The 280,731-nt window shown below is 51.4% G+C and overlaps 5 protein-coding genes, 1 long non-coding RNA gene and 1 pseudogene across 17 annotated transcripts in view; 3 read left to right on the top strand and 4 right to left on the bottom strand.

Moving 5' to 3' along the window:
- Positions 1-7,139, bottom strand: part of LOC140512452 (uncharacterized) — a 14,224-nt gene extending 7,085 nt beyond the window's left edge. The window contains exons 1-2 of the mRNA XM_072621544.1: positions 7,103-7,139; positions 1-7,054 (exon numbers count right to left, since the gene is read on the bottom strand). The exon at positions 1-7,054 is cut by the window's left edge and continues 7,085 nt beyond it. Coding sequence (XP_072477645.1) covers positions 6,390-7,054; positions 7,103-7,139 — 702 coding nt within the window. The 3' untranslated portion in view covers positions 1-6,389. The remainder of the gene's footprint in view (positions 7,055-7,102) is intronic.
- Positions 7,140-7,251: 112 nt separating this feature from the next.
- Positions 7,252-88,378, top strand: ANKFY1 (ankyrin repeat and FYVE domain containing 1). The gene is made up of 25 exons (XM_072618934.1): positions 7,252-7,315; positions 16,189-16,381; positions 23,344-23,462; positions 39,098-39,233; positions 51,314-51,437; positions 54,230-54,379; positions 54,635-54,800; positions 58,940-59,144; positions 60,312-60,380; positions 60,676-60,875; positions 61,510-61,607; positions 70,125-70,335; positions 71,486-71,584; positions 71,921-72,074; positions 72,876-73,044; positions 73,744-73,862; positions 74,693-74,849; positions 76,718-76,918; positions 78,063-78,239; positions 79,079-79,226; positions 79,462-79,552; positions 80,006-80,130; positions 80,293-80,439; positions 80,593-80,683; positions 85,276-88,378. The coding sequence occupies exons 1-25, from the start codon at positions 7,306-7,308 to the stop codon at positions 85,406-85,408; spliced, it is 3,492 nt and encodes a 1,163-aa protein (XP_072475035.1). The 5' UTR covers positions 7,252-7,305; the 3' UTR covers positions 85,409-88,378.
- Positions 68,062-70,130, bottom strand: LOC140510932 (bridging integrator 3 pseudogene; annotated as a pseudogene).
- Positions 88,379-90,164: 1,786 nt separating the features above from the next.
- On the bottom strand, positions 90,165-97,026 carry CYB5D2 (cytochrome b5 domain containing 2). Of its 3 annotated transcripts, none has more exons than XM_072618967.1 (3): positions 96,053-97,026; positions 93,259-93,445; positions 90,165-91,233 (listed from the first exon to the last, which is right to left on the bottom strand). In XM_072618967.1, exons 2-3 carry the CDS (start codon positions 93,372-93,374, stop codon positions 91,020-91,022), a joined length of 330 nt encoding a protein of 109 aa, XP_072475068.1. In that variant the 5' UTR covers positions 93,375-93,445; positions 96,053-97,026; the 3' UTR covers positions 90,165-91,019. The 3 variants fall into 3 exon arrangements, with proteins under 3 accessions (XP_072475068.1, XP_072475067.1, XP_072475069.1); XM_072618966.1 differs by lacking the exon at positions 96,053-97,026 and adding an exon at positions 94,565-96,046; XM_072618968.1 differs by lacking the exon at positions 96,053-97,026 and adding an exon at positions 93,590-94,558.
- Positions 97,027-98,422: 1,396 nt separating this feature from the next.
- ZZEF1 (zinc finger ZZ-type and EF-hand domain containing 1) lies at positions 98,423-155,096 on the top strand. 5 transcript variants are annotated; one of them, XM_072618932.1, is made up of 55 exons: positions 98,423-99,391; positions 101,229-101,373; positions 102,280-102,474; positions 102,872-103,043; positions 104,006-104,205; positions 104,794-105,004; positions 106,029-106,145; positions 107,159-107,337; positions 108,076-108,174; positions 109,148-109,239; positions 110,199-110,347; positions 110,944-111,055; positions 111,519-111,731; positions 111,880-111,980; positions 112,072-112,199; positions 112,499-112,632; positions 113,228-113,298; positions 113,684-113,798; positions 116,283-116,442; positions 116,751-116,872; positions 116,951-117,073; positions 117,511-117,677; positions 117,769-117,850; positions 117,986-118,184; positions 118,488-118,636; positions 119,221-119,461; positions 121,105-121,184; positions 121,444-121,537; positions 121,936-122,371; positions 122,579-122,743; positions 122,976-123,095; positions 123,506-123,667; positions 126,611-126,740; positions 126,827-126,965; positions 134,126-134,291; positions 134,376-134,638; positions 135,646-135,752; positions 136,169-136,274; positions 138,333-138,457; positions 139,197-139,474; positions 139,641-139,815; positions 139,974-140,106; positions 140,627-140,823; positions 141,100-141,219; positions 141,317-141,466; positions 142,226-142,326; positions 142,927-143,062; positions 143,145-143,504; positions 143,607-143,750; positions 144,271-144,439; positions 145,358-145,456; positions 146,761-146,926; positions 148,980-149,133; positions 149,481-149,552; positions 153,493-155,096. In XM_072618932.1, the coding sequence occupies exons 1-55, from the start codon at positions 98,438-98,440 to the stop codon at positions 153,565-153,567; spliced, it is 9,252 nt and encodes a 3,083-aa protein (XP_072475033.1). In that variant the 5' UTR covers positions 98,423-98,437; the 3' UTR covers positions 153,568-155,096. The 5 variants fall into 5 exon arrangements, 4 of the variants coding, with proteins under 4 accessions (XP_072475033.1, XP_072475032.1, XP_072475031.1 ...); XM_072618931.1 differs by having other exon boundaries at positions 141,317-141,478; XR_011969216.1 differs by lacking the exon at positions 148,980-149,133 and having other exon boundaries at positions 141,317-141,478; positions 153,493-153,564.
- LOC140510383 (uncharacterized) lies at positions 154,975-175,184 on the bottom strand. Of its 2 annotated transcripts, none has more exons than XR_011969217.1 (3): positions 170,379-175,184; positions 168,056-168,249; positions 154,975-158,891 (listed from the first exon to the last, which is right to left on the bottom strand). It is a non-coding gene; the product is annotated as an uncharacterized lncRNA (long non-coding RNA). The 2 variants fall into 2 exon arrangements; XR_011969218.1 differs by having other exon boundaries at positions 172,924-175,183.
- Positions 175,185-175,626: 442 nt separating this feature from the next.
- Positions 175,627-273,194, top strand: ATP2A3 (ATPase sarcoplasmic/endoplasmic reticulum Ca2+ transporting 3). 5 transcript variants are annotated; one of them, XM_072618935.1, is made up of 23 exons: positions 175,627-175,844; positions 197,800-197,817; positions 198,604-198,686; positions 203,390-203,494; positions 204,034-204,172; positions 207,589-207,669; positions 209,332-209,417; positions 210,580-211,044; positions 213,541-213,651; positions 241,622-241,710; positions 244,683-244,785; positions 245,499-245,630; positions 246,227-246,352; positions 249,074-249,292; positions 250,692-251,027; positions 251,324-251,544; positions 256,376-256,578; positions 257,986-258,071; positions 258,527-258,660; positions 259,740-259,857; positions 263,022-263,139; positions 265,119-265,194; positions 268,092-273,194. In XM_072618935.1, exons 1-23 carry the CDS (start codon positions 175,727-175,729, stop codon positions 268,153-268,155), a joined length of 3,231 nt encoding a protein of 1,076 aa, XP_072475036.1. In that variant the 5' UTR covers positions 175,627-175,726; the 3' UTR covers positions 268,156-273,194. The 5 variants fall into 5 exon arrangements, with proteins under 5 accessions (XP_072475036.1, XP_072475037.1, XP_072475040.1 ...); XM_072618937.1 differs by lacking the exon at positions 175,627-175,844 and adding an exon at positions 181,431-181,873; XM_072618938.1 differs by lacking the exon at positions 175,627-175,844 and adding an exon at positions 183,376-183,454.
- Positions 273,195-280,731: the final 7,537 nt, after the last annotated feature.

Here is a 280,731-nt window from a genome sequence, read left to right as displayed (position 1 = left end):
CCATTCCAGGTTGCCCACATCATCCATAGCATCAGAAAGGAATTCCCTGAATTGCTAGAATTGTCAAAAGCTGTGAGTGGAAGACATCCCAGGACATCCGTGAGAAGAGTCCCCTTATCCAGGACAGCATCTCCTGGGTGAGCCTTCTCAGAACAAGGAGAGGGGGCAGAAATGCCGATTGTCAGGTGACACACACAAGCAGTCTTATCTCTGACATCAGCCATCAGTATGACTTCAAATTATGTTTCATGTAATTTATGTGGAAACAAAATTCAATCATCCTTTACAGGAGAGAGAGAGACACACAATGAAAGGAGAGGGAGAAAGGTGTGCATATGAGAGACAGGGACTGAGGGGCAGTGACAGAGAGGAAGAGGAGGGGAGGGAAGAAGGAGGAGAAGGGGGAAGGGAGAGGGAGGGAGAGGAGAGAGGGAAAGGAGGAGGGAGAGAGAGGAGAGACAGAAAGGGGATGAACAGACTCAGAGACAGAGAGGAGGTAACACTGCCCAGAGGGCTAGTCTGGCTGCAAGTGTGCAATGTGCTGTAGGAAATGACCACAGAAATCTAGTCTTCGGTAAACTCCAAGATCCCAGCTTCTGGCAGAAGAACTCACGCTTTGATTAAAAACTGCTGGCCAAACTGGTGTTAGAGACAAACCTGACGCACCAAAAAGGTGTCAAGAAAAGCTTACTGAGAATGGAATTCAGAGGAGGGAAGGCCTGCATTCCTTCCCCAGCATGGCTGCTGGACGGACTACGACCAGGTCAGGATGAGGCAGGATCCTTAGAGAATTCTGGACTTTGGATTTCCCTCCATACTGTCCCCTGGCCATGTGACTCCATGTTCTCTCTGATAGGCCCTTCCTCTCACAGCTCCTTGTGCCTGCGCATGAGTTTCTAACCTCTAACCTGTCCGTGCTAGGTCACAACCCCCATTATAGTGTGGAAATAAAACTTACTTCCAGTTTTCCCACTCTAGAAAGCATTATGGCAGAAACTAGGGACAGACCAACTTATACCATATACCAAGATAAGATCAAAATGGGTACATGATTTAGACATAAAGGGTAATATTATAAGCAAATCAGGAGAGCAAGGAGTAGTCTATCTGTCAGATCTATATATAAGGAGGATTCGTGACCAAATTTGTGCTCTAGAGAGCATTACTAGATGTAAAATGAGGAATTTGGATTATATTAAATTGAAAAGGCTTTATACAAATGAAACCAATGCAACCAGATCAGACAGAAAGCAGAAAGGGAGAGAATTTTTTTTTCTTTCTGTGCTATTTCATTAGATACCTTTGCCCTTATTTGATTAGAGAATAAGTGAGTACCTGATAGGAGCTCATGAAGTATTCTTTTGAGTGGCTACCATAAACCTGAAGTAGCTCTTCTGGGAAGCCCACCTGAAGGGCATGGGCTCCACAGGCTCTACAGTTGTATGGCAACTCTAGTCTCTGAAGAAAGAGTTGAGCATCACTCAAAGGGCCCTGGCTTAGAGCCACATGGTAGATTTGGATGTGTATAAGACCCACTCACAAGCAAAGACTTAGGAAAAAGAAGCCAGGTAAAAGGTCAAAGAGCCTGGTCATATCGCCAAAGCAAGAAGGGTTTAGACGACATGAGGGGGGAATCTTGCCAAGATGGTGGTAGGAAAGGCTCGGAGCGGCCCAGCTCTCACCAGAACTCCACTTCCAGCAAGGACCAAGAAAGGAAGGACTGAGAAATTCACAGAGGCAAGATTGCCTTTTCCCAGCCCAGAGAGCTCCAAAGAGGCCACCACAGGCTTGTCTGCCCAGATTAAGGACCACTGAGCTTGGGGAGCCTGCCAGCCCAGGGACCTGAGGCATGGCTTCCACTGAAGCAGGACTTTGGGGAAAACAATATTTGAGGGGTATAGCAACACCCTTACAAAACGGCAGGCAGAACTGGGGTGAGGAAGACCAAGGTTCCAGTCCTGCCAGGTGACCTGGGGAAGACCTTGAGCTCAGTGTCTCATCTGTATTACGGGGATAACAAGAGTACGTACGTCCCAGGAGTACAGTGAGAATCAAATGAAAAGAGACCTAGAGACCTCTGCTCTCACAAATGGGAGATATATTCTTACACAGTTCCAATGTGCACAATGCAACCTTCAAATCTCCTTTTAGTGACTGCTTCAATCAGGGCTAGGCTAGACCTCCCGTAGACAGACCTGAGCTTCCTTGGGATCGATGTGACAAACGTCTTCCCCCTTACAATCGATTCCATTCCCCTCTCAGTCAAGGACCTTACCTCATGCTTGCCTCAGAAAATAGAGGTAACCACTGAGTTCCCTCTTCACATTTCAGCATCTCACAGTGTGTGTCCATGTGCCCATCTCAAGCACCACCTGCCTTCCTCCTCTCCTTTGCTCTAGTCTCTGAAGAAGGTTGGTCCTACTCCTTGCCAAGGATATATGGGTCCCCCACTCCTCCCATTTCCTGTCATAGTTTGCTCCTTCCAGCATCCCTTCTCTCTTGATAATTATTCACTTCTCCATATCCACTGCTGCCTTACCTGCCACCTACATCCATGCTCAGATCTCTTCCATCTTTAATATGTGACCCTGTCATAAGCTCTCTTCCCTATCTTGCCTCCTTTCCACAGCCAAACTCCTGGAAACGTTTTCACCTTTGTCTCTAATGCATCTCCTCCCACATCTTTCTCAGTCCCTTGTAATCTGATTTCTGACTTCATCACTTGTCTAATCCTGCTTTCCAAAGTCCCCAGTGGGGTCTTTTTTGCTAAACCCAATGACTGTTTCTCAGTTCTCTTTCTTCTTGATCCTGATCTCTCTAGAGCACTGGACACTATTGACCACCCTTCGCCTCTGATTCCTCTCCCTGGGTTTCATAGGATGATAGGGTAAAAGAGAGAAGAGACCTTCAATGAGTCCAATGCACTAATTTTATGTCTGAGGAGAGCTGAGCATTCAGCCACGGCCAGTTCTTTCTCCATCTCACCATGAGGCTTCTTTTCACACACTTGGTTCTCCTCCCATCTGTCTGACTACTTCTCAGTCTCTTTTGCACCATCATCACAAATTCCCTTCCCTCTCCACTTTGCATGCAGCTGTCTCACTCTCTGTCTCCCCATCTCCCTTGATTTCTCTCTCCCTCTCTTCTATCTCTCCTCTTTCTCTCTCTTTGATGAAAATGTTTGGGTATGTCCATTTTCCTCTAAAATACTGCTTTGTCTGCAACCCAAGAATTTTGTTATATCATCTCTATTTTGTTATTAATTTTAATGAAATACTGTTTCTATGATTGTTAATTGACCCACCCAAATAATTTTTAATCTTTGCTTTAAAAGTCCTCTATTTAATATAATTTTATTGTATTATGGTCTGTGAAAGATGTGTTTAATATTTGTTTTTCTGAATTTGTGATGTTTTTATGCCTTCATACATGGTCACCTTTTTGTGAAGGTGCCACGCACAGCTGAGAAATCTGTGTTCATATTTCTATTCCCATTAAATTTTATCCAGATGTCTATTATATCTGTCTTTTCTAAAATTATATTTGGGTCTTCCCTTTCTTTTTTGTTTAGATTTATCTAGGTCTAAAAGGGGTAAATCAAATCTCTCTCGCCCCCACTATTATAGTTTTACTATTTCCTCCTGTGACTCATTTAACTTTTCCTTTAAGAATTTAGGTGTTATTCTATGTTTGGTATTGACATTAATTCTCTGTCTATGGTACTTTTTAGCACAAATGTAGTCTTCTAGTTTCTCTCTTTTAATTAGGTCCATTTTTTATGTTGCTTTATCCGAGCTCATGATTGCTTCCCCCTGCCTTTTTTATTTCAGTTGAAGCACAACAGATTCTGCTCCAACCCCTGATGTGAACTCTTTGTTCTTTCTATTTCAAGTGTGTTTCTTGTGAACAATGTACTAGACTCTAGTTTCTAATCCACTTTGCTGTCTTCTGTTTTACAGGTGAGTTCATTCCATTCACATTCACAGTTATGATGGTTTGTATGGTAGAGTTTCTAGGCAGCTCCTACCTTTTCATCTGGAATGCATGAAAGATTTCTCTTTCATTAAAGAGCCATTTCCCCTTCCCCCTTTGTTGTATTATATTCAGTTGTGCTGAGTATGCTTGGCTGTAAGTCAAGCTCTTTTGCCTTTTGGAATAAAATATTCTAAGCTGTCTTCTTCTTCATTGTGATAGCTGCTAAATCCTAAGGGATCCTGACTGTGACTCCTTGGGTTTTGGATTCTTTTTTTTTTTTTAATGGCTGCTTCCAGTGTTTTCTTTGACCTGGGAGGGCTGAACTTTTGACTGTAATATGGCTGGGAGTTCTCCTTTGAGAGTGTCTTTCAGAAGATGACTAGTAGATTCATTCTATGTCCACTTTGTCCTCTGATTGTAAGAGACTAAGGAGTTTTCTTGATTTTATGAAATGTGCTATGTAGACCTTTTTTTGGTAATATCATTGAGATAGCCAAATTATTCTTAAATTATTTTTTCTAAATTTGTCTTCCAGGCCAGTTGCTTTTGCTACAAGACACCTTATATTTTCTTCAAATTTTTCAGTCTTTTGGCTTTGTTTTTTAAAATTTCTTGATGTTGTATGAAATCATGAGGTTTTCTTTGATCCGTTCCAACTTTCAGGAAGTTTTTTTTCCCCGGTTAATGTTTTGTTCCTCTTGTTCCAAGCCATTAATTTGCTTCCCAATTCTTCCTTCCAAAGTTTTCATTTCTTTTCCTATGTTTTCCTTCTAGTGCCTTCATTTATTTTTTAAAAATCATTTTTTAGCTTTAAAAATATCTTTTGTTCTCTGTGTGTATGTCTCTCTCTCTTTCTCTCTGTCTGTCTCTGTCTGTGTGCGTGTGTGTGTCTCTCTGTCCCTGTGTCTCTCTCTGTGTATGTCTCTCTCTCCCTCTCTCTCTGTCTCTCTATCTCTGTCTCCCTCTCTCTCTGTCTCTCTCTCTCTCTTTCTCTCGTGGCTTGACACACTCAACAGCATTTTTCATTAGCCTTTGCTTCTGCCTGGAGTCTTCCTCTTCTTCTGGGTTTGTGTCTTGACTATATCTGCCAACACAATGATCCTTTATGATAAGATTCTTTTTTGGTTTGCTCATTTTTTATAGTCTATTTCCTGACTTTGAACTTTATGTTAGAGCCTGGCTCTACATACTTCTGGGGGAATTCTGAGCTAACCTTTTGCCCTCTTGGGTCCTTTAACCGTTTTTGTTTTTTTTTTTTTTGAAGTATGGAGTGTTGTGTTATTCCAGGTTGTCACCTGTAAGCTTTCAGTGCTCTAGTGGTGAGATCCAGGGCAGAACCTGATCACTGCCCTCCTGGTGTGCTCTGCCAGTTTGGTCTGAACAAGACTGCTGCAGGCTTATCCCTCGTAGGAAGTGCCAGTAGACTGTTCCTGGGATTCAGCCATCATCAGTCATTTGGACAGCTCTGCGAGTTCAAGGTGACAGAGCTATAGGCTTTCCTTTTGTCCCAGGCCCCTGTTCTGGGCATTTCTCTGTAGGCTTCCGACCGGAGGCTGGACTGGAGGCCCTGCTTTGTCCATGGGGTCAGCACACACACAGTTTAAGGCCCTGGACCACTCCTCACTCACAAGCGCTAGTCCCCTCCTGGCCCAAGTTCGGAGCCCCCAGGGCCTCTTCCTGCCCTGGTGCAAAGCACTGGAATGCTCCCCTGGCCATAGCGTCTGTCTGCCTATCCCAGTGGCTAGACTATCGGGCGTTTTTCAGATCTTTGGGGCACGTTGCGTTGGAAGAGCTAAGCTGTGCCCTTTCTGGATGCCCTTCCCTATGTTCACTTGGAGCCCTGCCCTCCACCTGCCCATACAGGGGAAGCTTTAAGTTAGAAAGTGAAAAATAAGGGAGGAGCAGGCTCCCTTTTCTGGCCCCTGCCTTCGGAATGTGTGCCCTCCTCTGTCCAGCGGCCCCTGTCCCCTCTAGGGTACAACACAAGATGCTCTTTGCCCCCCAAAGCCCTTCGCAGCTGTCCAGTGTCTTACCCTGACAGCCCTGAGCTACCCTTGGACCCAAGCCCCGGGCCTCCGCACGGTCCATCTCCGGGTTCTGGGCATCTGCCCCAGGTTGCCCCACGCCTGGCACACTGTCGTTCTCATCTCTCCGGCTGGCTCAGGTCCCACGGAGACCCTGCCAGGCCCACTCCCCAAGGCCGGCGGACCTCTGTCCTCGGTTCTGCTGGGAGCTGTGTGGGTCTGGTCCGGGCGGGTCCAGCCCTTCTCGGCTCCGGCCTGGCAGGCCCTGGGGCGGCCCCGACTGCGTGTGCAGGGCACTCGGGCCGCCTGGCGGGCTGTGCCACCCTAACCCGGATCGAGCCAGCGGGGGCGGGCGCACGAGCCAGGAGCCCCCCTCCACCTACGGGCGCCTCACGCCCCTTGGTCTCCCAGAGGAGCGCGGAGATGGGGCAGACCTCGCGGGAGGTCCAGGACGGAGGCTCTGGCGGCCGCCGGCGAGAGGCCCGCCTCGGGCGGACAGCCCGGCCTCTCCTCGCGCCCTGGGCGGAGCGGGCGCTGCTGCACGCGGGGATGGAGCGGAAGGCCCGGGGCCACGACCCACTCGCGAGGACGCCCGGCTCCGGCCCGGCCCGGCACCAGGCTGGCCACCGGCCCCGGCCCGCGTCCCGGATCTTGCCCCCAGTGGGTTCCAACGGGAGGGAACGGAGGAGCTGGGTTTGGGGGACGAGGCTCCGTCCTCGTCGTCGCGGGCGAAGCATCTGCCCGTGCGCTGCCCGCTGCCGAGGCCAGCCCCTGCCCTCGAGGGAGACACCCTGCACGGTGGCAGGAATGCCCGGGGAGGAAGCCTGCCGGACAGGAGGAGGAGAGCGCTCCAGCCACTGGGGGCAGCCGGTACAAAAGCCCGGAGGCAGGAGATGGAGCTCGCTCCGTGGCTCGATCCTGAACAGCGGTCTGGAGGAGCGCCGTGCTTAGAGATGCAGGACAGCCCCAGGAGGGCGTAAGACTAGGACGGGCCGGGGAGGCGAGGAATGTGCGCGTGCGCGTGCGCGCAGCAGCGAGCTCGGATACTTTGTAACCTAGAGATCAGCTCCCGGAACCAGCGGCGAACGCAACACGTGACTGACGCCCGCGGGCGGGGTGGTGAGCGGGTGCACGACGCATGCGCGGTGTGCTCGCTCTTCTCGTCCCCTCCTCCATTCGCTGCGCTCCGCCTCTTCCCTGCTGCTCTCGCGACAACTCCCGCCTCCGGAAGCACCGCCCTCCCCCCCCCCCCCCCCCCCCCCTCTCCTAAGCTCTCGCGATGCTCGCGTGAGGGGCCGCGGCCAACATGGCGGACGGTAAGGTGCCCGTCGGGCGGGGCGGGGCGGGGCTGTTCTGGGCCGGTTCGGTTCTAGCTGGGGCCCCAGGAGGGAGAGCGGAGCGCCGGGGGAGGGGGCCCGAAGGGGCTGGGGGGGCGGGGGGCGCCTGTTCCCTCGGCAACGCTGCCCCCTCCCCACCCCCACCCCCGGCGTGCTGTGCGTGAGCGTGACTGTGCGCGGAGGGGGGAGGGGGAGTGTGGTGGGGGTCTGAGTGTGCCCAAGTGTGTCAGTGTGAGTGTGTCAGCGTGACGGCGTGAGTGTGTGACGGTGTCTGTGACGTTGTGTTACAGTGTGAGTGTGTGACGGTGTGAGTGTGACATTGTGTTACGGTGTGAGTGTGTGACGGTGTCTGTGACGTTGTGTTACGGTGTGAGTGTGTGACGGTGTGAGTCTGACGGTGTCAGTGTGACATTGTGTTACAGTGTGAGTGTGTGATGGTGTCTGTGACGTTGTGTTACGGTGTGAGTGTGTGACGGTGTCTGTGATGTGTTACAGTGTGAGTGTGTGACGGTGTCTGTGACGTTGTGTTACAGTGTGAGTGTGTGACGGTGTGAGTGTGACATTGTGTTACGGTGTGAGTGTGTGACGGTGTCTGTGACGTTGTGTTACGGTGTGAGTGTGTGACGGTGTGAGTCTGACGGTGTCAGTGTGACATTGTGTTACAGTGTGAGTGTGTGATGGTGTCTGTGACGTTGTGTTACGGTGTGAGTGTGTGACGGTGTCTGTGATGTGTTACAGTGTGAGTGTGTGACGGTGTCTGTGACGTTGTGTTACAGTGTGAGTGTGTGACGGTGTGAGTGTGACATTGTGTTACGGTGTGAGTGTGTGACGGTGTCTGTGACGTTGTGTTACGGTGTGAGTGTGTGACGGTGTGAGTCTGACGGTGTCAGTGTGACATTGTGTTACAGTGTGAGTGTGTGATGGTGTCTGTGACGTTGTGTTACGGTGTGAGTGTGTGACGGTGTCTGTGATGTGTTACAGTGTGAGTGTGTGACGGTGTCTGTGACGTTGTGTTACAGTGTGAGTGTGTGACGGTGTGAGTGTGACATTGTGTTACGGTGTGAGTGTGTGACGGTGTCTGTGACGTTGTGTTACGGTGTGAGTGTGTGACGGTGTGAGTCTGACGGTGTCAGTGTGACATTGTGTTACAGTGTGAGCGTGTGATGGTGTCTGTGACGTTGTGTTACGGTGTGAGTGTGTGACGGTGTCTGTGATGTGTTACAGTGTGAGTGTGTGACGGTGTCTGTGACGTTGTGTTACAGTGTGAGTGTGTGACGGTGTGAGTGTGACATTGTGTTACGGTGTGAGTGTGTGACGGTGTCTGTGACGTTGTGTTACGGTGTGAGTGTGTGACGGTGTGAGTCTGACGGTGTCAGTGTGACATTGTGTTACAGTGTGAGCGTGTGATGGTGTCTGTGACGTTGTGTTACGGTGTGAGTGTGTGACGGTGTCTGTGATGTGTTACAGTGTGAGTGTGTGACGGTGTCTGTGACGTTGTGTTACAGTGTGAGTGTGTGACGGTGTCTGTGACATTGTGTTACAGTGTGAGTGTGTGACAGTGTCAGTGTGACATTGTGTTACAGTGTGAGTGTGTGACGGTGTTGGTGTGACATTGTGTTACAGTGTGAGCGTGTGACGGTGTGTGTGACGGCATGAATGTGTGACGGTGTGTGACATTGTTACAGTGTGAGTGTGTGACGGTGTCTGTGTGACATTGTGTTAGAGTGTGAGCGTGTGACGATGTGAGTGTGAGTGTGTGACGGCATGAATGTGTGACGGTATCAGTGTGACATTGTGTTACAGTGTGAGTGTGTGACGGTGTCTGTGACGTTGTGTTACAGTGTGAGTGTGTGACAGTGTCAGTGTGACATTGTGTTACAGTGTGAGTGTGTGACGGTGTTGGTGTGACATTGTGTTACAGTGTGAGCGTGTGACGGTGTGAGTGTGTGACGGCATGAATGTGTGACGGTGTGTGACATGGTTACAGTGTGAGTGTGTGACGGTGTCTGTGACGTTGTGTTACAGTGTGAGTGTGTGACGGTGTCTGTGACGTTGTGTTACAGTGTGAGTGTGTGACGGTGTCTGTGACGTTGTGTTACAGTGTGAGTGTGTGACAGTGTCAGTGTGACATTGTGTTACAGTGTGAGTGTGTGACGGTGTCTGTGACGTTGTGTTACAGTGTGAGTGTGTGATGGTGTCTGTGACATTGTGTTACAGTGTGAGTGTGTGACGGTGTTGGTGTGACATTGTGTTACAGTGTGAGTGTGTGACGGTGTCTGTGACGTTGTGTTACAGTGTGAGTGTGTGATGGTGTTGGTGTGACATTGTGTTACAGTGTGAGCGTGTGACGGTGTGAGTGTGTGACGGCATGAATGTGTGACGGTGTGTGACATGGTTACAGTGTGAGTGTGTGACGGTGTCTGTGACGTTGTGTTACAGTGTGAGTGTGTGACGGTGTCTGTGACGTGTTACAGTGTGAGTGTGTGACGGTGTCTGTGACGTTGTGTTACAGTGTGAGTGTGTGACAGTGTCAGTGTGACATTGTGTTACAGTGTGAGTGTGTGACGGTGTTGGTGTGACATTGTGTTACAGTGTGAGTGTGCGACGGTGTTGGTGTGACATTGTGTTACAGTGTGAGTGTGTGACGGTGTCTGTGTGACATTGTGTTACAGTGTGAGCGTGTGACGATGTGAGTGTGAGTGTGTGACGGCATGAATGTGTGACGGTATCAGTGTGACATTGTGTTACAGTGTGAGTGTGTGACGGTGTCTGTGACGTTGTGTTACAGTGTGAGTGTGTGACGGTGTCTGTGACGTTGTATTACAGTGTGAGTGTGTGACGGTGTCTGTGACGTTGTGTTACAGTGTGAGTGTGTGACGGTGTCAGTGTGACGGTGTGAGCGTGGCGGGGTCTGAGTGTGCATGAGCGGGCCTGTGAGTGTGCCGGAGTGACAGTTGGAGAAAGCTGTGCCATGTTTGACGGAAGTTGTGCACCTGTCACGTGTGCGCAGGGGAAGGCGCGGGATCTCATTGGAGGCTGCCGAGCCTGCCAGGGGTGGGGGAGGGGTGTGGGTGCGGACAGGGTGGGCCCCTCATTCATCCGTCCCCTCCCCCAATCCATTTCCTTTCGCTGAAACTCACCAGGGCGGTTCCAGGGGAAACGAAACTGACCCAGTCCCAGAGGGAGGAGGGAGCCCGTCCTGAAGGGAAGGAGAACTCTGAGCCCCAGGGGGCCGCTCCCCCACCCCCCTGCTCTCTGCTTGTCTGGGGAGCGGCTCACCCATGTTCCTCCCCTCTAGGAGGCAGGGGAGGAAGCCCCACACCCTTCCCTTATGAGCTGCCAGCACCTTGGGGCCCTGGTTCCTCTCCCACATCCCCCCTCCTCTTACAGAGCTGTGCCTCGACCTCCCCCTTTCCCCACCAAAACCTTTTCCAAGCGGGTCAGTGCCCTTCGTGTCTGCTGCTCTTCCTGCTCACAGCCTTCTCTGGAGATTCTCTACCTCTACAGTGTCCTTCCAAAAGAGGGGGCCTAGGCCAGACCACAGCCCTCCCGATGGAGGCTCCTAGGGGGCTGGTCCTGGGGTCAGGAAGACCCAAATTCAAATTCCAACCTCAGACCCTTCCTTACTGGCTCTGAGACCCTGGGCAAGTCACTTGACTCCTCTTTGCCTCAGTTTCCTCATCTGTAAAATTAGGGTAATAATAGCACCAGCACCTCCCTCCAAAGGGGGGAGACATCCTCACAGAGGCATAATCCAGTGTGTGGCATGGAGTAGGTGCAGGGAGGTGAGGCCGCCCGAGGCAGTTCTGGATCTTGGGTCTGTAGGTCAGAGCTTTCTAGGCTACCCTTGTGGCACTTGTCTGCACACAGAGCTCCCAGTGGCTTTCCCTGGAGCTGTCCCCTTCCTGAACTGGCAGCCTTCTGACATGGCCTTTATCTCTTGAACTCTTGCTTGGATGTCGCCCATCATTCTAAGCTAACAAGTTCTTCTAGGCTCCTGCCTCCAAATGCCATCCCACATTTTAGCTGTCAGGTCACCTGCCAATCCACAAGCACTCATCCCTTTATCGAGGTCATTGAGAAAAATGGTGAATGTCAGTCCCTGACACACCCTCTCGGTTTGCAGCACATGGTCTGAATAGCTCATTTTGTTCTCACAGCAACCTGGGAGGGTAGGGACCATGATTACCTTCATTTTACATGTGGGGAAACTGGGTCAGAAAGACTTGCTCACTGCCACACAGCTGTCAGCTGTCTGAGGTCAAATTTGAACTTGGCTCTTCCAGACTCCAGGTCCAGTAGACTAACTGCTGCATGACCTAGCAGCCTTCAAGCTGACCTCAGCCCACTCCATCTATTCCTTAGCCTGTGTCTTTCCACCTTATCCAGTGAGTCATTAAGCATTTATTAAACACTTACTATGTACCAGGGACCATGCTCGACACTGGGCAGAAGGAAGGCAAACAAGCCAGCGACAGGATAAATAGGAAATAATGAACCGAATGAAGGCACTAGACTAAATGCACCCTGTACCTGCAGTCAGGAAGCTCCGAGTCCAGATCTGGCCTCACACTAATTGTATCACGTTGGGCAAGTCACTTAACCTGTTTGCCTCAGTTTCCTCAACTGCCATATGGGGTAATAACAGTACCTTCTTCCCAAAGTTGTGAAGGTCAAATGAAATGCGATTTATAAAGTGTTTACTTAGCCTGATTCCTGGTGCATAGTAGGCACTATGTAAATGTTAACTGTCATTCTCATCATCTCTCCAGCCTCGAACCCTCATGCTCTCCACCATGCCAGGCTGCCTCAGTTAAGATGGCAAAATAGTAGGGTTATAAACTTGTCATTTTGGACCTGGAAATGTCCTCAGAAATCATCTCCGAGTTCAGCTCCCTCAGTTTACAGATGAGGAAACTGAGGACCAGGTAGATTAATTTTTTCAGAGTCACCTACGTAGTACTGAGTAAAGCCAGGATTCCAACCCAGGATCTCTGGTTTCAGAGTTCTGTGTTCTGGTCTGAGAAAGAAAAGTGTCCTTTCCACGCTGTATACTGCTTCTTATACCACTAGTGACCAAGTGTGTGGGTATTCAAGCATGTGATTGAATGAAGGAAGGAGAAAGTACTTTGCTCTGGGAATACAGTAAAGCCAGAGGGTTCTTTGGGCATTGTTGGGAGACCCTCTCACCCTTACCACCCCTCAGGAGAATTCAGCTTTGGTTATGTCACCAAGGCCCAGGGCAATCTACAGAAGGATGTGGTGTCACCCCACAAGTTGAATCATTTGATGGTGCCTGGAGGGCCTTGCACCTTCAGAACTTGGTGGTGCATCAGCTAGATCGATCGTTGGGGATCCCTTGGAGCTTGGATGAGAGAGAAATGGTCTGAGAAGCATGAGCAGCGTGTGAGTAACTTCAGATTGTGAGCTTTCCAAGGGCAGGCACTGTCTGTGCTTCTTGACTTCAGAGCTCTGCTGGGAAAGATTCAAAGGAGCTGAGCAGGGAGCTTTAACCCAAAGCAGTGGAGAGATTTCCTTCCCAAGGCTCTGCATGAAGACCTTGGCTCTGGGGACCTGGACAAAGAGGAGGAAGACATCGCCCCAGGGCCCTGTGTTCCGTTCAGCTCCATCTACTGTGCGCCAGGCACTGTGCTGCCACTCAAGGTCCCTGCTTTCTCCTGGAGCATGCACACAGAAAAGTCCACATAGAATGAGTGGAGTTTTTGTAGGGCAGAGGTTCTGACAGCCAGGATTCAGGGAAGCCTTCTCTTAGGAGGTGGCACAAGGTGAGGAGGGAGCACATTGGGTGGAGAAAACCTGCAGAGGCACTGCCAGGGATCTGGATTTGAACTCAGGACTCAGGGACTCCAAGTCTGACTCTCTATTTGCCACCTTGCTGCCTGGGAGTGTAGGTGTAGGCTCCAGGGATTCCCAAGACTAAAATACTGGCATTTAGATGTTGAAGTCTCTCAGTGTGAGGGCAGGAGACAGGGAGGATGGAGAAGCAGGTACCGAGCTCATTGAGGGAAGGTGGAGAGTGCATTGGGTAACGGGTTGGGCAGTGCGTTTGCATGGGAGGATGCGTTTCATGAACGTCTAGCGTGTTAAGGCCAGGGAGTGGGGAGTGGAGGCCTAGGATGAGATGTGTGGCATTGGCAAAATGAAGCTGGAAGATGGAAGAGAGAGCGTAAGCGAAAAGGAAGTTTGTTTGTTACGGAGCAGGTGTAGACACAGGCAGCAGGGTGGAGGTGGTTAGACCTGGGGGTGGGAGCAGGGTTTGTACCTTAGACACTGGGCATTGGGGATCACATTCATATGGAGTGCATGTATGAGATTGGCGGGATGCCAGCTGCTGAGCCCTGAGTCTGGACAGAGGAGCAGTGATGAAGGTCCTCCTTGGCAGATGGAGGTGCAGGAGTCTGGGAGAAGTGGGACGCGTGGCCTTTCTCATGGAGAAGGAAGGCATCCCAGGGCCTCTTGGTGATGGAGAAAGACTCCTGTGCCTCCTCCGGAGGCAAGAGGGGCCACTTTCCTTGGCACTCTGGAACTCCTTGTGTCAGTGTGTTTTCTTCCCTTGGTGCTGGGGGCCTGCCGGTTTGTCCACACTCCTTGAGTCTGTTCTTTTTGTCATTTCATTCCATCCATGGGCCATTCCCTGATCCATGGACACCCAAAGGTGCTGTTGGATTTCTTGGGAGCACAGGTCTAGCTGTGTGGGAGGATTCTGAGCTGCTTCCCAAATGACTGGGCCAGGTGACAGCTCCTCTAGTTGGCCTTCAGCATGCGTGACCTCCCCCAGTCAGTTTTTCGCCATCTTTGCCAGTGGGATGGAAGGGAAGTTGTTTTAGTTTGCGTTTCTTACTGGGGTCTGGAGCGTGTTTACATGTTGTTGACAGCTGGCCTTTCTTCCCCTGAGAGCTGCCTCTTCATGTCTTGTTTGCAAATGGAATGGGATGATATTTTCAAAGCTACATTTTCTCCCTCCTCCCCTTGAGAAGGTGCAGTGGTCAGAGAGGTAGGAGAAGAATGAGGATCAAGGAGAGCTGTAGAGAAGCCTTTGGTCATTGACCATTTATCTATTGGGGAATGGCCCTTGTTCTTATGTATTTGCTTCAGTGAGAAACTGAGCCCACTCCCCACTTTGGACAGCTCGAATTTTTAGCAGGTTTTTGCTGACTCTTCCCACGATACTCTCTCCCCCTCCCCCCCATTGCTCTTGACACTGTTGGAGTGGGGGTGAGGGTGTCACCTCTCAGGGACTTGAAGACAGCTGTTCAGGTCCCCCTGAGCCTTCTTTTCAGATGACCATTTACCACTCTGGTGGCCTCTCACCATTGTCTTTTCTAAAACTCAGTCCTCTTAGTGTGGTATCAGCAGGGTATAGATGCTGATGGAGCCTGGGACTGTGACTCCCTCTGTCTTGGAGAGGCTGGGCTCTCCTTACCCTCTCTGAGCCCAGTGCCTAGCCTGTGGCAGGAGCCATACAGCTCCCTCTTTAGGCTCTTGGGGTCTCCCTGAGGGGGCTTCTTTCTGAAGTCTTTGGAGTCAGTGTTGGCCACTTTATTCTGTCACAGTGTCTGGTGGGCTGGTGGTGTTGGCCTTGGCCCCGGCCCTTCCTCTCCTTGACCTTTGCCCTCTGATTCTCCCCAGACAGCTCAGGAGCTCTTAGTCTTGCCATTTCCTATGCTTTTCCTCTTTGGTGCTCACTGTTCTTGCTCAGCATTCACATCTTCCCTTTTCTCCCTTGGAGAGGCTTCTGTGGCATCTACAAATCTGCCCTCCTTCCTCAGTCTTTGTCTTTCTCATTCTCATTTCAGTGTGTTTGTCACCGAATCTTTGCCCTTTCTCACCTGTGTGTCCAAGCATATGTTGGTTTCCATGGGGATGCCAGTGGGTCAGGGCGGTCTTTTTGCAGATGTGTGTGAGCAGTATGTGCTTGTGAACTGAGCAGGGCCTCCTACCTGGAGAGCGCTGGGCCTGGAGCAGGAAGACACAGCACCTGAGGACCCTGCCATAGTTACCCTTCTATTCTAGCTGCTTAGGAACCTGGGACACATTGATTTTGAATTTCTCATTGTCAGCAAGGTTCCTGCTCAGTGCTGGCCATGAAAGGAAATTGTGGAGCTCTCTGGAGGTTTTACACACAGGTTCTTCTGTGAGACCTTTAAAGCCCAGCACCCTCACACTTTTTTCCCCCCTTGAAGCCTATAGAAGAAAATCGTGTTACTCAGGAGCAGTATGTTCTCATCTCTGGGACAGGGGAGCTCAGTGGTGTTCAAACCTCATTCTGGATTATTCATTCCCTGGAAGGTTGACTTCTGTAGCTGGATGTGGGACCAAGAGGAGTCATCTAGACATTACGTGGAGGCATTTGTAGAGGATTTTAATGAGGGTCACTGTATAAAGTGAAGCTGTGAGAGAGGATTTTTCTAGGTGGGTGCAGGAAAAAGAGGTCTCACTTTTGCTAATTTCTGGACATCCCTGTGTCTACAGCAGCCCAGATGATAAAAATCTTAATAGAAAGAACTGGATTTTACTTGATGTGTGTGTGCGTGTGCTGCACACACGCACACACTCATACATACATACATTGTGCTTCCTTGAAGCAGACCCCTGCTTGGGTTTCTCTTAGCAGTGGTTTTCTCTTAGTGGTATTCTCAGCCAAACCTGAATGTGGACGAATGGTGTGTTAGAGGACAAGGACATTTTAAAAGAAGGCACGTGCACCTGCACAGGTGTCAGTGTGTATGGGCATGGGCATGTGTGGGAGTGTGTGTAGACGTGTCTGTGTGTGTGGTGAGCTGCCCTCCTTCCTGCCCCCTGCTCACTGTGCTCTTTGGTGACCATTTCAGAGGAGGTAGCCAAGTTGGAGAAGCACCTGACGCTTCTGCGGCAGGAATATGTGAAGCTGCAGAAGAGGCTGGCTGAAACCGAAAAGAGGTGTCGCCTCCTGGCTGCGCAGGCCCACCAGGAAGGCAGCAGCGACTGCTTTATCACGCGTTTGCTGAGAATTGTGGCTGATCTCTATGAGCAGGAGCAGTACAGGTGAGTGGGCCCCCGCTGGCCGCTGCCCAAGAAAGCAGTTAAGCATTTCATTGGGTACTGACCCAGCACATTGTATTTCCCTGTTCAGAAGTCTTCACTGCCTCCCCCTTGATTCTGTCAGCTTGACATTTAGAACCCCCACACCTCCAACGTTTTTGGCTGCTTCCTGCCTGTGCCTTTGTACCGGAAGGATACAGGCGTCTCAGGGCCCAATGTAGGGCTTCCTCCTACAAGAGTCATTCTGGAGTGGCTTCTCAGGTGTGTCCCCCAAGGAGAGCTTAAGAGCCTTGAGTGCAGGGAGTGGTGCATTCTGTAATCGTGTCCCCAGCAGCCTGCAGGCTATCTTACTTCCTTAGTAGATGCTTGCTTTATGTTTTTGAGCATAGATCTGCTCTCAAGGGTCAGTAGAGGCAACTAGGGGCCCAGTGGGACAACACTGAACGAGGAGTCAGAAGAGCTGAGTTCAGGTCCTGCCTCAAATACTCACTAACTTTCTGGTTCCAAGCAGTCACTGTGCCTCAGTTTTCTCATCTGTAAGATGGGGTAACAATAGCACATTACTTGACCAGTTTATCATGAGTCTCAAATGAAATTGTGTATGTCAGATGCTATATAAATGTCAACTTTTATTATATTATTACAAGTAAACATGGGAGTGAGGGTCGTGGAGGAAGGAAGGTCAGATAACTGTGACCCAAGGAGGATGAGAAAGGGCACAGGAGAGACTTGGGTCACAGGCTGTAAAACATCCAAAGAGAGTGAGGAGGCGGTGGTGTCTGCTGAGGAATTGTCCAAAGGGGCAGGTTGGAGCAGTGGCAGTGAGGAGAGGCCCTTTCTGAAATGGGGAGAGGGGCTCAGTAGAGGTTTGGAGATGGGGGCCAGCAGGAGAATGGAGAATGGCTGAGAGTCGTGTGATTGTGTGAAAGGAGGCTGGGCAAAGAGATTAGAGCCTCACGAGGAGGGCCGTTAAGTGGCGAGATTGGGCTCCTCAATAGCACCAGAGACATGGCGAGGTCATGGTGCTGTCCTTGGTCCCTGGAGTGGAGAGTTGACTCCAGGGGATGGCCCAGCGAAAGGAAGTCCGATTAGAAGACTGGAATGCAGAAGAAGTAGGATTTTCATAGTCCCATTGCTAGAGGAGCTGGATTTATGAGCTATCCCAGGGAGAATCAGCTGGACTTGGCAGCTAACTGATTCTGTGTCTTGGGTGAGGCAGAGAAAATGGGTCAGGCAGGTGCCCAAGTCCCACAGGCCCTAAATGTCATTAATCCAGTCCTCCTAGTTTATGGTAGACCAGTGCCCAAAGGATGCCAGCAGACAGTCTTAGGAAGATGGGTGGACACTTGTAATAAGCAGGCCCTGGATGCCTTTATCCAAATCTCTGATAAAAAGAGAGAAAAAGGTAAGACAGCACTGGGCTGGACACAGATCCCTGGGGCCCTTCGCTGAAGACCTCCTTCCAGAGTCTCTCCATTTAGTCATTCCCAATTTCATCTGGCTCTTCTATTTATTGTGCCGTCCAGATCTCCCATCTTTTCCACCAGAAGAGCACAAGGTACTTTGTCAAGAATTTTGATCTATTTAGATGGAAATCAAATCAAGGCTGGGATGGGCAGTCCCAAGCAGGTGGAGCTGGACTGGATGTCTGAGTAATCAGCTCAGCTTCCATTCCCTTCCCCATCTCCCCTCCCCGCCCCAGCCATTTTCTGGGGCTGTCCCCCATGCCTGGATTGCTCTCACTCTTCATCTCCATCTCTTGAATGCCCCGGGTTCCACCTTCTACAGGAAGCCTTTGCCAGCCTTTCCTTAATTCCAGGAGCTTCCCTCTCTTAATTTCTGGCTTTTTCCTGTACAGATTTTGTCTGTTCACATCTGTCTGGTTTTTTTTTGTCTCCCCCATGAGCTCGATAGCTCCTTGGGGGCAGGGACTCTCTTTTGCCTCTCTTTGTGTCCCCAGTGCTGCACACAGTAGGTCCTTAAAACATGTTTAATGCCTGACCGAGTGCCTGACTGACGTGTGCCAGGCTTGTGGTTTATTCCCTAGATGCATCTGCTTCCTTTTTCTGTCCAGACACTGCATGGTGTACATCAGTCGCACACTCACTTGAACCTTCTTTCTGGATGCTTGGGAGGTAGGATCTCTGGGTTTGGGCCAGAACATACCTGGATTAACCCATGCTCTGTGTGCTGTGGGCTTCTGGCTCCATTTTTGTGCAGAGCAAGACCCTCCGAGCATTGGCATGGGCCGTTCCCCCTTCCTGGCAGTGCCTGCTGTGTGCCAGCATTGTGCAGAGGGCTTGATAAAGATTGCCTTCAGAACAGCCCTAGGAGATAGGTGCTGTTATTCTCCCATTTTACATATGAAGAAACTGAGGCAGGCAGAGGTTTAGTGTCTGAAGCTGGCTTTGAATTTGGCTCTTCTGGCTTCCTGGCTCTCTGGGTCCTCTGGCGCCACCTGGCTGCACCCATCTGGGTTTTCACTAACCTTAAATATTTCCCAGTATGGAAACTTCAGTTATGTAAAAGACAGTGGCTGCTACCATGTCTTCAGAAGAGAGAGCTCACTCCACATGTGTCCAGGTGAGCAACTCTGAGCTTCTGAGCTTCTTCTGGCGCTGAACAAACACTGGGATTTTTCACTATATGGGTATCATATTCCCTCCAGACAGATATAGGAGGACAGTCTTCATGTTCTTAGCGAGAAGTCTGACCACTCTGGGCTCTCCCATTTCCACATGCTGATATGCCCGAATTGCTGCTAGCCTTAGACATCTAATGGTGCAGTGCCTAGAGCACTGGGCCTGTAGTCAGGAAGACCTGAGTTAAGTCCTCCTTTAGACACTTACCAGCTGCATGACTCTGGGCAGATCACTGAGTCTCAGTTTTCTTATCTGTAGAATGGAGATCATGACATCTACCTCCCAGGGTAGTTGTGAGGACCACATGAACTGACCCTAAAGGAATTTTCACATGCAAACTATTGTGACTAGCTATTACCTTCACCATGATGAGATGAGGGTGTCTTGACCTGGCCAGCAGTTGGCCCGAGAAGTAGCCCCCAAGCTCCTCCTGAGTCAGTGTGTGGGAGCCCACAAAGCTGAGGGAGGTGAGGGTGGGGCTGTGCCTCAGCCATGGGGCAGGCAGCTTCAGGTTAGGACGAGATCAGAAGCCAGCTGGCAGAGCGTTAGGTTAGCGGAGTGAGTGACAGGAGAGGGGATGAAGGCAGCAGGTTCAGGCGGCTTTTTCAGAGAGTTTGCTCCTTTCCAGAAAGGTAACAGAGATGGGAGATGATGTGCAGAGGGGTGGGGAGGGGATAGTGGGTGTGTTTGAAGGCAGTAGGGAAGGAATCAGTAGATCTGGAGAGAGGCCACAATGGAGGCAGCTGTCTGTTGGAGCACCCCAAGGGCTGGGATCAAGGCCACCTTGGCCCCCTCTTTGTTAGAGCCTCAGGGTCCTAGGTAAAGCCAGTGGGAGCAGAGCCAGCTCGTGACTAGTGGCCTCAGCAGAGAGGGAGGCAGTGTGGGAGGCTTGAGAAGGGAGAGCAGGGTTGGAACCCTCACCCTGACACTGGAGAGAGAGATAGAGAATTGGTTTGAGAGAAATGAGGGACTGGTTGGGACTCGATAACATGAGTGTGTCTTGTGTCCAGCTGCTCCAGGTGTCAGACTGAGCTTTGTTCAGCAGTTGGTGAGGAGGGGCAGAGGTGTTGGGGGATGGGGCAGGGGACCAGAAGATCGGGGAGGGCATCAGGGTGACTCCAGATGGAGAGGGAGACAAAGCCAAGTTGGGGGGACAGAGGAGCCTTGGGGCTGAGCTGTCAGCACCAAGGACTGGTCTCTTTGGATGGAGGAAGAGGAGGGACCATTGGCAATGGTGCCCGATGTGGCAGAGGATGCACCCAAAGACAAGGCTTCTCTTTGAGGAAGCTAGAGATTGGAGACCAAGCATTTCACAGTCATCAAGGGGGAAGGGGAAGGAACAAGCTTTTCTATGGTACCTGCTACATACCAGACCCTGGGCTCATCACTTTATACTTAGGCTCTCCTTTGGTTCTCATAGCAACCCTGCCAGGTAGTTGCTGTTATTGTCTCAGTCAACATGTGAGGAAACTGAGGCAGACAGAGGTTCAGTGGATTTGCCCAGGGTCACACATAAAGTAAGTGTCCAAGGTTGGATTTGAATTCAGGCCATCCCTGGGCACTGTGCCATCAGCTGTAAGCGGAGCCTCTGCTGCTGTCCTAACTTCCCCACCCCCACTGGCAGGATTGGTTGTTGAGTGAATGCAGGAGAAAGATCAAGGCTGAAGGTGGCTTTAGGAAGGGGGTGGAAGGTCCTGGGGCAGTGGAAGAGGTGACTGAGCTGGTTGGAGCAAGCCAGACTAGGGGATGCCCTTGCTCCTCTCCTCCTCAAGCAGGCCTGAGGCCTCCTTCAGCACTTGGCTGTTGGACAGAGCCCCAGCCCGGCCCAACCAGCATCTGGCCAGTTGGAGCCTGGAGTCTTGGAGCCTTGCCATCACTGTACTGTCAGGGCTTTCCTGACTCTGTGCAGGCACCTCTACAACCTGGAAGCCTGGCCCTTGGACCTTGCCCCACACCTTTCCTACACTTAAAATGGCCTTCTTCCCCACCCCCAACCCCCATTCCTCTTCATTACATGTAAAAAACATAAACTAAATTAATTTTTTTCAGTGAACAGAGATCTAGTTCTCCCTCCCACCTGCCCCGGCTCATTAAGAAAAAGATATGGGAAACCAAACAGTCGTAGCAAATGTGCACAGCCAAGAAGCATCACTTCTACATTAGTTATGTCCAAAAATGGGTTAGAGTTGGAGCCAGAAATTGAACCTGTGGCTCCCAAGGCCACTTGGGGAATAATCAGAGGGCAAGTTTGTCATCTTCGTTCTCCCTTTAGGGTATCAAACTCCCTCTCAAGTCTAGGGATTGACCCTATGAGATCAGGCAGGAGCTTGAAATGGGATGGGTTTCTGCGATTGAGACGCTGAGGAATCCCTCTGAAAACAAAGGTCAGCGACTCGTGTCAGAAACCCTGGACTCTCAAGCACTTCCCTCTCTGGAGCTCATTTTCATTATTTTTAAAATGAAGACATTGGATGAAATTATTTTTAGCCCAATTCTTACCCTACTTCCAGTTCTAAAATTATATCCTTCTAAGTTATTTCTTTTCTACTAAAATGTTCATTTGGATAACTACACAATAAGTCCTTAATATAAACAAAACAAAGCATTAAAGCCATCCCAGCATCTGGATTTTAAAAAGGAAAAAATTATTTTCCTTATCTTTTATATCTTTCAAAGTTTTCACATTTCTTCTTCAGATAGTAAACTAAATCTTCCATCTCAGTTTATAGTATTAAGCCAGTCATCAGTAACATGAGCCAATTCTGAATTTTTAAAAAATTCATCTTTGCTATTTTCTGATCTCGGCAGTTATGAACTAGTAAAGGCAGAAATTTTTCTGACATGATATTCCTCTGATTGTGGCTTTGATTGAGTTGGAGGGATTTTGTAAAAACAATTCTTTGATCAATTTATGTTGGTATAAAAATGGCAAAATGAAGATTTGTTCCAGCCAGATTGAAAACATGACAGTAAGAACGTGTCTGAATTATGGGATTCAAGGGCTTCTCATTTTCATGAAAGTTGATGATAAGATGTAACTCAGACAGTCTTCGCTGTTTGGGGAGTCTTCAGGAACTCTGATTCGAAAACTCGATCCATTCACATCCTGTCACACCGAACAGTAGTTTCTGTCATTTGGGAGGGTTTAGTATCCTCTTCTGGCCTGGTTTCTTGGGTGCCTTGCTTGTAAAAGGTATCTAGAAAACAATACTTGTGAATTTGTGGACCAGGGTTGGATGGAGCCCTGCTGTGCCTTTGGATCCACATTGGGTTTATGTGAGAAGAACAGGGTGTGCTTTGTACAGCAGAGTTCTTGAGCTGCTCCCTTTGGGATAGTGAGCCGAGGTCTGGGAGAGAGCACGCAATAGAAGGAAGGAATCCCCAGGCTGTGCCCTGTCCATGTTGTGGCAGACCCCGCCCCCTGTGGCCCTCCTTAACTCCTGCCTCTCTCTGTGCCTGTCCCACCAAAGAGGTTCTGGGGGTAGCTCCTGAGATAGGGCTTCCTCTGGCTACAAGTGGGCACCTCAAGGAACAGAAGTGGGGGGAAGGGCTTCCTAGGCCTGCAGGAGCAGGAATGCTCTATACTTTTATCCACTTGTGTATTTTTGGCAAGCTACCTTCCTTGATTTTTTATTTTTTTGTTCTGGACCTGTGATTTCATTGGTTGAAACTCCCTCTGTGTGGGTGCAAATGGTAGATCATTTGTAACTTAGCTTTGCACCTCGAGGTTTGTTGTCTGTAGACTTACGGCAGGAATCAGAGAGCACAAGAGGAGCCAGGACCTGACTCAAGTCTTGGTCTCCAGTCCTCCATGCCCTAAGTGGCACTGCCTTTGCTCACGGACTTCCTCTAGTCCCAGACTTAGATGAAAGCCTGCCCCAGCAGATTAAATGTCCCTGACTCAGGGTACCTGGATGACTGCATCCTAAAAGTCCTCTTAGACTTGGCTCAGGGTCCCTGACATGCTCACCCTAACTTCTTACCAGGGATCATTCATCTCATTCTGTATGAAGCTATTTGGGGAGGATGTCACTTCATCTCAAGGATTAATATGAATTTGACCGTTATGGGCATCTTTGTAAAAGACATTTTGAAAGTGGCACATCTTCTGTGGCCTGGGTCGGGCATGAAGTTGGACTGAAGCAATGAATGGTCCCCAGTAAAATTTTTAAAGAGAATTTTCATGAGATGTACAATCTAGATTTGTTAGCCTCACAGTTTTCTGTTTCAGACATATTTATCATTAAGCTCAGTAGACAGACAGCCATTGTCTAGGGGGATTGTCTTGTACTCTCAACTCATGTGACTCTTTTCCTTGACCAGTGACCTGAAGATCAAGGTTGGCAATCAGCTAATCAATGCTCATAAGTTTGTGTTGGCTGCTCGCAGTGAGAATTGGAGTCTGACTAGTCTGGCCTCCACTGAAGAACTGGATCTTTCAGGTGAGTCTCGGCTTGGCGGGGCCCGCTCAGCTTCACTTGCTTTTCAAACTGCTGAGAGTCTTCTCGGGAAGAGATCACAATAACTTGATGCCCAGCGCCAATCAGTGACCTTTGACCTGCTGAGGCCAGAGGCACTTCCTGGGGCAGGTGGCTGCCAGACCCTGCCTCGTGTAAGGGAAGGAATTGTGCCAGCAATGGCACAAGGAGAGTGTAGTGTTGGGAGATCTTGCTGAACTCTCTGTGCTGGCTTCTAGCCATGTTTCCATCTGAGCCATAGGAGCCTCAGGAGGGCCCTTCCAGGGGCTGAGCCTTGACTGCTCTCTGCTGCCCAATGGCATCACAGACTCTTGGTGTTGACCACATCTCCTCCATCCTCTGCCCCAAGCTTCCAGTCTTTAGGACTCCCTGACAAGTGACCCACTGCCCTGCCCTTCCTGGACCGGCTCCAGGAGCAGGGGATTACCTCCATTGGAGCCGAATCTGTGCTAATATTGAGGAGCTGCAGTTTGCCCCTGTGTAATTCCAGAAAATCACAGAATTTCTGACTTGGAAGAGATCTCAGAGTCCATCCCTAAAAAAGTCTACTTGACAGTGGGCAGTGGGCAGCCTCTGCGTCTCGAGGCAGCCCATCCCTTTTTGGCTAGCTGTGATTGTGAGGAAGTTTGTCTTAGGTTTCCATCCATAATTTGACTCCCTCTCCCCTGCCCCTGCCCACCATGGCTGCTCCTGGCTGCCGTGGGCTTCTCTTGGCTCTGGAACCAAGCACAGCAGATTTAATCCCTCTTCCGCATAGGATTTCAGATGCTTTGGGGACTGCTCTCATGGCTTCCCTGAATCTTCTCTAGTTATTCAGGCCACATGAATTTATGAAGCTCTTCCTCCACACAAGGCACTGTGGTAATTATTGGGTACAAGGGAAAGTGGAGATGGGCTCTGTCCTTAGGGAGTGTGCATTTTAGGAGGGAAGACAGCACACAGATCACCAGACACACAAAAGAGAGGCATCATTGGATAAAAGGCAGTCAGGGCAAAGACACTGGCAGCTGGAAGGGGAGAGGCCTCTTGTAGGAGCCAGACTTTCAGAAAAGGCCAGAGAAAGTGAGAGTTGGAGCTTTAGGGGACATGGGTGGTTCCCAGAGGGGGTCAGCTGCGGGGAGATTGAGGAGGAATGAGCCACTCTCTGCAGGACTGGAGAGCCCAGGGAGCCTTGGGAAGTCATTGAGTAGGGAGGGTGACATGGACAGTCCTGCATGTTAGGAAAGTCACCTTGGCAGCTGCATTGGGAGAAAGTGAGATCAGGGAGAAGGGAACTGCAGTGGTAAGGATGGCGGTAGGGTGAGGGGACAGGTAGGAAAGATGAGGGAGAGGGAGGCATCAAGGATGATGCTGACTGGGTGAGCCTGGCTTGTCAGCCCTGGTGCTGGTGGGATGCAGAGCTTTAACTAGATTCCTTTGTAATTTGAGAGAACATTTGTAGAGGGCTCAGCACACTGCCCAGCACGTTTGCCAGGCTCAGTGAATGCTGCTGTTCTCCACAGTGATTTCTCTCCTCAGTGGTGGCCATAGGAACTGGGTTGAAGGCAGCTCTGGGTTTTCTCCAGCAGTGACACGCTCCCTCCTGCCTCTCCCTCCATATCCCCTTCTGCTTCTGTCAGTCAATCAACGTGCATTTATGAAGCACTTGCCATGTGCCACATGATGGGATAGGATGGAAAAGGCCCTGAGGGTGCACATTCTTGTTTCAAAGAAGAAAGATGCTCTTATTCTTTGTTCTTCTGCCACCTCAGGCCCTTTTTGGATCCCTCCCAGAGAGTCATCCCATAGATTTCACTTTTAAAAAGAAGAAAAAGGAGAAGAGAAAATAAATGAGCAAAACCAATCAGAGCCTTGAAAAAATGTGACAATATATGCAGGGTTCCACATCCAGGGCCCCCCACCCCTGCAGAAGACCGGCAGGAGGTGTCTTCTCCGAGCTCTGCTTAGAGTCACTTGTGTTCTTTTAATTTTTTTCACTTACAGAACAGCTTCATTTGATCTTTCATATATAATATTACTTTTAATCTGTAAAAATTACATATGGAGAACATTATTGGAAACCAGTTTGGAGCAGCCAGTAAGTGTCTCATTTAGGTTAGAACCACAGAATCCTAGAATTGGAAAAGGCCCTTGGAAGTCCTGGAATATCAACCCCTTCTTTGGTGACTTGTCCTCCAGTTGAATACCTCCAGTGATGGAGAATACGAAACTCGTGAAGTGGCCCGTTCCATTTCAGACAGCTTTAACTGGTAATAAGTTCTTCCTTGGACTACTAACTGTCCTACTTACATTGAATTTTTGGTAGCAGGGCTGCCATCCCACTAACTGATACTGTGGACTGGTAGTCCAACTCACAAAAACAGTCATTCAAATTAAGGATCCCCTTTTAAACCAACCAGTTATTAGCCACTAGGTCCATGATGACTAATTCCTTCTTGACTAAGCACTTGGTCTCTCCCCACCCAGTTCTGGACTGTGTAACCTGCAATGACAACTCCAAGCCAAGAGGAGTTTGAAGCTGTTTGAAATTCACGGCACATAAATATGTGTATGTTTAAGCACCCACAGGCTGAGGTAGACTGTGAGGACCCCAAACAGCAGGTTATTAATAGGAAGGGGATGATAATACCCTGCTTGGCGTTCTTTTAAGTTTGCAGCATTCACATTTTTAAAAACTGTAGAACAAGTTTTTGTCGGTCTTTTTAGTGTATCAGTTTCCCCAATCTGCCGTCCCTTTGTCTTCCCCTCCTAGACAGGCCTTCCATCCAACCAATGATATTTTTTAGTGACCAGGAAAAATGAAGAAAATCGATGAGCGTGACTGAGCCCCCCCTTTACTGAGCCTACCGGCACTGACCGCGGCCCAGCATGGTTGGGCTGAGGGCCGGCCGTCTGGGCAGCTGCTTTGGTGCTGGTGCTTTCCAGTCACATGGTTTTGGGCAGGGCTTTGTTAAACATTGGAGACGTCAAGGTCATTCACTATATCCTGGGTCTTCACCAAGTGTCTTGACTTTTGTCCTGCCACTGGACTTGGATGACTCTGGAAGAGAGTGAGGCTGACAACTTAGTGAAACTGCATCACTTAAATCCAGCTTGTATGCAAATCAGAACTCATCACCTGTACCATTTGACCATTTTTACCTATCTCAAAGTACTGTGGCGACAGGCTGGTGACAAAACAACAGGTGCAGGTACCTGGGAGTTGTAGTCACAACCCTACAGACAGGCATCCCAGGTCACGGGATCATCTTCTGTCTGGATTGAAGCAACAATGGGATTCAGCAGCCCCCTGGGTGTCTGAGCAGTCTTTTCTAGAGACCCCTATTACTCACTTTCTAGCATGAGGAATAAGCTAGAAAAATGTGCTAAGAATTGTCTGCTTTGCCCAGCCCTGGCCTGCTTACTGTGGAAGTCGGAGCTGGACACGTTTTTCTGGAGTGACCACAGTGAAGGGGAGCATAGGTTTTGTCATCAAAACTAATCTAGTCAACAAGCTCATATGCCTCCTGGAAGGAATGAGTGACAGGCTCGTGACAATGTGATTGCCACTTGCAGGAAAACACCATGCCACCATCATCAGTGCTGTGTTCCTACCATGATGATCCCTGATGAGGTCAAAGAAAAAAATTTTTTTAAATTAATTTTATTTATTTTCAGTGTTCTTCAGTCACTACCATATAATTTAGATTATTATTTTTCCCTCCCTCCCCCCTCTCTCCCCTAGATGGCATACAGTTTTATATAGGTTCTACACATACATTCCTATTAAATACATTTTCACTATAGTCATGCTGTGCAGAAGAATTAAAATCAATGGGAGAAATCATATAACAAACCAAAATGTAACACAAAAGAAAATGATCTACTACCTTGTACGATTGAATTCTGTAGTTCTTTCTCTGGATGTGGAAGGCATTTTGCCTTAAAAGACCATTGGGAATTTTTTTAAGTCTTTATTGCAATGAAGTTCTGTCTACCAGAAAAAACTCTCACACACTGTGGTCGTTGCTGTGCACAAAGTTCTCCTGGTTCTGCTCCTTTCACTCAGCATCAGATCATATAAGTCTTCTTGTTCATCCTTATAGCACAATAGTATTCCACTACATCCATAATTTGTTCAGGCTTTCCCCAATTGATGGGCATCCCCTTGATTCTAGTTTTTGGCCACCACAAAAAGCTGCTATAAATATTTTTGTACATGTGGGACCCTTTCCCATTTTTATAATCTCTTGGGGATACAGTCCTAGAAGTGATATTGCTGGGTCAAAAGGTATGTACATTTTTGTAGATCTGTGGGCATAGTTCCAAACTGCTCTCTAGAACGGTTGGATTAGCTCACAGCTCCACCAACAATGAATTAGTGTTTCAACTCTCCCACATCCTCTCCAACATTTCTCATCTTCCTGTTCTGTCATGTTTGCCAATCTGAGAGGTATGATGTGGTACCTCAGAGTTGTTTTGATTTGCATCTCTCTAATCAATAGTGGTTTAGAGCATTTTTCCATGTGACTATAGATATCTTTAATTTCTTCCTCTGAAAATTGCATGTTCATATCCTTTGATCATTTATCAATTGGGGAATGACTTGTCTTTTTGTACATTTGACTCAGTTCTCTATGTATTCTAGAAATGAGGCCTTTATCACAAACATTAGCTGTAAAAATGCTTTCCCAATTTTCTACATCCCTCCGAATTTTGATTGCATTGGGTTTGGTTGTGCAAAAACTTTTCAGTTTAATGTAATCAAAATTATCCATCTTGCACTTCATAATGCTTTCTATCTCGTTTAGTCACAAATTCTTCGCTTCTCCATAAATCTGATAAATACACTATTCCTTGCTTCACCAAAGAAAAATTTTCGGAAGACCTGGAGACTCCCATTTTCAATGTGCTGAAAGAGGACAAGCTCATTATTCTGGGTGACTTTAATGCAGGAGTAGGCTCAGACTGTCAGACATGGCAGGGAGTCCTTGGAAGGATTGGAGTCAGAAACAGCAACAGCCATGGTCATTGTATGTCTCATGACCTGCTTATCACCAGCACTGTCTTCTCTTTACCTACATGCAGTACAACCTCACGGCAGCACCCTAGCAGCAAACATTGGCATTTAATAAACTATGCAATTGTAAGGAGAAGAGACAGGATGTGAGTGACGAGAGCAATGTATGATGCGGAATGCTGGACTGATCACAGACTTATCCTCTCCAAGATAAACATGAACATTTAACAAAAGTGGAGGCCCCAAGGCAAGACAAATACCAGAAGACTTAATGTCAGTTCGTTAGAGCTCTTCTCTGAGAGGGAAAGCTGAGCCAACACACACAACAACAGTAGAGTAGAAGAGGAGTGAGTAGCTTTCAGAGATTTGATGTGTAGCACTACATTTACTCATCTGGGCCAGAACATTCACAGACGTTAAGATTAGTTTGATGAAAACAATGAGAAAATTCAGAAGCTGCTAAATGAAAGATGAGAACTCCACAGGGTTTACCAGCAGAATAGTTCATCTGTTTCTAAGAAGGCAGTGTTTTAACTCAATCAAAAGTAAAGTGCAGGTGAATCTTAGAGAGACACAGGATTCTTAACTCAGTAAGAAGGCAGATGAAATTCTGTTTTATGTTGATAGTAACAAGCCAAAGTGTTTTTATGAGGCCCTGAATGCTATTTATGGGCCAAAGACTTGTGGTACATCTCAACTACTCAGTGCTGATGGAGCCACATTGATGAGTGATAAGAACATGATCCTGGAGATCCATAGTGTTCTCAACAGACTGTCATCAATCAATGAGGAAGCCATTGACGGTTTACGTCAGAGTCATTCCCTCTCTAGCCAGATTTTCAACTGAAGAATAGGTTTTGAATGCCATTAGGCTCCTCTTTGTGTGGCAAAGTGCCTGGTACTAGTTCTATTCCAGCTGAGATTTACAAGGCAGGGGGTCCACTCCTTATACAAAAACTGAATGAAATCTTCCAGGTTTTATGGTAAGGGAAGGTTATCCCCTAGGTGTTCAAGGATGCCTCCATTGTCCACTCTATAAAGGAAAGGGAAAAAGATTGTCTTATGGTAATCCTAACAGGAATAGCAATGGGGAGTGGGGGTGAGGTGGGGAGTGGGGTGTGTCTCTTCCTTAGTCATTACTGACAAGATTCTGCAAGATTCTTGCCAGAGTCCTCCTTAATAGGCAGATCCTTCACCTGGAAGGTGATTATTTACCCAAAACCAGTATGGCTTCAGAAAGGGCCCAGGATGGTCTATATGATATTTGCTGCCCGACAACTCCAGGAGAAATGCCAGGAGGAGAGTAGAGGTCTGTGCACAACATTTGTAGATCTGACCAAGGCCTTTGAGACTGTCAGTCATGAGGATTTGCAGAAGATCATGGCAAAATTTGCCTGCTGGGAGAAGTTCATCAGAATTTGACACTGGTTTTATGATGGCGTGCTTGCCTGGGCTCTTGAGCTTGCCTAGTCAGCAGTGGAATGAAGTAGGACCGTGTGCTTGCTCCCATGCTTTTTAGAATGATGTTTTCAGCAGTGTTATTAAAAGCCTTCAACGAGGATAAAAATGACATCAAGACACTGGTGGTAAATTCTTCAACTTGAAACGGCTACAAGCCACGTCTAAAATGGAGAGTGTGACTTTCTGTTTGTAGATGATTGTGTTAAGAATTTTCAGTGGCTTTCCATGTCTTTTAGGATAAAATAGAAACTCTTCATCTTGACCTCTAAACTCCTTTGCCATTGATATTTATTCTACTTCTCCAGGTTAATTTCTTTTTTTCCCTCTTTTAAAGAAATTTTAGTTTTCAGTTCCAAATTATTTCCCTCCCTTTATCCCTTATCTACCCATTGAAAAGACAAGAAATTCAATACCCATTATACATGTGAAGTTTGGCAAAACATTTCCACTTTAGTCATTTTTGGGGGGGAGAACAAGAAAAATAAAGAGGGGGGGAAATATGGTTTAATCTGCACTTGAAATCTTGCAGTTCTCTTTCTGAAGGTGGAGAGCATTTTCATCATGAATCCTTTGAAATTGTCTTGGATTATTGTGTTGCTGAGAAAAGCTCAGCCGTTCCCAATTGATCATTTTACAGTCACTGTGTACAATGTTCTCCTGGTTCTGCTCGCTTCACTTTGCATCAGTCCATGAAAGTTTTCCCAGGTTTTTCTGAAAACCATCCTGCTTATAGCACAATAATATTCCATTACAGTCATATACCATTGCTCCATTGATGGGCAACTTCTCCGTTTCTGATTCTTTGCCCTTCCAAGTCTATTTATGCCCCACTTTGAATATTTTTGTACGAATAGATCCTTTTCTTTTTGCTTTGATCTCTTTGGAATACAGACCTGGTAATGGTATTGCTGGATCCAAGTGTATGTACAATTTGAAAGCTCTTTGGACATACTTCCAGATTGTTCTCCAGAATGGTTGGGCTACTTCATAGCTCCACCAATAGTGTCCCTACTTTTCCTCATCTTCTCTAGTATTTGTCATTTTCTTTTTCTGTAATGTTAGCTAATCTCATGGGTGTGAGGTGGTATCTCAGAGTTATTTCAATTTGCCTTTCTCTAATTATTAGTGATTTAGAGAATTTTTTTCAAATAACCATTGATAGCTTTGATTTCTTCATTTGAAAACTGCCTGTTCATATCCTTTGATTGGGGAGTGGCTTTTTTTTTTTTTATAAATTCATCTTAGTTCCCCATATATTTGAACAGTGAGTGCTTTATCAGAGAAATTTGCCATAAAAATTTCCCCCCAGGTTCCTACTTTCCTTTTAATTATTGAGGCATTGGTTTTGTTTGTACAAAATTCTATGTAATCAAGATTGTCTGTTTCACCTCCTGTGAACCTCTCTGTCTTTTGTTTGGTCATGAACTTTTCCCATATCCACAGATCCGACAGGTGTTTTTTCCTATATTTCCCTACTTTGCTTATGGTTATCAACCTTTATGTTAAATCATGTACTCGTTTTGACCTTATGTTGGTATGTGGTGTGAATATTTGTCAAAATCTAGTTTCTGGCTGACCACTTCCCAATTTTCCCTACAGTTTCTATCAAACAGTGACTTCTTGCCCCAGTTGCTGGGATCTTTGGGCTTATCAGACTCCAAGTTATAATGCTCATTTGGTGCTGTATATTGTGTGCCCAGTCCATCCATGGAGTGACCTCTCTATTTCTTAGCCAGCCTTTGGCGTTCCCTCTGCTCAAAGGCCCTCCTTTCCATCCTTGACTTGTCAGCATTCCTCCGTGCTGCTTCTGCTGGAAATGCTTCCCTGATTCTCCCAGGGCCTTCCCTCAGCAGCCAGTTCCATACTTCTGGGGTCAGGCAGGGCAGTTGTGTGAGTTTCTAGTGCTTAACCCTGCCCCTTACCCAGAGGAGGCACCTAATGAGAGGTCATTCTGCTGCATCTCTGTTTTGTAAATAGGGAGTTCATGAGAGGCTGCCCTCTCCCAAGGAGAGATGATGCTCAGTTTTGCGGTGGTCCCTGTGTTATGTCAACAGTCCAGCCCTTAGGCCTCAGCCTCCCCTATCCTCTTCTCATCCCCTTCTTCCTCCCAGATCTGCTAGTCTCAGGCCTGCGGACTGCTCATTTTATCTTCCCCTAGGTGTTTGGCCAGGCTTTATGGTGGGAACAGTCTTGTGGCATTCCTTACTCAGGTGGCTGTGATTGGTCAGAGCAAAGTCATGGGCAATAGAAATAATGCTGGTGTTGGTTCTGGTCATTTTATGCAGAAATTGGACCAGCCTCATTCCTTTTCCTCCCAGAAAGTGCTTCAGTCAGCAGCCATGACTTGCAAAGGCTTTACTCTCTTGGAAATGTGTTTATCACCAGTCTCTTCATCAGTGGGCAATTATTAAGTGCTTATTTTATGTGTTGTCCTGGAAGTTTGGTTAAAAGGGGCAAACAGGCTAGGTGATGTATAAATTCATATAGTTTATTCCCTTAAAACTAGCAGATACATGTATACACAGGCCATGTCTCATTAAAGAATGAGAAGCCTTAAATACATTTTGGAACAATCCCAACTCAGGGTGTCTGTGTCACTTAAATTTAGAATCTCCATATGTATCTAACCATAGCATGAGAGGGGAAATTTCTTAGTTGAATAAGTTATAAATATCATAAGACAATTGACAGTATCAATTAGAATTACAAACCCAGGATATCTGTGTTTTTAGCCCATTGATGGGCTGTATGTCCATAAGATACCAAGATAAGAGAAGTCCCACTATTGTAGACAGTATCTGGCCCCAGGCATGCTGTCTTTTTGTGGTTACAAGCAGGAAAAATGCTTCTGCTCTGCCTCATCTGGTCCTGTCATTGCTGACACAGGAAAGGGAATTTTTAAAATTTTTTTATAAAATAATTATTTTATTTGTTTTCAGTGTCCTATAATCACCTCTATATAGCTTAAATTTTTTTCCCTTCCCCTCTTTCCCCTCTCCCTCCCCACTCCCTCCCCAAGATGTCCTGCAATCTTATATAGGTTCTCCACATACATTCCTTTTAAATACAATTTCACCATATTCATGCACTCCCAGCTCCACCTGCACCACAGAAGATACTATCCGAGGATACTAAGCTGAGGAGTTGAGTAGGGAGAGTGTGCCAGGCGAGCCCTGGGAAGGGAGGGAAAGTCAATGTGGTGGACAGCCAGGGGTCTTGACCTGGAGTCAGGAAAACCTCAGTACCTCAGACGCTTACTGACTGTGTGACCCTGGGCAAGTCACTTCACTTGTGACTACCTCCGTTTCTTCATATGTAAAATGGGGGGAAGTGGGAAGGGAATAAGGATTTGTTGAGCACCTCCTGTGTGCCAGGCATGGAGTTGAATGCTTTACAGATACTTTCTCATCTGAGCCTCTCAACAAGTCGGAGACGTAGGTAGTCTTTTTTTTTTTAAATTAAATTACTTTATTTGTTTTCAGGGTTCGACAATCACTTCCATATATACCTTAGATGTTTTTCCCCTCCCTCCCCCTAATGAGACAACATACAATCTTATATAGGCTCTACATGTACTTTCCTATTAAATATATGTTGCATAGAAGAATTGAAATGTATGGGAGAAACCACAAAATAAAACATAGCACTGAAAATTCCCTGTTCATATCCTTTGACCATTTATCAGTTGGGAAATGACTTGTATTCTTGTACATTTGACTCATTTCTCTATATATTTTAGAAGTGAGGCTTTTATCACAAACATTAGTTGCAAAAATTCTTTCCCAGTTTTCTACTTCCCTCCTAATCTTGGTTGCATTGGGTTTGTTTGTGCAAAAATTTTCCAATTTAATGTAATCAAAATTATCCATTTGCACCTCATAATATTCTCTGTCTCTTGTTGGGCCATAGATTTGGCAAATACACTATTCCTTGCTCCCCTAATTTGTTTCTAGTATCAATCTTCACACCTACATCATGTATCCATTTGGACTTTATGCCCAGTTTCCCCACACTGTCATCCAGTTTTCCCAGCAATTTTTGTCGAACAGTGAGTTCTTATCCCAGAAGCTGGGGTCCTTGGGTTTATCAAACAGTAGATTGCTATATTTATTAACTACTGTGTCTGGAGTACCTAACCTATTCCACTGGTCTACCCCTCTGTTTCTTAGCCAGTACCAAGTGGTTTTGATGATTGCTGCTTTATAATACAATTTGAGATCTAGTAGGGCTAGGCTACCTTCCCTAACATTTCTTTTCACTAATTCCCTTGATATTCTGGACCTTTTGTTCTTCCAGATGCATTTTGATATTATTTTTTCTAGCTCTAGAAAATAATTGTCTGGTAGTTTGATTGGTATGGCACTGAATAAGCAAATTAATTGTCATTTTTATTATATTAGTTCAGCCTGTGTTTTTCCACTTACTTAGATCTGAATTTATTTGTGTGAAAAGTGTTTTGTAATTGGGTTCATTTGGGTTTGTTTGTTTATTTTATAGTGACTAGCTTTAAATGGGATTTCTTTTTCTATCCCTTGCTGTTGGGCTTTGTTAGTAATATATAGAAGTACAGATGATTTATCTGGGTAATTTTGTAGCTTTCAACTTTGCCAAAGTTATTTATTATTTCAAGTAGTTTTTTACTTGATTCTCTTGGGATTCTTCAATTTCTTTTTCTTCTCTTATTGCTTCAGCTAACATTTCTAGTATCATATTGCATAATAGTAGTGATAATGGACATCCTTGTTTCACCCCTGATATTATTGGAAATGCATCTAGCTTGTCCCCATTGCATATAATGCTTGCTGAAGGTTTTAGGTAGATACTGCTTATTATTTTATAGAAAGTTCCATTTATTCCTATGCTTTCCAGTGTTTTCAATAGGAATGGGTGTTGTATTTTCTCAAAAGCTTTTTCTGCATCTATTGAGATAATCATATGGTTTTTGTTAGTTTTGTTCTTGATATATCAATTATGCTAATAGGTTTCCTAATATTGAAACCAGCCCTGCATTCCTGGTAAAAATCCTACTTGATCATAATGTATTAGTCTTGTGATAAGATGCTGTATTCTTTTTGCTAATATCTTATTTAAAATTTTTGCATCTATATTCACTAGAGAAATTGGTCTATAATTTTCTTTCTCTGTTTTGGCTCTTCCTGGTTTGGGTATCAGAACCATATTTGTATCATAAAAAGAATTTGGGAGGATTCTTTCTTCACCAACTTTCCCAAATAGTTCATAGTATTTGAATTAACTGTTCTTTAAATGTTTGATAGAATTCACTTATAAATCCATCTGGCCCTGGAGATTTTTTTCCTAGGGAGTTCATCGATGGCTTGTTCAGTTTCCTATTTTGAGATGGAGTTATTTAAGTACTCAACTTCCTCTTCTGTTAGTCTGGGCAATTTATATTTTTTTAAAATAATCATCCATCTCATTTAGATTGTCAAATTTATGGGCATAAAGTTGGGCAAAGTAATTTCTACTTATTGTTTTAATTTCCTCATTGGAGGTTAGTTTACCCTTTTCATTTTTGGTATTGGTAATTTGGTTTTCTTCTTCCTTTTTTTAAATCAAGTTGACCAAAGTTATATCAATTTTATTGTTTTTTCATAAAACCAACTCTTAGTTTTATTTATTAGTTCAATAGTTTTCTTAATTTCAATTTTATTAATCTCTCCCTTGGTTTTCAGTATTACTAATCTGGTATTTATTTGGGGATTTTCAATTTGTTCTTTTTCTAGCTTTTTCAACTGATTGATCTCCTCTTTCTCTATGTTATTCATGTAGACATTCAAAGATATAAAATTTCCCCTAAGAACTGCTTTTGCAGTATCCCATAAGGTTTGGTAGGTTGCCTCATTATTGTCATTCTCTTGAATAAAGTTGTTGATTATTTCTGTAATTTGTTGTTTACCCACTCATTCTTTAGGACTAGATTGTTTAGTTTCCAGTTAATTTTTGGTTTATATTTCCATGGCCTTTGATTACATATAATTTTTATTGCATTATGATCTGAGAAAAATGCATTGACTATCTCTGCCTTTCTGCATTGGATTGTGAGTTTTTATGGCCTAGTACATGGTCAATTTTTGTATATGTGCCATGTACCACTGAGAAAAAGGTATATTCCTTTCTATCCCCATTCAGTTTTCTCCAGAGATCTATCATATCTACCTTATCCAGAGTTTTATTCACCTCCTTAACTTCTTTCTTGTTTATTTTGAGGTTGGATTTATCAGGTTCAGAGAGGGGGAGGTTGAGGTCCCCCACTAGTATGTTTTGCTGTCTATTTCTTCCTGTAACTCCCTGAGCTTCTCCTCTAGGAGCGTATATATTTAGTAATGAAATTGCTTCATTGTCTATGGTGTCTTTTAGCAGGATATAGTTTCTTTCCTTATCTCTTTTACTTAGATCTATTTCTGTTTTCGCTTTGTCTAAGATTAGAATTGCTACCCCTGCTTTTTTTACATCAGCTGAAGTACAATGTATTCTGCTCCAACCTTTTACCTTTACCCTGTGTGTAAAAGTAAAACATGTTTCTTGTAAACAGCATATTGCTGGATTATAGTTTTTAATGTGTCCTGCTACCCATCTGTCTTTTATGGGAGAGTTCATCCCATTCACATGTGTGTCTTTCCCTCCATCTCCTTTCACCCCTGTTTATGCTTTTAGTCCTCCCTTCTCCCTTCCCCTCCACAATAGCTTTAATTTTTGGCCACCACCTCCTGCAGTCTTCCCTCCATTCTTTCAGTCCCTCTCCCTTTCAATCCTCTTTTCCCTTACTACTTCTTCCCTCCCTTTTCTTTCCATCTTCCCCTGCTACTGCCCCTAGAGCTAGTTGCATTCCTACACTTAACTGAGATTTTGCTCCCTCCTTGAGCCCACTCAGATGAGAGCTCCTCTCCCTCCCCTCTCTCCCTCTACTGTGATTTATTTCTGTGCCTCTTGCTGTGACGTGATTTACTTTTTCCTGACTCCTCCTTTTCACATCTCTGATTACAGCCCTTTCGCGCCCTTAAATCATGTTTTTATCATGACATCATTCACTTTATACCACTCCCTCTATCTTTGTATATTCCTTTTACATTTCACAAGAAATATACAGTTCTCAAGATTAACAAATTTCATCTTCCCTTATAGGGATGTCAACAGTTTATGCATATTGAGTAGCAAGTTGTTGTTGGTTTTTTTTTGCCTTGTTTACCTTTTTCTGCCTCTCTTGAGACCTACGTTTGAAGATTGAATTTTCTATTGAGTTCTGGCCTTTTCATCAGGAAGGTCTGGAAATCCCTTATTTCACTGAATGTCCATCTCCTTGCCTGAAATATTATGCTCAACTTTGCTGGGTAATTGATCCTTGGTTGTAGTCCCAGCTCCTTTGCCTTAAGAATTGTCATATTCCAATTCCTCCAATCTCTTAACGTAGAAGTTTCTAGGCCCTGTGTTATCCTAACTGTAACTCCCCGATATTTGAATTGTTTCTTTCTGGCTGCCTGCAGTGTTTTCTCCTTCACTTGATAGTTCTGGAATTTGACAACGATATTCCTCGGTGTTTTTAGTTTGGGATTCCTTTTGGGAGGTGAATGGTGAATTCTTTTGATAACTATTTTGCCCTCTGGATCTAGGACTTCTGGGCAATTTTCCTTGATGATTTCTTGGATGATATTGTCCAGACTCTCATGGTTTTCTGATAGACCAATAATCCTTAGATTTTCTCTCCTGGATCTGTTTTCCAGGTCAGTTGTTTTTCCAATTAGATATTCTACATTTTCTTCTGTCTTTTCATTCCTTAGATTCTGTTTGACTGATTCCTGATGCCTCATAGAGTCATTAGCTTCTACTTGCCTGGCTCTAATTTTTATCAAATTGTTTTCTTCAGTTAACTTTTGCATCTCCTTTTCCATCTGTCCAGTTACTCCTTTTAAGAAGTTATTTTCTCCAGTTAAGTTTTGTACTCCCTTTTCCACTTGTCCAATTTTCCTTTTAAATTCTTCTGTGATTTCTTTTTTCATATTTTTAAAATCATTGGTCAGTTTTTCTTCTGTTTCTTTAATTTGGCTTTTAAAATCCTTCCTGAGCTTTTCCAAGAAGGCTCTTTGTGCTTCAGACCAGTTCATACTCCCTTCTGAAGTTTCAGATAGGAGTACAGTCTCAATGCTGACGTCTTTGGCATTTGTGTTTTGGTCCTTTTCCCCATAGAAAGATTCTGTGGTCTTTTCTTTTCTACTTTGCTACTTACTCATGATGATCACCCTTTTCCTGACTTTTAAAATAGATCTCGGCATCTGGGGCACAGGGGGCTCTGTCCCACAGGTCTTGTCCCTAAAACTTGGGCATTGTGTGTTGTGGCCTCTGGTTCTTTCAGCTGGAAGCCAAAATGCGGCACCTTACCTGGTGCTGAGCTGGCTGATGTTGGAAAGCAGAGGCCAAGTGAAGTCTTCTTGGGTTTCCCTGGAGTTACCCTAGAGATGGCTTGTTAAATGTAGGGGGAGGGGTGGTCTGGCTAAAACAGGTCCCCTCTGCTGAGCTAGAGCATAAGCAAGCTCAGCGGTTGGTGATCCTGTCTGCAGTAGTGTCTTCCTGATGCCCCTGGAGTGCTTAGACATGCCTGGGGTCCTGGTGTTGGCAGTTGTGGCTTCATCCCCCTGGGGCTCAGGTTCTTCCCCAGGTTTGCTGAACTGAGGCTGTCTGGGACAGGTCTGGTCCTGCACTGGTCCCCTTCAGCCACAGCAAGAGGGACCCCCCTTAGTGATCTTCCCAGCCTCATATGCTAAGAGTCTGTTTATCCCTTCTGCTGCTCCCACTGTTCCAGGGCTTTTCCTTGGGAGATTCCCAGGAGTTATTCTCTGGGCTTGTCAAGGTCAACAAGGGGAGGGAGATAGCAATTACTGATCACTCTGCTATCTTGGCTCCCAGAACCAGCCAGATGGTCTTGTTATTGACCCAGAGGGCCCCTCCATCTAGAAGAGCAAGCATTCTGTGAAGGGCGGATGAGGGACAGGACTCGCCCCAAGTGCCCTCATATCTGAGTCCTCTGTGCTGCAGGTCTGGGGCGTGGCTTCCACTTCTAGTGTCAGCAGGGTCCTCTGAAGGACTTAGGCTTGCTTGGTTTCATTAACTCCTTTTTCTTACCCAGATGCCGACCCCGAGGTGACCATGGCCTTGCTTCGCTGGGTCTACACCGATGACTTGGAGCTCAAGGAAGACGATGTCTTCTTGACAGAACTGATGAGGCTGGCAAATCGCTTCCAGCTGCAGCTCCTGCGGGAAAGGTGAGTTCCAGAGTTCCCAGAAACAGCTGGCCTTGAGCTCCCACCCTCATCCCCAGGGGCCCCAGGAAGGCCTTGAGCCCCACCCCACCCCCAGGGGTAACAGGTCCCCCAGGGGCCCCAGGACAGCCTCGGAGGCTCAGCAACAGAGTTCCTGGGTGGGCCACTAGGGAAGGACTAAGGTCAGGGAAGCTTGGCTGAAGGTCATGGACTTGTAAAAATTCTAGAGCCCTTACCTCTTAAAAAAATTTTTTTCCCTTTTTCTTATGAACTTAATGTGAACCCACAAAGAACACATGAATATTTCAGTGTATAAAGAACAGGAAAAAATACGTTATGTGGAATAGTGAGTAGAACTGTCCCAGCATGGGGGGGGCTGCAGGTGGGACAGGGGCTGGACTGGGCCCTCCCTCACTGCAGGTGCATGAGCAGAGTCTGGGAGATTGCTTGTGTAGGATGTCAGAGTGGGGGTTTCTTCTCAGTGCTGCCAAGAGCCCTCCAACTCCATGATTCTCCGTAGCCTTGATTTGGACAGACTTTGGACAGAAATGGAGTCATTTGGCATTCTAACAAAATCAGAGTAACTTGTTCTTGTAAAGGGAATGTGACCCTGATCTTTTGACATTTGAGGACCCAATGAGGCTTTTGCTCCTGTTTTGATGTGTACATCATTTGGCTGAATTTTTTTGCATTTTTTAAAATCGAGAATCATCTCTTTTTTCCTATTCCCACCTCATTTCCCTACCCCCCTCAAAATTGGGGGGGGATTGACCAGTTGGCAGTACACCTGGTTCTGTGTTTTTAGTCCTCGCTTCTCAGTCAAGGGGTGGGGCTCATTTTTTGTCATTGGTCCTCTGTAATGAAGATTGGTCATTGATCTGGGCAGACTCTGTGAGCCTCTCAGAGGCTTGTGGAGAGCAAGCATTTTGTAAGCACCTGTTTTATGCCAGACACTGTGCTGAGCACTTTACAGATACCATTGAGGGAATTAGAAGATGTTCCTCACAACAGTCCTGGGAGATGGATCCCCATTTTACAGTTGAAGACCCTGGGGCAATCAGAGATGAAGTGGCTTGGTGTAGTGTCTGAGAACTTGAGCCTTCCTAACAGTGGGCCCTGTGCACTGTGGCGCCCCCAGCTGCCCAGTGTAAATTGTCCTTCTGGTTCTCCTCACTTCCTTTGGCATCAGTTCCTCCCAGTTTTCAGAGATATTCCATTGATTCCATGCTGTTTCTTGTCCAACCATTGCAGTCTGGTGCTGCTATCAACGTGTGTGAGGCCTTTTCCTCTTTCTTTGGTCTCTTTAGGGTTTTGGGCACAGCTTCAGATTGCTTTCAGAAAGGACTTAACCAACTCATATCTCCTCTAACAGCCCCTCTAGTGTTGGTCGCTCTCCTCTTTGGCAGATTTTGCCGCCTGGTTGGGTATGAGGCAGACCCACAGGGAGCTGCTTTAAACTGCATTTCTCTTATCATTAGTGCCATAGGGCATTGTTTCATACAGCTGTTATGTTTTCTGTTATTGTTCAGTTGTGCTCAGTCATGTCTGTCTCTTTGTGATCCCAGAGATACTAGAGGGGTTTGCCATTTCCTTTTTTGGCTCATTTTATAGATGAGGAAACCGAGGCAAAGAAGGTACAAGTGATTTGCCCACAGTCACAACTAGTAAGTGTCTGAGGCTGGATTTGAACTCAGGTCTTCCTGACTCCAGGCCCAACATTGCATCACCTGACTGTCCCATTATGTTCTCTGGTTCTCTAAAATCATTTTCTGGTGTATAATGTTGGCATTGACTGTCAGTAAATGAACTTTGGTAGCATTGCCATTTTTATTATATTGGATTGTCCAGTGTGTCCTGTGAGCACTTCAGATTCATCAACTTAGGTCCCTCTTTAGTTGTGTTAAAGAGTGTTTTTGTAGGTGGAGCCAAAATGGCAAAGTAGAGAAAGTTGGACTCTTCTACATTCTCTTCCAAACAACTTTAAAATAAATCCTCAAATCAAACTGTGGAGTGTCATAGCCAATAGCAGGTCAAAGGGAGGTGTTCTTCCAGCACAAGGCGACATGGAAAGTAGGAAAGGGAGGCGTGTGACATGGGAAACGAGGCCAGCTTGCAGCCTGCATGGATGAAGCACCAGTGGTCGAAGTAGGTGGTAGAGACACAAACAGCAGCATCTTCAGGAGCTCTCAAGCAAGATGCAGTGAGGGGACCTGGCACCTGGTCAGAGATCACAGGTTATCTTGTGCTGGCACTGGATATAAGACCAGGTGTGATTTGGCAGCTCCACCGCTTATACCCACTTCAAGGTCGTAGTAGAAGGGTAGACAAGAGCCCTTTCAGGCAAGAGTGAAGGGCAGTATCATTTCAATTTAGGGTTAGGGTTAGAATTTCATTTCAAGGGACCAGGGACCCGAAGAACTGTGTTGTTTCTATCCCAAGGGAAGAGGGGCCCTGAGGAACCTGAGGCATCCATTATAATTCCAACGGATCAGGAGCCCTTCCTATGTGAGGACCAGAGCATAGACCAAGAGAGCAGTGATCACACCTCTCCCTGGTTCACACCACCTTGGAAACACTGAACTGCAGATCTCCAGAACTAGCCTGGAAAACAGCAGTGCAAAAAAGCCTGAAGCTTGGGACAGTTCCTGCTCGCCTGCTGCCCTCCTGGAAAGAGAACCCAATGTTTTCTTTTTTTTTAATATTTTTTTTTATTTTAGACAAATACTAAAACTTAAACACATAATAAGAAAAGAAACACATTATAAATTTAAATATTAAACTTAAATATAAAATAAGAAAAGAAAAATCATGTCATGTGCACAGCAGAACACAGGAGAGGATTCAGAAGATCTGTCAATAGCTTTCCATTTCCAGAAAGCCTATATATTAAATACCGCCAGGCCGACCGTCCTTTCTTTGCTTTCTTTGTAGCTTTTCTTTCGTTCTCCACTGTATGCTTTTTACTTTGTTCTTTTTTCCCCCATTCCTCCCTCCCACCCCCACCCAGGCTACAATTAAGCAGGGATATGTTTATATATAGACACTGATATATACATATACGTATGCCTGTATACATATACATACATACATAATATGAACATACTTTCCCTAAAAGATTCTACTCCTAATCTTTATTTTTATGTTTGGGTATATCTTTTTTCCTGTGTTTCCTAACTCCTCTATTTTACTTCTGCTTGCTAATTCTCCCTCCTGTTTCTTAACCTACTCCACCTCCCCTTCCCATAAATCAAAACACCCTTTTGTACACCCCTTTTAACCTATTCCCTTCCCCTCCCCTCTAAAAACACCTCCTTTATCCTCTTCCCCCTTCCTATCCCCTTAGAGTTTTATTTTTCTGAATTTTGAAGACTTTTATACTTTTCTAGATGTATATATATTTTTCCCTCTTGAACCCATTCCCAATGAAAGTAGGTTTCCAGAGCTAACAGCCCCTCCCCCCATCTAATTTCTCTGAGCTGCTGTGAGAGTGCATTTATACAAGATAATTATTCTTTTAGCTGTTCTTGAATAGTTTCACTTTTTGAAGTCCTATTATATTCAGATCTACCCCATATAATCTTTCTTTTAAGCTGCCTAATTACTAATAACAGTCTTCGACATGGGTTTTATATTTTACATACAAAAAAGATAAACAGTCTGTCCTTATTGAGTCCTGTATAATGGGTCATTGGTATGTACTTTATATTTCTCTTGGCTCTTGTGTGTCAAATCTTCTATTAAGTTCAGGTTTGGTTTGTTTTTTTTTTAACAAAATTTTGAAACTCTGCAAATTCATTAAATGCCCATTTTTTTCATTCAAAATTATGCTTAGCCTTGCTAGGTATGATATTTTCAGCCAAAAATCCAGTTCTTTTGCTCTTCAATATATAGTGTTCCAAGACCTGCAATCTTTTAGTGTCACCACTGCTAGGTCTTGTATGATTCTAATTGTGGTACCACCATATGTAAATTGTTTTTTTCCTGTTGCTTGTAGTATTTTGTCCTTGAGCTGGGGTTTTTGGAATTTAACTGTAATATTCCTGTGAATTTTCCTCATAGGATCTCTTTCAGGTGGTGATGCGTGGGTTTTTTCTGTTTCTACTTTCTCCTCTTGTTTTAAATGCTTCAGGACAATTTTCTTTAATTCTTTTTTTTTTCATGATTTTTTTTAAAATTTAACTTTTAACATTCATTTTCACAAAATTTTGGGTTCCACATATTCTCCCCTCCCCCCACCCCAAAACACCAAGCATTCTAATTGCCCCTATCACCAATCTGCTCTCTCTTCTATCATCCTTCTCTGCCCTTGTCTCCATCTTCTCTTTTGTCCTATAGGGCCAAATAACTTTCTATACCCCTCTACCTGTATTTCTTATTTCCTATTAGCAAGAACAGTACTCGACAGTTGTTCCTAAAACTTTGAGTTCCAACTTCTCTTCCTCCCTCCCTCCCCAACACTTCCCTTTGGAAGGCAAGCAATTCAATATAGGCCAAATCTGTGTAGTTTTGCAAATGACTTCCATGATAGTCGTGTTGTATAAGACTAACTATATTTCCCTCCATCCTGTCCTGTCCCCCATTACTTCTATTCTCTCTTTTGATCCTGTCCCTCTCCATGAGTGTTGACCTCAAATTGCTTCCTCCCCCCCATGCCCTCCCTTCCATCATCCCCCCAACCCTGCTTATCCCCTTATCCCCCACTTTCCTGTATTGTAAGATAGGTTTTCATACCAAAATGAGTGTGCATTTTATTCCTTCCTTTAGTGGAATGTGATGAGAGTAAACTTCTTGTTTTTCTCTCACCTCCCCTCTTTATCCCTCCACTAATAAGTCTTTTGCTTGCCTCTTTTATGAGAGATAATTTGCCCCATTCCATTTCTCCCTTTCTCATCCCAATATATTTCTCTCTCACTGCTTGATTTCATTTTTTTAAGATATGATCCCATCCTCTTCAATTCACTCTGTGCACTCTGTCTCTATGTGTGTGTGCGTGTGCGTGTGCATGTGTGTGTGTAATCCCACCTAGTACCCAGATACTGAAAAGTTTCAAGAGTTACAAATATTGTCTTTCCATGTAGGAATGTAAACAGTTCAACTTTAGTAAGTCCCTTATGACTTCTCTTTGCTGTTTACCTTTTCATGCTTCTCTTGATTCTTGTGTTTGAAAGTCAGATTTTCTTTTCAGCTATGGTCTTTTCATCAAGAATGTTTGAAAGTCCTCTATTTCATTGAAAGACCAATTTTACCCCTGAAGTATTATACTCAGTTTTGCTGGGTAGGAGATTCTAGGTTTTAGTCCTAGTTCCTTTGACTTCTGGAATATCCTATTTCACGCCCTTCGATCCCTTAATGTAGAAGCTGCTAGGTCTTGTGTTATCCTGATTGTATTTCCACAATACTTGAATTGTTTCTTTCTGGCTGCTTGCAATATTTTCTCCTTGACCTGGGAACTCTGGAATTTGGCCACAATGTTCCTAGGAGTTTCTTTTTGTGGATCTCTTTCAGGTGGTGATCGGTGGATTCCTTGAATACTTATTTTGCCCTCTGGTTCTAGAATCTCAGGGAAGTTTTCCTTGATAATTTCATGAAAGATGATGTCTAGGCTCTTTTTTTGATCATGGCTTTCAGGTAGTCCATAATTTTTAAATTGTCTCTCCTGGATCTATTTTCCAGGTCAGTTGTTTTTCCAATGAGATATTTCACATTATCTTCCATTTTTTCATTCTTTTGGTTTTGTTTTGTGATTTCTTGGTTTCTCATAAAGTCATTAGCCTCCATCTGTTCCATTCTAATTTTGAAAGAACTATTTTCTTCAGTGAGCTTTTGAACCTCCTTTTCCATTTGGCTAATTCTGCTTTTGAAAGCATTCTTCTCCTCATTGGCTTTTTGGACCTCTTTTGCCAATTGAGTTAGCCTATTTTTCAAGGTGTTATTTTCTTGTCCACTTTTTTGGGTCTCCTTTAGCAAGCTGTTGACTTGCTTTTCATGATTTTCTTGCATTGCTGTCATTTCTTTTCCCAATTCTTCCTCCACCTCTCTTACTTGATTTTCAGAGTCCTTTTTGAGCTCTTCCATGGCCTGGGATATTGCATGTTTATTTTGGAGGTTTTGGATGCAGAAGCCTTGACTTTTATGTCTTCCCCTGGTGGTAAACATTGTTCTTCCTCATCTGAAAGAATGGGAGAGAATACCTGTTCACTAAGAAAGTAACCTTCTATAGTCTTATTTTTTTCCCTTTTTTGGGCATTTTCTCAACCAATTACTTGACTTTTGGGTCCTTTGTTAAGAGTAGGGTATACTCTGGGGACCTGTAAGATCTCAGTTCCTCCAAGGTGGCACAATCAAGGCAGAGGAGTTTACTCTCTGTCAGGGCTAGTGACTGAGATTTGGATCAGCTGCTCAGTTCCTCCAGGGGCTTTAGGTGGGGGGTGGGCAGCCACTCAGAGCTGAGATTCAGATCAGCTGCTCAATTCCCCTAAGGGCTTTATGCTGAGTGCTTCAACGATGGAGGCTGACTGCTGCCACTGCCACTGCCACCACCTGGGGCTGGGGCTAGGGGAGGACTCTGCCCCTGTGTCATGGAGGTGAAAAAGCCCTCTCACTGATCTTTGAAGCTGCCTTTGGTACCTGTGGGTTGAGAGATCTACGACCCTCCTCTGCTGCTGGTGATTTTGCCCCCGAGGCCTACTCTGGCACTGCTCCTCCCAGTGCTGCGCATGGCCAAGGCTGGGCTGTGCTCCACTCCATGTCTGGTGCAACAGACCTTTCCCATCAGCCTTCCAAGTCACCCTGGGCTGCAAATCTCCTCTACTCCATTGTTCTGTGGCTTCTGCTGCCCTAGAATTTGTTCAGAATCTTTCTTTACAGATATTTTATGGGCTGTGGGGGAAGAGCTAGAGTATGTGCGTCCTTCTACTCCACCATCTTGGCTCTGCCTAAAGTCTTTTCTTAAGTTTTTCAATGAATTCTTTTTGGTCAGGTGACTGTTTGATGTTGCTCTGGAGCAGAAGAGGGTTTCTTTGCCTTAGTATCCTCCTATGAAGATGAACCCTGGTCTTCTCAATTCTCATACTAGTGTTCTATGAGTAGATTCTTTCTTCTTTGTGCCTTTTTTTGGTAAAAGTTTAGTTTTTATAATCACCTCTAGTCCTGGGGTATGGGGTATGGTGCCTTTGGTCAAAGATCTTCAGTTCTCCCCTCTGACCTTGAACTCAAATCAAGACCTTTAGCCACCTGTAAGTGCCCACAACCATCTGGCCCCACTACTTCTGTACTCACCAGACCTGTGCTGGTTCCTTCTCCCCCCACCACGTGTCCACAGCACAGCTGGGTCTGGCCATCCTTGTTAGCAGAGTGTCCCTAGAATCTTCCCCAGTTCAGACACCCAACTCTCCTCACTATCATGGCTGGGGCTGAGGCTTGCTGCTTCTTGTTTAAGTGGTCCTTAGCTTGGAAATGGATGAATATTTACCAAGTTATGAACTGCCCAGAATAGCAGAAGAGATATAGAACACTTCAATAACCCAATCTTAGAGAAAGAAATTGAACTTGCCATCATTGAGCTCCCTAAGAATAATTGCCAGGACCAGATAGATTCAAAAGTGAATTCTACAGACATTTAAGGAACAGTCAATCCTAGTACTATATAGACTTTTTGAAAAAATTGGTTAAAAAAAGAGTCCTACCAAATTCATTTTGTGGCACAAATATAAATTTTGATACCTAAACCAAAGAAAACAAATACAGAAGGAAAACTGTAGAGCAGTTTCCTTTACATATATGTAAAAAATTTAAATAAAATCCTAACAAGGAGATCGCAGCAACATATCACAAAGATCATACACTGTAACCAGTGGGATTTATACCAGGAATGTAGGGCTGATTCAGTATTAGGAATATATCAGCTTAATGAACCATATCAATAATCAAACTAGCAGAAATCATATGATTGTATCAATAGATGCAGAAAAAGCTTTTGATAAAATGCCCCACCCATTCCTATGAAAAACAATAGAAAGCATAGGAATAAATGGAGCTTTTCTTAATATGACAAATAGTATTTATCTAAAATGAAGAACAAACGTCTGTAAGATCAGAAGTACAGCAAGTACAGCAAGGCTATTCCGTATTATACCAAAAATGCTAGCTGTAGCAAAAAGGCAAGAAAAAGAAATTTAAGGAATAAGAATAGGCAACAAGGAAACAAAAACTCTCACTCTTTGCGGATGATATGATAGTATCAACTAAAAAACTAGAGAGTCAACTAAAAAACTAGTTGAAATAACTGACAACTTCAGCAAAGTTTCAGGGTATAAAACCTACATAAATCATTAGCATTTCTATATGCTACCAACAAAACTCAGCAGGAAGAGGTAGAGAAATTCCATTCAAAATAACTGCAGACAATATGAAACATTGCCTGCCCAGACAAACCCAGGGATTATATAAACACAATTACGAATCACTTCACACAAATAAAGACAGATGTAAACAACTAGAGAAATATTGTTTGCTGATGTGTAGGCAAAGTCAATATAATAAAAATGACAATTCTGCCAAAGTTAATTTACTTATTCAGTGATATACTAACCAAACTACCAAAGAATTAGAGTTAGAAAGAGTTAGAAAAAAATGTAGCAAGATTTATTTGCTAGAGCAAAAGTTCAAAAATATCAAGGGAATCAATGAAAAAAATTGTTACGGAAGGCAAACTAGCAGTTCCGGATTTCAGACTATATTACAAAACAGTAATCATCAAAACAACCTATTACTGGCCTAGAAATAGAACGATGGAGCAGTGGAATAGTTTAGGTACACAATGCACAGGAGAAAAGGACCGTTGTAGCCTAATGTCTGAGAAACCCAAAGATCCAAGCTTTTGGGATAAGAACTCAACATTTGACAAAAATTGCTGGGAAAAGTGGAAAGTAGATTAACAGAAACTAGACATGGACCAATACTTCACACCATATACCAAGATAAAGTTAAAATGGGTTTTGGGTTATCCAAGGGGGGGACCCTGTAGTCTTAAGGCCACATGTGACCTTCTGGGTCCTCAAGTGCAGCCCTTTGAGTTCAAACTTCACAAAACAAACCATAAACAAATTAGGAGAGCATGGAAAACTGTCTCTCTCAGATCTCTGGATAGGGGAAGAGTTTATGACCAAACAAGAGATTACATGAAATTAAAAGGCTTTTGCACAAATAATGTAGCCAAAATTATAAGAAATACATGAAGTGGGAAAAAAGTTTTGCAGCAAGGTTCTTCAATAAAGGCTTCATTTTTTTAACTACATAGGAAACTGAGCCAGTTTTATAAAAATAAGAGCCATTCTGCAGTTGATAAATAGTCAAAGGATATAAACAGGCAGTTTTCAGAAGAAAAATATTCTAGTTAATCAAGTCATATAAAAAAATGCTCTAAATTACTAGTGACTGGAGAAATGCAAATGAAAACAATTCTGAGATACCACCTCAAGCCTGTCAGAATGGCTCATAGGACAGCAAAGGAGAATGACAAGTACTGGAGGACAATGATGCTCTGCCAGTGGAGTTAAGATGTTCTGAAGAACAGTTTGGAACTGTACACACCCTTGTCTGAGCAACACCACTGCTGAGCCTGTATCCCAGAGAAATCAGAGAGCAGGGAAAAGGACCCACATGTACAAAAATACCTCGAACAGCTCTTTTTTATTGTTATTAATTTTATTTATTTTCAGTGTTCTTCAGTCACTACCATATAACTTAGGGTTCTTTTCCCCCTCCCTCCCCCTCCCTCCCGTACTTGGCATGCAATTTTATATAGGTTCTACACATACATTCCTATTAAATACATTTTCACTATAGTCATGCTGTGTAGAAGAATTAAAATGAATGGGAGAAATCATATAACAAACCAAAATGTAATACAAAAGAAAATGATCTACTACATTGTGCAATTGAATTCCGTAGTTCTTTCTCTGGATGTGAAAGGCATTTTGCCTTAGAAGATCATTGGGAATTTTTTTAAGTCCTTGCATTGCAATGAAGTTCCAAGTCTGCCAGAAAAAACTCTCACAAACTGTGGTCGTTGCTGCGCACAAAGTTCTCCTGGTTCTGCTCCTTTCCCTCAGCATCAGATCATATAATCTTTCCAGGCCTCTCTGAAGTCTTCCTGTTCATCATTTTTTATAGCACAATAGGACTCCATTACATTCATATACCATAATTTGTTCAGGCTTTCCCCAGTTGATGGGCATCCCCTTGATTCTAGCTTTTGGCCACTACAAAAAGAGCTGCTATAGATATTTTTGTGCATGTGGGACCCTTTCCCATTTACAGTCCTAGAAGCGATATTGCTGGGTTAAAGGGTATGCATATTTTTGTAGTCCTTTGGGCACAGTTCCAAATTGTTCTCTAGAATGGTTGGATCAACCCACAGCTCCACCAACAATGACTTAGTGTTCCAACTCCCTCACATCCTCTCCAACATTTATCATCATCCTGTTCTGTCATGTTTGCCAATCTGAGAGGTGTGATGTGGTACCTCAGAGTTGTTTTGGTTTGCATCTCTCTAATCAATAGTGGTTTAGGCATTTTTTCATGTGACTATAGATATCTTTAATTTCTTCCTCTGAAAACTCCCTGTTCATATCCTTTGACCATTTATCAATTGGGGAATGACTTGTCTTTTTGTACATTTGACTCAGTTCTCTATGTGTTCTAGAAATGAGGCCTTTATCACAAACATTAGCTGTAAAAATGCTTTCCCAATTTACTGCATCCCTCCGAATTTTGATTGCATTGGGCTTGGTTGTGCAAAAACTTTTCAGTTTAATGTAATCAAAATTATCCATCTTGCACTTCATAATGCTTTCTATTTCTTCTTTAGTCACAAATTCTTCGCTTCTCCATAAATCTGATAAATACACTATTCCTTGCTCCACTAATTTGTTTGTAGTATCAATCTTTATACCTTTATCATGTACCCATTTGGACTTTATTCTTGTGTATGGGGTCAGACATTGTTCTATGCCTAGTTTCCTCCCCACTGTTAGCCAGTTTTCCCAGCAATTGCTGTTGAACAGTGAGTTCTTATCCCAGAAGCTGGGGTCCTTGGGTTTATCAAGCAGTAGATGGCTATATTCTTTGCCAGTAGGCAAAGAATAACAGCTCTTTTTTGTGGTGGCAAAGAATTGAAAACTGAGGGAATGTCCATCCATTGGGGAATGGCTGAACAAGTTGTGGTATGTGATTGTGATGGAATACTCTTGTGCTGCAAGAAATGGTGAGCAGGAGGACTTTAGAGAGGCCTGGGAACTGAGGCTGAGGGAAATGAACAGAACCAGGACAGCACTGTACACAGCAGCCGCAGTATTTTAGCAGTAGCTAAAAGACGTAGCTACCCTGGTTAAGACAGTGATCCAATTCCAAAGGACCCAGAAGGAAACATTTTTTCCATCTCTAGAGAGAACTGATGGACTCTGAGTGCAGATTGAAGTATACTTTTTAAAAACTATTTTTTGTTATTTTATTTTGTTTGTGTTATGTTTTGTATGACCTCTCACATATAATCAAAATGAAATTGCTTCCAAGGGAAGGTTGGGACGGAGGGAGAGAATTTGGAACACAGAATTTTAAAAAATGGTTCATTTTTTTTTACTTATAATTGGAAAACATTTAAAGAAATCAATAAAAATAATTTTTTATATAAAGAGTGTTTTTGTAATTGTGTGTATTTCTTGGTCTGTAGATTCCCAAAAGTTTTATACAGTCCATAGCTGTTTTAAATGGAATTTCCCTTTCTGGCTCTTCCTGCCAAGTTTTGTGGTTGATAGACACAATTGTTTCTTCTTGCCTATTCTTAGTTCTTCACCTTCTTTTTCTCAACTCATTCCTATAGGAAGCATCTGTAGCACTCTATGAAACACTGGTGGGTGACAATGGATGTCTTTGCTTTACCAAAGCTTGATCATCACAGAAAGACTGATCGTTTATCCCTGTGACCTATCATGCTGGCTCTTTGTTTTAGAGACACATGATTTGAGAGAGCTTCTAACCTGATAAAATGCTGATCATTACTGTACTACTTCTTCTTTGGGTAGGTGTGAGAAAGGAGTGATGTCCTTAGTAAATGTGAGGAATTGTATCCGTTTCTACCAAACTGCAGAAGAATTGAATGCCACCACTTTGATGAACTATTGTGCAGAAATCATTGCCAGCCACTGGGTAAGTTCTGCTCCCCAACTCTCCTTTATGTGTGTGCTTTGGGAGATGGGGGCGATGAAAAGGTAGCTCCTCCTGTTCAGGAAGAATTTATTAAGTGGTCATTTTGGACCAAGCTCAGGGGATACAGATGCCACAGGGGATGGTCCCTCCTTGCCCTGTGGGACTCTGACAATTGGCACTTGTCTGTCATCTGGGAATTCCTGTTGCAGTAGGAAACATTCTGGGTGAAGGCGCTCCTCTTTGACTGCATGTGGCCTGCAGGCACTGTGGCTGAAGTAAATCTGCCATGATGCTGGGTTTATGTAGTGCTTAAGGTCAGGTTCGGGGGGAGAAAAATCACCCGAAATCCAGATGAGAATTATCAAGAGGCTTTCTGTAGAGAAAACGAAGTCACAGAGAAATAAATTCTTTTACATGTTGCAATAGTGTACATTCTTTTAGGCTGTAAAAGTTAAAAAAGATTCATAATCCCCTGCTTCCTTCATTGTCATCGAAGTTGAACAAACTTAGTTAAGCAGAATCATGATCCTCTGTGTCATCTCCCAAGGAGACAGATCTGTTGGGGCTCTTCCCCTTTCAGCCCCACACCCCACCTCCTTCACTTTGTGGGCAGGGACTGTCTTTGTTTGGGTTTGTGCCACTTCACAGGGGCTTAATAAATGTCTATTGGCTGACTGAGATGAGAGAGGGCATTCTGGGCATTGGGGATAGCTCATGAAAAGGCTGGCCTCTGGGTTTGGGAAGGGGAGTTTTTATATGTTCATATACATTTAGTCCTAACACTAAGTAGACACATTTATAATAGATACACGCCAACATGTATATTTATACATACATGCAACTTTGGATAGTTATAAAATAGATTAAAATTTGTTATACGTATTTCTGTATATAGAAAACTTTGTATGTAAGAGCACATACACTCACATAAAATAAAACTGAGAAAGTTGGTTGGGGCATACTTTGAAGGGCATTTGATGGCCAGCAAGCTATGAAGTAAGGATGAACTCTTGGAGTCTGTTGACTAGGGCAGCAGCAGGACTTTGGGAAAGTTCCTTTGGCTGCTGAGTCTAGGGAGAAGGGGGTGGAGAGCTGAGAGGCTTGGCATGGATGAGAGAGGGTGATGATGTCTCTCGGATGGCAGCAGCAGTAGGAGGGGAGAGCAGACAGATGGTAGAGTTGGGGGAGGGCTGGACAGGGTGATCTTTGGCAACCGATTGGCTGTGGGAGGTGACAACGAGGTTGGGGATCTGAGGGACAAAGAGGAAGGTAATAGGGACCCTCAGAAATGGCAGTATAGTTTAGGGGAAAGAGAATGAGTTTTGTTTGAGATGCACATCAGATGTCCTGTTTGGAATGGGAGTTGGAATAGGCAGTTGGTGATGCCAGGGGTCCATGGGTCAGTCTGGGAATCATCTGATAATTGAGTGATTTGGGACTGATTAGATCACCAAGGGAGAGGCAGGGCAGAGGGCACAGGCTTTCCTTGCATGGATCTGCCTCTTCCCTTAAATAACTTACAAACAGCCTACAGGAACCAAGCTTTGTGTCATCTTTAGCTTCCCTTTCCACCCTTAGCTCATCTGGAGCCTCAGCCCTCCTTTCTCATCCTTGGTTTTCTAGTCTGTGAAATGGGAGTAGGGACAGTAGCTGCCCCTTTCCACTGTCATGGTGGCCACGTGAGGGAATGCTTGTTAAATGTTCTCTATGATGACTGGCTTCCATTGGGGATATGACAAGACTGTGTCCTGCTTTTATAGGCTTTGTGCATTATTTGTCTTGGCCTCCATCTTTGAAAAATCTCATCTGGAGCTCATCTAGATAAGCTCCCTGTGCAACTACATCTGCGTCATTAGAGTGTTGCTCCTTTCCATCCTCATCATGATTGTTTCTGGCTGTGTCTTTAGAAGAGCTTTCTACCTTCCTGGCTAAGGGAGAGCCAAAGTGGGGAAGGAAAGCAAGAGACAGCCCAGAGGGTTGGTTTAAAGTTATTTGGGGGAAAATAACTGAGAAAGCATCATTAAGTGCTTACTGTGTGCCAAGGGCTGATTGTGCCAGGGATCCAGAGACAAAAATGAGGCAAATCCTACTTTCCAGGAGCAAGGGGAGACGTGGTGAGTCAGTCCACGGGCAGTCCATTGACAAGGCTTTTCTAGGAGCAGTGACCCAGGGCAAGAGGGAGAAGGGGGTGGAGAAGGGTAGCTGGAAGGGGCATGATGATGGCATGTTCTCAGCAGGATAGCCTGACTGAATGACTCGGTGGTGTGTGAAGGGAGCCCACAGTCTGGGTGGGCTAAGCGCAGTAGTTTTCATGGAAGTTGGTTACCATGTAAGACAGCTGTGCCCTTTCCTGGAATGTGAGAGGTGTGGATTATGGAGGCCACTATGCCTTGAGCTTGCTGGTCCAGGGAGAGAAGGGCAGCTGCAGGTGTTGTGTTCAGCTGGACTGTACACAATGAACCCCTTGGAATTTACATCAGACCTGGCCTGCCTTCACTGACCTGCCCTCTATCGCAGATTGTAAGGGAAAGGAGTTTCCCAACAGCAGCACTTCCTTGGTGGTGAGAATCACATCTAGGATGAAAGATACCCCACCCACCCCCCAAGTAGGTTCCTTTGCCTTTGATGGGTGGCATTTTCCTTAAAGCAAGTCAAGAAGGCATTCACCTCTCTACTTTGGAAGAGAGAGGGAGAGTATGCTGCCAGCTTGTGCTGTCAGCATCTTACTCAAGGGTCTCCACATGGAGGTGGGGGTGGCTGCTCTTCAGCTGGCACATTGATTCCCCCTGCAGGACGACCTGAGCAAGGAGGACTTCAGTAGCATGAGTGCGCAACTGTTGTACCAGATGATCTGCTCCAAAACGCAGCATCCGCTACACAAAGCCATCCGGCTGGAGCGTGAGGATGTTGTCTTCCTGTACCTCATTGAGATGGATGCCCAGGTACGGAGCACCTGACCTGAGGATCAGAGGCAAGAAGGGGGAGTAGAGGCAGAGGGTCCCCCAGGGAAACTGGTGCCGGGTGGAATAGCACACACACACAGGTGCACGCACACACATGCATAGGCACTTTAGATTGTAAGGTCTATCTGACTGAATTTGAGGTGAGAATGGTAAAGTTTCTTTGAACCAGAGCCCCTGGAATTGGTGTGGGCCATGTTCCTGATGAATGCTCACCCACTCAACTGTTTGTAATAGCTGCCCTTGAAGCTGAATGAGCTGGATCCCAATGGAGATCTCGCTTTAGATCTTGCCCTTTCTCGAAGACTGGAGAGCATCGCTGCCACCCTGGTGAGCCACAGAGCAGATGTGGACATGGTAGACAAGAGTGGGTGGAGCCTGCTGCATAAAGCCATCCAAAGAGGTGAGGCCGGGCAGGCAGTGCCATTCCTTGGGGGCTTCACAAGTGTGCCTCGGCTCAGGGTGGGGGGCCCTCAGTACTTCTGGAGTGAAGGTTGTTCTGTCCTTGTGCAGGCCTTACCTGCCTCTGTCCTGAGCTCTTCCGCTCTGGAGTCAGGTGGGGATGGCGCTAACACCGTTCTGGGTAATTTGACCACAATCTCTGAAAGTGAATTGCAAAATCCTTTCATTTAAAATGGCAACAACCCCTGGGAAGGTCCATGGATGTCCTGGTAGACAAGGATCAGTGTACTCAGACCAGCCTGAGCGGCCAGTGGAGAGAGAGGCCAAAAGGGCGGGGGATAATAACGGCCCTAGGACTCAGCATCAGGGCTCTATGAGGATCCAGTGAGATCACGCCTGTAGAGTGTTAGATTAGACATAGTAGGAGTTGGGTTAAGATGAAAATGTATCTCATCAGCTGAGTGACTCAGTGCCAAGAGCGCTGGGCTCAGAGTCAGGAACTCAAACCTGGCCTCAGATCCTTAGCTGAGTGACCCTCAGTGATCTGAGCAAGTCAGATGAATCTTTACCCTTCCTCTGCTTCCCTCTCCCTCCTTCTCCCCTTTCCCTCCTCTGTCCATATTGAGTGAAATTTTGTGTGTGTGTGTGTGTGTGTGTGTGTGTGTTCACGCACACGTGCACTTTTCCTCATGGATGCTAGCAAGTCCTCTGTTTACTCCATGTCCGCTTCTCTGTTGTAGTACAATGTTCACTTTTCCTGGGCGTGCTATTCTGGGTCTTCAGACAGTGTCCTTTACTTTGGGGAGGTCAAGCCATGTTCCCAGCCCTCTCCTCTGGAGGGTGGTGACTGCTGTGTTGTGTGGGATCCTGCCTGGGGCCTCCTGGAGCTCCAATTGTTGCTGCTGACCTGGGAGCTCTGGGCTTAGGCTGGGGTGTTGCTGGGAGATTTCATTCTGGAGTTTCTTTCAGGAAGTGACCAGTGGATTCTTTCCTTCTCCACTTTGCCCTCTGGTTCTAAGAGACCTGGGCAGTTTTCATTTCTCGAACTAGGATGTTCTGGGTTCTTCTTTTGGTCATGGCTTTTGTGGTCCAGTGAGGATGATTCTTAATTTTTTTCTTCTTATTCTGTTTTTCAGGTTAGTTGCTTCTGCCATGAGATGCCTTGAATTTCCTTCTCCTTTTTCAGCCTTTTGACTTTGTTTTCATATTTCTTGCTGCCTCACAGTCACTGGCTTCTATTTGGTCCATTCAGGTTTTCAGGGAGCTTGTTGCTTGGACAAGGCCTTGTGCCTGTTGTGTCAAGATGTTCGTTCCTTCTCTCATTCCTTCTTCCAAGCTCTCACTGCTTCTCCTGTTTTTTCCTTTAGTGCTCTCATTTCATTTTAAAAAAACCACTCAACTCTTTTTTTGTTTTTTAAAACTCTCATTTCATCTCCTGCAGAGGATCTAGTGGAGTTTTATGCTTTGCTTGTGGATGCTTTGGAACCTTCTCTTCCTCCATGTTTGTGTCTCCCTGGCCACCACCGCAGCTCTTTATGTTTCTTCTGGTTTATTTGTTTGCTGATCCTTCAAGTCTGCAGCCTGATTCTGGACTTGATGTTAGGGCCCTATGGTCCTTCTGGAGCAAAGGTCTGAGCTGGTCTTTCTTGGGGTATTCAAGGATCTCAGGGACACACAGGCAGCTGTGAGCCTTTGGTGCTCCCAGAGGGGTCTGATCCAGGGCAAACGCTGATCGCCACCCCCTGTTCTGAACTGCTAGAATTTGCTCCTTTCAGCCAACTGGGAAGCTCTGTGGGCTCAGAGCAGCACAACTGAAGGTTCCCCTTTGGGGTGGGACTCCTGCCCTGGTTATTCCTCTGTAGACTAGGCTGGATGATGGGAATGACACCCCACTGTTCCCAAGATGTGAGGTACACTGCTGCTATTGGCTTCTGAACATCTTCCTTTCTCAGCCCATTACCCGAGGCTTTCCTCCCTGGCTACACCACCTTCATTGCAGGACCGCTTTGTGTTCCTCCCTGGATTTGTGAGCCACAGCTGGGTGGTGGGTGACAAAGCTCCCCATTGGCACCTGCCCCCATCACAGATACAGATAGGGGACCTGGCCTTTTCTGGGCACTGCAGTACTCACATGTGGCATGCTCTTGGCCCCAGAGTTCATCTCCAATGTGCACAGACTTCCCCATCTCTCTCGGGGATGCTCTGGGCTGTGGCTTCGTCTGGATATCTCCAGTGCGCTTTGGCCCAGCACATTTGTTAGATTTATCTGGCAAAGGGGAGCATGGCCACGCTGGGTCCTGTTCTATCCTTGTGGCTCACCTCTCATCTAAGACAGCTTGATGAATGTGAGGTGAAACCCTTCTACACCTTCACTGAACCCCGCCCAGAGAGCTGTCTATCACGATAGAGAATTAAAGAAAGGGAGGAAACCCAGTGCAGCCCCACAGGCACAAAAGAGTCCATCATCACTGGCAGGGCCATGGGCCATCACCCCTGCCTCTGTAGCATCTTCTCCCCTTCTCTTGTTGTGCCTCTGCCCGCACCCCTTCTTCTAGGGCAGCTGCCTTCTGGTTCTTTCTTTCCTCCCACACCTGTCCCTGTGACCCTTGAGGGCAGCGCCATCCTCCCTGGACTCCTCCCTCAAGGCCTCTCTCCTCTGAGCCTGCACCCACCCTGGTACATCTCCTTATGCTGGGACCCCCACAGTAGTTGCTTCCTGCTGGGGGCTGGCATGCCTTAGTCCCCACACACACAGGGCTGCCTGCTACTCTTACTTCAGGAACAGATGCCGAATGCTCTGGTTGGCGCTCAGCCTCTTCTGATTTGCCCCCTCCTCCCTTTGCAACTGTTCTTATGTCCTCCCCTCCCCTCAGCACTGTGTCCCTGGCCTTACTGCTCCTGGAACACCCCAGCTGTGCTTCTGATGCGCTCTAACCCTAACCCTGCTCGTCATCTCCCTTTATACCAGACCCTCCCTCTCCTGATTCTCCCTGGGTAACCATCTACTGCCTGCTGTCTCACTCAACAGCTGAGTCCTCCTTGAGGGTAGGAACCATCTTTGGTCTTTGTTCTAGATGTGACTCACAGTGAGTGCTTGGCAAATATTTCTCCGCTGACTACACCAAGTGTCGCTCCAACTCTTTTAGTTCCAAGTTGTCTCAATGAGCATTTCTTTCATGAGTTCCAATCGTTGTTCATTTACCTGTCTTCTCTCCTGTACCTTTTTTTGACTTTTCCTGAGTCAGAGCTTCTGTGGCTTCTTTGGGATGTCACAGACCTCCTCTGACCTGGATTGTGGGTGACTTGTGTATGCCTGGGGTGGGGTTTGCTCACCATGACACCGTACTACCTCTCAGTGGAGGCGTGTGCATGTGGACATAATTCTGCCCTTCCTGGGGGGTTTGCTAAGCCAGAGTCAGAGTTGAAGATCCCAAGGGAATCCTGTGCCCGAGCAGGGCCTGGGTCAGGCCTTGCCTGGTGGCCAGTCCCAGATGCCCCTGGTGGCTGCACTTCCACAAGAGTATCTGGGAGGGTGAGTCAGCTGTCTGTGGGAGGGGAGTGGTCAGGGTCCTGGTCCTCTGGGAATGAAGTCCCTGCGTTTGTTTATTGGAAGGAACTTGAGGCTCCCTGTTCTGGCTGTTGTTTGGTGAAAGCCCCTTCCACACAAGGATGCCCATGAAGTCTTCCAAATTAGACGCCTCAGCGAGTCTCACTCATCAAGCCTCTAGCTTCCTGATGCTTGTTATCAGCTCACTGACTCAGTCCCTAGACCAGATTGGGGGGGGAGGTTCAGGGTTATAGAAGGCACCCTGCCCCAGGGTTTCCCCCTTTCCTGGAGCCTCAGCTGCCATTTCTGCTGCCTGCATCGCCTTTCTCCCCACCTCTGATCAGTATGGTGCATGGCTCCTCTGCTTAGAACTGTCCACCAGTACAGTCCTGGGGGCCTCCTGGTCAGAAGTGCCTCCTCAGTACATCACCTGTGTGTGTGTGACTGCATGTATGTGTGTGCACATGGGAGTGTGCATGTGAAGGTATATGCAAGTCTGCATGTGTATGTGCATTGTGAATGTGATTGTGTGTGAGTGAGTTTGCACGCATGTGTGAGATGTGTCATGTTTTCCTGAATGACCTCCTCTGTAGGAGACAGCTTTGCAGCCACCTTCCTCATTAAGAACGGCGCCCTGGTGAACGCAGCCACTATGGGGGCCCAGGAAACGCCGCTGCACCTGGTGGCCTCGTCCAGCTGCAGGAAGGGCCCAGCTGACATCACGTCAGAGATGGCACACATCACTGAGTCTCTCTTGCAGGCTGGGGCCAACCCCAACATGCAGGATGGCAGAGGCAGGTGAGTGCTGTGTCCTCAGAGGGCCCCTGGCTCACATGATTCAGTCTGCTTATACTATCCCTGGAGGCTGCATGACCTCTCTGGCTGGGCCCTTTGGCATGATGCCAGCCCTCATCCAGGGCCAAGCAGAGCAGGTCTAAACTGCTTCTCCAAGATGGCATCATCTCCTTGGGGTCTCATGCATGCAGTTTAACCATGCGGGAGGGTTGAACTGCACACCTCTCCCATGGCCTACACAGTGCCCTAGGACTCCCCTGAGGCATCCAGCCTGGGCCCCAAACATGAATAGGCCAACCGTGTGTCATCATCATATTTGGGGGAGGAGGCACTGCAGGTAGCAGCTTCCCAACTTGAGGTGTTTTTAAGGGACTCTTGACCTAGCTTCATAGACATGCTTCTTTTGTCAGGCCATGAGCCCCTTTGGGATGGGAATGAGTGGTTCAGGGATGGCTACCGGTACTTAGCCTGCCCACAAGCATGTGAGGTTGCAGTGGAGGAGCTCAGTTAGCTCCTCTCTCAGGTAGCAGGAACCAGAGGCCCAGCCCCTTCACTCCCCTCGCCCTTTTCCAGCATGCCATTGCTTTTTACTCAGAGAGGAGAGCCCTGTCTTGGTACTGACCTAAGGGGGAAGTAGTCTGGGGCTGCTTTCCTGTGTGGGTCTGGCCTGGGGGGAAGAATGAAGATGTCTATGGCTTGGTTCTGCTGTTTGCTGGAGGGTAGGACACCTGGAAGAGCCCGCTTCTGACCTCTGACCCTTCCTCCCTGGATGGTCCTGGGCTGCAGCCACTGTAACCCCTGTCTCCCCGGGACTGCTGGGAGGACCAGAGGAAGTCGGGAAGAAAGGGTGGCTCCTGGTCTCCTCTCTTCCCTTCATCCATGAGGTAGATGAGACCCAGAGGGGGCAAACGTCGCAGGTCACAGAGCTGAGGCTTGATGCCAGACCTCCAGCCTCTCGGCCCAAGCTGATTGGTAGTGAGGTTGGCTGCCGCTTGCCTACCCTCACAGCCCTCTGCAAGCCAAGGGGCCTCTTACTGGTAGTAGTCTCCATTAGAAGGGAGTAGGAGGGCTCCCACCTCCATGGGGCAGGGGGGCTCCCACTTCCCAGGCTCTCTCCAGCCCCAGAGGGCATCCCACAGTGACCATGTCCCACTCTCTCTCTTCCGGCAGGACCCCATTACACTCGTCCATCATTGCCAGGAATGACGTCGTATTCAGTCAGCTCCTGCAGTGTAAACAGTATGTATGAGGGTAGAAGTGGGTGACCAGGTGCTGCCAAGGCCTTCTGGCCTTTTCTTAAGGTGGGATCTGGACAACCGTCCAGCTTAGCCAGTGTCAGTCACACTGATCCTGAATGGGTGCTCTTCTGAGCCCCTCGGACGCACTGTGTGTGTCAAAGACAAGCGAGTCAGAGGGCCGCTGGTTTTTTGGAATGTTTGCCAATCCAGAAATTGTTCACACTGCCAGCTTCCAGGTCAGGTCCCCTCACAGGAAGCTGTGGTTTCATAGTGCCTGTCCTCGGCCTCTCTCGTAGGTTAGATCTGGAGCTGAAGGACCATGAGGGGAGCACAGCCCTGTGGCTGGCTGTCCAGTATATCACGGTGTCCTCAGACCAAGCAGTGAACCCCTTTGATGATGCACCTGTTGTCAATGGGACCTCCTTTGATGAAAACAGCTATGCGGCCAGGCTGATTCAGCGGGGGAGCAACACAGATGCGCCCGACACCGTGACAGGTAGGCAGTCAACCCACGTGGACCTCAGAGAGAGTCTTCTTCCTCTCCCTCAGTAGACAGAAGAGGAACGGGAAGGACCCCACCCTAGATTATGCAGCTGGAATGACTGATTGATTCCTGGCGTTGAAGTTGGTAGCTCCTCAGGCCACCTTCTGGCTGGGGATCTCATCCCGGGGGCTATCACCTTGGTCATGAGGTTACCATAGACTGCTCATTTGGTCGGTCTTCTCTGGCCCGCTGATGATGCCATCTTAGGCTTGGCTCACTCTCACCTGGCCCCCAGCCCCAGACTCCTTTAGCAGCTGAGGCCTCACCCCATGACCACCTGTTGGCCCACCTTCCTTTCTGTTCCCTTCTGCTCTTGTGATGCAAGCTAGCACAGGACTCCTGGCCTTGACCATCTTGAGCACCCCATGTCCTGCCCAGACTCTGCTCTTGTTTCCTGTCCTTTCTCTTGGCAGCCCACCATCATCCCAGCACCCAGAGCCAGCCTGAGAAGCCCATACAGCACTGGCTGTCCCCCTGCACTGTCCCCCTGAGACCACAATTCCTGAAAACCCCTCCCTACCTCCCACCAGCCCCTGTGGAGTGTTGTGTGGAAATCCCCCCATGTGCCATCTTTGTCTCCTTGTAGGAAGCTGCTTGCTGCAGAGGGCAGCTGGGTCAGGCAATGAAGCTGCAGCCCTCTTCTTGGCAGCCAGTGGAGCCAAGGTCAATCACAGGAATCGGTGGGTAAGTGACAGTGGCTGGGAATGCACCCAGGCCTTGCCATCTGGTCATCAGGATCAGAGAGGGGAGTGGCCTGGGTGCCCCAGCCACGTTCAGAGCCAGTGGGACGAGGGCGAAATCCAGGAAAGCTTTGTGAAAGGTGTGGAAAGGAAGGCAACAAGCATTGTTTAGGCGTCTGCTGTGTGCCAGGTGCTGGGCTGGGATCTCACAGGGTTCTCCTCTGAGGCAAACAGAGTAAAGTGACTTGCCCAGGGTCACACAGCTAGCAAGTGTCAGAGGCTGGCTTTGAACTCAGGTCCTGGAGCTCATCATTATGGCTCCCTCTTGCTGCCTTGCACCCTGGGTGCAGTTGAAGAATGGATAGGATTTTGATAGATAAACTCTGAGTGGGGGAGACTTTCAAGTGCAGTAAATGAACTGAGAAAAAGCACAGAGGTGGGAACTTTCAAGGCATATTCAGGGACAGCAGGTAGTCTCATCTGCTTGAAAGTCTGAAAAGGTAAGATGGGACCAGACCCTAGAGGACATCAAGTGTCACACTGAGGACTTTGGATGTCATTGAACTGAGTTTGAGCCTAGGTGAGCTTTGGAGCAAGGTGGGAGCTGAGGGGGAGGAAGAGCACTCTAATGGGACACCCTCTGGGGGGAGGTGACCCCTCCCAGCTCTGTGGCCTTCTGGGGATCCATGCCCAGGGGGTTGAGCCTCTCCCTCAGGGACAGTGCACTGGATAGACCAGGAGGAAGAAGGACCTTGCCTCTTGCTGGGGCTGCAAGGGAAGGGGGACTGATAAAGACCCCAAAGAGGCTGTTCATCCCCTCGGGCCAGCCCTGGGAGTAGGGGATGGTGTCAGGAAAGGCCAGCCTGTGAGATGGAATCAGAGCAGAGAGTGTCCTGGACAGAGGTCAAGGATGGGGAAGGCTGTGGGACCAGAGGACCACAGGAATGGACGAGGATGAGAAGGGGGAGGAAAGAATGAACCATTAAGAAACCTTTATTAAGGCCAACTGTGTGCCTGGCCCTCCGGGATAGCCCTCAGGCTTCCCCATCTGTTCTAATGGGGGAAGACACAAGTTTTTATTTTTATTTTTTCTTTTTATAAAAATTTTGTTTTAGACTCAAACACCAGAACACAAAGTAGAGAAAAGAAACATTACATCACATGAGTCATAAACAAAACATACCATAAACTTAAATACAAAATAAGAATAGGAAAAAATAGCATGTCATGTGCACAGCAGAACATGAGAGAGGATTCACAGTCAGTAACCTTTTGTTTCCAGAAAGCCTGTCTGGTAGCTGCTAGACGCGTGTCGAGAACTGGCCATCTTTGCTTTGCCTCCTTGTAAGTTTTCCCTTCTTCTCTGCTGGGCACTTTGTACTTTGAGCTTTTTTCCCCTCTTCCCCCGCTCCCTGCTGGAAGGCTGCAGTTAAGTGCAGATATGTTTCTCTGTAGCTGTAGAGATATACATTCACGTATACACATATGCATTCACGTATACACATATACATTCACGTATACACATACACATTCACATATACACATACATTCACATATACACATACATTCACATATACACATACATTCACATGTACACATATACATTCACATGTACACATATACATTCACATATACACATACATTCACATATACACATATGCATTCACATATACACATGCATTCACATATACACATGCATTCACATATACACATGCATTCACATATACACATATACATTCACATGTACACATACATTCACATGTACACATACATTCACATGTACACATACATTCACATGTACACATATACATTCACATGTACACATACATTCACATATACACATATGCATTCACATATACACATGCATTCACATATACACATATGCATTCACATATACACATATGCATTCACATATACACATGCATTCACATATACACATGCATTCACATATACACATATGCATTCACATATACACATACATTCACATATACACATGCATTCACATATACACATGCATTCACATATACACATATGCATTCACATATACACATGCATTCACATATACACATGCATTCACATATACACATATGCATTCACATATACACATGCATTCACATATACACATATGCATTCACATATACACATATGCATTCACATATACACATGCATTCACATATACACATGCATTCACATACACATATACATTCACATACACACATACATTCACATACACACATACATTCACATATACACATATACATTCACATATACACATGCATTCACATATACACATGCATTCACATATACACATGCATTCACATATACACATATACATTCACATACACACATGCATTCACATACACACATACATTCACATACACACATACATTCACATACACACATACATTCACATACACACATATACATTCACATACACATATACATTCACATACATACATTCACATACACACATACATTCACATATACACATATACATTCACATATACACATGCATTCACATATACACATGCATTCACATATACACATATGCATTCACATATACACATATGCATTCACATACACACATGCATTCACATACACACATGCATTCACATACACACATACATTCACATATACACATACATTCACATATACACATATGCATTCACATACACACATACATTCACATACACACATACATTCACATACACACATACATTCACATACACACATACATTCACATATACACATATACATTCACATACACACATACATTCACATACACACATGCATTCACATACACACATGCATTCACATACACACATACGCATTCACATACACACATACGCATTCACATACACACATACATTCACATACACACATACATTCACATACACACATACATTCACATACACACATACATTCACATACACACATACATTCACATACACACATACATTCACATACACACATATACATTCACATACACACATGCATTCACATACACACATGCATTCACATACACACATGCATTCACATACACACATATACATTCACATACACACATACATTCACATACACACATACATTCACATACACACATATACATTCACATACACACATACATTCACATACACACATACATTCACATACACACATACATTCACATACACACATACATTCACATATACACATATACATTCACATATACACATGCATTCACATATACACATGCATTCACATATACACATATGCATTCACATATACACATATGCATTCACATACACACATGCATTCACATACACACATGCATTCACATACACACATGCATTCACATACACACATATACATTCACATACACACATACATTCACATACACACATACATTCACATACACACATACATTCACATACACACATACATTCACATATACACATATACATTCACATATACACATGCATTCACATATACACATGCATTCACATATACACATGCATTCACATACACACATATGCATTCACATACACACATACATTCACATATACACATACATTCACATATACACATATGCATTCACATACACACATACATTCACATACACACATACATTCACATACACACATACATTCACATACACACATACATTCACATACACACATACATTCACATATACACATACATTCACATATACACATATGCATTCACATACATACATTCACATATACACATACATTCACATATACACATATGCATTCACATATACACATACATTCACATATACACATACATTCACATATACACACATGCACTCACACGTACACATATGCACTCACACGTACACATATGCATTCACACGTACACATATGCATTCACACGTACACATATGCATTCACATATACACATATACATTCACATGTAGACAAATACTTTCCCCGAAACATTCTACTCCTGGTCTTTGTTTCCCTTTGTGCATGTCTCTAGTTTCCTATCCTTCCTCCCTCCTCTACTTTACTTGTACCCACTACCTTGCCCTCTTGTTACTTGCCTACCCCGCTCCAAGGATCCCTCCCTTATCCTCTCATTCCCATAAATCTAAACACCCTTCTATAGTCCCCTGTAACCTGTTCCCTCACTCACCTTCCCCTCTGAAAATCACTCCCTTGTCCTGTCGCCCTCCCTATCCCCTTACTGTTTTATTTCTTCTGAATGTAGAATATTTTTATACTCTTCTAAATATATATATTTCCCTCTTAGAGTTATTCCTGATGAAAGTAGGTTACCAGCCCTCTTCTCCCATCTAATTCCTCTGTATTGACTTTTCCTCTCCTACCTCATTTGTATAAAATAATTACCCTTTTTAACTTCCTAAATGGTTTTACTTTTTAAATTTTTTTTGGAGGAGGGAAGGCAAGGCAATTGGGGTTAAGTGACTTGCCTGAGGTCACACAACTGATAAGTGTCAAGTGTCTGAGGCCAGATTTGAACTCAGGTCCTCCTGACTCCAGGGCCAGTGCTGTATTCACTGTGCCCCCTGGCTGCCCCTTACCCCACTCTTTCTTATGAGCTACCCAATTGTGAATAAGAATCTTAGATGTACCTTTTCCATTTTACATATATAAAAAGTGAACTGTCTTTACTGAATCCCTTGTTATCAGTTTTGGTATGTACCTTATGTTTCTCTTGGCTCTTGTACGTCAGATCTTCTGTTAAGTTCAGGTTTTCTTTGTTTAACAAAATCTTGAAAGTCTGGCAGTTGATCAGATGTGCATTTTTTTCATTCAGGATTATGCTTAACTTGGCTGGGTAGGATATTTTTGGCTACAGTTCTTGTGCTTTTCAGTACACAGTGTTCCAAGATCTGTGGTTCTTTAGTGTCTCTGTTGCTGGGTCTTGTGGGATTCTAGCTGTGGCACCATCATATTTAAACTGTTTTCTTCTCTTTGCTTTTCATATTTTATCCTCTAGCTGGGGGTTTCAAAATTTGACTACACTATTTGTGAGAAACATGCTCACTCTGAACAACGAACAGTACTCCTGAAGCCAGAAGAATTTTCATTTTATTTTAGCCAATTATTCTCCATTCTCCCTAATGGAGAGGATGCTTTTTCAGACAAATGTAGCACTTTCTGTGCTGTTCCCAATATGAATTTCCCACCTGGCTCTCCATTACCTGGATGGCTCCTCCAGAACCTCCTGCATCAGGTTCTTCTCTCTCATAGCCTCCCTTGCAGAAGCGTCTGCCCTTTTACCTGGTCAGAAGCTCTGGTCTGACTCACATTCTGCTATCACTCATAGCTGTGGAAACAGAATTCCTTCTTTTGTTTCCCACAATATTCCTCTGAGTTTTCCTCATAGGATCTCATAAGTGGTGATTGATGGATTTTTTTCTATTTCTATTTCCTTTCTTGTTCTGATGCTTCAGGATCATTTTCTTTAATTATTTCCTGTATCAGGTTCTGTTTTTTGATCATAGCTTTTAGTTGGTCTGGCTATTCTTATGTCTTCTCGATCTGTTCTCCACATCTGTTATTTTCCTTATAAGGTGTTTCACTTTCTCTTCAGTTTTTATTATTCATATTTTGTTTAATTGTTTCTTGATCTCTTATAATTTCACTGACTTCACTTTGCCCAATTCTGATTTTCTTTTCTTTCTTTTTTTGGGGGTGTAGGCTTTATTTTAAGTTTCCTTGAAAAAATAAAATCCCCAGTATTGAAGTCAGTGGAGCCCAGACTTTTTGCCCTTTCCATGGAGCTCCTGAGTTATAAGTGAATAGAAAAGCAGCATTCAATTTACATTTTAAACTAGTTTCTAGACCCCAGAAAGTTGTCTCCAGTGAAAAACTTAGAACCCTTCACTTGGTTGAAGCACAGGACCAAGGCTGGAAAGAAGGAAGCCTGGGCAGATCAGGCCCAAAGCTTTGGTTTGTCCCCTCAAGTTATTTGTCCTATCTCCAATGCAGACAAAATGCCTTTTGAAGTAAAAGGCTCACCACCACCAGCAAGGCTAGCGTACTGAGGCAATACGCCAAAGCAGATCAGGCTACTGGATGGCCTAACAGTTAGCCACAAACTCCCTGACTTCAAATTCCAGACTTGGATGTTTGGCCCGGCTTGAGCTGACTTGCTGACACACCTGCTGTGGCTGGAATTGAGTTCCTCACTACTCTAGGCTGAGGCAGGAGAATGTTCTATGTCGGACCAGTTACTTTGGAAATATAAGCCCTCCTGGCTGTTCCTTTTACACTAATTACCTGGTTTCACTGTCTGCTAGTGTTCCTTTCTGAAGGAGGCATTTATTTGCTTAGAGCTGGACATTCTATGGCACAGCACTCAAATGAGAGCACCTGCAACTTAAGGGTGTGAAGGTGGAGCCCTCCAACAGGAGGGTTCCATTTGGCTAAGGGTCAGTGTAGCAGATGCTGCCTTTACTCCCTTGGCCAGTGGGTCATGGCAAAGTTTCACCACAGAGTTGGCTTTGCTGGGTCTGAGAGTATATGTGGCCTGAGGATCTCTGCCTCAGGGGATTTTGTGTAGAGTTTGGAGAGGGCTCACAGCTCACTCAGCTTGGTCTCATGCTCCTGCTCCCTCTGCTTATTGGTATGACCAGGTTGGTCGAGCTGTTAGGTTAAATCCCCAAAGATCTTGTGCATCTCAGTGCAGTACACAATCTGGGCCCGGATCAGTGACTCAAAACATGGCTAGAAATAGTCAAGTCGACTGTTGTAGAATTGAGGCATCTCCTCTGGGAGTTGTCTGTTCTTGGCTTCCAAGTCATCCTTCACAGGCTGAAGTTCTTCTCATACCTGATGGAGGTTGACCAGGACTGGCCCTGTCTTTTCCTTTTCCTCATACTTTTCTACCTTGGCCTGCAGCCATTTGTAGTCCTGCGGGACCTGTTCTCTCCTCTTCATTGCCATGTTGAGGCTGGGGAAGACACTACCAAACTTCTTTAAGGGCTCAGTCACTACCTCTTCCTGGTTAAAGGTGTCCATCTGTTTCATGGCTGTATCTAGTGCTGTCACCATGTTTAAGAATTCCTGGTCTTGCTCCCAAAGTGGGCTGGAGAGGAGATCAGAAGAGATCTCCACAGCTGATTTGGACATGGCCAGATCAGCATCAGTGCTCTTTTTCAGGTCCTTCTGCATCTTCTTGGCCTGATCCCCTAGTTGCTAGAGTTTTCCATATTCCCTTCCAAAGTCTCTTTCCACTGTCTTAGGTACAATCTGTTACTTGGGCTGCCCAATTTTGAATGGAATCCAGCTCATGGAGGTGGCCCCGGCCCAGGCGTCAGCCCCCCCCCCCCCATTCTAATTTTCAAGGTGTCATTTTCTTCCTTAAGATTTTGGATCTCCTTTTTCAGTTGGTTGACTTTCCTTTCATAATCTTCTTCTTTTTCATTCTTTTTTTTTTTTTTCAATTTTTCCTCCATCTCTGTCATTTGATTTCAGATCTTCTATGAGTTCTTTTTGGGCAGGTGACCATTGACCTTACTCTTTGGGGGTTTCTTTTCTTCGGTAGCCTCTTCTGAAGATGAACCCTGGTCTTCTCTGTCCGCATAAGAGCTTTCAGTGGTTGGATTCTTTCTCCTTTGCCTGTGCAGTTTTGTGATGACCTCTAACCCTGCAGTATGGGAAATGGTGCCTCCTGCCCTAGATCTCAGTTCTCCCCTCTAGCCTGGAACCAAAGCCAAACCTCCAACCTCCTGTAAGTGCCCACAGCCAAAGGCTTTCTGCCCCACTGCCTCTGCACTCACCGGGCAGAGGTCTGGTTTCTTCTTGCTCCCTGCTCCCTGTTGCTCTCCACAGCACAGCTGGGTCTGGTGTTCACTCAGTCTTCCCAGAATTCCCCGGGGCTGGTGGCTTGTTGTTAAAGTGCCTGGGACCAAACCTCATCCTGGGATTTTCCTTCTGCTCTTCTCAGATTGTCCCAGGAAGACCCCGGTAGTACCCCTCTTCTATTCATTTGTATGTTTTGTGGGGGAAAATCTGGAGAGCTTGGAACTTTCTGACTACCTCCACCATCTTCTCAAAATCCTCCCCTGTTTTTTTTAATGAACAAACATTTGTTCCTCCTCCCTGTTCCCTGTCCCACCATGAAACAAAACAAAGCCCTTGTTAAGGAGTGTGTCTGTGCTTCCTCATAGCCTTTGGTGGGGGAAGGCACGCCTACATGGGTTAGGAAGCCAAGGAAAGTGCGGTGCCCACCACTGATTCTCGAGGCTTTCTGAAAACAGAAGTTTATTGTTGTACCGTTTGAGTCCTCTCTCATGTCTGCTGTGCACATGGCATTGCTTTTTTTGCATTTTTTTATTGTGTGTTTAAGCTTAAAATAAATTTAAAAAGAAAAAGAATTAGAAAGATTGGTGCCTAGAGGCCAACAGGGCCTGCGGGGATGGCTGATGGGCCAAGGACATGGGCCCCAGTCTAGCTCATGGTGCAGGCTGGGAGTCATTCGAGGAGGGCGCCCAAGCTTGTTCCATTTGGTTTTCACATGGGCCATCCTGCCATGTGTTTCTGTTTAGGGAGAAACGCCACTGCACACGGCCTGCCGGTATGGCCTGGCCACCCTGACGGCCGAGCTCCTGCAGCAAGGCGCTAACCCGAACCTTCAGACCCAAGAAGCCCTGCCAGGGGCCTCAGGTCTGGCGGAGGGCATCTACCTGCAGACCCCGCTGCACATGGCCATCGCTTACAACCACCCGGATGTTGTGTCTGTCATCCTGGAGCAGAAGGGTGAGTGACTCTCTCCCCGGGATCCCCATCCCCACACCTTCCTTGGCTCTCTTCTCTCCCTGACACATCCCCTGTCCTTGAGCTTGGAAGGGCTTCTTCCTGGGCCCTCTGCGCTCCGCAGCCCTGAGGCTATTGACTGTGGAGCTGCCTCAGACTCTGCGCTTTAGGGCTGGGGGGGTGGTCGGGGTGGGGGAGGTGGGGAAGGTAGGCCAACAAGGTCCCTTTCACCCTGCAGCTGGCCAGAGTCATGGCTTAGCCAGAGATGTGTTCAGGTGTTGGCCTTGGCCAGTTATGGTCAGTAAGCACATAGGAAGTGCTCAGGTCACCTCCGTAGCCATGACCGCAGGGCACTCAACTCAAGCCCCACAACAGGACCTTCTTATCCAGACTTTAGGGGGATGGGGAGGAGGAGCCAAAGTGGTTTCATTTTGTTTTCAAATCAAGGAGAACACACCGAGTCTCTTACAGGAACAATTGAGCTTCTGTTCAATACTCAAATGACAGTTTGACAAAGAGAGTACAGTGCTGAAGAAGGACACTGATAGAGGGGCGAGAGTCCAGGGTGCCAAGGAGGCTGGTACTTGGGACTCAGTGGCTTCTTGAGAGGAGCTTCCTTGTGGTCTACTTGGAGCTAGGGACCTGGATGGTGGGAAAGTCCCCAAGCAAGGGTGGCTGAGGCCTTCCCTAAATGAAGGCCTTGGGCACATCTTTGGAAAACCACTGGGGAAAGGGGCTTGTTTGAGTTTTTTTGAGACCATTAATAGTTGGTTGGTTGTTGTTCTTGGTGCACAGTGGGGCTCAAGGTACAGGATGGCCCAATGTGGCTGTCAGGCACAAATAGTCCAAGGGGAGACTTCTCTCAATTTGCACATCTTGTGTTTCTTTTGAGCTACTGCAACTCTGCTTTGCTCATGGAGCACAGCCCCGTCCTTGGGGCGGATGTGCCATGCTGGCCAGTCCCATCCTGGTGCCCTCTTGGGTGTGGGCACACCACACTGGGTGGTCCTATGCCAGCATTTCCTGTGCCAGAAGCTAAGAGGAATATTGGGAAAGATTTTGATATCCAGATTTCATTGAAGTTTGGTTTCCTATGCAGACTTTGGGCAACACCAGCAGTCTGAGCCAGTCTTTTTTTTTTCTTTTAATTTAGCTAATGCCCTTCATGCCCTCAATTCCCTGCAAATCATCCCAGACTTCAGTCTCAAGGATTCCAGAGACCAGACTGTCCTGGGGCTGGCATTGTGGACAGGTAAGGCCAGGTGCTAAGGTGATGGGAATGTCAGTGTGGGCCACTTGTTAGGGCCTGTTGGCACTTCCAGAAATACCTAAGGGACATGTGACTTGAGCAGGCCCCACCTGTGTGACCATGGGCCTCAGTTTCCTTCTATGCTAACTGACCCTTGCCCGTGATGACCCTGGAGACCCTTCCAGTGTTTGCCCCTGCTCTGTCCATGAAAGTGAGCAAAGCCTGCCTTGAGTCTGCTGGATCTGAGCTATGTGGGCACTGTTAACTTTGGAGAACCCAGGCACCATTGTGTGTGAATGGGACTTCACAGTCTATACTGGGGATTGGGGCCTGTTGCAGGGATGCACACGATTGCGGCCCAGCTACTGGGGTCAGGAGCCTCCATCAACGATGCCACACCCGATGGCCAGACGCTGCTACACATGGCCATCCGGCGGCAGGATGGCAAGAGTGCTCTCTTCCTCCTGGAGCACCAGGCAGACATCAACATCCGGTGAGGCAGGGCTGGGTGGCAGCCCTAGGGAGGCCAGTCTGGTGCATGCATGCGTGCATGCGTGCGTGTGTGCGTGTGTGCATGCATGCGTGCGTGTGTGTGTGTGTGTGTGTGTGCTCCTGGGGTGCCCCTTCCAACCTGTCCGTGGGATATCTGACTGCCCTGTGCCCTCTGGCCCCCTCTTACCTTTCTCACTTCCAGACTGGGGCCTTGTCATCTGAGATTGCCATGGGCTCCTCATTTCACAAGTTCCTGAATCTGTCATTCAGGCCCCTCCACTTTTCTTTGAAGTTTCCTCCACCTTGTGCCCTCTGCTGTCCATGTTATCCTGTTTTCCATACCTTTGTGGTCTGTGCCCCCTGTCCGGAAGGTGCTTCTTCCACATCTCTTCCTGTTTCCATCCTGCTCCTTCAGGGCCCACCTTTTCCCTGAAGCCTTCCTTGGTGTCTCCAACTCAAAGGCCCTTTGGCTTGTTGGGTCCCACAGAGAGCTGGGCCTCCATATTTGATCTGTGTCTGTTTGTGAGTGCACAGAGGGCTGCCCCTTTTTCCTTGGTTCTCGGGTCCTTGTGCACAGTAGGAATTGGCAAATGCTTCTTGAATTGAATGAGAGAAAACAGATGTGTAGCCAACCACTTACCACAGCAACTTGTCCATTGGTGGCCCGCCTTGGCATTGGCAGAGGGCAGAGATAGAGAGGGGCAGGCCCTGGGCTGAGGCCCAGCAAGCAGACCTTCCTTCTGGCCCAACCCAGCCTCCCATGGGGATGTATTAATGCGGCTTTGTTGGCTGGCTCTCGCAGGACCCAGGACGGGGAGACAGCCCTTCAACTGGCCATCAGAAACCAGCTTCCCCTGGTAGTAGATGCCATATGTACTCGCGGGGCCGACATGTCAGTGCTGGATGAGCAAGGAAACCCCCCTCTGTGGCTTGCCCTGGCAAGTGATCTGGAGGATATCGCCTCTACTCTGGTGAGACAGTGGGCAAAGGGACTAGACAGGCACCCTGACCCCAGATTGTATGGAAGGAGAGGGAGGGAAGAAGGAAAGAGGGAAGGGAGGGTTGGGAAGGAGAGCAGAGGAGGAGAGGATTCCTCTGGGCAGCAGCTAAGCTGGGCCTCCCGGGACAGTAGAGCTGACAGAATCCCGGCCCTGAGCTCCAGAGCCAGTCAGGAGGCCTTGGGGAGTGCACCTGGCAGGCCTCCTGCCAAGAAGCATTGCCCACTCGCCTGTCTTTTGCTCAGTCTCTCAGTCATGGCTGACTCTCCATGACCCTATTTCAGGTTTTCTTGGCAGACATTCTAGAAGCGTTTGCAATTTTTTTTCTCCAGGATCCTCATGTGACAGATGAGGAAAATGAGACAAACAGGGTGAAGTGACTTGCCCAGGGTCACACAGCTAGGAAGTATCTGAGGCTGGATTTGAACTCAGGTCCTCCTGAATCCAGACCTGGCATGCTGTCCCTGCACTACCAAGCTGCACCAGGAAAATGGATGTTTCTCTTTCTTTATTTTTGTGTGTGGCTACTTAGCAGAAATTGAGAAACTCGTTAGTGTTGGGGCCCAGTGGTCAGCCAGTGCCTTGGCTGAAGATGAGAAGAGGCCAGGGGAGCCAGGCTGTGGCTGTCAGGGCACAGGCTCAGGCCAGCTGTGTTCTGGGCTTTTCTTTCAGGTGAGGCATGGCTGTGATGCCACGTGCTGGGGCCCAGGCCCAGGCGGGTGTCTTCAGACGCTCCTGCACAGAGCCATTGATGAGAACAATGAGTCTGTGTCCTGCTTCCTCATCCGCAGGTAGGAGCTGGACCCCCAAGGCCCACCCTTCCACACCCCTCCCTGTGTGCCATAGGTGCCCAGGACGTCAGCCCAGCACTTGGCGCCCTCAGTTTCCCCAGGCACTGTGTCCTTCTATCTCCTGCTCAAGGCGCCCTTCCCCTTTGGATAAATTAGGGGTCCCCCCATAGCATCTGTCACAACCTTGCATCGGCCCTGCCTGGGATGCTCTCCCTCCACCCCTCGGGGTGGAGCTCAGCTAGGACCAGAGGCAACACCCCGTGAGTCCTTCCCTCGTTAGCAGGGAGCTGCCACTGTGGTGGGTCTGTGTGAAGGGGCAGCAGGCAGCCCTTCCCTGATCTGTTCTCCAGATAAAGACTGGAGGCAGCAGGAGGTTTCCTTCCCCAGACCCTCCCCCCAATCTTCTCTTCTCCAAACTAAGCATTCCCAGTTCCTTCAGCTGACCTTGGATAGCCTGAGGTAAGGGCAGATGCCATATTGATTTGGGAGAAAATGGTGCCATTTCCGGGAGTAGGAGAGTCTTCTTGGCCTGCCTGATTTCATGTCAGCTGTTGGCCCTGAGAAGGAGCTGGCCAAGCCCCTCCAGCTATTTCTCAGGGTTGGCACTGTTTTAAGGAGCCTGGGCTTCAGGAGATCAGAGGCCAGGGTAGCAGGGTAGGCAGGAGCAGCTTTGTGTCAGCCTTGGCCTGGAGGCTTCTGGATGGTGGGCTTGGACTTAGGCCTCACACGCCCCACTGCCCCTCCCAGACTGGGCACAGTGCCTTGAGTTGGCCTTGAGAGGCAAGGGTTGGGCCAGGCTAGGCTGAGCTCTCAACCTTCCTTCCTCATAGTGGCTGCGATGTGAACAGTCCTAGACAACCAGGGGCTAATGGAGAAGGAGACGAAGAGGCCAGAGATGGCCAGACCCCCTTGCACCTGGCGGCCTCCTGGGGCCTAGAGGAGACAGTCCAGTGCCTCTTGGAATTTGGGGCCAATGTCAGCGTGCAGGTACGGTATGGCCCTTTGGCTCCCACGTCTCCCACTCTCCTCTGGCTGGCCCAGTCCTGGCCCCTCCCCTCCTGCCGCCGGGCCTTTTCAAGTCCTCCTAATGTTTTCAGACCCCTTCAGGCACATCTGTCACCCTGTCCCTTGCCTCATCTCCCTGACAAGGAAGGTCCTTGAGGGTAAACCCTGCCTAGCCCCTGCTCAGAGGCTGGCACACATTCACTGCTCAGTCAGTTTCTCTTTAGCTGAATTGAGACCTTCAGCCTGAAGCTATAAAACTTCTCAAGGGATGTCTAGAGATCATTGATCTGAGATTTCTAAGAGCTTGGCCAAGGGACATCTCATCTTGCAGGATGGAGCTTGTGTTACATATCCTGGGGAGACTGAGCCTTGTCTGAGATCAGGCTGTTTGTTGGCTTCTCTTGTTGGAGTTTGTGAAAGGGGGGGTTGGTGCCTGCATCCTGGGCCACCTTTGGAATACAGGGGTGTTTGTCCTCCCAGCTCTCTCTCCATCCTCTATTCTCTGTGCCCCTGTGGTGGGGGGGCCGGTATTCACACCTCTTTAGACCACCCCAGCCTTGGCATGGGAGTTCTGTCCACTGCCATGCCCTGCCAGGCTGTCCACATCTGCCATCAGGGGAGAGGGATTTAGAGCTGCTCCTTGAGGGCCCTCTCCTTGTCTTCATTAAATTTCTGCCTTTTCTTCATTTAAAACATGATTTTAATGTGAGGTTTTATTTTCCTTGAAAGAGTCAGTGAGTTTGTGCTCTTGCACATAGAATGTTCGAATGTCTTGTCTTATTTATCTCCCACTAGTGAGAAAAATAGTTTTGCTTTTAAAATGGACCCTGAAATTCTTCCCAGAAACTAGGTATTCACCCACATCTGACACTGTAGACCTCGATAAGGGCAAAATGGATCCAGAATTTAGACGTAAAAGATGGTATCTAAGCAGATCAGGAGAGCAAGGAATAGTTTACTGGTAGAGCTAAGGATGACTGAACGAGACAAGGAGCATTATGAAGTGTAAAATGGGTCATTTTGATTATATGAAATTAAAAGTTTTTGCACAAACAAAAGCACTGCATCCAAAATTAGAAGGAAAGCAGAACACTGGAGAAAAAAATTTTATAGCAAGTATCTGGTAAAGGCTTCATTTCTCCAATGTATAGAGAACTGAGTTGATTTTCTAAAAATACAAAGCATTTCCCAGTTGAAAAATGGCCAAAGGATATGAACAGGCAGTTTTCAGACAGAGAAATCAAAGTTATCTATAACCGTACGAAAAAATACTGTAAATCACTATTGATTAGAGAAATACATATTAAAACAACTCTGTGGCACCCTTCACACCCATCAAATTGGCAATGATAATATAACACCAAAAGGAAAACTATAAATGTTGGGGATATATGAGAAAACTGGGGCACTAGTGCACTGTTGGTGGAGTTGTGAATGGATCCAACCTTTCTGGAGAGCAATCTGGACCAGTGCCCAAAGCGCTATAAAGCTGTGCGGACCCTTTGATCAGCAATTTTGTTTCTAGGTCTGTATCCCAAAGACATCCAAAAAAAGGGAAAAGGCCCTATTTGTACAGAAATAATTATAGCAGTGCTTTTTGTGGGGGCTGAGAATTGGAAATGGAGGGGATGCTCGTCCACTGGGGAACGACCGAGCAAGCTGCGGTGCATGTTTGTAACAGAGTGTTGTTGTGCTGTAAGAAACGATGAGCAAGACGATTTGGAAAGGCCTGCAGAGACTTCACATGGAACGATAAGCAAACGTTGAAATCTGTTTTTACGTGTAATTAGGGGAAATCAAATGTTATTTACAAAGAGAAAAGAAAGAAAGCAGCTCCTTCCCTCCTCTAGGACGCTGAGGGCCGGACCCCGATTCACGTTGCTATCAGCAGCCAGCAGAGCGTCATCATCCAGTTGCTGATTTCCCACCCTGACATCCGCCTGAACATCCGGGACCGCCAAGGCCTGACCCCGTTTGCTTGTGCGATGACTTACAAGAATAACAAGGCGGCAGAGGCCATCCTGAAGCGAGAGTCCGGAGCTGCCGAACAGGTGTGTGAGAATGAGGTGCGCGAGGCCAGCCAGCTAGACCTGCCTTGAGGGGAGGAGATGGCGAGGCTCAGGCTGGGGCCTTGGGGCCTCTGTGTGGGAGGAAGATGCGGTTCTTTGGTCTCCTGTGCCATTGGTGGCTGTGCTTGGCGCCTCATACATGATGAATGAATATCAGTGATCATCAATGTCAATCATTCATTCATTCATTCACTGCATGAGAGCATCACGTGATGAATGGAATAGATTTGAAATGATCTTAGGACTGGGATGAGAGCCTGCCCAGGGGGAGGGGTGTGCTGCCAGGTAACCGGGTCTCTGATTACCTGCTGGCCCAGCCACATCTGAAGAGGGAGTGATAAGTGGCTGAAGCCCGCTTGTTCTCAGGAGTCCAGTGTGTCCCCAGGTTTAAGGCTCTAGGGAAGGCACGTAGCCAAGAGCCCGACACCCAGTAGGTGCTTCATCAGTGCCTGTTGACTGACTGTGAGGCAGCCCCAACCACACACAAGAGTTTTGGTGGGCAAAGCCTTTGGGTATTGGGGACAGGGCAGATTGCGGACAGGGGAATGCATTTTCTGTGTGTGAGAGAGAGAGAGTGTGTGTCTGTGTGTATGTGTCTGTGTGTGCATGTGTCTGTGTGTGCTGGGCTGTGCACACATGCGTATACCACTCTGTTGGTGTCCCACTCCCTGCCCATGCACAGCCTGGTGAGACAGGTGGCAGCTAGTGTGCCCAGAAGGCTCCCACATGAGCCCTCCTCAGGGAGGCATTCTAGTCTCTTTTCCTGAGGAAGCCTCTCTGCCTCAGGGAGAGAACAAAGCCTGGGAGCTCAGGAGAGCTCTCTGCCCCTCGGCTCAGAGCGCATTCTCTCTGAATTGGTGCCCATTGTGTGGGGCACGGCTCCTCCTGTCTCAGACCTTTTGGATCCCTCCCTCCAGGTTGTCTTGTTCCTGGCCCACCTCCAGGCCTTTGCCTGCTCTGCCCCCCTGGCTGGGGACCTGACCTTGGAGTGGGCCTGCACAGCATTCAGCCTGCAGGCCACTTTGGCACTGCCATGAAGGCTGCAGCTAAAGCAAAACAGCTTCTACTGGCTGGGTGTCTGGGCCAGCTGCCCTTCATGGTTCTGTGTCTGTGCTCCTCTTTGCAGGTAGATAACAAGGGCAGGAATTTTCTCCATGTGGCCGTCCAGAATTCAGACATTGAAAGTGTGCTGTTCCTCATCAGTGTCCAAGCCAATGTGAATTCCCGAGTCCAGGATGCCTCGAAGCTGACTCCCCTCCACTTGGCAGTCCAGGCGGGGTCTGAGATTATTGTCCGCAATCTGGTATGGAGTCTGGGAGGGAAACACCTTCTGGGAAATGGGCTGTCCGTGGATGTCTGTGAAGCATCTGCCAGACATTCCCCAGCCTCCAAGGGCTTACAGGACGTAGGCTAGAATGGACAGGTCAGCGCTCTGGGTGGGAAGGGGGGAGTGTCTGGCAAGGTCTCTTGGGGTGGGGTGGGCTAAGCTCCAGAAGGAGAAGGGACAGTGATGATGAAGATCTACTAGTTATCAGGCACTGGGCTGAGCACTTGGCATCCCTGGCAAGCTGTTCGTGTTATTAGACTTAGGTTACATTTGAGGAAGTTGAGGCAGACAGAGGTTCAGTGACATGCCCAGGGTCACACAGCCAGTAAGTGTTGGAGGTTGGATTTGAGCTTAGGTCTTCCTGACTCCAAGACTCTGTGTGCTGTGGCACCCCCAAGCTGTTTCAAGTAGGGGGAGTAACCCATGACCTCCACATAAGGAGAGGTGCACAGAGAAAAGGTGTCCTGAGACCCGAGAGACCACATTCTGTGTGTGGCCCAAGGTCTCAGGGAGGAGCTGTGCCTGAATTTGAAACTAGGATGGGGGTCATTTCTTCAGCCCCTAGAGCAGCTTTCAGGCTTGGGGGGCAGTGCCAGTGAGCTAAGCTCCTGGTCCTACTAAAGCCAGTTTGATCAGGAGATAGGAGGTTTCACCGCTGGCCCCAAGGCACCATCCAATTGTTCCCTTAACAGTCAGAATCCCTGGGGAGGAGTTGACTCCTGGGTCAGCATGAGCCGTCCCTCCCCCTAGAGTTCTCCCCCAGTTTTTGCCCCCAGAATGCCAGGGAAGAGGCTCATCCCTGGCTCTCGTGGCAGCTTCTTGCAGGTGCCAAAGTGAATGAATTAACCAAGCACCGCCAAACTGCCCTCCACCTGGCTGCCCAGCAAGATCTGCCTACCATTTGCTCGGTCCTCCTGGAGAACGGGGTCGACTTCTCTGCTGTGGATGAGAATGGAAATAATGGTAGTGTGACTAGCACCAGGCTGCAAGGTGCCCTCTGGGCTCTGGCCTCCCTTGGGGGTGGAAAGAATGCTTTGTAATAAGATGGAAACCCACACTGGGGGTGGTCTCCTGACCCAGACCATAGAGAAGGGCAGCAGGAGGGCACCGGGCTTGGTCCTTGCCCACAGGCGCCAGGCGCCAGGTGCCAGGCTCCTGAGTGGCCTTTGGCCTTGGAGTCAAGAGCCTTTCTTTGCAGCTCTCCATCTCGCAGTCATGCATGGTCGACTGAGTACAATCCGGGCCCTCCTGACTGAGTGCAGCGTGGACGCGGAGGCCTTTAATCTGAGGTGTGTGACTGCCTGCAGGAATGGGGAAAGGGCCACAGGGCTGCCACCTTCAGTGGTGGAGGGTCAGCATGGCCACGGCCACTGTGCCTCCTTGTGATGTGCTGGGCTCGAGAGGAACCCTGCGCCTCCCGTTTGTCCCAGTGTGTGGCAGACCACCTTCATCAGGCGCCCCTTCCCTTTGCCAGTTGTAGCTCCTCCAGACCTTCTTTCCCCCAGACTCTGGTTACTCTTGCTGAGTTAGAGGCCTTGGTGCAGAGACTGAGTTTGGTGGGTGAGGAGGAGTGGCTCTGGGCACACCCTCCCTCCTCCTCTGCAATAAGTCCAGCCTCCTGCAGGCCCCACCCACTTACATTAAAGGGCAGGAAGCCCTTTGGGTCTGCCTGGCAAGGCCTACCTCCAGAGGCCCCAGGGAAGGTCAGATTCTGGATGCTCCCTTCTCCCTGCTTTTGTTAGGGGCCAGTCACCGATGCACATCCTGGGCCACTACGGCAAGGAGAATGCAGCTGCCATCTTCGAGCTCTTCCTGGAGTGCATGCCTGAATACCCTCTGGACAAACCAGATGCTGAAGGGAATACAGGTGAGGGGACAGCCTGGAGCCCATTGGCAGTGCCACATCATGGCAGTGCCAGAGATTGAGCAGCAGGGGCCAAGGAGGGTCTGCACACGATGGGTAGGGCAAGGCTGGACGGGGCTCTCTGATCCTCGGGCACTGCTCATCAGGCTCTTCTGGCTGTTTCAGTGCTGCTCTTGGCCTACATGAAGGGCAACGCCAACCTGTGCCGTGCAATTGTGCGCGCTGGGGCTCGCCTGGGCACTCACAATAACCAGGGGATCAACATCTTCAACTACCAGGTGGCCACAAAGCAGCTCCTGTTCAGGCTCCTTGGTGAGTGGGTGGGACCTGCCCCAAACAACCCCTTGGGCTCCCCTCCCCCAGAGCTGCCCAGCTCTAGCCCCAGGTGGGTGGAGTCCCTTGGGTGGGGGTGGGGCGCCCCAGGAGCTAGCACTTAGCAGCTCTCTGGCCGTATCCCCTCCTCAGATATGCTCTCCAAGGAGCCTCCCTGGTGTGACGGTTCCACCTGCTATGAGTGCATGGCCAAGTTTGGGGTCACGACACGGAAGCATCACTGGTAAGGTGCCAGCTCTCTTCCTGGGTTTCTCAGTTGTGGCAGCAGAGTCGGTGCGAGCCCTGGGCTGGGTACTGGGCAAGAGAAAGAGGCCCTCCCTTGGGGATATGGAGTGCTAAGATGACCAGAGCCTACACAAGGAACCAGATGATCAGAGCTGGGCTTTCACAGGGGAGGGGCCCTCTGAGCCCAGCCCCAGAAGTGGGAGAGGCCAGGGCGCATTTGGGGAACCAAGATCCAGGCCCTGCAAGCCTGGCCTGGGTTTCCCCTGGGCTTTGGGTCAGGCTCTGGCCTGGGAGGCAAAGACAACAGGAACAGTGGCATGGGGTGGAGGCTGTCTCTCCAGAGACCTCCCACCTCAGTGGGGTACTGTGACTCTGTGGTCTTGGAGATTTCTGAACCAAGAGGAAGCCTAGGGGCAGGCCACTGGCTCAAGAAAATGAGCTTGACCGCTCAGGGGTTTTCTTGTCGAGTCTGGCACAGCCCCTGCCATGTGCTCATCTTCCCTTTGCTTGGAGACCTCCAGGGAGGGGGAGCCCAGCACCTGCCAAGACAGCAGAGGGGCTGGGTATCAGGAGCAGGGGCTTCTCGACATCCAGATGCAGTCTACCTCAGGGGCCAAGGAGGACACTTTGTTGTCCTTCTGTGAAGGGCAGCCCTTCCCTGTGCTTCTCCAGGTTCACCCTCAGCTGGGGCTCATGGGCCCTGCTCCCTCTTTGGGGCCCCCCAGCAAATCCACAGCCTTTGTATACCCTTCCATCTGTTCTCTGGAACCTTGGGTGGGCATTATGCTGGTGAGGATGAGTCAGCAAGCAAATTAACTGCCAGCTAGGGGAGCGAAAGGAAGAAGCATTTATAGAGCTCCTGCTAAGTGCTGAGCGTACAAAGAGAGGCAGGAAACACAGCCTACTCTTGAGGGGCTCATAGTCTAATGTGGGGGACAGCGCACAGATGAGAGCTCGATGGGATCAAACACTAAGATGAAGGAGGCCTGGGAAAGAGGTTCTGGAGGTGGCACTGGAGCCGAATCCTCCCTCCTGGACCATTGCAGTAGCAGCTAGGGGATCTGCCTGCCCTCAGGCCCTCCCCACTCTAGTCCATCCTCAGAAAATTCCAGGATCAAATACAGAATGCCCAGTTTGGCTTTCGGAGCCCTTTGTGACCTGCGCCCTCCCACCTTTCCAGTCTTCTTACTCCTGACTTCCCTCTCCCCGCAGTGACATTGGCTCCTGGCTGGGCCTCCATCTCTCTGTGCAGCATTCTCAACCTGGTCCTCCTCTGCTCCCATTCCTGACCTCCTGGCTTCCTTTAACCCTGCCCCCTTTCTACAAGAAACTTTCTCCAGCCCCCGCCTCCCCCCAATTCTAGAGCCTTCCCTCTGTTAGTTATTTCCTTTTTATCCTTTGTAGACCTTGCTTGGTACAGATTGATTGAGCTCCTAAAGGACAGGGACTCTCTTTTGCCTCTTTTTGTGTCCCCAGCATTTAGCTCAGTGCTTGGCACACAGTAGGTGCTTAGTAAATATTTATCACTTTATTGGTTGATTGAAGGATGCCAGGGAGTCTCAGAGGTGAAGTTGAGGGAGAGAACTCCAAGAATGGGGGAACAGCCAGTGAAAAAACTGAGGTTTTGGAATGTCTTGTTTTAGAAACATCCAGAGGCCAGGGTCACTGGATTAGGGAGTACTGGGGAGTCAGGTGTGAGAAGGCTGCAAAGGGAGAAGGGAGCAGGTCATGAAAGACTTTATATTTGCTGTGTGATAGCAACACTAGAATAGGACGTAATAGGGAGCCACTGCAGTTTGTTGAGTGTGGTGTTTATTGGGGGTGGGGAAGGTCAAACCTGTGTTTTAGGAAAATCACCTTGATAGCTGAGTGTGGGATGGGGCTGGAGTGCAGGGAGACTTGGGGCATGCAGACCTCTCCCCACCCCACCCCCAGCAGCTCTTTTGAGGGTTCAGGTGTAAGGTAAGGGGGAGCTACACCAGAGTGGAGGCAGGGTGAGGACAGGCGCTGCAGAGGTGAAATGACAGGCCTTGGTAAGTGGTTGGCCAGGGTGATGAGAGTGAAAAGACCAAGAGGACCCTTGGGCTGTAAGCCAGAATGACTAGGAAAATGGTACCCTTGACGATATTGGAAAAGTTTAGAAGGGAGGAGGGTTTAGGCCGGGAGAAAAGAATGGATTCACTTTTGGATGTGTTGAGTTTAAGATGTCGAGTAGGCAATTGGAGATGCAAGTCTGAAAGTTAGGAGAGAGCTTGGGGCTGGATAAGTAGAGCAAGCATCATTAGCAGAAACGTGATCACTGAATCCTTGGGAATTGAAATCATCTAGTGAAACAGTGTAGACAGAAAAGAGGGCCCCCAGCAGCCATGGGGGATGCCCAGGGTTAGTGAGCATGATCTGGATGAAGATCCAGCAGAAGGAATTGAGGAGCAGAAGTGAGGGAGGAGAAGTAGGAGAGAGGGGATGTCCCCAGAGCCCAGAGAGCAGAGAATGATAACAGTGTCAGAGGCTATAGAGAGTTGGATGAGGATGAGGACTGAGAAATGGCTCTTAAATTTTGGCAGCTCATTTGAATGATGAGTTAAGAAAAGAAGAGGAAAGGAAGTGGAGACACTTTTTGGTGACAGTCTTCTCAAGGAGTTTAGCCACAGAAGGGAGGAAAGATATGGACTGGGTGAGGCTTTTTTGAGGACGGGAGAGGAGCTAGTAGTCAGGGATAGAGTGTCCAAGGCTGCAGAGGGATCACGGGGGGTGAGGTCTGAGAAAAGGCTGTTAGATGTGACAAGTAAGAGACAGCTGAGAACTTCGGAGAGAGCTGGTTAAGTCTTTTCAGGTTGTGTGTTGTTACCAGGTAGGCTGTTCTCTCTGTACTGTTCACTTTACTCTGCATTAGCTCATCTAGGGCTTACCAGTTTTTCTGAGGTCCTGTTTGGCATTTCTGCTGTAAAAAGGATTCTGTCACATTCATGTGCCTTCGTTTGCTTGGCCATTCCCCAATCGATGGGCATGACCTCAGCTGCTTTCTTAGATCTCTCTAAGTGTAAGCCTAGTAGAGGTGTTAGGAGGTCAAAGTGCAGGCACAGTCTAGTGACTTTGGGGCCACAGTTCCTAACTGCTCTTCAAGATGACCACCACAGCTTGCCCCTCCACCCACAATGCACTGATGCGCCTGCTTCCCCATAGCGCCTCCACCGTCTGCCATTTTACTTTTTAAAGCTTTGCCAGTCTGATGGGTTTGAGGGTGGAACCTTATAGTTGCTTTAATTTGCATTTATCATGTTATTAGTTATTTGGAACATTTTTTCATATGACTCCTGTTAGCTTAGATTTCTTCCTCGGAAAATTGAATTTCTTATTCATATCCTTGAACTGGTTTTCAGCTGGGGAGTGGCTCTGGTCTGCACAAATGTGAATCTGTTTCTTACACACCTTGGAGATGGAAGGTCTGCCTTTTTCAGACAACTTTGTTGCAGTTTTTCCCCATTTACTTGCTTCCCTTATAACTTTAGCTATGTTGGTTTTGTTTGTGCGAAAACCTTTTTAATTTTATGTGATCAGAATTGCCTATTTTATTTTACGTGCTCCTCTCTGTTTGGTGTCCATAAGTTGGAAAGGTAATGGCTCTGTGGCTTGCTCACTGAGAGCCTCTTCGAACACAGATCAGGTGGCGTGGTTCGTCCACTCATCGACTCGGGTCAGAACTTGATCCACCAAGACCCTCAGGGGTGTGTCTGTCATCTAGCCAGGTTGCTGCCTGTCATCAGCTTGGGGAGGTGGTGATTTTATTTATTTAAACTCAGGTCAAAAATTTTACATGTACCTCTTTAAATTGAATTTTACTGAGTTCAGCCAAAAGCCTTCACCTGCCGAGAGCTCTTTAAATTCAGGTCTTATTTTTATATGAGCCACACAGGGCCATGCTTTGCTCCAAGTCCTTGGTGGCTGAAGATGTCTCAGCCCAGGGTCAAGGACACCTCAAGTATTGTGAAGCTCACTTCTCTCTCTCCTTGACCACAAGTAGAACCTATGGGTGATACTGTCTGTCCGCCCAGCAGGAGGCCTGGCCTCCTGTTGAAGCCTTAGGCACTACTTCTTTTTCAGGGTAATGGGAAGTCCATGGCTTTTTCAGGGTGGCCAGGCCTGGGAGAGAGGGCAGATGAGAAAGCTGAAACTGCAGACCATTTAGCCAGGACTCCACCAGGGAGGGAGAGAGATTTGGAACCCAGGACTTGTGGTTTTCACAATCCAATCCTCAGATGACTGGGGTTCTGGGGTGGCTGCAGACTCCCCCCTCTGCCCTCCTCTGGGGCTTCAGCTCAGCCTTGGTAGAGGGAGGCTCGTTACACCTTCGGGGTTGTACCTACTCAGTCCAATGGTGAGAATGAGCAGGGGAGTGTCATCTCTGCACCTCCTCTCTGCCTTGGGTCAGGCTTTCATCCTGGATAGTAGCCTTCCTTTTGAGAGGGCTGGCTAGTGAGCACCATTGAGACTTCCTGTCTGCCAGATTGAGGGTCTGGTCCAACAGGTGACATCTGGTGTGTGTTTGCAGGCCTCCCCTCACACCTCTTCCTCCTCTCTTTGCTCCCACAGTCGGCACTGCGGACGTCTCCTTTGCCACAAATGCTCCACCAAGGAGATCCCCATCATTAAGTTTGACCTGAACAAGCCTGTGAGAGTCTGCAACATTTGCTTTGATGTTCTAACCCTGGGGGGAGTCTCCTAAGGGAGCCAGGCGCTGCCCTGGCTCCGTTCTCCTCGGCAGCAGCAGCCGCCCAGCTCACCAGCCCTGCAGCCAGGGAGAAGGAAGGTGGCGGCGACAGCCTTTGTCTCCCTCCTGCAACAGGCTGAAAACAATTAAGGACCGCCTAGTGATTTACTCCATTACCAATGATTTATGCGATTGTCATCGTATCAGGCTGTGATCGATTTCCACTGAAGTTTAAATCGGACTGGACCACTGGATGCAAGGTGGTGAGTGTGGCTTCGCTAGCCCCCCGAGAGAGCCTGCCGTTGAGGCCTGTGGCTGGGGAGGGGGCGTGCCACTCAAGCTGGCTGGGTGCTGCCTTGGACTCTGGTGGCAGGTTCTTCCCGCTAGGAAGTCTTCTCGAAGCTCAGCTGTGCTTGTGGGCGCTTTGTAAACAGGGTTCAGAGAGAAGGATTGCCAGAAAAGTGGCCTTAACAACAGAAAGCTTTACTGGGGGCATCCCTGCTCGCCCATGGATTGCTCCCCTGGAGGAGGCAAGCCTGCCCACCTCAGGGACATCCAGGGGGAGCCATGTACTTGTGCTGGTCACACTGGGGGATGGCTCTGCATCCCAGCCCACGCACACACCCACACGGAAAACCTGGCATGTGTGATGCTCCCACCTGTGGTCACAAGAAAAATGCCCATGTTTAAGCCACACGGGGAATTGCATTTGGAACACAAGCTTCATTTATGCAGCTCAAATGACTTGGCCGGGAGGTCCCCTCTCCTCGCTGGGCTCTTCCTCGGTAGCCAGCGAGGCTGCCCTCTTTCCTGGTCCTCACCTTGCCAGCCAGAGGAAGACCAGTGGTCCCTGCTGGTGGGGAGCAAAGGAGAGGAGGGTTTCTGTCCCGCCTCCATCGCAGTGAGGAGAGGCTCTCCTCAGGCAGGGCCCAAAAGATGCCCAGGAGACCTCTGGAGTCACCCTCCCTCAGGCTGGGTGGCCGCTTCTGGAGCCACAGCGTGTGCGCACCCTACAGACATCCATGCACACGCACTCACCCACATACGGACACACACACACGTGTACCTCTCTACACAACATGTAGAATGGGGTCATAAGTAAGTGGTACTTGTTTATATTTTCGTGCTTTAGAGAGTATGTACACGTCACACACACCTTGCTTTAAGCAAGAGTTTGGATGCAGTCATGTTTAAAAGACAAACGTTCATCCAGGACCATGTTTATTCAGCGCCGTCACATTCTACGCGGGATTTGCAGAAAATAAGAACCTCCCCCATCTTTGGTGAGGAGTCAGGAATGCCCCTGTGTGCCACGTACACGTATGCACACACATGCACACACATGTGTGCACACCACACACAGTGCGTGCACACACGCCCCTTCACAGTCACTGGCCAGCTTCCACACTGGAGGACCTTTGCTCTTGGGGCGTGCATTTCCCCAAGAATGTATCACAAGACACCATTTTCCAGAGTTTAATTAGGTGAAACTTAATTCTTTAATCCAGATAACTCTAATCATGTTATGGGGTGGCACTTCTGTTATTGCCTCCTGCATTGTTGTTAACATTTAAGTCTGAATCATGTGTTGAAATGTACTGGGACACACACGACATGTTTGTGGTGTGTTGTGCCCAGTGAGGGTCAGTTCATACCAGGTTGACTTGGGGGCCCCTCCCCCACACCTCATGCTCTGAGTTTGGGCGGGGAAGGGGTATCTTGGAGTGGCATTCTTCTCTCCGCAAGCCCCCCCCTCAGTGGCGCCAATCTGCCCGCATGCTAGTCCTGCCAACACACTTGTGGGCATCTGCAGTCGGGGTACTGACTTCACTATGCGGCTTTGCACCTTCCGGGTTCTTGTAAGGAGAAGCAGATTAGACTCGCTCAGGCAGCAGCTCCAGGCAGTTGCAGGAGACATGAATCCTCCTTATTCACAGTTGGGAAGTCCAAAGTCCTCAGGCAAGGGGACAAGTGAGCCTGGCCCAGCCCCCAGTCACAGCTTGTTGCAGCCCATGAGGGCGATCCCTAAGCTGCACCTGCCTCAAGACCGACATCCCTGAAGTGGGGAGCCACATGCACTGGGGGGGACGGTGCAAGGGACAGGCACTTCTTGGTGGATTGGAATTTTTTCACCCAAACACTTCCTTTCTCCCCAGGAGTTGGACCCATGTGGTCACAACCTTTGTCCCTATACCGGAAGCTTGAGTCTTGGAATGACAGATGCTTTCTGTCCCAAGCACAGGCCCCGCCTGGTTTCCTCGCATGGTGTCACCAAGGGCAGATCCAGGCTCTGACTGGTGACTTCTTGTCTGCGACCTGGGCGTAAGTCCAGCGTCTGCCCAGAAATTAGCTCCTCGGCCTGAATGGCAGTTAGTAATAGGACAGCAAAGAGCCTGAGCAGAGGCCCAGGAGTGAGGGGGTCCCAGAAGCAGGTGTCTGCAGGGCTTGGCAGAGACCCTCAGTCCCCCCAAAGCACAAAATCCCTGCAGAGGAGAGGAGGGTGGGGGCAGGCTCCCAAGGCGTCATTTTTCCCTTTGTTGTGTGGAATGGAACAGAGCCATCCTAGAAATGGACTGACTGGTTCCTGCCATCCCAAGAGCTCCCAGACCGTTACCATTCTCAATGCCTTAAAGACTGCAGATTCAGGCCTCAACGGTTTCCTTTCCATGTGCATCAATGGTACCTCAGCCTGAGGTTTCACAGCTGATGCTGGCCACTTTGGTTGTTGGCCAGCTCTGGGTGGGAAAGCCCCAGGGCAGTGCTCTGTGCCCTTCTGGGTCTGGGGTCACGGGATCCTAGGGGGCGGTGCTGGGCAAAAGAATGTCTGAGAACCACCAGGAGGCGGGCACGTGCGGCCACGGTCACTTAGGAGTCTGTGGAATAGAATGTATTTTTCCAAATGGATATTTGCATTAACTGTAATGATTCCTTGTAATAACACTAGAATGCATCAGCTATGTACATTAAATTGAAAACCTTTGGTAACAGTGTGTCTGGTCATTGGATTCAGATGGCTCAGGAGGAGAAGTGAGGCTGGTGCCCTGCACAGCTCTTCCTCACTCAAAACAAAGTCAACTGCAAGTCATGTCATCATGTCTCTGATGGCGCGGTCTTCTTTGAAAACAAAGGACAAACACAGACAGTATGTGCAGTGATAGCAGGAACACCCTGTGAGAGCCCGTGGGGCATCCAGGAGAGCGTGAGCTGGCAGCCTGTGCCATTCTAGCACACACCAGGACATTTCCACGGGGTCTCTTTGGTCACCTTTTCCCACTGAGCCTAAGGGGGTGGTTGAGAAAACACTTGCTTGGACATTTCTTTGCAAGACTTGGTCAAGTTCAGAACGCTGGGTGTGGGTGTCAGGAGGCCATTTCCAGTCTTGGCTCTGATCACTTTTCGTAACTCCTCTGTGCCTTGGTTTCCTCTGTAGAGCTGGGGTGCCCCCCAAATGATGCTGGATACCAACAAGCAGTCACCCTGTAAGTCGGTGTGGCAGTCATATCTCAGCTCCCCCAGGCAGGGTCTGGGCTGTTTTCCATCGTCCTGCAGTGGTGCCAGTTCAGGTGTCTGACTCTCCATGACCCCACTTGGGGTTTTCTTGGCAGATCCTGGAGCAGTCTGCCATATCTTTCTCCAGCTCATCTGACAGATAAAGAAACTGAGGCAAATAGTTTAGTGACTTGCCCAGCTTCACACAGCTAGCAAGTGTCTGAGGCCAGATTTGACCTCAGGAAGGTGAGTCTTCCTGTGTCCAGACCTGGTGCTCTAGCCATTGTGCCACCTAGCTGTCTTTTGTTTGGAATTATACCTTATGGTCACTTGGAGAGGGTTGTAATATGATTAAATAGTATTCTCTATGAAAAGCAAAACTTGCTATGCAAATCAAAGGAGAAATTGGAAGGGAAAGTGCTTAATTGAAAATTGTTGTTAAGTATTTGAAGGAATCTAATTACCTTGGATATTTGAAAGTGGGGGGTGGGCAGGGGCAGGGAGGGGGCAGGGTCTGAATGATCTTCCTTCACAGAATGTCATGGGAGCTGTAGGAAACCAAGACCCTCAAAGGGGGCGGTCTTGCCCTCCCCCACAGTTTGGAGGCCTGCTGGGCCTCTGGGCAGCCTGGGCCGCTGTTGCTCACTCTCTTCTCCTCCCTCTCTGCCCGCTTCTCCTGTCTCCTTGGTTGGTCCATCCGGAGGCCTGAACATGTGGCTGTGGCTCTGTGGCAGCTTCACTTGGTGATCTCATCAACTCCCACCACTTGAGTTCGCTTCTCTGTGCTCAGATCTATAAATCCAGCCCTAACCTCTCTTCTCTTTTCCAGTCTCACACCTCCAGTCAGGCCCCTCACACTTCTGCCGGCAGGGCCATGGTCCTTCCCCTCTTCAAGGCCTGGGCATCCATTCTGAGGAAAGGAAAGCTCTGCCTCAGGCCTGGCCAGAGGGGCAAGGTCTGGTGCCTGGGGTTGCAGGCCTGGCTCAGAGGTCAGCAGAACAATTCATCTTCTTCAAACCCTATTTTCCAAGTTTTTAGTCACCTCCTCACTGGGGATTGCCTCTCAAAGAAGTCCTGGCCATGCAGGTCTGTAATCCAGATCAAATCAACTTTATCACTGTTCATGGAAGGGGCGAGTCAGCACCCTCCCCTACAATCTCAGCCCTCCTCCCAGTAACTACAGTTCCCCTGTGTGTGCTGTGTCCTCTGTCCCGATGTAAGCTGCTTGGGGATAGGGTCCATCTTTGCTTCTTTAGTTACGATCACAGATGCTTTAGGAAGGTTATTTTTTAAGTATTTTATTTTTTTCCAATTATATGTAAAATTTTTAACATTCTTTAAAAATTTTGAGTCCTAAATTCCTCCCCCCAGCAGCTGGATATGTTACAGATGTGCAGTCACACCAGATATTTCCATTTTAGTCACGTTGTGAATGAAAATGGAAAAAAGAAAAAGTGAAAAACCATGCTTCCGTCTGCATTCTGTCTGCGCACCTTGGCTCTGTGTGACAGAGCTCAGCACAGTGAGCGTGGCTGGTCCTGCTGCTGAGAATGGGGGTGAAGGAGAACTGCTCAGGAATCAGTGGCTCCTCTGTCCAGACTGTAGGCCACTCTCCCCAAAAGGGCCCTCCTTAGTGCCCAGCACTGTGCTAAGCTCTAAAGCTTTCCCTGCAGGGCCCAGGAAAAGGGGTTCCTGGTCACTTTGAATTCACAGACCCTGGCCTTGCTCCCGCTCAGACCTGAGCTCTGGAGCTGGGCCCCTGAGAGCCCCCACAGACCCCCAATGCCTGGCAGTGCTGGGGGGGAGGAGGGCTGGGCCAAGGGGGAAGGCTTCCAACATCTGCCATCACCACTCCCAAGTTATTCTTTGTGGGTGAGATTGGCCTGTGCAGCCTACCCTCCCTCCAAGCCATCTTCAGATAGCTTTAGCCCTCGGAGCCCTTTCTTCCTGCTGGACAGCTGCCCCCAGAAGCCTGGCAGGGTTTAGCAGCAGGAGGCTCCCTCCTTCTGCAGCAGGATGCACCTCTCAGGAACTTCCTTTTCTTTTCTCTCTTCTTTCCTCTCTCTGCCCTTCTCTCCCTCCCTCTGTCCAGGTCAGGGCCCTCTGGATGGGGCTTCCTGATAGCGCCCCAAAGGGCTCAGTCTTGTAAGGTACAGCTGCTGGCCAGCGGTGGGCAGCCCATGTACTCCTGCAGGCTCGGGTTGTCCAAGTCTCCACGGTCATCATGGCCGGTGGGGCTTGCCTGGCCGGTGGGGGGCCCCGTGGTTCTCACACATACACATCGTGGCTTCTTCCCACCTGGCTGATACAGCTTCCTGGGGACCCCTGTCCAGTCCCTGCTTATGCCTCCACTGAGGATGGAAGAGCACACGGTTAGCCTCCTGGGGGACATGGGACTTGGTCTCCAGATGGACAGCTGAGTGAGAGGGGAAAAAAAATGCCTCTCCCAAAGAGTGGGCAGGAGGGGAGGAGATGGGCACATAGCTCTTGAACCATGGTCCACGGACCTTTTCAGTGTTTAATTAAAAAATTCACATTGAGCATCCAAAGGGTGTGTGGGATGGGGGAGGGGAGGCATGAAGTCTAAGGCCCTGGGTTTGAATCCCACCCCTGCCACATACTACCTGTGGGGACTTAGGCAAGTCCTCTTCCCTTTCTGGGCCTCAATAAAATGAGGGCCCACAGTTAACAACCTCAAGGCTGAATGTGTGAGCTCTGAGAGCTATAGAGGAAGTAGAGGCAGAGCCTAGGTGAGCACTGGTGGCTGGGGGCATGATGAGAGGGGAGAGGGAAACAGAGAGGAAACAGACACAGAGGAGACAGAGAGAGAGAGAGAGAGAGAGAGAGAGAGAGAGAGAGGAGACAGAGAGACACAGGGGAGGGAGAGACAGGAGAGATTGGTCAGCAAGGTCCACTACTGTAGAGAGGTCCTGAAGGATAAGGACAGAGAGAAGAAATTCTTGCAGCGAAGCAAGAATTAGTCAATTTAGAGGGAGTGATGAGGTCAGGAGCCAGCTTGTAAGAAACACTGAGGGATGCAGAGGAAATGGAGATGGTGAGTGGGGGGCAGTGAGTGTAGACAGCTTTTTCTAGGGAGCTGGAGAGATGAAGGGAGCTAGCCTGAGGGGGCAGACCCTCAAGCACATCTTAAGGGACCAGTGCAGAGGGAGAGGGGGCATGGAGGAGGTCAGTCGGTTGGAGAAGATGGGGGGGGGGGGTTGGCTCCCGGGACCCTTGGACAGAGGCTGGCTGTTGTGACCTGATGGAGGGATGCCAGTGAGGGCCAGGAAGCAGAGAGCTGCCTCCCAGTGCTCAATGGCTTCTCAGAAAGTATAGCTGGGGGTGTGGGGCATGGGGTTCAAGCTTCTGCAGGGAGGGGTGTATGAATCTAGAATGCATCCGGTCCTGTACCCAATGTCTCTCGTAAGGATCTGGTGTCCAAGATATGTAAATAATGAATGGAAATGGGTAAGGCCGAAAGCCCTTCCCCAAGAGATAAGGAGAATCAGCCACTGGAATGAATGTTCCCAATCACTGATCTTAAATTAAACCCCAAACAGCCCTCAGGTTTCACCTCAGACCCAGCAATTGGCAAAGGTGACAAAGGACTGGAACGGTCCCGTGTGGGCAGGGTGTGGGCCAGCAAGCACAGGGATACTTAATTGGTGAAGCTGTGGATTAATAAAATTAGTCTGAAAAAGTAATTGAGGATTATGCAGATGCCTTCCTATCCTCTGATCTAGGGATCCTGCAGTCTAGCATAAACCCCTGGGTCATGGACAAGAAAAGTGTCCCCCCCCACCCATGCCTAGAGGTTTAAGGGAGCAGGACGTCCTGACACACATAGGGTTTGCCTCTATTTGAGCCAGAGCCATGGGTGGGGAGAAGACAGGGGCCACAGGGACTGAATTCGAATCCTGCCTCTGCCATGCACTACTCCTGGGACTTGAGGTGTCACCTCACCTGCCTAGGTCTCAGTTTCCTCGTTTGTTAAATGATCTAGGAAGCTGGCCTAATAGGTATAAAGGGGCATCACAGTGCAGAGCACAGAAGTCCTGAGTTCAAATCCACCCTCAGAAATTTGCTAGCAGTGTGACCCTGAGCAAGTCACCTCACCTCATCTGTCTCAGTTTCCTCACCCCTAAAATGGGGACAGCAGGTACTTGTCAAGGTTGTTCTGAGGACTGAAGAAGATAATACTTGTAAAGCACTTAGCACAGTGCCCAGTACATAGTATTAATAATTGGAGAAAGGAAATAAGCATTTATTAAGTACCTACGATATGCCAGGCACGCTCCAAGTGCTTCACAAACATGCCCTCACTGGGTTCTCACCACAAGGGAGGGAGGGCCAGTGCCTGCTTGCTGCCAACTTACCTCTGCTTGGAGCACCAGAAGCGGCTAGGGCCACCAGAGCTCCACTCTGAGTTACACGCGGGGAAGTGCTGCCGCTGCTGCTTTTCTGTCTCCCTGGCAGCGTCTCCCTGGGCCATGGCGGCCTCAGCCAGGAGGAGCGCAGGAGTGGGGTCTCCATTCTCCTTGTAGAACCTTCCGATCAGTTTTCCTGGGGGCAACAGGTCAACATAAGCACAGCAGGGGCACCTGCAGAGCTTTGTGTCCCCAGCTTCTGAGCCAGAAGCAGCAGCTCCTTCCTACCCCAGCCTCCCTCCACCATCTGCAGGCAGTCTTCTCAATTATGGTCCCTTACTGGATTACAGGCTGTATGAGGCCAGGGACCCATCCACCTATTGCTCCTCCTCAACATTTAGAACCCTCGGGTTGGTGAAGGTTTTTTGTATGATAATTCTACAAACACCAAGTGCATCCCGTGTGGGGTCAGTGCTAGGAGACACACTTCCTGTCCTCAGGTACAGTCCAGTGGAGAGGCATATCACAGGCAAGAGTCGCCATCATACAAAATAATGCACCGCAGATGCACTGGAGGTGACAGGTGTTGGGGAGGTCCGTGGTCTTTGCCAAACCGGAGAGCGGTGGGGAGGGAAGCCTTGAGATATAAGAACTCCCAGAGAGCAGGGGCCAGCTTAAGCTTCTATTTTTATCTCCAGTACTCAATGTAGGGCTTTGCCTGTAGTAAGCACTTAATTAAAAATGAAGAAAATCTTCACTCACTCATGTGAACTGGATTTTAAAGGATGGGTGAACAGGAGGGTATTCTAGGCATCAGAAAAGTTCTGAGCAAACACCTGGAGATGGGGAATCTCAGGCAATATTTGGAAAGCATCCTGGTTTGGCCGTAGGAAACACTGCATGAAGGGGAGCAGTTGGTCACAAAGCTGGGAGGCAGCATTCTTTTCTGATGTCTGAGCAACACCTCTAGGCTTTCTGGATTAGGGTTCTGTGGCAGTCAAGTCGTGGAAACTCGCTCCTGTCTGAAATTTCTAAATGTCTCCAAAACTGTTAAAAGAATCTAAGTCCGAGCTCAGATAGCCACATACCACCTGGCCTCAGTGAAACCAACTAGCTTCAGGCTCACTCTCTGTGATGATGCATGTACTGGTGAGACAGCGTTTGTGGAGGAATGCTCCAACGGCAATCTTGCTGTGCTACCCCAGGAAATGCCCTTCTGACCTCATTATCTTTGGCTGACTACTGAAAGGTCGGTATCCCAGTGGGGGCTTATGCCCACTATAGGACTTGCCAAGCCCTTTTCAGGGCTGCTCACCTGCCTCTGATGTCCACCTGCTCCCCAGCTCTCACTTGTGGCTTCACAAAGCTGCAGCATGTGAAATGGCCACACTCCAGTAACTGACAGGCCTCAGAGCCCCTACTGAATCGGGAATGTGAGTATTTCCCTCAGCAAAATGGGTACACGAGAAGAGTCTGTTCCAATGGCCATGAAGGTGGCACAGAGCTAGGTCAGACACTGAACACACCAAGGTCATCCACTGCACTCAGAGACACCACCAGCCACCTTGACTTTTGTCCTGCCACTGGACTCTGACGACTCTCTAGCCCTGCCTCACTTCAGTCCGGAACATCATCTCACGAGGTCGCTGGTTCTCTTCAAAACGAAGGATGAATGATGAGGTCAGAAGTACAGCCCCAGAGGACACCTTCGGGCTGGGGTGGCCGCCTTCCAGAGAATTCACCTTGTGAGTACAAGCTGGGGAGGTGAGGCACTGGGGAGGGTCGTCAAAGAAAAGGAAAGCAAGACTTGCACCCCCCAGGAGCACTGAGATCCAAGGAGGGTCTCCATTTCTCTTGGGAGTGTGTCTGTCCTCCAGGAATACACCTTTGAAGAGTCACCCTGCACCCGACACAGCAGGCGTCTGATAACTCCTTACGCTGGAGGAAGATGTGGTTCTTCCCAGTTTTATCTGCCACCAGACCTCCTCCTGGCCTCTTGGTTCCCCCAGACTAGTGGGCTCAGCAGCTCCGTTACATCGTGCTGAGCTGGCCTTCATCTCCGGACCTCGTCCTGCCTTCTAAGCGCAGCCCTCATTCTGGCACGTTATTGCCAACACTTGTCTTAAGTCCTGGCCAAACTGGGAGAAACAGAACACACCCAAAAGGATGGCAGATAATAAAGGTGGGGGTGCGGGGGGGCAGAGAGTTCTGTAATAATAAATAAAAGATAAAACAAGGAGCAGTCCTTGAGCCTTGAGACCTCTGTGCATGTGAGTGTGATCTTGGTTGGGACCTTGAACAAAGGGGAGTGTTTATTTTAGTAGAGAAAATGGAGAGGGCGTGCCAGGCAGTGGAATAGAGCGGGAAAAGATGCTTAGGAAGGAGCTCATCTGTGACAGGGAATAGCAGAGGACAGCGTTTTAGAAATGCCCGCCACACCCTCAGATGGTAGAGAGCTCTGCATTTTATAGGCAGTGGAGTCAATGAAGATCTGGGGGCTGGGGCCGCCCAAGTGGGTTTGAGGGAGATTATTTTGGCAGCCAAGTAGGAGCGAACGGAAGGAGACTGGAGACAGGGAGGTCAGAAGGAAGACTGGGCAGTCCAGGAAAAAGGAAAGGCCGTTTCTTCCCTTGGTGGTCTCCAAGAATGAGCCAAAGCTGTTTTTCTCTTCCAGAACTTGATTCCTCTTCTACAAAATGACGAGGCTGGACTCCAAAGGACTCTTGGGTCCAAAAGAATGATGGGGAACAGACTAGAGACCAGGCCAAGTGAGGATCAGCTGAAGGAACTGAAGACACTTCACCTGGAGAATGGAATGCTCAAGCACATCCTCTTCTGCGGGAGAAAGGTTTTCTAAGAAACGTTTACTAAGCACCAGCTGCGGGCCAGGCTCCGTGCTCAGCTCTGAGGACACAAAGAAAGGCAAAGGGCAGCCCCTGCCCTCAAGGAGCTCACCCTCTAATGAGGGGGGACCACAAGCAAACATAACAGGCATGCTACCTACAGGATAAACAGGAAACTGATAACAGAGGGAAGGAACTGGAATGAAGAGAGGTTAGAGAAGACTTCTCGTGGAAGTCAGGAAAGTCATGGGTCAAAGCAAAGGAGAGAGAGCTCTGAGCAGGGGGGCGGCCAGAGAAACCGTCTGGAGCTAAGAGGGACGAGGGTCTTGTGCGGGGGTCGGCCAGGAGGCCGGGTCGTTGGATCAGAGCCCGCGGCAGGGTACAAGACCACTGGAAACACAGGAGGGAGTCCGGTTAGGAAGGGCATTTCGTACTTCATCCTGGAACCGATGGAAGCCACTGGAATTTCAGTGGGGTGTGGGAGGCAGGGTGCCATAGTGGCACCTGGGCCACCGGAGGATGGACTGGAGAGGCGGAGGGACTTGAGATGGGCAGGCAAACGTCTCAGCCCTGCCCCAGCAGCTACTGCTAGTGGACAGCACTCTCTAAAAGGAGAGGCAGCTACTGGGCCTGGAGTCAGGAAGACCCGAGTTCAGATCCAGTCTGACGCTGCCTAGCTGTGTGACCTTGGGCAAGTCACTTAATCCTCCGGATCACGGAGACGGCAAACCACCGACAAAACCCCACAAGCAGCGCCCCGGTCCGCAGGAGCCCGGCGCTCTGGGTGCCGCGAGCAGCCCCCTCCCCGGAGGGCCAAGGCGCCTTGTCGGGACCGATTGTGGGGGAAGGGGCTGATGCCAGCCGCGTGCTGGGCTGCACTCGGGGCTCAGGCCACCTCCAGAGCGAGAGAACGGGTGTGAAATCATCCTGGCACCCAAGACGGGCACCAGAGGGCAGGGGATAGGGATGGGAAAGGGGCACGGGTACAGCCTGCCAACAGGGTGCTCTTCTTCTTCTTCCGGCCCGCGCAGCTGCCGGTCCTGCGGTTCCGATCCGGTCCTTCCTCGCGGTCCACACCGGACTTACGGAGGGGGTTCCGCTCCCTGCACACTTCTCAGGCCCCAAGCACCCACTGGGGGGGCATCAGGCCCTCCTCCGGGCCGGTTCCGAAGGTCTCCGGGTTCTCTGGGCCTCGCAGCCGCCCTCCCAGCTCCTGTTGGACCCCTCTTGGTCCCCAGACTGTTGGGTCCCTTCCCCCCGTCCTTCCTCCGTCACTCTGGGCCGGACCTCAGAACCCTGTCGAGGTCTCTGCCTGGAGGTCCCGCTTCAGCTCCGGTCCGGTCCGACGCTGGCGGTTTGGGTCACGTTTGGGTCCGGCCGCTCGCGGGGGCAGCTCGCAGCAGCCCCGCCTCTCACGGGCCAGAGCCCGAGCTGGGTCGGAGCCCGGGGGTTCGGGGGTTCGGCCCACGTCCCACAGACCCGGGGCCCGGCTGGGGGGGGGAGGCCCGCACCTACGCACGCGTAGCGCTCCTCGTAGAAGCGCAGCCAGTCCCGCAGGGCGAGCATCTGGGAGGGCGACAGGTCGGACACGTCGTCGCGGAGCCCCCGGGCCGAGAAGTCCCCGGTGACGAAGGCGCGGGAGGCGTCTCTGCCTGCGGGGGCGGGGCGGGTCAGCGGCTGGGCTGGGGGTGGGGCGACGGGGGGAGGGGCGGGACAGGGGAGGGGCGTGTGACGGGGGGGGGGGGGGGGGGGAGGGGGGGGGACGGGGGGGGGGTGAGAGGGGGGGCGTGTGACGGGGGAGGGGCGGGACGGGGGAGGGGCGTGTGACGGGAGGGGGGGTGTGACGGGGGGGGTGAGGGGGGGGGCGTGTGACGGGAGGGGGGGTGTGACGGGGGGGGGGTGAGAGGGGGGGGCGTGTGATGGGGGGGTGTGACGGGGGAGGGGTTGGACGGGGGGGGGGGTGAGAGGGAGAGGGGCGTGTGACGGGGGGGGGGTGTGTGACGGGGGGGGGGGGGGTGAGAGGGGGGGGGCGTGTGATGGGGGGTGTGATGGGGGAGGGGCGTGTGACGGGAAGGGGGGGTGACGGGGGGGAGGGGGTGGGGGGTGATGGTGAGGTGACAGGGGGAGGGGCGGGACGGGGGGGGGGGGGGAGGTGATGGGGGGGTGAGAGGCGGAGGGGACGGGGGGAGGGGGGTGTGACCAGGGGGGGGGAAGTGATGGGGGGGTGACAGGGGGAGGGGCGGGTGTGTGTGTGTGTGTGTGTGTGTGTGTGTGTGTGTGTGTGTGTGTGTGTGTGTGTGTGATAGGGGAGGGGTGACCGGCAGTGAGAGGGGGCGGTGACCAGGATGGGGAAGGGTCACCGGGCCCCCACCCCCCACCCCGCCGCCCGGGGTGGCCGGGGCGCGCCCATCACCCCCGCCCCCGCTCCTGGAGCGCACCCGCCAGGCTTCCGTAGGCGCGGCCACGCGCGTAGTGGGCTCGCCCGGGAGCCACGTCGAACACGCGGCCCAGCAGTGCCAGGTAGAGGCCGGGCTCGGCCGCGCCCCCGCGGTACTGGGCCAGCTCAGAGGGCCGGAGCAGCCTGGGCCTTGCCGCAGCTTCCCGGCCGCCCATCAGCCAGGCCGCCACCGCCGCCGCGGCCACCGCGGCCACGGCCAGGGCAGCGACCAGGCCCGGCCGCGGCCCCGCGCCATCGCCCACGCGCCTCCTCTTCCTCTGCATCGGGGTCCGCGCCCGGCCACCGCCCCTCACAAAGATGGCGGCCGTGGGTGTGTCCTTCCGGGCGGCCCAGGGGGCGGGGCGGCGGCGCTGGACGGCCCGGAAGCCGGAAGAGGCCGCCGGAAGCGGGCGCCGGAAGCGGGCGCGCCCCGCCCCGCGCCGCGTCTGCGTCTGCGCCTGCGCCGGCTCCAGTGAGGCCGGCCCGGCCCCAGGGTCAGTCGCTGCGGGCCATGGGGAACGTTCCGAGCGCCAGCAGCGACGACGAGGAACTCGAGGCCGGGGGCGGCGGCGGCGGAGCCACCCCGGGGGCCGGGCAGGGGGTGGCGGGGCCCGACGGCTCGGGCTTGCGCCCCGCTCCCTCGGCCGGCGGCCTGCCCGGGGCCGCGACGCTGCTGGAGCCCGGCGCCCTGCGGCAGGCCGCCCGCCTCGGCCCCGGCGCCGCGCCCCCCTCGGAGCCGCCCGACGCCTCGGACCGGCCGGTGCTGCTGCGCTGGCTCGAGGAGCGATGGGCCCGCGGCGAGGCCGTGGTCAGCCTGGACCAGCTGTGCGAGGCGCTGGAGGAGCTGGGCGCGGGCGAGGAGGTGAGCGGGGCGGGGGGGGGGGGCAGGAGGGGGGCGGGGGGGGCAGCAGCGGGGCGGGGGGGGGGGGGGCAGCAGCGGGGCGGGGGGGGGCAGCAGCGGGGCTCGGCCCCGCAGGTGCCGCCGGAGGGCTCCTCCCCCGCCTGGCGAGGCTGCGGAGGCTCCGTGGTGCGGGGCCGGCCTGGAGGGCGTGCCCAGAGGCGCGGGTCGGGTCGGGTCGGGTCGGGTCGGAGTCCAGGTCACCCGGGAGGCGCTTGTCGGGCCCGCCCTTAGGGCGCGGGGCTGTGGCTGAGAGCAAGGCCCCGCCCGGCCCGGCCGTCCCGCACCCGGCCCTGCGGGGCTTCGCCCCCCTTTGCGTCCTTCTTTTAATCGTCCTTTACTTACTTTCCGCAGTCACTTCCGGGTGGCTCAGGCTTGGCCCCCCTCCCCCTTCCCTCGCACCCCCCGCAGCCGCAGTCTTGTGCGGGTCCTCCACACGCCCCGTCACACCCACTCCCACGCAGTCACGTGTCCGGGGCCAAAGGAGCGGGAGGACACGGGAGACGTGGGGGGGCCGTGTCCTGCGGGCCCCGGGGATTCTGGGGGTCCTGGCGCTGCCTGCCCAGCCTCGGATCCCGCGCGGCCCGTGGGGAGGCCCTCGGGCGATCTGGGCCCTGGTTTCGTCTCCTGGGCCCTGGCTCCGTTCGGGTTCGGTCCGGCCCTGCTCTCGCCCTTCTCCTGCTTGTTTCTCCGTTGAAGAAGGCTCTGACCCCCTGAAGGCGCCCCCAGAGCTGCCGCCCGGGGAGGCAGACTCCCCTTCAGGGCCTTTGCGTGTCCAGCTTGGGTAGGGGCAGCCGGGAAGCGGACACGTCCGTGCTGGCCGGCCGGCGGTGCCCACCCGGCTTGGCCAGCGGCGGGGGTGGGGGTGGGGTGAGGAGGACCGCGGCCGGCGCCCCCTGCCCCTGCCCTGGGCTCCCTCTGCCCAGCTCAGGGCCGCCTGAGGGTGTTCACGGGCGGGGGTGCCTTACGACTGCCCTGGAAGGAGCAGAGATAGGCAGAGGTCCGGGAAGGCTGGCACAGGTGTGCCCGGGCAGGGCTCAGAGCCTGCCCTGCTCCTTATCAGGGGGTGGAGGAACAGCTTCCGCGGCGTGGCTTTGTCTCCCTCAGCCCTTGTTTGCTGGGGAGGACACTTGGAAAGGAATTAACGGGGAAACAAAGGGTATTGGCAAAAGTGAGATGAGGTTAAAAAGAACCCCAACGCAAAAATTGAGGGGGCCTCTGGGGAGGAAGGGTGTATGTGACAAGTACAGAAGGGCATTTCCTTGGGGGGGTCTGAGAAAGGCTCGATTATGGCCCCTGAAAACTTGGGGGGACTGGCTCGCATTTGGGACAAAGAGGAAGAGTGCGCTGGAGTCAGGAAGTGCCGAGTTCTAAACCAGCCCTCAGACACCTAGGAGCTGGTGACCCTGGGCAAGTCACTTCACTTCTGAGCCTCAGTGACCTTGTCTGAAGGGTGAGATTTGTGAGAGCATTCACCCACTGCACAGGCTCGGCTCTCTGACTGTCTGCCAGCCTCTGCGAAGGGTGTGCAGACCACAAAGAAGCCCCATCTCTATCTCTCTCTCCCTTGCCACCCCCTAAGGCCACCCTCAAGTCAGATGCTTATTTCCTGCCTCCCACTTGGGGACATGTTGCAAAAGGCACGTTCTGTGGTGGGCTTCCCAAGCTGGGGGGACAGATGCGTCAACATCCGACCCTTTGGGCTCTTGAGGCATGGAGGCTGCAGGAGGCCTGGCCCCAGCTCGGTGAAGGGGTTTGTGTTTCCCTGCTCACTCAGCCAAGTCTTCTGTCTGTCTGGTAGATCTATGCACATTTTGACATCGAGTGGAAGAGCACAGTGGATGTGGAGAAGATGCTGGAGACTCTGAAGAGCTCCCGGGGCACCAGCCTTCATGGGGAGCTGAGTTACGTCACCAGGAAGCTCCAGGCCTGCTCCCTGGTTCCTGGTGAGGCACACTCAGCACTTGCCAGGGCTGGCACAGGGGAACTTTGCTGGGCCTGATGAGACTGACTGGCTCCAGACCTTACCTCTGGAAGCCGAACTTCATTCTCCCTCCATCCCTGTGCTCTAGAAGGGATGAGCCACTGGGCTGTGCCGCTTCCAGCTGGAGCGCGAGAGCAGGCTGCCTCTTCCCTGGGGAACCCACTGCCTCTAACGGAGTCCCTTCTGCTTGGGGCCATTCTCAGGTCCCGGGTCCTCCCCTTGGGGTTTCTGTGAGGCGTTTCCCCTGCCCTCCCACCATAGTCATCCATGCCAAGGGGCCTGCTTACACAATTGGCCTTTGAATACGTTTTGCCAGTGGTCCCTGTGGCCAGGAGGACCATTCCCCATCCAAGCCAAGGGGAGTCCTTTAGGGTGGCTGGGCTGGAGAGGGCGGGGTTTCAGGCCTTGAGGTTTTTCTGGGGCTCTCTGAGAAGCCCAGCTCCTTTGGTTTATTTCTAACAACGTTGGGCTAACGCTTTGAGGCATAAAAGGTACTTTGTGTATATTCATGGGGCAGCTGGACGGTTCAGTGGGTAGAGCACCAGGGTTGGAACCAGTAAGACCTGAGTTCAGATCCACACCAGACACAAATTGTGTGGCCCTGGGCAAGTCACTTCACTCTGTTCACCTCAGTTTCCTCATCTGTAAAACGAACTGGAGAAGGAGATGGCAAAGCACTGCAGTGTCTGTGCCGGGGAAGCCCCAGGCAGGCTCACAAAGAGTTGGACCTGCCTGAAATGACTCAGAGAGTATCTCCCAACAACCAGGTGGGGGGGTAGGGATGGATGAGAAAACTGACTGGAGAGGCCGGCGGCCTTGCCAGGCCACAGAGCGAGGAAGTGTCCGAGGGTCCCTCTGTTCTTTGTAGGCTTCATCGACATCTTCTCCGAATCCAAGGAGAGCCTGGGGGCCCACTCGGCCATGATCTTGCGATTCCTTCACCAGAAACGAGTTGCCAGCCTGGCGCTTCCTTACCCGCTCTTGGATTACTGCCACACCATGTGTGCCATGAGATCATCTGTGCTGAGAGAGTCTCTGGATCATCTGGTGCAGAAGGACAAGGGTGAGGGTCTGCCTGCTGCCCAGCCTCCTGAGGCGGAGGCTGGGGCTAGAGGGGGAAGGGTGCTGCCCTTACCCTCATTTTGCAGGTCACACGGCCAGTCCTTGCCTGAGGCTGGATTAGAACATGGGTCTTCTTGACTCCAGGCCTGGCGCTCTGTGCTGTGGCACCCTCCTTGCCACCTCTCAGTTTGGGGAAGGCAATTGTGGGAGATAAAAGCTTGAACGCTGGTTGGAGGGCATAGGATGCCAGCCTGCTGTATTTCAGAGGAGCCCAAGCTGCATGGGGTCCAGAATATTCTGACCCAGGAGAGGAGGGTCTGGGAGCAGGGGCTCGGGGCCGCCCTGGGAAAGGCCCAGAGGCTGGGTGTTTGTGGGAAGAGCCAAGATTCCCTTTGCAGAGGGCCCTGGAGAACTAAACAGCAGCCAGGAGTCAGAGGAGCTCAAAGCCATCGCCAAGTGCTACACGTACATCGAGACATCGTCCAACTCTGCCGACATCGACAAGATGACCAATGGAGAAACGTCATCTTACTGGCAGTCTGATGGCAGCGCCCGTTCCCACTGGATTCGGTGAGTGAAGCGTCTGGAGGTAGAGCATTGTGGGGTGGCTGGACCCCCAAGGCCTGGGTTTCCCGGTGCACTAGGCAGGGCAATGGGAGCCCTCATGGAGTGAGGGTGAGTTTGGCTGCCTTGTCCTTCAGAGCTGTCAGCCTTGGTCTCTCCCAGGAACCCCCCAGGTTAACTTAGACCTAGGTCGCCCCTTGTGGGGCATTGGGAGGCTGAGGACCTGTGTTGGAATGCTTGTGTCACCAATTCCTTCTCTGCCCGCTTCTGACAGCTGGCTCCAGGTTGGGAGAACAGGGCTCCTCTGATGTACTGTGGGGGCTCTAGCTAGATCCCAATCTGCCTTCCCATCCCTTCTGGCCCCAGCCCTGCTCTGATGCACTTAACAGGCCTTCTGATAGGAAGAAAGCTAGAACCCCGGAGCCTTGCCATATCCCACGTGGCTCTCCCCAGGCCCTGAAGGTCCTGGCCAGCGTGCTCAGTCATCTTAAGCTGACTGACCTCTCCCTGGTGCCTAGTTCCAGCTGCTGTCTTCCTCCTTCTGCAGCTGAAGAAAGGGGGCCCCAAGGTTGGCCATCTCCCTTTGCATCCAACCAGGAAGAGCCCCAACATAGTGGGTTCTGGAGATGTCACTCTGGAGTGGCAGGTGACCCAGGGAAGGCCCCCACCTTGGAGGAGCAGCTTTTAGTGCATTGGGTGGACACAGTGTCTCCCCCCACCACCACACCCACACACACACATGTGCACACAGATACACACCACGTATTACCAACATCTCTGCAGATTACAGGTGAAGCCATGATGCATCATGTTAAGTCAACTTCCGCTATAAAAGCACACAGGGCTTGTCCAAAGGTTTAACAGAGTTTAACATCTGCGGGCAGTCATGTGGGGCCTCTTGTGGAAGGTGTGGTGGGAGGTGGCCTGGTCTCTGTGGCCTTCTCAAGCGCCTCGTGTCTCCCTCACAGCTTAAAGATGAAGCCGGACGTGGTCCTCAGGCACTTGTCCATTGCCGTGGCAGCAAGTGACCAGAGCTACATGCCACAGCAGGTCACGGTGGCAGTGGGGAGGAGCGCTGGCAATCTCCAGGAGGTCCGAGATGTTCACATCCCCAGTAATGTCACAGGCTATGTGACGCTGCTGGAAAACGCTAACATCAGTCAGCTGTGTGAGTCTGCTGGGCCATGACTGGGGACTGTGGTGTCTGGAGGTTGTAGGGAGGAGCAGCTGAGGTGGGGCCACTTGGCAGAGTTCTTAGACATCTTCTCAAGAGGGCTTTGAGAATGACAGGTTTAAGACATGCTTAGCACATCCCCTCTGTCGCCCGTGTGCACTTGGGGACCTCTGTGACCACTTCCAGGAAGGAGTGGTACCCTCAGCCTCACTGTGCACTCATCCATGACCCCGCGACAGCATACAGCTCGCTGGTGGCTACTCCTCATCCTGAGTCTTGACTGTGCTCGAGCCTCCGGAATATTGTCTGGGGAGTGTTATCTTCACTTCTCTGGGGCTTTGTAGGAGACCGGGGATAGGCTTTGAAAGTGCCTCTCAGCTCAGGCCAGCTTCCTTTAGCAGAATTCTGTCATGGCTCGGGGGGGTCAGCAGAACTGGGTCCCCTGGGCCCAGGGAAGGCCTCTCCAGGCCCCAGCTGTGCATGCTCATTGCCCAGAGGCAGTTCCTCTACTCCCTCCCCCTTCCCCATTCCATGTGGGGAAGCGTTGACCCTGCTCCTGGGTGTGTTTTTTGACCTTGGCAGATGTCCAGATTAATGTGAAGCGTTGTCTCAGCGATGGCTGCGATACCAGGATCCACGGGCTCAGGGCTGTGGGCTTCCAGAGAGTGCGCAGAGGTGGCGTCTCAGTGTCAGATGCTTCTGCCATCTGGTACTGGTCCCTCCTGACGTCCCTGGTGACCGCCTCCATGGAGACAAGCCCAGTGTTCGTCCAGACGATTCTGCAGAACACGCAGTGAGTGCCTTCTGGGCTAGGCTCTCGGTGTCGCCTTCCCCTGCCCGCCTGCTCTTTACTCAGTGTGCATTGGGAGGGAATGGAGACTGTCCATTGGGAGAAGAAGGGCTTGTGCCTGGGGCTAGGCAGTGGCAGTCATTCGGGACCAAAGTAAAGCATCAGCCTAGCCCCCGAGGTGTGCACGTCCTGTAATCATGGATGGGGTCTCGTGATCTCACTGATGCAGCATCCCTGTCAGTCACCTGGAGTCTTAAAGAGATGAGGTGAGAGAGGCCAGAAGCAAGCTTCGGTCTTCCTGGCCCTGGACGGTCTGCAGGCCGCCTGCTGCTCCTTGCCACCTAACTTTCCCCAAGACTCCTAGCATCTTGGGAAATTCCTTTTAGCCCCTTTTACCAGTGAGTGGCTGTGGCTTTTCTGTCCATAGTGGGAATACTCTGGAGCCTGGCAGGCTTGGACTTTTTGGGGTGTGCACCCTCATGAAGGCAGGAATGCACATTGAATCCAGAGGCGGAAGGGGTCTCTGGGAGCTGGGGTTGCCCAGACTCTCTAGGGTGATGGAGCGGCCACAAGTGGCGCCTGCTCCATCAACAGGGTTATGTTCAGCTGGGCAGGATGTGGATCATCAAGGCGAGGCCCAAGGAGTCAATGCCATTCACGGCTCAGTCAAAGAAACAGGGCAGGGATGCCACAGGGGATGTGCAATCTGGCTGGGGTCACTAGTTGAGTACCTGCATGTAGGAAGGGAGGAGGCAGAGAAGATCTTGCGGCATTCTCTGGACAGACATTGTTGAATCTTCAGTCCTGGGGTCGGGAGGACTAAGGTGCATTATGCTGAAGCATCCTCAGATGTCTGGTGTGGTCAGTGGCAGTGTTCTGGTCACTCTGGTCCACTGCAGCTTGACCACACTGAGCTTTTGTAATGAAGAGCTCTGAGAGTAGAAAGCAGCCTTGTGGGCAGAGGAGGGCTGGGGCTCGCTTGCGGCAGTGAGCCGCCTCACTCCCTCAGCCTGCCTTCTCTGTCTAGGAAAGCCCTGCAGCACATGCCTCCGCTGTCTCTCTCACCGGCGTCGACTGACGGGGCCAGCTTCCTGTCTCCCAGCGTCCTGGGTGAGGTGGACGGCTTCCTGGTGAGGATAACCAGGTAGGTGCTTCCTCAGCTCCTTCCCATCCCGCCCCTGGCACATGGCATGGGGGAGCCAGAGTTATTGTCGAACCAATTTGTCATTTCTTGTGCTTTTCCAAGTAACATTCCTGGAGAACACAGGGGCCCCTCTCGATTAGCGGGATGGCGACAGGTATCACCTCAGCCAGTGTGTCTGCATATCCTCAGCACATCCCAGAGTTGTATTCTGGCATGTCATTGATTTGGCTTCAAGTGAAGAAGCCATCTTGGGGAGGGAATGACTGCCCAGGGCAGGAGGGAGGCCTGATGACTGTGCCAATGAGCTTCTGACCTTTTGATCCAGTCTGGCATATGCTGGATGGTGAGCGCTGGCTCCCAGATGCAAGGAGAGGAGCCGTTTCATACAGAAGCTGGCCTGTGGCTCCCCGTTGAAGGAATCCCTCCCTCTCTGTGACCTTTGCTAGCAGGAAACGCTGCTTTCTGATCCTCAGGCATGCTGGGTAGTAGCCTGAATGTGAGGGTGGAATCCCATGTCTGTGACCTTTTCCTCTGATTAAGTGCCCCGCTCCTGTCTCCAGACCAGCCCACAGGGGAGTTGGTTCCTTGGTCTTTCTCTCCCTATCTCTTGTCAGAGCCCCCTGCCCTGCATCTCTGACCATACTGCTCCTTTCCTAGCTGACCCTCCTGCCTTCCTGCCCACCCTCCTCTCCCTCCCATTACTCTCTGCACTCATTTTATGTCAGATCCCCACAATAGTGGAGGGAGTCTGAGGTCAGGTGGCGTTCCTCCCACAAGAAGATCCTTTGTGGGCTTCAGTTCATATGAAATTCAGTCTTTGGTGAAAATTCTTAGTGGATTTGAGGTGTTTGCTCTGGGGATTATGGGTTCCCCCTGCCAGGGGGCCAAGGGCTTTGGCGGCCATCTCTGTCATCTTTTGCACACTGACCCCTAGCTCTGAGTGACGGCTACCGCTTTTCCCCAATCAGCATCTAAAAAAATGGAGCCCTGACCCCTTCCCTCTTGATTTGTAGTTGCTTGGCTAACCCAGAGGTGGAGTTGACCCTGCTGGCCTTTGCTCTGGCCAGAGGCAGCATCGCCAAAGTGCTCAGCTCTCTGTGTGCTATCACTGATCATTTGGATACACCCTACCAGGCATCGGCCCTGATTTCTTCAATGGCCACTGTGCGACAGAATCTGCTTTATAAATATGGTAAATATTCCAACTGGTAGTTCTCTGACTTTCCCTGGAAGCCTGTGTTCTCAGAAATAGGCCCTCTTCTGTGAAGGTGCCAGGAGACATGTGGTCTTCCCAACGTCACCATTTCTACGGGCAGGGGCCTCATATACCTTGTGGAAGGTGACCCTTCCATGAAGGCCGGCCAGACCCTCCGAGAACAAAATTGGCCTGGGCAAGCTGTGCCCAGCATTTCACCTGTCCAGGGGGAGGTGAACTGGCTTAAAGCTTCCCACTGGGCGGCAGGTTCCACCTTCTGGACCTCCCCTTTGTGCTGGCCTCACTGGGCTGCCCTCTTCACCAAGAGCAGGATTTCCATAACCTGGATGAATAATTTATTGGTGCTTACTGAGTAACAGTAAAGCCCAGGCATCAGTCATTGCCTCCCTCAAGTAGGGGGTACCAGGGCTTCAGTCTGGCAGAGGATGTGCTGCATGCCTAGCTGACCTCTCAGTAGCCACTCTGTTTGCACACCTGCCTTGAAGACCCCTGGGGATCTGCTTCTTTTCTGTAGCCTTCGGGAGCCTCAGCTCTAGCCCCTTCTGGCAGCCTCTCCTTGTGCCACCAGCAATGTCTGTGGGCCAGAATCAGGGGAAAGAGTCCAGCTTTTGTTGTGATTACTCTCTTAAGTTTAAATGAATTTGTAGTTGTTGGCACGTCATACCATCTACCCACTTAGCTGGTGGATATGACCATATTCTCTCTGCTCGTCAGGCAGGATTCTGCAACCAAGTCTTCAGGCATGCGACGTCAAAGGGAAAGAAGACAGGTCAGGGCCAGAAAACCTTCTGGCTGAGCCATGGACTGGAGATGGTGAGTAGTGGGATGGATGCCAGAACTGTCTCCAGGAGAAAGCCCCTGACTTCTTGTTCTGTCCCCCATTTGTGTCCTTGTCCTCTGAGGACTCTTTGCAAAGTGCCTGAAATAAAGAATTGCTGGCGGTCCAGGAGATCATCCAGGCCAGCCCCCCCAGAAATGGAGGCCCAACTCTGACGTACCCCACAGCTTCTGGGTCAGCTCTCCTTGTCCCCTCCCCTCCAAGTCACACAGGGCTCCCAGAGCTGAACCTGGAGTTGTGCCACAGGGGCCCAGGGAGGCTAGGGTCTTGTAACCTCATCCAGCTCTCCCATTCTCCTGCACAGACAAGGCCCTTTGGATGATGGGCTGGACTCAACAGTCTCTCGAGTGTGTCCTTTTGAGCAGAAACCAGGGCTGAGTGTAGAGACCTGCTGGCGTTGCTCCAGGAAGCTCCACTTGAACCCCTTCCTCTTTCGTTGGCCATGTCTTGTGTCTCCAGGCACAGGGGCTGAGGTCTGGAGGGTGCAAAGTCAGATGGCCTCTATCTAGTCCAGCTTTGCCTGTGGTCCACTGGGTGGCCCTGGACCAGTACCTGAGGCTCTGTGCTAGACCCTCCCTCCGTTAACCACCCTTGGCTCAGTAAAGGCAGAGACATTAGTCTGTCAGGAAGGGTGGTTCAGAGGAGCATTTGGAGAAGCTAGCCACATTGAGTCTGGAGAAGAGAAGTCTCAACCAAGGACTTGGGGGACATGATACTCCCATCGTGGAGAGAAGGGTCTAGAACCACCCTGCTGGGCCCACCTGGTGCCATGGTGCTTGAGGGTGGTGGTGGCAGTCGTGGCAGCAGCAGCTCCCGCACTCGCTGAGAGTCATGCCTCAGGGAGCAGGGGTGGGGATGGTTGGTTCAGGGAGTCTGACTCCACCGATCAGGGGCCTCCCTGTCAGAGCCGCTCTTGGTGCCGAGAGCTCAGTTGGATTATCTCGTCAGGTTTTCTCACAGAGACGGGCAAGACCAGAGCGAGCATCATTTTCTCCACGGGCACAGAGGCGCTCTTCCAGGTCACGCAGCTAAGGATCAAGGTAGTTTCTCCTGGGGATCAGCCCTTGCCTTCAGGTGCACAGGGCATGTCTGAATTGGACTTCAGAAATGAGCCAGCTTCCACGGCCCCTGCTCGGGCTCAGGGATCCCTTGGGTAGTGCCATCTGTCACCAAGCTGGCAGCCTCAGCTCCTGTGGCAGGGTCCTGAGAAGCAGGGGTCATGGCTTATGCCTTGGGCCTTTGTGCTTTTCCCAGGAATGTGGGATTGGTGTCCCTGTTATGCTTTGGCCAGTGGTCATTGGGTATGAAAGTTTGTTGTCCAAGACAGGAGATAAACCTGTTCTTCTGTTCCAACCTCGGGAAGGGGAGGACAGAGGGACGAGTCCTGAGACTTTTCTCTTGTCAGAGGGGTGAACAGGTGTGACCAGCTGGTCCTTGACAAGACCAGGCTCAGAACGGCAGCATTTGCTTGGGTTTCTTCTGTGAGTTCCTCTCCCGTTGGGGAAGTCACAGCCCTTCTCTGTGGCCTCTCTGGGGAGGTTGTGGTGGTGGCAGTGGGCCGAGGGTCTGAGTCTTGGGCATTTCCTGCTGGAGCTTTCCTCTGCCCAGGAAAGCAGGAATCCACTCCAGGCATAACTTGGGTATAGCTTGCATCCACATAAAGGACACACTATCATCCTCATAGCTAGTGTTTATTTACCGAGTACCACTTCATACAGATGAGCAAACTGAGGCAGGCAGAGGTTCTGAAGTGCCTGACCCAGGGTCACCCAGCTAGGAGGTGCCTGGAGCTGGGCTGGAGATCAGGTCCCTGGCTGCCTGACCAGCCCATTCTTGGCAACAAGTTTAAGTACCTTGAGGCTAGGCTTATCACAGTGCCTGGCTTACCACAGAGGGGACACAGTGGCTCTCTCTAGATGGAGGGAAGCTGGGGGAAGGATGCAGCTCCAGTTCCGTCACTTCTGAAGGCCTTTAGGAATGGCATTTTGTGCCTTCCCAGGTGCGCCGAGGGGACATTGGGGCCCAGTGCGGCCTGGTGTTTGCCTATAACTCTAACTCGGAGAAGTTCCATGCCGAGGAGCATTTCAAGAGGTTTGAGAAGTACGACACGTGGAAACTGCGGGAATTGAGACACTTCTTAAAAAGTAGGTAAGGAGGCGTTCAACACTGCATGCCCCAAGAGGCCCTGCCAAGCCAGTTTGTAGCGGCTCAAGGCTCCCATGGGGCTCAGCTATCCTTTCACGGCTCCCTGATGTGCAGCTTTGGGCCTCCCTTTGGAGGCAGGTGTTTTCCGCCCTTTCCTGGCATCCTGGCAATTGGGGTGCCTATCTGTGTGCCAAGGTGCACATCAAGGGGATACTGATGACAATGAGATGTGACAGTCCCCTACACAGCACCCTGATTGTGCTCAGTAGTGGGAGGGACCCTGGATCATTGTGGGGGGGGGGGGGGGGATTGGAACCTTGAATGCCACCCTGCCCGCTGGGAGGATCCTTCCAACTTGGTGCTTTCCTGATGTGAATTGGCCCCTTCCTAGTTATCTGAGGGTCCAGGTGGTTTTCCTCCTGAGTCCTGCCCTGGGGCAGCCTCATTCCTGAGCAACCTCTGAAAGGGTCTGCGGGTAAGGGGCAAACGGCCAAGCATCCAGCCCTGAGCCCACCGGCTCATCCTCCTTTAGCCCAGAGGTGCGCCCGCAACATCAGCAGAACTTAGGAAAGCATCTTGTGTTTCTGTGGCTTTCCCAGGGTGGGCAGCTCCTCTGCAGACCTTGGGGAGGACGAGCCAGCCGGCTGGTTTGAAGCCGAGGAGGACTGGGATGAGGTGGACGTGAAAATGAATCAGTGCCGGGTGGCCAAGGTCAGAGTGGAGGGGTGCCATAGTGAGGGCAGTGAGGGAAGGCACTTGTTCCTTGGAGGTCTGACTCATCTTGGGTCATTCCCATTGAGTGGGATCACGGGGGTTGGGGGCGGTGGTCTCCCAGTGCTTCATCGCCAGCCTCAAGCAGGTCAGTCTGGTCTTGTCCTCAAGGCTGTGAGAAGGAGAACTTCTCTTTGTGAATGCGGGCCAGACTCAACACAGGCTCCCATGGGCAGGCAGATCCATGAGAGCCTGGGGCTGACCCACTCTGAGGACATCTAGAGGGAGCCGTGGGGGATGAGTCCCTGGTTCTCTCTGATCCTCAGTTTCCCTTTTCATAAAGTTAGAGTTGGAGGGAGGAGAGTTGGAACATCAGCAGCCCTAAAGGCCCCTCCAGATCTCGTGTGTGCTGGTGATGAGTTGTGAGGCCTTTCTCAAAGCCCCCTTTCTGCCTTCGTTTTAGTATTTGATGATCAAGTTCTTATGTACACGGAAAGATGCAGCTGAGCGCCTGGGTGTCCAAGGCCTGAGCATGTATGGCTACCTGCGCCCTGCTGGTGTGGAACTTGGCCCAAGCGCAGTTTGTGCCACCTGTGATCCCGAAGGCGACCGCATCTGTGGCATGACCCTGCTTTTGAAGACGCTCTCTTTTGTCCAACAGCTGGCCCAGGACCTGGTAGGGCACCAGGCGTGACCATGGCAGAGCTCTGGGGGTGAGGGGTAGAGGAAGGCTGGCACCATTCACTTCCTTTCCCAGTGAGGTGGCACTCCATTTCAGTCCCTGTTTAAACCAGGTCTTTTTTCTCATCTTTCAAAACCTCAAGGCACGACAGAAGGAAAGCGGATTGAAGCATAAGCCGCTGCTGGACACGGCCGGCCTCAGCCTGCAGCTCTTCTGGGGCTTTTACAGCAAACTGGAGGCCCAGTGAGTTGGGGGCGGTGCTTCTCTGTTGGGCCTTGCTACTCAGCCTGGGCGCCAGCCTCAGGGCCACCTGACCTTCTCTTCTTCTCCCCAGGCCAAGAGAAGAGTGTGTCCTGGCGCGGTGCATGCTGCTGCAGCTTCTCCAGAGCTGTTTGTCCGAGCTCTTTGTGCCAAGTGCACAGAGTGCTGCCCCAGAGGAGCTGTATGCACATCTATGCCAAGGTAGCTGGGGGGGAGGGGCTGGCTCTGTGGCTTCAGGGTTTCGGGAAGCCCCAAGTAGCTTCTTCCCAGCCTTCTTGGGACCATCCTGTGAGCCCCATGGGCAAGGATGGGCATTGCTTCTGCCTTTGGGGCTCTTTGCTCTTTCTCATCCCAGTGGTCCTGTTCCTGGCACCCCCAAAGGGCTGCGGCCACCCACAGCATTGATCCTTGGGCTGGTGGGCTCCTTATAGATTGGATGGTGACAAGACCACTTTGGTGACTGGTCACACCCCTCTCCCCCCTTCCTTGGTCTTTGTCAGTGGTGGACCAGGTGGGTGATGACTCTGGGTCCCTGAAAAGACTTCAGGTGGAGGTCAGGAACACGCTTCTCCAGGGAGCTGCTGTCTTTTTTCCTGATGGCCATGCCCGGCGCCGTCATCTGTTTGCCATGTTGGTGAGTGGCTTGGGTCTTCTCTCTATCACATTGGCCCAGGGCTCTGTGGCAACTGTTTGTAGACACTAGGAAAAGAGCATGGGACGAGGCCCTACAGGCCATCCAGGGCAAGCCCATCACATCCCTGTGGGGACGTGGGTTGGCGGGGCCAGTGACCTACAGGGGGTGCTGGACCAACCCAGAAGGGTTCTTTTTGCACTAGGGTCTTTGTTTGTGCCATTAGGTCGCTCCTGTGCCTGCCCTGGAGCCTTCCCCAGGTCCTCAGGGACCCAGGACCAGCTCCTTGGCCTGGCCTCCCTCCTTTCAAGGGTGTCTTTGTCAGAGTAGAAACTGCGGGCGCCTGGTGAGCACCAGGGCTGCAGCTGCTGAGGTTGTGGCTCCCCAGGTCCACCATGGAAAGCCCATTTGCCCCCAAGCCACCCCAGGCCTTCATTCTCCACAGGCTGTTCTTGACCTTGGGTCCTAGGGCTGGGATCTCCCATTGAAAGGTGTTGAGCTGGAGTCTGAGATGCTTCCCTTGGCGTGGCCTCCTTAGAACAGCCATGGACCATCTTGGAATGGATTCTGCTGCCAAGTTCTCCTCTTTGTTTTTTAGAAGACCATCACTGAGCCTGAGCAGAAGCCCTCTGCGCATCTCACCTTCAGAGCCTTGTGCACCTATTTCAGGTAGAGTGCTCTTCAAGGGCTGACCCCACAGGTTGTGGATAGACCCACTTTGGGGAAAATGAGCCATTTCTAAGCAGTGGCACCTCGCCTCTCCAGCAGAGGCTCCTGCTTTCTCCAAAACCTGCCTTATGCCAAGTTTTGCCCACAGGGGAAAGCAGACCCTCTGGTCTCTGACTCACCAGGCAGGAGAAGCAGTGTGGTGGCAGAGAGGTCCCAAGGAGTTGACTCCAAGGGCCAGTCACCCATGCTTGCCACCACTTGCTCTGGTCATGGATATGGGCATGGCTTCTGCCCTTGAGGAAGCCGGGGTGATGCACTTACCACCCTATGTTTCCATTCTGACTTAGAGGGGACCCCACTCACAGGACTGCTTGTGTTGTTACAGTGGCCGCGACCCTGGCGGCCTGCTGCTGCTCCCAGAGAAGGGAGGCCCCGAGGGGTTGGACATGGGCGAAGTGCTGGCTGTCATGGACATGCTGCAGGCGGCTGCTGCCCGCGAGGTAACTTCCCACCAGGCTCCCACCCTTCGGGCTGCCTTGCAATCTGGGATATCATGACTGGTTTTGTCAGCTTGGGGCTTCTCCGTCTGGGTGGGAGGATGTGGTCAGATCATCAGAAGAGGGCCCTATGAGAGGGAGCATCAGCGTTTTACAAGCCCCCCAGGAGTCTCAGCTGGCCTGTGGATGAGTGACCACTTACCAGGCCAGCCATGACACACTTCACTTAGTCTGATGGCACAAAGATGAATGGGCACTGGTCCAGTGCCTGGCTGTCAGGGTGCTCCTTTGGAAACCCTGAATCGATGCCCAGCATGCATCCCTCATCCTGGGGGGCTCTGGTACCCTCTTTCCACCTCTCTGCTCTTCCTCTTCCTCATGACTGACCGCCAGCAGGAGCCAAAGGGGCACCAGTGAAGGTGGCCTGGGGGACGGAGCCTAGGAAGGATTCTCTAGGCCCTTCTGTTTGCAGATGACCTTGTGCTAAATGTGTCAGGCCCTGAGGAGTCCAAGCCACAGGTGGGACTTGTCCAGAAGGTGACCAGAAGCAGAACCAGGGACAGGGAAAGGGCCAGGGCTGACATGGAGGGGTGTCATCCATCCATCTGTCCATCCATCCTCGGATACTAAGGGCAGGCCCTGTTTTCCAATGGGGAGTCAGCTGAGGACTGCCAGGGAAGGAGAGCAAGCTTTGTGGCCTGTGGATGAGGCCCACATCAGGTTTCTTCTCGTCTTGCTCGTCCTCCTCCCATGGATGCCAAGCTGCGTGGTTGGAGGCCATACAGGCACATATGTTGATCTTGTCCACCATCAGTGAACCCATTTAGTGTGGATGACTTCAGAGACAGTGTGGAAACAGACTGTGACCAAGTAGAGCTGGCCAGTGGGGTAGGGCAGCCTTTTCCCAGGCATGCACGTGCACCAGCCAGTTACTGCTCTGGGTCCTCCATTTGTGTTTCATTCTGTGGTGCTGTGGTCATAGTGTCTCTAGCATCTCCAGTTGGAGGTCCCTGTAGCTCCCCTTTGAGGGGGCTGGGCCCATCTCTCTGCCTGTGTTGTTGTTCTCATGTATAAGCCCCCCTTTTCCTGTCCTGTTTTTCCCAAGTCCCCTCTTCTCCATAAGGCCATTTCCATCCACCCTCCCAGCTTCTCCCTTCTCTGAACCCCATTCCTGGAGAGCCCTTCCTTGATTTCCACTGTCTTCTCTGCCGTGGACAGTATTAGCTCCCTGAGGACTGGATTGTCTTCTTTGGGCCTGCAGACCTCCATGTCCACTGAGACAGCTCTTTCTCTGGACTCATCTCATGGCAGGCTTTCTCCTGACATCTGGGTTACTTGGGGCCATCTATCCAATGCCTAAAGGCACTGAAGCCAGCCCCCCACCAGAGCCTGCACTTCTTGGGTAGATCGCCAGATGGCGCACACTCGAGGCCATCCCTTCCCTCATTGCTCTCCTTTGGACCTTGCCTATATTCTAGGTGATTTTGGATGAGGACGGCCCTCCCAGTGTGGTTTTGTCTGACCATGGTAGGGCTTTCTGAGAGCATCCCACCCACTGTCCCACTACTGCCTTCCATGGAACTGCCTTACAAAGTGGGGTGATGGATTTCCTGTCTGCTTTTCTGCTCTGGTTGGTGTTTGGGGCAGGAGGGACAGGCAGCAGAGGATGTGCCAGACCACTGGTGGTCAGGCACCAACTTTGCCAGCAGCCTCTTGTCTTGCCCTGTGCCCCCTCCTAATTTCCCTGACCGTGGTGGCTCTTCTCCCTCCACTCTTCCCAGAGATCCTGATTTGCCCCCATATGTCAGGGCCTGCTGTGAAATAATGGGGGTCACAGGGCTGCTTGAATTCACCTCATGATTGTGTCATGCTCCTGGAGAACCCAGGCTGGCCTTGCTCGCTCACCTTCCACTATGAGGACACTGCTGTGCTTGGAAAGACCAGAGATACCCTTGGCCCCTAGGGGTCTGCCCAGGCGTGGAGCAACTCGTGGGCCTGGGGGAGACTGTGAAGGAGGCTGGGCCCAGGGGCCACACCTGCAGGCATGATTATGGGAGACCTGTTTTTAAAACCACATGTCAAGAAACCAGAGGTCGCAAGAAAGCTGAGCACCCCACTCCAAGACAGTCCCAGTGAGGCCAGGCCCTCCCAGAAGGAAGCTGGTTGTCATGCCTTGACCCAGTGTTAAGGAACAAGGGTGTGGATGAGAGAGCAGAAGAAGAAGGACCATCCATGTGGAATTTTTGAAGGGAACTGAGCAGGGCTCAGGCGTTAGTGGGATGATAATGGCACCTGGCAGGGAGAGGTGTCACGGCCATCATCCAGGGCGGGTTCCAAGAGCCTCTGTCCTCTCAGGGCCAATAAAGTCTATGCTCCTGTGCAGGATTGGGCCCAGAAGGTGGCCTTGTGATGAGTGGGGCGGCAGGAAGCGGGGCTGGCCTCTGCCTCCCCTCACATTGACCCTCCCATCTTGGCCCTCTCTTGTAGTGTGACATGCTGATGCAGGAGGAGGCCCCAGGGGAGAGCAGCCCTGCCCTGTTCTCCCTGCTGTGGTCCGTGCAGGGCAGCCTGCTCTCCTGGTGCTACCTGCAGCTCAAGGGTAGTGAGCCACGCGCCAAGAAGCTGGCCGCAGAGATGGTGGAGAGATGTGAGTTGGAGGGCTGATCCTGGAGCAGTATGGGCTCTGGCAGGGGGAAGAGGGTTGCTGTGTTGGGCTCCCACTAGAGAGGAACAGGAAGTCTTGCCACTCAGGACCCCTGTGCCTAGGCTTTCATAGAGGGTGGCTGCTAGCTAGCGCTCCCTGAGATTGCCATTCTTCTGAACGTAGTGCGCCCCTCCTGGCCTGCTCGGAGCCTGCATACCCCTGTGTCTCCCTCAGCCACAGAGCTGTGTAATGCCTAAGTAGGAGGTAGTCCTGTCCTTTAAAATGCTTCATTGTTTTCCTGTCTTTGTTAGATGTGGGACAGTTCCTGGCCAGCATGAGAGTAGTTTTGCGGTCACTTTTGTCCCAGTACAGTGGAAAAACAATAGTAGAAAGTCTGTGTGACTCTGTGTTTGCCATGGCCACTCGTCAGCTGGTGAGTGCCAGGGACAGTGGGCGCTGGGGGGCGGCCCCTCGCGGCTCCGTGACAATGCCTCCTTCCCACTCTTTGCAGGTTATCTTTCTACTGGACTTCTGCCCCCTGGACATCCCACATTTGGCGCTCTTGAAGGACCTGAGCACCTTGACGGACCTCTTAAAGGGTCTCTGCAGTGATCCTAGCGGAGGACCCAGTCAGGTAACTCTGGCCTTCCACTTGGGAAGTGTTTGGGTAGCTCCTCCTTCCTCCTCTCGGGCCAGCTCAGAGAACAACCTGCCGGACTCTGCCCTCCTCACACCCGTTCCTTAGCTGGCTTCCCAGCCATTCTGTCCATTGCGACATTGGGCCATGTCAGTATTTGAGGAGTCAGGCCCAGGTGGTGTCAAGGGAAGGAGGCGTCCAGCTTGGACATCCTCCCTGGCATCCTCCGGCGTAGGGCCTGCGGTAGTTGAGCTCAGGTCCCAGAGGGATGGGGCTTCTGGGGAGCCCGGGGCCCTTTCCCAGGAATTCCTGCTCAGGGGCCACACATGGCTCCTCTTGCATCTCCATAGAGTCATGTGTGGGCCCCACAAAGGGCGGTGGGCTCCTAGGGAATGCACAGGTAACAGTCAGTCTCTGGGCATTTCCTTCTCCAGATGGACATGGACATCTGGCAGCAAGAGAAGCCAGTGGTGTTGAATACCTGGACGATGGAGTCAGCCCACAACTATAACAATAACTGCCACGAGGTGGCCGTCTTCCTCAGCCCAGGGGCCACCACCTTCGAGGTGGAGTTTGATGACAAGTGTGAGACAGAGACCAGGTCAGTCTCGTGCCTGCTGCACAGCCCTGCTCTCTCCCTGCACTCCCCTGCCCTGGAGCAAAGGAGAGTAAGGAGGGTGTTGTCCCTGCAGGTACGATTACCTGGAGTTCACCGACTCTCGAGGCCTGAAGACCCGTTACGATACCAAGGTTGGCACAGACAAGTGGCCCAAGGTGAGGAGTTACGGCGGGGGTGGAGAAGGGTATGGACAGCAGGGAGGGGTCTCTTCCTTGGAGGGTGGCTGGGTTTGGGGCAGTGAAGATCCTGTGGTTGACGTGCGGCCAAATGCCCGTTTTGTTTCCCTGTAGAAAGTGACCTTCAAGGTAGGCCCCCAGCTACACTTTCTCTTCCACTCGGACAGCAGCAACAATGAATGGGGCTACAAGTTCACAGTCACGGCCTACGGCCTGCCTGATGTGGCTGTGTCCTGGGGCCTGGACCTCCAGCTGCTGGTCTCCAGGCTGATGGGGCGCCTGGCCTCCCAGTGCCTGGCCTTGCGAGCGGATCGTAAGTGGCTCATCCTAAGCAGAGTCTCGAGAGAGGCCGGGGAGTGTGGGAGTGTGCCGCTTGTTCTGAGAGATGCCGCTCTTGGGTGGGGGGCTTGGAGCTTTCTGAAGGTCCCCAGAGGTACAGGAGCCACTTAGCTGGTCTCATATTTGAGTGACCACTGTAGGAGATCGTGGAGGGCATTTTCTCTTCAATTTGCAAGATAACCAAGCAGGGTGCTTGGACCAGCCACAGGGCCTGACTGGGCTGCGATCCTACAGTGAGGAAAGACAAGGACGTTGAAAGGCTGCCTCCTCCTTTCAGAATTAGGGGGTGACGTGGGACTGCCCATGGCCAAAGTGACACCTGTCCTCCATTCCCCTTTGTGGAAACCAGTCTTCAGGCATCAGCTGTGCCCAGAGAGGGTCCCAGGAGCCTGTGGGCCTGCTACTCTACCTCAGGATGGCAAAGAGGTATGAGCTTTGCTAGGCGTCCTCTCCCAGGCCACTGGGAGGAAGGCTGAGGTCGTGTCTCCACCTTCCCTACGTGGCTCAGCCTATCTGCAGAAGTTAGCGCGGTCCCTGTCACCATGATAAATGGCAGTCGATCCATTCCCCAAAGGGAAAACATTTTAGTGCTGCCCTCCTGGATGCCCGCCTACCTCTCTCTTGAACTCTGGTCACCATTCATGCAGATAGACAGAAGACAGACTGCCTTCCATTCTCCATCGTCCCATTTCAGGCACAGATGCCGCTATCCTGATGACCCAGGCTGGGCAGGGGTTCCCGAAACATGCATCTGTCATGGATTTCTCCTTTAGGGTCAGGCCCCTGCTGCCTCCAGAAGGCTCCTAAATTTCTCCGTCTGGGCCTTAGGGCTCACCCCCCACCTCTACCTTGTCTCCTTACACTTGCTCACATTTAACTCCCCCTAGAACATCTGAGCATGTACCTATGCCCCCACCACCAGCTCCTCTCTGGGCGAGCACCGAGCCCTGACCAACGTCCATCCTTTGGGTCATTGGTTAACACCCGGATGATTCCATCTTGCTTTCCAGAGTCGGAGCGCTCAGGCCGACATCTGCCGTGATCTCCTCGTAGACTTCGCCAAGTCAGACCCTGCCCAGGGCTTCTGTGGGCAAAGTCCTGAGCTTTTCCAAGGACTCACACAGGCATGTAAAAAACAAGCCCCACAGACAGATAGCGTTGCCAGTTCTGCTGTGGATCGAGCCGTGAACGCTGCATTTGCCGCATTGGTGTATCTCACGCCGCAGTTGTACGAGAAGCTGCAGAGTTATGGTAACTGTCCCTGCCGGGCCGGGCCGGGCCGGGCCGGGCCGGGCCGGGCCGGGCCGGGCCGGGCCAGGCTAGGCTAGCTGTAGCAACAGCTGTGCTACTCTCAGGAAGCTCCTGCCACAGGCAGCTGCCTTCCATGTGAAAGAGCAGCTCATTTCTTGTTCTTTCAGGGAAAGTCAAATGCCAGGGGCAGGGGAGAAGAGCCAAACAGGTGCCCCTGAGTTTTCGGAGGACCTCAGACAGATGAATGTTTGAGTCTGTTTCCTCCTTTGATAACCCGCCTTTTTTTATCTACATCCAGAGAGTGCCTAAGGAGCCTTGGAATGAGGGTGGGGTGTGCCCAGGCATGTGCTGAGTTTCTGGGCAGAGAAGTAGGGCAGGCATGCCCTCCCTTTCCTCAGGCTGGGTCCTGGGGGGATTCCTGGGGCATCTGGCATCGCTGCCTCTAGCAGCCTAGGTGGAGTCTAGGCTGCCTAAGAGTCACAGGCTGGCATCCACTGCCCCTGGGAGACTAGAAGTGTCTGGCAGACAAGGGCTGTTAGGTTTTGAGGGTTTTTTCTCTTTGCATCCCTTAATTCTTACAGCACCTCACACACAGTGGACATGAATAAATGTCTCAAAGTCCCTTAAAATCTAATGGGATAGAGTCCCTGTGCCCTGCTTACGATGCTGTGAAGGACTGAATAGTGAGGGGCCAGGCAGAGACCAAAAAACATTGGGGAGTCCTGGGAGAGACTCCTTTCTCTTGAGGTCAGGACGAGGTTCCTGAGAGGATGTGGTACTGAGTATCTGGAAGGGACGTGGCTAAGGGCTTCATCCAGAGCACCAGGAGGCCAGAGGAGCCTGTCCCAACTGGAGACAGGGGGCCGAGCAGGTGGTGGCTGGAGGAGGCTGGTGAAGGGAGAGGAGGGAGATGCTGTTGGAGGGCCAGCTGGGTCTTGAATAGTATTCGGGACACCATGGGAGGTACCTGGGAGCTTGTGCTATGTGGGGAAGCAGAAAGGGTGACTTACAGGCAGGAAGAGCAGTGGGGGAGACTGAGGAAGGCTGGTATGCCTGTGCGGTGGTGTCAGATACGCCAGGCCACTCATGGGTGGTGATGCTTGTCCGGGCTGTTGGCCACAGCCCATGGTGATAAGGCTTTGCCGATTGTGGACAAACCATCTTCCAAAGGCAGTGTGGTCAGATGTGAGGCACCAGGAGCAGGCCTTGTGCTATCTGGGAAGCCTGGGTCCACCTCAGATGCTGTGGCAGGCGGCCTGTGCAGCTTGTTAGGAGGAGAGGGGTGCAGCAAGGGTCTGGCTCCTGGTGCTCTAGGGCAAGGCTGGGCCTTTGGCTCTTTTTCATTCCCACATCTCTTGTTGCTTGTGGGCCTGAGTGGCTGGTATTGGTGGGGCGTCTGAGATGCAGCTTTGTCTCAGCTCCCCTGTTGGCATTCTTTGGTCATAGTGTGGGAAACTGGGCATGGCATAGTCTGCAGGGAGATGGCTTAGGTTCTCTTTGAGTCACTTAGAGGTGATATGTGTTAGCAGTTTTGAATGACAAAGCTGGGAGATTCTTGGTGAGGGAGGGGGTGCGGGGCAGGCTGGGGGGTGGGGGAAGAAGCAGGCTGGCTGGTGACAAACTCCCTTCTCTTCCCTCCCCAGTTAACAGTGGGGGCCAGGGGGTGCTGAGTGAGGAGTTTGCCCAGGTGTATGCCCTGGCCGAGGGCATTAGGATATGGATGGTAAGATGACTTTTTAGGTGGGTGTGAGACTTGGACTTTGCGGCCCCTCCTGGCCCTCTGCTGACTCTTGGCTCTTAGCAAGGGGGTGGGGGGCAAGGCGAGCTCATTTTTGGTCTCTTTGGATGCCTCAAGGCTTGGAGCTTAGGTCCTGCCAGTATAGCAGGCAGGTCCCTGCCAGAATGTTCAGTTTATGGGGCATCTCTTCTTGTGCCGTGACATCTGCCAAACCCTAACGACTTGGACTGACTCCTCTTCCCAGTTAGAAATGAAGCAAAAATTCCTGTTGGACAAGGGAGATGAGATGGCAGGAGAGGTGGACGCTGCCATGCAGGAGGTGAACCCGGAGAACCTGGGTCAGTGACTACTGTGGTCATGGGGTCCTGAAGAGGTGAAGGGATCCCCATACTTCATGTGGTCACCTCAGTTGGGGAAGGGGAGGGCTGATACCACAGCACACTTACTAAATGCCTACTTGTGTGGGCAATGTTGGGCGCAGCACTGGTGATAGAGAAGATGGATTGGGGAGAGACTGGGTGGTCGAGGTCAGAGAGGGATGAGCCCATGGGCTGGGCACAGGGCCAAAGTGGTGATTCACCAACTGTGCTTTGGGGAGAAGGGGGCTTCCGGGGGTGATGACAGCCCTCCAGGTGATTCTGCTGCAGCCTGTGGCCAAGTTGGGATGGCACCACGAGGGTTCCCCAGCTGTTTCCTGATCTCCTTTCACTCCGTTTTGTGCTGCTTTCCCCCTCAGCCAGACAATGCGCTCAGAAGAGTCTTTTGTTGCTACGATTCCTGCCCGTGGGAGTGAGCCCCAAAGTGGGTCCTTGGGAGGTGTCAGCAGGCCCAGATGAAGTGGTACCCCTCCAGCTGCAGGGCCACAGGCACAGGGGCAGCTCTGTGGGAGAAGAGCACTTCCAGGCCTCAGGTCCCGAGAGCCCCTGGCAGCAGCCAGAGGCTTCTCTGGCCCCTTCAGGCACGCCCTTGGAAAGGAGCGCTTCACAGCAGGAAGACATAGCTTCTCCTCCATCCACACCGACCCGCAAACCAGCACTTGGGCGGGGACGCCTGAGGCTCCTCTCTTTCAGGTCGGTGGAGGAAGCCCGCCCGGTTCCTACAGTGACCGAGAAATACCCCCTCCTCAAGGACGTGATGGACTTCATTAAAGACCAGGCGCTTTCCCGTGAAAGGTGAGCATGCTAGAGCAGGGGGCCAGGAGGCCCTTCATTTGCCTGGGCCTTGACCATTCTTTGGCAGATCCTTGTTGGATCTAGGCCTTGGCATATAGAAGGCACAGCGGCTTTGTAACAGGAGTTTCTCCTGGGCTGTGGAGGGTCTGCATTAGGCAGGGAGGCTAGACCCCAGAACTGCCATCTGATGGTCGCGTCTGCCCCCAGCGTCTTGAAGGTTCTTTCTCTGAAGAAAGCCCTGGCTGAGAGAGTCCTCGATGCCCTGAAGGCAACCCTGCGGTGCCTGGAGCTTCTGGGACGTCCTCACTGCTTCCAGCCCCCGTGTTTGCTCTTCCTGCTGGAGTTGCTCACCTGCCAGAAAGATTTTGTAAAGTGAGTGTGGGCAGGGGCTCACGTCTGTCTGTGACCCCCCCCCCAAATTCCGTCCCTTGGGGCCCCGTCCCTTGGCTTTTTGTGACATCACACTTATGCCCTGCCCTTGGTTCTCTGAGTCCCTTGGCCAGCTGTTTGCTTTGGGTGACTTCTAACATCCCCTACTTCTCTTGGTGCTTTGATGCTCAGACATCTCCCGAGTGACCCAGGTTGTCTGTGTCCATGTGTTTAGTTATTTTGGACACTTGGAGGGCTGCGGGGCCGAGCTGCACAGAGAGATCCGACATGCATATCACCAGGTTGTTCAGTTTCTGGTGGAGGCTGTGAAAGGCTTCAGTGCCCTGAAGGACAGGTACGGGAAGGCAGCGTGCCCCCTGCTGATGCCAGCATGGCCCCAAAGGGAAGGGGTCAAACATAGAAGGTGGGCCCTGAGGTCAGCGCTGCGCAGCGAGGGACACCAGGGAGAGAAGGCCAGCCTCACCCCTTGCCCAGGTGGTCTCTGTGTCTACACAGTGAGCAGGTGGGGCAGACAGCCTCAGAGTCGCTGCCATCCCCAGGCCCCTGGGCTTCCAGCTGAATGCTGACTCAGGGCATGCCTGCCTGGGAGGAGTTGGGGGTTCCTTGGTCTCCTCAGTGCTTGCTGTGGACTGAGCCCCCACCAAGCCCGGCAGCATGGTGGTGAGCCCTGGCTCCTCTGCTGGTGGGTTGGGCGGGAAGCCCATGGATCCTCCTGCTTCTGATGCTCCTCGCGTGCCTCTTTAGGTCACTACTCCCTGCCTTGTCCTGTGTTCAAGCATCCTTGCTCCATCTTCTGGACATGGGCTGGGAGCCCAGCGATCTCCCCTTTTTGCTGGAGATCCGATTGCCAGAGCTACTCATGGCCATGTCACAAGAAAACATAAGTCTTCATGACAGTGTGATTTGGTGAGTGTGTGGGGGATTGGGCCCCTCCCTAGGATGGGAGGCAGAGGCAGCAGCAGGCTGGAAGGTGGGCAGTGGCCCCTTGGGAGGGGCTAGCCCAGTGGTGGTGGCAAAGGACGCGCACCCATGCTTTGTAGAGGCACTTGTTCTCAGTGCCCACCTGGCCAGACTGCTCCGACCCTGCATACCAGCCTCACGGACTATCCCCCAGCCTGTCAGGTCTGCAGAGCAAGAAAGTGTCAGGGGCTGCACGGCACAGATGCACATCTTTTCTGGTGCCTCTTGCTAGAAGGGCGAAGGTGGGCCTTCTCACCTGTTGGCAGTCTCATCCAGGACGCCATTCGTCGGGCATTCTTCCTCCCCTTTTCTGCTCTGTTAGCTCCGTATGCAGAGTTGGCACAGAGCCCTGGTTACATCTGCCACTCACTGTCTGTTTGATCACAGATGCCCCCACCTAATCGTTTCCCTGTTTTGGGCATGTGGGTGCTGGTGCCAAGGCAGAACCCCAGAGGTGGCTGAGCCTTTGCCTTGAATTTGGCTGAGTTCAGCCTTCTTACTGAGACTTCTGCCCTGACGGCCCTGTGGACAGGAAGGTCTCTGCCTTCCCCCTTTGTCCATTGTGCCCCAGGCCAGACCCCAGCAGTTGGCTCATATGATGTGACTTCCTTCCTCTTGGTTATTCTGGCCACCTCCAGAGTTTCACCGAGCCTCCTGCACCATGTAGAGCCCAGCATGAGAATTTCTTCCTTTCCTCCTCGTGGGCCCAAGGTGGCCTCAGGTTTCGTGCTGCTGAGGCCCACTGAGGGCCTTTTCGACTTGGGGGCTCCTTGAGCCTGGCTTCTGGTCTCTGTGCCCCCACCCCCCAGAATCCCAAGGATGACATGTTGCCCTACAGAAGCCCTGTGGGGCCCATGAATGGCATGCTAGCCCTGAGCTAACAGGGAAGGAGCATGTATTGGGAGCTTATTATATGCATATCTTAGGGAATCTGGGCCCTCAAACCCAACTGTCAGTCAGAGGGAGAGGGCCAAGCCTCTGTGTGTACTGGAGAGCTATGGGATGGGGCAAACGTCTCCTCCTGAATTCCCACCAGCTGTGGGAACTGTTGCCTGTCCATATAGGCAGCTTCCCAGGACGATGGCCCAGGATGTTGGGCTGGAAGCTGGGCTGCTCCTAAGGCTGTGGGGATGGGGTTCCCTGGGATAGGCTGCCTCCTTGCTGTCCATGAGTGGTACTTAGTTGGGAGTTGGCGGGGATAGCTGGCCAATTCTCCACAGGAGGAGGGCTCCAGGAGTGGCTGGGCTTGGGACAGGGAGGGGCACCATCCTTCCCAGGGCTCTTGTGCTTCTGTCTGCCTCTTGGTGGCCATCACTCAGCAGCTGCTGCTCTTGAGGGTGAGGGCACTGGCCCATTGTCTCTCTGTGATGGTTGGGGGCTGTCTGGGGGTGCAGGGGAAACTGCTTTTCCCACAGCTTCTAGATTCAGGATCCCCATCTGTTTTACCCTCCCCTGTGGACATTCACTGGCTGGGTGAACCTGGTTCTGGGTGCAGAGCCCATCCCAAGCTTTGTGGGTGGAGGTGAGGGATCTCTCAGGTGGGTATGGCCAGTGGCCAGCACAGTCATGGTAAAGTTTACCTAGGTTGTCAGACGCTACTTGACAGAGTCTCTACTTTTTTTCCGGAAGAGAAGTTACCTCATCCTGGGGTTGGATGGCAGCTTGGAGATGCATCTTGAATGGGGCCCCTGGGGTCAGCGCTGGGTTCTGTTCCCCCTTTTCATCAGGGAAACCAATGATAATGAGAGATGGGGGTCAAAAACATTCCAACAGATGCCCCAGGTTCCAGCCAAGGGCTCACGATTCAGATCCCAGACTCGGTTCCCTTCCACCTTGGAATCTCTGTGCTTTGATGAGGTGCCACTGTTGGGAGAGGGTGCAGAGGGTGGAACTTGGCTGAACTTGAAGGCAGGAGGGTACAACTCGATGATACCCCCCACCCCCTGCATCACACTTACTGGCAGGATGGCCAGTCAGTGCAGCTGGCTACGCCTCTAGCACTGAGGCCCAGATCAGCCTCGGGGCACGTGAGCTGACAGGATGATGGCAAAGCCCCCATCAGTGCAGTTTCTCAGTCATGGAAAGATCCGCCGTTGGCTCCCTCGTTCTGGTCTCTTCTCTTCTTCCCTAGTGGCACAGTCCCAGCCGAAAGCTTTCCGGGCACTCTGGCCACTATGTACCCCCAAGTACCCCCTGTAGAGCTAACGCCACACCTTCAGTGACTGTGGGCAAGTCACTTCACCCTGTCTGCCCCAGTTTCCTCATCTGTAAAATGGGCTGGAGTGGAAAATGGCAAGCCGCCCCAGCGTATCTGCCAAGAAAACCCCAAATGGGGTCACAAGAATGACTGAAAAACTACCAAACCACAAACCTCATTGGCTTTCTTGACTCCAGACCATCTCCCTCTGCTCTGCTCTCCTATGGCTGACTGGGTCTTCTTTCTAGGGCAGAGGTGCCACTCTCCACAGCCGGCTTGACTGACTCCCTCGGGCCCCTGGGCTCCAGTCAGCCTCCTGTGTCAGCCACTGCCTTTCTGGCCTTACACACATCATTTCCCTCTCCATACTTTGTTGCTGTCCCTTCGACTGCCCTGTCTCTGTTGTTGCCTGTGCCTCGGTGTCCCTCATTTCCTCCAAAGTTGAGAACTTCTCCCTGCACACCCCTGCCAGCGCCTTCCCTCTCAGAATCACTTGTGTGTGTTTTTTCTGCACTGAAATGTTTGTACGTTATTTCCTCCCAGGGGGAGGGACTGCTTCATTTCTGTCATGGAGTCCCTAGTGCTCAGTGTGTAGTTGGTGCTTCATAAAGACCAGCTGATCAGTCGATCTGTCCGCTGTGTATGTTGCCTGCCTTCTGAGCCCTGTGTCCTGCTGCGTTCTCTCCTTTCAGCCAGTGGAGCGAAGAAGAGGAGCTGGCTTCCTACAAACAGATGTCGGAGTGGATGGAGGAGTGCCAGGATGGGATGTTCGAGGCCTGGTACGAGAAGATTGCCCAGATGGACTCTGACAAGCAGAGGAAGGTGTGTGCCTTGGGCGGTCCCTGGAGTGGTGGCCTTGCCACGCTGCTGGCTGCCCCTCCTCAGCGGCACGGTGTCTGCCTTTGCAGATGCACATGTTCATTGCCCGCTACTGCGATCTCTTGAACGTGGACATTTCCTGTGATGGGTGTGATGAGATTGCCCCCTGGCATCGCTACCGCTGCCTCCAGTGTCACGACATGGATCTCTGCAAGACTTGTTTCTTGGGTATGGTTCCCTGGGTGGGAGCAGGATGCTCTGCGCCAACTTGGCTGCTCACTTCTGAGCAGGTGCCCCACCTCTGGGAGTGGGGCTTGGGAGGGTGGCATTCCACCTGGGAAAGCTCTGCTCTCCCAGGCCAGGCCATCAAAGGTGATGACCCTGGCAGATCCACCCCAACAGCCTGGACTGCCTCTCCTTGCCCCCATGTGGAGCAGAGAGTGCTGGACATGGAGTCAGGAAGACCTGGACCAAAGTCCTGCCTTGGGTCGCTCCTTTCTAGCTCAGACCTTGAACACGGCAGTTCATGTGTCTGATCCTCAGTCCCCTCATCCATGACTGGGGAGAACAGTGTCTTCTTCTTAGGATCATTAGACTCTGATGAGAGAATGCTCATGAAACCTGTTACTGATCTCAAAGGTCCGTGTTCGTTGTCATTGGTGTGCTGCAGCTGTGAGCTCCAGAGGAAAGGAGGCTGTAGGCCTGGCCTTTGGGTGGGTGCCATCATACAGAAGTGGGTCTGGAGACTGCCTACATGGGCTTGAGGTGGACCTTGGAAATGTAGGCTTTTCCATGCCATGCATTGTGGATTTTCTGAGCCCTGCCTGCTCAGAGCACCCAGTGCGGCCCTGAAACCCAGGATATGAGGCCTTGAGGACCACTGAGTGTTCTAGATTGGCCTTTCATTTGGAACACTGATTACCAGCTTGAGTGGCCCTCATTGAACCAGCCTCAAATTCACTTAACTAGGCTCTTTCCACTGACCATTTTGTCTTGCCCCCTCTCTGGCACCATGCTGGTTTCACATGCTTGTCATCCTGGGCTTGTTCTTGGTAATGACCATCTCCCTTCCTCGGTGTTCAGTCACTCTTACATACTGTGTGCCAGAGTGTTTACCTGGACTCACTTTTTCTGTCCCCTACCCTAGGGTCCCAGGGCCTCTTACCCATTTGTGGTGCTCTGGCAAGGCTTTCTCCTTGATCCTCAAGGAAACCAACAGTAGAAGATGGGGTGGTTCTACCTTCTTCCTCTTTACCTTCCCATTTCTTCCCTCCCTTTCTCTCCATTGTTCCTCTGTCCATTCCACACAGTGAGCCTGTCCCCCGGCGCACTTTGCCAGGCTGACGCAGCTGGAGGTTTGGACACTCCTCTTGACTTTTCCATCAAGTGTGTGGGTCTCTTGTGGGCACCCTGGCTCTCCTCAGGAGCTCCTCCTACAGGCTGACTCTTGACTTCCCTTCACACCCCCTCGGTCTCTGGAGATCACTTGAGAGTGTCCCTTCCCTTTTAAGCTGACTTTGCTTATGGAGCTGTAGGTAGACCTTGGCCTTCTATGGATTCTTTCTTTACTTTTTTTTCTTTAAAAAAATTCATTTTTAGCTTTCATTTAAAAGGTATTGAGTTCCAAATTTTCTCTCTCTCCAGCCCTTCCCCCACCCATTGAGAAGACAAACTATGATAACAATTATACGTGTGAAATCATGCAAATCACATTTCCATATTAGCCATGTTGCCAAAAAAAAGTTATCCTTCATCCTACATTCCGACTCCATAGGTCTCTCTGAAAGTGGGGAGCGTTTTCCCTCATGGGTCCTTTGGAACCATCTTCGATTGGTGTCTTGATCAGGGTAGCTCAGCTTTTCCTAGTTCTGTGCAGCGTTCTCCTGGTTCTGCCTCCCTCACACACGTCTTCTTGGGCTTCTCTGAAATCATTCTGCTCATCATGTCTTATAGAGCATGGGGTATTCCATCGTAGCCATATGCCACAGCTGACAGGCATCCCTTCCGTGTTCACTTCCTTGTCACCACGGAATGAGCTGCTGTAAATACCTTTGTAAGCCATTTTCCCTTTATTCGTCCTTGGCGTACAGACCTAGCAGTGGTATCGCAGGGTCCAAGGTCTGCGTAGCCCTCTGGGCGCGGCTCCAAACCCAGAACGGTTGGATTAGTTGGCAGCTTGACTAACAGTGCACCAGTGTCTGGGTTTCCCCGTTTCTCATCCAGCAGTTGTCATCTTAGCCAGTCTGATGGGTGTGAGGCGGCTCCTCGGAGCTGCTGCAGTTTGCCTTTCTCCAATCAGGAGTGATTTAGAGCATTTTTTATAAGACTTGAAAGCTTTGATTTCTTCTGAAAACTTCCTTTTTATGTCCTTTGACCATTTGTCATTCGGGGAATGGCTCTTATATTTATAAATTTGGCTCAGTTCCCTGTAGAGGTGAGAAATGAGACCTTTATCGGAGAAACTTGGTGTAGAACTTTTTCCCCAGTTTTACTGATTTCCTTCTAATTTTGGTGCATTGGTTTTATTTGTGAAAAATGTTTTCAATTTCATGTAATCAAAGTTTTACTTCCCGTAGCGTACTCTGTCTCATGTGGGTCATAAATTCTTGCCTTATTCATATATCTGACAGGTAAAATTTTCATTGCTCTCCTAATTTGTTTATGATATCACCCTTCTTGTCTAAATACGTTTTGACCTTACCTTGGCATGTGCCAAAATGTTTTCCTAGCAATTTTTGGTTAGTTTACCAGTGGTTTAATTTTTTTTCCATAAAACTAGCTAGTTTTATTTATTAGTCGTTTTTTTCTAAGCTTTCAATTGTATTAATCCTTTGATTTTTTCAGGATTTCTATTTTGGTGTTTAATTGGAATATTTTTAATTTTTCTAGGGTTTTTTTTTAAGTTTTGTGCTCAGTTCGTTGATTTGCTCTTTCTTTTATTGATATATGCATTTAGAGAAGTCAGTTTCCTCTTAGCTCTGCTTTGGCTACATCCCACAGATTTTGGTACGTTGTCTCACTTGTCATTGTCTTTAATGAAATGATTGTTTCTGCGATGTGGTTTTTGACCCACTCATTTTTTAGGATTATTTATTTTTCAACTAGTTTTTAATCCATGCTTCCAAGGCCCTTTATTGAGTGTAATTTCCATTGCATTATGGTGAAAAAACCATTACCTCATGGTAACCATCACGTTTAAAAAAAAGGTAGATGTTTGAGCTTTCCTTTGTCTGTTTGTGAGGATTTCCATGATCAGTTTTTGTGAAGGTGCCACGCCCCACGCCTGAGAAAAGAGGCCTCTCAGATGTAGCTTTCCTAAGCTTCTGTTTATCTCTTTTATTTGATTGTTAGCTTTATCTGGTTCTGAGAGGGGGAGTTGAAATCCCCCACAATTCATTTAGCTTTTATTTTTAATTTGGTTGCTCTGCCATTTTAATATGGATATTCCTTCATGTTCCTCTGATTATCTCTTCCAATCAGGTGTCTTTATGCTTTTGTCTTGTCTGAGATCATAACTGCTACCCCTGCCTTTCTTATTTCATCTGAACCCCAAGAGATTCTGTTCCAGCCCCTGATTCTAACTCCGTGTGTGTCTGTTTCAAGCGTATCTCTTGCCAACAGCATGTTGAGTGCTGCTTTCTGATCCATTCTGCTGCTGCCATTTTGCGGGTGAATTCATCCCATTCACAGTTACGGTTGCTAACTTTGTATTTCCCTCCATCCTGTTTTCTTCTGTTGTTTTCTCTTTCCTTTTTGCTCTGTTTGTCCTCAGAAGTCTGTATTTGCTTCTGACCACTGTCTTCTTTAATCTACCATCCCTTTTATCACTGCTACCACCACCACGACCTTTCTTTTAACCCTTTCCCTTCCTATTTCTTTTTGGGTAAAATAGATTTCTCTACCCAGCTGAGAGGGTGTGGGTACCCGTGGTGCATGTTCTTCCATCTTTGAGAGTGAGGTTGAAGTGCTACCCTCCACCCCCCATTTCTCCATCCACTCTAAAAGCTTTTTTTTGCACACCTTCTCTAACTCGAATTATTTTCCCCATATTTCTCTCCCTTTCCCCTTCTCTTAGTGCATTCCAGTCTTACCCCTTCCTTAAAAAAAAATTCATACCAATGTAATAGACGCACTCCCATACCCTCCATGTAAAATCCTTTTAATTGAATGAAGTTCTTAGAGGTTACACGTATCATCTTTATATAAAGGAATGGAAACAGCTTAACCTTATTGAATCCTTTATGATTTTTTTTTTTTACCTTTTATGGTTCCCTTTAAGTCTTATATTTAAATAGTCACAATTTCTTTTTAGCTCTGGTCTTTTTTATCAGGAATGCTTGAAAGTCCTCTATTTCATAAAGTGTCCTTTTTTTTTCCCCATGAAAGATTATACTCAGTTTTGCTGGGTAGGTTTTTCTTGGTTGTAATTCTAGCTCCTTTGCCTTCTAGAAAATATGTCAATCCCTTTAATGTGGAACCTGCTAAATCTTTTGTCATCCTGACTATGTCTCCATAATATTTAAATGGTTTTTTTTTCTGCCTGCCTGAAGGCTCTTTGACCTCCCAGCTCTGGAATTTGGCTGTCAATATTCCTGGGAATTTTCATTGTGAGATCTCTTTCAGGAGGTGAGTGGTGGATTCTTCCAGTTTCTGCTTTACCATCTGTTATAAGATATCAGTGTATCTTTCCTTGATATTTTCTTGAAAAATGGTGTCTAGGCTCTTTTTTTGATCATGGCTTTTGAGCAATCCAGTAGTTCTTAAATTATCCCTCTTTGATCAGTTTTACATGTCCATTGTTTTTCCAGTAAAATGTTTCATGTTTTCTTCTATTTGTTCCTTTAACTTTGATTGTTTCTTGGTATCTCATGGAGTCGTTAGCTTCCACCTACCAGTCCTGATTTTTCCTGAATTGCTTTCTTGAGCGACCTTTTGTGTCTCTTTTTCCATTTAGCCAATTCTGCTTTTTTGAGGTGTTTTTTTTCCATTACTATTCCTAGTGCCTCTTTGACCAAGCCATGAGTTCTCTTTTCATAATTCATAACGCCACTCACCTAACACAGAGTGACTGTAATTACTAAATAGTGGTTGTTTCTCTTTTACCCAGGAACCCTGAGGGTCTTCCCCTTTTTTTTTATTAAAGGGGCCACCCCTTCAGTAAGTACTCAAAGGAGCTTATTGATTGAATGGGTGTCTCTCACTCAAAGTGAGAATGTGATAAGACCTTAGCCTGAAAGGGCCAGGGTCTCACTTTGCATCCTGGGCTGTCTCGGGTCTTCCTGATGAATACCTGGTCGCTGGGTCCAGATGGCTCAGGAGGAGAAAGTGAGGCTGGTGACCAAAGTCAGCTGCAAGTCATGTTATCATCTCGATGGCATGGTCCTCTTTGAGAACAAAGGACAAGCACATTTCCCTTTTCATAACTGTTTAGCATCTCTTTCATTTCCTTTACCACTTTTCCCTCTTCCACTCTTTTCTTTTTCTTTGCTTCTTTCTGGAATTCTTGTTGGGTTTGGGTCTAGTGCTCGTTTTTCTTTGAGGCTTTGCTTGTAGGTGTTTTGGATAATGTTCTTCCTCTGCCGCCATAGTAGCTCTTTAGGGTCAGGTTCTTTTACTGTTGTTGTTTCCTCATTTTTCAAAGCTGTTTCTTGACTTTGAACTTTATGTTCAAGTTGGGCTCTGCCACTCTGGGGACAAGGAGGCGCTGTGCCAAGCTTGAGCCTTTTTTGTACTGCTGTTTTCAGAGCTTTTTCTGGGGGTCTGCATGTGGTCGGTGCTTCTGAGCTGATGTGATCCTGGGAGACCCTGCTTCTCTGCATCCACAAGCTCTAACGCTCCTCTTTGATGTGGAACTGTGAGCTAAGAATGGGCAGAGGCTGTGGAGTTGCTTAGCCCCGGGGCTCCCAGCAATCTCCTTGGGATTCATCGCCAGCTCCCCTTTGTCGTCTCTGGTCTGCCACCCCCCACACTACTATCACAGACTCTCCTGCCAACTTCCCCCAACCTGTCATTGGCCCTGCCATCGGATTCCCCTTCCTTGTCTCTCAGAGACTCTGGGACAGCACTTCCCTTCCTGGGGTTTCTGTCACTTTGACTTGGACCCTAAATATCACTCTCAGTCAAAATTGGGGCCTTGGAAATGGAATGCCCAGAAAATGACCCAAGGCTGTGCCCTCCCAGCACCCATCAGGCCCATTGCAAGTCAGGGTGCCACATTGGGCACGTCACTTTCCTGTTCCCCATCTTTCTCCCATGCTGCCTAGTCTCTGTCCAGGCGGTTCCTTTGAATAAGTGGTTGCTGGCAGTCTCTATGCTCAGGGATGCCCGGGTAGTGCTTCTGTCCTCATGTCAAGAGCTGCAGGTGGTGCCCTTAGAGGGAGTTGGGGCCTGGGAGGTGTTGTCTGGCACCAGTCTTCTCTGTGGGGAGGCTTCTTTGTACAATTCAGAAATCATAGATTTGTACGTAGAAGGACCCAGAGAGGTCATCAGGGCTGGCCAGCCCCCTCGTTTTATAGGCCCAGAGAGATTTGGATTTGAAACTTTGGAGTAAGCTGTTCATTTCCCTTCTAAGCTTCAGTGTGCTCATCTCGAAAATGGAGACAGGAGTGCCCTTGGGATCTCTGGGCAGGGTCATATTTGCTGAGGGCCTCCCAAACAACCAGGAACTGTTGGGTACAGGCTCCTCCTACCTTTGCCGTGGGATACACACTCTCGGAAGATAGTTGGGCAAATGAGGAATGAATTACAAGTACCCAGGGCCTTGATTTCATGCTGTGAGGCATGAGGCACCAATGTTGGATTGGAATCATGGCTCTAGGGCCCACACTGTCTGGTACACCATGTTGCCTTTGTGTGAGGGACTCCATCTGCAGGAAAATCTATTTTTCCCCACCATTCTCTGAATAATGCCACATTTGTAGACACAGTCCCTAGGAGACTGAGTTGACATCTGCACCGAGCCTGATGGAACAGGCCTGTCTCTGCACCCCAGGGGTTGTGTTCCCCACCTTGGACCTGAGGAGGAGCTGGGGACTTGAGTGGGCACAAGGGAGCTTGAGTGGTGCAAGTCTCAGCTCCGGTACAGCATTCCTCCCAGAGCAAGTTGGGCAGGAAGTGCTTCAGGGTGCTGCAGGCAAGGGGCCTAGGCCAGGCCTGGGGGTTGCAGATGCAGAAGGGGACAGGTGGGAGCGGCTGGCTGTGGGAGGCCTGGAGGAGAGTCTGCAGGGGTCTGGCCATGAGGAGACTGGGCTCTGCACCCTGCTGGCCCCAGCCTCCCCTAAATACCTTCTGACTAAGCTCTGCCACAAGAACCCCAGGTTCATCCTATGCTTCAGATGGACTGGTCCTTGGGAGCCATGGTGTCTGACTTCCACCTACCCTGTCCACAGGCGGGGTGAGGCCCGAGGGCCATGAGGATGACCATGAGATGGTGAACATGGAATACGCCTGTGACCATTGCCGAGGGGTGATTGTAGGCCGCAGGATGAACTGCAACGTGTGTGATGACTTTGACCTCTGCTACGGGTGCTACTCAGCCAAGAAATACTCGGCCAGGTACTTCCCCTAGGCTCCTGAGTGGGCATAGCCAAGCCCCTCCTCCTCCAGTCCACCTGTGCCACACGTGTCTTTCTTTTGCAGCCATTTACCCAGCCACGGCATCACAGTCTACCCCATGGTGACAATCCGCACCAGTGACCGCCAAAGGCTCATCCAGCCCTACATCCACAACTACTCCTGGCTGCTCTTTGCCGCTCTGATGCTGTACAGTGCTGACCTGGCCAGTGGAGGTGAAGTTGAAGGGGAGAAGCCAGGCACTGAGGCCCAACAGGCTGCTGTTGCCCTCCAGGGTCAGTGCCTGCAGCTCATCGGAGACTGCCTGGTGAAGGCACAGCGGGCCAAAGGTGAGGCCCTGCCTTCCCTACTCCCCACAACCAGATTGTTTGTTCCTAAACTGACCTTTGGGGCATCCCCTGGTATAGTCTGGGGACCCTGCCTCAGCATCCTGGTGTAGGCGTGAAACATAGGATGCCAATTCAGTGGAAGTGCCCTTGGAAGCCCAGTACCCACAAGGCAACGGCGGTGCTCAGCTCAGGCCTGTGGGGCCCTGGGCGGCCTGTTCCGAGTCCCCAGGCCTGGTGTGAGCTCACAGGAGCAAAGCCAGCCTCCTGTCTCCCAAGAAAGCTCATCCCAATGTATGGGAAAAAGTGATTCCTGGGTGGCGGATGCAAGAATTCATTAGACTTGGTCATTAAGGACTTGGCAGGAGGGATCCAGTAACTCCTAATCCCTGGCATTGTTGCCCAGGCCTCTGCCTACATCATCTCATTCGTATCCAAAGTGTCCCACTGAACCAGCTGCCACCAGGTTGGTGAGGTGTCCTTTTAAGTCAGGCCTGCACAACCCGTGGCACATGGGTTGCTTAGGGCCTGCAGAAATGTAGAGGAAAATGTCCTTTGTATGTAGAGGAAATCCTTTGGCAGGTTGTGTGTTATGCAGGCCTGTTTCCAGCCATGAAAACCTGTAACAGGCTTTGGGGGCACTGGAGGTGGGAGTGGCAGATGGGTGTATATGCATGTGTATGCGTGCATGTGCACACACACGCAGCATCTGGTCCGTGTCTCTGTGGGCAGTGTCTGGAGGCTCCAACCATTCTGATCGAGTCCATTTGCTGAGAATGGAAATGAGTGGCCGGAGGCTCAGACTCTCAGCTCTGATGTCCCCCCCACCCTCCACACCCACCATGTGCCCTTGAGCCTGTTGGTAGTCAGCAGAGACTGGAGAAGCCTGCATCATATCAGAAAGGTGCTGCGGCGGTCCTCTGTGGGCTATGAGGCCTGATGGGAAGAGGACATTCTCTTTGGGGGCCTCAGCTTCTTGGCCTGAATCTCTCTTTTTTGTGTGTTGCCAGATGGGGACACATCCTTGGAAAGCAAGATCTCTGTCAGCTCTTCTCGAGATGGTGCTGTGGAGATGGGGGGTGAGAAAGCTGCCAAGGAGATGGGCAGGGCAGACCAGGTAAGCAGGTGATTCTTAGAACCAAAGGTCACCCACCAGGAGCTCTCAGGGAGATGCTGTAAGGTGTGTCTGTGCCCGACACTGGCCCTAGCTCCCCAGACGCTACCGCAGAAACAGGAACACTTATTGACATGGGGGTCATTGGGTCAGCCTTCTTAGTTCCTGGATGATGGCAGGAACCAGATGTCACAACTGTGAGGAAGCTCTTTGTGCAGACATTCCCTGCAGCCTAAGACTGGGGGCTACCAGTTGGGTGCACCCGGGAGGAGTTGGCCTCAGGGGACTGGCATCCTGGAGGCTTTGGCTGGACAGGGGAGCATCCTCAGGGACCCCTTGCATAGGGAGCCAGCAGGAGACTTCCCAGACACTGCAGTATCTGAAGTTGCAATGCTTTTCACTTGTTTTCCAAATTTCAGGGCCAAGGAGATGCATGCCATGAAACGCTCTCATCAGGGGGCGGAAACGAGAGTCAGTGTTTGGGCCAAGCCTCCCTTGATGCCACCGATGTCACCGGACTCCCAGGTAGAGCTCATTTCTCCCTTCTTGCTGTCGGTTGTTCATGTGACACTGATCACACATCATCTTCCCTCTCTGCCTTCCCTTCTCTTTGTCTGGTGCACTCCCAGAAACTGGCCTGTTGTAAGCCAGGCCCTTGTCTCTGGTCCTCCAGGGCCTCGTGTTCTGGGGGATGGGGAATGAGCTGGTCTTGTGACACCCTCCATCACGTCTAACAGGACCAAGTGTGGGAGTGATGAAGGTGGTCTTGGGTTGGGGCTCCCCAAAATGGGGCGGCCGCAGCTCTGGGGATTCATCTGAACAGGTCTGTTGGGTGGGCAGGCCAGGCCCACCCCCTGCGCTAGCCACGTCCTCCTCCCTTCCCGTCTTGTTCCATCTTCTCAGAGCTTGGAATCACTCTCCCTCAGGGTCCATGACACACTGAGGTTATCCTCCATCCCCCTCTCAGCTGAGAGCCTCACCTGCTGTCTCAGGTATCTGCCTTCTGCCTCTGGGTCCCCCCAGGCCAGGCACAGCCCTCTGTGGGCCCCACTGGGATCACCCTGTGTCACAGAAGACATAGCAGGCACTGAGTGGGACAGCCCCAGGAGGATTTTCTGTGGTGGAGATGCCTGTTTCTGGGTTCCCTGAAGGAGCCCCTTGATTGTGATCCTCAGGCTGTCCCCACATACTCTCTTCTCCCAAGCCCTGATTCCTGTTCTGATGAGCCCTCCTGCCCCTGCTGGCCTCTCCTCTTGCAACCTTGCCCTGGGCATCCCGGGCATCCTGGATCATCCCAAGGAGCCCTCCCTCCCTTCCTTCTTCTCCTTCCCTTCCTCCCTCTTTCCCTTCCCTTCCTTTCCCTCCTTTTCTTCTGCTCTCCTTCCCTCCCTTTCTCTCTCCTTACTCTGTCCTCCCTCCCTCTGTCTCCTTCCCTTCAGGGCTGGGTACCTAAAAACAGCAATCCTTGCCCCCAGGAATAACATGTCTGTAAGTGAGGAAATTCAGAGGAAGCCCCAGCTAACTAAACTAGAGGTAATTCAGGAGGAGAGGCTTTGTGTAGAAGGGGGCTGAGCTAGCTGTTGAGGGAAAGGACACCTGGAGCACCTCACCGTGGGTCTGTTGTTGAAAGCCTCACCTTTTCTCTGTTTCTGACTCTGGTTTGTCACCCGGCAGTGTCTGGGCCAGCTGGTCGGAGTGCCTGGGCAGAGCGCTCATACCCTTGCTGTGATGCCGCCCCATTCTCTGATCTCTCTGCCCCTCTCAGCCTGCCACTCAATCAGGACTCCAGAATCCTGACCATACCTTATGCCCTTGGGGGTCTCACCACCTGGCATCCTGGGTTGACTGTTCCAGGGGACCAGCTGGTCAGCTGTGTAGACTGGGCCCAGCATTAAGGGTCTTGCTTGTTGCTCCTGACATGGCAGGGATGCTGTGAGCACAGGGTCCTCCACGGGTGTCTCTCGTTCCATGATGGGCCCATCTTTCTTGACGTCATTGCCCTTTGAGGCCTTCCCCTGCCCAGGCTCTTTGGGCCTTAGCCAGGGGTCTGAGGTGAATGCCCACGCTCATCTTCTTTCTCCTACTCTCTAGGACCAAACACTTGTCCTATGCGGATGCGCTAAGCCAAAGCACGCACTGGCTCCTCCACTCTTCTCTCACTTTTGTCAGGGGCCATAGGTCAGGCACTGCCTTGACCTCAGAGAGGCTCATCTTAACCATGTTTTCGTCACTGAACTTGACTCTGCCTCAGTTTGTACAAAACTTGGCTTGATTCTCATCGTCCCAAGTCCTTTTGCTGCTGCGCTACCATGGGCGCTGCCTGGGCATGTTTACCTGCTGCCCCGTGACCGGCCAGCCAGGGAGGAGCTGTCCTGGCCTCTGCTGCCGTTTGGGGAGCAGAGCCGGACTGTTGCTGGGTAGGGCCATCCGGAGGGCCTTGTGCTCTTGGAGGGCTGGGTGGGTGCACCACTGTTCTTGTGAGGAGTCCAGGGATGGCTTTTAGGGCGGACGGCTCCCCATCACGGCATCACTGGAGTAACTTGGATGTTCCTAAGTATCTGGTTACCTGATTCTTCAATACAGGTCCTTCATCTTTGAAGACAGTGGAGGAAAAATTTGTCGCCCTGAGCCCTGAGCACGTGTTTGCAGAATGTTCCCAGAAGAGAATCTTGGGCTTGTTGGCCGCCATGTTGCCACCTTTACAATCAGTGAGAAGCCTAGGGGACCATGGCAGGGCAGGGAGTCCTGGGTAGATAAGGGAGGGGAGGGGCTTGTCACCCTGGCTTTTATACTGGAATAGAGATTTTGGAATTCATTCATGTGTACCGGCCATGCATTGGCCATCACCAGTCGTGGCTACTTAGCTCAGCTGCTTGGGAGGAGGAGGAAGAATTAGGAAGTTGGTGCTTCTCTGTAACCTCAGGGCTGTATTGAGCACCACCAGTGGATAAAGAACTGGGGGAGAACATGGAGCCCCACATCTGTCCAGGGAGACCTTTGAGTGCATGAACTTGGCTGCTGACTGTGGGCTTGTAGCCTTGTCTGAGTAGACACAGGGCACCTTATTTTGAATTTTAATCGTGTTTATTGTAGAAAGCGAATGTGTTCGCATCAGCCCATAGCTTAAAAACTAATAAATTTGAGGTGAGCTGCCATCTGGTGACTTGTCAAGGGTTGGCCTTCAAGTGAAAAAAGACCTTTACTCGAATGTTGTCCCTGACCCATGGAAACTGTCCCTTGACCCCTCCGTACCTGACTGCCTTCTTTAGACGCAGAAGGCATTCTCTACACATGTCCCCTCCTGGCAAGTGCAGCTGAGCCGCAGTCCCTTCTCTTTAGCTTAGGAAGGCAAATTGTCACAGCCCACCCTGAGTGGTCAGCAGCTGGGTATAGCTGGTGCTTCCCTGCCTTTCCTGGGTGTGATGGGTGCTTCCTTTCTTCTTGCAGGGCTCCACCATCTCCTGGGCAAACCTGGAACATATTCTGCCTCTGATGTTCCAAGTGGTGATCTCGAATGCGGGTCACCTGAATGAAACTTATCACTTAACCCTGGGCCTGCTGGGCCAATTCATCATCCGGCTCTTGCCAGCACAGGTGGATGCTGCAGTGACGATGGCCCTCTCTGCCAAACACACCCTGTTTTCAGCAGGAGACGGGTCACCTGTGCCTGAAGGCTGGAAGACGGTTCACCTGCTTTTCAGTCTGGGAGCTGTGTGCCTGGACAGGTGAGCTCTGATAGTGCATCCCAGTGGCATCTTGGTTGTTTTATGTAGTCAGTCAGCTCCAAGATGTGGTCATTTCAATAGCTTGGGGGCTGAGGAACGTGTGGAAGGGGCTTTGGGTCCCCCTGGGTGGATGAGGCCTCACTGCCCTCTCCTCTCGGTCCGGCAGCCGCGTGGGCCTGGACTGGGCCTGCTCCATGGCAGACATCCTGCGTGCCTTGCACGGCTGCGCCAGGTGGCATGGCGTGGTGGCAGCTTTCACGGAGCATTGCCTGAAGCAGCTGCCCTGCCAGCTGAAACACACCAACATCTTCACACTGCTCGTGCTCGTGGGATTTCCTGAGGTGGGTCTCTCTCCACCAGCCCTCAGGCAGCAGGATGCCTAGAACGTGGATAGAAACTGGGGGCTAAGGAGCAGGAGTCCAAGCCTGACTGGCCATGGGCAAAGACTGGGATGTGGGATGGGTAGCTATGTGTCCATCATGGCCCTTCTGTCTCCCAGGTGCTGTGTGTGGGTGCACGCTCCGTGTACTTGGACAACGGCAACGAGCCTCATGATGTGATTGTCCTGAAACACTTCACGGAGAAGAGCCGGGCTGTTGTTGTGGACGTCAAGACTCGCAAGCGGAACACAGGTTCTGATCGTGACTTGTGATGTGAGGGCGAGACAACCAAGAGAGCTTGGGACTCCCCACAGGGTCCCCCTTTCATTGCCCCCAGCACTGACTGGGGAGAGGTAGAAGGCCAGTGGTCTCAGCAATAGCCAAGATTTGCTGACTGCTGGACTTGGGCCTTCACTCGGTTCCCCAACAATGGTGAAAGTGGGGCTGTGATTCTTCTCCCCATCTTACAGATGAGGTCAGGGCATGAAGCAGGTGGTCTTCCCCACTCCCAGTCCATCGCTAGGGCATGGGGCCAAAGGGAAGTAGGCTCTTCCTCAGGGCACTTAGAGTCTGTACCCCCCCTAGAGAGACAGATGCAAAGCCTGGACGAAGTAGAGGTTCCAGTGGGGAGTCTCCCTGGAGTCAAGGGAGAACGAAGCACAGCCCATACAATGAGGGCTCGTGCCACAGACCTCCTCCCTGGGAGGTGTCTGAGCAAAGTTGGACTTGTTAGAGAGGGTCTCCTCATGATTCCCTCTCCTCCTCATTTCAGTCAAAGACTGCCAGCTGGCACGGCCATGTGGCCAAGGAAGCGTGGCCTCATCCACACCGCTAAGCTCACACCTACAGTACTTCACCTCCATCAGCAGCCAGCTTCTGCGCAGCTGCCTGGACCACAGCTGCTCAGAGGCTGTAGAGGCCACGTGGGTGCTGTCCTTGGCCCTCAAAGGCCTCTACAGAACCCTGAAGGTGAGAGGCAGGGCCCCCTGTGAGAAACCATGGGCTGGGTGGAAGGGTGAGTGTCTGTGTGTGTGTGATCGTAAGATGATTGTGTGTGTGTGCGTGTTTGTATGTACATGTGTGATTGTATGTGTGAGCCGGGGCTAGTCCTTCTGGATGAGGGGCTGCTACCCCATGTCCACCCCCCCATTCCCCCTCCCCAAAGGCATTTGAACCACGGGTTCTGTGACCCGGTGGCAGCCTTACAAGGCCTCCTGGGTCAACACCTTGCCCTCCACATGATAGGCACACAGCTTTGAAGGAATCCACACGGTCTTCCTGGAGTCAGGGTTACTAAAGCTGCTAGTGAAGAAAGGTAGCCGAGGCACCGGCTTCAGTAAAACGTGGCTTCTACGGGACTTGGAGGTGAGGGCCTGGAATGGCGTGAGATGGGCAAAGGAGACTGGAGCCAGGTCCCATGCTGGGCTCTGTCTTAGGCCAGCCTCGACTTTTGTTGTGGCAGATCCTGTCAGTCCTACTGTACTCGTCCAAGGAGTTGAGCAGCAGGGCCCCACAGGAGCCAGGGGCTGGGCCTCTGCAGCCAGGCAGCCCTCCCGGAGACACAGGGCAGAGCAAGCCCGACCCGCTCGAGGGCCTGGATGAGGCCACAAAGGTCTGTTTTCTGGTACGTTCCTTCCCAGCCCTACTGCACAACAGGGTGTTGACTCCCAGGGGAAGGGGACATTGTGATGTCTGTTGGGACATTGACGTGTTTGGAGCCAGAAGGACCCGGAGTGCGAGTTCTGCCTCGGCACATCCTGGCTATGCCTACTTGGCCAAGGGCCATGTGGGCAGAGCCAAGCAGCACCAGCCATCCACCAGACCTCTGCTCCCTGGCTGGGGCCTGGGCCCCCTGGCCTCCTTTGGCATCCTTCTTTGGCTGTGAGCTAGATCATTGTGGATTGAAATAGTATATTAATTTGAGGGGCTTGGGGGTTTGGGGCAGGCAGAGAGAGCTCCTTAAGGAGCTGAGGGACCAAGCAGGTCAGGGGGGGCTTCTGCCCCTGCCCAGAGTCTCCCCAAGCAGCCCCCAGCTCTGCTCGCCTCTAAGACCCCCATGCTCCATCCATCAGGCCACACTGCTCTGATTGTTTCTCCTGTGGTGGAAAGTGGGTGCCCATGTTTTCATCCCGTTTCACCCCTGATGATTGGCCAACTTGCATTCTCTAAATCCACATTCACTTTTGAATCACCAGAAGGGGGCATGTTACCTCACCCCCAGGAAGACTCCGTCCTCCTCAGCCTTGGGGCAGACCGCCCACTCGTCTCTCTGTCTCTCCTCCTCGCTTATTTTCTCCCTCCTTTTATTTCTGCCTCCTCTCTTTCCTTCCCTCTTCCCTTTTTCTCATTCCTTCCTACCTTGATTCTGCAGATGACTCATGATGCCCTGAATGCCCCTTTGCCCATCCTCCGGGCCATGTATGAGCTGCAGATGAAGAGGACAGAATCCTTCTTCCTGGAGGTTCAAAGGAGGTCAGGAAACCAAGGAGGAGAGTGGAGGGGGGTGGGCACACAGATGTCGAGGCATCCTGTGGCCCTTCAGGTGCAGGCACCATAGGAGTGCTGAGATGCACCCTGCCCTAGGGGAGCTCATTTTCTGGGGGGATACCCTATAGATCCACATGATCTGGGGCCCTGCCCCTAGAGACCAGCTTACAATGGAGAAAGGGATGTGGGTCCCAAGGCTGGCTTGGCCACTGAGCCATAATGGAGCCCTTCCCCTTCCCAGGACTATGAAGGTCGGGCAAGCAGACCCTGGCACCAGGGACCCTTGGGATGCTGGGAGGATAGAGGTTGAGTTCTTGTTTTGCGTGAGACATGAATGCGTACCAGGAAAGAGCCACTGAAATGTTCTGGGGTGGACTGGGTGCATCCCAGCATTGCCTGAACACTTTGCTGATAGAGCCCCCATTGTACAGATGAGGAGACTGAGGCAGCAGGCAACAGTGATGGAACTTTTGGGTGAGGGGGCACCCAGACCTGGATCTGAACTCTGTTCTCAGCGGCCCCAGGCCTGGCAGGTTCTGCCGCCTGGTGCATTTTGCCCAGAAGTGTGTGGTCTCTTCTTCAAAGGTTTGATGGGGATGTGATCACTACTGATGAACAGATCCGGACCCTTGCCCAGAAGTGGCAGCCTCGGAAGCACCTGCAGCTGGAAGAGCCAGCCTCGCGGGCCGTGGACACGGATGTGACAGTCCTGCCATCCTGGGTGGGTCATCCAGCCCCTTGGACTCCGCTCACGGTGTGGGCCCCGTAGAGGCAGGGTCTTGACGACGGGCTCTGTGTTGCAGTCAAAGCCTGCGACCTGTGACCGTGTGGCTGAAGAGTCCGACCCTGTGACTCAGAAGTTGATCACCAGCACTGAGGGTGACCTGCAGCTCAGCTACGCCAAGCAGCGCCGGGCCAAGAGTGCTGGGCTCTTGCACAAGGAACTGGGGTCTCAGGCCAAAGGTGCTGCCCGTGCCTACCTGCACCGTGTGAACGAGGCCACTGCCATCCTCTATGCCCGGCACGTGCTGGCCTCACTCCTTGCCCAGTGGCCGGAGTCCGTGCCCATCACTGCTGACGTCCTGGAGCTCAGCAGCCCCGCCCAGATGGCCTATATCCTGGACATGCTCATGCAGTTGGAAGAGACGCAGCTGTGGGAGGAGGTGAGGGGTAGCCGGGGTGAGAGATGGGACTTTCCCCTTCCCCTGTACCACTGGCACTGGCAGATGACATGGCTCCCCAACATGCCTCCTTGCCTCTCACAGATCCTGCACAAAGTGCTCCGTGGCTGCAGCGAGGACATGCTGGGCCCCATGGCACTCGCGGCTTGCCACTTCATGGAGGAGCCAGGGACAGCCGTACAGGCACGCGAGTCCAAGCACCCATACAAAAACAACACCACCTTTGAGGTACATGTGGACAGCAGATGAGGCGGGGAGCTCAGAGTGCAGAGAGAGACAGAGAGACCAGTTGGGCCCATGGGGTCCAAAGGCTGCCCTGCTCCAGGATGCAGAGTCTTTTACCATCTACAAACAGTGGTTAAGTGCCTACCGTGTGCCAGATACTGGATTAAGCTATGGGGGTGCCCATAAAAACAGCTCTTCCCCACCCATGCCCTGGAGCTCACAGTTGAGTGGGGGAAGATCAAAAAAGTCCCAAAGAGGGAGAAAGTTGTGTGGAGCCCCTGGCCCTGCCCTGCATTCAGCCAGTTCAGTCTGGTGGAATAGTGAGAAGCATCCTGGACAGGAAAGCATGGGTGGAAGACCAAATGTCCCAAAGTGGGGAAGCTGGGGGGGGGGGTCCTGGGGCATGTACAGAGGAGTCTGGCAGGTGTCCTGTTGCAGGACCAGCCCTGGCACCGAGATAGCCAAGTGTCTGTGGGGAGGGTGGACGTGGGAAACTTCCTCCATTTGCTCTGTGCCCTCCCAGGACAAAGTTCACATTCCTGGTGCCATCTACCTCTCTGTGAAGTTTGACCCGCAGTGCAGCACCGAAGAGGGCTGCGATGAGCTCACTGTGTCCAGCAGCAGCGACTTGCAGCAGGACCGCCACAGCTTTAGCGGCTCCTCACAAAAATGGATAGATTTTGAGCTTCCAGGTAGTCAAGACATATATGCAAAATCTGAAATTGGAGTGTTGGGAAGGGGGCCTCCAGAGGAGGGAAAAGGCTGCCTGGCATGTTGGAGGATCTCCTGCTAGGTGCCCGTGTGGTGGGCGCCTGGGACAGTTCCAGGCTTGGAGCTGGAAGTGCCCCGAGAGAACATCTGATCTGGCTGTACCTCCCCCCTCCTTCTGGCCCAAGGCCCTACAGAGGGTGAAGAGCACGCCAGGGCTTATGCCCAGTTCCTCCAGCTCCAGATTCTGGGGGCTGGTCCAGGCGGGGACTTGGTAGAGCATTGGGAGGTTTGCAGGCACTGGTTAGCACGAGACTTGGCTTAGACATTGAGATGTGGACTGTTCAGTGAGTCCCCCATGGTCCTGCAGCTCAGTAACTCCCTGGTCTCTGGTTACCCCAAGTCTCATGTACTTCGCTTAAGCTGGGCTGCGTGCGTTTCTTGCCCAAAAACAGTGTGTGGGAATTTCTGTGTTATCTTTGTGACAGATGGAGTGGAAGTTATTACTTCTGTTCTCCAGATGAGGACACTGACTTGGTCTTGTCCCATAACTAGCTAGTACGTGCCAGAGTAGGATCTGAACCTAGGCCTGTGCTGTTTCCAGGGTATCCCATTCACTACCTTCTTGGAGCATATTAGGTTCAGTCTGTCAGCCGAGGGGGTTCTAGGTAGGAGGTTGTAGGGTTCTGCAATTCTTGTGATCTTGGGCACTGGGGAATGTGACCCCAGGCTTGGGCTGGGGCCTGCCTGTAGAAGAAGGCCCTTGCTAATAGCTCTCTCAAGATGGGGTGAGCTGGTTGCCTGCAGGAGGGAAGATTTTCCCCATCACTAGAGGTCTCCCTGCAGAGGTGGGAACCCCTTGGGGGAGGCCTCATCTCTGCTTTTGGCTCGACTCACCACAGGAGACACGCTGTACTACAGATTCACATCTGACATGAGCAACACGGAGTGGGGCTACAAGTTCACCGTGACCGCAGGACATCTCGGCAGATTTCAGACAGGTAGGGCTGCCATCCCTGACCCAGAGAGCCTGCCTAGAGGGTGTGGATCCGTCTTCTCTGATCAAACACCTGCTGAGGCATCTGTGTGCCCAGCACTGTCTCGCCCACCCAGAAGAAGCCCTAGTATCTACACTAGACTCACAGTGATGCCTCTTCTTGTCCACGCTTGACAGGCCAGAGAAGGGATGCCTGACTTAGCGCCCCTAATGACCAGTGTTTTCTTGCTTTTCAGGATAGTATCTTTAAATGTTTTTTTTAATTATGGCCCTTCCCTGAATGAACTGTCCAGAACAGCTTCAGGTATAGCCAGTCTTTGAACGGCTGCAGAGTGCAGCCCCTGTGGGACCTGGCGTCAGCCTCTTCTGCCTCTGGCATGTGCTGGCAGTGTGTCCTGGGGCCAGAGCCTTGTTGCCTCTATGCATCCACTTTGTTCACTTGTGGCCACTGCCCTCATCACCACATCCATTCCAGTTCCTTGGCTATCCCTCTAACAAGGAATGGGGGAAAGAGGAACAGCTGTGTGTGTGGGGCTACAGGGCCACGGAGAACCAGGGTCACGGGGAGCCAGGGTCACGGAGTGCTGTCTCTACAGTCAGAACATGGGCACCCAGGGACCCAAGCGTGGTCATGGGTATTCATGGGAGCATTTTGTACGGATCGTACTTTGCCTTCATGTTAGTAACCAGTGTGTGTGGCCGCCCCTTAGGCGCCGAATCTATTGTTGAGTTTTCACTGTTGAAAATAGTGTGGTGGGATGGTGCAGAAAAGCAGTCAATCATCAAATGGGCAGAAATAGGCCCCTGGTTGGATAGGAGGGTGACGGGAGAGAAGGCAGGGCCTGTGATGGACGAGCAGAGGTGGGGCAGCTGGGGAGGCCAGGGAGGACCTCCTCGGGAGGCTGTTTTGGGGGCACTGCCCTCCCCCGTCCTCCAGACTACACCCTCTGACCATGGGTGTCTTGTCATGGATTTCATGACCATCTGTGCTGATGGTCCTGCCCCAGCTTCTGGTGTCCAATCTCACATCACTAGCTGCCTTGTAGACATCCAACAGACATAAACCTCAAGGTTTGCAAGTCACCTTTCCCCCAAGCCCTCGGCTGCCAGCGCCTCCCCTGGGCCGCTGCTGTCACCTCTCCCCAACCACATGGACCCATATGGGTCAGAAGACCGTTGGCGTCATTTTGATCATTGATCTGCCGCTTGGTCCCAGCACCTCTCCACCCAACAAGCCTCATTCCTGGGGGGCTGTTTTGTTCCATTCGGTTACTGGCCCGAGCCGGCCCCTTGTTTTCTTCTTGCTAGGATTTGAGATTTTGAAGAAGTTGTTGTCTGAGGAAAGGACACGGCCACACCTGCCCCTGGCAAACATCTGGGCATGGCAGGTGGGCGTGGCCTGCCGCCAGACGGGTCACCAGCGCCTCAAAGCCATCCACTTACTTCTGAAGATGGTGCAGTGCAGCGCCCCCAGGTAGGTACACAGGTGTGTGTGTCCTGGACTCCAGGCCCTTGGAGGGGTCCCCTGTTCTACCTCGTTACACCCCATTCATGGCCACATCACACTGGCCCCCCTTTCTGGGAGATGTTTCCCACATGGCCCCTTGGAAATCCAATTCAGAAACAGGGTCAGGGGCCTGGAACCAACCAGCCAGAAAGCCCCCTCCCTGCGGCTCAGCGTCCTTAGCTGCAAGATGAGGGTGACTCCCCCATCTTACATTTCGGAGATCATGCCCCCAATAGCCTGAGCCTGTGGCTCAGATCGTGAATTCTCTGGAGTGTGACTGTCCTCCAGGGGGGTTTGCAGGCAGGGCTTGCTTGTCTCTCTTGGGGTGATTCAGATATGGAGCTTGGAAGGCCATGGAGTGTACGTGTGTTTGAGAATTCTCCCCTCACCCCTGTATGTTGGGGATGGGAGGTGTCTACTCTTCTCTGGGACATGGGCTACTTGGGAGACTTGCTTCTAATGGTCTGTGTCGCCAGAGACTCTTAAGTCCTTGGGAATGGGGAAGCTCGGTGGGGCAGTGGATAAGGTTCTAGGGCTACGGTTAGGAAGGCTTGAGGTCAAATCCAGCCTCAGACACTAGCTAGCTGTGTGATTCTGGACAAGTCACTTCCCTGTTTGCCTCAGTTTCCTTACCTATAAAATGAGCCCAAGAAGGAAATGGCAAACCCCTCTGGTATCTTTGCCAAGAAAACCCCAAATGGAGTTAAAGTCAGACATGACTGAAAATGGTTCAACCACAACAGGTACCACCTTCTTGGGAATTGTCTCTGTTGACCCTGAGACCAGAATGGAGAAGGGACATGAAAGGGGAGGGAGGGCCATAACATGACAGGTGCCTTCTGCCACGGGGAGGAGGACCAGGGGGGATAGGGTGGAGCCTGCTGTCAGGCAGAGCTGTACGACCATCTGTCTGTCCCAGAGTAGACCTGGGGCCACCCAGTCACTTGACAGGGAGCTGATGCTGGGGCTTCCTTCATGGAGCAGAGGTTGCTGAAGACCTTCCTAGCTCCAGCCTTCTGGGATTCTTTGGGGAAAGGATGCCCAGATGGTGGGTTTCTCAGTGGTGCCAACCAGCGGCCAGGAATTCAGAATTTGGGAAGGGGATAACAGATGGTTAAGAAGAGAATGTCTGAGAATGGATCATGGCTTAAAATAGAGATGCTGAACTTGGGCTGCACCTGCCAGGGGCTGCTGCCAATCTGATGACATAAAGGGAGGGAGTGGGAGAAAGGTCTGCAGACACCTGCTGTACTCGCGTTCAGCCATGCAGAAAAGGGGCCGTTTCCTCCATGTCTTGTCTCCCAAGCCAGGTGCCATCAGTGGGCACCCTCTGAACCCAGGTTGAGAAGCAAGCCCACCATGGTCTACTGCTAGGGGCGAGATTGGGCCACAAGCTGGGCAAGAACAGATGATAGGTGTGAGGGGCCAGTGGCATTGAGGAGCCTCATGGGTGAGGACAACGTGCAGGCAGAGTTGGGCCAAGTGCCCCGGACACTGACTGAAGTGCAACCTTGGCATCTCAGAGCCCCCAAGCTGGTCGGCCTTGGCACCCAGGAGCAGGTGGCAGACGAGTGCCACCATGAGCAGCCACTGCCCAAGTGTAGGGGGGTTCTCTCTGGGGAGATATATGGTCCAAAGAAGTCTAGGACAAGTCATGAACAGGAGTGAGAGAGCAGTGCAAATCAGCTGTACCCACACTGCTCGCTGCCCATGGTGGGCTCTCTAGTGACCCGGAAGGAGGCAGGTGTGCCAGGTACCCACACAACAGGTGAGGTGGGCAGGGCAGAGACTAGCCTCCTGAATGTCCTGCTGAGTCACCACCTTCAACTCCAGTCATGTCCTGGGGGCATCCCCTTTCTCCTGCCCCTATACCCCTTGGAAAGAAGGGGCTGGTCAGCATCCCCCACCCCCCACTGCTCCCTGGAGCTCCCTCGGGTCACCTCCTGCTGGATTGAAGAAGGCACAGGGTCGTGGGAGGTCATGCCCAATAACCCAGTCTCCTTTGGCCCTTCTGTTCTAGTGACATCTGTGACCTCACCCTGCTCAAGCCCCTCTGGCAGCTTTTTGCCCAAATGGAAAAGGGCCTGTGCCAGGACGTGAGTCAGCCCAGTGTCCTCCTGCCCCTGCACCGGGCCCTCACAGAGCTTTTCTTCCTTACCGAGAACAGAGTCCAAGTAAGGGGCCTGTGACTGTCCTTTCCCCAAGCACCCCATGGGGCTGACCTGAGTGTCCAAACTGCGTGTAGGCAGGAAGGGGGATTGGGAAGCTGCCAGGAGGGACCTTGGTGGCCTTTGTTTCCAGGATCACAGAATCCTTTGAGCTGGCTGGCATCTCAGCAGCAGTGACCCCCCTCTCCAGCCAGGTGACAATGGCAGGTGATGCAACTTGCCTAATCTGTGGCAAAGGCACTGCACAGCCTGGTGTGGGACATGACTTCCCCAGAGGGAGGGCACATTCCAGTCACCCATCTGTTGCTGGGCTGACCCTCCCCCCACCTGACAGGGCTCGCTTCTGTCTACAGGAACTAGGCTGCTCCCAAGACTACATGCTTGCCTTAACAACAGACGACTACCTTCTCTGCTGCACAGCCCAGGTAAATCTGGGGATTGGGGAGGCAAGGATCAGCAAGGGGGAGGGGGTCCCACAGCACCTTTGCTCCTGGATTGTGTCCCCCTCAGAGAGAAAGAGAACCAGCCATAGTGTCTGATATCTGCTAGAACCTTCTCTCAAGACACAGCTGTGCCCCATGGAAGCTACTGGGAGACAGGAATCCTGGGGGAGCCCTGGAGCCCCAGTGCTCTGCACAGATTGGGGCTAGGCCTGAGAGGAGGCCAGAAAGATCCAGGAACCAGGGCCGGGGGCTGGGCCTGCTAAGCCCATCAGTGATAGGGAAATTGGGAGAAGGCCAACATCCCCATGTTTACAAAGCTTGCCAGTGAGGGATGGCAAGTGAACCACCAGAAACAGAAGGATGGGGTGCTTTTGAGCCGTCTGGTCACTTAAGGGTAGTGAAAGAGAGAGCCTCCCAAGGTTGGAGGGAGCCTTGGGTGCACAAGGGGGTCAAGAGAACCGGTCATTGGGCAGAAAGTAGGTTGAGATTCACTCCATCTGTTACTCACAAAAAGAGGAAGAAAGGAGAATGTATCTGTCTGGATCATAGATGTGAGGGGGGGGCACCAAATGTCAATCCAGCTAGAATAGAAGGAGATTTTGCAAAATTCATGTGATCCACATTTTTAACGAAAACATGATGTCCACAGTCTGAAGGGAACTCAGCCCAGAAGCATCAGTGTGATCCCTCCCCCCCCCCCAATTTCTTCACACGTCCACAGCCCGAGGGTATGAGCTACACAGATCTAGAAGAAAGTCAGAGTTAATCAAGAAGCCCACATGTGGGAAAACGTCCATCCGCTCTCTTGATTAGGAATGCTCCGTCCAAGCAGAAAATTGGCAGGAATCACTCCAACCAGGGCATGGGGAGCAGGGGGGTGCCGTTAGGGCTGTGGAGGCCTGAGAGAGAGGGATTAGGGGAAGAGAACCCCTGTGCCCCTCCCCCTCCCAGGTCCGCAGGAGAAGAGAACCTGCCTGCCTGAAATGCTTCACATCCCCCTCGTTCAAAATGTCAAAAATGCAAACTGGGGAGGCCAGCCCGGTGGTTCCTCACGAGTAGAATGAGCATGCTCAGGACATCAGTGATGAGTCTGAGGGGTGCTGGAAGGTGCCCGTTGAAGAAAGCAGCCAGAACAGTGATTTAAATAAATAATAATAAACATGGACAAGTTAATGAGCGAGAAATCCGTAGGAGAGGCCAGTAGTGGAGAGAGAAGTAGAGGCGAGGCTTTTCTAAATATTTTATTTTTTTCCAATTTATGTAAAAACAATTTTTAACATTCTTTTTTAAAAATTTTGAGTTCCAAGTTGTCTCCTCCTCTGCCCCCTCATTGAAAAGGCAAGCAATTTGATATAGCTTACACATGTGCAACCGTGCAAAACATTTCCATATTAGCCAGGATGTAAAAGAAAACAAGAAAAACTAAGAAAGCAGAAATGAGTCTGCTTCAGTCTTCATTCAGACTCCCTCAGTTCTTTGTCTGGAGGTAGAGAGCAGCGTTCCCAGCTGTTGGTCACACAGTGATCATCCTGCTTGTCATTTCTAATGATAGGATTCCCTCCTGTCCTCTGTCACGACTTGTTCAGCCATCCCCTCCACTCTTTCACCACCAAACGATCTCCATAAATATATTTGTTCAGATTGCTTCTTTGCCCTGACCATTTGGTGACCCTCGCGTAGGCTGGAGCATGCTCAGGCCAGTTTTCCCCCACGTGCCTTCCAGCTTTTGTCATCTTCCTTTCCTGTCATGTCAGAGTTGTTTTAATGTGCGTTTCTCTGTGCGCTAGTGATGCAGAGCATCTTTTCATATGACTAGGTAGCTTTGATGGTGGATCGTCTAGGACTCTCTAAGCATACCGTGATGCGTCTGCCAAGAGCGATGGTTTTCTTTCCTTGTTGCCTGTTGTAATTCCTTTAATTTCTTTGTTTCTCTTATTGCCATTGTTAACGTTTCTGTTACAATATTGAATAATAGTGGTGATGATGGGCATCCTTATTTAGCTCACCCCTGTGACGCTTGATGCTTGCGGATAGTTTCGGATAGATGCTAGTTACCATTTTAAGGGGAACTCCATTTATTCCTGTGCTTTGACGTGTTCTTCATAGGAATGAGTGTTGTATTTTGTCGAAGGCTTTCTCTGCTTCTGTTGAGAGAATCCTTAGGATCTTTGTTGTTGCGTTTCCTGAGGTGAATCCTGCCTGGTCCCAGTGTGAGACATCCTTGTGACATGTTGCTCTAATCCTTCCTGGTGTCTTTCATGGGGGAGGGTGGTTGTAGTTTTCTTTCTCTGCATCAGCACCATGTTAGTGCCATAGAAGGAATTTGACAGGACTCTTTCCTTGCCTGTTGTTCCACATAGTTTATACATAGCATTGGCATTCGTGACTCCGTGTGATCCTGGAGATGTTTTCTTAGGGAGCTCATCGATGCTTTGTTCCATTTCTTTTTCTAAGATGAGGTTATTTAAGTATTTATTTCCTTGTCTGTTATCTGGGTCAGTTTATATTTTTGCACATATTCGTCATGTCACTTAGATTGTCAGATTTATTGTCATGTAATTTCCTAATAATTTCTAACTTCCTCTTCATTGGTGGTGAATTCACCCTTTTAATTGGATTTTCTTCTCTCTTTAGTCAAATTATCCAATGGCTCATTTGTTTTGTTTTTTCGTAAAACAGCTCCTAGTTTTATTTATTAGTTCAGTAGTTTTCTTTCCATTTTATTGATCTCTCCTTTGATTTTCAGGATTCCCAATTTGGTGCTTAATTGGAGATTTTAAAATATCCAGTTTATTGGTCTGCTCTTTTTGGTGTGAAGCTTGAATTGTGAATAGTAGAGCTTGTGGTTTTCTGTATGATCACTTATAAAATTTTATTGGGATATTTTTCATGATGACTGATTTTAGAAGGAGGGAGGTAGATAGAGCTCTGAGCCTGAAGTCAGGCAGAGCTGAGTTCCAGTCTGGCCTCAAACACCTACCTAGCTGTGTGACCCTGGCCAAGTCACTCAACCCTATTTTCCTCAGTTCCTCATCTGTAAAATGGGGATAGACTAGAGAAGGAAATGGCAAAACACTGCAGTATCTTTGCCAAGAAAACCCCGTGGAGTTGTCAGTAGGGTCACAAAGAGTTTGATAGGACTGAACAGCCACTTTAGAATAAAAAAGAGAAGCTCTGTGAGCTTCAGTCTGTGATGCCAGGATAGGCAGCATGGCATTAGAGAAAGAGCAGTGGTGTTGGTGAATGTGGGCCTGAGTTAAAATCCCCCTCCTGATATCAACTAGTAGAGGATTGTAATGTCTTTGAGCCTCAGTCTCCTTGGTAAAATGGGAACGTTAGCCCAATAGTGTTTCCCAGGGCTGTTGGGAGGCCCAGCGAGATAACAGAGGTAAAGAATGAGTTTTTCAGCCTTCAGGCTCTGTGAGAATGCTGATTTCTGTAATAAGAACTGAGTCTACCTTGAGAGAGAGCCTTCATGGGAATCTCCTTCCTGTGTTCAGGGGGAGTCAGCCTGCTCTCATTTAAAGCTTTGCAGTTTGCCCTGAGTTTAAGGAGCATCCATAAAATCAGTATACCGTCGATCAGACACTTATTATGCATCTGCTGTGTGCCTACTGGGGAGGTGGGGAGCAGTGAGAAGGGTTTTTTGACCACTTAATGCATGAAAGGCTTATTACTCCAGCATAGGCCTGGAAAGGTAGGTCAGGATCAGACTTTTAGGTATTTGGAATCTAATTATCTGCTTCCAGCAGAGAAAACTTCCCCTTTCATTTCAGCACTTTGAGGCTTGGACAAGGACCCAGTGTGCTGGTGGGGTATCACAGTGTCCCTCGATGTCCCCTGCCACTCACCCCTGTTCTTGGCCACTGACCTGGAAGCCCTTCTCCTCCAGGATTGCTGATCGCTGCCTTTCTCCCCACAGGCTTTGAGAAACATTGCTGCCATCAGTCTCGCCATTGATTACCCAAACAAGTCGACCAGTGTTTGGGAGGGCTAATGTCTCTGCCAGTTCCTTGGCAGAAGGCATGTCCTCTGCTACCCTGTGCACCGGGACTTGGGCATGGAGAGGCCAGCGTGGAAGGTCATTTCTGAAAGGCCTTCCTCCTCTGGGGTGAGGGCCCTCGAACTCTGTCCCAGCGGACACACCTCGTGGGTGGCTTTTGTGTCTTCAGGCCGAGAGAACTTTTTGGGGCTAGCCCTGGAGTGACCATGGGCAGACAAGTGACCTTCCAAGAACCAAACAGACCTGACACGGGTGTGCTTGGGCCCTAGTATCCAGTGAAGGCCGAGCTTCCTCCCCCTCGTCCCCTGGAGCATTTCTACTTGTGCACAGGCTTCTCAAGGCATTTGCTGCTCAGGACACACTCGCCACCTGGCCAGGACAGAAGGCTGTGTACCAAGGATCACAGAGGGGCTGAATGAGACCAGCCGCCTTTTTGAAAATATAAAGAATTCTCTCCATTTTTTCCCTTTTCCATTACTGGTGACTTCAGATTTGCTAAGGGGCAATATTGAGCAGAATGACCTCAAGCCATGGGCTGAAACAGTTCTGAAATCAGCAGTACAGCAATAACTGGGCGGTCCAAGTGGGCAGCTTTACTCTCAGCCTTTAGCTGGTGGTTATTGAAGAAATAGGTAGTCAGGGTCCTAGGAGATGGTCCCTGTGTGTTCCCACTACACCCTAAGGGGAACACCCATCTCCTGGCCTGGCTGCTGATACACTATGATTTTGTGCACCATTGATAGGAATGTCTGGATCGGAGCCAGGTAAGACTCCAGGTCCAAGGAAGAGACTGCTGGGTCTTTGTGTGTCTTCCTTCCTTCAGTTCCGCACAGTCCAAAACTTGTCTTTGTGAGGCTCTTGTTCTGTGACCAGAAGCCTTGACCTAGGATCTGAAGAGAAGAAGTATCTGCTTAGGTTTGTAGGTGTTGTGTTCCCCTTTGAGTGGGCTGGCCAGAGGGCAGGGACAGGTGCCCTGTGGGTACTCAGGTTCCCTGGCTTCTGCATACCATCCCAGAGTAAAGTGCAGGTGCCCAAGCTCAGCATGGCTTGCATAGCAAGGCAGGGACGGCTGTGCCACTCAGACCTGCCACAAGACCTTAGCAGAAGCCTTTGTTTTCTTTCTGACATCAGGAAAATCAGTCATCAATGAACCCTGAGCTCATGGTGAGCTCCTCCCCATTGCAGGCTCTTTTTTACATTGGGGCAGCCATAGGAAAGCTGAGCGACCACCTTTCTCCTAAAGGACTGTGGCCCTTCGAACAGGACAGGAATGGTCCAGTTCACACTGCCTTATAGCTGACTAATGGAACTGTCCCTGATTTGGAGGGGACAAAGGAATTCTTGAAGACTCATGTTGTTTGGGCCCCAACCGATGATGCCTGTGGAGGTAAGGGGACACAGGTATTGCTAAGAGGTATGCTAGAAATATGTGCCTAAATGAAGATTGAAACAGTTCTTTGCTCCAGATCATTTACAATGTAAAAAAAATGATACTGCTAATGAAAGGTGACTTATTTTCATTACACAGTTTTAGATTTCTTTTCTTACGGGTTTCCTATTTTGGATTTTTATTTGGTTGAAAAGAAAGCCTTGAGATGATACCAATTGAATTCAGCCTGTAAAAAGAAAGTTGTGGGTATAATATACAAATGAAGAGAAATATATTGTAAAAATTCTATATAAAAAAAAATAACCTGTGTTTGGGCTTCTTTTCTCCACTGATCCACACCTGCCCTGCTTGAGGGTCCGGGAGCCTTCTCTAACAGCTTCCCATGGACCACCCACAGTGCCAGTCCCTGGGCATATAGAGAGATAAAGAATGGGGTCTCCTCCCTCAAGGGCCCCCCAGTGTAATGGGGGAATGTGTCGAAGGAAGGGGGAAGGAGATGAGTGGAGAAAGAAGTTTTGAACTCAGATAAGGGAAGGAGGGGTGATGTCCTCAGCAGAAATGGGGAAGTTTGACCGGGGGAAGGAGGAGATAAATTCCATTTTAGAGGTGGTTTTGAGATGTTTCCGGGGGGAATGTCCAGCAGGCATTAGTAATAGAATCAGCGTTTGAGGGAGAACTCCCATAGACCTGGGGGCACCCTCATAGAAAGCACCCAGCCCATCGGGAGGAGTGGTGCAGGAAACCCCTTGGAGACTTCCCCCAGCAGCACTTGGTGCCCCTGCAAGGACCCCCACATGCACCTTTGGTGTCCCTGTGGTGAAGGCTCCCAAGATTAGCATCAGTTTTGGGCCCTACCATGACCCAGATGTCCCAGATGCCTCTGACCCAGGTCCAGGCCAGACTGGCTGAGTCTGGACATCGTGGTGTCCTTGTGCCTCTTAGCAGCTTTGGAAGGGTCTGTACTTGGGGTGGGGGGGGCACAGGGGCCTTTGGCTAACAAGGGCAGTCCCTCCCTGACCTCCCTCTATTGCCCTGCCTTTATGGCCACGTTCCCCTTGAGGCCCAGTTAGGAGAAAGTTGTTCTCTGCCACAGGCCCAATTTTCCTCCAAGAGGTGAAGGGTTGGGCCATTCCCAGAGCTAAACGCCAGGGTCGGGGCATCCCTCAGCCAGCTCCCCTTCAATGGCTCATCCCGCTCAACGTCCCAACATGGTAAAGGCAGACAACAGTAGAAAAGTCGACTACTCTGCCCTTCCCATCCTGACCCCTCCGGCATGTTTGCCCACGGAGGGTGTCGGCCTGCCAAGTCTCCCCTGGGTTACTCTATAGGCTCTGAGCTCCTGCTTGAGTCACTGTACACAGATGGAGGAAATCGTCCACCCAGGCCTGTTAGGTGGCCTCACCTGGGCCCTGACTGCTGGAGGCAATCCCACCCTTCCCTGTTAGCTCACCATCTTATCTCCACCCTTCCCTGAGACTTCCTCTGGCTCTTTCTCCCCTCTTCCCAGTATAATGGTCACGTGCCTGCTGCCCCTCCCCTCCCGGGCTTCACCCCCTACCAAGGCCAACCTCTGCCTGCACTTTATCCAGTGCCATGGGACTACTGGTTGCACCTCCAATCTCCACCATTTCTCTGGTGGTCTGCCCAGTAGAGCTGGAGGGTTTTGGCTGCGGGATAGAGGAGAAAGAGAGCCTGGGTGCAGGCGCGGGGGATCACTAAGGGGGACATGGCAGGAAAGGCCTGAGCCAGGCCAGTGGCAGAGGTTCAGGGCTTGCTCTAGTTCAGAGCATGGGCCATAGGGGCACCACCATGCCCAGAGCAGGGACTTGGAGTCAGGGAGACCCAAGTTCAGATCCAGCCTCAGACATTTACCAACTGTCAAATGAAGGCTCTGTTGCTACCCCATTTTACAGATGAGGAAACTGAGGTTCCAGAGAGGGCAGGGTACCTGCCCAAGGTTACTAGGGAGTCTTTCCCCTGTGTGTGTGTAATCATGAAGACATAACCGGGTGTGTCCTTTGTTAGGACTGGTGAAATGCCTGTCTCCCTCTAATGGCTCTAATGTGGCCAAGTTCAAGGACAAGCTGAACTCCTGGAGGAGCTCTGTGGCCCCAGCCAAGAGTCCACTTGACTGCTGGCTTTGGATCTGCCTTGGGTCTGGGTCCTGCAGGTCCTGGAAGCTAGCAGTTCAGCCAGAGTGCTGCCCTCAAGTCAGGCTTGCAGCTGGGGAAGGGAGGAAGCCTTATCTCAGAGGCTCTATTGGAGCCTCTGGAATGATTGTGGTGGAGTGCTGGTCAACTCTCACCAGGCTCATTCCTCAGCTCCATCGTAGCAGCCTGACTATAGAGCTGGACAGGGGTGCACTGTGCTCTGTGCTCCCCCAATTCCTGAGCTCTAGGGCAGATCACCTCCCGCTGAGGCATATTCCTCTGTCTCTAGTTCAGAAAGACCACACTGCAGCTTTCTGCCCTTTGTTTATGAAAATGTTCCTGTTTGTGGATGAGGGTCCCAGGACTGAGGGTGAATGGCGTAGATGGACATTTTCCAGAGGAGGCTCTGCAGGGAACTTGTGGGGTTATTGGTAAGGTCACAGTGCCTCTGGGGGGATGTTTCCCCATCTGATCCATGAGGAGACAGAAAGACTCACTCCAGCACTTGGCTCATTTCCCAGCGTCCGTTGAAATGCTCCAAGACTCATTTGGAAGGATTTAGGTGGGAAGACCCCCACTGCCTGACTATCACACCAGACAGACCTTGGCCTGCCAGAGCCAGACATTTCAGGTGAAAAAGAGAGGTACATGGTGTTCCCCAAACAAATGCAAACCATGGGAGAGGAATGGAGCCCAGAGGTCTTCCTTGGGTCTCAAATCCCTCAGCTGCACCCACCCCTTTAGCACCGATTCCCAACACCCCAGCACAGTCAGCTGCTGGCCTAAGTTGAGAAAGGCAGGGCTATGGTTCTGAAGAAGTGCCTTCCACTAGCCTTGGCATGGAACAGAGAAGTCAGCAGGTCTCCAAAGGGTGAGGATTATCCAACCAGCAGCTAGGCTAAGCCAGCCTAGCCAAGGTGAAATGGCACACAGAGTGGAGTCAGATGGTCATGGCAGGTTGCAGGGAGATGGAGCTGAGCAGATCAGATCCCAATCACAGCAGACTCTGAAGGCTGGGGAGGGAAGCTGGACTGGGTCTTGAGAGCAGGGAGGAGCCATGGGGAGTTGATGAGTGGTATTTTGGAAAGGTGGCAGTACCAAGCAAGGTACATTGGAGGAGGAAGAAACTGGAGGTAGGATGGTTGTCTTAGCAGGTCTGGGCCACGGGAGTTTCTTCCCTACCCAAGGAGTCCTGGATTCTCTAAGACTTTGTTGAGCTGACTTAGAATACAGTTCTCTGCAAGTGGGTGCTGCTGTCTCTCTAGGTCACAGGAGACCTGGACCTACCTAGAGGGACCTCAGTGGTCATCAGAGAGGAAACTGAGGCAGCACCAAGAGGGCAAAGGGAGAGCCCAGGGTCAGTGGAAGGGCTTGAACCCCAAATAGTCTCCATTCCATCAGCACATACCTCCCCCTGCCAAAAATTCAGTACAGAATTTTTTATTGTATGTATTAACACAAACCCCCATTTCTAAGAGGTATGAAGGATGGCAAGGTGTTTTCCTCACCCAAACCTATGATGTAGAGAGCTCAGAGCTGATTGTCACTGTGGTCTAACGATGAAGTCGAAGCCAGGAAGTGAATGAGGTCAGTTGAGAAATATCAAAGTGAATGAACAGAGGGAAATGATAGGAGATGATGGTCCTCGGGTTCTGGGGAAAAGGCAGTGGAAGGAATGTTGACTGGAAAAGTCTGAGGAGGGGACTATGATATTCCCAAGGGCAGAGGAGCTGGGTTTGCAACCAAGAAAAACCTACCCAGCAAAGTTGAGTGTGTCCCTGCAAGGGAAAAATTGATATTTAGTTAATGAAAAGACTTTCAGACATTCTTGAGGAAGACAACAGAACTGAGAGCAAAATTTAACACAGGAATCAGGAAAAACATAATAAGGTAAACATGAAAGACCAATTATAAGGGTTAGAGTTAGGGTTAGGGTTTGACTAAGGTCAAACTTCACATTTGTATGGGAAAATGTTATCTGTCACTCTCAAGAATGTTGGCATTACTTGGGGAGTTTGAAAGAGCTGACTTAGGGTTGACTTGAGTATGATGGAATGGTCCTAAAAACTTAGATTGGACAGAAAGAGGTAAAATGGAGCAATTATCTCATGCAAATGAGGGGTGAATGGGGGAATAGCTTCGGTGGAGGCAGGAGGGGGGTGGGTGCAGGCAGTGCTAGAACCTTATTCCTATTGGAACTGGATTAGAGAGGACATAACATATATATTTAGAAGGGTATAAATGTTTTCTTAACTTACAGAGAAAAAGGAGGGCAAGGGGATAGGAGAAGGCAGGGGCTCTTAGAAAGGTATTCCGATTAGGGAGCCAATGGTCAGAAGCAAACTAAACTTTTGAGAAGGGGTGGGATAAAAAGAGAGAGAGAAGGATAAGCAGTGAATACAAGACTCAAGAGAAGAATGAAAAGGTAAACAGGAAAGTGAAATCATCAGGGACTTTTAGTAAGGTTAAACTATTTACATTCCTACATGGGAAGACGACACTTGTAACTCATAAGACCTTTCTCATTGTTAGGGTAGTTATCAGGAGGATGTATAGACAGAGGGTACAGGTCTGAATTGAATATGAAGTGTTGATATCTGAGAAAAAAATAAAAATAAGGGGTGAGAGAGAAGAATGTGCTGGGAGAAAGGGAGAGGTAGAATGGGGTAAATTATCTCACATAAAAGAGGCAAGAAAAACTTTTATAGTGAAAGGGAAGGGGGGAGGTGAGGGGGAGTGAGTGAACCTTACTCTCATCAGAATTAGCTCAAAGAGAGAATAACATGCACTCAATTGCGTATAGAAATACACCTCACCCTACAAGAAAGGAGAGGAAGGGGATAAGAGAAGAGGAGGGTGATAGGAAGTCAGATTAGGGGAAGGGGTAGTCAGAAACAAAATACTTTTGAGGAGGGACAAGGTAAAAGGAGACAGCAGAATAAATGGAAGGAATAGGGTGGAGGGAAGTACAGTTACTAATAGCAAGAGTGAGAAAAAAAATTTGAAGGAAGTTTCTCTGATAAAGGCCTCATTTTTCAAACATGTAGAGAACTGAGAACTGAATCAAATTTGTAAAAATAAGAACCATTTCCCAGTTGATAAATGACCAAAAGATATGAACAGTTTTCAGATGAAGTAATCAAAGCTCTCTATAGCCATATGAAAAAAATGCTCTAACTCACTATTGATTGGAGAAATGCAAATTAAAACAATTCTGAGGTACTACCTCATACATATTAGACTGGCTAATAGGACAGGAAAGGAAAATAACAAAAGGTGAAGGGGATGTGGGAAAATTAGACATTAATGCACTGTTGGTGGAGTTGAGAACTGATTCAACCATTCTGTAAAGCAATTTGGAACTATGCCCAAAGGGCTCTAAAACCATGTATACCAGAGGGTAGATGACAACTATTAGGTCTGCATTCCAAAAGAGATAAAAAAAATAAAAAAGGAAAAGGACCTACATGTACAAAAATATTTACAACAGCTCTTTTCTGGTGGCAGAGAATTGGATTCTGAGGGGATGCCCACAACAATTGGGGAATAGCTGAACAAATTGTAGTATGTGATTGTGATGGAATACGATGCTCTCAGAAAAACCTGAAAAGACTTATATGAGCTGATGCAAAGTGAAATACACTGCGTACAAAGTGACAGCAATATTTTAAGATCAGCTATGAATAACTTAGCTCTTCTCAGTAATACAATGACTTAGGATGAAGAATTCTGTCCATCACCAGAGAACTGATGGTGCCTGAATACAGACTGAACAATACTTGTTTTTATTTTATTTTTCTTGAAGTTCATTTCGTCTGCTTTCTTTCACAACATGGCTATTATGGAAATGTTTTACATGACTATACATGTACAACCTATATCGAATTGCTTGCCTTCTCATTGGGACAGGGGGAGGGAGGGAGGGAGAGAATTTGGAATTTAAAGCTGTTTGTTTTTAAGGATAATGCCTTTTTATCAACATTCACTTTTATAAGATTTTGAGTTCCAAATTTTTTTCTCCCTCCCCCTCCCAAGACAGAAAGTAATCTGATATAGACTATATATGTATTAGATGTATTTCCACATTAGTCATGTTTTGAAAGAAGAATCAGAACAAAAAAGAAAATCCACAAAAAAGAGAAAATAGTCTGCTTCGATCTGCATTCAGACTCCATGGTTCTTTCTCCAGTTGTGGAAAGCATTTTCCATCATGAGTCTTTTGGAAAATCTTGGATCATTGCATCACTGAGAAGAGCTAAACCTGACAAACTTAGTCATCACACACTGTGGCTGTTCCTGTTACAATGTTGCTGTTCCTGTTACAGTGTTGCTGTTCCTGTTACAGTGTTGCTGTTCCTGTTACAGTGTTGCTGTTACTGTTACAGTGTTGCTGTTGCTGTTACAGTGTTGCTGTTGCCGTTACAGTGTTGCTGTTCCTGTTACAGTGTTGCTGTTCCTGTTAGTGTTGCTGTTACTGTTACAGTGTTGCTGTTGCTGTTACAGTGTTGCTGTTCCTGTTACAGTGTTGCTGTTCCTGTTAGCGTTGCTGTTACTGTTACAGTGTTGCTGTTGCTGTTACAGTGTTGCTGTTCCTGTTACAGTGTTGCTGTTCCTGTTAGTGATGCTGTTACTGTTACAATGTTGCTGTTCCTGTTACAATGTTGCTGTTCCTGTTACAGTGTTGCTGTTCCTGTTAGTGTTGCTGTTACTGTTACAGTGTTGCTGTTGCTGTTACAGTGTTGCTGTTGCTGTTACAGTGTTGCTGTTGCTGTTACAGTGTCACTGTTACTGTGTGCAGTGTTGCTGTTACTGTTACAATGTTGCTGTTGCTGTTACAGTGTTGCTGTTACTGTGTGCAGTGTTTTCTGGGTTCTGCTCACTTCACTCAGCACCAGTTCATGCAAGTCCTTCTAGGTTTTCTGAAATCCACCTGCTAATCATTTCTTTAAATCACAGTAGTATGACATCACAGTTAGATAACACATGTTCAGTCATTCCCCAACTGATGGGCATCCCCTCAATTTCCTTCTTTGCCACCACAGAAAGAGCTGCTGTAAATAACGTAGGTCCTTTTCCTTTTTCTATGACCTCTTTGGAATACGGTCCTGAATCAAAGGGTATGGACAGTTTTATAGCCCTTTAAACGTAGTTCCAAATTGCTCTCCAAAATGGTTGGATCAGTTCACAACTCCACCAACAATGCATTAGTGCTTCCCTTTTCCCATGTCTACTTCAACGTTTATCATTTTCCTTTTTTGGCATATTAGCCAATCAGATATATGTGAGGTGGTACCTGAGAGTTGTTTTCATTTGCATTTCTCTAATCAATAGTGATTTAGAGCATTTTTTATATGACTATAGATAGCTTTATTTTCTTCATCAGAAAATTGCTTGATGATATCCATTGACCATTTATCAATTGGGGAATGACTTGTATCCTTATAAATTGGATTGAGTTCTCTCTATATTTTAGAAATGAGGCCTTTATCAGAAACACTGGCAGTAAAACATCTCTTGTTTGGTCATAAATTCTTCCCTTCTCCATAGATCTGACAGGAAAACTATTCCTTTCTCTCCCAGTTTGCTTATAGTATCAATCTTTCTATCTAAATGGTGTGCCCATTTTGACTTTGTTTTGGCATATGGTGTAAGATGTTAGTCTATGCCTAGTTTCTGCCATGCTATTTTCCAGTTTTCTCAGCAGTTTTTGTTAAATAATGAGTTCTTATTCCAGAAACTGGAATCTTTTGGTTTATCAAACAGTAGATCACTGTAGTCATTGACTGTTATGTCTTGCATTACCTAGCCCATTCCACTTATCCACCCCTTGGTTAGCCAGGACCAGATAGTTTTGGTGATCACTGCTGCCTTCCTTTGCCTGTTTTCACATTAATTCCCTTGATATTCTTCACTTTTTGTTCCTCCAAATGAATTTTGTTATTATTTTTTCAGCTCTATAAAATAATTTTTGGTAGTTTGGTTGGCATGGCCCTGAATACAAAAATTAATTTAAGTAGAATTGTCATTTTTATTATATTAGCTCAGCTTACCCATGAGTAACTGATATTTTTCCAGTTATTTATATCTGACTTTATTTGTGTGAAAAGCGTTTTGTAATTGTGTTCATATAGTCCCTGGGTTTGTCTTGGCAGGTGGACTCCCAGATATGTTATGTCTACAGCAACTTTAAAAGGAAGTTCTCTTTCTATCTCTTGCTGCTGGGCTTTGTTAGTAGTATATAGAAATGCAGATGGTTTATGTGGGTTTATTTTGTATCCTGCAACTTTGCTAAAGTTGTTCATTATTTCAAGTAGTTTTTTAGTTGATTCTGTAGGGTTCTCTAAGTATGCCATCACATCATCTGCAAAGAGTGAGAGTTTTGTTCCTTCTTTGCCTACTCTAATTCCTTCAGTTGGAACCATGGAGGGTTTGATTAATGGGGCAGCATCTTTGAGACTGAGCCGAATCCTTGAGAGCCCTGACCTTGGCCAGGGTTAGTGTGCTGGGACACAGGTAAAAGATGCAAAGGTCCCTGCATCGTGGAAATTTGACCTACCTCTCATGGGCATATGCACTGACTTCCAGATTCAAAATACCATCCTAGGAAACAGGCCTTAAGGGGAGGGTCTGAGAAGGCAGGCAGTCAGTCAGCAGCAGAATCCAGACCAGAGCCTTGGCATCCCAGCCCATTCAGTCTTCTTCTGCTGCCCCAGCTCCTGCCTCTCTCTCTTCTCACCCCTCGAGGGGTGAGGAGGGCAAGGCAGTTTCCTGCCCAGGCACAACAGCCTAGCTGAGACCCGATCCTCTGGCTCCAGGGAGGGCAGGAGTGGGCCTGACTTCTGAGGACTCCCAGGAGGGGCCGTCCATCCAAAATACCAAGGCATTTCCAGAACCACAATCCAGGCACAGAAATCACCGATGCCTTCAAGGAATGGCGCCCTCTCTTCCTCTGGACTCAGTGTTTGTCCTTGTTCTTGCCTCTGTCTCTGCCTGTCTGTCTCTGTTTCTCTTTGTCTTCTCCCTTGCTGACTGTTTCTATGTCTTTGTCTCTCTTATCTCTCTGTCTCTCTCTATCCCTTTGTCTCTCTCTGTCTCTGTATCTGTCTCTCTCTCTCTGTCTCTCTGTCTTTCTCTTTTGTTATTTTCATTTCAATATTTTCTTTCCTAAGAGGCAGTCAAACCTTATGGGTCAACCTGTCCCAATTGAGAGCAAAGTTGGCAGTTCTGGCTGCCCCATTGTATTGTGATGTGTGGTAGTGAAAGACAGTATTCCTAGCTCTTTGGGGACCCTGAGCCAGCCCTGACCTCCTGGGTGGGACCTGAGTGACCACCTGCTGGCTCCTCCAAGCCAAGCAGGGAGGGTGCTTAGGGGAACCAGGAATCAGAAGGGAGAGGGGCCCCTTTGGTCCCTTGCCCTAGATGAGTAAGGATGATGTCAGTGACCCCACCCCACCTGGGAGGGGCTGACCCTGGGCTTCTAGAATGAGACGCTGGCAGATATTCCTCCCTGGGGCCTCAATCCAGGGATGGTCCTACCTTTGCCATGACCTCAGCACTTTGTGAGGCTAGGAGTGGGGGAGATTTCTGCTTCCTCACTGCTACCTGCTGAAATCCTTCCCTTCCAGCATGGCCCCTCCCAGGGCTCAGGGCCTTCCTAGGAGGTGGGAGGGCCAGTGCTGTGCTGTGGAGGAGCCAGTCCTTGTTCTTGGCAGTGCTGGGGACCCTGGGGACCCCTCTCAGAACCTGTTTCCTCAGCTGCTGGATGGGGATGCTGAGGCCTGCACCCCTTTCTGGGAAGGTCACCAGCCTTTGAGGCTGATGATTCCTCTGAGCTCCTTGAGGGCAGGCCCCAGCCTTCCCCTCCAGCTTGGCACCCTCAGCTTCTTTGAGTTGAGTTGTAGCTCCAGACACGTCTTTTGAGTTGGATGGAGAGCCCCCTGACCTTATGTCTACCAAGATCCTGCTGGCAGGAGTCCCAGTCTGCATACATGGCAGCTCTGTGATCATGGGGAGGCAGGTCCCTTTTCAGTGAACCTCAGTTTCCCCACTGGTCTGCATTCTCCACCTCACAGGTTCTAGGGTGCTCTAGAATGTTCAGTTGGGGGAGGCCCAGGGTAAGGTTATAGGCTCTCACTTGTGGGTCCCCCACCCCAGTAATAGCAGCCCTAGACTCTAGAAGCAAGGTGTCAGCTTTGTCAACCTCTCTCCACAAAACAACAGCATGGGGAGAGAGGCCAACTCAGAGCCTTGGAACATAGTCCTGGTCCTTTCGTTTGCCAGTCACTTAGCCTCCTCTTTATGGAATGGGACAATAGTCTGTCCCCCAGAGATCTGAGGAGGCAGAGCAAGCCAACAGGTGCCTACTATGTGCCAAGCAGGGAGACAGTTAAGAGACCGTGACAATAGTCCAGCTAGAGGGGATGAGAACCAGAGCATGAGTGGAGGGGAGGGCACAGATGGCAGAGGTGTCATGGGTAGATTGGCCATGTGGGAGAAGACAGGGTGAGGAGGTGAGGATGGTGCCAGGACTGAAAACCAGGATCCAGGAGACTGCGGTGTCCTTGACAAAAGCAGGGAATTTGGAAGCACTGAGATTTTGGGGGTGGAAAGGGCACCATGCACCCTCATCTGTCACCTGAAGGCAGTAAATGTGTAATAAATGAATGAATGGATGGAATGAATCCATTTTTCTGGTGCCAGTTTGGCCTGCTGGAATTTGGACAATACCTGTAAGTAGTCTGACCTAGTCGTTTCTGGTCTCTATTTCCTGAGGGACCCTTTCACCCACTAGTGCAGAAGTCAGGGCTCTTAGGAGGGGTGGCCTCCCACCTGGGCAGCCAGATCAGGACATATCTGGGCAGGCTAGCAGGGCCCCTGTGGCAAAGAACTGGACCCAGGAACAATAGGAATTGGCCTTGGGAACCACTGAGGGCCCAGACCCTTCCTCTCCTTGCCCACCAGCTGCTCGTCACGGAGTCTAGCCCAGTCATTGTGGAGAGGCCCTGGGAGCCCAGAGGTCATATTAGGGAGATGTGTCTTTAGGGAGTAGCCTGTGCCTACCCTGACTTTCTCCAAAGCCCTGGTGCACAGCTAGCTGATTGGAATTTGGCCATCAAATTCATTTTCCATTGGTGAGTTTGGGATACAAATGACTTCCATTTGCGAGGCAAATGAGCAGCTTCCCCCCCACTTCCAAAATTCGATAGGGCTCAAACGTCAGCCAGCAATCACAAATGGATGACAGGCTCCATTGGGCCCTAGAGAAAATTCAGTGTGTCCCTGAGATCTCCTGTCACAGTGCCCCAGGGCGAGGAGGGGTCAGGACTATCAGTGATCACTTCAGGTTCTGACTCTGGGACTCCAAAGCAGAAGCCACCCTAACTTGGTGTTCAGGTCACTCAGCTCCACTCTGCCAACACTGAGCCTGCAGCACACAGCTGTCATCCTTGCCTCAAATCTCTTCTTGATCTCAGGCCCTTCAGCTGATCATCAGAGGGCAGGGCCGCAGGCTGCAGACTCCTCTCTGGATGATGTCCAGCTCATCCACGTCCTTCCTGAGATACAGGACCCAGGCCTGACCCTAGCCCTCCGTGCTACAGCGAAAAATGTTGTTCTCCCACCCCCTTGCTATGCCCCTGAGCAGTGAGGCCAGGGAGGCAGGAAGACCAGGGAGTGGGCCTGAGGGCTCTGCTCCACCTGTATTTCCACACACTTAGGGCTCAGCAGACCACACTATCCTGTGTGACAAGCACTACCTTTTCCAGCCTGCCTTGGGAAGGTAGGGCTTGAGCCCGGGAGATAAGCAGCTTCCCCCTTTTGGCTCTAGAATCTCAGAAGGGACAGAAGGTCCTGTGGGGTTGTTGGAGAGGGTGTGACCCGCAGCAGGGTAAGGTCTGGACTGCTCTGCCTTTCCCTGTTTACCAGTGGCCATGGTAATGGATCAGAGGAGGAAAGTGGAAATAAAGGTGGACTTCAGGGCCTGTGTTTTGCATTTGCGACTCCAGGCCCATGACCAGTCAGCTGCTATCTGGGAGCTAGGAGGCCTGTGTCCTCTGGAGAGGGACCCAAGGTGGGGCAGAGGGGGAGCACAAGACCTGGGCTGCAGTCCCACCTCTGGCCCACACTGACAGAGACCTGCCCCTCCCCCTCATCGGTAAAATGGAGGGGGTAGAGGTGCCTGCACAAAGCTCAGAGGCCACTGGCATGACAAGTCTCTTGCTTGGACTGAGGGTCTGAGCCAGGCAGTGGGAATGGGAGGCCCTTTTACTTGGCTGCTTCCTTCCTTCCCTCCCTGAGGGAGTACCCGGGTGGAGAAGGACCCACAGAGGACCAGAGGACCAGTTGCTAGGGCTGATGACTGGCAGGCAAGGGGTCAGCCTGTTAAGAGGAGAAGGGGGTCTGAAGTGGCCTGGCCAGAGGCCACTTCCAGGACAAAGTGCATCGTTAGGACCTTCTTTCACTTTATTTCTGAGGGGAGGCCCGGGGGCTGTATAGAGAGTACTGCTGGGCTGGCAGAGAGCTGGGCATTCTTAGCTTAGCAGAACTAAGAAAGAATTATAGAGAGAGGAATGGGGGAAGAGTGGGGAGCAAAAGGAACCTGCCATTATAAAGCACTTACTAGGTGCCAACCCTGTGTGAAGCACTTTACAATAAATGCTGGTTGGACTGACCAAGTTACATGGATCTGAGCTGGGGTGTTGGCTGCGGGGGTGGGGGGGGTGGGGTACAGAAGCTGTTGTGAAGGGTGGAGGATCCAAGGCTTGGAGCCTGAGAGGACAAAGAGGGACAAGGGAGGACCTGAGGCTCAAGAATGAGGGCCTTGAAGCCAGGCTGCTGAGGTGTCCCCAGTGGTGCTCCCTCCATCACCATGAATCCATGAATCTCCTTACTGTGGAGAACATGGACAAATCTGCTCTTTGAACGTTTGCGAAATGCCACCAACCTCCGAGCTCAGGCAGGGCGGTGATTGCCCATCCCTCCGGACCAAGCGAAGCCTTGAAGAGTCCCTGGTGACACGCCTAGCTCCCTCTCTCCAACGAAGTGATGGCCACTTTTCTTGGTGAGGCCTGTTTTTGGTTTGTTTGTGTATCACCTTCTCTTTCCAGTGTATTTTTCTTGTCTCCATACACAAATCCTCTGTATCAAAGGAATGAAAAAGGGGAAAATTGCAGTTCAGCAAAATTAACCAACACGTTGACTGAAAATAACAATGACTGTAGTGTTCCAAACCCATAGCCCCTCGCTTCTACAAAGACAGGAAGGTGCATTTTCTTATATTTTCTTGGTCACCCTAATTTCACAGGATTGAATTTCTGGTTGGTTTTGTGTTCTCTCCATTTCCATTCTAGTTTTTTGGGGGGTGTTTTTTCCTGGTTCTGCTCTTTTCACTCTCAGTCCACACTAAGTCTTACTACACTTCTCTGAATTTTTCCCAGGGAGCAAGATCTCCTTACAGTCCTGTAGCACAATGGCACCCACGCTCCAGAACAGGCCATCTTAGGACGACCCTCAGCTTCCCTCATTCTTCCCTCAAAGCCCTCATTTCTTCATCCATCCTTTCTTCCCTCTGACCCCAGAGAAAGATGCAATTTTAGCCACTGCTAACCCTTCCCTCTGTGGCCTTTGTGCTGCTTCCTCCTTTCCTCTTGGGTCCCTGTTTAGTCCATTTCTTGTACCCTCAAACCCTCCCCCTTGGAGAGATCAAGGAATGGGAGTGAAAGCTGAAGTACAAGGGGTTCAGAAGTGAGTGGGAGTTGAGAAAGTGGAGAAAGAAGGATTTAGATAGCTAAGATAGAAGACAGACATAGGAAGATCATTGGAAGGGATGACTGGAGAGGAAAGTGAAGATTTTTCTGGGTGGGGAAGACCCAAACATGTGTATAAGCAGCCGGAAAGGAGATGGAAGGAAAAGTTGAAAATTGGAAGGTAGATAGAGACAGAGACAGAGACAGAGAGAGAAACAGAGAGAAAGAGAGACAGAGACAGAGGATAAGGATGATCAAAGGGTCAAGTTTTTGGAGGAGATGAGGGGGGATGAAATCAAAGATGAGTGCAGTGGGATAGCTAATGACAAGGGAAAGTCTCATCCTCTGACACTAGAATAAAGGAGGGGATGTTGAGGGATCTGAAGTTGGGAAGGGAGGAAAGGAGAGGAAAGTTGGCCTCTATTTTTTCCAGCGAAGTAGGAGGTCTCTGTGGGGAGGAAGTGGGGAGGAGGTAGGGTAGGTCAGTCAGGTCACACTCAAAGCACAAATTCACATTATCTCTATGGTATTACGTTTTTATTTATTTTGTTCAATATTTCCCAATGACCTTTGGATCTGGTTCAGCAGCACTGGAGTGCCGGGGGCTTCAGTGTTTCCCCATGAGTTTGACAGCTGTGCTATCATCAGCGTTCTGAGAAGAGATCGTTTGGAACAACTGCTGTGGGGAGCATAATAAAGAGGTCATCGGAAGCAAGGTCAAAGGACTGGTATGAAGAAATGAGGGATGAGATGAGAATGGATCCTACGTGCGATGAGGTTGTGCTGACAGCTATTTTAGCCCATAGCCTCGGCTGTCAGTCACCACCTAGCTGAGAACAGGCAGTAAAAGCCAACCTGATGAACTTGAAACTCTGATTTCCTCTGCCTGGGGCTGATTGGAAATCTGTGGTCCCAGACTGACTTCAGGTATTCCTTGCCACTTACATTGTATATATCTGCCAATAACAGTCACAAAAATAAAATCCCCTTGTTTTTTCCCAAGTATTCTATCACTGATGTCTATCTCCCCGATCTTAAAACTAAAGCCTTTCCCTTGACCGTTATGTTAGGCCACCCACCACCCTCACTCCTCCTTCCAACCTTCCAGAAAAAAGTCTAGAAAGGGGTCCATACCTTCATTTCACACAATCTCAGCATCTCTGACAATCGGACTGACTTCTTGGTACATTGGAGAGAGACCCTGCCCTCACAGGACATGTCTCTGACCTCTCTGTGCGACTGGCCTTGGACAAGTCACTTGCCCTATCTCTGCCTTAAGTTTCCTTTTATCTAAAATGAGGGAGTGGTTGGATTCCACAGCCTCTAAGATCTCTTCCATCTCTCTGTCTCTCTCTCCTCTCTATCTCTCTTCTCCTCTGCCTCTGTCTGACTCTCTGTCTCTCTTTCCCTCTGTCTCTTTCTGTCTCTCTCTGTCTCCTCTCTATCTCTGTCTCTCTGCTATAACGAATCTGAATAAAACTCTCTCCAAGGTCCTTATGTCCCAAGGCCAGGGACACTTACTTCCTCAGTCCTCCCCTTCCTGGTCGTCTCTGCAGCTTGAATTCTGTCAGTAATGCCTCTTGGCTGACCCTCTCCCCTCCCTTGTCTTTGAAGACCCTCCTTTCTTGTTTAGAAGGGGCAAAAAGACTTTTCTTGTCAGCATCAAGGGTTGCCCGTGAGCTGTAAGCTCCATCAGAGAAGAGGCCTTCAATTTCCTCCATGTTGCACCTTCCCTGGACTGGCACAAAGTAGGTCCTAGTTACTGAATGAACGAATTCAGAACTCATTGTCCTCCCCTCCCCCACCGCCCCTATGTGCCACTCTTCTAAACTTATCCCCATTAGAATACAGGCTCCCTACCAGGAGGGATGCTTTGTTCTATTGTCTTTGTGTTGGAAGCCTACCTCAGTGCCCGGCATACAGTAGGTATTTGGGAGGTATTTGTTGATTGATTGAAAAGGGGGAGAGATGTAAACGAGTCCTGGGAAGTCCCAAGTACTGTTTAAAGGGAAAGTGTGGGAAAATGGGAGGGTCTCCCCTTCCTGCTCCCTGCTCAGAGGACAATGAATGAGACACATCCTGGATACCCAGACTGTATCCACAGCCTACATCAACAACCACAGGGCACTGTGCCCTTGGGGTAGACTTCCTGCTCTCCATCTGGCTTCGTGCTGAAACCTAAGCTCCCTCAGGGTTTGTTTACTGACCTGAGGGTTCCCTCTTTGGTGACATAATACCCCCATCTCTTACCACCAGGGACCAAAAGAAGTCTGGGTTTGTTTTTGTGTGATGTGCCCAAAAGAAAGGAAGTAGACATGGGTGAGCTGAATGCCCAGAAAGAAAGAGCCCCCTGACTCTGGGGGCTGTCAGTCCCTGCCCAGGGTGTCCTGGGCAGCCAATCAAGCTTGGGGTGGGTGGGCCCAGGGGCAGGAGGACTTCTTGGTCCATTACCTGCTCCTGTTCACTAATTTTTTTGGTAGCTCTGCTCAACAAGCAGTGTGATCTATGGCTGCTCCACAGATGTTGCCTTAGCCAAGGCTGGAAAGGTAAAGCAGACCCACATGCCTGGGGACCCAGGCAGGGCTTCAGTCATCCAGGTAGTTCCCCAAAAGTGCCATCAAAAAAGCCCATTCCTATCAGTTTCAGTGAGTGGGAATAACCCAGGACTACAGGTGAGGAAACCTGAGTTCCAGCCTCAACTTGGAGACCATCTTGCTGTGGGCCTGTGATGCTCCGTCACTCTCAATCTTAGCTTCTCTAATGCCAAATGAGGGCCCAGAGTGAGTCCAAATGAGCACCTCTCAAACGTCCCTGCTGGTTCGGTGATTCTCTTTGCCTGGAATGACTCCCATCCCCTTATACGCATACATGCCTTTCTCTTGTCCACTTTTAGTCCCTTGACATCATTTCCTGTTCTCTCCTCCTTTTCCTGAGTCTCTAACAAGAAGATGGCCATTTTCCTTGCCAAGACCACCCCTCCTCCTCCAAGTGCCCTTTATCCCTTTCCTTCTCCCCTTCTCCAGAAGACTATAACCTCAGGAATCCCCTCCCTTGGTCAAATTTTCACTCTGTCCCTGTCAACTGCTTCCTTTCCTACTGTCCCCAAACATGCCCAGGTCTCCCCTGTCCCCAAAACCCCTTCAGTGGATGCTCCTATCTTCTTCAGCTAGGGTCCTGTGTCCCTCTTCCCTTTATCTGCCAAACTCCTTGAAAGAGCCATCTACATTCACTGTCTCCACTTCCTGTCTTCTCTGTCCTCAGGCCCTTGTAGTCTGCCTTCCACCCCCAAAACTGAAGCTGCTTTTCCCCAAGTTACCAATGATCGCTCAATTGCCAAGAGCTGATGGTCTTTTCTCAGTCTTCCTCCTTCTGGACTTTTCTGCTGCATTTGACATCACTGATGACCATCTCCTCCTGGGAAAGCTTTCCTCTTTGGGTGCTCACTACAGTCTGTCTCTCAGTTCACCTGCTGTCTGTCTGACTATTCTTTGCCAACTAATCATCCGTATCATGACCTACCAGGCATGGATGCTCTCTGAGGTTCTCTCCATGGCCCTCCCTCCTCTTCCTCTTCCTCCCCATAAGCCTCTCCTCTCCCTTTCACACACATGCTCACACACACGCACACTTACATACACACACAAACACTCATGCACACATACATGCGTACACTCATGCACTCATACACACACATGCACATGTATACACATGCACTCATACACACACATGCACACACAAGCGCACTCTCTCACACACACACACACACACACACACACACTCATACACACACACAGAACCCTTGGATTCTTTGTGTGTTTCCCTCACTTCTATACTGATGACTCCCAGATCTGTCTATCTGGTCTTAGTCTCTCCACTGACATTGGACCCTGTATCACCAAATGTTGGCTATTCCAAACTGAATGTCCCAGAGCCCAGAGACATCTTGAACTCATTTTGTCCAAAACTGAATTTGTCTCTCCACCCTGCCCCCCAAACCATTACACGTCTGTCTTCTTGTCAAGGGCACCAGTGTCCTTTTAGCCTCCCAGAATTTTGGAGCCTTTACCTGCTCTCCCTCCATAGCTAGTCAATTAAGGTCTCCATCACCACCAGCTCTTCTCCCTACACACAGCTTCTGCCAGGGTTCAGGCCACCATCACCATCTCCAATAACCTTGGAGAGATCATTTCATGTGAATGAGGAAGTCAGAAGCCAGATGGGCCAGGGGTGAGAAGGAGGAATCTGTCTGAGAAAGAGAGGACAGATGGAGAAAAGCAGCATGTGGGGCCAGTAGGTGGAGGTTTTGGAATGGAAACCTGGGCATGTTGGAAGTTGTAGGGAAGGCCCCAGTGGGTGAGGAGAGGGAATATTTGCAGTAGCTTCTTGGAGAAGAGGTGGGAAGGAGCAAGGGCACCCAGGCAAAGGGCAGCCTAGGCAAAGAAAGGACCACCTTTTCAACAGAGCCTAGGGGAGGGTGGGACATGATGTCAGGGGGTGGGGGATGGGTTGAGAGAAATGGCTGCCAAATGTGTGAGGTTAGGGAGGGCCTCGGCTAAGGCTGGGGAGGGAGAGAAGCTTCTGAATAGCTATTATGTGGGCTTGGATTGGTTGAGCTAGGGAACCAAGGGTCATCTCTCCCCTTGAGCGCCCCTGGTCCCTCAACTGTGATCCAAGTGGAATGGCTCCACTTTTCTCTGGTGTTCTCTGCAGCCCCTCTGGGCTGGAGAGACCTGCATGGGATGCTGAGAAAAGCTGGATTTTCTTCAGTGCATCCTCTTTGAAGGAGGGCCCTGACCTAGGTCAGGCTGGTTCACAGGGACAGAAGCCCTGTCCCGCAGACTTCAAGGCTCTCCACTCAGTGGAATCTGCCAGCACTTTGCTTGGCAGCAGCTGGCCTCAGCTCTGAGCCTGGCTAGGACATTGCGAGGAGACTGGAAAGAGCCCTGTGCCCCCTGCCATACAGAAAAGCACATCACTGAATCCTGTGGAGTGGGCTGAGGTGGCCTAATAGCCAGCCCCACACTGGCCATGCCTGGGAACACTTGGGCAAAAGAAACCTGGGACACCCAAGTTAGGCTGGTCCAGCCTACTGGAGGTGGTCCTAACTGACTGCACTATCCCCTCCTGGAGCAAGGCTTGCTCGCTGCCCCTTTCCCAACTTTTACATTGATCTTTCATGCTGAAGGCCCAGGCCCTCTCTGCAATCCTAAGCCTGGTTTAGTGCTCCTGGGAGGGCCCCTAAGCCTGCCCACCCTCCTTCCCCAAGAGACAGTCCAGCTTCTTAGTGCCCTCTCTCCAGGTTTCTGACCTGCAATAGAAGCATGTCCTGGAGAGAGGAGGGATGGGGCCCAGATGAGCCCAGCAGCCGTCCTTCCCTGGTGGGGAGAAATGGGAAGGCACTTTGGGCTTGATGTGAAGGAATCCCCCTCATGCCAGCCTTGTTCCTTTCCAAGGAAGATGCACTCGGCCCAATCTGGGCAGCCGGTCTGCTTTGGCACAGAAATCCCTCTGCACCAGCCTGGCGGAGAGGCTGCCTAGCCCTGCATTAGGGTGATGAAGGACCACAGCAGGGAGCTGCTGCCGCATGAAGAGGACTCAGCCTTCCCCTGGGGGAGCCAGCAGGCCTAGGAGCTAATGGGGGCATCTTCAAGGGCACCCGCTCCGATGGGGCACTGCCAGCCATGCCTCAGCACTGCTCCTCCTTGGCATTCCTGCACCTATGGGTGGAGGCGGCCTCTCCTCTGGGATGCCCCCCTGGTGCTCACCGGGCTGCCTGCCTGCTGGGCCTTCCCATCTTGTGCCTCTCTCTGCTCTGCCCTCAGGCCTCAGTCCCACCTCTCCAGCCACTCGCTGCCAGTCTCATAAGTCTGACCGAGCCTGGCCCAGCTCCCGCCTTCCCTGGCATGCCCATCTTCCTATCTCCCCTGCTAGGAAAGGGGGGTTCAACTGAATGCAGATGTTGGAATCCCCAGAGCAGTGACAAGGGAGCCTCAGAGGTCAGAGATCACCCCTCATCTGACAGATGGGGAAACTGAGGAAATCCAGAGCTGGAGCGATCTGCCATGCTCCCACGGGTAGTGGTAAATGAGGGCCCCAGGTGCCACCTTTCACCTGTGCCTCTCCCGTGCATTCGCCCCGGGCACCATCCAGCCACCTGCCCCTTCCTCTCCTCCGCCCGCCCGGGGCACCGTCTCCCCTGGCTGTCTCCGGCCTCCCCAGTCCAGCTCTGGCCTGTCCAGGCCTGGTCTCTGGCTCCCTGCCCCCCTTCCCTGAGTCCCCAGCCTCCTCCTCCTGATGACCCTCCCACAGCCGCTGGTGGCCCCGGTACCGCTTTCTCCCACCTCCAAGCGTGTGCCTGGGCAGGGTCCTCCTCCTTCTCTGGGTCTCCCTGGGGCCTCTGGCTGGCCAGAGAACGCTTCCTCTGGGGTCCAGATCAGGGGCCCGAAGCGACCCCGGCCCGCTCTGTAAAGCGGGACCCCGAGGGAGGGGCAGCGGGGCTGCCCGGGCGGAAGCTGCCCACGAGGAGGCGGGCGGGCGGGGTAGGAAGCGCAGCTGGCGGGGGTGGGGGGGAGGGGGGAGGGGGGGTGCTGCCCCGGCCCCGGGGGACCCCATGCAAATGAGGCGCCGGCTGCCGCCAATGGGAGGCCGAGGCGGGCCCCGGGGCGGGTCTGGGGGCGGGCCCCGTACGGAGGGGGCGGGCAGAGGGCGGGGCCGCGAGTCCGGCCGCGGGCGGGGCCCCCCCCCCCCCCCCCCCCCGCGGGTCCCTCCGCTCCCGCCTCCCCCAGCTCGCCCTCCGCTCAGCCCGCACCCGAGCCAGGCCGCCAGCACCTCGCGGGGCTCCCGGGCAGGACCGTGCCAGCCTGCGCGCCATGGAGGCCGCCCACCTGCAGCCAGCAGCCGCGGTGCTGCGGCGCTTCTCGGTGCGGGAGAGCTGCGGGCTGAGCCCCGAGCAGGTCCGCTGCAGCCGCCAGAAGTACGGGCTCAACGGTGAGTGAGGCGCGAGCGCGCCGCCCCGCACCCCTGGCCCCCCACCCGGGTCTGCGGCGCTCCGGGGCGTGGAGACGGGGGGCTCCTTGCACCCCTGGCCCCCCACCCTGGCTGGCAGCAGAGCGAGCGCCGGGCTGGGAGGGGAGGTGTGTGTGGGGGGGGCTGTTCTGTGCACCCCTGGCTCCCCACTTGCGGCTCTTGTGGCAGCAGGTTGAGGAAAGGGCTGCGCGCCCGGCAGGGGGCTGCCTCTCCTCCCAGGGGTCCCCCCATTGGCCTCCTGAGACCACTGGGGTGTGGGAGAAGCCTTCGAGTCGGCTCGCTGTGCCCACGTCCTTCGTTGTACAGATGAGGAAACTGAGGAAACCTAGAATGGGCAGGGACTTGCCCAGGGTCCCGGCGCCGAGCGGGATGAGAAGCCGGAGCTGGGGCTGGGGCTGTGGCGGCCGCGAGGTTCTAGGCTGCGGCCACCCCCGCCTTCAGGGGCCCCACGCCCAGGCGGGGGGGGGGGGGGGCGGAAATGAGGCCCCAGGCGCTTCTGCAGCAGCTCCCGGGGCTCCTGTACCCGGAGAAGGGCGTGTGGGTGTCCGGGGGCGGGGCTCGCCAGGAGCCAGTAGTGAGACCCCAGGCTGCCTTTCCTAGGGTGGGACTTGTCATGGTTCTAGAGGGTTTGGACCCTGAAGGCTCGGCTCCTTCTCAGCTTCCTGACCAGCTCGGGCCTCAGGTTCCTCCTCGGTAAACTGAGGCTCTTAGCCTGGATGTCCTGCTTCCAGACTCCTGGCCTGAGGTCGCCTTCTCCCCCTTGGTGGCAGATATGGAGCTGAATGGGTAGCCTAGGCAACGCTGGACTTGGAAGCCGGCATCCCCTTCCCATCCTCCTGCGCATCCCCCTCTCTCTCGGGCTTCCCAAGGGGCTCCAACCAGCTGCCACCTGAGGACCGAGACCCTTGCCCTGACCTTGGCACGAGAGGCCGGGAGGGGAAGAGCCCTGGCTGTCACTGTGGGTTTTGGCACCGACCGACGCTAGGACCCAGAGCCGTTACTGCTTCCGTTTAACCGGGGATTTGAGAGCCGGAAGGGGCCTTAGAAAGAAGTCACCTAGCTCTGCTCCTTCCCCGTGCAGATGTAGATACGAGCCGGGAGATGGGAGGGACCTGGGCGAGCTGCCCCCCAGAAGCCAGGCCTTCTGTCCTTAGAGTGCGCGGAACTTCCCAGTGCCTCGCAACGCTTCCTGGCCAGGGCCAGCCTCAGTTTCCTCATCTGTAAGGCGCAACCGGGACCCTTAAGTTACTCCCCTGAGGGAGTCCATGGGAAAACCCTAAATTGCCGGGGCCCCAGTCTCTGTGTACACACACACTCTCACGCTCACACACTCACACACTCTGTGTGGACTTAGTGGGTGCTTCCCGTTTACAGAGAGCTCGACATCTGTTGTATCCTTCTAGCTCCCAGCAACCCTGAGAGCTGGGACAGCAGGATCTCGAACCCCAGGTCCCGGTCCTATCCAGAAGCGCTGCCTTTGGCTGCTGGACGTGGAGGAGAGGGTGCAGAGGGTCTCTCTCCTGTTCTCTGTCCCAGACCCTCTCCTCCAGGGCCCCCAAGGCCATGCTGGAGATAAGCCAGGAGTACAGTTAACTCCCCCCCAAGGATTTCAATTCAGAGTGATGTTCTTGGAGAGGCTCTCATTGGGTGGGGGGCTGGTGACCTCACAAAGGTCGGGGCCAATCAGAGTCAGGCTCCAGCTCATCTATTCCCACCTGCGGCTCCCCTGGAGCCCCAGACAAGCGGGCTCCTTCTGTCTGCCTCCCTCATCCTCCTGTCCTTGGAAGGTCAGCTCGAAGTCTCGCCCGAGGACAGAATCACTCCAGTCTCTGGCTCTTCCTCCCCTGTGCCCCCCGTTCTTCCCATGCCAACTTGAGTTTTTTTGTCCCCCCTGTAGCTGTCAGGTCAGCTGCCTTCAGGATCCCCTGGCCCCCCACCCTCAGGAAGCTGGCTTTGTGAGTGAGCAACAGGTTTGTGGGGCCAGGCAGCCATGCCTAGGGATCCATCGGTGTGACCCTGGCCTAGTCACTTTTCTTCCCAGTCTCAGTTTACCTCTCTGTCCAATGGGGACATCTGCCTTGCCTGCCTCCCCGATCTCTCCAAGCATCAGGGGCTGGGAGCTTTATTGTCCCTCCTCCCACAGTCCTTGTGCTGGCTGGCTTCCTGGGGCTCTTCGGGTCAGTCCTCCCCGCACCCAAGGCTGGCCTGTCTGCAGCCCTTCAGAGCACGGTTGTTCTCTGCAGCTGTCAAGTGTAGGATTGGGGCTTCTATTTGTTTATTCAAGCTGTCACTGGGGTAAACACTATCTTTCCGGGGCAGAAGATCGCCTCTTTTTTTTTCTTTTTTTTTTTTTTTTGAGTTCCTATATTTAGTTAACTTGTGGGAGGAGCTGATGAGATAAATATGATGTTTGAATATTCCCCCACCCCTTAGTAGGGTGGCCTAAGGGCATGAAGTGATGGGGGATGGGATAGCTTGAACCCAGTGCTCCACTTGTCAGAAGGGGGAGGAACCTGTGGGCTCCACCAGCCAGATCAGGTTCAGTCTGGCACTCAGAGCCTCAGAGGCTCCTTGAGGGTTGAGACGCCTGTGGAGTCCTAGAAAAGTTCTCCCTCAGCCTCAGTTTCTTTATCTGTAAAATGGGGCCCAGGCCCTGCCTTTCTTCCAGGGATGGTTCCAGGGAAGGGGAGGCTCTGAGAGCTTGGTCTCTTCCCCTGATGACCCCAATGCCCTTTTAAGTAGCCTCAGGGCACAGGGGGTCCTGACTTGACCAGAAGAGCCCAAATATAGCCCATGTGGAGGCCAAGGTTTTGTTTTGGCCACAGTGAACCATGGGGGGTTTGGTGGGAGCAGAGGTGCTGGGAGGGGTCATGGCAGCTTATATTGATCAGTAAATGGTGGGAGAGGCGCTGCTAGGACTCATGCCTGAGGCCTGAGGGAGTGGCTGTGACTGGAAGCAGAATTGTCCAGACCTTTGCCCCCTCACCTCATTCCTGAGTATAATTGTTCTAAAGTGGGTACCTGGTGTCTGGGGGCACGGAGCTGACTCACTGTTCAGAGCTTGGGCGAGTGTTGCTGGAGTGGGGTCCAAGCCTTGCCGCCCCCAACCCTCTGTGTGCGCAGCCTGGAACAGAGGGCCAGTGGGCGGGTGAAAAGCTATCCTTCCTCCTGTTTGGGGGCGGGACTTGCCCAGCTGGGCTCTCTTCTCCCCCAGGCCTTGGCAATGGGGCCTGAATGTGACCTGGACCTGAAACTCAGCCCCCCAGGCTGGGTTGTCAGGGTTTCCAGAGGTCAGGCCCCAGGGAACATGCTCCTTCCCCAGCAGGGTTGGCCATACAGACTCATACAGGTTGTGCCATCTTTGAGAGGAGAGATGGTTGGCCAGCTTCTGACTTCTCTTGGTGGGCCAAATCTCCAGGCTTGTGTGTAGTCAGCGTAGGGATGGAAGGCAGAGGACCTGGGGGAGGGTGGGAAAGGGACTGGCTCTGGAGGCAGAGGCCCTGAGTTCAAGTCTTGACCCTCCTGCGTCCTGGACAACTCATACTGCCCCCAGAAGTCTCAACTTCCTGTTCTGTAAAATGGGTTATTTGACCCATTCTCTGAGATCCTTTCCAACTCAGGACCCAGAGCCCTTTAATCATGAGTGTGTGTGTGTGTGTGTGTGTGTGTGTGTGTGTGTGTGTGTGTGTGTGTGTGTGTGGTACCAGCTGAGGGCTGACTGTGGTTGGTAGGGGAGGGATTGTAGAAATGATCAGCTCCATCCATGCACTAGGACAGTTCCACTCCTGTCTCAGTTTTCCCCAACATTTGGGCCCAAAGCATCCATGGGTAGGGGGCAGTACAAGAACGTAGAAGTGCTCAGGACCTGTGTTCTGATCCAGGCTCTCCATCTAGGTCCTTCCTGGGGACCTTGGACAGGCCCTCCCAGCTCTAGAGCAGAGGGGCAGAGGGCAGGACTTGGCTTCCTGTGGACTCAGATCCTTACTGGCTGTGGGGTCTTGGCTCAGTCATCTGCTCACTTCAGTGACTGTTAAGGTCACTGTTATCACATGATTGTAAAGGCCAGCTGATAGCCACGGATATCATATCGTTTTTTGGGGGGAAATGAGGGACGGCCAGCAGGAGGATGTCGGCTTCCTCTTCTGAAGGAGCCACGGAGTTGGGCAAGGGGGCAGGCCGGGCCTTCGAGCCAAGGCTCATCTGTATTCAGTGCACAAAGTCAGGCCTGACTTCTCTACCCCACCCCCAGCGGCCGAGCAGAGGACTCAGTGCTGTGTCCTTATGCCCTTGGGGCTGTGGGGGGCGGGGGGAGGACTCTAGCTCACCTGCCAGTCCCCCTCCCCAATGTCCCTGCTGGAGCCCCACCTTCTCCGCCCTCAGTGCATCTGTTCAGGGCTGATTCATCGGCCTACTGGCTTCTCCTCTTCCCTTCCCCGCCCCACCCCCCCAGCATGCCAGGGGCTAGGAGTGGGGGTGCGGTTTCTTGTCTTTAGATCTGGTCCCTAAGCAAATACAGCCTCAGGAAACTTGGTGTGGTCGGAGTCTGGAGGCCAGGGCCCAGGGCCATGCGGATCTGACTCTGGTGCAGGGAACTGGGAAGGGAGGAGACGAAAATGCAAATAGGTTTCCCTTTTCCTACTTTCCCTTTCTGAACTGGGCCCGTCAGTCAATTCCACAAACCTGTCCTGCTTGTTGTGTTCTAGGGAAGGTTGGGGAATGGATGGATAGAAACTCGTAGAAAGCCAAGACTAGGCCCTGCCTTCAGGGAGCTCACCTCCTCCTGGACAGATGAGAGCCACCCAGTAGCTGCAGTAGTTGGTCACAGTCACTGCCGCCTCTGGTCGGTCACAGTCACTGTGTCGTCATGGCTGGCCACGTATATGTTAAAAAAGGTGACTTCCTGTGTACCCTGCCTGCATCTTGTATGTAAACAGTGATCTCCAAGTCACCCCCATGTAAGCTTCTTGAAGGCAAGGCTGGTATTTCTGCCCTCGCTTGTGTCTCCTGGGCTCAGTACCATTCCTGGTGCAGAGTGGGTGCTTCCTAAATGTGTGCTGGCTGCCCAGGTGGCAGAGCCAGGCTTGGCCCCCGGGGTCTATCAGCAGAATGAAAACCCCCCAGGTGAGGTCTCCATCCTGGAGGGAATCCCTTGCAGGCACTGAGGTAAGGAGGCCTCTGAGCCTGTTTCCTCCTATTTCACTGGGAATGTCAGTGCCTGCAGTTCCAGCCTCACACGGCTTTTGTCAGGAGGCTGCAGCCCTTAAAGTCCATGGATTCAATTCAATTCAAATCAATAAGCATTGATTAAGCACCTACTGTGTGCTCAGCATTGTTCTAAGCCCCAGATGGCCAAGGAGTTCACTCAGGTTTACCACCTTCTTGACTTGACCAAGGATGGGAGCATGAGGTGGGCCTTAGAGGAGGTGAGAGGGTTAGGCAGATCCCAGAGCAGGGAGAGAAGGGGATGGGGAAGGGGAGGGAAAGAGAGAGGTGGGGAATGAGGAGGGGGAGGGAGAAGGAGGGGGGGAGGCATGTGAACAGCTGGATCCTAAAGGGAAGGTTGGCAGATTTGTAACATAACATTGGGGTGGCAAGGCATTCAGAATGGCAATGAGGATAGCAAGGGTGTGGAGGGTAGCACACACAGAGACCTTAGAGAAGCAGGGAGCCTGTGGCCTTGGGGTTGCAATGGCCCTCTAGGTCCTCAAGTGCAGCTCTTGACAGAATCCAAACTCCACAGAACAATAAAAGGATTTGTTCCCCAAAACTTGGACTCAGTCAAAAGACTAGAGGACCACATGTGACCCTGAGGTCACAGGCTCCCTGCCCCTGCCAGTCAGCTGGGCACTGAGGTGTTCAGGGACTTGCCTGTGGGGCCCTAGGGTCACATGGCCAGGATGGGTCAGAGCAGTGGCACAGCAGATGCATGCTGGGCTCCTGAACCACAAGTCGATGGACAGTGTGGAGCAGTGGATAACACACTGCCTCAGGTCAGGTCTCATCCTGTGGGTTGTGGGATCTCAGGCAAGTTGCTTAGATTCCCTGAGCCTCAGTTTTCTCCTCTGTAAAACGGGGGCAATGTTGTCTCCAGTGCCTCCTTCCTGAGGAGAGCACCTGTGCAGCTCCCCCTCCCCATGACATTGTAATGGCCTGAGCTCATTATTTCTGTTTCTATCAACCTGCTGGCCCCCCCCCCCCCCCCCCCCCCCGCCCCGGACTTTTGCTGAGAGAAGTGAGGGAGGCAGGGTGTTGTTAACGGGGCTTTCTCTAACCTCTTTCCTTGCCCAGCCATCTCCTGGTTTCTTCACAGCCCCCCAGGAGGTCTCTCTCCTGAGCTGGCCTCCCCAGCACATGGGCGTATTGCAATCACCTTCTTCTCTGCCCAGAGAGATAGAGAGTGACCTTGCAAAGCAGCTTTGCCTCATTCTTGAGCCAGGGTCTCTGGAGGTTTGACCCACATGAATATGGAGAGAAGACAACCTCTGCTGAGTTCTGCCCTGGGCTCTTAGTGTCTGGGCCTCCTCCTTCCTGATCTGACTTTTACCAACAAAAGGAAGGCTTAGGGGCTCTGACATCGCCCCAGCTGTGGGGCGACATTCCCCACCCACCTTGGCTCATTGTCCCTTCAGGGTGAACTTTCAAAGGCCAGGCCCTGGCTAAATCTCACCAGAGGTCAGATCTCTAATTAATCATTTTGGGGTCCCTCTCCTTTCCCACCACCAGATGTGTGCCTGCCTGAGATTCCCCTTGCAGAGTGTTGGGAGTAGAGAGTGTTGAAGACAACCTGACAGAGCCAGAGTGTCTCACAAGTGGCCAGGTAGACAGGTTTTCCTGATAGCTTTCAACCCTTGCTCCTCAGTTTTTCCCCTGGGGCCGAGCAGAGCCAGCCTGATCTTATCCCAAAGAAAGAAGGACTCAGATAGGGAGCTACCTTATGGATCCTTGTCCCCAGCTGTGTGCTTTGCCCAGGATCTCCTTCCACAGCCTGTTTCTAGTGCCTGACGATGCCATGGGTGCCAGACCCTTCCCGATTCTGGCTGCCTTCCAGCAGATTCACATCCTCCCTGAGCTGTGGGACCTGGAACTGCCCACAGGATTCCAAGGGGTGGTGTGACAGGAGCAGAGAATTCCGGGACTTGCTCTCCTCCCTTTTCTTGGGGGCTCTGACCCTCTCAATGCAGTCTTATATCTCTTTAGCTAAGGAATTAGCAGCCACATCATGTGAGGGAGCTGGAAATCCACTTGATCCTCAGACCCTCAGGGCAAAGGGTGGAGGCTGTTTATGCAGAAGGACACTCCCTGCAAATGTTTGATGGGGTGGGCTGTAGGGTCCAGGGGAGTTGTGAGGGCCCTTGGCCAGAAGCTTGGCTTGGCATGCAGGTCTTCATGCCTAGTATGGGCCAGGTACCATGCTCAATGCCAGGCAGGCGGGTGGGCATAGAAAGGCAGGAACAATCCCTGGTCTCCAGCAGTAGTCACTGAGGGGGATGACGTGGATATTCAGGTGATCTCCTGGGAACTGCCCAGCCTCCAGCAGCAGGCACAAAGCAATGGGGACAGCCCAGACAAAGGTAGGACAGTGGGAGATAGAGTCGTGGGAGAAGCCCTGCTCTCTGCATTCTTCTCCTTCCTCCAGTTCCCCATTTTGGTGAGAGGCTTTTTGTCCTTGGCTTCCAAGCTTCCAAGTGAGGAGATGATCTCTTGGGGACCATGATGGATCCTCTGGCTTCTTGGGGGTGATGGACTGACTGCTCCCAAATCATTTCAGGCCCCTGAGGTCCAGCGTGATGTAGCTCCAGGGTGGCTTCATTCCTGGGGGAGGGTCACCAAGGGGAGGTCAGAGGGAGCAGACAGAAATGGCCGAGGTTGCTTGCTCTGGTCATGCCGAGCCATACTCGTGTCCCTGCTGCAGCTTCCAGGCCCCAGTCCCTTCTCCTAAGGCCTCCCTGGAGAGCTGCTTGGTTGGCCTCCTGGCCTGCAGGGCACTCAGTCTAGATGGAAAGACTCCTGCATCCTGACCTCAGACTGTCCCTGCTGCTTCCTTATTGGGTGCCAGGTGCCTTTGGGGGCCTTTCTGTAGGAAAGGACAGTGACCGCAATGCCTCATGTGCCTCTACGGGGCTTCCTCCTGAGGCTTTCTGGAGGAGTTGGCCCCAGATTTCCTTCTACGACCAGATTCTTTTATCCGCTGCTCCTGAGTGCTCTCGGCAGGGCGCTGGAACTTGGGAAGGGGCCTGGTGGATTCACCTCCAGTGAATTACCTTAGGACTTTAGAGTGCTCAGGAAAGGACCCGCTGTGTACCGAGATGGGCCCACTGTGGGAAGACCATGTGACCCTGGACTAGCCTCCTTTCTGCACCTCACCTCTAGCCTTTGTGCTCCCTCCCTCCCCACCCCCTGCAGTGACCTTTGTCCTGGTGGGGGATGGTGTGGGTGAAGTCGATGAGCACACACAGGGCTTGCAGATGCACCCAGCCCCAGAGTGCAGGTAACCTAGCCAGGCCCATCTCTACCCATGGGCCCATCCAGCCTCCGGCTTCTCTGACAGCTTCAGGTCAAGGGACCAGGGCCCAGAATGGAATCTGTGGAGGGCGGGTGATGTGAGTGCTGGAGCAGGGGTGATTTGGCTTGGCTAGGCCGCTGGCCTTCCGTGACTATGGAAGGCGAGCTTTGTTTGTCCCCAAAGTGAGGCCTGGGTCCCTCGCCTTCTGGGCACTTCTGTGTGTGTTGGCCACTCTCCAAGGCTGATCCATAACAATGACTTGTTTTCCTGTTAGGCACACTCGTCTAAAATCCCACGATTCCCGCTCCCTCTTTCTTGTCTTTATAAAAGCAGGCCTTGGTGTATTTATGTGGCTGTTCTTTTCCTTGAGCTGACATTGGGAAAGCTGAAATACTGGTTTTCACTATTTAAGGAAGGAGGAGGGCACCGGCAACAGATGGCCTCTGACAGCCTCCCCAACACAAGGGATGTTGCTGCAGCACTAGCCCAGTCACTGCCTACTAGCCTAGCTGCCCAGCTTTGGGGGAGTGGGGAGAGAGGGCCCCAGGCACTTACCCTGCAGGCCACCTGGGCTGGGCTGGAGTGGGAGCTTGCCACCACCCATCACCCCAAGAGGTCTCCTTGGTGCCTGTTAGGGTAGCCTGTTCCTTGGAGCCTTCTCTCCCACATGCTCCTGCCTGGCTAGCCTTGTCCCTGGCCCTCTGACTGTCCCCTTTGAGATAGTTGGGACAGGAAAAACTGGATTTTACCCAAAGGGGGAATAGGAAAGGTGAGAGGGCTTTTGTCCTTGGCTTCCAATCTCTGGAATGACTCCCAGACTTTGATGTGGTGTACCTTGTCCGTTAAACTCCCCCAAGTCTTGCTCTGCTGTCATCAATGTTTTTGGCCCTCTCAGTGAGGAGAGTTGAGTCTGAGGTGAAGATTACTCTTAGCACATTCATTTTCTTTATCCCATAAAAAGACTCGTGAGTGTCTGGGCAAGTGTGTGGCTGCCCAGGCACTAGGTGTGGTCAATGGTGTAACTCAGAATTGGCCAGCAAGGGCAAGAATAGGGTACGGTTGGTCACCTTTCAGGAGCATTTACAATGGCTCCAGGAACGGAGTTGTCCCATCGCCTCCCACTTTCCAGATGGGGAACACTGAGTCCCAGAACAAGGTGGTCCCATGCCCTAAGCTGCTCAACCCACCCATCCCACCCTTATGGTCCCTTGATTAAGTCTGCTATGGAGAGGACAACAGCCCAGGACGCTGCTGCTCCATCCTGCCCCCAGCCTTCGTCCCAGAGGAGGGGTCCCATTCCCTCTGGGGGTCCGATAGACTGCAGGGTCACTAACTAATGGCTAACTTCAGATTCCTGCCTTCTTCCTTTTGGGGTTTGGGTAGCTGGGCAGTTAGGCAATCTATCCCTTTGAATAGAGGTTCAGAAGTAGAAAGATGTGGTCAGTACCTCATCAAACAGGAAGCCAGCATACCCAAAAGCTGTGCATAGTTCAGAACTCCTGGGCATCTGGGGCATCAGAATGTCAACCACCTGCCCAGCCTTTGCCTTCCAGCCTGTGTCTGTTGTCTTTTTCCTATGGATGGGGAGAAGAAAAGGGGGAACTTCTGCCAGGAGTGGAGTGAGCAGGGCTCACCATCCTCCTGGTAACTCTGGGGGCCTGGTGCCAACTTTGGGCACTGTCCCCTTGAGGTCTATCCCTGGGAGGAGGCTGGAAGGAGGCAGGAAACCTTTTCCTCAGGGCTCCTCTGGAAGCACAGTTGGGCATGGCTGGGATCAGGGCTTTGAAGACTTCCAAGCTCTACCTTCTTTACAATGTTGCTGTTGCTGGATACATTGTTCTCCCACTCTTCTCCCTCTGCATCAGGTCATAGGAGTCTTCACAGGTTTCTTGGAAAGCATTCCCTTCATAATTCCTTACTGCCCAATAGTATTTCATCCTCTTTTCAGGCATTGCTTCTTTGGTGCCTTTCAGGAAGGGCCCCTGCTGGCTCTCCTGAGGGCATGGCATATCGGCAGCTTCTGGGCAGCTCTGAAATCCGGTGCCCAGTACCACACAGCCTGGGAGACTGCCCCCTCCCCACCTGTGTGGATGCCCACCTGGGAGAGGCTGTAGGTCTGAGTGGGAGCTTGCCTAGCAGAAGTGCCCCCTCTGGGCAGGGGGAGCCCAGATCTAAGACTGATGCCAAGGATTTCAGGGGAATCCAAGACTTGAGGAGATGGGCTGACTTGTCAGGTAGCTGGTGGGGAGGCACTCTGAGAGTCAAGGGGGCAAGGGAACCCTAGGCTTGTGTCCTCAGTGGACACTCCTGTTCTCTCTTCCCCAATCAACCAAATTCACAAGCCTTTATTATGCACTTCCTGTGGTCCAGGTGCTGTGCCTCCTATGGAGGAGGTCACATTCTGCTGGGGGAGGAGAGGAGGTACATACAGGACACACACAGAGTCTGTGCAAGGTAACTTCAAAGGAGAATGTGCTAGCACCTAGTAGGGCTGGGAAAGCTCTACCTCCAGAAGTTAGGGTTTGAGCTGTGTCTTGAGAAAAGCTGTGAGGCAGAGTGGAGGAGCGAGAGCATTCCAGACAAGGGGATCAGCTAGTGCCGAGAGAGAGAGAGAGAGAGAGAGAGAGAGAGACAGAGACAGAGACAGAGACAGAGACAGACAGAGAGACAGAGATAGACAGAGAGACAGAGACAGAGACACAGAGACAAAGATGGACAGAGACAGACAGAGACAGACAGAGACACAGAGAAACAGAGACAGACAGAGACAGAGAGAGAAAGAGACAGAAAGGAGAGAGACAGAGACAGAGAAAGAGATGGAGAGACACACAGAGAGGGAGACAAATAGAGAGACAGAGAGAGGCGAGACAGAGAGAGACAGAGTCATGTTTAAGGAACAGCAAGTCCAGGGCTTGTGATCCCTGTATTGTGTGAAGGTGAGTGATCTAGAAGAAGTTTGGAAGGGCAGGAATGGGTTTCTCCTTGGTCATGAAACCTGAGAGCGCTGGGGTTCATGGGGTGAGAGTTGAGGGCGGTGCCATCAGGCCCAGGCTTTAGGACAGTCACTCGACAGCTACACAGAGAGGGGCCTGGAGAGGAAGGAGAAGGGAATAAGTATTTATTGAGCACCTACTATGTGTCAGGCATTGTGCTAACTGCTTTATAAACACCATCTCACTTGATTCTCACAACAACCCTGGGAGATAGGTGCTGTTATTATCCCCATTTTAGGGTGAAGAAACTGAGGCAGGCAGAGGTGAAGTGACTTGCCCAGGGCCACCCAGTTAGTGTCTGAGGCTGGATTTGCTATTTCTGGGCCCAGCATCCCCCTTGGCCATTTGCTTTTCCACCAAGAGCATGATGACCACCCCATCCCTCCCACGCTTGGAGAGCAAAGCTCACCTTGTGCAGCTGAGGTCTACCTCATGGGCCCCATGGGACCTCAGCGATCATTCTGTCTTATCCCTTCTTTTTCCTAGTTAGGAAACAGACCAAGGCTACAAGTGAGAGTCCTAGCTTCCTAGGTCCCAGGCCTGGGGGATTTCCCATGAGCACCAAGATGGGAAAAGGGAAACAATCAGGACAGGATGGGCTCTGCTGCTCACAGGGCAAGGTCATGTTCCCTTTGATACATGTACATGTATATACATGTATTGTGGCAGTGCAGTAGCAACACATTAGGTGTGTTCTGGTCTTTAGTCATGTAGAAGGCTCCAACCAGCCATTGACGGACATTCTATGGGTTAGAAGATAGGAGGTAGGCTCTTGCTTGGCTCATCTCCGCAGGCTAGCACCTTGGACAAGGATCTAGGCTGTGGCACTCCCTAGACTTGTTCTGGGGGGTTGGGGGTGGAGGGCGGTGGATAGAGGGTTGGCTGAAAGGCAGATGACCCCCCCCCCCCCCAGATCCAAGTTGACCTCAGCAGAGACCAAGGAGATGAGACCTCTTAGGTACAAATGCCAAGTTCTGCTCTCAGATCCCCCAAGCAGATGCCCCAACACAGGCTATGAGGCATATGAGTGAATGGAGGAACTCGCTCATTGAACAAGCACACATTTGGCTCCTACAGGGTCCTGCTGCGCACAGTGTTCAGCAGTGGGGCCTAGTTATGGCCCCTCTTGGTGGGGGATGAGACACCCAGGTCAAGTCAAGTCAACATGAATTTACATGATTACTGTGAGCCAAGCCCTGGGAATACCCAAATAAGCAGAAAGACAGAGTCTCTGCCCTCAGGAGTTGCCATTCAAATGGTCCAGGCAGCTGAATTCTCCATGCCTTCCCAGTTTTGCCCACACTACTTTTGAGAACCCAGGAGGCAGGGGGTGGACTAGGTAACCTCTTAAGACCACCAGAGCCTAGGAGTCATCACATCTAATCTTGACCTAAAAAGAAGCCCCCTCCCCCGAGGTGATTACCCAGCCTCCACTCAAAGACCTCCAGGGATGGGGAACTCACTACCTTCTCAGTTCATCCCTTTTGGGGATGGCTTTGATCCTTAGGAAACATTTCCTGATGCTGACTCTAACTGCTCTGAGCCTTCCCCTCATTGCTGCTCCTGGCGCATCCCAAACCAAACAAAGCAGATCCCTCCTTGACACAACAGACCTGCAGATAGTTGAGGACAGCTGCCATGTTCCCTAAGACTCTTCTCCCTACTGAGCATATCCATGGCCTTCATATGGCATGGTCTTCATTTCCCTTGCCTGGTCACCCTCTGCTGGATTACAATGTCCTTCCTAAATTGTGGTACCCGACATTGAGCACATCCCCTCAGAGGGGTCTGAGCAAGGCAGAAGACAGCTGCTCCACCACTGACTTCTCCTTCCTGGAAGCTAAGTGTTGATTTTGTGAACCTGAGTGGAAGTCTACACTTGGATCTCCCTCACCTCATTAGGTTTGTCCCATCACTCTCATCTAATGAGACTCTTTTGGATCTTGACTCAGTTGGGCACATTTGTTAAGGGTGCTGTCTGTACCTCTCTCCATATCGGGTGAAAAATGCTGAGCTGCACAGGATGAAGTGATCTCGTTCCCCAAGCCTCAGTTTCCTCACCTATAAAATGGTGGACAGCACCACTTAAAGTATCTCCCCAACAGATCTATTGCGAAGCTCAGTTGAGGTATCCGATATAACCTTAAAGTGTGAGCTAAACAGTAGCCATGGGCATTCTCCTCTGTATCCAGGTGCTGATGTTCTCCACCAAAAATTATCTTGGACTTTTTCTCTGTGTAGGCAGTTGTATACACATCTTGCCTCCCCCATAGAATAGGAGCCCTCTGAGGACAGGCATGGGTTCATTTTTGTCTCCCCCGTCAGTTCCTGGCACTGGTTTAATAAATGCTGATTTTTCCATTGATGTATCATTATGTCCCAACCCACTTCTCTCCAAAGCAGGGATTCGTAGACTGTTTCAATGTCTTGATCAAACGGAGATATGCTGAAGCGGCCTGCAGCATTTTTCTGATATACCAGCCTAGTGACCCTGTCAGAAAGGGAAGTGACCTTAGTTGGGCAAGGCCTTCCCTGGTGAAGACAGGCTACATCTTGGTGATTGCTGCTCCCCTTTCTAAATGTTTACCAACCATCTCTAATAATATGGTTCAGAATTTGCCTGGAATCGAAGCCAACCTTTCTGGCCTATAGTTTATAGGCTGTGTTCTCTTCCCTTTTTTGAAAGTCGGTTCCACAGTTGTCCTTCCTTCTCTGTTTTCTGCTGTGAGTAAATGAATGAATGGAAGAACAAACTTTCACTTAGCCTGATGATGTGCCAGGCATCTCGCCACGGGAGAGGTGGCCAGGAGGAGATGAAGTCACTGGGCTAAGTGAGCAGGTCCATAGGGCGGTCTGGTGATGCCCTCTTGTCACAAGCACTGCTATACAGAGCTTGGGTTGGATCCCAGTTGACCCCACAAGTGGGCAGGCTGATCCCAGGTCATTTGGATCCAGTGACTTCTTGGGGAATGTGGGCCGAAGTGAGAAGGACTTTGAAGTGAGAAGTCTGGAGCCCTGTCGGGTGGGGAAGTAGGAGACCCAGACACTGCCCAGAGCAAGAGGTAGAAAGGGGAAGGGGCTTCCTGGGTCCATGGTGAGAGGATACTGGCACAGTCGGGGCTGGAGCTGGAGATCCGTGGGGGCCCCCAGTGGTGGGGCATCTCAGGGATCTCATGATGGCTTCTCATTCTCACCCACCAGTTGTTCCAAGGCCAATGAATAGAACCCCTGAAGGGTAGCTTGGCCATCTCCTCTCCTTGTGCACCAACTCCCTGGGGACGCTTTCGTTCATTCAAACTCAGGATCTTGGATTTGGGAGGGGATATCAGAGGCCACTGCTTCCCCCTGGAAACCCTAGTGTAGTGTTCCTGATGAGTGAATCCTCAGAAGCCAAGCAAGGAGGGGGAGTTTCTGGCTTCTCTCTTCTCTCACTGTTTCTCATCAGCCTCTCCCCTGAGATGCAGTCCTAGGCTTTCTTTGATCTTCCTGCCTGGAGTCAGCTGGGTGGTCAGGGTACCTTGCTTTATGCCCCAATTCCTGCAGCTTCTCCCACAGCTCATTTCCACACCTGCCTTCCAGGAAAGGGACCTGCCAGTATCCATGACTCCATCCTGCCCCAACCCCCCTCCCTGGTCACTGCTCCCTCCTCTGTGCTATCCACCCCTGGGACAGTGTACCCAGGGCTACTTTTGTATTTGTATCTCCAGCACTTCTCACAGCATGTGGTACATAGTAGGTACTTAATCAATGCCCTCCCTTTTCCTTTGTTTTCTTCCTTCTTCCCTCCCTCCCTCCTTCCCTTCCTTCCTTCCTTCCTCCCTTCCTTCTTTTCTTCCTTCCTTCCTTTCTCCCTTCCTTCCTTCTTTCCTCCCTCCCTCCCTTGCCATCTTTACAAAATCTGAGTTGGACAGTGAGTAGTATCCTGTGCAGCCACATCAAGTCTATTTAGACACCTAGGTCCTGGGGATGTTTAGCAGTCTTCTGTTGTGTGCAGGATGATGCTGTGGAAGAAAGATCAGCCTTGTGTGTTTGGCTCCAGAGGGCAGAGCCAGGGCAGGAGAAGGCTGCAGAGATATTAGCTCATCACCCTTTGAGCTGTTCACAAGTGGGATGAGCTGCCTGTGGGAGCCCTGAGCTCTTGAGTTGGGGGCTGGATTACCCCTGACTAGGGACATGAATGAAGGGCTCCCTGCCTCCTTGAGACTTGGTCTCAAATTTTGAGATCCTCGCTTCTCTGAGATTCTAGGACTAACACCTGTCCTTTTTCCATGTCTGTGTCCTTTCTTACCTTGCTGGGGACTCCAGGGAGCAGGTTCTTGGCTAATTTCATTCTAAGTAAAAAAGCCCCAGGAATAGTGGTGCCTCTGATTCCCCTGACTGCTGCTTTGTGACTTCTTATAGTCTGCCCCCACTCCCCACCCCCAACCCTGTGACCACTGGCCATTATTTAGTGGATGAAGTGAAAAGTGTCTCAAAATCTTGCCCTCCCCATCCTTACCAATGCCACAGAGGAGCCAAGAGAGGTATCCACTTGAGCTTGACAGCTTGGCATTTGGGGCTGGCATGTCTTTTCCAGAATGATTGTGAGGGAATTCATGAAATGTGGCCATATTTGGTGCTGTCCCAAAGGAGTTTCCAGGGATACCCAAAGTTTATTTCTGGCTCAATCTGCCACCTGGAAAAACCAGTGACTAAGGAGAGTTTGTCCCATGCTTCCAATCTTGTATCATTTCACTGAAATCTTTCTTTAACAACATCCTATGGGAAGCAGGAGATGGAGATTGTGCCCAATGCAGTGCTGATCATTCTGGCTCATGCCCAGTGGCTTACACAGGGTGCTTCTCATGTCCCGCTGTGTCACAGCCTAGAGCAGGGGACCTGTCAGCCCTGTTTGTGGTGCACTCAGAAGAGGCTCCCAATAACCATTCCCATCACTAGCTTCCTCTGCTGATGGGGCTTCAGATGCTGGGGTCCTTCCTCTGGCCAATGTCCATCCTCCTCTCAGCCATCACCTGTGCCAAGTGACCTGAGATTGATTAGCCTGCCTGCTGCCTTCAAGTCAGCCTCCTCCAGGAAGGCCTCCCTGATAGCTCCAGGCAGCAATGAGCTTGCTTACTTCTGTTGTCCTGTAGACCTAGATCTGTGGGTCCTTTCTCCTGGACTCAGCTTTTCTGCCCTATGGAACACGTAGCCTTTCTCTCCTGCCAGGAGGTGATCTCCATAGGTGGATGGCAGATGTCTTGATTCTGGCAATACTCAGCACACAGTAGGTGTGAAGAGACAATGCATGAGTGGACGGATGAATGAATGCCTTTCTCAGGTGTGAGAGCGCCTAAAGTCATTTCTAACCCTAAATTCACTTTATCCTGTGCAATATATAGTGCTGGTCCTGGAGTCAGGAAGATCTGAATTCCAATTCAGCCTCAGATACTAGCTATGTGGCCCTGGGCAAGTCATTTTACCTTTATCTGCCTTGTTTCTTCAACTGTAAGATGGGAATCATAATACAGCACATACCTCTCAGAATCAAATGAGATAAAAATCTGTAAAGCACTTAACTAAGGACCAAGCCCATAGTAGGTGCTTAATGACTTCTTGTTTCTTTCGCTGACACATAATTAGTAGAGAAGGTCACACACACAGAGGGCTCATACATAGAGGGTGTGTAGCCAGGGCTTTGTCACCAGGCTAGAGGTCCGTGTGGCTGGCGGGCACCTCATGCTGCCCCTGGTGGCATCTCTGCATGCCCACTCACTGTGAAATGTAAGTTCTTGATTGCTGAGCTAGCTTCTGCTGCCCGCTGAGGGCTTTCAGCTGTTTAGCCTCTTTGGGGCCAGTTAGCTTTTTTGGGTCCTTCTGCTGCTCTCTGATACCATCTCTGGAGCGTAGTGACTAGAGAGCCTCTCCTTGAAAGGCAACGCACTGCTGAGGATTCTGAGTCACCACCCTCAGATACGCAGCCCTGGATAAGACTGAGCTTCTTCTTTGGACCTTTCACTTAGGACAGGCTGGAGGTGCTTGGGTCTCAGACAGCTTAGGGCAGGAAAATCCTGGTAATTCTTGTTAAGTTTCTGAATATGAGCCACTTTTAGGGACTTTGCCCCCCAAATGCCACATTAGCTGTTTGGGGACTGGGGCAACACAGTTCCCTTGGATTCCAGAGTTATGACATGCAAATGCGGTGGGGAGCCAGAATGAAAGGAGAGGTTATGTGGGCAGAACCACTGGCCTCTCCCCCATCTCCCAACCTAGCCTTTGTTCCATGTATCTCCAGCAACACAAACCGTGACTTCTGAGATGCATTTGTCCAGCTGGAACCCCCTTCCCTCTCCTATTCTCCCTACATTCATATCACTCCCCTTCACAAATTCTACAAGCCAACTGACTTGTTCTGTTTTCTGTCTCTTGAACTCAGAATTCTCTCTCCCACCTCAGTGCCTTTGCATTAGCCAGTCCCTGTGCCCAGATGCTCTCCCTCTTTACCTGCACCTTTTCGAATTCCAAGGTCCAACTCGGGCACTGCCTCTTAGACAAGCTCTCTCCTGAGCAGTTCCGGGAGAGGCCCTTTGTCTTTTGCCTGCTCTGTGTCTGTTGTTTTCCCTCCCTTGACTGTGAGCAGCTGGCAGACTATGGAATGGTTTCATTTTTGTCCCTGTGGCTGGTGCCGGGCAGAGCCTTGGACACACTCACTGTTTAATACACATGCATTCCCCCGAGGTCCTGAATGGGAGACCGGGAGAGCCCACAAAATGGGCTGGAGTCCAGCCTGGCTCAGGAAAGGCGTCTCAGCTCAAGGAGGCTCCTCCTCTCCTGACCTGCGACAATGCAGAAGAAGCCAAGGTGGGAGGGCTCAGAGAGGGTCCCTTTCCTGCCTGACTCTTGCATGTTCTTTGCTACTTCATTCATTCCATCAGCATTTATTAAATACTTACTGTATGCTGCTCCTATGCTAGGTGCTGGGGAGACAAAGACAAAAGCAAACAGTCCCTGCTCTCAAGGAGCCCATATCCCATGTGAGGAAATAGCACAGATGGAAGGGAGGTAATAAGTATTTATTAAGCACCAACTGTGTGCCTGGCATTGTACTGAGCATTCTATGGCTGTTATCCTATTTGATCCCCGCAGTAGCTCTGGGAAGTAGGTGCTATTATCCCCATCTTACATTTGAGACAGTGATTAACTGGCTTAGCCAAGTTCACTCAGCTGGTATCTGTGGCCAAATTAGAATTTGAGTCCAACTGGCCTGACTCCAGGCCCAGTGCTGTAGCACTGTTCCACCTGAGTGCCTTTGTGGAGATAATACAGCTATACAGGGTAAATGTGAGGTAGCGGGGACCCAGGAAGGCACTGACCCTGCATGCACTGCTCTGAAGGGAGCTGAGGATTCGCAGAGGTGGTGGTAAAGGAAGGCCAGTTTGTGCAAAGGTGCCCAGGTGAAGCTTTGTGAAGGAAGAAGGCTCAGTTTGACTGTACCAAAGACAACAGGGTGAGGAGTGGGTAATAAAGATGCCTGGAGGATGGGCTTAGCCCAGCCTGTGGAGCACTGTCAGAGCTAACAGAAGCATTTATTCTTGACTCCCTTGGAGTTCATGGGGTAGGGGAATGGTACAGTCAGATCCCCATTTTGGCAGCTGAGTGGAGGATGCATTGGGGAGGCAGGGAGACCAGGTCATTGAGTAGATAAGGGCCTGGGCTGGCCTGGTGGCTGCATGAGCAGTTGCTCATGGGAACTCGTGGGCCCTGCAGCCTCCGTCCTCACAGTGGGCCAGGTTGGATGACCCTCCCTCAAGTTCTGGGGCTTGGATGGAGGTGTTTGTGTCTACATGGGATGCTTTCTGGAACCCCAGGGTTCTGTCTCACTTCCTAGTGAAATGAGTGGCAATCAGGTGCAGTGGGAGGTGGCAGAATCCATCTCTCAGACCCCAGGCTAGTCTCCCCTGGTCCATTCAGCCCTTGGGCGCTCCACCATAAAGGGGCTGCTTGGGCAGTAGTGGCTCACTCTAGGGGACCCTCGATTTCATGAGGTAATGGAGATGTTGAGTGGACTTTTTTCCAGAGAGACATAGTTTGGCACCATCTGTATTCTTCCGATGGTGAAGGAGACACTGATTTGAATCCTTTCATTGAGAAGCGGTGTTTCTTAGAAGGGATGATAATGGATTTAAGACTCCGCGAAATCGTCTTGGGCTTAACCTTCTTAAAGAATGTTCTATTTTCTCTCAGTTGTCCTTGCCCTGATCACAGACATGGCGGTCCCTGTGGCCAGAGATCTCCCCTATCTGCCTTTTTCTTCCTCCAGAGTCTCAGGTTCCCTTGCTCCCTAAGGGCACCAGAATTGATCCAGTTCGTTGACCTGTTTATTCGACTCATTGTATCATCTTAACTTGACCTTTACCTTCAACGACTGATTGAAGGAATCTGGAATTTCTACTCCCTTTTGTTTTCCAACCGTGGGGCCCCACCTCTCTCTTTGGTCATCTCGAATTAGACAAAGTAGATGGAGTTCAGGCTCCCGTGGAGCAACCAGCTGGACACTGGGCTTATCTCTGAGGGTCTTCTTGAGGGTTTTCGGTAGATTTGCAAGTTGCTTCTGCCATCTTGGTGTTGATTCCTGTCTTGGGAGTATGGCTAGCTTCTCCTTTCCCTGGAGGTCCTGAGGGTGCCATCAGCTGCTGCATCCATGCCTATGGGCCAGCCCTGAGATGTTTTCCCACTTTTCTGTCAAAACCTGTGGGAGAAGGCCTTGATCATGATGGATGTTTTGGTGTTGCTGCTTTATCCCTTGGAGATGTGCCACTGGAGTCACAAAAGGCTCTGTGGGACGTGGGCTGAGTGGGTCTGGCGTCTCCATCCCTCAGGATCCTCTGAGACACAGCATGGCTTTTGTTCTCCATTTGGTCAAGGGACCCCATTTCAGGAGAAGGTTGTCAGCCACCTTGGGGTCTCCTCCCATTTCATTCAGTCCAGGCTTGGAGATAAACGGATTGCTTGGGGTCACCCTGCAGTGGTTGGCCAAGTGTTGCTAAGCAACTTGGAGGCCAGAGCGTGTTTGACAAAGAGGCCCAGAGCTGGTGAAGCCTGGTTCGCATTTTGGAATGATGGCGGTAGCTCTGGCCTGTGATGAAGGCATTCTCCACGTCCAGTGCCTGCCTCACTTGTAGGTCTGCCCTGCCTGTGCCTTGTCATTTCTAGCAAGGGGGAAGCTTTGTCTTGGCATTTCTGGTTTATTCTGGGTGGATGCCTCTTGGCCTGAGAACATGAGAGTCCCTCTGGGTGGGATCTTCCATCTCAAGCTGGTCATTGTGATGGACTCAGGGGCAGTCGGTTCCCCACCTGGTGTTGCCTCTTCTATTTCTTTGACAGCGAAGGACAGGTGTCTTATTATACTGTTGGGGGTCAGGCCAGAAGCTGCTTTGTACAATTTTAGGATTTGTTCCAGGTTTTCTGGTCACTGTGATGGTCTCACATGGGACCCCTGCCATGGCTCTAGTGCACATTTCCTCCCTTTGTTTGCCCCTGCCCGCAGTACGTGGGTGAGTGTGGTGAGCAGCCAGGCTTTTGATTATCACAGCCATCTTGGCCTCATCCCGTTTGGTGGAATTTTAGGTGGAAATGCTCCTTGGGCGAGTTGTTTCTAAGAGAGTGGTCAGCGGGTTACCTTTGAAGATGGAGTGTCAGGCCTGGCTTGGAGGACAGTGGGGGCATGTGGAGCCTGGTGCCCCACCCCAGGCTCTCTGCTCCTGCTGCAGTGCATTGTAAAAGCTTTTCCTTCTCCAGAGCTGTTTTAAGAACATGCATTCTTGTGATTCCCCTTCACAGCAGGCATGCTGTGACAAGGGACCCCTTCAGGAAATACCCTTACTGTGCTTCGGGACGGGGGAGGGGGCTGTGGAGGACAGGTCAGACATCTGGCTGTGACCCTTGTGCAGAGGAGATGCGTTTCCTTCCCTGGGCTGCTCCAAGCCCACTTCATCCATGAAGCTGCTAAGCTTGCCCCTCCAAGGGGGTTCCTCCCGTTTTGTCTTCCATAAGAAGCTTATTGAATGCCTGCTGTATTCCAGGCACGTTAGAAGTATGACCTTATTTGATCCTCACAACAACCCTACGAGGCAGGTGCTATAATGATCCCCTTTTTACAGATAAGAAACTGAGCCAGAGAGAAGTGAAGTGTCTGGCCCATGGTGCAAGAGCTTGTAAACACCAGAGGTAGGATCTGAACCCAGGGCTTTCTGCTATGTGGATGTAGTGCCCCCTTGAAGCCCTGGTCCCTTTCTCTGGGGCTTCAGTCATAGTGACTGGCGCAAGGCTGGAAGCTGCAGGAAGGCAGGGCTGACTTGGCCTCTCCCTTACCACCTCACTCAGTAACATTCTCTTTTCTCTTTGCTGGTTTCTTGCCTGCGCCTTGGCTGAAAACCCCCAGAGCTCCCAGCGGAAGAAGGTTCGTAAGGTTCTCTGGGAACTCCGCTATCCAGCCCTGGCCCAGTGGGAATAGGGAGCCTGGGCAGGGGGTGAGATGGCCATGGGCAGTGCTGGGGAATCCAACCAGGGGAATCTGGGTCAGGGAGTCTAGTCTGGGGAACCTGTGGTGGGGAGGGGCACAGCCATGGGCAGGTCCTGGGGAGCTGGGCCTGAGGGATTGTGGGGGTCACTTGGGTCAGTGTTCAAGAAGGCCCCCAGCTTCAGCCGGCTTTGACAGCTCGGAGGCTGGCAGTCAATTTCTGATGAGTTGCTGTGGCCTGTCCTGGTCCTGGAGACCTGATGATGAAATGCCTCCCTCCTCATTAGAAAGGAGAAACTGAGCCTGTACCAGTTTGGCTTCAGTATCTCTCCATCAGGAGGGAGGAGAGCTAAGGGAACATGTCAGAACCGAGGGCATCAGGGACCCTTTAATCATATCATGCCCGTTCATGGAGCACCTTAAGAGACTGACACGCATGACCTAGCTGGATCCTCACACTAGTCCTGGGAGGCAGGGCTATTGTTAACCCCATTTATAGGAAGGGAGCTTAGACTGAGACAGGGCCACACAACTGGTGAGTGTTGGAGGCAGGATCGGGTCTCAGCTTTTCCCGACTCCCGGTCTAGGGCTCTAACACTTTAGAAATGGAATCCAACGGCCCTGTCTACTGGGGGCTGGGGTGGGACTAAGGTGGGCCTCCTTCTCCTTGCTCCAAGGGAGCCCGGGGCTGGGGGGAATCTGGATGTGGGTCCTTGCTCTTTGCAGGCAAGTCCCTGTGGGAGCTAGTGCTGGAGCAGTTCGATGACCTCCTGGTTCGAATCCTCCTGCTGGCCGCCTTGGTGTCCTTTGTGAGTATGGCCCGAGGGGCTGGGGCTGGGAAAGGGGCTGGGTGTGCAGGGGGCATCTCCTGGGGGCCAGGTGAGTGGCCAAGACAAGGCATTTCCCTCTCAACCCTGCCCTGCGCCCCTGCTGCCTGGTCTCGATGCCCCTCCCTTCTCTGGTCTTCCCTAGTACTGGAGAGGGAACCCTAGACTGGTCCTGGGTCCTATTCCTGAGCCTGAGGAGGCTGTGAGTCATGGAAGGTCAGGGTGCTCTGGAGGCCAACCTGGGCGGATCCTCCCCCAGGCGATGGGCGCCTGGGCTCCCGGGCTCCCAAGCCCAGTGTTCATCAGGTAGTGCTTACGTGCCAGGCTGGTGCCTCTCTGCTCCCCCCACCTGCTGTTGACGTGGGCATTTGCCATCTCTGGGCCAGGTGCAGGGGCTTGGGGACAGGCAGGAACAGTCCATTTGCCTGGAAAATGAGAGGCTCTCTGGAGGGTGGGGCAGGTCACATTTTGGAGGATAAGCAGTCTCTGGGTAGCTATCATGCTAAAGCCTTGCAAACAAGGCCGGTTAATAGGCAAAAAGATGCAAATGCCCCTCCCCTGCCAGGCGGGCCCCTCCTCCCCCACCCCTCCCCACTGACCATCCTCCTCCCCCACCTCCTGTGGGGGTCCCAGATCCTGCAACCCGCCTTCAACCTTGGGATGGGGGACATCCTTCTGGCCCTGCTCCATTCCCCCCGACCCAGTCCATAGAAGGAGGTCCTTGCTTTGGGGGTCTCCCGGGAGGAAGGAGTCTCTTGGCCAGGCACTAAGTGCATTGCCTTCTCTCCATCCATACAGCCACAACCCCGAGGCCCTCCAACCCTTCCTCCCTTGCTCCACAGTCTCCCTGGCTCCGCGTGGCCTCAGGACCAGATAGGAATTCCAGAGCTTCCTGGCTGTTCCACCGCACTAGCCTTCCTGTCAGCTCTGATCGGAAACATTTAGGATTAGGGTTACGGTTACTGAACTTGCCGCTTTCTTTTTTCCTTCTTCCCGACAAGAGTTCAGTAAATGCCTACTACATGACAGGCACAGTGTTAAACACTTTTCAAATAGTCTCTCATTTGATCCTCCTATGAAACATCTCCTATCTCCGTGCCTTTGCCCAGGCTGTGCCTCATGCCTGGAATGCCCCGCCCCCTCCCCTCCCGCCTCCACAAGAAGCTCCTCCAGATCCTCCCACCTCCCCCATTCGGGCTAGTTACTTCCCCTGAAGTATTACTTTGTATTTGATTTTCTGTGCATGAGTTATTTGCCTCATTAGATGATTAGTTCCTGGAGAGCAGGGACTGTCCCCCACCTTTCTTTGTATCCCCAGGGCTTTGTTTGAAGTCCAGCGCGGGGTAAGTACTTAATAGATGTTTACTGACTGACTCAAACCCGCTTCGGGCAGGGATCTTTTCACTTCTGTCTCTATAACCTCAGCACCGCCCACCCCAAAGCAGGGGGTCCCCTCTCTTCCTGGGCTGGGCTCTGTTCCCAAACCTTGGAAAGAGTGGACAGGGAGCCCATGTTCAGGCAACACGACCTGGCTGACAGACCTTGATAGGGAATAGGGAGTTAGTGAGGCTTTGGAGAAGAAGAGTAACTGAAAACAACCTCCTTTGGAGAGGTGTGACTCTGGAGCTGTCTATGGGTGCGTGTGCATGCGTGTGTTTGTGTGTGCATGTGTTTGTGCATGTGTGTGTTTGTGTGTGTGTGTGTGTGTGTGTGTGTGTGTGTGAGAGAGAGACAGAGAGAGAGACTTGTCTAAGGTCATGTGGACAGTAAGTAGCTGGGCTGGGGAGGGAAGCAGGCCTTTCTGCAGCTCAGGAAGAACTTGACCCCCAAAGGCATCAGGAAGCAGTCACTGCTCTGGTGGGGAGGCAGGGGGCAGTGATAGATTGACCGAGCCTGACCACTGACAGGAACCATGATTGGTCTTCTGGCCCCAGCACCTTCTCCATGGGCTCTCCCCATTTTGTGAACTCCTCCACAGTCCAGTGGAAAGAGCACTGGGGCAGGGCGGGGGCGCCAAAGAGCTGAATCCAAATGCTGTATGACCTTATCTGTATGACCTCAGGTGAGGCACTGAACCCCTTTTGAAGCCTTGGTTTCTTCATCTGAAAAATAAAGGGGTTGGACTGGGGGCTTCTGGAGTCCCTTTCAGTTTTAACCTAGGATCTAGGTTATACCTAGAAATACCATCTGAACATGATTTAAAATGTGCCCGTGGTTGGCTTTTTATTATTTAGTGTCTGTCTCTTGCCTCTCCCACTAGGCTGTGACCTCCTTGAAGCAGGGAGTGTGACTTCTCCCACTGGGCCTAACACAGAGTTAGCTTGATGTGCCGATAGAGAGGAGAGACCAGACTGGAGAGCTCCAGGAGGGCAGGCAGGGATCCTGAGAGGAGCCCTGAGGCTGTGCCCCACTCAGGGATAATGCCCGAGGGGGGTGCTGGTTGTCTTTGATGCTGTGTCCGTGTGAATGTGCCTCTTGGTGTCTGTCTCTTCGTGGGTCTGTGTCAGTGTCTGTATCTATGTCCATGTCTGTGTCTATCTGCGTCCTTCTGTGCCTCTGCTTTTGTCTGTGTTTCTGTCTGTCTGTGTCTACTTCCAGGTCTGAGTCCATGTCCATGTCTCTGCCTTCCCTGTTAATTATCTCCTATTTATCCTGTAATAGTCACTTGCTTTGGCCACGTTTGCTCATTGTCTCCCTGATTAACTCGCTCCTCGAGGACAAGAACCACCTTTTGCCTTTTTCATATCGTTAGCACTTAACCCAGCACCTTGCACACAGGAGGTCATCAATAAATGTCTGTCTGTGTCCATGTCTATGCCCATGTCCGTGCCCATGTCCATATCTGTGTCCATGTCTATGCCCATGTCCGTGCCTGTGTCCATGTCTACGCCCATGTCCGTGCCCGTGTCCATATCTGTGTCCATGTCTATGCCCATGTCCATGCCCGTGTCCATGTCTATGCCCATGTCCGTGCCTGTGTCCATATCTGTGTCCATGTCTATGCCCATGTCCATGCCCGTGTCCATGTCTATGCCCATGTCCGTGCCTGTGTCCATATCTGTGTCCATGTCTATGCCCATGTCCGTGCCCGTGTCCATATCTGTGTCCATGTCTATGCCCATGTCCATGCCCATGCCCATGTCCGTGCCCGTGTCCATATCTGTGTCCATGTCTATGCCCATGTCTGTGCCCGTGTCCATATCTGTGTCCATGTCTATGCCCATGTCTGTGTCTGTGCCCGTGTTCGTGTCTGTCGCATGAATAAGGATACAGTTAAGCTTGGAGTCATGGGATCTGAGTTGGAATCCAGGCTGTCACTTAGTCCTACGTCACTTTGGACAAGTTTTTTCTCTTCTCTGAGCTTCAGCTTCCTCATCTGTTAAATGAGGGGGTGGGATCGGCTGATCTTTGAGGCTCCCCAGTCCCATGGTCTGTGTGTTTACCCCTGTAGCTTGTCCTTGCAAAGCATCAAGGGAAAACAAGGGGATCACCCCATGCCCTCCCCACCTGGCGGCCATGCCCAGCTGCCTGGCAGCTCTCTTCCTGTCCCCTTCCCTACCTCCACTGGCCTCTGTGTCCAGCCAAGGCCTGGGGTGTGCCTGAGTCTGGTCCGAGCTTACTTGGCGACAGGACGGGGCAGTGGAGTCAGGACAATTCCCTTTCATTTGCCTTCATTGAATTCCCCTGGGTTCTAGTTCCCCTCCCTCCCAGCCCAGCCCTGCTGTGATGGGGATGGACTTTGGCCTCAGAGATCCCTCCCAGCCCAGACATCCTTGGAGTTTCCGCCTCTCTAATCCTAGTCCTCCGAGCCCAGCTCCTGACCTCCAGCCTCTCCGTGAAGCCCTCCTAGGCTTCTCCAAGCCCCCCTTGTGCTGGAGCTCCAAACTCCCACAGCTGTGCCCTGATCTCTCTCATAGTCTGTTCTTGGAGATGTCCAGTGTCTCCTCAATCCCTGGCTGGAGGCCATCTGGGTCCTGGCTTAGCAGCTACTGGCACTCTAGTCTGTATTTTCTGTCTGGCTGCATTCTCTGTTCTTGGGAACCTTCCTCCTGCTCTCCTTCCTGGACAGTCTTTGGGGCCTTGTCTGTGGCCCTCTGGGGCTGCCAGGCTTCCATCTCTGCCCAGTTTCCCCTGGGTATCCTGCTAAGGCTGTGTAGGACCACAGGGGCAAGGTTTGCTGGCTGGTATTTGCCTGCTGGGAGCACTGTGGGAGAGAGCTGGAGGGAGCACTGGAGGTGAGGGTGGGGCTGACACCAGGGAAGGGCTCACATCAAGATCCAACTTGGAGGATTTCAGGTTAGCACTGCCAGGCTAGTGCAAAGCTTTGTCACACCCGTTTGACAGATGAGGAAACTGAGGAAATGAAGTGGTGAAAAACAAAGCGCCCAGGGGTGCCAGGTAGGAAGCACCCAGTCTGGGAGTCGGGGGAGCCACTGCTCCCTGATGGGCCTCAGAGACCAGAGGGGCCGAGGCCCAGAGAAGGAAGGCCTTGGCCAGGTCTCCCAGTCCATCGTTGGAAGAGCCTCCTTTGTTCTCTGATCACCCTCAGCCTTCTGGGATTGGGGGTTGGTCAAGGCAGGTTCTGGCTTTGTTCTGGGAGCTACTGATGGCCTCCACTGTCTCCTGCTCATGTGTGGGCTCACATGTGTTCATGCATGTGCGTGTGCCTGCTTCTGCTTCTACAGATCCTGGCCTGGTTTGAGGAGGGTGAGGAGACAGTGACAGCCTTTGTGGAGCCAATGGTGATCGTCCTTATTCTCATTGCCAATGCTGTCGTGGGGGTGTGGCAGGTGGGTAAGGGGCCTGCCATGGTGGAGGGGGATGAGCAGTGACCCCCTGAGGTTTGCCCTCAGGACTGACAGCAGGCTGGGCAGACTGCTCAGTGGGGGCTGGGAAAGAGGAGGTCTGTCTGCTCACACAGGACCCTGGTCTAGCTGTCCTACTGCATACAAGGCCAACTGAATCGGCCAAATGGGGCCGGTGTCAAGGGCAGGGAGTCTTGGGGATTCCAGGGTGGCCCTAGTGATGGCACAGAAGCCCTCCTTCCCTCCTTGCCCTGGTTCCTTGGGCCCTAGGCTCTCTGAATCATCCAGACCCAGTGGTGCAACTGGGGATGTTGGTGGCCTTTGTCCAGGGACACAGCCTCTCTCCTTGTCCCCAGTGCTGTCCTCTCCCCATTCTATACTCTTTCCAGAACCCCTAGAGGGGGTACCTCGCCTTCCCCTCCCCCCTCTCCCCTGCTCCAAGGCACTGACCCTCACTCCCCATGTTCATGCTCCCCACCCCCACCCCCACTGGGGTCCTGAGCAGAATCTGCCTGTGCTGGCAGGAGAGAAATGCAGAAAGTGCTATCGAGGCCTTGAAGGAGTATGAGCCTGAAATGGGGAAGGTGATTCGCATGGACCGCAAGGGCGTGCAGAGGATCCGGGCTCGGGACATCGTCCCTGGAGACATTGTAGAAGTGGCAGGTACGGATCAAGGGTTATGTGTGTGCTCGTGCACATGCATGGGGAACACGTGCACATGTGTGCGTGGAGGGCCCTGCAGGTTTGGAACAGAGCAGAGGCCTTGAGCTCTGTCCACCCGCTGGCAGGGAAGCTGCCCCCTTGTCAGAGTCTGCTTACAGAGAGGACAGTGAGACCTGAAGGAGGGCTGCCTCATTGCTCCTCTCAGTAAGTGAGGTTTGCAGGTGCTAACAGCATCCTGAGACCACTCCATCCTCTCTGGGCTGACCCTGAGCCCCAGCAGTCCTGGACCTGTGTCCTACACCCAGCCAGGCCTTCCAAAAGATGGCAGGCTGAAGGGGGAGGACCTCTCTCACCCCTTGGGTGGTTTGTGAGCCTCTTTGCCTTCCTCACATTTGGATGCCAGATGCCCCCCTCATCTGGGTTTGGGAGGCCTGTGTGCAGGGCAGGGCAGGTGGTTTGGTGGCCCCTTGCTTCAGCACCAAGCTGCCTGCAACATGGAGCCATCTACCCTCTGGGCACTCAGGAAGGAGCTGTCTCCCCCCCCTCCCCACCTTTGGGTGGTTATTCCCCTGATCACTGAGAGCCATCATCCTGCCCTGGCCTCCCACGCCCCTCCCACTCCTGGTTGGAAGTGAGGTAGGCACCATGGGCATCTATGCTCCCATTTTGCAGCTAAGAACACTAAGCCTCAGAGTCTCACAGCCAGTGAGTGGCCTGACAAGCCTTTTTGGGCCGGTACTGGGACCTCTGACCTCTCTCGTTAGTGATTGTGGGGCTGGGGCCAGGTAATTGTGTCCTTTCTGAGATGGTTCGGAGGGGTTCTTACACGGTGAAAAGTCCCATCCTCACTGGTTAATAGGGGCTTACACAGCCCCAGAACCACTTTAGACCCACTGGGAAACCATGGATTCTGGGAATGGGGCAGAGCTCTCAGCCCCTGAAGAGCAGGACCCTGGAGAGTCCTGGAAGGGCTGAGGGTGGCCTCCTGACATTTGAGTCTGCTCCTGATGTGGGTCCAGAATCTTGGGCAAGTGACCGGATGGGCACCGGTCTAGCAAGACTGGCTTTGGACCTGAGGCCACGTTCGGTGTTCCTGAACCCTGTCTGAGCTTGGCCCTCTCTGGAATGTGCCTGCATTCTGGAGCCCACCTGCCAATGCTATCCAGTGTCTGGCTTCACCGAGGGCCCTGAGTGGGAGCCTGGCACAGTCAGCAGTGGGTAGGGGGGCCTAAGCTGAGGGAGGGAATCTTAGACCTGTCCTGGGCCTGAGCTCTTCTCTGACCCCATCCTCCAAACCAGGTCTGATGTCTCCTCCCGGAGAAGCTGCCTCAGGGGCAGTGGGCAGGGGTCTCTGGGCTGGGGTGGGCATTGCCAGGGGAGGACATCTTTAGCCTCCCCTCCCCCTGGCTGTACCCCAACCCAGGTCTGATGCCTCTCCCAAGAGAAGCCACTCAAAACCCACAGTGATTTATGGGCATGTGGGGGAGGGGGCTGGGTGTTTGCTATGGCGACAGCCCAGAGTGGAGAGAGTTGTTAGCTCCCTGACAATGAGCCGCAAGGAATGGTTTCCTCTGGCTAGTTCTCCTTCCCGGATCTGCAGGTCCTGCCTCACATTTTCCACTCACTTGACTTAGCCGAGGCCCCAGTTCCTGACCTGAACCAAGCTATTCACATCTGAAAAGAGGAAAACTCTGCCCCTCCCCAGTCCTTCCCCAGGTCCCCGCTTCATTTTTGGTTTCTATTCATGGCCAAGGGTGCTGGGGCTGGAACCGGGGGGTCTTGGGGGAACCCCACTTCCACTCTTAACTAGCCCACCTCAGAGACAAAGGCCTTCCCCTGACTGGGGAGGCTGGGGATGGAAAGAGTGGTTTTGAATCTGGACCTTGGACCTGGGCTTAGCTCTGGGCATCCCTGGAAACTTCTCCGCTCCTCTGTGTACCAGCTCTCCTCATCAGCTCTGGCGGGTTCAGTGGCCATCTCTAGGAGAGTGAGCCCCAGACTCGTCTAGGCTGATCTAAGCCCTCTCTAAAGCCCCAGACTCACTGCACAGAATGCCAGACTCTGAACTATCTCAGACTCACCATGTCCAAAGCAGAACTCTTGTCTTCTCTCTCCAATCCAATGTCCCTGATTCCTGTTGGGAATCACCAGGTTCCCATAGTCCCCCATTGTCAACTCCCACTGCTCCCTCCCCTGCTGTGCTCTTCTTTCTTGGCCCAACCTCTTTCAACCTCATCCCCTCTCACTCAGACGTTTCTATAGGCTCCTCCAGTCCTAGGCTCTCCAGTCCAGCCCCCATGCAGCGGCCAAGCAGAGACCCCTAAAGTCCAGTCTGAAGAAACTCAGAAGGGTCATAGCTGGGATAAGACACATGCTCATGTTTGGCATTAAAAACCCTTCACTTTGGGGCTCCTGTGGATAAAGTGCTGGGCCCAGACCCAGGAACACTCATCTTCCTGAGTTTAATACACGAGCTGCATGACTCTGGGCAAGCCACTTCACCCAGTTGGCTTCAGTTTGTTCATCTGTAAAATGAGCTAGAGAAGGAAGTGGCAAAGACTTCAGGATCTGCCAAGAAAGCCCAGATGGGGTCACAAAGAGTTGGACAGTACTGAACCGACCACCACCAATCCTTCCACGTTTATTCCTCCCTGGAACTCCTTCATGTGCTCTAGGGGTTGGCCAGTGTAGCCTTCAGCCTGCTCTGCACACACACTATTTTCCATACCCCCCTCTGTGTCCATTCCTTGTCCAGGTTCCCCTTCCACTCCTCTCCCCATCTTTATATTATACACTAGCTCCCAGTCATGTTCAGAATCTGGTCATGTGGCCCTGTGACACTGCAGGGCCTGGGAGCCGGGAGTGGCCTCCCACATTGTCCACATGAGCCAGAGGCTGACAGGCCAGCTTTGCTCATAGCTTTGGTGCCCTGTCCCATCTGAAGGGGTTTCAAAGGTACCAAGGGTCCCTCTTTTTAAGAGTGGGCAGCCATGTCCCAGAGGGAGGCAGGAACTCGGCAGGAGGCTCTGATGGCCATCAGCTCTTTCTGGCTAGAGTCAGAATGGAGCATTGAGGACCTGTAGGCCACTCCAAGGCCCAGGGGGTGAGTGAATCCAGCCACCCAGATACTTCCTCCAGAAGTGTGGCCTTGCCTCAGCATGCCAACTGCCAGGGTCTGTGCCACAAGGCCACATAGTCTCAGCCCCATTTTACAGAAGAGGAGAGGGGGGCCCAGAGGTTGCAGGAAGAGACCCAGCCAAGAATATTCAGAGTTGATGGCAGGATTCAGAGGAGGGTCTAGGGCTCCTGCCATCCATTTCTGGTGACCCAGAAGGAGGGCAGGCCTGAGTGGGCCTGCTGGACAGCAGGGACATCCCTCCCTGATGAAGGTTCTTCTCTCTCTCACCTCCCCACAGTTGGTGACAAGGTGCCAGCTGACATCCGTCTCATCGAGATCAAGTCCACCACGCTGAGAGTTGATCAGTCCATCCTGACAGGTGAGGGTGTGGTCTGGGGTGGAGGGGTTGGCGCCAAGGGCAGCTCAAATGCCCAGGGCTGGGTTTCCAGCCAAATCCATGTCCAGTTACCTGTTCCCAGTGCAGGATGGAGGGCAGGCCTTGGGCTGAGCCAGGGTTACTGGCTGGGGTCTCATTCTGGGAGGGCAGCTTGGGGAATGAGAGATCAGAGAGGTAGAACTATGTCCTCTCCCAAGGAAGGAGCCTTCCTGGAGCATGCTTCCCCATGCATTGGGAAACCAGGGTGCCCCGCTGTAAGTGGCTGAACTGAACAGAGCAGGGATAGTAGGGTCCTGGCAGCCTCCTTGACTGGCCTGAGATGTTCCCCTCTGACTTCCCAGACCCAGGACTGCTTGGCTGCTGATTCTGGCAGCTGTAGTTAAGCAAGGGTGGCAGCTGTGGGGAAGAAGGGGCAGAACTCCAAAAAGTCCCTGTTTGGATGCTCCTGGGTCCCCTCTTCCCCTCAGTTAGGACTGCAGAAGCCCTCTCTGAAGCAGGGCTTTGGGGTGTGTGAGGAGAGGAACAGTTAGAAGCAGGAAGACAGGTCAGGCATGTTCCCATAGACTGCACTGGGGCTTGGAGGTCTTGTCTTGACTCTGCTAAGATCTGGGTGTGAATCTGGCTGTAAGACTTGGGCAAGGGAAGCTGGTCTGGGCCTCGGAGCTGGATTGGGTAATGTCTGAGATGTTTCCAAAGTCATCCCTCCTAGATCTCTATCTCAGATTCAGCTCCTCTTACCTAAGGCAAATCCAGACAGGAAGCCAGGGACAGGCCCAGGGCCAGGAAGGCTCCCCTTGAGTGGCCCCAGTGACCTTGGGTCTGAGGTGGGAGGCCTCTGCTGGTAGGCTGGAGGTGGCCTGGGTCATGGAGTGGTCACAGTCAGGAGGAGAAAGATCACTTGATAGGGGCAGGGTTGGGAGTTCTGAGGATCACTCTACACTGGCTCCTGGAGTCTGGCCCCTGAGCACTGGGACACTCCTGCTCTGTGGAAAAGCATTGAATAAGCACCTATCCTGGCCAAGAACTGAGACTAGCCACTGGGGAGAGAAAGATGAGTGATCCCAACACCTCAGAGCTGGTGGGACCTCAGGGGCCTCAAGTGTGAGATGTACCCAACCAAGGATCCTCGTGAGCATCACTGACTCCAGAGGTCATTCAGCCTCAGCTTGGAGCCTTCCAGGAACAGGGAGCTGCTTCTCCAGATGGTCAGGCCATGCTGGGGCCAAGTCTGTCCCTGAACTTTCCCACCCCTTGTTTTCCCCTCCAAGACCAAGCCAATGAAGCTTATCTTTTCTTCATGTGGCAGCCTTTCAGAGACTTGCATGGGCTCTGATGTGCCCTGGAGCCTTCTTTTCCAAAGAAGAGGCTTAGAATAGGAGCTACCACCTGGCATTTGACTGGGCAGGGAGGGGGCAAGGAAGGGATACAAGGTAGACAGCAGAGGAGAGATCAGACAAATGGGGAAACTGAGGCCCATAGGCCTCCTGCCAGCAGCCCCTGTGTCTGAGTGCCTGGTGGCAGTTTGGGAAGAGGGAAGTACAGAGCTGTCCTTGCAGGATTCAGAATTTTGGTGTGTGTGTGTGTGTGTGTGTGTGTGTGTGTGTGTGTGTGTGTATGTGTGTGTGTGTGTGTGTGCATGTGCAGGTGAATCCATGTCTGTGATCAAGCACACTGACCCCATCCCTGACCCCCGGGCTGTGAACCAGGACAAGAAGAACATGCTGTTCTCGGTGAGTTGCGTCAGTGGTCCTGCTTGGGAATGTGGGGGAGGACGTGGCAGTTTTCATAATTCAGAGCCCCGCAGCTTCCTAAGGCTCTGCCCCAGTGAGGGAGGGAGGGAGGATCAGGAGTGGGGATCCAGGTCTCATGGGGTGTGTCTGTCTATCTGTTACAATATTCACTGTCCAGACAACTCTCAAACCTGTCTGGGCCAGGTTTAGTGAGGCTCTCCCCTCCCAAGAGATAGCCAGAGCACATAGTGGGGTCCTCACTGTGTAGATAGAACCAAGATTCTGAAAGGCTGGGCCATTTGTCCAGTGTGATGGGAGCTGCTGAGAGCCCCCTCATGTGCTCTGGCTCAAAGCCTATGTGGAGCTCTTAGTTGGCACTAAAGCTGCCTGGCTTGGGAAAGGCAGAGCTGGGGGCTTAGAGCTACCCCCTTCTGCCTCTGATCGCTGCTGATCTGTGCTGTGGAGGAGAGACCCAGCCTCGGTGAGGCTAGAAGATGGGGAATCCATCTTGGCCATGCCTTCCCTTTGAGGTCTTGGCCAAGGGTCAAGGGTCTGGACTTCCTCAGTTTCCTGCCCTGTAAAGTGATGGGGCTGGTGTCAATGTTGTGGCCCTTCTGGCCCTGGTAGCTCAGGTGTCTTTTGGGTGACCTGCCAGAGTGCAGCCTCCAGTAGGGGCCCGTGAACCTGTGTCTGCTTAGGCCGGGATCACCTTGTGTGGCCACACCATGTTGAAGCACCAGCCCTTCTCTTCCTGTGCCCCTCAGTCCCACCTCATGACCTGTCTTGTGAAGAGGGGCAGAAGCCCAATTTTAGCACCCCTATTAGACTGATGAGAGACCAGAAATACCCAGAGAAGCATGGCTCTAGGACAGGGCAGAGTGTGAGCCAGACCCCAGACTCAGAATCTAGGGCTCTGTTTTTCTCAGTGCCTGCTGCTTGGCCATACTGGGGTCCTCCTCTGTACTGTCATTCCAACCCTAGGGGGATATCTTACAGTCTAGTTGTTGTGTCCATACTCAATGCTGGAGGGCTCTTTCTGACCCCAGGGGCAGCAGGGGCCAGAAGGGAGCAGCGCTGCTCACTGTCTCCCAAGGAGTGAGCAGTCTCAGGGTTGGTGGGGGGGGCCTGTCACTGCCAGTCACTGAGCGCTCCTGGCTTCCAGGGCACCAACATTGCATCGGGCAAGGCCGTGGGCGTGGTTGTCGCCACTGGGGTCTACACGGAGATTGGTAAGATCCGCAACCAGATGGTGTCCACGGAGCCAGAGAAGACCCCGCTGCAGCAGAAGTTAGACGAGTTCAGCCAGCAGCTGTCCAAGGTCATCTCCATGATCTGTGTGGCGGTCTGGGCCATCAACATCAGTCACTTCAGCGACCCCGTCCATGGCGGCTCCTGGTTCCGCGGAGCCATCTACTACTTCAAAATTGCCGTGGCCTTGGCAGTGGCTGCCATCCCTGAGGGGCTCCCTGCCGTCATCACCACCTGCCTGGCGCTGGGGACCCGGCGCATGGCCAAGAAAAATGCCATTGTGCGCAGTTTACCCTCCGTGGAGACTCTGGGCTGCACATCTGTCATCTGCTCCGACAAGACAGGGACCCTGACCACCAACCAGATGTCTGTCTGCCGGGTAAGTGTCTGAAGTGCTCCCCTCTTGCCCCAGTCCCTACCACTGCCTCCTCCTCCTCCTTTCTTGTCTGTCTCTGATCAGAGTTCTTTAGCCTTGCTCTTGAGTTAGGATGACCTGTAAAGGGTGTGTCCAGGCCATTGTGGACTATCTGGTGGCACAGTGGAGAGAGTGCTGGCCCTGGGGTCAGGAGGACCTGAGTTCAAATTTGACCTTGGATACTTCCTAGCTGTGTGACCTGGGCAAGCCACTTAACACTGTTTGCCTCAGTTTCCCCATCTGTAAAATGAGCTGGAGAGGAAATGCCAAACCACTCGAGTGTCTCTGCCAAGAAAACCCCAGATGGGGTCATGAAAAATCAGATATGACTGAACAACAGTAGTGGTTCACTGGTAGGTAGATGCCCGGCAAAGACTTATGGAAGTGACTGAATGACTTTGTGTGGGGTCTGGAAGCCCCCTCCCTCCAACACACACATATATGCTCTGGGCTGGGGAATCTGATTTTCTTGACAGTCTTTGAGAGGTGGAGAGCATCTTCCATGAAAGAAAGCTGGAGGAGGGAGGTGGGAGCCGGTTGTGTGGGCCTCTTGCCTGTGTGGCCCGTCCATCCCAACTTTCAGGCTTTGGGAGTGGGGGTGGGGTTTTGTGGCAGGGGGTAGGGGGTGGGGGAGTGGGGGAGGATGGGAGGGGAGGAGAATAGACTTCTATTTCTGGTTAGAAAGTGAGGCCTCTGGCTTCTCCCTAGCCTCTGGTGGGATGGGAACAGGGATCAGGGAGGCTTATGGCTCCAACGTGGCCAGCTGGTGCTGAACCCCTGGAATCTGAGGGACGAAGGTTGGTGAGTTCCTCACAGCCAGCCCTGATGGGCTCAGTGCGAGGAGTGTAGGAGTGGCAGGGTCTGGGCATGGGCCCCTTTCAGACCTGTGCCCATCCTTCTGAAAGCTTGGGGGGAGGAGCTGCTGCACTTGTAGACCAGCCCCCCCTCAGAAGCTTTCTGGGAGAGTCATTGGATGCAGGAGGAGACAAGATTTTCCAGAACTTTAAAGCACCCATTCATAAAGTGATGGGCTCATTGCAAACTTCCCCCTTTCTAGTCATTCCGGCCTGTCCCTTAAGGATCTCCTTCCCCTGGGCAATGTTCCGCGAGCCCTTGTTGGGAGGGTTGTAGATGCCCCCCACTTTAGGTGGTCTTGGTCCTTGTTCCCTCAGAATCCATGCTGAATCTCATTAGCGGGGGGAGAGAGGTGGTCTGGGGGGGCTTGATAGGTGGCCCAAGGCCCGCCCCTAGAAAGGCCAGAGAGCCCAGGCCTGGGGAGTCATTGGGTCCCCCTCCCTGGGCTAGTTTGGGTAGGTCCTTCCTGGGCACGGTTGGGAGGGCAACATCTTAGTGACAAATATTTTTGTGGGAATTGCATGTTTTCTTGACCGAAACAATCATGCTTTGAGTGTGGGGAAAGTTGTTCCATGACACCCCCTCCCTGCCCCAGGAGAACTTGGCCTGGTTCCTTCTTTCCTCCCTCAGGGAGGGGGTGTTGTTTGTGCTTCTTTCTTCTGACTTCTTCCCTGTTTGGAAAAGAGCTCAGAATCCAGGCTCCCAAAGTCTCCTGACTTTTTGCTGGGTGGGGTTCAGTTTTGTCCATGAAGACATTGTTCCTGGGGGAGGGAAATTTATTGTTCTTATGTCTCCCCTCATAGTGCCTAGCACTCAGTAGGTGCTCAGTCTGGCCTGTGCCCATAATGGCATGATTTCCCTGGGGAGCCCAGTTGACCTGGAGAAAGTGGAATGAGCTGGCAGTGAGTCTGGAGAATTCCACCACCATCCTTTATTGCCCAAGGGGTAGAAGCACTTGGAATCTAAACGTTCAAACCAAGACGAGTCCCTTCCCTTAGCCAGCCTATGTCCACACAGAGTGGGATGGGGGCAGAGGAGAGGGCCCCAAACCAAGCCTGAGGGGGTAGGTGAGAGCAAAGACTCTGGTTTGAGAGAATGCCTGAGGCTTCCCTTCACATGCCCAGAGGTCTTCAAACAGGCTGGATAACCTGCCTGTGGTCCAGGGTGTCCTGGGATAGGGTCTGACTCCACGGCCTCAGAGGTCCCTACCAGGGTGGTGAGCCCTCTCTTGAGGCTCAGCCTCCCAGAGCCAGGATGGGACATTGACTTCTCAGGGTCCCAGGGATGCCCCTGTGGGACTGGGGTTCTCTATTGCCATCAGCCCAAGCTACCGTTCTGGGTGTGTCAGCCACCAGTGACTGTGTGACCAGTTCACATCCATTAGCTTTGACAGAAAGAACAAATATAAGTGTTCTCCCTGACACTTTGAGGGATGTACTCTCTCCACGCTGCCTGGGGAGTCTCTGGGGAGGGTGGGCCCAGATAATATCATTTTCACACAGCATTAGTATCACTAAGTTCCCCTTCAATGCCTTATCCCTGCTGGATGCATCCCCATCTTGACCACGGTTGGTTTGGTTCCAAAGGTCATTCCTTGCTCTTCAGGGCATTGGACCCGTCATGAACTTGGCTCCTGGAACCAGGGTAGTTGGCCCTCCTTATCCTTTCCCCGCAAATGAAAGAGCAGAGGCTGAGGCTCCAGGCCAGCTTCAGATGGTAAGGAGGCCCAAGGACTCTCCTCTTGTTTCCCTTGGATGTGTTCCAGCAGGTAGAGCTGAGCCCCCCTAGGGGACTTGTTTGGGTTGCAGAATGTCCATATGAGCTCCAAAGTCTGGGCAAGGGGCTTCCATGATGATCTGTGAGCCCTTGAGGGATGGAGGGCTCCTGAGAACTGGGCTTTGGGGCCACCAGCTTGGAGAAGCTGGACTCAGTTTCTGGTTCCCTGAGGTCAGGGAGGTCTAGGAGGTCAGCCATGTCCTGTGTTTAGGGCTGGATCTGCCACAGGATTGGAAGGAAATAGATGCTTTTAGACCATGTCATGTTTGACCCAGAAGTTTCCTACGGGCTCTCTTGGGCTCTCTTGGCAGCTGCCTAGTGATTGGCCCCTGGCTTACCCTCAGAATTGGAGGGTAGCTTCCAAACATTCCCGACTTCCCCTTAAAAAGTCTTCAAGGAACTGAGTTGGCCAGTGGTCCAGGTGGCAGGGGCCCAAGTTTGCCCTGGAGCTATAGAGGACTGGCTGACCTCATCCCTGCTGCCCCCATACCCAGGCACTAAGGAGACATAGGACAGGGGCTGCTGGTGCATTCTGTGGTCAATTAGCACCTGCTTGGGGAGTAGAAATGAGCTTGGGTGCTCAGCCTGGGTAGGAGGACAGAGGCCCTTGGGACTGTTGGCTCTGGGGAGAGTCTGGCTGTCAGTCCTGGGCACCTGTGTATGTCCTCAGCTGGGAGACCTAAGACTGAAGTCTGGCTGCCTGCTTCCCTCCCCTGGCCTAAAATGCCCACAGCAGAGACATGGCAAGACTGGACCCCTATTCGCCTCCTATGAGTTCCCTGGGCAGGGAGCCCAAGGCATTGTTCCCACCCTCCTCTGGGGACAGCTGCTCAGTATTGACCTTGGCAGGTGGAGGCTGCCTGGGTGGGGTGCCCTTCTGACCAAGGCCACCTCAGCAGGAGAGCCAGGGAAACCTGTCTGTGCTCCACACAGCAGACAGGCCGCCTCCAGGAGAACCCCCTCCCAGGCCTGTCGACCCAGGGACACTCAGGGTGGACTGCCCCTCCCCTTCTTCCTCTCTCTGGTCTCCTGCTCTGTGCCTCTCTCTGTGCTCTTGGCTCAAAGAGAGCTCTGCATAAAGTCGAGAATGATGTCAGGCTCTTGTCTCATTCCCTGGGCCTCTCCCCAGGGCCCCCCTGCCCTGCCTCGGCCCAAATCCTTGCTGTTCCACAGATCCCTGTGAACTCAGGGCTGGGGAGAAAAGACTGGAACAGGAACTGCGCTCAGAGAACTTAGATTCTGGTGGGAAGGCAAGATGTTCACCAGGTAGCGGATTCAAGGCTGTTTGTAAAGGGCAAGGATGCCCTCAGCTCTCTGTGTGCTGGGGCACAGGGAGGGGGATAAGGACAGACTCTGTGGGAAAGAAGTAATACCTGAGAAAGCCTTGAAAGATGACTGGAGCTCCAGGATTTGGAGGTCCAGGCCTGGGAGACAGGCTATGTGGGAGATGGGTCTTTGTTTCCCTGGAGCTGTGTGGTGCCTTGAACATAGTGCTTTTTAATGGAAGTTTGTGAGAGGGAAGGAGGGCACATGTTAACTTAGAACAGGGGAGGACTGGGGCAGGCAGATGGCACAGTGGACAGAGCACGGGGCCCTGGAGTGGGTAGGACCTGAGTTCAAATCCAACCTCAGCCACCTACTAGCCACGTGACCCTGGGCAAGTCACTTAAGCCCAGTTGCCTGCAGGTCCTACAGCCAGGGGGTGCTGGAGGACTCGAACCCTGGACTAGCTGCTGCTCCCTCAGACACCTGCATGGCACCACAATGAATGAATAAGAAAAGTCCTATTATTGTCCCCAGGTGATCTCCCTGGTGTCCTGCAGCCAGGAAGCATCTGGGGCAGCATTTGAACCCCGGTCTTCTTGATTCCAAGGCCAGCAATGTGCCCATGTTGTCCTGTGAGTGTGGAGGAGGGTGAGTTAGGAAGCTCATCGCAGTGAAATCAGAGGGGAAGCTATTTGCTCCTGGGGAGAGATGAGGGCCTTGGGGAAGGCCGAGAAGAAAGGAGCTGGTGCAGGGGCCTGAGGAGGACAAGGATGGGCCTGCTTCTCCTGTCCCAAGGGCCTCTCTGACCCCGAGTCCCTTCCCAGTGGGTAACTCAATCCCCCAGCTCTGGTTACTGGAGGAGATTGGACACATTCATTCGCTTGCTGAGCCGCTTTTGTCCTGGAACTTTCCCAGATGTTCCATGAGATTCTGGCTGAGCGTCTTGGGGAAGGAGGAGGAGGGAGGAGGAGGAAGGGGAGGAGGAAGAGGACAGCAGTAAGCTTACAAGGTCCACCTTTTCTGACCTCCTCTCCATCCTCTCAGTCTGCACTGGCTCACAGTATCCCCTTCCTCGTCATTCCACCTCACCTTTCTAGGGCATTCTCCTCACAGTCCCTCCCCTCTGGCCTTTCTTGTCTGGGAAGTAGGTACTGCAGGTGTTTCAGTTGTACAGACGAGGAAATTGAGGCCGAAAGAGGCATGGTCACTTTATGGGTACACTCTAGGAAGGCCCAGAGGTGGGACCTGAACTCCCTCTCTTGAAGTTTCTAATGATTTCCAGAAAGGAGGCTGGGGCAGAGAGAGGGGACACACAAAGAGCTGGGAGCTGGGCCTGGCCTCATGGCAAGGGCCTGAGTGCTCATGACTTTCCTGTCTGATCCTGCTACTGTTCTAGCCTGATCACCAAGGGTTCCCTTGCTTCTCCAGCTCTAGCAAAATCCTCCCTCTGAGCTCTTGCAAGGCATCCTGTCTCCCTCTACCAGGCACTCAGCCCTCTGCATGTTCTTCCTCCTGACCATAGATGTTTCTGGCAGGCAGCCTCTAGTGGTTTCCTGTTGCACCTTGTTTCTCAGGCAGCCCTACCCCTGCCCCAGGCCCCAGAGGGGGAACCCTGCTCCTTCCGGCCCCTCCTGTCTCTCTCATCCTCCCCCACCCTCACCCCAGCATTGTAACCACTCAATGAAGACTTGAATAAGCCCTCAAGGAGCTGAATGAATGAACTGGAAGGCCAGGGATGAAGAAACAGGAGGAAGAAGAGGAGAGGAGGGGGAGGAGGAAGGGGAAGAGGAGGTCAAGGGTGACCCTCCGTCACTCATCATGGTCCTGAATGGCACAACCCTCATCTTTGGTTGGCTCCAGGTCTTTCCTGAGACATTCTGAATGATCAACAACCCAACAGCCCTGACTGCCCCGGTTGGCTTCCCAGAACCTGAGGGCCCCAGAGTCCATCCTCCCACCCAGGGCAGGACATTCAGCTATGACATCCTATGGAGGTGGCCAGCCAGCCTCTCTAAGACTTTTGGGTTGGGGAGGTGTCTACTGTTTCCTTGTTCATTTTATTGTTCAAGTTCTTTGGGTTAATCTGGATTTTTTGACAGTCATATCACCCTATTCACTCAACTTACCACTGACCAAGGTGGTGCCTCTGGAGTCTTGTGGTCAGTCCTGGATACTCCAGTTTGGAAAGGACATTGATCAGCTGGAGAGTGTCCAGAGGAAGGCAGTCAGAATGTCAGAGGGCCTCGACATTATCAAGTTAAAGCATGCATTAAACACCTATTCGGTGCTGGGCACAGGGCTAAACACGGGATACAAAGAAAGACAAAGGACAGTCCCTCCAGGGGTCCCAGTCTAATGGGGAGGCTGCAGGCAAAGAAACTATAGACAGAAGGAAGGCCCTAGTATTGAGGGAGATTAGAAAAGGTCCTTGTGGAAGGTGGGATTTTATCTGGGACTTAAAGGAAGCCAGGGGAGCCAGGAGGTGGATGAGGAGGGAGGGCATTCTAGGCAGGGGGGATAGCCAGAGACGAGATGGAACAGTCAGGAGGCTGGAGTCGCTGGTGTGAAGAGGACAAGCTGGGAAGTCAGGTGGAAGAAGACTGGAAAGGGGTCAAGGGGCAGGTTAAGAAGGGCTTTGAATGCCGAACAGGATTTTATATTTGTCCCGGGGGTGATAGGGAGCCACTGGAGTTAGTGAGTGGGAAGGAGAAGGGTGATATGGTCAGGCCTGAGCTTTAGGAAGATCACTTTGGGGCTGAATGGAGGATGGACTGGAGTGGGGAGAGCCTGGAGCCAGTCAGAGCCCCCAACAACTACTGAAATAGTCCAAGCAGGAGGAGAACCAGGAGGTTGTGGTGTCCTGAAACTCTAGAGACAAGTGAGTATTAAGGAGGAGAGAGGCTACAGAAAATCTCCAGAGAGTTCAAGGAGAAAGATGGTTAAGAGGAGGCCATTGGGTTTGATGATTAAGGGATCCAAGGCGATTCTGGAGGGAACAGATTCCTTGGAGTGATGAGGTTGGAAGCCAGGCTGCAGAGTTAAGAGAATGAGAGGAGAGGAAAGGAAGGACACAAATCCTTTAGAATGTGTTGCGGAATGTGGTTTAAGGTGTTGATCTAGGTCTGCTTTCTGCCAGATTGCCTTCCAGTTTTCCCAGCAGTTTTTATCAAATGAGGTTGTTTTTGCCCCAGGCAATTCATGTTTCCACTTTATCAGACACTGGGCTATTATTGGCTTCCATCGTTTCTGAATCTCTCTACTGTTCCATCAATCTATGCCTCTGTTTTTTGTTGTTGTTTAGCCAATACCAGGTGGTTTTGAGGACTGCAGCTTTATAATACACTTTGAAGTCTAGATGTACCATTCCCCCTTCATACTTCTTTTTGTCATTTCCATTAATATTCGAGATCTTTTGTTTTTTCCCACTGAATTTTGTTAGTATTTTATCAAGGCTTATAAAGTATCCTGTTGGTAATTTGATTGGTATATCATTAAAGTGAAAATTAGCTTTAGAAGGATTGTCATTTTTACTATGTTGGTGCAGCCTAACCGAGCAACGAATATTCCTCCAGCTATTTAAGTGGTTCTTCCTTATTCTTAGGAGTATTTGTAATCGCGTCAATGTAAGTCCTTCATGTGCTTTGGGAAGCTGATCCCCAAATATTTTGTAGTTATTTGGAATTTCCATTTCTGTCATTGCTTCTTGTTTCATTATAGCCATGTTGAAATATTGCTGACTTGGAGGATTTATTTTGTTGCAACTTTGCTGAAGCTCTTGTCTCAGTATCTTTGCTGGTTCCCTGGGGTTTTCCAAGTAAACCAGCAAGCAGGAATAGTTCTAGCTCCTCTTTCCTTAACTTTACTTCTTCAATTTCTTCCTCTTTTCTCGTTGCGGTTGCTAACGTTCCCTGAACTACATCAAGTCATGGCTCCAAAAGTTCATGCCAAATGAGGATGGATGAAAGGAGCTGGACATGCTTAGTCTGGGAGAAAAGACTGGGGGTTTTCTTAAAGGACTTCCTCGGGCTGTCGTGTGGAGGGGAATCCTCCCTGTCCTTTTGGCCCCCGAGGATAGAACCAGGAGAAATGGGAGGTCACAAAGTGGGGGTGTCTGGGGTCACTGAGAGGCTGCATGTCAGGAGGTGCTCCCTCCCAATCAGAGCCCTTTCAGTATGGAAAGAGATGTCAGGGGAGGATGTGAAGGTCTCCAAGCATCCACTGATCTTCCTGTCCTTAGCATCCCACAGGCTGTTCTCACCTCTGCCTCGTTCATCCTTGTCTCTCTCCATGTGACTTAGGAGCCTCCTCCTTCAGGAAACCCTCCCTGATCTCCTCAGCACCTAGTGGTTACTTCCTTCTTGTGTTGTCAGATGCGTGCCTTCCTGTCTTTCTTTCTTTCTTTTTTTTTTTAATATTTAATTTATTTATTTTCAGTTTTCAATATTTACCTTCATAAGTTTTGAATTTTCTCCCCCTCTCTCTCCCCTCCCTCCCCAAGATGGCATGTAATCTTATGTGGGCTCTACACATACATTCCTATTAAACACATTTTCACATTAGTCATGTTGCATAGAAAAATTATAATGAATGGGAGAAACCATGAGAAACCAAACATAAAAGAGAAAAGTGGCTGCTTCACTCTGAAATCCAACGTCATAGTTCTTTCTCTGGATGTGGATGGCATCTTGCCTCAAGAGTCCTTTGGGAATGTTTTAGGTCCTTGCATGGCTGAGAAGGGCTCAGTCTATCAGAGACAATCCTCACACTCTGTGGCTTTTACTATGTACAATGTTCTCCTGGTCCTGCTCACTTCACTCAGCATCAGATCATAGAAGTATTTCCAGGTTTTTCTGAAGTCCACCTGTTCATCATTTCTTATAACACCATAGTATCCCTTTACATTCATATACTACAACTTGTTCAGCCTTTCCCCAACTCAGGCGCATCCCCTTGACTTCAGTTCTTGGCTACCACAAAAAGAGCTGCTATAAATATTTTTGTACATGTGGGTCCTTTTCCCATTTTTATGATCCCTTGGGGATACAGATCTAGAAGCGATGTTAGTGGCTCTGTCTGTCTTTCTTATCCAGTAGAATGAAATCTCACTTTGTCTTCTTTCCCCAGCACCTGGAGTCAGGATTGGGATATGGAAGGTGCTTGGTGCCTTGGATTGGGGTTGATTAAAAAGGGTTCAGAGGAGTGAGGCTGCCAGGCATGACTGGGGGGGCTGATGTCTTGGATCTGGGTTTGGGCTTTGCTTTTTGACCATTTGGGTACCTTTGGGCAACTCTTTCTCCCCCTGGGACTCAGTTTACTTCCAGTAAATAAAGGAGTTGGTCCTGCATGATCTGTAAGCTTCTTGTAGCTCTCAGTCTTACCATCCTAGGGGCCCTTCTGTCTCCTCTTTACCTTGGGTGGAGCAGGGTCCCTTCAGGCGCCCTCCTTCTACCCCTACATAGTGTCTCTGAGGGGGCAGTAACCATTAAGATGGAAGTCCTTCCTGACTGGGAGCTGCCACATTGCCCTTGAGTAGTTCCTGGCAGTGGGGCAGAGCTGACATCTGCTCTTGCCCTGGCTCTCCAAGTTCTCCCATGCTCCATGTGGCTGGTGTTTAGGGGTCCATGAGGTGACTTCATCCTCAATAGAGGACTAGGAGGTCAGTCATCAGGTCCTCATGCTGGCCTATCTGGGCTTCCAGAGTGTCACCATCTATGAAATAGGACACAGGGGAGTGGACCAGCACCCTGTGGCACTGCTTGAATCTGTGTTGCCACCCAGCTCCCTGAGCTGCTGTGCTGAGCTGCACAATCTGGCCTGGTGTGAAATTAGTGAGCTGCCATCCCATCTCCTTCTGCGATGAGAGGAGACAGCCTTGCTGTAGGGTCCAGCTCAGTCCATGGACTGGCCTGTCTGTGGCTCCCCTCCATGTCTGCTCCTGGTCCTGCCCATCCTGTGAGGGCAGCTGTTCTCCAGACCCAAATGTCCATTTCCTTCAATCAGTCCTCGTAAGACATGAACTGGAGGCTCTTCTCTACGCTGGTGGAGAAGAACTCTGAACTTAGAACTCTTTCCATCTCATCACTATCCTCCTTAAATGATGGCTCTGGATGGGGCCTGGCTAGAGCAGAGTACAGCCAGATGACCACCTACTGTGGAACTGTCATCAGCTAACTTTAACTGGCCCAAGATGGACACTGGGGAGTGACCTGCTAAAAGGGCGGGGCTGTGCCTCTCAGCCAATCCCACAGCTTCTCTTCTTGACCCATTCAAAGAGAATCTTCCCCCACCTCCGTCACATACACACGCACAAACAGGTCCCAGGATGCACCCACCTTATTGAGAACTGTCATTGAATGATTGCTTGGAATGGTGGGGACTCACCCCCCAACCTCAGCCTAACTTCCAGGCTGACAATATAGTCATTCATAAATTGGTGGGTTTGGGGACTAAGCCTTTAACTATTTTTGAATCCATTTCAAAGTATTATCATTCTGTCCATATCCAGGGCCCAGGGCTGACTGTGAGGGATCACAGAGCTTTGTCCTGGGCAGCCTATAACTTAGCATGGTGGCAGAAGCCAGGCCCAGAAACCCAAGCCCTTTAGAAGGTCAGGAGCCTGGCATTAGCACACCCCTTTGAAGGTGTTGGTCACAGCCAGTCCTCACCTATCCCTTCCTGGTGGCCAGTGTTCTGCGCTGAGCTTTTCTGAGGACAAGTGATGGGACCCCCTGAGGCTTCTGCTCCCTAGCTTGAGATGGGGGCTACTGCTCATTCCAGGTCAGGACAAGACGTCTGAGGAAGTTTCTTTGGGGAATAATCCCATAGAAAAGTCATTAATATGGGGGAGCATTGAGAAGGTGAAGAAGGCTCCTCTGTGTGCCTCAGTTTTCCCATCTGGCCAAAGGGGATTCCAGTAGTCACTCTTGATCTCAACAGCAGGGGTCAATGAGGGGCCAATGGGTAATCTGTGTATACATTTTGGTTGGGAAGAAGCTTCCTGCAGGCTGGTGAGCTGGCACTTCAGGTATCCCAGGTGATCCTGTTTTAACCTTAATTCCTACGCCCACTCTTAGCCTAATCTCTGACTCTCCTGCCCCCAGCCTGGAGATTTTTAAAGCTTGCCAAGTTTTCTTGGCACTTGTGGGACAGGTGACCTTTGCATTCTGGGCTCTGTCCCCAGTTCCAATAATGAACAAAGGCTGGGAAGGCCTGAGGGGGGCTGGGGAGGGGAGCTGAGCCACAGAGCTACTTCCTCCTAGGCCTTTCCCTGGAGCCAGTGGAATTCCTCCCAGCCATATAAGGGCAGAAGCCCCAGCTGGCTTCACTGGGAGTCCGAGGACTGGCTCTGTGCCAGCCGCCTGTGCAAAAGATCTGGGCTGACTTGGAAAGTGCGGTCCTATCCTGTTTATGGATGAATGTGCAGCTACTTCCTCCTGGCTGTTTGTCACAAATGTAAACGGTCCTTCCATTCTCCTTGGAGAGACCCAGCTGCTGCTTCTCCAGCCTAGGACCCCTGCTGAGGGCAGAGAGGTGGCCCCAGCTGCACTTCCTGGGCCCTTCTGGAGAGACCCCTTTTACCCCACACGTTCTCCCAAGAACTAATGTCTGCTCTCTTTCTCTCTCACTCTCTTCCTTTCTTCCCTCCTTCTTTCACTCCCCACCTCTCTTCCTTCTTCCCCTCTTTCTTTTCTCCCTTCCTCCTTCCTTCCTCCCACAAACATTTTTAAAAATTTATTATTTATTTTTAGCATTCTTTTCTTTTTTAAATTTTGAGTTCTACAGTCTCTCCTTTCCTCCCCCCTCCTGCCATGAGAAGGCAAATAATGTGATATCAATTATACATGTGAGGTCATGCATGTTTCCAAATTAGCCATATTGTAAAAAACCAAACCAAACCAAACCAAACCAGAGTGAGAAAGTGATGCTTGCCTTTGCATCAGATTCCATCAGTCTTCTCTCTGGAGGGGGAGAACACTTTTCATCATGAGCCCCTTGGAGTTGTCATGGATCATTCTTAATCGGAGCAGCTGACGTCATCATCACAACAGCGCTCTACCGTGCACAAAGATCTCCTGGTTCTTCACAGCTCGCTTTGCATCAGTTCATACACGTCTTCCCAAGGTTTTCCTGGGACCAGCCTCCTCACAATTCCCCACAATACAGTAGTATTCCATCACAATCATATACTATGGTTTATTCAGCCGTTCCCCAACTGATGGACATCCCTTCGGTTTCCAATTCTTGGCCACCACAAAAAGAGCTGCTATAAATATTTTTGTTCATGTGGGTCCTTTCCCCTTTCTGGGGAGATGTCTTTGGGATACAGACCTAGTAGTGATATTGCTGGATCAAAGAGTATGCGTGGTTTTGTAGTCCTTTGGGCATTCTCCAGAATGGTTGCACCAGTACATTAGTCCACCAATTTAGTGTACCTATTTTTCCCTCATCCCCTCCAGCATTTGTCATTTCTGATAGATAGAAGTACCTCAGAGTTGTTTTAACTTGCATTTATCTAATCAATAGTGGTTTAGAGTAGTTTTTCATATGACTATAGATAGCTTTGATTCTTTCTTCTGAAAACTTCCCGTTCATATCCTTTGACCATTTGTCAGTTGGGGAATGGCTCTTATTTCTATGAATTGGACTCAGTTCTATACTCAGTATATATTTGAGAAATGGAGCCTTTATTGGAGAAACTTGCTGTAAATTCTTATGATATTACTTCATTGTCTATGGTACCTTTTAGCAAAATGTACTTCCCGATTGTCTCTTTTAATTAGGTCTGCTTCGGCTTTGTCTGGCCTCATGATTGCGACCCTGCCTTTTTGTAAGCTTTCTTTTTACTTCAGCTGAAGCGTGTTAGACTCTGCTCCAGCCCGTCATTTACTTCTGTGTCTTTTGGCTTCAAGCATGTCTGCTGTGCACTGTATATCTTTGGATCCTGATTTCTAATTCATTTTGCTATTTATGGAGGAGCTCATCCCATTCACAGTAGTGATGGCCAGGAGTGTTTTCCCCTCCATCCCATTTTCTTCTGTTTATCCTTCTTTCTCTTTTCATCCTGTTCCTCCTCAAAAGTCTGTTTTCCTTCTGACTACTGCCTCCTTTAATCCAAGCTCCTTTTTATCACTACTCACCTTATATCTCTTATCCCCTTCACCTCCTGTTTCCCTATTAGATGAGATAGATTTCTATCCCCAACTGTGTGTGTGTATGTGTGTGTGTGTGTGTGTGTGTGTGTGTGTGAGAGAGAGAGAGAGAGAGAGAGAGAGAGAGAGAGAGAGAGAGAGAGAGAGAGAGAGAGAGTGTATGCTTCCTTTGAACAAATTCTGAGGAGAGTAAGGTGCAAGCCTTGCTGCCACCATGCCCCCCACCTTCCTTGCTGCCGCCATGCTCCCCACCTTCCTTGCATACCTCTTTTATGTGAGAAAATGTCCCCATTCTTCCTCTCTCCTTCTCTCAGTGCATCCCTCTTTTCACCGACATTTCTTCTGTGCAGATCTTCCCATCAAAACAATGCCTGTGCCCTCTGCTGTGTGTACTCCTAGCTACGCTGATAATGTACAGTTCTTAGGAGTTCCATGTGTGGTCTTCCCCTACAGGGATGGAGACAGTTTAACCTTACTGCGTCCCTTATGATTTCTGTCTGGTGCTTCTCTTGAGTCTCGTGGTTGTCACTTTCTGCTCAGCTCTGGTCTTCTCATCAGGAAGCCTTGAAAGTCCTCTATTTCATTTCGTTTTATTTTTTTTGGATATGATTCCATTACAGTCAGTTCACACGCATGTCCTCTGTCTACGTGAGCTCCATCTAACTGCCCTAAAAGAGATAATTCTTAGGAGTTAGAAGTATCATCTTTCCATGTAGGAATGTAAACATTCCTTATTGAATCCCTTATGACTTCTCTTTCCTTTGAACCTTTTTATGCCCCTCGAGTCTGGTATTTGAAAGTCAAATTTTCTACTCTATTCAGCTGTGATCTTTCCATTAAAATGCTTGAAAGACCTCTAGTCCATGGAATTTCTGTTTTTTACCCTGAAGAATTATACTCTTTTCCTGGGTAAGTGATTCTTAGTTGTAATCCTAGTTCCTTTACCCTCTGGGAAATCATATTCTAAGCCCTTCGATCCTTTCATGTAGAAGTTGCTAAATCTTATGTGATCCTGACTGTGATTCCATGATATTTGAATTGGTTTTTTTGGACTTCATGAAACATTCTCTCCTTGAGCTGGGAGCTCTGGAGTTTGACTATAACATTTCTGGGAGTTCTCAGTTTGGGATCTATTTCAGGAGGTGATCAGAGCAGTTTTCCTTGAAAGTGATGTCGGCTCTTTTTTGATCATGGCTTTTGGGTAGTCCAATCATTCTTAAATTATCACTCTTCTATCTATTTTCTAGTGGGATATTTGACATTTTCTTCTATTTTTTCACTCTTGATTTTGTTCTATTGTTTCTTGATATGTCATGGAGTCATTAGCTTCCTCTTGCCCAATTCTAATTTTTAAAGAGATGTTTTCTTCAGTGAACTTTTGTAACTGCTTTTCTATTTGACCAATTCTATTTTTAAGGAGTTCTTTTCTTCACTGAATTTTTTGTGCCTCATTCACCAACCTGTTGACTCTTTCTTTGTTTTCATGATTTTCTTGCCTCACTCTAATTTCTTTTCCTGTTTTTCCCCTTCTACCTCTCTTATTTCATTTTTAAAATCCTTTTTAAGCTCTTCCTGGAATTTTTTGGGGGTGGTCTGCAACCAGTTCACATTTTTTTTTGAGGTTTTGCATGTAGCTGTTTTCACATTGTTGTCTTCTCTGAGTTTGTGTTTTGATCTTCCTTGTGCGCGTAGTATCTTTCTATTGTCAGCTTCTTTTTTCTTTTCTTTTTTTGCTCATTTTCCCAGCCTATTTCATGACTTTGAACTTTATGTTAAGGTTGGGCTCTGCGCTTGGGGTAGAGGGAGCACTATCTCAGGTTTCAGGTCTTTCTTATTCCTGCTTTTGGAGCTAGTTCTGGGGGTCTGTAAGTTTTCAGTTCTTCCAAGGTGGTAGGATCTAAGGAGAGGTGTGCTCATTGCTCTAGTACTTCCTTTTCTTTCCTTGTGACTAAGCCCCGGTGCTCCCCTCTGTCCTGGAACTGTGACCCAGAGCTTATTTGAACAACAGAGTGGCCAGTCAGTGCCAGCTGTGCCCAAGGTTAGCAAAGTGTTCCCTGCAATCTCTTTCTAAAGCCCTTATGTCTCTGGGCTGGGTGCTCCTGAAGCTTCTGCTGCCTCTGGTGCTCCCCCACCAGCAAACTCCATTTGGAACTCTCTGTGCAGCACTGGAGATACAAAGACAATACATCCCCTTCCTCCAGGGAGTTCACATTCTCAGGGGACACAACATGTCAGACTAATATTAGATGCAAGGTGCTTTGAGGAAGAAAAGAACTTTGATACCTGCAGGCATCACAGAGGACTTCCTGTAGGAAGTGATACTGAGCTAGGTCTGGGGAGAAACTTCAGCTCTGAAAAGGGAGGGCCTGCCAATCATGGGGGACAGACCCTCTGTGAACCACCATGCGGTGGCAGGAGATGGAATGTGGTACACCTGAGTCATTCTGGAGGGACTGTCTGTCGAGACTGCCTCAATTTCTCCAGCACATTTTTGAGGGCTGTGTTTTCACTCACCTCCTGCCCTTCCCCATCCTGGTGTGTTTTTCCTAGATGCCTAGCCCCATGTTGGCCCATAGGGACACAGTTTGATTCTGTCCTGTTCAGCCTACGTTGTCCTACTGTGCACTGGGTGGGGCATAGTAGGAACATGTGCTGGGGTGGGGGGGATGGAAAGGAGGGTGCAGACACAATGCCTACCCCTGGGGAGCTTGTTGCCTGATAAGGGGGCAGAAGCAGAGCAAGGGGAAGGGATTCCCTTGAGGAAGGATGGGCTGAAGCTACCTGTATGGAGAGCAGACAGAAGACATGTCAGGCCCACATGGAAGCTGCTCAGATATGGATGACTGAGGCACTGAGCCCACAGAAGGGTCCATCATGAGGTCATTTGGGGCCAGGACTAGTGATTGGCACTTTTCCCAGCAGGCTGTAAGGGAACCTCTGAGCAGAGGAACTTAGGGGGACAGAGACCTTGAGAGAAGGTGGCTGGCCCAGCCTGGCCTGCCATGGAGAGCAGTAGGTCTGTGGCCCATGGGTCCCATTGCTAGCCAGAGTTCTCTGCCCCTCATCTTGGCCCAGGGCACCAGGCAGAAGATGAGGAGTGGCTCCCCTACCAGTTCAATGTGGACACAGGGCTGTCCCATGGCATTAGCCAAACCACCAGATCAGCCTGGAAGGCTCTTCCTGTTTGACTTGGAGAACTTTCCAGCTGCCTGGTGTCATGGAAAAGGTGCAGGTTTGGGACATCTCCTGGTGTGCCCCTCCCAGGCTGTGGTCTTCTCATCCATAACCTGCAGGAGTCAGGGGAGGAGGGATGTGGTCTAGTTCATCCAACCCTAACATACCCCTGCCCAGCCAGGACCAGGCTGCTTGACAGGCATGCTCCTTCACCACCTTCTGGCCCTGATGCCAGCAGTGCAGGTGCTTGAAAGGTGTCTGTGTTTGGGGGCCTGGGAGGGGGAGCCAGGAGGGGAACAACAGAAGGAGTGAGCAGAATTCATGAGGCTGGTGGGCACTGTGAACTTTGCTTCTTCCTTGGGCAGGTCACTCAGCCTCAATGTCTCAGTTTCCCCATCTGTAAAATGGTCACAAGAATTCCTTCGGTCCCTCCCTGCCTCCCTCAGGTTTGACAGTCAAACCTGTTCATTAGTGTGAAAGGTCGAGCTCCATAGGGCAAGAGTCCTGGGGGGGCCAGTGGCCGAGGGCCAGCATGTTGTCATCATTTTCTTTGCCAAATGCAACAACTCCCCCCTCCACCCAATTGCACTTCCCTGGCTCCTAAGGACTCCACACCTTGTTCTTCCAAGTGAGTGGTATCTCTCAGCTGCCAGCAGCTCCAGCTCTGATTCTCTCTGCGCTTGCAGGCCACTGTGACCCTCAGCTCTTTTGCTGGACAAGCCCCCTGACCTGAGCTCCCTCACTTTGTTTTGGTGGGAGAAATTTCTGAGCCCAACCATAAAACTTTATGTTTTACCCTATTACATTTCATCTTATTAGATTTAGCCCCAGGAACTGAACCTGTCTCTTTAGATGCTGACTCTGCCATCCTCTGGGTTAGCCTTCCCTCTAGTTTTGTCTGTTCTGCATACTCAGGGAGGCTGCCATGTCTACTTCTGTCTGAGTCATGGATCCCTGGGGCACTCCACCAGAGACCTTCCAAGCTGGCATGGAACCATAAATGAATTCTTTTTTGTATCTGATCATAATTCCAAATGCTTTAAAACACGGGCATTGAAAATCCTCCTGAGAGCATCACCATATTTCCCACATGTCTCTGTTTTCAGACACAATCTTCTTCACTTTCCAGATCTGCCTTTCTCCTCTGGACTCCTCTCTTTCATTTGGCAGGGGTGAGGAAAACCCCAGCTGCACCCCTAGGCCATGGAATGCTTGCACAAGCTTCGGGGATGTTTCCTGCTGGTAGCCAGAGGGTTAGAGTTTTATCACCTGTGCCACACAAAGCCCCAGATGTGGGTCCTGTCATCATCACCTGGCTCCAGGGGCCTTGGGAGATTCTTGTCAGGTCCTCAGTATGTATCTTGGGAACACCACTGACTTCACTATTGTTATCAGGCTAGGCAATCGCTGCCCCAGCAGTCCCAGGCAGGCTGTCTCCAGTGTTCCCTCCTCATTGCCTCTGAACCTTCCAGGGTGATCTCCTATCAGCCAGCACCTGGGTCCCAGCAGCTCATTCCTTGAAGGCCAGGCAGCTGCTTCCTCCTCCCCCTCAGAGGGTCGAGCTCTGGAGGAGGCTGCTGTCTACTTCTGGGGCAGGGTTGGTCCTCCTTCCCTTTCTCCCTGGCCTTTCACTCTCTGAGTCTTAGACTGGTCCAGAGTCCAGAGATTTTCTTCTCTGTTTTCTGATGGGAGCTCCCCTCCTTAGTTTAAGAAATGCTTCTCTGTCCCTCCAGCTCCCTTCTCTAGGACAGAGACCAGCCTGCACTAGTCTCTCTGAGACTGGAATGTATATGTGGTGTGCTCATTGGAGACAGGCTGGGACTGAAGACCCTATCAGGCCCTCAGTCTTCTTACTAGCCCTTATATACTCACTTTTTCCGTGCCAGCAGTCTATTGAATAGTCCTACAGGTCTTTAGTGACTACCCCAGCCTAGGCATTTGATAAGAGAGTTACCTCTTTCCCTGGGAGTTGACAGTCTTTCTGGGGAGAAGGCAAAAGTGAATTACAAAACTTTAGTGTGGAGTTCCCTCTGGGTTGTGGCCAAGAGGCTAGGAGCTGAGGAATTCCCTCAAGAAGACCCTCTCCCACTGGCTATTCACTGATGCCCTCAGGGCCACAACCCTCAACCCAAGAGACACTGGCACTGCAGCACACAGGACAGATAGGAGATACCAACCTAAGAGGGTATAAGACCTCCCAGAGAGACATGGCAGGGGGAGGAACCCCAGGACTGGAACATTGCTCTTAGGGGGGGTCAAAAGAGCCAGCAGCTTCCTGAGGTCCCCTAGTGACAACTTCATCCCTTTTTTTTGGAGTAGATTAAAAAAATTATTAAATTTATTTATTTTCAGTTTTCAACATTCACTTCCACAAAATTTTGAATTTCAAATTTTCTACCCCTCTGCCCCATCTCCCCACCCCAGGACAGTGTGTAATCTGATTACCCTTTTCCCCAATTTGCCCTCCTTTCTATTACAGCAAACCCCTCTCCCTTCTATTTTCCTGTAGGGCAAGATAGATTTCCATACCTCATTGCCTATATATCTTATTTCTTAGTTGCATGTAAAAAGAATTTCTAACGTTCATTTTTAAGGCTTTGAATTCCACATTTTCTCTCTTCCCCTCTCCTCACCCTCATTGAGAACAGAAGTAATTCGATATAGGTTATACATGTGTAGTCATGCAAAATACTTCCTTAACAGTCATGTTGTGAAAGACCATATTTTCCTCTATCCTGTCCTGCCTTCCATTTATTCTATTCTCTCCTTTGATCAGTCTCTCTACAAAAGTGTTTACTTTTGATGACCCCTTCCCCCAATCTGCTATCCCTTCTATTATCCCCCCTCTCTTATTCCCTTCCCCACTGCTTTCCTGTGTGGTAACATAAACTTCCATACCCAATTGAGTGTGTATGTTATTTCCTCCTGATGCCAAATCTGATGAGAGTAAGGCTCATTTATTCCCCCTCACTTTCCCCCTCTTCCCCTCCATTGTAAAAGCTCTTTCTTGCCTCTTTTGTGTGAGATGATTTACATTCTAGCTCTCCCTTTCTCTTTCTCCCTGTATATTCCTCTTAACACTTAATTTTATTTTTTATGTATCATCTCTTTATATTCAGCTCGCCCTGTGCCCTCTGTCTCTGTCTCTCTCGCTCTCTCTCTCTGTCTCACTCTGTCTCTCTCTGTCTCTCTATACATATACATACCTACACACATATACATATATACACATACATATACACACAGATACATACATATACACACATACATAGATACATAGATACACATATATAGATATAGATATATTCCCTCCAACTACTAAAACTGAGAAAGGTTTCATGAGTTACAACAATCATCTTTTCATGAAGGAACATAAACAGTTCTACTTTAATAAGTCTCTTATGGTTTCTCTTTCCTGTTTACCATTTCATGCGTCTCTTGATTCTTGTGTTAGAAAGTCAAATGTTCTATTCAACACTAATCTTTTCAACAAGAATGCTTGGAAGTCCTCTATTTTACTGAAATTCCATTTTCCCCTGAAGTATTATACTCAGTTTTGCTAGACAGGTGATTCTTGGTTTTAATCCTAGCTCATTTGACCTCTGGAATATCATATTCCAAGCCCTCTGATCCCTTAGTGTAGAAGCTGCTAAATCTTGTGTTATCTGGATTGTGTTTCCTCAATACTTGAATTGTTCCTTTCTAACTACTTGTCATATTTTCTCCTTGACCTAGGAGCTCTGGAATTTGTCTACAATATTCCTAGGAGTTTTCCTTTTGGGATCTCTTTCAGAATTCTTTCCATTTCTATTTTACCTTCTGGTTCTAGAGTAACAGGACAGTTTTCCTTGATAATTTCTAGGCTCTTTTTTTTTTATCATGGCTTTCAGTTAGTCCAATAATTTTTAAATTACTTCTCCTGTATCCCATTTCCCAGGTCAGAAGTTTTTCCAGCAAGATGCTTCATGTTGTCTTCTACTTTTTCATTCTTTTGGTTTTGTTTTATAATTTCTTGATTTTGCATAATGACATTAGCTTCCATTTGCTCCACTGTGATTTTTAAGGAATTATTTTCTTCAGTGAGCTTTTGGATCTCTTTTTGCATTTGGCTCATTATGCTTTTGAAGGTATTCTGCTCAATGGCTTTTGGGAACTCTTTTGCCTCTTGGGTTAGTCTAATTTTTAAAGGTGTTGTTTTCTTCAACATTTTTTGAGTTTTCTTTAACAAACTACTCATTTTTCATGATTTTCTTGCATCACTCTCATTTCTCTTCCCAATTTTTCCTCTGCTTCTTTTACTTGACTTTCGGAATCCTTTTTGAGCTCTTCCATGGCCTGAGATTAATTAATATTTTTCTTGGGGCTTTGGATTCAGGAGCTTTGACTTTGTTGTCGCCTTCTGATTGTATGTTTTGACCTTCCTCATCACCAATGACATTTCACCAAGAAAGTAAGAATCTAGAATCTGTTCCACTCCCTCTCTATTTGCTCATTTTCTGAGCCAATTACTTGACTTTTGAACTCTTTGTTAAGTGGACAGCTCCAGAAGCAGCCACAGCTTCAGCAGTGACTGCTACCACCCTGGGACTAGGGCCAGGACTGGGTCTGGACCACACTCCCCTCTCAGCCAGGTGAGAGACCTTTCCCACTGACCTTTGAAGTTGTCTTTCACATTTGTGGGTTGAGAAGTCTGGAAACCACCTCAATTGCCAGTGATTCAGTCTGTGAAGGCCTGCTTTAGCTCCATCCATGCCAGTGCAGCCCACACTGAACTGTACTCCACCTTTAGCCCAGTGTGATAGACCCTTCCTGTTGACCTTACTGATCTTCTTGGACTGAAAATTTGCTTCAGTCTGTCATTTTGTGGCTTATGCTGCTCTAGAATTTGTTCAGAATAATTTTTTACAAGTTTTTTGAGGGATTTGAGGGGAGAGCTCAAGCAGGTCCCTGCTTCTACTCCATCATCTTGGCTCTGCCCTCTCCACTTCATCCTTCAAAAGGTAGAGGAGTCCACAAGGGGTAATTCAGCCACGTGGCCCTGGATGCTGGCAGGGAAATGATGGGAGTCCTTGCTGAGAGTTGGGAGGATGCAGGAGGAAAGCCAGGAGTCCCCACTTATTCTTATGGTTTTCATTCTGAACTTCCTCAACAGTAGGTAAAAGAGGCCTCCCCATAGAGATTGATCAGAGAAGGGGCTGTGCAGGAATTGGGGATCTTGGGTAGGCACAGCTAGCAGCCCTGTTCAAAAAATCCCTAATAAGCAAGACTTGCACCTCTACAAGTTCTGTGCCTCTGTTCTTCTGGCTGGCCTTTCTTCACTGAGCACTTATAAAATGCTTTAGTGATGCTCTGATTCTTGTCTTTCTCCTTTGACAGCCCCATACATTGTCTTCTCTGACCCCAGCCAATTGAAATAAAAAACAAAGGCCCTGTGACAGACACACAAGGGCAAGCAAACTATGCTGGCACAACCAACCATGTCGGGAAATGTATGCTTCATTCCACACCTGGCATCTACCACCTCTGTGACGAGGGGCTTTTATGGTTCCATCTTCAGTGCTATTTGAAGTCATGGCTGGGCCTGACCTTATCAGAGGTCCTGAGTCTTTCCAAGACTTTGTCTTCACAGTGTTGGTTTTATTGCATAACTTGTTTTCTTGCTAACTTCATGGCATCAGATCCCACAAGGCTCCCAAGGTGTCTCAGAAACCAACCCCCTAGATGCTTCCTATGGACAATAGTATTCCATTCCATTCAAGGGCTATGATTTGGTCAGCCATTCCCCTGCTGATGAGCACCCTCAGTAAACATCTAATAGGCACCTACTGTGTCCCTGGCACTGTGCTGCTAAGTCATGGGGATACAAACAAGGGCAAAAGACAGTCCTTGTCCTCCAGGATCTCACAATCGAACAGGGGAGACGGTGTGCAAATGACTATGTTCTCTATAAGATCAATTTTAAAAAAAAATTTTGTTTTCAGTGTTCTACAATCACTTCCATATATCTTAGATTTTTCCCCTCCCTCTGCTTCCTCCCTCCTTACCCCCTCCCTCCCTAAGATGGCATGAAATCTTATATAGGTTCTACATATACATTCCTATTAAATACATTTTCACCTTAGTCATGTTGAACAGAAGACTTAAAATGAATATTAGATTAATTAACAAAGGAAGGAATTGGGATTCAGAGGGGTTGGGGAAGGCTTCCTATAGAAGTTGAGATTTTAGATGGGACTTAAAGGAAGGCAGGGAAATCAGTAGCAAGGGGCTTCTAGGCATGGGGGATGGACAGAGAGAGCCAAGAGATGGAATGTCTTGTTGTTGGAACAGCCAGAAGGCCGAATGTCACTGCATCAAAGGGTATGTATAAGGGAGTCAGATGTAAGAAGACTGGAAAGGTAGGAGGGGAGTAGGTTATGAAGGGCTTTGGATGCCGAACAGAGGATTTTTTATTTTCTCCTGGAGGCAATAGGGAGCCATCAGAGTTTATTGAGTAGGGGGTGACACAGTCAGACCTGTAGTTTTAGGAAGATCACTCTGGTGGCTGAATGGAGGATGTGCAGAGCAGGGAGAAACTAAACGTAGGCAGATCTTCTGAAAGGCTATTGCAATAGTCCAGATATGAGGTGATAAGGGTCTGCACCAGGGTAGGGATGGTGTCAGAGAAGAAGAGGGGGCAGATTGGAGGGATGGTATGGAGAGATGTGGCAGACGTGAAATGCACCAGAGATGTAGCAGGTGAAATCACAACCCTTGGCACCATCTTGGATATGGGAGGTGAGAGTGAGTGAGGAGTCCAGGATTCATATCTAGGTTATGAGCCTAGGGAACTGTGAGGGTGGGGGTGCCCTCAACAGTCATAGAGAATGTAGGAAGAGTTTCTGATTTGTCACCACCACAAAGAGCTGCTGTAAATGTTCTTGTGCTTCTGAGCCCCTTTTCTCGGATCACTTGGAGGCAGAGGTACAGGAGTGATGTCAAAGGATGCACACAGTTTAATGACTTTAGGGGGCCTATTTAACTTCATGGTCACATGGTAAATATTAGAGGTCCGGGTTTGCTCCACACGCTCCTAACTCTGAGCCCAGAGGCACTATACACTAGGCAGCACTGCCCTTCCCAGGATTCTTTGAAAGACTGTCAGGTGAACATCCAGAGGAGAGCAACTAGGGTGGGGAAGGACTACAGTCCCTGCATTTTGAGCTGATTGAGTTCAACCCTTTCATTTTAAACATGAGAGGCCCAGAGGTGGGCAAGGGATTTGTCCAAGCTCCCACAGCTTGCTGATGGAGCACCGTGCCCCCCTCACTTTACCCTGAGATTTGGGAGCAGTATCTCCTTCCCACTTCCTGGAGTCGAGGCTGGATCTGAGGCCCCTCCCTGGGTGTGGGTGTGGGTCCCAGGCACCCTAACTCCTTCATACTTAGCCTCTGCAGAGCTGAGATTCCTCCAGCCCTAGGGAAGTGGTCCCTGGAGAGACCTTTACTTTTCCTTCTCTCCCCTGCATCTCTGCTCTGCCTTGCCTGCCCCTGGAGGAGGACACAGTCCAGGCTCCCACTGTACTGACAGCCAGTCCATCCAGAACCACAGCAGAGAGGAAGTCACTAGGACTACGAAGCTAAGGGGGCCACAGAACCCCATAGATCAGCCCTAAGGAAGCAGGAAGTTAGGCACTGCTGCTGGCCAGCACTAGCTCCAGCCTCCTCCTTGAGCAGATAGCCCAGGGGCTAAGGACCCCTCCCTAGGGGCCATGGCCTCCCTGATGGCTGGGCTGATTAGGGGAAGCCAGGTAAGGTTTGCTGCCTCAGAAGCTGACTCAGCCTCCAGGGTCCTGGACTCTGAGGCCTTGAGCCTCCAAGCCTTTCATTGGGCTGTGCCCCCAGACACAGGCCATGGACCCCACCTGCTTCTTCATAGTCTACTTACATGCATCATCTCATTGGAACTTCCTATTGGGGATGATCCTGAGGCAGCTGCTGGGGCAGTGGATAGAACATGGGGCCCAAGTTCAGATCCTGCCTCTGTGACCCTGGCAAGTCACAGCCTCTATCTGCTTCAGTTTCCTTATCTGTAAAATGGGGTAACAGCACCCACCTCCCAGGTATTTGTAGAGTGCTTTGCACAGCCCCTGGCCCATAGTGGGAACTGTTATGGTGTTCATTTGACAGATGGGGAGACTGAGGCCCTTGTCTGCGGTTTCCCAGTAAGTCTGTGGTAGGACTGCTTCCTTTTTTCTGTCATTCCTCTGGAGTCACAGACAGCCCCGTAGACCCTGTAGGAGGGGAATGGTGACTCCTGGGAAACCAGTGCATGATGTGGGGGCAGGTGGCCGCACAGTTTGCTGCCCAGTGGCTGAGCTGGACAGAACTGACATCACTGTCCCCGGTCCCACGGGTCTCAAGAGAAGTCATGGAGGAGGGAGTAGAGGAGACCCTAGAGGGAGGGCCTGCAGGGCTGACCCCAGAGGCCAGGGCTTCAGCGGTCCCCTCAGCTACAACATTAGGTGGAGGAGGGGGACAGTCCAATGATTAAGTGCCTGCTATGTGCCAGCAAACACCAATTAAGCCCCTACTATGTACCAGGCATTGTGAGGGGGCTAGGGATTCAGAGACTTAATGAAAAATGGTCCCTGTCTTCAGGATGCTTAAATTCTGCTGGGGGACATTACACAAACTGAATCTGTATTTGCCTGATTATCTGAGGCTAGAGAGACCACCCACAGCTGAGGGCATCAGAAAAGGCTTCCTGGGAGAGGTGGCAACCTCGGAATTCCCGAGGTGGAGGTGAGGAGGCCTGGGAAGGAGGGTAGCTGGACCAACTGGTTTGGGGAACATCCAGCTTTCCCTCTGGCTGGCTGTGGAAGGGGGAAGGCAAGTCAGGAGCTGGGATTTCATTGGACATTCAGGTGAGGAGACTTAGCAGTGTGGGTGGGCCCTTTCTCCACAAGGTCTTAGGTTAGAGAGTTGTCTAGAATGCAGACTCCACAGCCAGGACTCGAACCCAGGACCACTCTCTCTCTAATACACCACACTGCCTCTTGGTGTAAAGGGGACAGTGCCCAGGGAGGCACTGACCTTCGCATCCCCAGAGACAAAGACAAGGGAAAGGTCACCCCAGGAGCTTAAGCCTGAATTAACCAGCACAATGCCTGATGTGATGGGGACATTTCGGGACAGAAGTCCAATAAGTGTGCACCAACTGGACCAGTGCCAGGAGAGACTCAGGGAATGCCAAGAAAGACACGTAATCAGAGAAGCCTCATATCCTAGAGGGGCCACAGGGAATGGTGGGAAGAAGGCCAGGCTTTGGGAGCCAGGAAGCCTTGGACCACAGTCCTGCCTCTGCCCCAGCCTGGCTGTGTGACCCTGGACATATCACCTGGCCTCTTGGGGCCCAGCCACCTCCCCGAGGCGTTCAGTGGCAGAGCAGGTAGCAACCTGCCTCTGTGGAGGGACTCTCCTCATCAGGAGTTCCCTATGCCAGAGAAGTCACAGGTCTCAACAATATTAAAGTGAAATTCTGAATCTACCTGAAGGAAGCAGGACCTGAAGGACCACACCGATTGGTTGTTGTCTTTCATTCTTAAAGAGAACCAAGATGACATCACTGTATTAGAGACAAATCACCATGTGTCTGACTGTGCCAGCTCAGACCAATCTAAGCTCGGAAGGCTCTACCACAGGCTGGGCACAGATGGCCCATGTGACTTTTGGTGGATTCTCTAGATTTGCGTATCCTGTGTTTCCTTTGTGCTGTCTCAGTCCTGCTTTGCTCACAGAGCACAGCCCCTTCTCTGATGTGGGCATGCCATGCTGAGCGGTCCTGTGCCAGGGTCTCCCAATGTCACACTGTCAATTCCAAAGTTCTTGAGAGAGACTTGGAGACTTTCTTTGTTTAGCTTCTTCTGACCACCATGTGTGCCCTGTGTGATTTCTCCACAAAATAGTCTTTTTGGCAAATGTATGTTTAGCATTTGAACAATGTGGCCAGCCTATCGGAGGAAATGAAGAAGCAGCCTCCAAAAAGCGTAGGAAAGTTTTCAGAAGTCCAGAGTGTGCATGCTCCCTGCCCTTGTGCAGATTGTAGCCTCTCCCTTCTCCTCATCTGGGGTTGTCTTCCCCCCACAATACTGGGGGCCTTCCTGCCATCCCAACATTGCCTAGATACCAGTGGAGCATGTTGGTGATCTCACATCGGTCATCTCTCCCCCTCTGGTCAGAGATGGACAGATGCCTTTCTCCAGGGCAGTTTTTCCCCAGTCAATGCCGCAGCCTCCTCTCTCCTGCTGTGACCCTCTCCTCCACCCCCACCCCCCCACTCAGGGGCTGTGTGGGAGTGAAGTTCCTGGTGCTGCCTAACTGCCGAGAATAAAATCCCAAAGTGGGCCCAGGATGGCCCCACCATCCCCAGCCACCTAAGGACACTCACGGAAGAGTGAGCAGCCAGCGACAGCCAGCAGCATCATAGCTGGAGCATGAAGCAGAAGGAAACATTTCCCCGCATGTTAGATGGTGTTCCCAAGAAGGAAGAGCCCACCGGACCCTGGCCTGGAGGTGTCCAAAGGCCAAGATCTTCCAGACGCATGATTACCTGATGTCCAAACTGCAGTGACAAAGGAGAGTTATCGAAGCTCTGAAAGGACCACGACATTCTTCATCCGGAATGCCAGTGAGGAGGATTTTCTCAGACTCCTCAGTGCACTTGCCTTCTCAGGAAACGCGGTTCAGAAAACAATGAAGGTGCCTGGGTTTAGATCCAAGTTGTAAAAAAGAGGCAGTAGTGTTCTACCGCATTCAGGTCAGAAAATGACCAGGACATTATGGCAAAAGCCATTTATGACATCCACATGCACCAAACAATGTGGCAGATAAACTGGTAAAATTTCAGTCAACAGCAAGGTAGGAGAAATAGCTAAAACAAACAGGTACGTGTATATAAATGGCGGAGGACTTCAGCACCCCATTATCGGAATATGATAAATGCAGCAAGAAGATTAACACAGAAATCCCGGATCCAAGATGTTTATTGAATAAGCTGGAAAAATGGGACATATGGGGATAACAGAACGGAAAAAATAGAGATGACATCGTCTCCAAGCACACACAGAATCCTCCCCAAAATAGATTGCATGCTTGGTCATAAAAAAAGCCCTCGGCAATTCCAAAAGGCAGAAATCGTGCGCCCGGTGCTCACAGATCCCACAATGGGACAAAATTAGAAATCACTGGCAGTAACTCGAGTGCAAATGTAAGCCTTCAGGCAAACCCAAGGGCAGTCTAGGAAATGGTGATTGGGTTAAGGGTGAAATGAAACAATCCCAGATAATTTTAACCAGGCTCCTCTGGAGCACTACCTGGAGGCCCTTCTGAATCCCCCAGGGTGTGTCAGAAGAACCCCAGCCCCCAGAGGCTCCATGGAGCTGACTGTGACCTTGGGCCTGGTGTCTCAGGGACAACCTGGCTGGGGCAGGGCGGGGCAGGGCTGGGCAAGGCACCTCACTCACCACCAAGGTGTCCTCCAAGGAGTCGAAGGGCTCAGGGGTGGCTTTGCCTTGCCAGGGACATGTCAGGACTTTGGAAGTCCCTAGTAAAGTAAGGACATGCGTTGTCTGCCCAGCGCAGGGCTCAGCTTATAGTGCTTAGGGGCTTGTTGGTTGATTGACTGATGCTTGGTTCATCTGGCCTCCAGATGACTGGGAGGGGCAGGACTCCTGGGCACCAGAGCTCCCTCCATCAGCAGACACTGCCAGAGCCCACTCCATGTCGCCAGTGTCCCAGCAGGCTGTGTCGTGTGGTGGGGACAGTAGATCTGTTCTGCCAGCACCCCCCCCCCCACCCCGCCCCATTCACACAGCCACACATACACACATTCATACACACACACTCACACACACATTTACATACACTCACAAACATTTCCCCCCACTCACACATACTCCCTCCATACATACTCATACACACACACTCCCACAAACATCCCTTTCATAGGCAAGGACCTCATTGCAGACACTGGCCTGACTGAGCCAGGATCCTGGGGTCTCAGAGCTGGTAGGCAGTGTGGGTCACAGGCTTCAGGATGGAAGAATCTGGGTCCTGCAGTTTGGGCTCAGTTGGGGGGGGTTGGTACCACATGTCTCAGAGAGCAGGGCTGGGCCAGATGGCCTCTGGAGCCCCAAGAAGCAGCCCAAAACAGGGGAGACAGAGAGATTGACCCGAGCAAATATCCCCTCCCCAGTAGATTTCCTACTCTCCCCCACACTGTTCCCTCCTACAGGATCAGGACGGGGCTTGCCCACAGCTGACTGGACTCTCCCTCCAGAGACCAAGGCCCCTGGGGCTGCCCACTGGCCTGTCCAGGCTGCCCTCAGCTGCTGCTGGCCCTAATGGAGGAGACAGGAGAGGCTGCAGCCCCTGCCTGCCCTCAGGGAGCTCCTCCAGAGGGAGGAGACAAGACCTTACATACCTCACACAGAGCCATCACTGCGGATAGGCAAGAAGCATTTATTACGTGCTTGCTGTGTGCCCAACACTGTGCTGAGGGCATACAAACACAGCACCTGCCTTCCAGCTGTTTTCATTCTGCTGAAAGGGTGCAGGGATCCTAGCAGTGAAGTCTGGAGAGGGACGCCTGGCTTGTCTAAGGCCTTCTTCTAAGTGGAGGGTCTAAGAGGAGCTCGCCAAAGGAGAAGGGACTGCCAGGACAGAGGGGTGGCCAGGTTGGGGAGGCCACAGTCAGTGTATGGAGGCCCAGGTCGCTGGAGTCCTCCACTTGTGGTCCTCCTCATTCTGGCTACCGTCTTCCCCTTCAGTGCTCCTCCCCTCAGCCTGCTTCTTCAGGCAGTGCTCAACTCCTGGCCTGGGATGCCAGTAACACCCCATAATCTGTTTAGCCTTTGCCCTGTCATTTGGTCTGAGACCATCATGAAGTATACACTAGACACAGCTTTCCTCCACTTTGGGCCCTGGGTCTTCGAGGCACAGCAGGGTCAGAGGGCGTGCCCAGTTTGGGAACTCTCAGGGTGGAACCAGACCACTGTACAGCCCCATAGGCCGGGCCTCAGTGGCCTGTTTGCTCAAGGCTCCTCCACCTTGGCCTTCTCCTCTGCTGAGGTGATGATGGGTGTGAAGGGGAACCTCAGGGTTGCTCATGGAGGAAGATGGCCCTCCACACTCACCTGGGCTGGACGCTAATCTCCACCCTTGCAGAGTTAGCAAACGTAACCTCAGTCTGCAGGATGGCAGGGAGGGAGAATGCACATGAACACATGCTGCACATGCATGGGCACAGCTCCCTAGATGCCTCCCCAGCTTCCATGTCCAGGAAAGATAGGTCCGTGTCAGAGAAGGCTCTTGGGAAGGCTGGTGGACCAGGCAGTCAACAGCTTCCCAGTTCTAGATGACTTGCTTCTCCAGGGCCACGGCAGGTGCTTCCCAGCTCCTACCACTGTCCAGTGGCTCACTGTCTCCTGCCTATGTGCAAGGGCACAGCCCAAGGCAGTGCTGACCCAGCCCTGTGCTTGGGCCCTGCCAGTACCCCTGGCCATGGTGCTGATATTAAGAGTCTGCCCAGGGATGGCCGTCGTCTTTGGCCATCAGGGCCTCTCTGGGCTTGGGCACTTAGCCAGAGAGTGACTCCAAGACTTTACATGGCCTCTGGTGACTTCATCTGAAGGTGTGTGAACTTGGTGTCAGAGCAACACAGTTCAAAGATCCTGACACTTCAGAGACCAGCCACCTAGCCTCCATTGTCCATCGAGGACTGGCTGGCGACTTGCCAGATATCGAGCAGGGGTGGTTTTTGCTTGATGGCCTGCAAAGGCCCTGGTGCAGCTCTGACCTTCTGAGATTTAGTCTGTGGTTCTGAGATCCCTAAAATGGGAATACTAACTCTTCTGAAGTAGGAAGAGTATACTATTTGTGCTGAAAAGGCAATTCAGCCAACAAAGATTAAGCACCTACTTTATGCGGAGCACTGTACTAAATTTGGGGCAGATACAAATGTTAGGTGAGCCAGGGGCTTGTCCACCCTGAGCTTGTAGTCTGCTACGCAGGGCCAGCGGCTTTGTGTTAGATACCATTCACTCACTGTCCAACTGTGGTTCAACAGGAAGCCGAAGGAAGTCAGGGCTTGGGTAGCTCAGCCGGTCAGCCACTCAACATTGATTAAGCACCTACTGGATGCCAGGCCCTGTACTAAGTGCCCAGCTCTGGAGGCCACCCCTCTCATGCTGAATGCCGACCTCATGGATGCTTGCTGAGCCTGGGGAGACCTCCGTGCCCATGTGGCATCAGCTCAGCTCTTCATCTCTGTCTTCCCTTTAGATGTTCATCATTGCCCAGGCAGAGGGAGCTGACTGTAGCCTTCATGAATTCAGCATCACAGGCTCTACCTACGCACCAGAAGGTCAAGTGTGAGTATGGCTGGAGGGCTGAGGATTGAGGGAAGGGAGGCCCCTGGGGAGCATGCTGTGCTGGGTCCTGAGGCTAGCCTCCTCCCTCCTGTGGTGGCCTGCATGGACTCCCCAACTCAGCTATAGGCTGCATGCCTGAAGCTTCTGGGGGAGGCCTTCTCCTTCTTCCAGGGGGTGGGTCTGCTCTGGAGGGCTGTGTATGAATAACCTTCTAGGCAGATGCCCCAGTGCTCAGAACAGGGCTAGGGCAGGCAGTGGCAGATGGGGAGTGGAGGGAGGCAAGAGGCAGTCACTGGCCAGGAGCATCCCACTTCCATTCCTGTGTTGGCTGAGGGTGCATGGGGTGGGGGGCCTCTTTCTCTTCTGACTTCCAAAGGCAGTAGGAATGGCTGCTGACATTTGGGGCTGTGGGATTGTTGACCTCACATGTCTGCCTTGGACCAGCTAGGTTGATGTTTAATGCTGGCACCTCTTGGTAGGCATACTGTCTTAGAGGGACACCCCAGACTGATCTCGCTTTCCTTTTACTGGGGTCCTTCAATGGGTAGATGAGGGCATTACTGTAGCTTCTGGCTACCTGAATTCTAGCAAAGCAGTTGTAAAGCCATCTCGTGTTCTTTTTGTGGACAAGAGGAGATAGGGCTGAGATGAGGGCACTTAACATTAGAGGGACTCCCCAGCCCTCAAACAGCCAAACCCAAAGAGCAGGTATTTATGGTTTGCTGTCAACTTGGAAGGGTTCTCCAGTGGAGTGCCCTAGAGATCTACACTGGTGAATAACTTGGAAGAGGCTTAAACAGAAACTTATCCCATTTGGGTGATCCAGAAATGAGGGCCATAGCTAACGTGGTGGAAGTCAGAGTCAGAATCGGAAAGATCTTCATGGACCACGACTGGAATGAATTGTTTCAGACAAAACTTAATAGAAAGAAAAAGTCCACTTGACTTCACAAGAACAGGATGGTTAAGTTCAGATGGTTCCACAGTGATTTATCTGAAAAAGGTCTGAGGAGGTTAGTGAACCACAAGGTCAGTATAAGTCAGCAGAGTGCTATGACAGCCAAGAAGGTCAATGTCATCATGGGCCGCCTTCAGAGAAGTGGAAGTGTTAGGGGCATTGGGCTCAGGGGTGGGCATTACAGCTCAAGGGGGACACCAGCCAGCCAGAATGAGTGTCCAGTTGATGGCAGCCAGGATGGTGATGGTTCTGAAGGCCACGGCATGAGGGCCATCTGGAGAAGACTGGGAGGTGGAAGTCACGGGGCCTGATAGCTTGGTTAGAACGTCTGAAGGTCTGTCATGGGGAAGTAATTCTTGTACAGGGGCCCTGGCCCTCTGGCAGATCTGTGAGGCTGAGCCTTTATGGGGCAACACTGCCCTCTGCTGGGAGCATTGCCAGCTGCTCGAGGCTGATCTTCCCTTGGTCACTCACATGGCCACTCACAAGGTGGCATGATGGGGCCACTGGGCAGCAGAGCTGGACTTCCATGTGTAAGAGTGATGAGTTTTAACCCTTGTGGGTCACCTTAGGCTTAGAAGGACAATCTGCCTAAAATCCAGCCGAGCAGAGCTCGGAAAGGGACACCCATCAGCAAGATGCCTTCCTGGGAGCTTGGCTAGTGTCATGGGCCTGGCAATTCATACTACTTGGTGGTGACCAGAAAGCATGGAGCCGCAGGGTGGCCTGGGGTCAGAGACCGTGAAATCCCAAGATGGAGCATTGTGGGGGAAGGATGACCAAGAGGCCAGTGTCCCTGGATGGAGACTGTTCTGGGGGTGGAGTGGAAGGTGCAAGGGGTGGCTAGGTTATCGAGGGCTTTGGATGATAGAGCATATTGCTTTGATCCTGGAGGTGATAGGGAGTTTACTGAGTGGTGGAATGACATGGTCACCCTGAGTCACTTTAGTGGCTGAATGGAAGATGGACTGCAGTGGGGAGAGATCTGAGGAGGCAGAACATCCTCCCTCCCCCTATTGCCATGGTCCAGGTGTGAGGGGAGGGGGGTCTGCTCCAGGGTGGAGGCAATACCTGAGGAAAGAAGGGACCAAATTGGAGAGATGTTACGGAGACTGAATCAACAGGACTCAGCACCAGATTGGCTATGGAAGGCTGCATGTTTGGGTGATGGAGAGGATGGTGGTGCCAATGGGCCACAATGGAGAAGGGGAGGGGGCCAGTTTGGAGAAAGATAATGAGTTTAAGATGTTTACAAGGACACTCATTTCAAGATGTTGAAGATAAGAAACTGGAAGTCAGCAAAGAGACAGGAGCAGGGCAGGGAGATCAGAGATTGCCCTTGGAAGCATGGGAGCTGAGGAGATTCCCCCAGTGAAACAGGATAGAGGGAGGAGAGCAGGGGCCCTAGGACCCTGAGGGACACCCATGGTCTGGAGGAGGTCCAGCAGAAGAGCCAGAGGAAGAGGAGCAGTCCAAGAGGGAGGAGGAGAGCCAGGACAAGGGACAGAAGTCCTCAAACCCAAAGGGGAGTCTCCGGGAGGAGAGAGTGACCCAGTGTCCAAGGATGCAGAGAGGTCGAGCAGAATGAGGACTAAGAAGAGGCCATTGGGTTTGGGGATGAAGAGATTGTGGGTAACTTTGCAGTGGGCAGTTTGGGTGGAATGAGGAGGTTGGAGGGCACCATACTTTGCTCTCACTGAGCAGGTCCTTAGAAAGGGCAGTCATCATGGAGCACCAGACTTGAACGGAAGAGGCCTGGCTGCCTAGGCTCTCTTGCTGGGGTCACCTGAAGAGGGGGTCCCAGGTTGTGTCCCCATTTGAGGAGAATCTCAGTTTGGGAGTGGCTCCCATGGAAGTGGGCTGGTTCTGGAGAGAGCCATGTGCTCCCAGAACCCTCCGTTCTCTCTCTGCCTAGTACAGAGGAGACTGGAACAGCCTTCCTGTGCTTGAAGGCCCTGCCAGTGGGGAGGGCCAAGCAGTGGCTCCTGCCGACCTCTACTCTGGGCTCTTGTAGGCTGAAGGATGGGGAGCCTGTCCACAGCAGCCAGTTTGATGGGCTGGTTGAGCTGGCCACCATCTGTGCCCTCTGCAATGATTCATCCCTGGATTACAGTGAGGTGAGGATTTGAGGGCCCCCCCAACCCCAGCGGTGTCCTGGGCCATAGCTCAGGTGCCTCTCATGACCCCTACCCACCCTCAGGAAACCCCAGGACTCTAGCTGTTAGAGGTGGCCAAGGACACTTGTCCCCTCCTGAGAGCAGAAGGAATACGAAGCTGTGATCAGAGGACTGGGGGATGGGAAAAGCACTGTGCCCATGGTGTGCGTGTGTGTTGTGCATGTGTGTGTTGTGTGTGTGTGTGTGTGTGTGTGTGTGTGTGTGTGTGGTGTCAGCTAGCCGGAGGGACTGCCTCCTGCCCTCTTCGGGGGCCTCATGGCCTACCTGCCTAGGTATTCAGGGCCAGGCACCTGCTGGCCTTGAGGCCCCAGAGGCCCCTGCTGGCTCCCAGTGTCTGCAGAAGGGGTAAGCTAGCTTGTGTCTTCAGTACAGCTGATTCAGCCCATTGTAGGAAGGGCTCAAGTGGCCTCCGCCCCCTGTGTATCCAGAGCTGCCCCCTAGGCTTGGGGGCTCAGGGCTGGCAAGACCCCACCCTCAGACATGTTTGCTGCACTTTTTCATGGTCCCTAAAGTCCTAGCCAAGAGCCCAGAGGTGCCCACCCCCTGCCAAACTCACTCTGGGTTGAGGAAGGCAGGCTAAGAGTGGGAATTAGGGAAGATGCCCCTTGGCCTCCCATGCCCACCCTGACCTTGGATGTCTGCCTTGGGATCAGTCCAAGAAGGTCTACGAGAAGGTTGGAGAAGCCACAGAAACAGCTCTCACCTGCCTCGTGGAGAAGATGAATGTTTTTGACACAGATGTGAGCCAGCTGTCCCCAGTGGAGCGAGCTGGAGCGTGCAACGCGGTGAGTGCCCAAAGCACCACAGGGAGGCTGGCCCAGCACTTCCTGAACAAGCTCCAAGGCCTTTCCAGGAAAGGTCCCCCCTGGCTCTCCTGTTTCCTCCCTCAAAGATCTCTTCCCAGTGCCTGTGGGGAAGCCTCAGGGGCCTTCCAGGTCTCAGCTCACAACAGGGTGGGGGTGCAGAAGGAAGAGGCCTGGAGTGGGCCCTCGAGGACTGGCTTCATCCTGGGCTCTTAACTGCTCTGAGCTGAGCTGGTGCCTGCTGGCTCCTTCTTGAGTCTGAAACTGAGGCCTTGGGGTTAGGGTGAGTGGCAAAGGAAAGAAGAGAAGGGATTGGGGGCCTGGGTCTGCCTGCCTTCCACAAGCTTGTTTAGGGACCATGTTTTCAACTCCCAGTTCTGCCTCATGCCTTGCTGGCCCACAGGAAGCACTGGGCTGGTGCAGGCATCACATGGAGGAAGCCCCTAAAGAGCGGGCACATTTTCTAGCTGCAGTTCCCAGACACATGGCCCTCCGTGGGCATCTCCCTTGAGGATGTCCATCCTCACCATGCCTGCCTCCTCTCCTGTCTGACCCTGACCACTGGCATTTCCTTCCAGGTCATTAAACAGCTGATGAAGAAGGAGTGTACCCTGGAATTCTCAAGGGACCGAAAGTCCATGTCTGTGTACTGCACGCCCATTGGCCGAGGCCAGCCCACCTCAGGCAGCAAGCTGTTTGTGAAGGTTCCCTGAGATGGGGGGGATAGGGGGGCAGGGATAGAGTGAGGCCCAGAGGCACAGTGCCCATTTGAATGCCCAGAGCCAAAGACCACCCAAGGCTCCTCCTATGGGGCTGCCCCCCTCAGGAGAGGAAGAATGACCAGAATGAGGAAGGGCTGGGGGTGGCGAGGAGAGGGCCCTGGCCTCCAGCCTGAACCCCCCAGTTTCCTGGCAAATCCTTCAGCTTCCTCACCTTTCAGAAGGGGACCATGGTGCCTGCCCCACTTTCTTCCCTCCTGGGGTGTCTATAAGGCCTGGGTCCTCCAGAGCAGCATCTCTCAATGCCGCTACTGCCCTCAGATCTTGATAGCCTGGAGCAGGGAGGCAGGGGGCTAGAGACCAGGCCTCAGGGTGAAGAATCTGGGCCCCTTCAGCTTAGAGACTTGGGAGGGGGTGAGAAAAAGAAGAAACAGGCAGGACAGAAGGCAGAACCAGGACTGATGGATTGGAGAGCTCCATAGATCATCCTAATAAAAATGGACTGGGGTGTCCTGAAAGGTAGTGAGCTCTTTGTCCCTCGGAGTGTTCAAGCTGAGTCTGCTCAGAACACTGTAGAAGGGGGGAGGTTGCACCTGCAGGGTCTGAAAGACCCCTTTTCTTGTGAGCCAGTGAGTCAATGAAACTTGGTCCGGGTGCCATTCTCCCCTCCCTGCTCAAAGGCAGTAAGAACCTGTCCCAACCTGTTGCCAGGAGAACCTGGACCCTCCATGATGCACTCTGTCCCTTTGTCCCTTCTGCTGCCCAGGGATGAAGCACTGGCCTGGCCACACCAGGCCTGTAGGGAACCCGGGGCACACTCCTGGAGAGCAACTCTGATCACTGAAGAGCCCCAAAGCCAGGGCTCTTCTCACTGCTGCCAGCTGCCCCGTGTGTGCAGAGGCAGGGTGTGTGTGTGGAAAGATAAGAAGAGGACCTCAGGGGACTCCCGTACCCCCATCACTGAGGAGTCAGTCAGAGATCCCCATGGCCTCCTGGGTACCAGGCTTCCCCAGCTTGTGGGTAGTTACCTGAGCCTTAGGCCTACTTGTACCTGAACAAGAGCCCTTCCCTTGGCATCCCTAACCATTGGGCTTCCAGCTTCTGCCTGGAGACTCTTGCCATGTACCTTGTGTGCAGGGGCCTCAACTGAATTCATCATTCTTAGAATTGATCTAATGTTCTAGGCTGCCAGGTCTTTTTGGATCCTGAACCTGTTGCCCAGGGCACTGGCTCTCCCTTCCAGCTCTGTGCCATTGACACATTTGGCCAATGTGCCTTCCGCGCTAACCCTAATCCTAACCCTAACCCATTAAAAAGAAAAGTTCCTGGGAGAGCCAGGTACTGATCCATGGGGTGCTCATCCGTGGGGTGCTCACCTGGAGACCCCATGCCAGGTCCGAGCCGGGCAGGTCATCACCAGGACCTGGAAGGCAGCTCCAGGGTCATCCAGGGCCGGCTGCCACCCCCTACCCCCCCAGCCCCCACAGATGCTTCCAAAGTCCCCAGAAATCCCTGAGCTTGGTCAGGTAACTCCCTACCCAGCCCCAAGCACTGGGAGTCTGGCTGGCAAATTCCTTAATCCAGGTGCTGCCCTTGTCTTCAGACAAGGCATGTAGGCCACCAGGGAAGCTGGCAGCTGGCTCTCAGGGCCATGCCACCAGGATGGCTGGTCCCATGAGGCATCTTCCCACTGGCCCTGAGTTGGGGGGTATCTGCCTGCCTCCACCCCCAGACCTCTCACATTTTCCTCCCCTCGGCCATAGACTGACTTCTCTCTAGCCTCTTGGGTTCAGACGGCATTTGGGGGGAGGGGCCTCAATTTATATCCTGAAGAAACTGAGTTTGTCCTGGAAGGTCAGCTCCTACAGCTCTTCCTAGGTTAAGCTTCCCTGTGGCTCCAGACATAGGGGCTACTCTCTGAATCAGAACTGAGAACCAGGGTGCCTTTCCTGTGGTCACTTGGGTGCAGAAGGTCCGGCCCAGGATGGGCGCCCCAGGCTATATTCACCCCTGAGGGATGCTGGACCCTCCCAGCTCTGCCTCCTTCTGGCCATAAGAACTCCGAATTGGTCTCTCAGCAGGTCCCCCATGAGCAGGGACTCATGAGCACAGGGGAGTGCCATTCAAATAGAACAGGGAATGGGTATCCAGGCAAGGCCCAGTGGGCTGGAAGGGCACATTTGGCCCAGCGCCTGCCTCCGTTTAGAGTCTCTTGGGCCACAGGGCCTAGTTGTTTAAATCCTGGGCAGGCAAGATTCACAGAGAGCAGCTTCTTGTAAATGGTAGGACCGTGTCAGGGTATCTACTGCAGAATCCCAGAGCCCCCCACCCAGCCTGGGCCTCGGCAGCCTCTGTGCCACCCCTGCCTCACCCCAGCCTGAAGGTGTGGGACTAGCAGTCATGGAGGGCAGTTGGAATGGCAAATTTTAGCTTGATGCTGGGGAGAATTTCTCAACTTTGAAGGCTCCCCAAGAGGATCATGGCCTTTCTTGGGAGGGAGTGAGCTCTCCTTCACAGGAGGTCCTACAGAACTTGGGAAGGTGATTGTCTGGGGCCTGTAGAGGGGCTTTGGGTCAGGTGCAGACTGGAGAGGAGGCAGCTGAGGGTCTGACCAATGGAGGCTCTCTCACTTGCCATCACCTGCAAGGGGCTTTCCAGATAAGGTCTACACAGAGTCCTCCTTTCCCATCCTTCTCCATTCCACAGGGAGCCCCAGAAAGCGTGATTGAACGTTGCAGCTACATGCGTGTGGGCACCCGGACCATTCCCCTCACCCCTGCAGCCAGGGAGAAGATCCTGGCTCGCATCCGGGACTGGGGTACAGGCATCGACACTCTGCGCTGCCTGGCACTGGCTACCAGAGATGCCCCACACAAGATGGAGGACATGCAGTTGGACGATGCCACCACATTCATCACCTATGAGGTGAGGATGCGTCTCTCTTGGGCTCCATCCCCTCTACCAACAGCATCCCCACTGCATCTGCCACCCCCATTTCCAGGACCTCATCACCTCAACCTTCCAGGGCCCCCATCATCCCAACCACCTCATGCCCAAGTTCCCATAATTGGCTCCAACTCTCCCCCCAAATCTGTGGTCCTCATCCCCCTTCCCCCCTTAGCCATGGGCACCCCCCACACCCACAGTCTCCTGGTATGACTTCCCTGAAAGGAGATAATGGCCACCAAAGGCAGGCCCTCAGAGCCAGAGTGAGGGTGCCACTGTTTTCTCTGTCCTTAGCCTAATGGATCAGGCCCAGGGAGTGCCCCCAAATACAACTAGTCCATGAGTTGATCCAGATTCCTCTGGAAGTTTACTGACCCAGCCCTGGGGATTGAGTGATGTAGGATGGATGGGACACCAACCTTCAGAGGGAAATGGGAAGGACTTTGTCTTCCTCCAGACTGCCCTCTAACTAGCTGGCCTCTCTGGGCACCAGTTTCCCTATCTGTAAAATGGGTGTGGTAGGTGGCTGAAGGATGTTAGACCACCTCGAAGGTCCCGGTGCTTGCAGCTCTAACACATGAAGGTTCTCCATTCACCTACTAAGGGGGCAGAGCCTAGCTGGGATCCCCCTTACAGCCTCCCTCTCCAGCACTCTCAGCGCCCCCAGGAGCCAGTATATGCTCTCTCTCTTTTCAACCCAGTTCTAACTGGTTCTAGCCCCCTGGGCTCACTCTGGGGAGCGCTGGACTAGGGAGAACAGAGCTGGCCTCCTGATATCAGCCTCAGAGGTCAGGCTCTGCTGAGTCCTTCAGAAGGCTAAGTCCCAGCAGAAATGGGGCCAAATACCTTTAGGATCTGGTTGTATTTTCTCTTGATTCAGCCCCCTGAGCACATTAAGGCACCTGAGCGAGCATGGGGGGGGGGGGGGGGGGGGCGGGGCAAGAGGGACATGCTGTGGACACCTGAGGGAGCTGTGGGGGGGGGGGAGGGACATGCTGTGGACACCTGAGGGAGCTGAGGGGGCGGGAGGGACATGCTGTGGACACCTGAGGGAGCTGTGGGGGGGGGAGGGACATGCTGTGGACACCTGAGGGAGCTGAGGGGGCGGGAGGGACATGCTGTGGACACCTGAGGGGGCGGGAGGGGAGGGACGTGCTGTGGACACCTGAGCGAGCGCGGGGAGGGCGCAGTAGACCCGACGGAGCCGAGCCGCGGGCAGCCGCACGCACTAAGCGCCGCTCCGGGCCGGGCACACGTTAGCCAGGAAGGCTTCCAGGGGAAGCGCATCACTAGCCCGGACACCGCGGCCAGGAGGCGCCAGGTGGAGAGGCGGAGGGCCCGACGGGCTCGCCGCAGCCTCCCAAACCCTTGCCTGCAGACGGATCTCACCTTCGTGGGCTGCGTGGGGATGCTGGACCCTCCGCGGAGGGAGGTCACGTCGTCCATCCAGATGTGCCGCAAGGCCGGGATCCGGGTGATCATGATCACCGGGGACAACAAGGGCACGGCGGTGGCCATCTGCCGGCGCATCGGCATCTTCTCCGAGACGGAGGACGTGTCCAGCAAGGCCTACACCGGCCGGGAGTTCGACGACATGGCCCCCGAGCAGCAGCGCGACGCGTGTCGGAGCGCCCGCTGCTTCGCGCGCGTGGAGCCGGCCCACAAATCCAAGATTGTGGAGTGCCTGCAGTCCTTCCGAGAGATCACGGCCATGGTGAGGGTCGGGGGGCTTCTGAGGGGGACCGAGGACGGGGGCGAGGGAGGCGCCTGGGGCTCCAGGGACGACCCCGCGCTGGGCAGCTGGTGCCCCTCGTGGGCCTGTCCGGGCCCCCCTTCGGGCGCTTAGAATAATCACCGCGGAGGGGGGGATGGACGCTTGGTGACTGACGGGGATGGACGCTTGGTGACCGGGATGGACGCTCGGTGACGGGGATGGACGCTTGGTGACCGGGCTGGGGGGTGAGAGCGGCCCGGCTCATCTGCCCCCGCCTCACCCCGACTCCCCCGCAGACTGGAGATGGTGTGAACGATGCCCCTGCTCTCAAGAAGGCCGAGATCGGCATCGCCATGGGTTCGGGGACCGCCGTGGCCAAGTCGGCTGCGGAGATGGTTCTGTCAGACGACAACTTCTCCACCATCGTGGCGGCGGTGGAGGAGGGCCGAGCCATTTACAACAACATGAAGCAGTTCATCCGCTACCTCATCTCCTCCAACGTTGGAGAAGTTGTGTGGTAAGAGAGGCCCCCTGCCCTGACCCGACGGGTCCTGTGGCCTCTGGCCTCTTCTGACTGGACTCAGCCTTGAGATGGGAAGTTTAGATGGAAAACCAAGGCCTGGTGGGGGGCAAGAACTTGCCCAAGGTCGGAGAGGATCGGAAGAGGTAGAGCCGATATTATGACAGCTAAGCAACGCTAAAAAACCCTGGAGGGCTCCTCTGGTGTGTTGGGTAGACCCTCCAGGGAGGTTTGATGGAGCAGCACAAGGATGGGGGGAAGAAGGAGGAGGCATCATGAAGGGGCTGCAATCTGCACCCATGGAGGGACCAGAGCACCTGCAGGCATGAGATCAGGGCTCCCCAAAGTGTCAGAGGGTAGACTCTCCACTTAGCCCAGTGAATTTCCTCTTCATCTCCCCAGCCTCCCTCAGAGTGTCTTTACCTTTGGGAAAAAGAGGCCCAATCTCTGGGGCATGAGCTTGGGATAAGGCTCCATTGGGTTGGCCCAGGTCCAGCCATTGCTCTTGCCCTCCTGAAAGCTCCTCAGGAGTAGCAGAGATGGAGGGTTTGCAGGCTGAGTGTCCATCTTGCCCAGCCCAGCCCAGAGCTTCTACTGGGGAGATGGGCTTATGGTTTACAGCCTGGGTGTTTGTGAGAGGACCCAGGGTTACACTCACCCCTGCCTCCATATTAGCTACCCATGCTTATTAAGCACATGGGACCCCAGAGTGGGCAAGGGCTTTAGGAATGTGGGACATGAACATTCAAGCTAGAGGGGCCTCCCAACATGGAATGGCAGAACTTGTCTGGGTGTATGTGTGCAGCAGGGTAGAACACAGAGTCTAGAACATCCATGCTAGAGAGAACATGGGAATATAGAATGCAGTGTCCAAACTGAGGGGGATTTTAGAACATAGAACCTGGAGCATCAGGTTAAGGGGCAGTGTCTTAGAACCTAGAACAGAGGGTCTCCAATGAGAGGCTCTTTCCATCTTAGGTAGTCCAATTCCCTGCTTTGACACATGAGGAAACTGAGGTGAAGCTACTTGGCCGCAGTCCCCCAAATACCAAGCAGTGGATCTTTGGTGTCCCTGCCCCCTACAGCAGTGACCCCTTTATTTCCAATCCAATGAGACAATCTGAGGCCTCCACCTTAGCCTTTGCCCCTCTTCCTCTCAGGCAGAGAGAGGGACTTTCTCTACTTCACTATCATTTTGATGGTGTCTCTTCTTTCTTACATCACTACGTTTTCCTCCAGTATCCTCCCTACCCCTTATAAATGGGTGGCCCATGTACAAACAATATTTTTTGAGGAGGGGGAGAGGGGGAGAAAGAAAAAGAGGAGACAGAGACAAGAGAGAGACAGAGCCGGGGGAAAGAGAGAGAGACAGAGAGGTAAAGACAGAGAGACAGAGAGAGAGAGAGAGACAGAGAGACAAGAGAGAGATAGACAGAGAAAGAGCAGGAGAGTGAGCAGTCACTGTGCATAGGGTTTTCTTGGTTCTCCTGATTTTGTATCAGTTCATGGACATCTTTCTATGGTTCTCTGTAGCTATCACATACTTCTCTTCTATTACATCCATGTTTTACCATTCCCCAATCTATGAACATCGACTTTGTTTCCAGTTCTTCCACAAAACAAATGGTTGACTTCTTTCTTTCTTTAATACTTCCTGTGACAGGGAGCTCACTACTTTACAAGGCTGATCACCAAGACACACTTCCCTTGTGCTTTATGGATTACAAAGCACTTTTCTCCAAGCATCCTTATGAGGAAACTCCTGCTCAAGAAGGGTTGGGTGACTTGCCTGGGTCACACAACTATTGGGTGTCAGAGGTGGGATTCCAGCCCAGGCCTCCCTGACAAGCCTGTCATGGTACCCCAAGAGTGCCATTCTAGAAGGCCTCTGCACATGTGTGTGCCTACATATTACATACTCAAGCACACACGTATCTGGGCCCATTTGGGCACAGGTAAAAACCCAAATCTGTACAAGCCTGGGACCCTGTGTGATCTTGGCTTCCAGTCTCAGTTCTGTACTCATTAGGAAAGCAGCCTTCAACAAATCTCTTCATTATAGTGACAGTCTTCCTTATGTTGAGCCAACCCTGCGTCCCTGGCACGAGCCCAACTTGGTCATGGTGTGTGCTCGTTCTAATATCAACTTGCTAATATATTACTTAAAATTTCTTTGTTGATGTTCATTAGAGGCATCTAAGTGGTACAGTGGATAGAGCCCTGGGCCTGGAGTCAGGAAGATCCAAGTTCAAATCTGACCTCTGAGGTGTGTGACCACGGGCAAATCATTTCACATCGCTCAGTTTCCTCAACTGTAAAATGGGAATTATAATAGCACCTGGCTCCTAGGGTTGTTGTGAGAATAAAATGAGGCACTTGTAAAACACTTAACACAGTGCCTGGCACATAGAAGGCTCTATATATGATGTGATAAACATTTACTAAGCACATACTATGTCCTGTGCTTAGTGCTAAGTGCTAGAGATACAGATAAGAAAAAGAAAGACAGTCCCTACTCCCAAGGAGTTTATAATCTAATGGAAGGAAGATGACAGACAAAAGGGAACTGAAAGGGGGGAGTGCCAGCAGGCACCTGGCATGGAGCTTGACCATGGGGTGGGGAAAATAAGCAGAGCAGCTGCCTGGCCTCTCAAGTCCTCTGCAAAGGGAGGCCTGGAAGGCGTTTCTGTGACACTCTCTAGCCCTCCAGTGCAAGAGACAGGAGCAGCAAAGCTGAAGCCATCTTCCTGATGAGGCATTTCCTGATTTATGCTGGGCAGGGCTCAATGCAAGCTATCATAGAGCTGATGGAGCAGAAACCAGACAGATCAGCTGGTGCCCTCCCCTTCCCCTTCCCACTGGGGATACTGGTCTTTCTCTGCTTTGTCTTTCCCTGGTTTGGATATGAAGGTCAATTTGTATTGTAGAAAGAAATTGGAAGGTTTTCTCATTACTGCAAATGGCTGAGGAGATCTCAGTATTGCTTCCCTTTGAGTGTTTGATAAAATTCACTTGCAAATCCATTTGTTCCTCAAGATATTTCTTCTCTAGGAATTCATTGATGGCTTGTTCAAAAATTCAAATGGTTTATTTCTTATCTTGATCATCTATATTTTTGTAAGTAGACATCTATTTTCCCTAAGTTATCAATTGACATATAATTAGTTTCTAAGAATTTGTGTTTTTTCTTATAAATTATCCTTTTTTTTTATTTTGACATGAATTATTTGGTTTTCCTCTCTTTTAAATTAGATTAGTTAGCTCTATTTGAGTAGTTTTTTAAACTCTTACTTTTATTTATCCATTTGATGGTCTTTTTGTTTTTAGTTTTACTGAACTCTAATTTTCATAATTTCTACTTTGCTTTTTATCTGAGGATTTTAAATTTGTTGTTGTTCAAGCTTTCTGAAATTGTGTGCCCAAATGTGCACACTGATGTGTACAATGCTGATGTGTTCATGAAGGCATTCAGAGATATAAGTTTCTCCCCATAACTTTTATCCACATTCTACAAGTTTTGGTATGTTGTCTCATTATTATAATTTTCTTTGGAGAAACTTTCTGTTGTTTCCATTATTTGCTCTTTGAACCATCAGTACTTTAGAATTATGGTATTTGATCTTGAGTGACTTTTTAATTCTTTCTTTAAGGGTCCTTTGCTGAGTATAATTTTCATTGCATTAAGATCAGTAAATGCTGTGTTTAGTGTTTCTACTTTTGTATGCTTTTGGTAAAGTTTTTGTGCCTCAATATATGGTCAGTTTTTGTAAAGGTGCCATCTGTAGTTTAGAAATACATACATTTCTTTCTATTTCCATTCAGTAATAACCAGAGGTATGTCATACTTAATCTTTCTAAAATTTTATTTAGGTCCTTAAATTTTTTTCTTATTTGTCTTTTGGTTCCATTTGTCTGGGTCTAGAAGGGGTACGTTAAGGCCCCCCTGTTCTTAGGTACATCTATATTGTGTTGACGTTGATTCGTTATCTATGGTAACTTTGAGAGTAATGCAATTTTCCCGCTTATCTGTTTTTATCTAATCTACACACACACCCACACACATTTAAACACAGTATCCTCATTTGAAGTCATGATTGCTAACTTTCTTGAGTTCAACCAAAGCATAATAGATTTAACTTTAGCCCTTCATTTTAATTTTATGTGAATCTTTAAATTTCAAGTGTGTTTATTATAAACAGCATATTGTTGGATAGATCTGTGTTCAGACCCTCACGCTGTCTCTCCCTACTAGTCTGGTGGAATGGATCACTCAGAGCTGAGGGGTCAGAGAAAAGATACCCCTGGGGAACCCTGCATGGAAAATGAGTCCCCCAGGTGGTTAAAAAGTAGAAAGTAAAAGCAAGTCAGAGCCCGGAGCGGAGCTTAGGAGTGGTTAGCAGAGAGGCTGCTGTGGTCTAAGGGCCTCTTCTCTTCCTTCCTCAAAGGGCCCAACAGACTGCTCCAATTTGTCGGCTTACAATAATTGTAATCAATAAAAGTTGATGATTGAGGGCTTCCCCAGTTCTGTTAGCGTCCTGGCCCACAAAATTACTCCTTTTCTCTGGTCCTCAGTTTCCTCATCTGTAAAATGGGTTGCACTGGATGGCCTCAGGTTCCCTTCTTGTTTGTAGTTGACCTATGAGCCTGTAATCAGGAGACCAGGCCTCTGGTCACTGAGCCAGACCGGTCTTTGAGAACCTACCCTGTCCAGCACTTGGGCCATGTCCTAGGCCTGGTGTTCTGTAGGGGCCCCACAGCCAGCAGATGGGCTAGTGAGTGGGAATTTACTTCGGGAGGCGGGTAGAGTGACTCACAGCTTGGTCTCCAGCATTTTCCTGACAGCCATCCTGGGTCTTCCGGAGGCACTAATTCCTGTTCAGCTGCTTTGGGTGAACCTGGTGACTGATGGACTGCCAGCCACGGCCCTTGGCTTCAACCCCCCTGACCTGGACATCATGGAGAAGTTACCCCGGAATCCTCAGGAACCCCTCATCAGCGGCTGGCTGTTCTTCCGCTACCTGGCCATTGGAGGTAAGTGGGAGGTTGAGATCTGGGCCTGCTTGGCCAGGCTGCAGACCTGCTTTGGGGAAACAGGTCTACTAGGAGATGGGACAGAGCCCAAAGAGAACAGGCCCATATCTACATCACAGGAGCCAAGGAGAGGCCTGAGGGCCCAGGCCTTGCCCTGGGCTTCCAGTGGTAGGGAAGTGGAGAGGAAAAAAGGGGAGAAGGCAGAGGGCACTACAGGCAGGTACAGGAGGAGGTGGCAGGGCCAGGCAAAGTCTGGGAGCTTGGTTAGGGTGGGGCTCACAGGGAGGGAAGGAGCCAGATGGGGAGGGCAGGGAGGTCAGGTTCCACAGCCACAGGAGGCTCTAAGCAGAAGGGAGACGGACCGGGGGGATGCCCAAACCACATGCTACCTCAGTTTTAAGATGTGGAAGGAGCCTTAGGACTGTCCTGTGCAACCTCCTCATTTGATAGACAAGGAAAGAGGATCATGTTCCCTACTGTTCTGGGCAAGAGCCCTGGGTTTTGTGAGCTGTCTGGGGTCCTGAAGCTAGCAAAGGCAAGGTCAGGCCTGAATGTAGGTCTTTGGGGCATGGTCTGGCACTGATGGGAAGGAGAGCTGGGAGGGGGTAGGGAGGTTGCTCTGTTGTGGGAGGTCATGACAATCCTCTGAGCCAGAAAGAGTAATCCTGGGGTGGGAGACACCCCTGGGGCCAGGGAGCCCCTACTGGAAACAGCTCTTCCCCCAGGGGTTTGAGAGCCTCCAGTGGGGACATCTGCTGGGATCAGGTAGCCCCCACTGAAGATAGCCTTTGGAGACAGGGCCACTGCAGGCTCTTACAGGTCTGCCCCTCTTGGGGAGATGACCATAGGGGAAGGTTTCAGCCCTCAATGATTCTGGTCTAGCCAGCAAGAGAAAAGGCTATTCATTGTTACTGGCTCTGGTCTGGCCTCTCTACCTCTACTTTTTCTGGGCCCATCTCCTTCAGCTGCTCCCAGCTCTGGGCACGTATGCCAACTCACCGGACCCTTATCTAGACTGTCCCAAGGGGACAGTGTAAGCATAAACCAACTGAGGGAGAGACTGCTGGGGCCAGAGGGTCAGAACACTAAGGTGTGGGAGAGTTAGAGGCCCAGTAGCCAGGCTTCCTGAGCATCTGCTATGTGCTCGTCCCCTGCTGGACACTGACCCCAGGAGGAGACCATTGGGGCAGTGTATTGAGGTAGCTTCAAGCTCCTGACCCAGAATCCCAGGGCCTCCCTTGCTCTGCAGGCCTGAGGCATAGCCGTTCTCCACTCCAGCCCAGCCTCTGCCTCCACTGAACCGTCAATCCTGGGAAGTGTCGACACAAATGACTTGGGAGCCCCCTGCCCCAGAATTGTGTAGGGGTTAACCTCCTAAACCTTCCCCTCTGATTTCCCCTCTGACAGTGTATGTGGGCCTGGCCACTGTGGGGGCAGCCACATGGTGGTTTCTGTATGACGTAGAAGGACCTCAAGTCACCTTCCACCAACTGGTAAGTGAGCAAGGGGCAGAAGGGACAGCTTGCCCAGTAACCAGGGAAAAGCAGTGGGAAAGGCTTGGGTTAGAGCTGAGGAAGGACTTCCTGGATGCCCATAGTAGAGGCTAGCCCCAGGAAGCAGCAACTAGCCCCAGCCTCAGCAAGCAGGCAGTCTAGTCCCCCTTCCTGGGGCTCGGCTGAGAAATGGAGGCCCTGCCTGGGAGTGGGGGTGGGGAGAGACCCATAGAGGGGAGTGGAGGGGGGGAGGGGAGAGAGGCATGTCAGCAGAAATGCTGGGGCTTAGATGGGAAGACGCCCACTCCTCCCCACATGGAGCCTTCTCTCAGGCAGGGCCGAGTCTGGAGGTCATGCTTTTCCCACTCAGCCAGTACCTCCAGGGCCCCTTCTCCCTCTCTGACTAAGGCCCCTTCTCTTCCTCTCTTTCCCCTAAACCACAAACGCCCCTCCAGAGGAACTTCATGAGGTGCACAGAGGGCAACCCACTCTTTGAGGGTGTTGACTGTGAGGTCTTCGAGTCTCGTTATCCAACCACGATGGCCCTTTCAGTGCTGGTGACCATTGAGATGTGTAATGCACTCAACAGGTGTGAGATTCGAGGAGGCTTGGTACAAGACACTGTGGTGGCCTGAGGCCCTGGGGAGAGGAGGCCTGAGACGCTGGGGGGGTGAGAGCGGGGGGATGTCTGAGGTCCGGGGAGGTAAGAAGCAGCAGGAGGTCTGAGTGGGGCCCCTCTCAGGATCTCAGAATCTTCATAGGCAAAATGAGGCTGTTGGATGAGCTAGCCAGCAGGGGCCCACCCATCGCTTCTAAAGTGCAGGGATTGAATGGGTGTCTGGTGTAACTGAGCCAGGACTCACCCCTTCCCATGGGAAGGTGAACAAAACAGGCCCAAGTATCATGGGCCAGACTCTAGAGATGGTCCAGGAGAGGAAACTGAGGCTGGAGACCCTTGCTGGAAGTCCCGGCACTAGCTAGCAAGGGCTTAGACTGGACACTCAAGTGAGCTTTTGACTCCCAGCCCAGGTCTGGCTTCCTGGGTGCTACTGTGTTGCCCCCACCTCTGGCTCCCCAGCTCCCACACCCATCCTTCTTTTATCCAGATTCATGTGATCCTTTCCACACCCCATCCCCAGCTCAGTCAGTCAGAGGCTCTGGGTTCAAATCTTTCCTCTGATGATTACTCCTTGAATGACCTTAGGCTACCTCTTAATGCCTCTTGGGTCTCCTGTCCTAATATGGAAAACAAGGCTTCTCCCTCTTCCCCTTTGGGGTATCCCAGGTCTGGGCTCTCTGGATGCTGAAGGGGCATCAAGCCCCTCAGACACTACCTGCCCATATGACCAGAGGCAGAACTAGAACTTAATAGCACCTGCTGTAACTTCCTCACCTGTAAAAGTGAGTGTGAAATGAGATTGAATAGGGGAGTGTCAGTTATTTCAGCTGAGTTCCAAAGATCTCCTTCTGAGCCCAAGAAGAAGGAGGCATGGCCACACAAAATCTATGGAATCCCTGGGATTTTCCTGGAGCCTGAGCTTGGCAGGAGACCCCAGAGTGTGGGTGTGCCAAGGGGTCTGAGGCTGGCTTAAGAGGAGCCTCTGCCCCATGCTGGGCTGCTCCTGGGCACTGGCCCTAGTCAGGTTTTTGACTTGTTTTACTTCTCAGCGTTTCTGAAAACCAGTCCCTGCTGCGGATGCCCCCCTGGCTGAACCTGTGGCTGCTGGGTGCCATCATGATGTCCATGGCCCTTCACTTCCTGGTCCTTTACGTAAAGCCGATGCCGGTAAGTGGTCCCTCTGCCAGCACCTCCTCCCAAAGGGCTAGAGGGACAAGAGGGAGTCACTCAGGCTTCTGCTTCCCTCTGGGCCCCAGCTGGGCACCATAAGCTCAGCTGGCCCAACCCTAGATCCTTGCTTTGGGAGAGACAGGGGAAAGAGAAGTTGGTTTTGTCTTGTGGGGGGGCAGGGCCAGCAGGAAGGGCCAGGCTGTTGTCCAGCACAGGGAGGAGTGAATGGGGGCCCCAGCTGGACCAAAGGACCTGAGGATTTCAGACCTGAGAGACCCTAAGTCCAAACCCTTCATTTTATAGATGAGTAACTGAGATCCAGTGTGTATGTGTATGTGTGTGGAGGAGGACTTAGAGAAAGCTTCCTAGATGAGTTGGGGCTTGAAGGATGGTGAGTACCTGGACAGGCAACGGGGTGGAGGAGAAGGTCAGCCTGGCTAGAGGACAGTGTGTGTGTCCATAAGGAGTCCAGGAGGTCAGAGAGGTCAAACAAGGTTAGGCTCTGGAAGGCCTTGAATGCCAGCCTGAGACAGACCCCTTGACCACCATAAAGGTAGGGCCTACTATTTCCTGGAGTAGGGTAGAAGTGGTTAAGGAGGAATGGGGTTATGGGCAGTGGTGACCACTTTGGCACTCAAGCCAAGGAGAGCCTTGGTTACACGGTTCTCATCTCTGCTTTTGGCTAGGGACCTCAGCCTACCCTGGGTCTGTGATGGTGAGGACTTCTGGCAATAACACCACCAGAGCTGATGACACCTGTCTTGCTAATGTTGTGCCCAAGGAAGGAGAGAGACCAACAAGGCAGTGCGGGGGGGTGCAGTGCAGCTGGGGGACTTGGTGCTTTCTCTTGCTGTAGCCCAGAGTCAGATCACCACACGCTTAATGCTGCTGGCCAGGGTACTGAAAGCACTCCAAATTCTGATCGCTCCTCCCTCCCACCCAGAAATCTGACTGGATACAGGTCCTTAGACCTGCAGAAATCCAAACCACATGCAGGAATCAGGCCACAGCCCATCCTTCCAGGTCCAGAGAACCGTCCTGTTGCTGAATCCAGCTGTGACTTTGGGACTGGGCAGCACAGGGTCAGGGTTAGGGTTAGCTTAGAGTCTAGAGGTTAGCACTGGGACTGGCCTGTCCATCAGGAGCTATCCCAAGCCCCAGGGACCCAAAAATAACCATAAAATCCCTACTCACAAGGACCCAAAATCCCGAGTCTTATTGTAACCTCCAACCTTAGCACAGTGTTTGGCACTTTGCCTGACTGTGACCCCGGGGACCACAACATGCCAATGCTGACTGCGGGCTTTTCTTGGCAAAGATCCTGGAGTGCTTTGCCTTTCCTTCTCCGCAGACAGAGTGGCGACTTGCCCCGGGGACACACAGCTAGTAGAGTCTGAGGTCGGATTTCAGGTCTTCCTGACTCCAGGTCCAGGGCTCTATCCACTGAGCTGCTGCTTTGTCTGGCACATAGTAGGTGCTTAATAAGTGCTTATTGCCTGACTAATGGGGAGGACATGTACATATGGAAGCATGTGGAGGATAAAGAGACTGACTCCCACAATAACAAGGTGATTGTGGAGGGCGTGCTCCCCTTTAGAGGGATTAGGTAAAGCTTTACCTGGAATGTGGTATGTGAACTGAGTCTGAGGTAAGTTTCTGTGAGGTGGAGGTTAGGAAGGACTGCATTCCAGGCATGGGGAAGAGCCAGTGCAAAGGCAGAGTGATGAGAGATGGAGGATCATGTTTGAGGAACAGAAAAGGCTGCTTTGGCTGGACCACAGACTAAGAGGGGGGCTGTAGAGCAGGACTCTCGAGGCTAACCAGAGGCGTCTCGATTGGATTCCCAAGTCAGGGGACTTGGTTGGCTAGGGGAGCAGAGATCAGGATAGAAGTGAGGAGGGCCTGTGTGAGTGGAGGGCAGGGCTTCATGGAGGAGACGAGGACCTAGAAACACCCAAATCTGGCAGCTGATTGGCTCAGAGCAGTTGGTGAGAGGAAGGAGTGGAGGGGCATAGGCAGGCAGACAGTCTAGGGGACTGGAGGGCTGGTGCTGCCTTCGGTGGGACAAAGGGAGTTAGGAGGAGAAGAGGGTTTGGGGAGAGAGGTCTTGAGGTCAGTTTGGGGCACAGTGAGTTTGAGATGTGAACAGAACTCAGTCTGCAATGGAGGCAGTTGGTGAGGCAGGATAGAAGCTCAGGGGAGAGTTGGAGGTGGCTGACTCAGTTGGTCTGTCTGTAATCAGCCCATTCTCTGCTGGGCAGTAATTGCTGCTGGGGCTTCTTAGTCTGAGGCACCTGGAGCCTCTCCAACTAGCCAGATGCTGGCCCTTTCTGGTCAGTCCTACCCCATAGGGAGCAAGTCCTTTCAGAGACGTGACACCAGACAGCAGCAGGGTCCCACAGTGGATGACTCTTTCCCTACTGCTTCTCAGAGGGGACAGAGAAGAGATTGGTGCCATGACCAGTTGTGGGGATGGGAAACTTCCAGGTGAGGGAACTCTCCCTGCCAGTGTAGGTGCACTCTCCTGGGCTGAAAAGTAAGATGACCAGCCCAGGATCACACAGCCAGCAGGTGTCAGAAAAGGCCCTTGGGGCCAGGTCTTTGCCCTAAGACTGGCAGCACTTTGTCTAGATGGATAAAATTCATTTTAATTGGCTTTGGGATCCATGGCAATTTGCTCTCCTAGTAGATTTTCCTCATCGATCGTCTTTTCTGAGGTAGGCAGGAGTCACAGAATTTCCGAGCTATCAGGGAGGCCACCCTAATCTGGGGTCTAGCCCCAACCAGTTGTGGGCCAGGCCTTGTGCCCACCACAAGTGGGCATTGTTTGGCTGCCTGCAGATCAACAGATGGTCCCTTCCATGCCCTTTGGGGTGGGGGTGGGGTAGGAGGAGAAGAAGAGGAGGTGGGCCCCCCTCCCTGTGGGCCTGGGAGGATCTAGGATCTGGAGCTGAGCAGAGCAGAGCAGAGAGGGAGGAAGGCCTAGGGGTAGGGAGATGGGGGTGGGTTCTGGCTAGGTTGATGTTCAGGGAAACTGAGACCAGCCTGGGGAGGGGGGGGCCTTGAATGCCAAGCTGAGTCTGAGCCTGACCTCCCATCAGTGTGTGTGTTCAGAGGGCTGTTGGCTTCTCCACAGTGACCACTCAATTTCTGCTCCCCAGCTCATTTTTCAGGTGACCCCCCTGAGTGGGCAGCAGTGGGAGGTCGTGCTGAAGATCTCCCTGCCTGTCATTCTTCTGGATGAAGGCCTTAAATACCTCTCCCGAAACTACCTGGATGGTGAGTGCTATGGGCGCCGTCACTACTGGCTGGCTGTCCACCTGCTACCTGGTCCCTGGCTTACTGAGCTCCTGCCTCCAGCTCTGGGGATGTAGCTGCAGGACAATTGCTCTCACATCTGGGTCTCTTTGGGGAGCCTGGGGATTCAGGATGGCCTTGGGTAGTGCTCTCAAATCTCTAGATATTGGTGTCCATCACCACATGCCCCAAGAATGGTCTTTTTGAGTAGGGAGGAGAGCCATGGGAGGAGGTAAGGGAGGGTAGGGCTTTCTGGGCCTGGGAGTAGCCCCAAATTCAGGAGAGCCTGGATGACATAGATGTGAGATCTTGACCAGGGACCCCACTTGGCTAGAATGTGACTGCTCAGAGGAGAAGGGGAAGATGGTGGAATGTAAAGAAAGACCCTGGCCCAGCACTGTGCCTCCTCCTCCCCTCCTCCCACCCCCCCAGCTAGGGACAGTCTTGCTCCTCTCCAGCCTCAAGCTCAGGCAGGGAGAGCCAGGCTCTGAGGGGCGACCCCATCCTGCAGGATTCTTTCTCGGCAAAGACCACCAGGTTGGGCCCAGGCATTTGAGCAAGGTTCCGAAGAACAAGACCCCTGGTCCTGGGACCATGGGCTTTCAAAGCTGGGAGGGGCCTCTGTGGCAATCTGGTCCAACCCTGACCCTCACACACATGCCCTGCATAACATACCCAACAAAGGTAGCTTCTGGGAGACCCCTCAGGACAGGCAGCTCATTATCTCCAGCAGCCTGGACAGCTCTCTTTGGGGGGAGTTTTTCTGCCCTTAGGCTTCAGTCCTGTGGGGCGGGGAGAGAGCAGTACCCTCAGGAGTCAGACAAACAGAACAAGCCTAGGAACTGTCCACTTCATTTCCTCATTTCTTAAGTGCATGGCACTGAGCTAAGGATCAGCATAGGTCATGACTGCCCAGCCCACTCTGGCCTAAACACCCCCATTGGCTGCTTATTTGTCCAATAACCCCAGGAGAAGTGGACCAATGACCTCTCAGCCAGCTATTCCCACCTTATGGACTGGGGATTGTCCAGCGAACTCCCCAGCCCTAGTCGGGGTCGAGCTGACATGAAGATCCCTAGTCTTCCCCTCCCTCCACTGAACTGCAGACTTGCCAAATCGGGTAGACCATGTCTTAGGAGGGAGCAGAGCAGAGTGGAAAGGGCACTGACACAAACTGAGGCCCAGAGGTTGGAAAAGGCGGGGGGTAGGGGGGTGAGGAGAAGGAGCCTTCAGCCACATGACTGATTTGTGGGGCCATGTCCGGCTGCCCAGGCAGGGCTCTGATTGCCAGCTTAGGGGATTCTTTTCCCTGGGTCTGTGCCTCTCTGAGGGACTCAGGGTAACTCCAGGCCAACTAGCCCAAGGTGCTGAGTGCTGGGGGGACCAGGGATTGGGAAACTCGGGTTCTCACTTTACTTCTCTTTCACTGTGGGGGTGAAAATGAAAGATTAAAGCCATTGCCATCCTTGATTCTGCAGGAAGGAGGCCCATCTCCTGTCCCAGGCTGGAGATGGAGGGGCGGGGTGCATATCACAAAGCTAGGGACAGCTCCCTGGGTAGCCCATCCCAGCCCTCCCTGCAGCCCTGCCAGGGCTGGCCTTGGAGGTTCTGGGGCAGCACAGGAGGGGCCACAGGCCTGGGTGATGGATTTGGATACAGGCTTCAGAAGTCAGGATCCCCAAGTGGACTGGCTTCTGGCGTCTTTGACAGAGTGGGGAGACCCTAAGAAAGATGGGCTTCCTTTGAGGAGAGGGTACTGGATGACCTGGTGGCCTGGCCCAGCAGGGCCTCCTCCATTCCTGGGCTTGGAATGAGTGTGTGTGGGGCAGCAAAGCTGCATCCCCTGCTGGGGCTGATCTTAGGGCCACCTGCTCACTGCTCTCACCTGCCCTGCTGAACCCTCTGGGGACCCCTCACCTTCTTGCTCCTCTCTGAGTACCCTCTCCTCCATTTCTCACCAGGAATCCTCAGGACAGCCTCCCAGGCATGGAGCGGTCAGCCTGCCCAGGATCTCCCTCGGATGCCCGACCAAACCCGGTTTGCTTCTGCTCTAACTTTTCCATTTTTTACCCCAGGTTCAGCCCCTATAACCAAAGGCCTTAGGGCCCGCCCCAAGGGAACCGGTGCCTTCTCTGGGGGCAGCAGTTCCCAATCTTGAGGCCTGTGCCCCTCCACCCACCATATCCCAGACTCAGGGAATGTGAAGGCGGGATCCAGGGCAAGAATGTCCCTGAGGTCAGAGGGTGCCCTTGGGACCTGCTATACATAGAGCTGAGGCGTCATTCCAGGCGATAAAAAACCTTCCCCTCCCATGGCCCCTGATGGCATGTTCCCTGTCCAAGCTAAAAAACGTTTACTTTAAAAGAACAAAAACCCCTTGTCTGACGTTGGCCTCCTTGGAGCGACCATGTCTGGTACTGCCCTGAGGGATTCTTCCAAGGCTTGGAGAGAAGAGCCAGGACTCAGGCCAGTGCAGTGGCCGCAGGCAGGGCCTGTACACTTCAGGCAGAGACTGGAAGAGGCTGGGGTCAGCAGAGAACCCAGGGCTGGGGCCGGGGCTGGGACTGGGCTGAGCGAGGCTCCCCTGCTTCGTCCCCCCCCACCCTGCCCTCCTTTAGTGTGTGTACATATGCTTGGGGGGGGGGGTTTGCATTGTGTATGTGTGCATGTGTATACATGTGCTTATGTACATATGCATGCGTGCATGTATGTGTGTGCTCATATACATGTGCATGTGCATACATGTGTGTGTACCTGCATGTGAGTGTGCACGTGCCTGCATGTGAGTGTGTGTATGCATATGTGCATGTGTGTGTACACGTGTGTGTGCATGTTTGTGTGTGTTTGCCCCTGGGCTACCATGAGGTCTGAGGGTGGGAGGGTACTTGGCAACAGCAGTCTCTGGGATAAGGGACTCAAGCCCATGGACATGGGAACTGAACTGCCTTACTGGTTAGAGTCCAGGACAGACCTTGGGGGTCGGGAGGAGGACAAACTTGGTCAGTGAATTTGGCCCTCATGAGCACCAAGGAAAGAACACAGGCAGGGATTTACCTCAGGGACGGCCTCCTCCTGCAGTGGACCCGCCCAGCCAGTCCTAGCTTCTGAGCACATCTGGGGCCACATCTGGCTGCCCCAGACTGAGGCCTCTCTGGGAATAACTCCCGGATTAATGAGAAGCGTCTGAGGCCAGGAGTCGGGGAGTGAGAGACAAGATACCAGTGTGTTCCCAAGCCAGCCATGAAGCCTTGTAGGGAAGTTTCCCTGGAGGCTGGTGACTGGGCCTGACTCTCCCTCGTGATTTATGGGAGGAGGAGCCCTCACCGCCCCCCCCACCCCAGGCTCCACCGAGGCGTGGGAGTCCTTTGGGACCACTTGTCCCTGCTCTTCCAGAGCAGCTCCTGGGCTCTGGAGAGAGGGAATCCAGCCTGACTGCGGAGGGAATCCAGCCTGACTGCGAAGGAAATGGGGAGGGAGCCAGAGCTGTCAGGAATTAGTGAGAGTTCTTAAGGAGAGGAGGGGGAGGGAAGGAAAAGCACGCACCCCGTTATCTGAAGGCTGAGCCGCAGTGAGAGAGGAGAGGAGGCAGGTTCGCTGCTATCGTGGATGCCTCCAGTTCCACCTAGGAAACAGGACAGCAAGTGTGGAGAGTCTACACTCCCCAGAAAGGGGCCCAGGGGCGCTGCTCAGAGGCCTTGCCATTTGTTTTTGAAACACTGTGGACAATGAGGAGGCCAGGGCAAACAGTGAACTCAGAGCTCATCCAACAACCAGGCTGAAAGGGCCATGATCACTGGCTGACCATGGAGGGTTACAGGGGCCTAGAATCCCCAAAGCACCTAATAGTCTGGAAAAAGGGCCACATCCTAGAGCAGGAGATGGAAGGGGAGGAGATGGGATGTCTGCTGCCCAGGCACAGAAGAGAGACCACAGAACCAGACAGCATGAGGGATGGGGAGCCACCCAGGCTGCTGTGCTCAGTTCTGGGCCGCGCACTTTGGGAAACGTGGCCAGATGGGGGGAATCTGGAACACTTGGACCTTCATATTTTATGCAGCATGGCCTGGGGCTGGTCAGCCTTTGGGAGAGAAGACTTGGGGAGGGGAGAGTGAGAGCTGTCATCAGCTGAGATGAACAGGAATCAGTCTTGTTCTCGGCCCTGAGGGAGGAACCAAGAGAAATGTGGCTGCACAAGGAGCTCTTGGACCAACTCAGATTTGGGAAGATGCAGAAAGGAAGATTTGGGCCGAGTGTAAGGGAAATTACCTAACACCTGAGACGCTTCATGAGTGGAATGGGCTGCCTTGGGAGGCAGGGAGCTCCTCCAGCTCTGGATGTCTTCAGCCAGAGGCTGAATGACCATTGAGGGTCAGAGATGTTGTGAAGGGTGATTCTTGGTCCGAGAGCAGCGGAACTAGGTCAGGGATTGGCCATTGCCTGCCCCCAACCTCAGGCAGCTTAGGAGGAAACCTTGCTCAGCACTATCTTTGTGAATGCATGAGATAACTTGCAGAGGATCATAGAGGAAACCTTAGAGGAGATGGGGCACCATTTTTAGGTGGTCACTGAAGTCCTTTCCAATGTGAGGTTGGTGTGTGTGTGTGCATGCGTGTGTGTGTGTTTTTATGTGTGTGTGTGCATGCATGCATTTGCACACACTCGTGAGAGAGAGACAGAGAGAGAACACGCTGGCTTAAGTTCAGATCCTACCTTGGACGCGTCAGCTGTTGAGGTTCTGTGTGATCCTGTTTTCCCATCTGTAAAATGGAGATACTAAGAATTTTCACTGCCTAGGTAATGCTCGATTGAGATAATGTGTATAAAGATAAGTGTGCAAGCCGTAGGGCGGCGTGTAAACGTCAGCGGTCCTTAGGTCTGCTGCATACTTTAACTATGATTTGGGGGTTTTCCCCAAAATACTTTTTTTCTTTTAGAAGTAAAGGACAAGAAATGACTGATGGGGCCCCCACTCACTCTCCGCGTTATCTTTCTGCCTGAAGCCTCAGGGACTGGCTCTGCTGCCAGCTGCTCTGCTGGCCACTGAATGCCTACAAGCAACATTTGGATTCTTTGGATTCCTGCCCCTCCATTTGATTTGGGGTTTTGGTTCACCTTTGTCTGCAGTCCCTACCCTCCTCGGGCCTCTGCCTCTCCCCCACTCCTGTCTGATTCATTGTCTGTCTTCCCCTCCCCTCCCCTCCCCTCCCCTCCCCTCCCCTTCTCCCTTCCTCTCTCCGTCTCTCCCTCTCTCCCTCTCTCCCTCCCTCTCTCCCTCCCTCTCTCCCTCTCTCTCTCTCTCTCTCTCCCTCTCTCCCTCTCTCCCTCTCTCTATCCCTCCCTCCCTCCCTCCCTCCCTCCCTCCCTCTCTCTCTCTCTCTCTCTCTCTCTCTCTCTCTCTCTCTCTCCCTCCCTCCCTCCCTCTCCCCCCTCTCTTCCCGCCCCCATCTGTCCCTTGACTGTCTCCTTACATCTCTCTGTGCCGCTTCTCTGTGTTGTCTCTCTCTCCCTCTCTCTCAGAGGCCCAGGTGTGAGGCTGCTCATTCTCTGGGAGGCTTGCCTCTGCCCCAGACGCCTTCACTCTTCTGGCCCTGTGACTCAGGCAGAGCTGTGTAATGGGCACACTGGCATCAGGCCTACAGACTTTCTTGGCATCTAGTGCCCCCTCCTCATCCACAGCGTCCATCTAAGCATTTCCTCATATACCCAGGAAGGCAAGTTTCGGAGATTTTACTTCATGTCATCAACATGGAGCTGGAGAGGGCCTCAGAGGCCATCCATCCTTGCCCTCTTTCTGCAGATGTGGAAACTGAGACCGAGGGAGGTGACTGGACAGGGAGGAAGGGGCAGAGGCAGAATATGCATGGTCCCAGACCCATCACCCTTCCCTCCCTCCATCACTTCCCTCTTTGCCCAGGAGCTGTGGGAATATCTGAGCTCTCACAGCCAGTGAGAGGCAGAGCTGGACTACACTTAGGTCTTCTCACCCTAGAGCCAGCACACCCTCTCCCCTTAGGCCCTGAAAAGCCCTCTGTCCACCTTTGGGGTTTCGTCCAGTGGCCAGGGTTCTCCTGCAGTCTCCATGGTCCTCCTGGCATTGCTCCCTGGGTTCCTTGCCTAAGTCTCTGCCAGCCTGGGGTGGGGTTGGGGAGGTGTAGAACAGCGGCTCTCTAGCCTGGCTCTTAAGAAAGTCTCCCCACCCCCACCTCCCCCCCTCACTCCAGCCCCTATGAGAGCAAGTGACTCCTTTCAGGCTGACCTAGTAAACAGAGACAGAGGCCTCTCCCCTCGCCCGGACCTGGGGGACCACCCCACCTGCCCAGGTAGGCACCTTGACCTTGGCAAGTCACCAGCCTTAACCAGACAGCTGTGCAGGGTTCGAGCTGCTCCCACCCAGGCCCAGACCACCTTTGGTGTTGGAAAAGGGAGCCCAATGTGGACCTGTGGGGACAACTCTCCAGACTGGATTAGGACTGCCAAAGGACCAGGGCCAGATGGACAGCGCCCCAATTCTCGGGGCCCTTCTGGAGATGACAGCACTCTGAAGTCCCCTGCTTTTCCTACCTGAGCCAGCCCATTTGCAAGCAGGCTGAGTTGGGGGGGCCTGTCTCATATGGACACAGTGGTCCTGGGTCTGCAGCCATTGGTTTCCCTCTAAGCTCTAGCCCATAAGCTTGATTCCCCCCTTCTGCCTCCGACCCCCAGGGGCCAGAGGAAGTGACTGTTGAAGGTGGAAACCCTGCTTCTGAATCCAGAAAGTCAGGCTCATTCTTTTCTGATCCTGGCTCCTGGAGATCTTGGAAGGGACAGATCAGACCCTTCCTCTTGACTGGCTCCAACTGGGGCGGGGGAGGAAGAAGGGGACAGGAGTGAATGGACAAAAGGACACCTGGAGTTATTTCTAGCATTTGGATGTTCCTCGAAGCTGGGAGGGAGGCAGAAGAATGGAGGGCTTCCTCAGCTTCCTGTCCTCGGCACCTTTGGGCTTGTTCACAATCCCCTGGAGGGGCTCTGGCCCCAGGAGACCCCATACCGTCCATAGTCCATTGAGGGTGGGGTGGGGTGGGGCAGGGCTTGGGAGGTCAGGCCTTTGTATAGAGAACTTTACTGTTTGTCTCTGAAGGAAAACATCACTTGAGCAGCTGCCCCTGGGCTGACGGCACCTCCAACTCTGCCCTCCCTGCCGCCACTGTTTTGCCATCTTTGAGGGGTTTTAGTGGTCGCAATTCTCAGGGCTCTGGGTACTCCTTGGCTTGGAGGGTGGGTAGAGGCAGCGGCAGGAGAGGGAGCATTGGGGGTAACAGTTTAGGGAGGGACAGTAGGCCACCTTCTGTCTGTCCAGCCTGGGTTACCATCCCCCATCCCCTACAACCAGATCAACCTATGCTTGGTCTCCCACTGAGCCCCCCACTAAAGCCTCAGAAAACTTGAAGGACCTGGGTAACTGCCCCTGCCCCCCCAGCTCCCCGACTTGAAGACCATCATAGCTGGCATTGAGGGAGGAAGGGAGGGTTTGAGGGAGGAAGATGAGGAGGGAAGCAGATGGCAGGGCTCCAGGAGACTGGGGAAGGTGGGAAAAGCAGGGCCCCAGGTCCTCCAGATGGCTCCAGGCCTTCATCCTCTCTCCCCTGTCATTCAGGCTATTAGGACAGGGGGCTCAGTAAAAATCTGGGCACTGTGGGCCTGGAAGGACAGAGGCCAAGGAGAGCAGCATGCCTACTAAAGCTGGGGCCCCTCAGGAAGTGAGACCCCTAACACAGAAACGGCCAGGAAGTGGGGTGCTGCATTTGCAGGAGTGATGGGCATGTGTGCGGAAGCTCAAAGTCAAGCTGTGAAGAGCTAGAGATGAGAGCCTGAGGAATGAGAGGAACAGAAGACTGGAATGTCACAGGTCCAACTCCTCAGTTGACAAATGGGGAAACTGAGGCCCAGAGCATGGACGCACTTCTCCAAAGTAACAGTATCCGGGGTGCTGAGCAAGGAAGCGGGTGGAATATTCCAAGTCTTATCAGTAGAGATCCTCTCTCCTCCCCTGCCCTGGCCCCACTCAAAGCAGGAGGGATGAATGTTAACCTGGGAGGAGGAAGAGGAGGGGAGAGCAAACTCTTGTAGTTGGGGGGTAGGTGCTGGTGGCACACAGACTCCACTCCCGGAGGTCATCCCCCAGCATTCCTCCCCACAGGGCTTTCCTACTTGGATTGGGGGCAGGTGTCCCTTGCCTTAAGCAAAGGAAACCCCAACTTGACAAGTGTCACAGAAAGAGAATTTGGCCCTAAGCCACTCTTAGGTCCTCCTCCTGGGTAGGTTTGGCTGGTGTGGTCCTGCTTTACCAGGCAGCCTCCCTGCCCCAAGCCGGGCAGCTGGTGGGCGGCCCTCTGCACTTAGCAGTCATTCGCAATGGGCAGCTCCTCTGAGGAGTCTGTGGGGAGCCCTTTCCTGAGCACATCCTCATATCCCAGTGCTCTCTGCCACCACCCCCCCCCCGCCCACTTTAAGCACATTTCTTGAGCACCATCTGTAGTGTAAGAACATAGGAATCCCTGATTTTGCACAGTACTATGACAAGTTTAACTGGGAAAAATGAAAAGTGCTACATTTGGTTCAAAAAGTCAATGGCCCAAATGAGAGAAGGGGTAGGCACATCTGGGCAGCTGTTGGCAGGAATGTGGCACATGGCAGAGGCATGATGTGGCAGCTGATGGGACTAATCTGGGGGAGGACATTCCATTCTGGGCAACAGAGTCTAGGAAAGACCTTGACAAGTGGATAGGCAACAGTCTCAAGTCTGTGCCACACAAGGATTGTTTGGAGAATCTGGGCATGTTTGTGCTGGATGAAAGGGCCTGGGAGGGAAAGAATGAACTCCCTTTTCAAGCATTTGAGGAGCCCTTCTAGGCAGAACTAGCAGCAAAGGAGGACATGTCAGGAGGTAGATTTCACTCAGAGGACAAAGAAGAGATTCCTGACATGGCCAAAAGTCGATAGTAGTGAGTTCTCCGTCCCTGGAGGTCTTCAAGGCCAGAGGCCCATGTGGCAGACATGGTTTCCAGGGTATTCCTGCTCAGGAACAGGCACTTTACACTGTTGTTGTCTGATCCTTTCAGTTTTGTCTGACTCTTTCTGACCCCATTTGAGGTTTTCTCAGCAAAGACACAGGAGTGGTTTGTCATTTCCTCCTCCAGGGTCCTCATTTTACAGACAAGGAAACTGAGGCAAACAGGGTGAAGTGACTTGCCCAGAGTCACTTCAGCTAGTGAGTGTCTGATGCTGGATTTGACCTCAGGTCTTCCTGACTCCAGGCCTGGCGCTCTGTCCCCTGTAGGGCCCCTGGCTGCCCCATATTCTGCACCAGATGACCTCAAAGGCTCTTTCCAGCTCTGAGATTCTGTGCAAGGTACATGGGCAGGAGAGGCCAGACCCAACATGTGCATCCTATGACCTGCCCCAGCATGTTGATTGGTGTGCTGGATCCTTGGGTCTGAATCTCTTTCTTGGAACCCCACACTTAGTCAAGAATCCTCATCTTCCCATCGGTTCGAGGAGCCTGAGCATTGGCCAAAGTAGGATTCATGGAGTGAGCAGCGAAAGGCGAAGGAGCCCTTTGGTCACTCCCAATGAAGGACTCTGGGATCCATGCCCATGGGCCCTGTACTCCAGGTCTGGGAGGAGTGAGCTGCAGGGGAGAGGGTGAGATGGAGGTCAGGGAGCCCCGCTTTTGTCTCCTTCTGTACAAAAAAAGTTCCCCCCAGGAGGAGGGGACCCTGAGACCTCCTGGGGCTGTGGCTTAGGAAGTCTGCACAGGTGGACCACCCTCAGCCCATTCACCTGGAACTCTTCCCTTGGGCAGAAAGTCAACACCAAATGAAGTTTTCTGTTTTCATATGCAAAAACTGTAATTCCTTTCCACCTGCATGTGATAGTAGCCAGCTGTGATATAGTTTGGCACAGGGTTTGGGGGCCGAAGGGATGCTCTGGGTTGGCACAGATGATTGGCATATACTCATGGGGTTATAGAAATAAAAGAAGTTTTGCTGAGAAAATGTGTGAATGTGTATTTCTGCCTTCTTGGGCTTTCCATCCCCTTCAGTCACCCACCAGAGAGGGGGAGGGCAGCCAGATGCCTCCAGCTCAGAACTGGGCAAAGGGCAGCTTATGGGGCCCCAGAGTTGGAGGCTTTCCCCTCAGCATCTCCTCAAGGTTCTCTGAGGTGTGGAGGGGGAGAGGTGCCTGGACTCTGCTCAGAACTCTTCAGAGAGACTTTTACCAAGTGCCCATTGGTGGCTGACTGAAAGAGGATTTTCCTTGGTCAAGTTGTTAGAGACACGCTTGATGCTAATAAGGTATCAAGGAAAATTTATTGCAGCAGAATTCAGAGGAATTGAATGCTTTGGCCAAAGTGGGCTCAACCCCTCCTTAAGAAGGAAGAGCAGTGAGTGCAGAAGCCAGGTGAGCTATATGCCATTAGTTCAAGACAGATCCTCCCACCAGGAGACACATTGGTCCTTCTCCATTAGGTCACCATCTCTTCTACATGCCCATTATGTCACCACCTTTGGGTGATCCCCCCTCCCAAACCTGCTTCAACATAGGACTCATGATCAGAAAACGAAGGGATACTTTCATGCAGGGTGTGTCTGCTTATGTACATGAGATTCATTAAGCAAGTGCAGTGAAGAAAAACTTTCTCCAAGTTATTCCCAGTAATATTTCCCTACTGGTTCAGGCCAGTTTCAGGCCTAGACCTTCTTATAAAAAATTTTGTGACTTTCTGAAGGCCACTGTCTGTCTCCTGATTGGTTGAGACCAGCTTCAGTCTGCTAACTTTATTATTACCTGACTTATTCTCAATGATTTCATCAGCTGATAACTTCTGTGGAAACTTCACTTTTTGCTGTCTCTCACAAAGTTCTTTGAAAGAGTCCCAGGGGCCACCAAGGAGACCCTCTTACTTCCCTTTACTATTTTGTCCCTCCTTACCTCATCTCCAGACCTCTGCAATTCCCCTTGCTCTTCCTCCAGTCCAATCCCTGCCCTTGCCCAAAAGCTGTTTCTTTCTCCTCTGAAGCTGACTGATAACTCGGGCTCTGACTGTCCTCCAATGCAGACACCCATGAGCCTTGGGGGCTCCTGAGGAGGTCCTAGAGAGCCAGCTTCCAATGAAGGAGGCCCCATTAATTACAGAGTGACTGACTAAAGAGACGTGTGAATGGCATCTGTCATCACCTTGTTGACCATCCTCACGGCGAGATGGCGACTCCCCGCCACAGGACAGTGTAAATACCTGCTTCAGTCCAGCGCACCTTGGAGTGACCCTTCATTTATGGCCCCAGGGGAGTGCCCTTCGTTCCTGGGGGGGTGTGCCATGCATTCTAGAGAAGGACAAGGGCAAGAGAAGGAAGGAGCCAGCTCCCCCTGGGACAGGGATGAGAGCCAGAGAAGGATGTTTTGGGGGCAGGGAAGGGTATGTTTATCTGGAGACACTGGGAAATGCTCAGCACTGCTGAAGAGTTGGCCAGGTCTCTCCACTGGTAATAAGCTCCCTTGTGGATGGACTGAGCTTTGAGGTGCATTTGGGGGCAGCCAGCTGCCAGGTCCAGAGACAGAGACAGAGACAGAGACAAAGACAGAGAGGAGACGTAGAGGAGAGGAAGAGAGAGATTGAGAGAGGGAGAGACAGAGACACAAAGAGAGAGAGACAGAAACAGAGACAGGAGAGGCAAGACAGAGAGAAGAGAGCCAGAGAGACTTGGACAGAAACAGAGCTACAGAGACAAGAGGAAAGGCAGGGAGAGAAAAGAAAGAGATGGAAATAGAGTCACCTCCAAGTGTTGAGTCGAGGGATGACGGCCCAAACGGACATGAGTGGGGTGATTTGGTTATGCAGATATAAGCAGAATACTTTTGGGGTCTCACCATGTGATTTCATCTCCTTGACTGGAAACTGCCACCTATGATGAGGCCAGCTCTTCATATTAGCGACTGGGCAATGTGACGGGACATGTCATGTACCTGTGAAGTCCTTGCTGTGTGCCAGGCACAGTGCTAAGGACTAGGGGTGCAAATAGAAGCACAAAGAAAGTCAGGGGCTGCCCCAGAGGAGCTTCTTTTCTGATCTGGGAAGACAAAAATGAAAGCAAGCTGGAAAGGGGTGGTAGTGGTGAAGATATCCGGGAGGTGGCTTGTAGCTCCACTAACCACGTAGTGGTGTGCCTCTCTTGCTGCAGCTTCTCCAATATCAGCTGCTTCTATTTTTTATGATTTTTGCCAGCTGAAATCCAGAGATTCTTAGAATTCCAAGCATAGTGGAGGTTGGGGGAGGGGGAGCCTTGAGCAAAGGCATAGACACAGGAGATGGAATGTCGTGAACCATGAGACAACTGGATGATGCAATGGATAGAGCACTGGGCCTGGAGCTGGAAACTTCCTGGCTGTGTGACCTTAGGCAAATCCCTTGACCCCTCTCAGTCTCAGTTTCCTCATCTGTAAGATGGAGATGATTGCAGTACCCCACCACCACGGTCGATGTGAGGATAAAGAGAGAATATTTGCAAAGTGCTTTCTAAACTGAAAGCAATATACAAATGCTAGCTATTAATTTACGTGTCAAGCTGGGGTAACGGGAATCACAGAAGCTTGGTGAGCAAGGAGGTGACCTTGTCAGACCTTTGCTTTTGGACTCTCGCTTTGGCAGTTTGGTAGAGTAGGATGGAAACCAATCAGCAAGTTCTTGGTTACGAGGGTCTGAGCTAGGTCAGTGACTGTGGGAGTGGTCATTTGGGGGCAGACAGGAGATGCTGAGCAAGTAGAATCCATGAGGCTTGGCCACTGGTTGGGTCTGAGGCTGAGGCAAAGGGAGGAGTCGAGGACAACACCGAGCTGAGGGCCAGGGTAGCTGGAAGCCTGGGGACTCCTTGGCAATAAGAGGGCTAGCTGGGGTGGGGGGTGGGGCGATGGCTTCCTGTGGGACACCTCTGATGTCTTCCAGACTCCTCTCTGAATATATCTCAGTCTATTTCTGCTCAGCAGAAGCTGTGGTTTCCAGGGGCTCAGGGATCATGCAACTCCCTCTGGTCATCCCTCTCCCCCAGCCCTCAGCATTCCCTCTCGAAGCTGGAGGCTCACTTGGTCCTGCAGGGCTTTCAGAGAGGGTTTGGGAAGAGTCCAACAGCCCAGTCCTGACTTGTTCTTACACAGGCTGTCTCTGTCCCTGGGGAGCACATGAAGGTGTCCTGGCCACGGGTCCCTGGCGCTATCATGGCGTGGAAGACCTTGTCCCACTTCAGGCCAGAAGCAGCATTCCAAGGTAAACAGCCAGCCTTCCCAGGCAAACACAAGGTCCACAAGGGAATTGCCATGTGTGTAAGATGGGCTGGGGGATGCTGGGGAAGAACAGGTTGCTAATGCTGAAACTTCCAGGGAAACCTCCCCTGTCCCCCTCCATTCCCCTTTCAACAGCCTTAGCCATGCCCTCACCACTCCCTCCTGGGGCACCAGCCTTCCTGCCTGGGCAGGATTCCCTATGTAGGTGGCTGGGCTCCTGTCACTCCTTAGCTCCAGCACCTTCCAGGCTCCCTGTGGCCCTCCACCTCTGGCCCCTGGCCTCATCTCCCCTGACCTTCTACTGCCCAGTTCCAAACACCCTCTCCTCCCAGTCCCCTTCCATTCCCACCACTTGGCACATTGAGATACAGTTGGCTCTTTGGTACCAGATGGAGTGAAATGTTGGCAGTTGTGTAGTGGTACACTAGCAGTAGGAGGCAACCTCAGCAGGGACCAAGGAGAAGGAATGCCCTCTAGGCACAGGCCATGGCTGTGCACAGGCCTGGAGAGAAGAGATTCAGTGTTGTGGGAGGCACAGCAAAGGCCAGTCTGTCTGGAGTATGTGTGTGTGGGGACAACAGAAAGGAAGAGCTGGAAAGGTGGGTGGGGCCAACTTGGGAAAGACTTTGTGTGCCAGAGAAGCAACAGGGGAATCACCAGAGCTGACCAAGCTCCATGGGGTTGGCACAGAAGCCCAAGTGAGGACCAGGGAGGCTGCCCGGCAATTAGAGGAAGGACAGTAGGTGAGAGAAGCTTTAAAGGCAGAAGTTTGGCAACAGGAGGTCTGTGGGGCAAGTAGAGTGAGGAGCTGAGGAGGACAGCCAGATTTCCAGCCTAGGGGACTCACAGGATGGTGGTGCCCTCAAGAGTCATCCAGAAGGTAGAAAGAGGTAAGGGTAGGGTGGGGGCAAAAATGAGTTCAGTTCTGGATGTGTTGGGTTTGAGATGCCTGTTGGACATCCAATCTGAGACATGCATGAGGCAGCTGGAGATTCAAAACTGGAGATCAGGAGAGAAACCTACACAGTTAGGTGACTCAAAGCAGACAAGGATGGGCTTAGAATCTGGAAGACCTGAGTTCAAATCCAGGCCTGGTTGAGACACACAAGCTGTGGGACCTGAGGAAAGTCATTGTATCTTTCTGTACCTCAGCTTCTTCATCTGTAAAATGAGGGTAATTATACTACCTCCCTCTCGGAGTTGTTGTGAGGATCAAATGAGATCACGTGTATTCCTCAGTCCCCGTTTGTTAAGCATCTTCCCCGTGCCAGGCACTGTACTGAGCTCTGGGAATACAAGAAAGAGGCACAAGACCGTCCCTGCTTTCTAGGATTGCACAGTCTAGGGGGCGAGACAAGAGCAAACGAGCACAGTGAAAAAACACAAAGTAGACAGGAAGCCATTGAGAGAGGTAAGGCCGGGAGCTCGGAAGGGCTGGCCGAGGCTTTGTGCAGAAGCGGGATTTAAAGGAAGCCAGGGAGGTCAGTCAATTTGCAAAATGCAATTCTCCAAGGGCTATACAAACGCTAGCTTTTAGATCTGTGTTTGTATCTATGGTCTGCGTCTGCCTCTGTGTCTGTGCTGTCTATGTCCATGTCTGTGCCAATGTATGTGTTTATTCTATGTCCATATCTGTGTCTATGTCTGTATTTGTGTCTATGCCTGTACCTCCATCACCCACACACCTGAGGACCATCTACATGGAGATAATGACTGAATCCATGGGTGCTGATGAGATCATCAGATGAGAGAGGAGATAGGAAGAGAAGAGGGCTCTGGAAAGAGCCCTGAAGGACACACCCAGGGTGAGAATGAAGATCCAGCAAAGTAGACTGGGGAGGAGCAGTCAGAGAGGGAGGAGGGGAACCACAAGAGAGGATCAAGGGGTTGTGCTGAAAGCCTAGAGAGAAGACAGTCTCCAGGAGGAGAGAGTGGCCAACAATGTCCAAGGCTGCACAGAGGCCAAGGAGAATGAGGACTGAGAAAAGGCCGTTGTTTAGCCACGAAGAGGTCGGTCACTGGAGCAAAGGGAAAAGCTGTAGGCTACCCTCAGCTTTGAGGAGCTTCTGGCTGTGTCTCATCACCATTAATCACATCCAGAAATGGTCTCCTGCCCAGGAGGGGAAAACTCTGCCTGTCCCTCAGGCATTTGCTGGATGATCTGTGTCTGGAGGATGGGAAAGAAAGCTTCTTGGTGGAAGAATTCCCTCCCACCTGTAAACCTGGGAATCTGGGTGACCAACCCTAGAGGTGAAGGACTGAGGAGGCCAGAGCTATTGTGGGCCCTGCTGTCCATGAAGTGAGGGGGAAAAGAGCAGGGAGCACACCTAGGAACCCAGGCTGCCTTTGCCTGGCTTGTGATGGGGATCCGGGAAAGGGCCTGAGGGAAGGGGGTAAGTGCAGCTGGAGAGCCTGTGTCTGTCCATTCAAGGAGAGAGGAGGGCAGGGGGCAGAGTGTCTGGGGTTGCTCTGGAGGCCTCTGGTCTGGAAGGGCTCCTGGGGCTTGGGGGTGCCCAGAGGAGACCCTGCATGTCCACTCCTCTCTGATCCCCTGGGCTCCTTCCTTTACCCCTACTGCCCCAAGGTGGAACTGGGAGGGGCACCAAGGCCATGGAAACACCTTCACTGGAGCAGAATCCCCTCTAGGAAATCCATACCGGGGTTGGGTAACCTGGACTTATAGGCTTCGGGTGAGGGAGAAGCTGCCATCTCCACACCGGAATCACTCCCATTGGGAAGAAGTGGCTCTTAACTTCAAGTCTAAATCTTCTCTGTGATCCCTCCCCAGCCCTCTAATGCTCCCCTACTTTGACATCCTTCTGTGTGGGGCCAGGAGAACAAATATAACCCCCTTCACATCCAGGAGAATCTCTCCCTCCTTGCAGGGCCTGGCTTGTTCCCCACCCCCACCTCCAGCTTTCTCTTTTTGGCACTCAGTGCCTCAGTCCCTTCACACCAGCCCTTGTATGGTGTGGACCGACAGCACCTCACCAAGCTGGTTGTCCCCTTTGGATGTCTGCCAGCTTCTCCGTGATCTCCCTGGAATAGATTGGGGAGAGCCAGTGACCGACTTGGACCAGAGAGGACTCCTGGGCTTGAAGACCCTGTTTAGGGGAATAGTGCCAAGGACAGACAGGTTGGGCAAAGACAGGAGGAGGTTTGGGCAAGAGAGAATGAGCCACTGCCATCACTGCCTCCAACCAGGGCTATACAGAGGAATGCTGGGGCACTCACACTGACAGTGGCCATCTGACCCATTGTGGGAAGACTGACTGGCTCCTTGATGGGGAGGAAAGGCTGGCAAGCTTGGCAGCCCGAGGTCTGAGCCCTGTTAAATTTAGCCTGCCTGTGTTCCTGAGGCCCCTACCATTGGCAGGCACTCCCAGGCCTTCCCTAAAAGGGCCTCTCAGGGCCCAAGGTTAGCAGCCAGTTCTTCCCCAGGCCCTTGGGCTTAGAATGTCCAGCTGCTCTGACCAGGAGCCAGCCTGAATGCTGTTTGCCTCTCTGAGCCCCAGACTACAGACCCCTAGGGAGGGGACTGAGCTAGCTAGGCTTGTCTGGGATCCTCAGTTATTTAGGGGGCAATGTGAATGCCATCTTCTAGTGTTCAAGTGGCTGTGATGTAAAAGGGGCTCAGAGGATGGAACCAGGGGCAGGGTAAGGAAGTGGATCCATTTCAGGAAATCCTTCCCAACAGTTAGAAGGGCCCTAAAGTAGCCTGGGGGTCTCAGGGGGTGGTGGCCTCCCCTTCGAAGTCTCCAAACTGAGAGACATCTGGTTGGGCTGTGGTTGGGGGTCCTTGGCCAGGTCTGGTTCCGAGGGCCCTGCCAGCTCCAAGACCCTGTAAGCAGGGATTTTGGAATTGGTAGGGACCTTGGACTTCAGCCCCCTGGGGTTACAGATGAGGAAACTGAGGCTTCTCAGGATGGGGACGACACTTCATCAGTAAAATCTGCATTCTCTCCATCTTCCAGGCCCTGCCAGCATGTGCACCTCTGGGCTCCGGGGGAGGGCTCTGCTTCCTCCCTTCTTTCCACCTTCTGCTGCTTGTCCTTTCTCTTTGGGGATGGGGTCTTCCCCCCACCAGGGGAGAACAGCTGGGTTTTAAATGCCAGCCTTACCACTCGCCCCTTCTGGGACCTTCAATAAGCCTCCCTTTCATCTAGGCCTCTGTTTGCCTTTTGAAAATTACTAGAACGAACTTTCCAAAATATTTGGATTTTTTTCAAATTCTTTCTTGCCTGGGCCCCTCATGCC

Source organism: Notamacropus eugenii, chromosome 6, assembly GCF_028372415.1.
Source record: "Notamacropus eugenii isolate mMacEug1 chromosome 6, mMacEug1.pri_v2, whole genome shotgun sequence".
NCBI lineage: Eukaryota > Metazoa > Chordata > Mammalia > Diprotodontia > Macropodidae > Notamacropus > Notamacropus eugenii.
Note: the sequence above shows the minus strand (reverse complement) of the source record. Positions and strands in the feature narration are given on the sequence as shown.

Excerpts from the sequence above, each read along its gene's own strand:
- ANKFY1 (XM_072618934.1), top strand. Across the intron at positions 51,438-54,229 it reads AAATCATTGCCAGCCACTGG|GACGACCTGAGCAAGGAGGA; the intron begins GTAAGTTCTGCT and ends TTCCCCCTGCAG. Across the intron at positions 80,131-80,292 it reads AGATGCTGAAGGGAATACAG|TGCTGCTCTTGGCCTACATG; the intron begins GTGAGGGGACAG and ends TGGCTGTTTCAG.
- CYB5D2 (XM_072618967.1), bottom strand. The coding sequence starts at position 93,374 with ATGGCCCAGGGAGACGCTGCCAGGGAGACAGAAAAGCAGCAGCGGCAG. Across the intron at positions 91,234-93,258 it reads TTCTGGTGCTCCAAGCAGAG|TGGAGGCATAAGCAGGGACT; the intron begins GTAAGTTGGCAG and ends TTCCATCCTCAG.
- ZZEF1 (XM_072618930.1), top strand. The coding sequence starts at position 98,438 with ATGGGGAAGGGTCACCGGGCCCCCACCCCCCACCCCGCCGCCCGGGGT. Across the intron at positions 149,134-149,480 it reads TTACCGAGAACAGAGTCCAA|GAACTAGGCTGCTCCCAAGA; the intron begins GTAAGGGGCCTG and ends TTCTGTCTACAG. Across the intron at positions 149,553-153,492 it reads TTCTCTGCTGCACAGCCCAG|GCTTTGAGAAACATTGCTGC; the intron begins GTAAATCTGGGG and ends TTCTCCCCACAG.
- ATP2A3 (XM_072618935.1), top strand. The coding sequence starts at position 175,727 with ATGGAGGCCGCCCACCTGCAGCCAGCAGCCGCGGTGCTGCGGCGCTTC. Across the intron at positions 204,173-207,588 it reads AGACATTGTAGAAGTGGCAG|TTGGTGACAAGGTGCCAGCT; the intron begins GTACGGATCAAG and ends ACCTCCCCACAG. Across the intron at positions 251,028-251,323 it reads TCCGAGAGATCACGGCCATG|ACTGGAGATGGTGTGAACGA; the intron begins GTGAGGGTCGGG and ends ACTCCCCCGCAG.